The 284430-nt window shown below is 46.6% G+C and overlaps 15 protein-coding genes and 1 long non-coding RNA gene across 22 annotated transcripts; 10 read left to right on the top strand and 6 right to left on the bottom strand.

Annotated features, from left to right (window-relative positions):
• Positions 1-21478: 21478 nt before the first annotated feature.
• On the top strand, positions 21479-28010 carry ppp2r2aa (protein phosphatase 2, regulatory subunit B, alpha a). 2 transcript variants are annotated; one of them, XM_047015939.1, is made up of 10 exons: positions 21479-21878; positions 22450-22524; positions 22944-23041; positions 23156-23321; positions 23410-23522; positions 23672-23849; positions 24072-24236; positions 24368-24537; positions 24733-24824; positions 25410-28010. In XM_047015939.1, exons 1-10 carry the CDS (start codon positions 21872-21874, stop codon positions 25687-25689), a joined length of 1344 nt encoding a protein of 447 aa, XP_046871895.1. In that variant the 5' UTR covers positions 21479-21871; the 3' UTR covers positions 25690-28010. The 2 variants fall into 2 exon arrangements, with proteins under 2 accessions (XP_046871895.1, XP_046871894.1); XM_047015938.1 differs by lacking the exon at positions 21479-21878 and having other exon boundaries at positions 22410-22524.
• Positions 28011-28247: 237 nt separating this feature from the next.
• bnip3la (BCL2 interacting protein 3 like a) lies at positions 28248-32825 on the top strand. Its single transcript, XM_047015985.1, has 6 exons — positions 28248-28371; positions 29320-29596; positions 29720-29801; positions 30111-30217; positions 30325-30474; positions 30777-32825. The coding sequence occupies exons 1-6, from the start codon at positions 28290-28292 to the stop codon at positions 30823-30825; spliced, it is 747 nt and encodes a 248-aa protein (XP_046871941.1). The 5' UTR covers positions 28248-28289; the 3' UTR covers positions 30826-32825.
• Positions 32826-33557: 732 nt separating this feature from the next.
• dpysl2a (dihydropyrimidinase like 2a) lies at positions 33558-44277 on the top strand. Its single transcript, XM_047015993.1, has 13 exons — positions 33558-33886; positions 35876-35964; positions 36313-36497; positions 36866-37030; positions 37298-37359; positions 37511-37591; positions 37674-37742; positions 38007-38127; positions 38380-38536; positions 38671-38983; positions 40601-40780; positions 41356-41545; positions 41888-44277. The coding sequence occupies exons 1-13, from the start codon at positions 33845-33847 to the stop codon at positions 41977-41979; spliced, it is 1746 nt and encodes a 581-aa protein (XP_046871949.1). The 5' UTR covers positions 33558-33844; the 3' UTR covers positions 41980-44277.
• Positions 44278-46150: 1873 nt separating this feature from the next.
• On the bottom strand, positions 46151-54711 carry adra1aa (adrenoceptor alpha 1Aa). The gene is made up of 3 exons (XM_047015899.1): positions 54542-54711; positions 50179-51810; positions 46151-47436 (listed from the first exon to the last, which is right to left on the bottom strand). The coding sequence occupies exons 2-3, from the start codon at positions 51095-51097 to the stop codon at positions 46895-46897; spliced, it is 1461 nt and encodes a 486-aa protein (XP_046871855.1). The 5' UTR covers positions 51098-51810; positions 54542-54711; the 3' UTR covers positions 46151-46894.
• A 5134-nt stretch (positions 54712-59845) lies between these two features.
• On the top strand, positions 59846-61430 carry tmem230b (transmembrane protein 230b). The gene is made up of 3 exons (XM_047015821.1): positions 59846-60219; positions 60473-60595; positions 60690-61430. The coding sequence occupies exons 1-3, from the start codon at positions 60124-60126 to the stop codon at positions 60828-60830; spliced, it is 360 nt and encodes a 119-aa protein (XP_046871777.1). The 5' UTR covers positions 59846-60123; the 3' UTR covers positions 60831-61430.
• Positions 61431-61942: 512 nt separating this feature from the next.
• On the top strand, positions 61943-89569 carry igsf9b (immunoglobulin superfamily, member 9b). Of its 2 annotated transcripts, XM_047015827.1 has the most exons (22): positions 61943-62530; positions 68635-68730; positions 69993-70199; positions 77738-77884; positions 78840-78991; positions 79277-79394; positions 80106-80247; positions 80707-80852; positions 80958-81100; positions 81192-81332; positions 81532-81648; positions 81931-82081; positions 82226-82337; positions 82647-82822; positions 82999-83237; positions 83356-83440; positions 83563-83733; positions 84106-84142; positions 84540-88292; positions 88473-88645; positions 88885-89096; positions 89422-89569. In XM_047015827.1, exons 2-21 carry the CDS (start codon positions 68670-68672, stop codon positions 89082-89084), a joined length of 6471 nt encoding a protein of 2156 aa, XP_046871783.1. In that variant the 5' UTR covers positions 61943-62530; positions 68635-68669; the 3' UTR covers positions 89085-89096; positions 89422-89569. The 2 variants fall into 2 exon arrangements, with proteins under 2 accessions (XP_046871783.1, XP_046871784.1); XM_047015828.1 differs by lacking the exon at positions 88885-89096.
• Positions 89570-91887: 2318 nt separating this feature from the next.
• On the bottom strand, positions 91888-94578 carry gatd3l (glutamine amidotransferase class 1 domain containing 3, like). Its single transcript, XM_047016075.1, has 7 exons — positions 94385-94578; positions 94005-94057; positions 93740-93853; positions 93325-93456; positions 93016-93108; positions 92513-92678; positions 91888-92124 (listed from the first exon to the last, which is right to left on the bottom strand). Exons 1-7 carry the CDS (start codon positions 94502-94504, stop codon positions 91990-91992), a joined length of 813 nt encoding a protein of 270 aa, XP_046872031.1. The 5' UTR covers positions 94505-94578; the 3' UTR covers positions 91888-91989.
• Positions 94579-95646: 1068 nt separating this feature from the next.
• tmem127 (transmembrane protein 127) lies at positions 95647-98476 on the bottom strand. Its single transcript, XM_047016076.1, has 3 exons — positions 97687-98476; positions 97430-97594; positions 95647-97224 (listed from the first exon to the last, which is right to left on the bottom strand). Exons 1-3 carry the CDS (start codon positions 97928-97930, stop codon positions 96914-96916), a joined length of 720 nt encoding a protein of 239 aa, XP_046872032.1. The 5' UTR covers positions 97931-98476; the 3' UTR covers positions 95647-96913.
• Positions 98477-98589: 113 nt separating this feature from the next.
• Positions 98590-101525, top strand: ciao1 (cytosolic iron-sulfur assembly component 1). 2 transcript variants are annotated; one of them, XM_047016074.1, is made up of 8 exons: positions 98590-98670; positions 98805-99005; positions 99100-99248; positions 99359-99470; positions 99661-99749; positions 99903-100104; positions 100367-100448; positions 100762-101525. In XM_047016074.1, exons 2-8 carry the CDS (start codon positions 98867-98869, stop codon positions 100994-100996), a joined length of 1008 nt encoding a protein of 335 aa, XP_046872030.1. In that variant the 5' UTR covers positions 98590-98670; positions 98805-98866; the 3' UTR covers positions 100997-101525. The 2 variants fall into 2 exon arrangements, with proteins under 2 accessions (XP_046872030.1, XP_046872029.1); XM_047016073.1 differs by having other exon boundaries at positions 98591-98657.
• A 474-nt stretch (positions 101526-101999) lies between these two features.
• snrnp200 (small nuclear ribonucleoprotein 200 (U5)) lies at positions 102000-116478 on the bottom strand. Its single transcript, XM_047016072.1, has 44 exons — positions 116208-116478; positions 115733-115896; positions 115470-115641; positions 115153-115345; positions 114643-114698; positions 114463-114561; positions 114135-114287; positions 113865-113964; positions 113608-113744; positions 113410-113490; positions 113151-113324; positions 112895-113032; positions 112639-112794; positions 112247-112417; positions 111875-112068; positions 111457-111730; positions 111227-111337; positions 110947-111078; positions 110631-110819; positions 110279-110476; positions 109967-110119; positions 109741-109821; positions 109307-109390; positions 109108-109214; positions 108820-108938; positions 108502-108656; positions 108181-108370; positions 107865-108038; positions 107503-107663; positions 107064-107291; positions 106677-106868; positions 106146-106324; positions 105887-106038; positions 105622-105730; positions 105410-105518; positions 105057-105246; positions 104623-104787; positions 104350-104471; positions 104101-104244; positions 103623-103799; positions 103266-103426; positions 102953-103034; positions 102728-102820; positions 102000-102595 (listed from the first exon to the last, which is right to left on the bottom strand). The coding sequence occupies exons 1-44, from the start codon at positions 116250-116252 to the stop codon at positions 102446-102448; spliced, it is 6414 nt and encodes a 2137-aa protein (XP_046872028.1). The 5' UTR covers positions 116253-116478; the 3' UTR covers positions 102000-102445.
• Positions 116479-116941: 463 nt separating this feature from the next.
• slc20a1a (solute carrier family 20 member 1a) lies at positions 116942-123272 on the bottom strand. Of its 2 annotated transcripts, none has more exons than XM_047015879.1 (11): positions 123013-123272; positions 121638-122309; positions 121351-121491; positions 121116-121201; positions 120898-120994; positions 119163-119282; positions 118842-119054; positions 118246-118717; positions 117836-118021; positions 117552-117636; positions 116942-117385 (listed from the first exon to the last, which is right to left on the bottom strand). In XM_047015879.1, the coding sequence occupies exons 2-11, from the start codon at positions 121984-121986 to the stop codon at positions 117230-117232; spliced, it is 1905 nt and encodes a 634-aa protein (XP_046871835.1). In that variant the 5' UTR covers positions 121987-122309; positions 123013-123272; the 3' UTR covers positions 116942-117229. The 2 variants fall into 2 exon arrangements, with proteins under 2 accessions (XP_046871835.1, XP_046871834.1); XM_047015878.1 differs by having other exon boundaries at positions 118833-119054; positions 123013-123271.
• A 3363-nt stretch (positions 123273-126635) lies between these two features.
• Positions 126636-132416, bottom strand: vgll4l (vestigial like 4 like). 3 transcript variants are annotated; one of them, XM_047015885.1, is made up of 5 exons: positions 132332-132416; positions 129173-129296; positions 128740-128974; positions 127991-128066; positions 126636-127745 (listed from the first exon to the last, which is right to left on the bottom strand). In XM_047015885.1, exons 2-5 carry the CDS (start codon positions 129256-129258, stop codon positions 127297-127299), a joined length of 846 nt encoding a protein of 281 aa, XP_046871841.1. In that variant the 5' UTR covers positions 129259-129296; positions 132332-132416; the 3' UTR covers positions 126636-127296. The 3 variants fall into 3 exon arrangements, with proteins under 3 accessions (XP_046871841.1, XP_046871840.1, XP_046871839.1); XM_047015884.1 differs by lacking the exon at positions 132332-132416 and adding an exon at positions 131135-132293; XM_047015883.1 differs by lacking the exon at positions 132332-132416 and adding an exon at positions 129405-129947.
• A 105-nt stretch (positions 132417-132521) lies between these two features.
• Positions 132522-143184, top strand: syn1 (synapsin I). The gene is made up of 14 exons (XM_047015882.1): positions 132522-133121; positions 133344-133873; positions 134353-134410; positions 135896-135987; positions 136729-136885; positions 137009-137098; positions 137969-138031; positions 138190-138332; positions 138445-138519; positions 138641-138743; positions 138846-138995; positions 139158-139227; positions 139328-139907; positions 140502-143184. The coding sequence occupies exons 2-14, from the start codon at positions 133572-133574 to the stop codon at positions 140629-140631; spliced, it is 2013 nt and encodes a 670-aa protein (XP_046871838.1). The 5' UTR covers positions 132522-133121; positions 133344-133571; the 3' UTR covers positions 140632-143184.
• A 6176-nt stretch (positions 143185-149360) lies between these two features.
• On the top strand, positions 149361-155989 carry unm_hu7912 (un-named hu7912). Its single transcript, XM_047015904.1, has 2 exons — positions 149361-149467; positions 151527-155989. Exon 2 carries the CDS (start codon positions 151578-151580, stop codon positions 154770-154772), a length of 3195 nt encoding a protein of 1064 aa, XP_046871860.1. The 5' UTR covers positions 149361-149467; positions 151527-151577; the 3' UTR covers positions 154773-155989.
• A 1066-nt stretch (positions 155990-157055) lies between these two features.
• Positions 157056-183332, top strand: gapvd1 (GTPase activating protein and VPS9 domains 1). The gene is given in 31 exon segments (XM_047015731.1): positions 157056-157189; positions 161173-161389; positions 162046-162313; positions 162759-162986; positions 162988-163311; positions 163313-163336; positions 163651-163734; positions 163839-163973; positions 164307-164465; positions 164467-164500; positions 166322-166476; positions 166736-166865; positions 167323-167448; positions 167825-167836; positions 167839-167997; positions 170178-170315; positions 172312-172446; positions 173350-173469; positions 173767-173844; positions 174623-174963; positions 175180-175264; positions 176904-176975; positions 177091-177216; positions 177302-177416; positions 177610-177722; positions 177987-178146; positions 178274-178461; positions 178843-179056; positions 179299-179371; positions 179495-179692; positions 180192-183332. Coding segments are annotated over 30 exon segments (4320 nt in total). The 5' UTR covers positions 157056-157189; positions 161173-161204; the 3' UTR covers positions 180333-183332.
• A 64210-nt stretch (positions 183333-247542) lies between these two features.
• Positions 247543-249402, top strand: LOC124464061. The gene is made up of 3 exons (XR_006955689.1): positions 247543-248284; positions 248405-248631; positions 249327-249402. It is a non-coding gene; the product is annotated as an uncharacterized LOC124464061 (long non-coding RNA).
• The last annotated feature ends 35028 nt before the right edge of the window (positions 249403-284430 follow it).

Here is a 284430-nt window from a genome sequence, read left to right on the forward strand (position 1 = left end):
TTATCAAGATGAGACCTGCAGTAAATATTGACCAGCTATTGTTTTTGTGTCAAGTGCACTTTTGAACATTTGTTGTCCAAGGTGGCAACATCCTATGTTGAAGAACATGGTCCATTGTCTTTTTTTATCTTAAAATGATGACGATTATTTGAAATAATACGTAAATTATTTATATGTTCAGTAGTATCTTCAGCGTCATTCATTAGCCCCTTCTCTTATTGACTGAGGGTTGTTTACCGATTGTGCAAGATGGTTTGTGACCAATATTGGTCCTTTTGTTGACCACATCAGCAGGTCATACTGGACTGTGAGTTTGGTTCTGACTCACAGTAATTAGAAAACTGAACTCTGTACATAACAGCTTTGAACAGACTATCCAAAACAAATGTCTGTTTGCCCTTGTAGATTCTTAGACCCGTCCTGCTTTCCCCTTGTGTGACTGTTATCCTAGACGACAATGAAGTAGCCTTTTTGGTTCATGCTTGAAGAGTATTTGTTTTTCTTTTCAAGGACAACGTTATGATGTACAATGCTGTAGGTGTATGAAATAATAATCACATTTGTTAGATACTGAAGAAGTATCTGGTGCTTGACAAATACATTATTGTGCCCATAAACAGGAGGCTTTCCTGGAAGTTTGATCAATCTGACCTGATTGGGGATGTGTGGGTGTAAAGATGTGTCTGAAGGCTGTAGCCAGTGTGAATACTTGCAGGCTTGCTGTCTGAAAACAGCATGCCTGAATGAACATGTAAATACGGCTGTGAAATGCTTTAATCGGTTGTACATATATTTAAGTTTATCACCAAATGTTTTTTGTTACATATTCCTTTGAGGAGTAACCATTGTGAACATTAAATTACTTTTTCATTATTTTACTGAAACTGTTTTACTTGTCATCTGTGCCATTGATACAAGTAATTTTGTGAGTGTGATTTAGAGATTTAGAGGCAATTTTGCAGTTAAATCAGTGGAAGCAAGAGGAGAAAGGTGTGAGATTACATCAGCCTGGAACATGGTAAACATAGGAAGTAAAAATCCTCAGTTTCTAGGATGTCTGGCTCATCTTTATTCTTGACCATGAACGAATTACCTACTAGTGTGCCTGTTCTCCTGACATAGTTGGACTTTCCTTCTATCTCTACCTCATTTTGAGGAGAGCTCCTTGATAAAAAGTTGTTGTTTTTCAGAAGACTTTTTATCTGTTTGAACAACATATTGGCCCTGCTGACAATCTGCTGGCACTTGGACAGTACTGTGGATTCTTTCTCCCCTTTTTTTCACTTTTCTTTCAAGCTGTCAAAGTAAGCCAGGCTGCAAGGCTTCTTTTATCATTTCCACTTCAGACCTTTCCTGCTCTCATTCTGCTCTGGGGGAAATTGTCAAATGGCCTGAGAGGCTGTGTTCTTTAAAGCTACCGTTCCATTTACAAAGCTGGAGACACAATCTGACAAGAAGAGTGAGGTGTTTCAAACACGGTGACACAAAAGTCCCAATCTAAAACATACAGTACGTGAAATGTCCTCGCGCAATACAACCTTTTCTGTTTTAGGATTTTTCTGTGGAGAATTAGGTCCTGTGTGAGGGGTGTTTAGGTGCCACGGTGCCTTCGTCTTCTCTCCCTTGTGTTCCTGTGCTCTGAACCTTGTCTTTGTGGTTAGGTTTGGGTGTGGAGGCGGGCAGGGCAGGGCAGCTTTCAACGCGCCTGATTTCCCTTGGGGCTTTTGGCAGGGTTATTCCTTCATTTCCAGATTACATTCTCCATGTAACAAACCCAGCATGGCACTGGTCCTACGCCTACTTCCTGTTTTAAACCGAGCTCACTTCGCAGCGTGTGTGAAGGTTGTGTGTCCTCCTGGCAGTGGAAGAGATACTCAGGGTCAAGGACATAAGCCCTCTTCTGTTCCTAATGGAAGACTGTTCTCATTTTCTACATTCACACACATCTGTTTCTTCAGTTTGCACCATAGTGAAAGCAAACTGCCATTCTGTTTCTGTCACCTCTAGAAGAACCAGTCCACTCGCAGTGCCTTTGATGCGTTTTCTCAGGGATTTTACCAATCCCACGCACACAAGGGGTTTGCATTGCCAAGAGTAATCTTCTGACCGTGAATTAATATCTGTGGACTCAGAATTTGTTTATCCATAATCATCTTATAGTGAGGAACATGTAGGAAAAACATTTGATTGCAACATCTTTACCTAATCTCCATAATGATGAACAATTGACCCACCAACTTCTGTTTTTAGTGGATGAAATGTTAATCTCTAAATCCAATAACTGGGGCAGACTTCTCGGCCTTGATTTAACGTAAGCTCAAGAAACATCCAGATGAACCCAATAATTAGGAATACTTGGCACATAACCCAATTAACAATGATGCTTGAGAGAAAATGAGGCTGAGCACTTGATGGAAAGACAGCGATGATTGTGATGAGAGAAACACTGTAACGTCTAATTGTAAAGGTGTCAGCAAACAGTTAGCTGTGCAACAACAGGCTGCGACCACAGCTGTCTAAAATTCTATTTTTACTCTCAAGTTGACACTTGAAAGGCAGGGTAATACATAGTTAATGCAGCTACCTAAATGATTTCATAACCCATCTTCATCAATGTCCTATTAAATGTTTGAAATGCATATTAAGCGTGGAAAACCGCTCTGTATGTAATGATCTGCAGTTTGGTTGTAATCATTAACCGTGCTGCATTCTATTTCTCGAGAACAAAACACATGCTGACTTCAGGATTAAAAGGAGTTATGTGTTAAAATACACCCTAAGTACCTTCTCTCCAGACTTCCCCTTCCCATAAATGTGTTATCCAATTTTACAGTTTCCTACACCTGGGGGATGAAATGCAAAACAGAAGTGGGTCACTTGGACTATTTACATGTGAATGACTAACACCTCACTCAGCTGTTGTCCCTCTGCAAGATGCCCAAAAACTAGCCAGGAAGGTGTTAATTGGACCTGGGAGTTAGGGTGGCATCAACCTGTCCGGTTCTTTTGGTTCTGCACCATTTATCGACACGGCACACATTTTAATATAAAAAGATTGACTTTGCTAATTATTATTATGTGTATGTAAATGTGAAATGAAACGAAAAGTGGATTACAAAATTGAAATGGAGTGTTAATTGCCATGGTGATGTTTCTTTGGTGGGTATAATGAGGTATTCAATCCCTCGGTGTCATTATACCTTTTGTATTGGCGTAAGCGTTTACAAATGGATTCGTGTTTCAAAAGAAGGATTAATTGCTGTTGTGTACTGTACAGAGATTGATGGAGGTTGCTAGGTGTCGCGCCGGCCGCAGAGAGAGAGCAAGCAGGACTGTGAGCAGTACTGGGGACCTGGTGGAACTGTGAATGACCAGCCAGGTCTCAGGAGCCAGGGTGTTGACACACACACACACACACCGGAATATCGGCCTCGTTTGTTTTCCTTTTACACGAGTCGTACGAATCTTTGTGGGTCATTTACGAGGCACGGCGCAGCTTATCTACAGTGTTTCACTGGACTTGCATCTGTTTTCCCTCAGATCTGTTTGATATTCAGAGGAGCCCTCGGGAACGTCAGACCGCTGCTCCACGAGCCGTGGCGACACACGGCTCTGTGGCGACACACCGTCCACCTGCCTCCCGACCCTGTCTGCGCGAAAAGAGGAAAGAGGACAGGAAAGAGGAGAGGAAAGAGGACAGGAAAGAGGAGAGGAAAGAGGAGAGGAAAGAGGAGAGGAAAGAGGAGAGGAAAGAGGAGAGGAAAGAGGACAGGAAAGAGGAGAGGAAAGAGGAGAGGAAAGAGGAGAGGAAAGAGGACAGGAAAGAGGACAGGAAAGAGGAGAGGAAAGGCATAACACAACGTTGTTGATGATACAGCTCTGGGGCGCGGCTCGTCGCATCCCCATCCCCCCCCCCCCCCCCCCCCCCCCCCCCCCCCCCCCGCTCTCCTCTCCCTCCCCCCTCTTGGTGGGATGGGTCAGATAGCATTCAGCTGTCTCTCAACATAATACACAGGTGTGGCTGCAAGCCCTGCAGAGTCTGGGGGATTTATGACTGGGGAGACTGGAGCTGTCATGTCCCTGCAGCGGCCTCCGTCTCCCTGGCCCTCAGCCTCGCTGCCAAGGCCTAGTGTACTCTGCCAGGACTGCACCAGCATGGTAATGAGCTGTGTGCAGGAAGGAGGCTAATGTTACAGCCTCACCCCAGGCTCTCTGGGACATGAGCTCAATTAACTCCACATAAACACTGTCAGTGTGGATTGAGATACACACTCCCGGGTTTTTTTAATATAGAAGCTTTAAGATGGCTTGGAGGGGGGACAAGAACTGTTGTTTTTGTCTTATGTAGCAAATACCTGATGTTATTTGTTTGAATGTCTACTTTTCTTTTTAAACTACTCCTTGCTGTTCCTTAATCTCTCCATATGCTTCACCTGCAGCTTCACAGTCTGCTCCCGGAGCCTGAAATAAAGGGTGCTCAGCCAGAAAATGCCCCATCAATTTGAGCTCGCAACATTGATTTACATTTCCCTGACAAAGTGCAATTTATGACTTGTGGAAATCCTGGATTTTGTGCCCTTCTGGAGATTTTTTCCCCCCTTGCTTCAGAATCTATTATGTGTTATCTAATCAGAGTCACAAAAGGAGGAAACTATGAGAAGGGTATTCATTGATCAATCATCTTTTGCCAGCTCCAAGGCACACTTTTAATCTTAATTAAAGAATGGAGTGGAATGCTAATACAGGTTCTTGAGCAAGTTCACACACAGCCATGCAAACACACATATGCTCACGCACACAAATACACACACAGTCACAAGAACATACACAGTCACACACTCACACAAACATGCACTGTGAAAGGAATTGGGATTTCCTGTTGCTTACAGTATTGACTAATCAATGGAACAAGCCATTGGATACTAGTTAGTATGTTCTCATGTAAGCTTGCTCTTAATAGGTAGATTGTGTGCATGTGTCAGGGTTAATAGATGTTCGGGGTCAGGAGAAAGTACTGGCTAAACATCCCCGTCACGATTACAAGGAGAGCTCCACCAATGAACTCTGTAGTCTGAGTGGTCATGTGTTGGGAGCTGTGAATCTCTTTCTCTGAGACTGTTGTAACGTCATTACTGCCTGACTGTCACTATCTATGTTTACATTCTTGTGCCCTATAAAAGATGGTCCTCCGGCCTTCAGAGCGGTGAGAGACATTACATGTAGTCATTTAGCAGACGCTCTTATCCAGAGCGACTTACAGTAAGTACAGGGACATTTCCCAGAGGCAAGTAGGGTGAAGTGCCTTGCCCAAGGACACAACGTCATTTGGCACAGCCAGGAATCAAACTGGTAACCTTTGGATTACTAGCCCAATTCACTAACCACTCAGCCAACTGACTCAGACATGGTTGGGACCTGAGCTTGATGTCGTGTTGTCATTTATGGTCAGAAGACTGGTTTTCTCTCCCAATCTGAAAATTGATAATACTTAGTAAAATCAGAACTCGACTGAACGTTGTCACTCCGTTTATGAAGAGACGGACAAAACACTTTCTTCATCAGCACACACACATATTCCAAAATAGGCACAGGCACACACTTACACACTTACACTTACACAGACACACAGACACACACACACACACACACACACACACACACACACACACACAGGATGCTGCAAGTACATGTTCTTCTACTCCTGGTGCTACTGTGAGTGTTTTGGCATGAGGGTCCATGGGAGCACAGTGGTGGAGGAGGAAGACCTGCAGTTTCCACATCTGATTGAATCGAGGTCAGAGTAAACAATGAGGAAAGTGTTTGCGACTGACGGGTTGAGACAAAAATCTGGGTCGCTTTTCTCATGCTCTCTGATGCATCACCAACCAACACCGGACAGGGAGGAAATCCATTAGTGAATGCCCCTCCGCTTAACATCCCCTCATCCTGGGTTCCGCTATTATTTGTTGTAATTTCTGTTCTAATATGAAATGAGGCCAATTACTGTAACAGATTTTTCTGCAAGAGACAGAAGGATGGAAAATGGCCACACAATGTAACACAAAATAAATGATCTGTATAAAATCCTGTGAAAGCTACCAAACATGAAAACGGGGGGTTCAGAATTCGCTTTTTTCTACCTGTTGGTTGTTTGTGCAGAACTCAGGGTTGGTGAGCATGCGGCAACAAACTCATTCATTCCATTCTTTGCCTCACGGCCGCCCCACATTTTCACCACATTACAGCGGAATTGGAGACTGTCAACCGAAGCACAGGAGCCAGCAAGCGATAAATTAAATCAAAACGAGGTGACAAATCGAAATAATTGAACAAATAAACACGTACACACACACACAGTACAACACGTCTACTTGTCTCCCACATCGACTTGTCTTCAGAATACTGTCCGTGTCATCTTGATCCAATACCATGGTGAGAAGAGATAGAAGAAACTTCCCAGGCAGACTACTCTAATGAATTCCATGTTTTAGGGATGTATAACCATGTCTCCTGTAAACATTGTCTACTGTACAACCTTGTCTGCTCCGCCACTCTCTCTGCCTCACCTTGACGTCGGATATTTCGATGCTGCAGGACATTTGAAATGTAGGCCAGAGTTGTCACTGAGGAATTGGTGCGATTCAGCACCTGGGACTTCCACCCAGTCATGCCCTAACAACCCTTCCAGGGACTGAGTCAGGTGGACAGTATGGAGGAGGATGATAGGGGTTGGTTCTTTTTTCAATTTTCAATTTGCAGCGGCCTCTTAAATTTTACCCTTCTGTTCCTCCCTCAAAATTGTCCTCAACTGTTAGTTTTTTCATGAAAGAAAAAGGTGCAGCGGTCTCTTAATTCTTTTCAGAGCTTTGTTACGTAACAGCAAAATTAAAGTGTTTGTCTGCCCATCCTCTACACGTGACAGCCTCCCACGAAGCGGACCCACGTTCCCTGCTTTGTAATGAGCTTGTCTCCTGGATTTCCTTGCTAGTTGCGGGGTTATCTGATTCAACTTTCATTGCAGGGAAACGGGTATAGAGACACAGAGCGCTCTGGTTGGGATGGGGAGAAGCAAGCAGGTGTGTAGAGGACTCTCCATCAGCTAAACCAAATTGACACCAGCCATTTGTACTGTCTCTATGGGTAGGCACATGTGTAGAATGGGTTCAGCCAGAAGAGGATGTATTTGTGTTTCCTCTGCACAGAACCTGGCTTACCTGTCAGCTCCAAAGAGGCTCTCAGACAATCTAGATGTCTGTCAGCTCTGAGTAATAGCATATCGCCTGGGTGTCTCTGTGGGCAACAATCCCCTCCATCCACCCCCCCCCCCCCCACACACACACACACACACACACACACACACAGACACGCACACACGAGCACACACACACAATCACCCACTCACTGCCACCAGGACCCGTACACATCCATCACAATTATGCCCAGCAGGGATTTGAATGGCTTTGCCTTTCTTGGGAGCAGGAGCAGGAAAGCATTGTGCCAACTTCCTTTTAGTAGAAGAAGTGGAAGATGAGGATTTAATGTTTTTAATTTGGCCTGCTTTACTGACCATGAACGTGCAGAATGTCAAATAGAACGCTGCAACAACAGTCTTGTGTCTATTAGTACAGAAAATACTTTTTGATCAATGAGTTCTGTCAATTATAGAACAAACTGACAGGCGTTTATTTGCCTAGCCTTAGGTCTCCAATGTTTAACTAAATTGAAGCTGCTGTGGGTGCTCACATGAATGTAAATGACCACCTTCACACTTCAAGAAGACGTGACTTGCGTGCCACCATGTTCATGCATGTTCCACGCGGATTTTGAAACAGAGAATGACTTCTGCACAGAAGGAATTCATCTCAGCTGGTACACTGCACAGTTGACTTGTTTGCCTGCTCATTCTGAAAATCTATTGGGGGGGGTTAGGGAGAAGCCAGGAGAGAGGGAGAAAGGGAGAGAGAGAGAGACAGAGAGAGAGAGAGAAAGAGAGAGAGGATCAAGGGATAAAAGGAGAGAATAATAATAATAATAATAAATTGTATTTATATTGCTATCTATATTTGAGCAAACTCCGAGTGCGACAAAGCATATAGTAATACAAATGAAAAAGAATCAAAGATTAATAATTCAAATAAAAAATAAATAAAAAGAGAGCGAGAGAGAGAGAGAAAGTTCTTGATTAAAGGAGGGGCAGACATTGGCCGGTTTCCCAGATTCGTTAAGAAGCTCTTAACGCTAAGAGCTTCTTAGGAGCGGTCTAAGAGCGTTCTAGGGCGTTCTTAGAACCCTCCCAAGAAGCTCCTACCGTTAAGAGCTTCTTAACGAATCTGGGAAACGCGGCCATTGAGGTTCATGAAGTTTTATAAAGTGCCACTGAAACAACAAGCTGGTATATCTATACGACCAACAATGTTCGTCTTCTAATCTGGCTGACTTTACTTAATTGCAACCCCATTTACTCACTATTTCAGCCAGCCTAAAGAAATATGATATGAACTGAAAGAAAATGAATAAATATAGTGATTAATGGGCTTTATGGACTAGCAATCAACCATCCGTCGTTAAAGAGACAGTGACATTTTGAGAGAGAAAGAGAAAGAGAGAGAGGTTGGGTAGAGAGAGCTAGAGTGGAAATGAGAGAGAAATTGTGTGAGCCTGGGTGTGCGTGCATTATGAATGTGTGCTCGTATACAAAATGGATGGCTGTGCAAGTGAGTGTGAGTCCATTAGATAGAAAAAGATTGAGAGAAATATGTGCGAGTGTGCAAAAAACATGTAGCTTGCAAGGTAGCAATCCCTCATCTAGGACAACATTATGTTCATTCTACTTGGCAGCTTACAGCAAGTCGTAAAAAGAACTAAATTCCAGTCTACAGTGTTGAGAAAGGTTTATGTAAGAGTGAGTCAGCTATTTAAAATAATATTATTTGGAAAAACCAGCCAAGTCTAGTGTTAACTCAACCTGAGTCCATAGGACCCACGTTCCTCATCTTCATCATCCAGACAAAAAAACGTATTGTTGTTGTCATTGCTGTTGTTGGTGATGGATGTGGTGTTGTTTACATTTCAGTTTGACCTTTTCCATGGACCAACCTTTACTGTATGTGATTGGGCCGAGGAAGAGAGCAGAGAAATAAGGGATTGAGACCTTGAACGCATTCCCCGGGGTTTGGGCCGGACTTCAACCCTCCTGCAACATGTCGCATCTGGTTCGGATGGATTTGCTTGTCGGTCAGGACTGTGTCGCTGTGCTCTCTCTCTGTGTGTGTGCTGCAGGGACTGAGCTAATGAAACACAGACACTGTAGGTCGTGGAGGAGGAAGGATAGATGTGGATCATAAATGTGAATCACAAATCATAAAGTTTTAACTCGAAAGTGGAAGGTTGGCCGAAACTCGGGGGAGATTAAGTGAGATTAAAAATGCTTAATACCTGGCAACTCTTCGTTGGGCATTCTTCCATGAAGCTGTGACATGAAAGGTGACTTTCAGGCGAAGAGTTAAGTTATGTATGGCTTTCTGTCATGTGGCAGGGTTTTCTCTGAAGTGCAGCAACACAGAACAGCAGAACATGTCACTTTACATATTTTTATCATACTATCTGAATACATTTATGGGAGCAATTTGAGCAATTAATTTTTCTTGTAAAAAGTATTTACAAAAACATATATTTAGACCTTAATGTACATGACATACGATCAATAAATAGTGTGTAGCATGCTCAGACCATCTTTTTTACCCTGCATTTACATAACAATGTCAAGTCATTTCCTTTTGAAGATTCAAATGATTCATTATAAAAAAAGATATGTAAACCCATAGATAATGTAAGTCAATTTTAACGAGGCTCTTTATCTCCAGTCCTGGACATGTTGGTTGTTAAGCTTTTGTAGCGTAGAGTACACTTCTTTTGTGTTCAATTTCCTCCTGCAGAATTCTCTTAACCTAAATGGGTTTGTGCACTGCAGAATATAGCAAACCATTTCAGAGAAATGAAATTTGGTATAGTAAGGGGGAAGGGTTTATCCATTGCACAAGTAATTTCCTGGGACAAAATCAATATCTTTTCAACTGTGTTTCTGCCCAGTTGATGGAAGTAGTTGGCGAACAGGTACGCAGATCAATTTAAATGCCAAACAAGTCTGACTCATGCCATCTGAAAATGTGGTAAATATGTGTCTGTGTTAGACCTCTGCCACCTCCAACGTGGTCCATAAGTGACACAACGATAGATTGACATGTACCTGACAAGTTTACGTTTTTAGCCGCTAGCCAGAATGAGGTAATTGCGTCCCGTTGCCAGTCCGTCCCAGGTGAGATTTTCAGATCAATGGTGTTGAACTAACGAGCAGAACCGTGAGCCCAGGCTCCCATTTAACACAGCAGGCCTCAAAGATCAGGGAAAACAGAACGCTGTTGCCAAACTGAGATGAATCAGAACTCCCCAGCTGCACTAATCTCTGTCACTCAAAAAAAAAAACTAATATAGTCTTTGAACAGAGATAATTCACCTCCCTGAATTGTTTTTGGTGACATTGGTCTCATCTGAGTCACCAAGTGTGTACACTTTTCAGGAAGTGGGTAAAGCAAATATTTACTCAGCCTGGAAATTACTTTGCACATTTGAGCCAGCAAATACCTTTGTGTTTCCACATGTTTATCCCAAACTTTTCGCTTGCATCTCAATAGGACGGCCTGGGCTCACCGTGGCGATGAAAGGGATCTAGTCCTTTCAATGGCGTGAAAAAGAGCAGCATTTGTAGTTGGTGGAACTATAATAGAGCTCACATCTGTTCACCTCCAAAATAAGTGCAAGCCATAATCTCACACCTGCTGTTGGCTTGTGCTCAAGTGGATTGAACTGGCAGATAAATCACAAGGCCTGCCACGCATCCCCGCCAGACGCCAGGACTCACTTTTACTACCTGGTGGCCACCTGGAGCAGAGGCTCATGGGAGGAGAATCTTCCCCTCTTTATGGAATAATTTGCCTCATCTGAACAACTCTATTTAGAAAGAGCCCTTTAGAGAGAAGCAAGGGAAATTGAGATGTGCTCATCCTGCTGCAGAGGTACTTGAAGTATGTAACTGTCCTGTTTTTTTTTTTCAGGCCTAAAATTAATATAATGTTTCCCAGGCAATCCTGTTAGTTAGCTTTAATCCGGCTCAGGATGGCAGACGTGTAGATGGGTCTCAGACGCAGTCAGAGGATTGCCAAGCCACGGGATAGACTATCAGACACTTGTTCACAGCTACCAACACCATCAAGGGCACACAAGAGCAGAAGAGTCACAACATCAATACCAACTCAGAATCTTTACACTTTTGTATACAATTCTATAACATATATCATACCATAAGATAAATATAAGAAAACATCTTTCTGTGATTGTCTAGAGAACTGCCGCAGTAGTGGCAGAAAACAAATGAGAGTTAGAGAGCGTACAGTACTGTACGGCAGCTTGTGCCACCCCTACAGATATAACACTCAGGGGACCCCGAGTCTCACAAGCCTACTAAAGGCTGTCCCTGTTTGATATTTACAACTGTTCTCACATCTGGGCCTCGTTTCGAAAACTCTACGGCTTTGTGTAGCTATTTGAACTGTTTTGTTTTTTTGCTGTTTGTTTTTTTTTGGTCTTTATCTCTTCTGCTTTTGACAGTTCCTTCTGTTCTGCATATTTAGACAGAGTCCCCTGTGGCAGCAGTGTCTTTTACAAACTATACTCTGCATCTTGGGGGTGTCGGGTTATGTTTCTCACCATTGTTCACGACTACTGTTGTGTTTCTGGAATGGACATGATATGAGCTGTGGGTGGAGAATTATCTTTGTTTTTCGTGAGTACGTTACAGACCCAACATCTCCGTCCGTCGCAGTGTCCACTCCAAACAACACTGTACATCTGAGAAGTTTCAGAACATTTCGACACCCAATGTGGAGGGTAAGCATTTACCAGTCAAACCAGTAAGAGGATGAAACACAACAGCACTACTCACACTGCCGCTCATTGTGCTTTGATAAGTATGCAGGGATATACCAATGCATTAGAAACAATTATTTTCTTCCCCCTGTACTCGTGCAACATACATCAGAGAGTAGAACACATTAAAGCTAATTGAGCATATTTGCCATTTGGGCTGTATTAATTGAAAAGCCATCACTGCCAGCCATGCACTAAATGACCACATTAACTGTCAGCATTATGTTTGACATCCTACTAGATTGAGAAGAGCTTAGGGAGCTCTCAGTGGGCCCTCAGCTTCACTGGAATAGAGCTGAAAGCCGTAGAGTGGCCCGGTGTGTGGGTGAGCACGCCTAATGTCACAAAACAAGCCGTCCATCTTTGTGCCTCCCCCCTCCCCTAGATGTTACCTCAGAGACTCTTTTCATTTATCTTTTTTTTCAGGCAGCGTTTGAACAAGGGAAACAGCAGTTAGGGAAAATATAACTGCACATATGTACTGTGTGTTCGAACAAAATAGGTCTATTTGGGTAAAATAAGTCATGTTTAGCACTGTCATATTTGAAAGAGAACATGTATAAAATATGATGTTGTAAACATGGTTAAAACCTAGGTTAATCTGCTGCCCATGTTTGTTTCTGTGGCTCTTAGTCGAATTACATCAGATCAACCCGCAGCTAAATAATTTCACCGTCTCCTGCTCATCTGGTCTTGTTCAGCTTGATTTTCCCTGCTGGAGTTTTCATTCAAGGTAGCCTTGGGAATAAAATGCAGATTTCTGTCTCCTTTAGTTCAACCTGCATTTACTCATGTGCTGCTCTCTGCACTGTGGTGCACGTCAGATGACAGCAGTGCTCAATTCTAACTAAAATGTATTTGCCAGTCTACAAATTATGTATTTGTTCATTCACAAGGTGGCAACATGCTAATGTGGTTGTTGGTCTCAGGGCTTATACAAATGGATTGGCAAATATAAAATGGACAAAAGGTATATTCCTGTCTAACCCAAATAAGGAAATTGACTAAATCATGATGAATGTAGCAACTGTCGACGCCGAAAACCGTAATCAACACATATCCATTACTGTCAGATCCCTACAGCGCACTTTCAGTCAGCAAGCAATGAAATAAGACAGGAGGGGGAATCATTTATTTGTCTAGTTTGGTCTTTTTGCATTTCTAGCTGAGAGGTAGCCGGTAGCCGTTGTCACGCAGTGAGAGACACGACCAGAGGTCTTCTCTGTCTCACTACAAGGCTGTGGGAAGACGACTGGACCTCTCCAGGGATCTGCAGGAGACTACTGGCTCCCTCAGGGGGGGACCCCAGGCTGTCTGCGGCTGGACGTCCACTGCAGGTAGATTTCTCTGGTAACACTTTTTTAGGGTTCTTCCTTTTACGAATGGTGTTGCTGGCTTCTGAGTTTGTTTTATTGTATTCTCTTCTGACAATAGTAGTTAATAGTAGTCTAGTTTTGTTTCTCATCACCCTTCGTGACTACTGTTGTGTTTCTGATATGGACATAAAGCGAAGTGGGGGACAATGATCCTATTTGTTTGTCTGGGTTTAAACCAAGCAGCCAATGGAGATACTGCATGTGCTCTCTATCTACCTGCAGCCAGGCTCCTGCCTTTCCGCAGTCAAATAGGACATTAGGACCCGTTTAGGCGGTTGACCGTGTTGTTTATATTGTTTTACCAGGCGCTGTTTGGAGCCAGGAGGATGATGAATGATTCAAGATGGATGGAGAACACGTGCAAGCACTCATGGGTTAACAAATGTGTTCAACCCTTCAGGTGGGTAGAGGCACACAGACAATGCTTATTTCCCAACAGTCAGGTTGTAATCCTATTAAATCAGCCACTCTGCTCAGACAAATGAAATCATCTGCTCCAACTGGAGTGAGGCCAAGTTCACATAAATAAATTAAGAAACAGATTCACTTCCACCCCCTTCTGTGGTGGCACCTGGATTCCTAAAATAGGAAAATACCATATCAGCCATGAGAACGTAATCTACATTCCTCTTGTGTGGAACTCAGTCTGACAGGGTCTTTACATTTGACCTGTTTTGTAAGCTCATTATAGCCAGTAAAGTGTTACCTTCCCATTAATGATTTGTGGTCTGAAGATAAAATGCCTTGCTAAACATTTGTGAAAATCATAACCAGCCTCCATTCCTGCATATGGAAACTATACATTTAGTTATTTAACAGACACTCTTATCCAGAGCGACCTACAGTAAGTACAGGGACATTCCCCCCGAGGCAAGTAGGGTGAAGTGCCTTGCCCAAGGACACAACGTCATTTGGCACGGTGGGGAATCGATCCGGCAACCTTCCGATTACCAGCCCGACTCCCTCACCGCTCAGCCATCTGACTCCTATACGGAGATATATCTCCTATATGGAGATATATTTAACAATTCAACCAGGATATTTTCTCTTCTGACAGATCATTAACAGTCACAACTGAATATGGTGACAGGAAAATGAAGAAAACTTAATATGTTACCTTTTGGTCTGGAAGCATGAAAGCATGCATGAAATTGATTGGCTTTAGGTCCATGTCAAACACATGTCAAGTGAATGTCAGCAGTACCTATTAGTACTTCCTAATATAGGATAATTGTTAGCAAGAAAATAAGTGCCGGTTGGTTTTATGATTTTAAAAGGATCCAGTGGGTGTGGGTTCTGTTATTTCACTCTTTGCTTGGTATCAAGCTGTGATACCAAGGTGTGATATTTACAATTCCCAATCCAAGGTTAATAGTTATTTTGTCTATTCTCATAATTGTGAAAAGTCAACAAAGTTATTTCAAATTAAATTTTATTGAAGGCTTGCCCAGAACCAAGTCTCACAACGTATCTGCTACCTTATCATTCACCTTGAAAATTATGGAATCTTCTTTCATCCATTGCTTCTGTGTTCTGGCAGAGAGCTTCTTCTGGGTCCTTCAGAGACTCTGCCTGGATCACAAGTCTGTTTTTTTGTTGCTAAATACGTGAGTTCCCTTGATTTGGCTCACCCTCCGCAGAGAAACCATCGGGTCAGTCTCAAAACTGCCAACTGAGATACACATCTAACATACCTTAATTACCTTGTAATGCTTTTATCAAATGTATCTCTGTAACTAACCTGTTTGCCTGGTCTGTTTGACAAAGCTATATTCATATATTTCTATATTAAACATTGATAATAAATTGCAATAACATATATTAATTTGTATTTGTTTTGACAGTGAGAAACTCCAGCAAGTTCCAATAGCTGTGCTATTCCTGTGGTTGTTTGTGTTGTCACTAAGTTAAAGCAGTGTTGCTATCTGGTGTCCAAACAATGATGCTTCTCCTCTAGAGATGAAAAATCATGTATTGCCATTGATTGGTGAACGGTCAGGAGATTACAGTTAATTATTTTCTCTTCTAATCAGCCATGCCTGATTTTCCCAAATAAGATGATAATTAATAACATTTTCCATTGAAAATCTTCAAAACTGAGAAGTATATTGGCAAACATTCCATTATCCAGGCCTTAACGATATTGTACAGTTAATTAAAAAACAAGGTTGACTAAAGGCTTGGCTGACACAAAGGGAGCTTTTATTAGTGGTCTGGAACATGAAATAGCACTCATCAACCTACCACGATGGGAAGGCTTTATCATACCATTAACCAGTAGAAAATATGTATTTTCTTTCTGACCTAGGGATTCTTTTTCTTTCCCTCTTCTTTCTTTTTCTGTTGAATGTGACAGACAGACACCCACCTAGTCACTGATGTACTTGATAAAATCCTGCTTTTATTTGCTGGTTGGAAACATCTCTCTGGATTGTGTGCGCTCCCCCCCCCCCCCCCCCCCCCCCCCCCTCCCTTTCAGCTATGTTGTGTTACTTTGGTCAACACAGCACAACTGTATTACAAGCCCAGTAATGACCTACTGGATATTACCTTTCAATGGCTTTGTTACAGAAGGCCACTGCGATTACTTCATCAGCAGAACGAAGAGATCATTTCAAATGGCGCAGCTCTGTCTACAACGGCTGTCATGGATGCCGGCTTATAGCATGAACTGCTGCGTTGAAAAACAACACTCAAGTAATGATTGCCTGCATGTCTTGATTGTGCAGAGTACGGATGATTACATAAAGGGCATTATCATATGTTGTGAATAATCGTATGAGGGTCCAGGCAACTGATGATTCTCCTGTACATATCACCCCCCCATGTTTCAGACACAAGTGTGTGGTCTGGTGATTTGTACATGGGTTGGTGATAAGGAGGTTATTCTGAAGAAGGCAGGCCGGAAGGAGTCACGACAAAGGGAAAGAGTTTGACTTCGGTTTATTAGTCGAGCGCCCGGATCAAACAATCAGTTCAAGACAAACTGATGGCATGAGTCAAAACTCTGTCTCTCAGCCATGCTTAAATACATGAGTTGGACAGTACAGATATAGAATGCACAGAATTACTTCCTTAACGGGTCTTCAGTGGTCAGTGCACTGATACACTAGAGCATACACCAGCAGCTGAAGTGGTCGTTAATCACATAAGCCCTGTTTTGTACATGATTTGCCTCCTAACTGTCTGGGCTGTGTGCTATATTCTGCTCAGTGGAGGCCTCGCTGCAGGACCTCCTGACCTTACAGATACTCAGGCTGCACATGTACACAGAAAATCTGCCTTACAGTTCGTCAGTGTTGTTAATGGATGGGTTGAGTCTCTGTATTACAAACCTGTGTGCCCTGAAATTGCACAATCAAAAGGAAAGATGGGGGTGGTTGTCAAGTAGTGATTTACCTCCCCTGTTTTAATCACCCATTTGTTAACATCTGTTATGCTCATCTCACAAGACCAGCAGTCCTGCAGTCACCCCAAATATTTTACAACATCAAGTGGAGTGGAGAATTCCACTCTAAAGTAGAAACAGACACAAGGGGCCAAGATGAAGATTGGGAGAAGGTTGATATTGATTGCAACCCACGACTTGTCACATTTAGTAACTACCTAATGTGAAAACTGACTTATAAACATGTTAACAGTTACTGGATAAACAGTTATTTATACAGTAAATGTATAAACATACAGTTTTTCATGTATGAAGATCAAAACTAATCTTATTTATAGTTAGTTAAAGTCTCATCTACACACACCTGAGAAGGCAAGGAAAGTCCTCTGGTAACCATGGACACAACTTTTGGAATGACGAAATAAACAGGAATTCACACAGGAATTCACACATGTATACAGTATACATATCAGATGTATATATGCAGGATGTATATTCCCATTTCAAGCTTTCTTTTTTAAACCACAGACTAGATTATGCTAATCAGACTGGTTTCGTTACCTTGACAAATTATGTGACGTTTGTTGCGGCTTTGTTCTTGTCACTTCTTAAAAATGATACATGGTTTGCAATTTGTAAAATCAATTATTCTGAGTATAGGAAGAGGAGGAGAGCGCGGCAGTGAAAGACTGTGGGTAAAGACAGAGTTTGTACATACAGTACTATACTGGTCCACATAGACACATTTTTATATTGAAGAAATATTGGAACTTGACCTATGTCAAAACATACAGTAAATGGGCCATATACTGTATGAGACAGTGAATATTACCCATGATTCCCGTGGGGTTTTATCAGGAGAAGACAGAGAGCGAAAGGCTGCATAAAAACTTAATAAAAATGAATTAGAGCCATTCCCACAATTCCTTGGGCAGGCACCTCAGGCTTGATATTAAAAACCTCAGATGTTCTGCTGTCCAGCTGACATACCAATCTATTTAGACACCGAGATAGGAAGCGAAAGCAGAGCTCATCGCCACGGAGCTTGGTTAGATGTCACACAAGGGTGCAGGAAGGGAAAAAAAGATATAGCTCTCTAAGTACATTCTTCATCATTTGTACTGCCCTCCGCACTCTAAGACAGAGTGTCTGACTCGTCTGATCAACTGTCTCAGCAATCTGTCACCCCCTTAAAGCCACGTCTGTGGTAATAATTGTATAGGCTGTCTGATCGCACATGACAACGGTGAAGAAACCAAAAGAAGATTAAGAATCTGTTCTCTCAGGTTTCTGTGGCCTGCAGTTAGGGAACATTAAAGTATGGAGGATGGAGGAAACGGTATCTGGATCCTAGATTGTTCCTGAGAAATACTTCCCATCTTAAACATATAGCATTTGCCATCTACAAATGACTCCCTGAAAATAAACTCCCCTTCAAGAAACTGTTGAATAAATGGCCTTGGATAAAGACTTCTTTTTCAAGTGGCAATCTTAGCCAAGACGACTATTTCAAGCAGTAAATCCTCATTTTAACTGGGCCAGTTGGCAGCATAAAAATTCGTTGGTGTGTGATATCACACTGATATGTACATTCTTTGCTAGGAGCTATGCGTCCTCATATTCTCCCATCAGGGCCCTCTACCCACATAAACAATAAAGACTATCCCCTGAAAATGTTGACCTTGCTCTATAAATTGACTTTACTGCTAAATGAAATTGATGATTTCCAAATGATGTGGCTTACATGTTTACCTACTTGGTTTTTTATTTTTTTTATGTAACCCCTTCAAATGTTCGAAGTATGCAAAGATAATTCAAAAATGTAAATTCTAAAGCTTGGGGTGAAGACCATGTCAAGGAGGTTCCTCAACTGCTGAAAGTGATTGGATGCTTTAGCACGTCATTTCCATAGGGAGAGGTAAGTGTTTACAAATGAAAGAGAATTGGCATCTAAACAAGATCCACTGGACCTAATGTAGGTCCACTTCAAGAAAAGGTTTTTGAAACCTTCAGTCATTTCAAAATCTCCTCTCAGTTATTTAAGATCACTGGGAAAAGCAAACCACTGAAGGTCCGACGATTAAAGTGGTGAGACAGGAAGACATTTAATGCATTTACAATTTGATGGATTATTTTTGTGGCTATTTCAAAGCATTTTGTGGTTGCAACTGGTGAGTAAAATATAATCTTTGTCCCCCAAAGTTTATCAAAAGGTCAATCAAAAAATGTGTTTACATGAAAGAAGATATCGTGTAGCATTTTGAAGTGCATGTTCTACTGCAGTGTCAATTACTTTTTGTCCACTCTTGCACTCTGTTAGGTAACAGGGAGGTCACCTCATCTCAATTTTATGCCCCCAGCCAATTTGTCTGTACCTTAAAATATGTCCTTATTAATTACCATATTTGAGGTGCTCCATTTCTGGGGTGAAAATGTCTGCCCTTGTATATTTTACATAATGTTCTATTACAAATGTATGTAGTGAAATGTGCACATGGAAAAATAATGTATTAATGATCATTTTGGTGTCAGTGTAACCCCAGAGATTAACTAATCACGCGTGTTTTGCACAGGAAAAAAATCATGAACACGTCTTGCACAGTGCAGTTATAAAGTGGCAATCTTACAAACAATTCCTCCCAGACTTTCTATTTTCCAGACACTCTGTTTTCCCAAAGTGAAACCGGGAACAATTAACAAAGACATTAAAGGCACAAAAACAATCTCGGAGTGTTCCAAATGGACTCGAATGCAAATGTAAGGCTAACAGAGGAGCACGTTTCATGTCTTGGGATTTGACAACGTGATGGCGTTTGGCACACATAATTCTTTCTCGATCCACCATGAAGTTGAAGTATTTCACCCTGATTTATGAATTCTTCAGTGTGCCATACATGAAATTGGAAACAATCCACACTACACTACTGCCATCTTGTGGTTAAAGTAGTCACAGTTGGATCAGAGAGATGGCTACAGTAGCCTACTAATTGCAAAAGTTAGCTTTTCAAATGTTTATTATGGAAGCAAATCGTGACCAAAATTCAAATGAAAATGCATTTCCAGAAATGCATTTTCATTTTAAGAATGTGGCTGCATTATTTGACTCATAAATCAAATTAGTATTCAATCATCCTATTTGCATTTTCATTTTCTTCTTTAAGACTGCTCATTCTTTCCCTTAATTAAAATGAAAACGAAAAAGACATTTGAAATTTAATTTTCAAAATATGCCCCAGCAAATAGATACCAAAATTCAATTTGAAATGTAAAATTTGAAAATGAAAATGCATTTCCAGAAATGCATTTTCATTTTAAGAACGTGGCTGCAAAATCGTGACCACAATTCAAATTCAAATGTATTTCCAGAAATGCATTTTCATTTTAAGAATGTGGCTGCATTATTTGACTCATAAATCAAATTAGTACTGATTAGTACTGAGCGGACATTGCATTTTCATTTTCATGTTCTGCCCGCAAAGAACTGCCCATAATTCGAAAACGAAAATGCATTCTGAGCGGCGCAGTAGAGTGACGTCAGTAGCCGCTCTTCTTCAGCTCCCTGCTGACCGAGCTACCCATCTTGTTCGGTAGGGGGCGGTGTGCACATACGCATTGCATTACATGGCACGTCTGTGACGGCAGAGTATGCAGCCAAGCTCTCTGTGACTTGTTCTACTCGGTCACGGGCATCAGACTCAGATATATTATTAGTTTCTACCAGCTCAGCTAATTCTATCAGTGTCTGCACAATTTGAGGGAGCGCCATGATCTGTGATGCGTCCTCTAAAGACCCGGCAATTCAATCAATTTCCCGGCACATTTGCCATGTAATGCAATGCGTATGTGCACACCGCCCCCTACCGAACAAGATGGGTAGCTCGGTCAGCAGGGAGCTGAAGAAGAGCGGCTACTGACGTCACTCCACTGCGCCGCTCAGAATGCATTTTCGTTTTCGAATTATGGGCAGTTCTTTGCGGGCAGAACATGAAAATGAAAAGCAATGTCCGCTCAGTACTAATCAGTACTAATTTGATTTATGAGTCAAATAATGCAGCCACATTCTTAAAATGAAAATGCATTTCTGGAAATACATTTGAATTTGAATTGTGGTCACGATTTTGCAGCCACGTTCTTAAAATGAAAATGCATTTCTGGAAATGCATTTGAATTTGAATTGTGGTCACGATTTTGCAGCCACGTTCTTAAAATGAAAATGCATTTCTGGAAATGCATTTGAATTTGAATTGTGGTCACGATTTTGCAGCCACGTTCTTAAAATGAAAATGCATTTCTGGAAATGCATTTTCATTTTCAAATTTTACATTTCAAATTGAATTTTGGTATCTATTTGCTGGGGCATATTTTGAAAATTAAATTTCAAATGTCTTTTTCGTTTTAATTTTAATTAAGGGAAAGAATGAGCAGTCTTAAAGAAGAAAATGAAAATAGGATGATTGAATACTAATTTGATTTATGAGTCAAATAATGCAGCCACATTCTGGAAATGCATTTTCATTTGAATTTTGGTCACGATTTGCTTCCATAGTTTATCAGTTAGTAGGCTATAGACCTACATCTTTTGACATTTCAGTATCCCAAAAACAGGAGGTAAGTGGCCATTAAGGTCAGACACAACATATAGTCAATAGCACAATACACAACGTCATTAATTTAAAAATGTTTTTTCTATTTCATCCTGGCGTTAATTTAACGTGGATGATCATTTAATGTTAATGAGGACTTTTAATTTAAGACTGGGGCGTCAATGGATGTATTCCACACTGACGCAAACCACGCAAAGACGTTGTTGCAAGACAATCAGGTTGCGCCATTTTAAAAATTAAAGCAGGGGGGGTGAATTTATTTTGCTAGCCTATCTAGCCTAGCTCGTGTAGCTGTAGTTGCGCTTGACAGCTACTGAGTTAGGTGATCTGGAGATCTGAAGAGTAGAGTAACTTACTCAGTAAAGTTTAAAAAGGGTCTCGGAAGAGCCACATTTCAGTGCAATATTTTGCACTGCATTCTTGCAGTTAAGACTACTGTATTGTACTAACTAGACCGGCTAGGGGTAGTGGGTGGAAACCTGGGCCCAACTTAGTCTACGACACGAAATCCCTCTCTCACCATGGCAGGTACATTTGGAACTGTGGTTGAATACTGTGCGGCCGATTAAGTAGAAATAATGTATGTCAGCTAGTAATATGTAGCTAGTTGCAAAACTATATTATGTAGCTTGCAAAAAGGAACTCAACTACTGCTCGGTCTGACTAAACTAGTGCTAGCACAACTAGCTAGAGCTAACTGGGACAGGGAGAGACTTTGGCGTCCTGCGAACTAGCCAATCAATTCCTGACTTAATGAAACTGGAAACTGTTCTTGTTTATTCAAACTACTTTATTTCAAATACCTTGTATGCATGAACAGTTGCTACCAAACTGTTACTTTCCAGTTCCAGCTAGTCCATCTAACTACTTGACAATGACTTTCTTCATATTGAAATTAACATGCTTGCAAATATTGGCCCACTTTTTTTTTTAATAATGCAATGACAATATGGTTTCAGTAGTTGGGTAGCTTGACGGTGTTTAAACATACATTTTCCATCTAAGAAGTTGCTATTACAGCCAGGAGGGCGATCAAATTCCTGCTAGGTTGGTGTTAGCATGTTCTCATCACCAACATACTTTGTTTCTATGGAACCAGGAGCCGGTGGAGGCAATGATGTGCAGTGGTGCTTCTCTCAAGTGAAAGGAGCAATCGATGACGATGTCGCAGAAGGTAAGCATCTGCACAGTCAATTAAACTGTTGATACCAACTTTCAGAAAAGGGGAAAAAACAGGAATACTCAATCACTGTAGTCTGTAATTAAACTGTTCATTACGCTACATGAAGTGTCTTGTGTGTGTGGTACTAAGTAGAGTTGAGATCCTATTATCTCAGGGATAACAGTAGCCTTTTCAGTCTCCGTCCTTGTCTCTGATAAGTGAGATATAGTGTTGTATTGTTGACTAGTATGTCATTTTATAACAAACTTTCCTCTAAAACCTCATAAGAAGCACACCAAATGCAGATGCCGTGTGTCTGGCTTTATCCACATTTGTTAGACAACTTCTAAAGCGGCAACACACTTGGACGTCATTTTGTATGTTCTTGATCATGTGTCAAAAGAGCCTCATTGAGAATGGTGTTGTTTCAGCTGATGTCATATCCACCGTTGAATTCAACCACTCTGGGGATCTACTGGCCACCGGAGACAAGGGGGGCCGCGTTGTCATCTTTCAGCAGGAGACGGAGGTCAGTGTGGGGAACTTAACACAGTATGGGTGACTTAACACAGGCCAGTGCTCTTCCACTGTTCTGTTGTCATGACGTGACCTGTAAACTGTTGTTGTTGTTGTGATTGGGCAGAGCAAGAACCAACCACAATGCAGGGGAGAATACAATGTTTACAGCACCTTCCAGAGCCACGAACCAGAGTTTGACTACCTGAAGAGCCTTGAGATCGAAGAGAAGATCAACAAGATCAGATGGCTACCTCAGAAGAACGCTTCTCAGTTCCTGTTATCCACGAATGGTCAGTGGAGCGTCGCTCACTCTCTGCTGTTAAGTCAAGGATAACCGGAACAAAGCATTTGCAGTACATGTTGTTTTGTTTTTGGCAGATAAGACTATAAAATTGTGGAAAATAAGTGAGCGAGACAAAAGACCAGAGGGCTACAACTTAAAAGAGGAAGATGGACGCTACAAAGATCCTACCACTGTCACAACACTACGGGTGTGTAGAACTTAGTGTACATAAACAATAGATCACTCACACCCCTGTACACACAAGTGGCCCACACACACACATGCACACCCTCTCAAAGACAGTTCCAGTGACACACCCTCGCAAACTCTCTCTCTCTCTCCTCCGCTCTCCCCTAGGTGCCTGTGTTCCAGCCAATGGACCTGATGGTGGAGGCGAGCCCCAGGCGAGTGTTTGCCAACGCCCACACCTACCACGTCAACTCCATATCCGTCAACAGCGACTTCGAGACGTACCTGTCCGCGGACGACCTGCGCATCAACCTCTGGAACTTGGAGATCACCGATCGCAGCTTTAGTATCCTTCGTCCCTTGTCTCCCGAGGTGGGGGTCAGATGGCTGAGCGGTTAGGGAGCTATTAATCAGAAGGTTGTTGGTTTGATTCCCGGCACTTTACCCTACTTGTCTCGGGGAGAACGTCCCTGTCTGGATAAGAGCGTCTGCTAAATTACTAAATGTCAGATGAAGCACTGAAGATGAAGTAGATCTATTTGTCCTTGACCTTCCTGCCCCCCCTCAGACATTGTGGACATCAAGCCGACCAACATGGAAGAGCTGATTGAGGTGATCACGGCAGCAGAGTTCCACCCCAACCAGTGCAACACCTTCGTGTACAGCAGCAGCAAAGGCACCATCCGTCTGTGCGACATGAGGGCCGCGGCACTCTGTGACCAGCACTCCAAACGTATGCACCTTTTTGGGGGGGGTTTGGAATACCCGGTGTATCTATGGTAACGTAAAACCTGGTGCCAACGCGGGATGAGGTCATCGAGACCCGTGAAGGTGACCACGCTGTGTGTTTTGTGTTTTGATCAGTGTTTGAGGAGCCTGAAGACCCAAGCAGCCGTTCGTTTTTCTCGGAAATCATCTCTTCCATCTCCGACGTCAAGTTCAGTCACAGCGGGCGCTACATGATGACCCGGGACTACCTGTCCGTCAAAATCTGGGACCTCAACATGGAGACTCGCCCCGTAGAGACGTATCAGGTCTGTGTCTGGACTTTTCTCCCTGCTAAAGTAGCTGAAACTAAATACTTTTCTTTTGCCAAAGCACAATAGATGCTATTTTTAGGAAGGGAAGATGCACATGAATTAACATGAGCACTGATCTGTGATGGATTTTAAATGTTGTATTTCCAAGCAAAGCTGACATGACAACATGCTTTTTCTATGTTCAAACAGGTCCATGAATACCTCAGGAGTAAACTGTGTTCTCTCTATGAAAATGACTGCATCTTTGACAAGTTTGAGTGCTGCTGGAATGGTAACGACAGGTAAGATCATCAGATTGATCCTGATAACTTAACGGCAAACAACATCCGCCTCTCCCCAGTGTAACCTATTTTCTGCCTGTTGAGCCTCCTAAGTAGGGGAAGTCAAAAATAAAATCCAGTGTAGAATATTAGGGGGATGGGTATTGTTCAGTGGTAGAGCACTGCTGATCAAATGGTTGCGAGTTCCCTCCGTATTATGTTTTATGCTGAATACTTCCGTGTGTACCATAGACGCGTCTAAACTGAGAAGCAGGCCAAGTGCTCCCCTTATATCCTTCATACAGTACCAGGGTCTCCACCCTGCCTTTTAGAGAGAGAGGTCTTGTCCCTTCACGACCCTTTTCAATCCTGTCTCTGGTCCTCCTAGTAGTTCAAACTCCACTTCTGTGGCTATGGGAGTCGGGTGGCTGAGCGGTTAGGGAATTGGGCTAGTAATCTGAAGGTTGTTGGTTCGATTCCCGGCCGTGCAGAATGACGTGTTATTGGGCAAGGGACTTAACCCTCCTTGCCTTGTGGGGGAATGTCCCTGTACTTACTGAGAGAGCGTCTGCTAAATGATTAAATATAAATGTCTCGTCACCTCAGCGTCGTGATGACTGGATCTTACAACAACTTCTTCCGGATGTTCGATCGCGGTTACCGACAAGACGTGACGCTGGAGGCCTGTCGGGAGGGCAGCAAGCCTCGCTCGGTGCTCAAGCCCAGGAAGGTGTGCACGGGCGGGAAGCGCAAGAAGGACGAGATCAGTGTGGACAGCTTGGACTTTAACCAGAAGATCCTGCACACAGCCTGGCACCCCCAGGACAACATCATCGCCGTGGCCACCACCAACAACCTTTATATATTTGAGGACAAGCTGAACTAGTGTCCAGTGACCCCCTCCCAAACACGTCTTATCCCTGATCCCACTTAAGCGTTGCTCTTCCGATCCCCTAAGTCTACTTCTGGAGAAGGACTCGTTTCTGGTTGTCCGCTCTTCCCCGGCCACCGTGCAACTGTTTTCCACTACATCCCAAAAGGGAACACTGTCTCTTTAGTCATTTTGTTTTTGTTTTTTTTTCTCTGTTCATTCATTGCCCGGTTTCAATGCCATTACGACATTATTTGTTTGTATGCAAGCATGTTTTATGTCGTTCAAAATAGGGTGGGATTTCTACTAAATCTCATTTCTCCATCTTCCACAAAGATGCCATTCTGCTCGGGTGAAAGTTTGCTACAACCACAGCGAGCTGTCGACTCCTTATTTACCCCAGGCGTTTGTTAGGTTGCCAAGTTGCCTCCCCCCCCACACACACTCAAATAAAGTTACACACTTGCCATTGATATAGACTCTCACACACACACACACAAAGCTGAGCACTACTATGTATCTGATACCAGGAGTTTATACAGTGTGCAGACAAGGGGTAACACCAGTAAGCACAGAGTCACTCTCCAGTGACTGATTCAAGCCATCCAATCTTAATGTAGGCTGGTTGTGTGCAAACAACCAGCTCTCAGTCTCGTACCCCGTGCCACCATGTGAAGCTCAGCACAAGCGCTGGTGCCCAGCTGTGAAAGGCTACGTCCAGGCCACTGATGTGCCTGGTCGGTCTCGTTTTAACGGTTTTTAAGGATACTCAACTAAATGTTGTGTTTTGATTTTCCCCCTCCTCTGAATCAGGTTTGGGTTTGTATGAATTTTTTTGTGTTTTTTTTTGTACTGCACTTAACACAAAAAATAATTACTTGTATTTGGTTTATTTTTGTATGAATTAAAATGGGAATTCTGCTAACGTTAGATGTCCAGTCTACTGTTAGTGTAGTCTGATCACTGTAGTTTGTTTTATCTGTTGGTCTGGGGCAGAGTTATACACTCAGGGTATTATTGGGATTGGTAGGAGATGTTGCTTGAATGTGAGCACTGTGTTCTGGCGGGCAGATAATGGTGGGCTGATGCATACTTATATACCACTATCCATGTATGTGATGTTCAAAAAGAGTGTTCTCAGGTTACCATGCTTCTAGTCTTAGGAGCAGAGGTTGCATTCTGTCTGAGCACATCAAGATACGATTCTGTATTTCAGTTACTCTAAATTGATCATCAGCGATTTGGAAATTCTAAATGAACTTGAAACTAAGCTGAGTTGTGTGACTTTCTGCTGGTTAGCTTCCGGGGTGGCCCTTCCCTATAGTTGCGTTAGTGGAACACTGGAACCGCCATAAAGAATCAAGTCACATGGTTTCCATTGTGTGGTCAAAGTCGGAAAGCTATTCTCCTTTGCCTCAATTTAGTCATAAAATCAAAAGGTGTCCGGGCTATGTACTGATTTGGTTGGACAAATCTTTGCTCAAATATGGAAAATACAGTGTGGGGAGAAGTGTCAAGACAAAACGGGACTACGTTGTTTTTGCATACATCATTAGGTTGAGTCACTCGCTCTGTCAAGTTTCAGGGCTTAAGGAGAGAGTATTTCAAACTGGCATTACCTGCACTTGTACTGTATTAGTTTCCAGTGGCATTCTTTTAATTGCATTTTGGATTATGTGGGTAGATTTATTTTGGTCCGTACCACATATGTTATTTATGTTGACACTTGAATGACAAGGCACTCTTTTTTGAGCCACTGTATCCTTGTTATTTAAGTTCAGGATTGTTTACAATTTGTTGCCAATTGTAAATAATTCATAATCTCTTACTAGCAATGCCACCGGTGCATGTCATAGCTGTGGATGTTATTGTAAGTTATGGCACTGTCCTGTCATTGTCACGTTGTTTCGAGGACATTTTCTGTTGTGACAAGAGGAGCAAAGTTTGTAATATATATGTTTACCAGACTCAACCTATTCCACCATCACACTCAAATCACAGTAAATAACAAACGACAGTTCAACTTTAATTTAGCTGACACTTATCGACGGCCTACCAATACTGTTAGTATTTCCCACATACACAGTCCTTTGCTCATTTGTTGGTTAGAGACCACCAAATGTAAAGACCCTTATTGCCTTTCTCATTGCAGTATAGGAAATAAGATAATCAAGTATGTTTCTTAAACTGGCAGGCCAGGACGGGGTCGGCTCAGGGGAATTTGACTTATACGTGAGGGACAGAACACACTTTTTTTTATTTTTGAGATTTTTGGGGGATTTGTATGTTTTGTTAATTTGTTTCAAGTGGCTTTTGAATAAACATTTTTGAGAATATTGAGAGTTAAAAAATCTGTACGCTTTTTTGCCTTTGTCAAATTAGATTAAATTCTTAAGAAATACGCGTTCTAAGACTGGACTGCAAATAAAACATGTATTAAATGAGTTTTGTTTATGGTGACATTTTTCATTAGTTCGACACATGGATGACATTTGTTAGTGTTAAGCCATTGATGAGGATTGTTGAAGAATGGGTAGGGGATGTCTGGGCAACTGTTGGACAGGGTCAGTGCATGCAACTGCGCCTGCGCGTGAAATCGATTGCGTGTCGTGTTGATGAATGTGAAATTTTGGGCAGCAAACATGTCTACTACTGCTGCCGCCCAGCAAAACAATAACGAGGAACCTGTCCTCATCGGTAAGTACCAATATTAGCTCTTTAGTTTTCGAGTAAAGTCAAGAGTTTTGCACCTATGCAACATGATCGTGTTGGCTTTGCATGGTTGTTGTTTTTATAAGCCATTGTCAAACTTGTCTCGGGTCGCAAGCTCTTCAGTTTCTTCTAGGCAGAGATGAGGAGGGTTTGTTGAATAGCGTCACCCCGAATGGTTCAATGGTTTTACTTGAATACTTGATTGACTGGAGTTGAACCAACCACCGATACAAGTTTTCTGTGGGCGGGCTTAATGTACCAAAACAAGTCTGCGACCAAAAATGATAAAAATGGCCTTTCATAAATGTTCATTAATCCGATAGCCTACCCATAAAGTGACAATCAGGATTTTATTTGTTAAATATATACCTGTATACGTTATCTATCGAACTTTTTAACATCGTATTTACAATCTCTCTTGATGTCTTTGTCACAAAAAAGGCAACTGGCGATCTCGTTTTGTGAAGGCATAGCTACGAGCTAGCTTTTGCTATATGCAATACAATAATAGCACTAAAGATTTTTTGTTTTGATGGTGAATATTTTTTTCCCGGACTTCCCTATTTATATTCCCGAGCATTTGTGACCCGCATTCTCATGAAGATATTGGTCATGGTGATACAACAAAATATCATAAAAACAACTTGATCCAGTTATTTAATATAGATGACAGATGGGTAATTCATCCCCTCGGATGAATTCTAGTCGTTACAACACTGTATCAAATAAGAAAGACATTTTTGAGTTTTGTATAACTGAGTAAATTGCAAAAAATGTGCACAAAACAAACAAACAATTAACGAACAGCCGAGGTGCGAGTCTGGATGACGTGTGTGTTTTGATTGACCACAGTCCGAGACGGTGACGTTAGGATTGTGGGCCAAGTCCACAAGTGCGCTGATTTCAAATCAATATCATATTGACATTTTTCAGGATCCTGGGTGGAGCTGGAGATCAATGGCAACACAGGATCTCCGGCTATGCAGCCAAACCCTTCACCACCCTCCTCAGCCTCAGGGAATGGAAATGAGGGGGAGAGCCAGCCCCTACAAACCCTAGAAGTGGAAGTGGTGCAAGAGGACGCAGAAGAGGCTCTGGCAGGTGGACTAGAGCACGTGCCTTCATCCTCTTCCATCCACAATGGAGACATGGAAAAGATTCTTCTGGACGCGCAGCACGAGTCCAGCCAAAGCAGCTCCTCTTGCGACAGGTAGCGAGTACGAAAATATAGAAAATACCCCCCCCCCCCCCCCCCCCCCCCCCCCCCCCCCCCCCCCCCGGCTCCTCTGGTCATGTGATGCGAGCGTAACTTGTTTTGTATCCGGATCCTCAGCCCACACAGACCGCCCAGCCCAGATCAGGATGAGGGGCAGATCACCTTTGACGTGGAGATGTCCAGCCAGAGAGGAAGCCAGGTGCAGTATTCTAAATATACATTCAGTCATTTAGCAGACGCTCTTATCCAGAGCAACTTACAGTAAGTACAGGGACATTCCCCCCGAGGCAAGTAGGGTTAAGTGCCTTGCCCAAAGACACAAGGTCCTTTGGCACGGCTGGGAATCAAACTGGCAACCTTCTGATTAATAGCCCGATTCCCTATCCGCTCAGCCATCTAATCCCCATTCACTCTACCTTCCTTCCGTTCCTTCTCTCCCCCTCTCATTCACATTAGTGGCATAGTCTACCTCTGCTCACCCAGGTGCTCTGTTTTCTTCTACTTGCAGTCTGAGGAAGATGGCTCTGAGAAAGACCAAGAGGAAGACATCTTGATGGACAAAGAAGCTGATTGGGTGGCCGACTGGTCCAGTAGGCCCGAAAACATTCCCCCTAAGTATGCAAGCCCCAACCTGAGAGCTATTACATTTCAAAGGGAGCTAGGGGGCAAGGTCCTTCATTTGAGAAGATAATGATTATGTGGATGTTTTGACGTTTTCCCAGGGAGTTCCACTTCCGTCACCCGCGGCGTTCAGTGTCCCTGAGCATGAGGAAGAGCGGGGCCATGAAGAAAGGAGGTGTCTTCTCTGCCGAGTTCCTCAAAGTCTTTATCCCTTCCTTGGTCCTGACTCACATCCTTGCCCTTGGCCTTGGGTGAGTGCAGGCGGTGACTTTTGACCGGTTGTCTTTCAACACACAGGCGCATTTCTCTGTACAGGATATTCCGTAGAATGCTTGTCCCATGATTAAGAACAAAACTTAATGTTGGTTGTTTTCAGACAATTTCGTCCAGTTATTGAGACCATATGAGACCATGCCAAAATGTGGAATTGTTACAAGGTTTTTAAAGGCCATTGAAACTGCATGACGAGTGCCTCAGTACTTTTCCGGTTTAAACAGTTTAGACAGTGCCTGCAGTGCTATCATATTTACATTAACGTTCTCTCTCTACACAGGGTCTACATTGGGAAGAGACTCACCACACCTTCCACCAGCTCCTTCTAAACTCAAACTAAAGCAGTGCCTGGAAGTCATGTCGAAAATACCCACGTCGACTAATAGTTAAAAAAGACCCTGTGTTAAAATCCCTTCTCTTCCACCGCTTCCAACACACTCCTGACTTCCACTTTCTCAGTCCCATTCAGCCTTTGATAATCTCTCTCACTCTTTGTGATCCTCTTCTGTTGTTTATGTCATAATGCTCAGTGACACACACACATCCTATTCGCTTGATGCCCTGTGTTGGGGATTTGTTCACATGCGTTTAGGTCTGCTTTCTGACACAGGAGAAGGACGTCACAGACAGCTCTGTCTATGGCATCCAACTGTCGAGGTTTCTGCAGGCCATAATAGACAGACCCTGCCCATACTTATTTCGTACAGAAGAAATGCATAGGTATATGGTATGGACTGCAGTTAAAATGTATCGACATAGTATCTGAAGTTTCTTTAGTAATGCCTTTGACAGATAGATTGTGAGATATTCAGTGTGTAAGAGTTCTGTTTGCAACTTTTTGCAGGTTAATTAACACCCCTGCACGTAGTAGTGTTGCTTCTCCAGTCTTTGAAAGAGGAGGCTGCACAATATCTCAACAACATATATCTCCTATGACCTTTTATATTGAACCAAAATATGGCCCATATCATGTTTCAGCCCAGCTTTTAATTGGCTTTTATATAAGGGGCTGGGAATCATGTCATTGCACAATTGCTGTTTTATAAGAAGTTGATTCTACAGCCGTGGTGCAGTTATCTGAAGATGGGTAGAAGCTGGGTATCCTGGCATGTAGTGACACATTGCCTTATGGGCTTTTATGAAGGAGAAATGTAGGTCCAGAGGGTTAGGAGATGTGGCTAGTGTACTGTTGAGAGGAAAGTTTGAAAGATGCAGAATTATGTGAAGGCTGCAGTTTTGCTCTTTCCTCGTAGCATATTTATTTTCTCCTAAAATCTCTTCTAAATACTTTTGAATATAGTTATGAATTGTTTCTTTCTTTCTCAGAGCCTGTGTAAGATTCAGAATTGTACCAATATGGAAAAATCCCTTGCTGATTCAGATGTCAGGTAGAAGGACTATTTCATCATTAGTTTTTTCAGTGTCTGGTATAAATATGTTTTGAATCATACAATACAACAACTACAGACAAGTGCCAAATCTTTTAGTTTCATCACCTCTCTCATATAAGCTATAGTGCAGACACTGATCTTATTACCTGACATGTCAAAACACTTAAACTGTGACCTGATCCTGTTTGGTAATCTAATTTGCTTTGACGTGTCCTTCGGCGATTTAGACTTTAGACATTTTGCTTTATACGTTTTATAGGAGATACCCGATAACAATGTAAGTAACGCTTTTGTATATATGTTTAACCATGACCATTGTCGAATTCAGATGAAAATCACAATCCCTATATAGCACCAAATTAACAGTGGTTAAAAACTGGATAATTCAGTGAATAGCTCGCTCAGACTGAGGTTGGAACCCATAACAGTGATACAGGAAGATGCTTTTCCCCACTGTCCTGTGCTGCTTGGTGATGTAGGGTTTGTGATTAAATAAGTGGAGTCGTCGTCGTCCCCCCCCCTTTTTTTCTAAGGCTCCATTGCATGCATGCTTTCAGCTTGATATTGACAACCATTTAATGTTGATTTCATGCCGACAATGCTGTTAAATAGATTTAATCAAAGTGAGTGTTCATCCTTTTATCCCAGGTTGAATACTAGTAAGCACGTTAATTGTTTTCCAAAAATCCAAACTCGGATGTTTTTCAGTTTGTATGGAGGGCAGGGCCCTCAGCATTGTCTGATTATTCCAGTAGCAACAACTTAAAGCTGTGGCATTTCAGTTTATTTTCTTCATATTCTAAAACTGTCATTAAAATTTGGAATTTGCCACAGACCTGTCTAATGTTTTGTGTTTCTCTGTGCATGTATCTGACTGTTGCTCTGCATCTATATTCTATTACCAATTAAATCAATATTTGATGTGTAAGTTAAGCAAATTAACATGATAGCCTTGTTCATTATATCAATAGTAAGATAATTTACCTCAAGCTTCAGGGCGATATGAATGGGAAGGTGGGGCATTGCGCATGCACGGTGGCTGACTGTTGTGGTCGCTCCCTGTAACAGCTCGGTGTTGTGCCTCCAGATGCACCCCCACCCTGAAATCCAGCCACTCACGTGTGTGCCAGCACAAAGCACTCAAATCAAAAGTGCAAACCACTCGAATCACATAGTGAAAGATTTCGTCTTGATATCGCAACGAAACGGAGGGGAGACAGCTGTATCACATTATAATAGAAGAGAATAGAAGAGAATAACGTCGGTTATTTGTGAAAAATGACTGATGTTATTAACACAAAATCCCAAAACTCGCCATTCAAAACGTACAGTAACGAAGCTATAAATTAGTAATAAGAGCTATGTAATACATGCTACATGCAAAATCAATCTATTATGGTAAGCTGGGGTATAAGTCTGAATGCGATGTCGTGGAGCAAGAAAGGAATTGACTCGCGTTCGTTATACGTTTTGAATGACATCAGTCATTTACAAAAATAACCGACGTTATTGTCTTCTATTCTCTTAAAAACAAATTACAATATGATACAGCTGTCTTTCCTCTGGTTGGGATATAGGGACTAAATCTTTCACTTTTTGATTCGAGTGATTTGTGCGCGCTACCGCGAGGGAGTGCTTTTCAGGGTGGGGGTACATTTGGGCGCATAACACTGGGTTTAAAGAGCTTGGAAGAGTCCTTGAACGTGAGCTTGTCATTATATAAACCAGTAGTAACAGTCTAGGTAGATATTATTTATTTGGCGCCGACAAGGTTTGGATTCTACGTTTCCTTACCCTGAAGCCAGTCATAACGGGATACATTTTGCTTTGGGCGTTCTTAAAAAGCATCTCTGAGCGAGCATCCATTCCTTTTATTGCTAGCCAGCTAGCATTGGTTTACATCAGTGAAGACAGTGACAGCACTGCTAACAGAGGCCCTCAACAATAAGCCACTAAAATGTCGGGGTACCAGGGCAAGAAAAATATTCCCAGAATTACAGTGAGTATTGCTTTTTTTTATGCACCTTATATGTTTATAGAGTTTTAATAGCTACATGCAGGCGGTTGGCTTGTTTGCTAGCTATGGAGATTACTGTAGCTGTTGACGAAGAGGATTCTCAATCTCATCAACCAATGTCACCAGTCACCATCGGCACTGTCAGGTAGCGAGCAGCCATACATTTGAACAAAGGCGGAATAACGGAGCATTAAAAGCCAACCTTTCTGACAATTTAGGTCTCTTTTTCCCCATCATTATTACTAATTACATGCTAGTCATCCTTGGTATCATTTGCCAGATTGCTGGACCACGCACAGTTCCCAGTGTGCATTCTATTAATATTTATTGCCCGACATTCGAAATGGGAACGAGCTTGTCGTCTTGGTTAGTGCAGTGTAGTTTCTGTACATTAATAGTAAATGTGTTGTTTAAGCTCAGATTTATCTAGCGTTAGATGTATTCTAAGTTCTTAATTATTTGTATTACCCTACCCTACCCTTTACCATCGTGATGGTAAAAATGAACGACACCGTTTTTTGCTAATCTTAAAACATCCATAGGCTGGAATGCTGATTACTCATGCAGTTGCGTTTCAACGTAGACGAAAGAACGAAAACCTTTTTTGAAAAGTAGGTCATTTGAGGAAATCCACCCTAGCTTGCCCTAAACTGCGCTCATGAAGCTTTCATAGTATGAATGCTGAAGAGAGTAATGGCTGTTGAAACTACAAGCAAATCGGTCAAACCCCAACGCTACTGTTTGATAAGTAGTATGCTATTACCAGAAATGGACATTGGTGGCACATGGCTTCTCAAAGGCAGCATTTAGTTGTACTGGGATTAAAGGGGTGTTGCAGTTTTTTTTAAATCTCTGGGCAGCTGTCAAGTCTCCCTCACAACTGGAGAAAGTCTCGACTAAGCCCCCTGACATTCTGTCACATCATACAGACAGCTTTGTCCCAACTGCCTCCAATATGCCGTCACAACTGCCTGATTCTGCTTTAGCAGACCAAGGGCTAGGCACACCTAGTGGAATACCTTCTCTTTCTCTCACTGATGATTTAGATCAGGGTATTTAATAGAACCTTTCCCCTTGGATGAATGAGGCAGTGTGGATCCTCGCAAGTGGTCTCTCAACAAGTAACTTGACTACTACACTAAAACCCTACGGTACTGTACACACAGTAGGCCGGAAATAAATGCAGAACTGATGGTCATATCGGTTGTTCAAGCAACTGTCCCGGTAGAGCGAGGGCCTATTCCTGGAGGGAATTGCTCCTCTTGCAACCTTTGTGCTGATATCATGTTTTATGTTTTTTCCGGCTATAAAAGGTAGCGCAGGATAATGATGACTGAAAAGGTGAAAGGATGAGAAACACTCATAATTCATGAGACAATCAGTCATGCCACAAATCTTAATGCTGCCTACAGAAAGTCAGCCAGAGGCTATTTGACCGTTTAGGAATACTGCGAGCAGGATCATTCCATTAAAAAGGCCAATTTCCCCTAGCTCTTGCATCCAGTTTATTGATCCTGTGTCCACAATGTCCATTAGCATTAGATCTATGTATAGAAGCTCTCAGGTTAGTGTTCTCCTGGGGGAACACAGTCTAAGCATCTCCTCTCCTGTGGGATCTGGCTCAAACCTCCATCTTCTTTATAAGCTCCCTTCACCCCCCCCAGAGAGAGCCCCAGGATGGCCTAAGGAGAAGTGGTCCAGGCCACCGCACACCCTCCCCTCGCATGGAAACAGCAGCCAGCTCGGTGTCCTGTGGGGCCTGCTATGATGTGGCTGCTCCGGGCTTGCCAATACTAATCCATGCTCGTTCGATCTCTAACACGCGGTTCACGGCCTCTCTCCGGCTGAACTCAACCAGCACGCTGGGGTGGTCATTGGTACTGCTGTGAGAGGAGGTTGTTGTTTACCTAGCAGGACACAGATAGGGGATAGGGAATATAAGGCAGCCCTGTGACCTGTTTCTTCCCACAGAGCGATCGTCTCCTTGTCAAAGGAGGGAAGATTGTGAACGATGACCAGTCTTTCCTGGCTGATATCTACATGGAGGATGGGGTCATCAAGTAAGTCTCACACTTTCATCAACATTTTGTCAACTGACTTTTATCCTATCTAAATATCCATCCATCTGTCCATCCATCCATCCATCTATGGTCATAGCATCTGTCTGTCTTCCTGTTTATTTCACATTTAGTCATTTAGCAGACGCTCTTATCCAGAGCGACTTACAGTAAGTACAGGGACATTCCCCCCGAGGCAAGTAGGGTGAAGCCCATGGACACATTGTCACTTGGCACGGCTGGGAATGGAACCAGCAACCTTCGGATTACTAGCCCAATTCCTTAACCGCTCAGCCACCTAATCCCACTTTTCTTGTCGTCTCATTTCGGTCCCTCTCCTTTGGTTCTCAGGCAGATCGGAGAGAACCTCATTGTTCCCGGCGGGGTGAAGATCATCGACGCCCACGGCAGGATGGTGATTCCCGGGGGCGTCGATGTGCACACCCGCTTCCAGATGCCCGACCGGGGCATGGTAGCAGCTGACGACTTCTACCAGGGCACCCGGGCCGCCCTGGCGGGAGGAACCACCATGATCAGTAAGTGCACTCGGTGGTTTCGCCGCTATTTCTCTTAGGGGATGAATAAAGCATATCTGTCATTTCCGTACTGCTACCAATGGTGAATATCTACCAAGCAATGGAGGACACACTGACTTCAGCTTGTAGTGTCCTCAAATGACGAACAGTTTAGGATAGAAGGATACAATGGTTTAGGTTTGGTTTGAACATTGTTGGAGCCAGCATATATATTTTTATCACCCTCGACCCTTGCTCTGACTCTAATTGTTGGTGGGGACGTTTCAACGGTCTCTTAACATTAGTAGGGATATATCCCTATTGTCCACCCCTAAATCTGCACCTATGCTGGGATGTGTGTGGAACTCACTGATCTGTGTGTTTTGTAGTTGACCACGTGGTTCCAGAGCCAGGGGGGAGTCTGGTGGCAGCCTTCAGCCAGTGGAGGGAGTGGGCCGACAGCAAGTCCTGCTGTGACTACGCTCTGCATGTTGACATCACTTCCTGGCACCAGGGCATCCAGGAGGAGATGGACAGCCTGGTGAAGAATCATGGTATACACAAACACACACACTAGCACACATGTACATATGCGCACACACTCACACCCTCACGCATGCATGCACACAACTGGCACACACAACTCTGAATCTGTCAGGCGAGTACGTAAAACTCTTCCGATAGGATTCTCCCTTTTCATGAGCCACTTCCTTCCTATGACTTCCTTCCTATTCTTTTTTACTACTGCTTCCTGCTTCCTTACCAATGCCCTCTCTCTTCTGTCTATTGGCACCTTGGGCTCATCAGTTTTCTATCTTTAGGTGTCAACTCTTTCCTCGTCTATTTGGCTTATAAGGATGTTTTCCAACTTTCCGACTCTCAGGTACGCTCTGTATTGAGTTTTCCTTCTCTTCCGGCCTGCTTAGGCCTGCCTCGTCCTGGAGACTTATACCACTACTAATCCCAGAGTGTGGTGTAGAGCGCCAGCCTGTGTGTTGACCGCTGTGTCTTCCTGTCTTCCTGTCTTCCTGCAGATGTACGAGGTGTTTGGTGTCATCAGAGACCTGGGAGCCATCGCACAGGTGCACGCAGAGAACGGAGACATCATCGCTGAGGTAACACAGCACCCCGTCCTGTCCAATCCCTGTCGGACCCGACTGCTAAAGCTGCACTCTAAACATGTGTGTGTGTGTGCAGGAGCAACGTAGGATCCTGGAGCTAGGCATCACGGGGCCTGAGGGGCATGCCCTGAGCCGTCCTGAGGAGGTACGAACGTTTGACCTCTGACCTTGCTCTGCCTGGGTGAAGGAAACAATCTCTAGCTCTTAAGAGGGTGGAGGGGGGAAGCTGTAAAATATTCAAATACAATTCTTATAATTATTTATTCATTTATTTACTGTATATCTGTATTTACTTATTTATTGTGAATGGAGTGGAAATAGCCAGGGTTAGGGTTGTGTAAAAGCAGCGGAGACTGAGTAATAGTTGATGAGCCTTTGCTGTGTTCTTCTTTGTGTGTCTGTGGTGAAGGTGGAGGCTGAAGCAGTCAACCGCTCAGTCACTGTGGCCAACCAGACCAACTGCCCCCTCTACGTCACCAAGGTGATGAGCAAGAGTGCCGCTGATGTCATAGCCCTGGCCAGGAAGAAGGGTAAATACAAAGAGCTAAAAGTGTTTATAACAAGAATACAGTTATGTATTACATTCCGGCACTGTAATCCAGTGGATATATAGAAGGTTATATGGTACTAAATGTGAAGTTTATCATATTTTTTGCAACACTTGCAATTACGTACACACATGCACTTTTTGGGGACCTACCAACTGGTCTCTCTATCAGTGGGTACTTTGTCCTAACATGCTGGGTCTGTGTCCTGTGTCCTTTTGTGCTGTCCTGCATCAGGGGCTGTGGTTTACGGAGAGCCCATCTCTGCCAGCTTGGCCACCGACGGCACCCACTACTGGAGCAAGAACTGGGCCAAGGCTGCCTCCTACATCACCTCTCCTCCCCTCAGCCCCGACCCCAGCACCCCTGACTACCTCAACTCCCTCCTCTCCTGGTAGGTGCTGCCAACGGTGCTGTTGCGTGAATCCTCCACCAGGTGGCGATGGAGCTTACACATTTGTCACTCGAAGTTCAACCGCTCAGCTCAGATAGACTGACGGTCTCTTGTTGGTCTGGCCGCCCCCTCAGCGGGGACCTGCAGGTGACGGGGAGCGGACACTGCACCTTCCACACCTCCCAGCGCGCCGTGGGCAAGGACGACTTCACCCTCATCCCCGAGGGCACTAACGGCACCGAGGAGAGGCTGTCGCTCGTCTGGGACAAGTGCGTCGTGGCCGGCAAGATGGACGAGAACCAGTTTGTGGCGGTGACCAGCACCAACGCTGCCAAGATCTTCAACCTGTACCCACGCAAGGGCCGCATCGCCGTGGGCTCCGACGCCGACCTGGTGCTGTGGAACCCTGACGCCTGCCGGGTCATCTCAGCCAAGACCCACAACCTGGTGGGGCCCGGTGGTGGGGCCCGGTGTGGGGGCCCGGTGGTGGGGCCCGGTGGTGGGGCCCGGTGGTGGGGCCCGGTGGTGGGGCCCGGTGGTGGGGCCCGGTGCACTTTGGCCTCTCATTCACTGTACCATGCACCACAGAACACTGTGCAGTATGTCAGACACAAGACCACTCAGTGTCAAATGCAAGGTTAACTCGATACACAATGCAATGTAGTATAGCGCTGTGCTAATGCTATAACTCGACAGGGTGAATGACGTAGTCCCTCACATAGAACATGTCTCTTCCATAGAGCAGTGCTGTCAGCGGCTGGCTGACTGACTATCTGACTGACTGACTGACTGACTGGCTGACTGACTGACTGACTGACTATCTGACTGACTGACTGACTGGCTGGCTGGCTGACTGACTATCTGACTGGCTGACTGACTGACTATCTGACTGGCTGACTGACTGACTATCTGACTGGCTGACTGACTGACTATCTGACTGGCTGACTGACTGACTGACTGACTGGCTGGCTGACTGGCTGACTGACTGACTATCTGACTGGCTGACTGACTGACTATCTGACTGACTGGCTGACTATCTGACTGACTGACTGACTGACTGACTATCTGACTGGCTGACTGACTGACTGGCTGACTGACTGACTATCTGACTGGCTGACTGACTGACTGGCTGACTGACTGACTGACTATCTGACTGGCTGACTGACTGACTATCTGACTGACTGTCTGGCTGACTGACTGACTGACTATCTGACTGGCTGACTGACTGACTATCTGACTGACTGACTGACTGACTGACTGACTGACTGACTGACTATCTGACTGGCTGACTGGCTGACTATCTGACTGGCTGACTGACTGACTATCTGACTGGCTGACTGACTGACTGGCTGACTGACTGACTATCTGACTGGCTGACTGACTGGCTGACTGACTGGCTGACTATCTGGCTGTCTGGCTGACTGACTGGCTGGCTGGCTGACTATCTGGCTGTCTGGCTGACTGACTGGCTGACTGACTGGCTGACTGACTGACTGGCTGACTGGCTGACTGACTGACTGGCTGGCTGACTGACTATCTGACTGGCTGACTGACTGGCTGACTGACTGGCTGACTATCTGGCTGTCTGGCTGACTGACTGGCTGGCTGGCTGACTATCTGGCTGACTGACTGACTGACTGGCTGACTTGCTGACTGACTGACTATCTGACTGGCTGACTGACTGGCTGACTATCTGGCTGTCTGGCTGACTGACTGGCTGGCTGGCTGACTATCTGGCTGTCTGGCTGATTGACTGGCTGACTATCTGGCTGTCTGACTCTCTGGCTGTCTGTCCGGCTGACTTGCTGACTGACTGGCTGGCTGGCTGACTGACTGGCTGACTTGCTGACTGTCTGGCTGACTTGCTGACTGACTGAGTGTTGTGTAGAGGAGCTGCATCAGCTGGGGCTTCAGAGGATGATGATGCAGCTGCAGCTGCCCAACCCAGGGTCACATCAATCAGCTCATCCGTATCCGTCCATGAAAGCCCAACCCTGCCACGACTCCTGTGTACCGTCCAGGTCTGTTTGATACACTCCCCTGTGCTTCCCCCCCCCCCCCCAGGTGGTGGAGTACAACATCTTCGAGGGCATGGAGGTGCGTGGGGCCCCGCAGGTGGTGATTAGCCAGGGGAAGATGGTGCTGGAGGAGGGGACCCTGCACACCACCGAGGGCTGTGGGCGCTACGTGAGCAGGAAGCCCTTCCCCGAACACGTCTACAAGAGGATCAAGGCCCGCAGCCGGGTGAGCACAGCACCTCCAGCTCCGCCTTGATGGTTGGGGGGAAGGGGGGGGGGGGGGGGTAGTACAGGTGTGTTTTTTTTCTTTTCTATTACCAAACAGCCTCAGGCCCTCGCCTGACCTCGTTCTCCCAGGGCGCTTGTAGCTCCTGCTGTGTGTGTGTGTGTGTGTGTGTGTGTGTGTATGAACCTCTTTTTTTGTTGCGCATGGCTGATTACTCCTCCGACAGACTAAATAAGACAGCCAGGGGATAGATGATGAACGGCATGCTAGGCCACAGAGTGAATTGGATGGCCGTGCATTTCATTTCCACACGGGAATATTTTGTATGTAGCTCTCTGATAGAAACTCTTCTAGCTATAATAAAATAATGGGGTGGAGGGGGGGGAACCGACCCTTGTTAACAGAGTGGATCTCCGTCTCCATACCCTGAACAGGGATATGATTACAACAGGGTGTGTGGATGGCTGTAGCGATCCCCAGAGATAGGACATATCCTGTATTCTTAGCACGTTAGACCAGTCGTATTGACGCCCCCCTCGCCCCTCCCCACCCCGTGTCTGTGCTGCATCCTCCAGCTGACAGAGCTCCGTGCCGTGCCCCGGGGGCTGTACGACGGGCCCGTGTGCGAGGTCACCCTCACCCCCAAGGCCATGACCCCGGTGTCGTCGGTGAAGACGTCCCCCGCCAAGCAGCAGCAGCAGCAGCAGGCAGCCGCCGCCCCCCAGCCGGTGCGCAACCTGCACCAGTCTGGGTTCAGCCTGTCTGGTGAGGGCACCTCTCAGCATTCCTGCCAGATGTATGCCTGGTGCTCGGAAGGATCATTAACGAGCCTTTGTCTCTCCCTCTCTCTCCCTCGCTGTCTGTCTCTGTCTCGCTCGACCTCTATGTTTTCCTCTCCTCCACTCGGCCCCCTCCTCTCTCTCTTTCTCTCTCTCTGTCTCTCTCTCTCTGTTTGTCTTGCTCTCTGTCTGTCTCTCTCTGTCTGTCTTGCTCTCTCTCTCTGTCTTGCTCTCTGTCACTCTGACCCCTCCTCTTCCTCTCTGTCTTGCTCTCTCTCTCCGCCCCCTCCTCTCTCTCTCCCTCCCTCTGTGTCTCTTCGTCGCCAAGGTGCGCAAGTCGACGACAACGTTCCACGCCGCAGCAGCCAGCGCATCGTGGCGCCCCCTGGTGGCAGGGCCAACATCACCAACCTGGGCTAAGCTGCCCCGGCCCCCTGAGCAGAGACGCAAGGAGGGCAGGAGACCACCACCACCACCACCCGGGGGCCAGTTCACCCCCCCACCACCACCTCATCGTCTGGAGTTACAGCTACAAGGGCCCCCGTCACCACGCCCCCCACCCCCTCACCCTCCAACCCGACTCGCCCTTGCTTTATAACACACCCTCCATCCTCCACCCATTTCTGCTGTGTCACAGTAAACAGGGAGAGAAAAGGATAACGCTGTCTGGTGTCGTACGATATGCTGTATGGTTTTAAGTGTTTTTGAAAGGGGGAGTCAAGGTGAATTGCAATGGCAGTTTTTATTATTATGATAATGTAATGGATTCAGTTAGCAGGCACTTTCATCCATAGCGACGTACAATGGGGGATTTGAACCTGGGATCCCATGTTCTGAAGTCTAATGCTCTACCACTAAACTGTACGCATCCCAGTAGATATTGATAGGTATCTATTGAAAATGTGGTCATATATGTGGTGTTTATATTTTGCGTTTTGTGGGTACAAACTATATTTCGTTGGTTTACTGAATGAGCTGCACAATAGGATGCAGCCCTGTGTGGGTTTATACATTGCTACTTAAATGCCTTCTTGTTCTGGCAGCAGACTCTTTGAATTCAAGTCATGAGATAATGAACTTGCTGCGATGCTCTACAGTGATAAACGGACTGTGAGCAATCAGCACCAGGGCGTTAGTATTGCTTTAAGTGAGCAGCATTGTTTACGGTGTTTTCTTGGTGTTATATTTTGAATGGTTGTTTCAATGGCATGAACTGGTGGTGATTTTTGAGTGTTTCAGTTCCAAGTAACTATGCTTTTTTTTTGGACACTGTAAATATCTTTAGGCAGTAGAATCGTGTCGTGGAAGGAACTGCAGAGGATGGTTTGGGCTCACAAATCAGTTTGCAGTATTTGATCTCGGTCGTGCTTACGCTTTTATTTTGTCATTGTTACAGTACCACTGAATGCTTAGCTGATCAGATTCACTTCAATCTTGCTTTTGTCTCTTTGCCTCACTTCCCCCAGGTCTTGCTGTGGTAGTGTTTTGTTACTACTGTCATGTTCAATCATTTCTAACATAAAACACAAAAAGTAAGATACAAAATATTTGTGATGGAATGCACAGCACGCAGAAAGCTTTATAGGGTAAACCAATTCCTTGTGCGTTCGGGGCAGAACCATCGGCCAGAATACTCGACGGCAACACAGGAGCTTTCATCCCTTACACATTTCACAGGAAGCGTTGGGCCTCCTCTTTCCTATGGCTTCCTTTAGCTCCCTAAAGTTGAATGTTGCCAGGACAACAGCCTTCCTATAATCGCAGTGCTGTTTGTTGTTAATGACACTGACAGCCATGCTGGATATGAGGTTGCCCCTAACAACCCTTCCACACCAGGTGCTATTTGATCAATGCTGTATAGATGCAGACGCTGTGTGTTCTTTCCACTTAACTACTGCGATGAAAATGATCATGGGGGGGGGAGAGAGAGAGAGCCTGGATAATGCTATCTTTCAATCATGGTCTTATGACGTAACTTTTGTTTTATAACTTTCCAGGCCAAAATTGTGATTCAGCCTATGTGACTGCAACATTTCTGTATCGGGTTTGTCTTATTTAAGAATGCGTGTTGGATATCACTTGCCTGCCTATTGTATAGATACCGAGAGCACACTAATCATGTATCAATGAAAAGTACCTGCGAAGCACTGGCTGACCGCCTGTACAAAGTAGTGCTTTGAGACCCAATGACGAGTGCTTTGTAAAAGAAGTTATTAACCGTTTGACGATGACACGGTCACGTTCTACCGCTGGTTTCACTGTTTCTAGAATAGCACGTACTCTGAACCCTGTAAGTGTTGATGTGGGTCACTATGATGAAGTACAGTATTCCTTTACCCCCCCCCCCCCCCTCTGAAGCTCTTACAGAGCCGGGACCAATAGAAATCAGTTGCATGTTGATGATGCGGCACAGTGGAGACTGCACTGGGAAGCGGTTGTCGTGGTCACCCACCCCGTCCCCTACAGTCTCCACCGTGTTACCGTACAGCATTCCCTCCTCCTCCTCGCCTCGTCGGGTGGAGGTTCACTAACGAGTCAGTTTGCCTCAGCCGAGGCAGTTTCCTAGTGTTGATGGTGTAAAAGCTCTGCTGTTGCCCTTGGTTACGTAATGGTTGACTTTTGTTTGTTAGCCCTCTAGATTAACTCCTGAAGGCATCCAGTCCTGTACCTTGTGTGTTGACTTCAGTGGTTTCAAACAATAAAAATTGAACAAAGTTATTTATCTCTGCCTTCTTTTGTCACGGTATTCAACATTGAATCTCATGATGATGTAGAAACGTACACAGGAACTACTTTTATATTTTGTATTTTCTCATGTTTGTTTTTTTGGGCGGGAGGTGGAAGGATTAGGTTGAGGGTTTGGAATCGTTTTTACGAAACCCATGTAGCAAGTCATGTTCACGACAGTCACTGACAGCATCCGTAAACAACAGGGAGGGCAGAGATTATGGGCTTGTGTTTCGCTACTCAGCATGGCTGGTTTTTAATTACAGCCTGCCTCTCCTCCTCCCCCTCCAAAGTTTTCTGGAAGGAGGCACTACGGCATTGATATTTAAACAGTTGTCCAATTAAGCATAGCATCTACTTACATAAGGGCACACAAATTGATAGCAGTGGAGAAGAGAGAGTAGCGGGTCGATAAGACCGCCCACTCAAGCGAGAAAGCCTTCACGAAAAAACTAATAAATAATTTGACTTTCCAGAAGAGGAACCACCTGGGGAATCGTGGAAATGAGCATGTTGATTCATCAGTGGGTTTTTTTCACACGCTGTTGATACGAACCGTAGCATATTACATTTTATTCTGGTCACTGCTCCCTATTACCTCCTTACCATATAATCAAAGATTGATTTGTTTTTCCTACCCCCGTTCGATATAATCTACTGGGGGGGCTTGTTAAACAGCAGGTCAACTGTCATTCAGGGTGAGGGAATGGCTTTGGAGTCTGATTCTAATGTTTCAGGTTTTTCAAGGTCGGTGGAGGTCAGGTGCAGTCAACACGTGTTTGGCACTTCCTGTCTTGGAATTGTGAGAGAAAGAATGAATGAAAAAAAAGATGTCTGTTTAGTCTCGTGGGTTCCCATGAATGTGTATTCACATGTCACCCGTGTCAAGCACAGACTTAAACATGTAAGCCCTTTCACAATTACTTTTAAGAAAATCAGCTTAAGCTTCAGCACACGTTTATACACCCTGCTTCATGTTTAAGAATGACAGAGAGAGAGTGACAGAGAGAGAGAGAGAGAGAGAGAGAGAGAGAGAGAGAGAGAGAGAGAGAGAGAGAGAGAGAGAAAGACTGAGAGAGAGAGAGAGAGAGGGAGAGGGAGAGATGGAGACAGAAAGACATATAGACGGAAAGGGAGATAAAGAATGAGATCACTAAATCTATCTGTGGCTTGACGACCACTGCTTGTGGCTCCCTGACGACGTCATCACTGAGACAGTGAGTCACAGTATAGACAAAGTCAATGGGGACAGTCTGCTGGATGGACTATTTCTGTCCCCATTTCTTAATCTATTCACCTTGGCTGAGATACATATCTACTTGGTAGGACAGCACTTTGGCTTTAGGAAGACCACAACATTAAACCCCTCCATAGCGCTAGGAGGGAGTGCATTGTAACACCCCAGACTAAATTACCTCAAGAAAATCAATCAACGTTTGCTTCGTCGTGCTGGCTAGTCTTTCCACTGCCTCACCGTAAACAGCGGAAACGCTGAGAGTGTCGTGCCCCTGGTGAAATCAGTCTTGTTTGTGTGCGAGAGGGCTTGTGGTGCGATCCAAAAAAAGAACCCCCGGAAATGAGAATATCTCAGACCCAGTGTGATGGTTCCTGTCACACTGTCTTCTGGTGGATATACTGGCTCATGCTCCAGGCAGGAAGTTCACAAGCCACAGACCATGTCACGTGACAGTTTTCTCAGAATTCCACTGAATCCTCTGTATGGTGGATGTGTTTGGAACTCGGAACTGTGGGAAAGGAGAATTCCACAAGCCCCCAAGCTGAGAATATCTCATACACTTTATTGGAATCTTTGACATGGAGGGTCGCTCTCCTCCTGGGGTTTAACTGTAGACTGGTGGTGTGATTCATTCACTGCGGGCATTGTGCCTGCCCCCAGACTCCTTGGGGAGAACCACTTCATCACAGGCACAATTCTCACAATAGGAAGACAACTTACTGTACATGATAAGACACAAGGAAAATATTTGGTAAGATGGTAAACAGCAGATCAGAAGAAACACACCTACCCAAGTATACTCAACCTTGACATACAGTATCAATATATTCTTATACTCTTCTGAAATATAAAATGTACAAAAAACGACATCATACAAATTTGGCCTTGCTCAGGGAATGCCTTCACCATCCCAACAAATGTTCTGGAATATTCCAATCAACATATAATTATTAACTGTCAAAATGGTCAAGTACAAGGGACACTGAAATAACATTACTTTTAGACAGTAAACTGTAGGACAATATCACAATCTTCACAAAGGGTTTATGAATTTAAACAAAATTAGACCAGGCTGAAAACATCTAGCTTTGACGGACAAAAGCTCAAATGTTCCAGACATTTATTTCACATTGTGCCACAGCTCAGAATACGTTTCTGAAGATAACTCAGAATTTTCATCAATCAGTTCCAGCATCCATTGTTAGTCTCCTTCTCCCTCATCAAAAGGGCTCTGCACTGCATGAACGTCCTCCTAATGTCTGTTTAACAGCGGTGGATCGTAAGTATGGAGACGGAGACCGTTGGTATGAATTTCTTTGAGATTCTGCTCTTTCCTTTGGGATTAATAAAGAGAATTGATCTGAATGGAAGTCATACCGCTTCCCCGTTCTCACACAGAGAGAGCTGGTGTATCTTAATGACGGGCAGAGTGCCGTGTATGGAGGGCTGTGGAGGTCTGGACCTATGGGAGCCAGGCCTGCCGCTGATGCAACAGCAGGTTTTCTGCAGACTCCTATGGCAGAGATTGGCCACCTTGGCCCGGCCTCTCTCCACCCCAGGAGCCGTCGAACTCTCAGAGAACACCGCCCAATCCCGTCCGTCCCTGGAAGACGGAGTCCGGGAGAGGCCTAGGGAGGAAGAGGGGCTGATCCTAGAGGGGGCACCTCGGCCGTCTAGCCCCAGGGTGAGGGGTTGATTCTGGGGTTGGCTCTGCCCTAGGCCTGGGCTCAGATGATGGGAGGGTCTGGCTGGTTTTCTCAGACAGTGCACGCATAGAACATTCTGGAAGGCCTTCTTAAACTCCAGGTTGGAGCATGGGTAGATGATTGGGTTGATGCAGCTGTTGAAGTAGCCCAGCCAGAAGGTGATTTTGAAAACTGTGTCTGAGGGTCTGTACTGCGGAAACATGGAACCTACAGGTTCCAAAGAAGGGAGAAGGAAAGAAAAAAAATGAATGACAACACAATAAACATGTTTGGAAACAAGAACACCACAATCCTCTGTTTGCAGAACAATACAGATGCTTTTGAAGGTGAGCAGGCGAGGTGGCACGAACAAAAGCCAGTTTAACATTCAGAGAGAACAACATCCTTTGTCATCACTCCCCTTCAGTCTGTGTTGCTTCAGTCAATTTATGTTTTGTCTGATTTCCATATTGGAACACCGACACAACTCCAAGATGAACTGTTGCATCGAGGCAGAGATATCAGCCATGCCTTTAAGTGAGGTCTTTAACATGCACATTACATGCAGGGCCATGCTGTTGCTGTTAGAGGGGGGGATTTCTCCCCTTCGGTGTTTGACACACTAAAAGTATTAAATGGCGGAGGTCTTGGACGGCCTTGAAATTGATCATCTATCACCCAGGGACGAAAGGAGGGGGAGCTGTCTAGTGAAATTCTTTATCGCAGAGTCAGTTTGGTCACTGTTCACAGGGAGCTTTTGAAGCATGACGTGGAAATGAATACAAAGAAGAGATAGTTTGATAGGAAATCCCCCCCCCCAGCAGGTTGTGGATTACAACTCTTTCACCCCCCAACTGTGCTACACACAACAATTCTAATACTCTTTGTGGTTGCTTTACATTTTTTTTGATGCTCGAGGGAAGATCTGGCATTTGTCCCATGAATCTATTAACAGAAACAAAGAAACACGCCATGCTTCTTTTTCCTCCTTATAGATTTTAACCCGGTCTCTTATCTCAACTCGGACGGATGATTACCTTTACCAAACCCTTTTAAATCACATGAAATCATAACCGCCATGTGTAATACATGTCATATGTAGTAGTGCTACGTTTGCACAATGGGATTTGTCACCTAACAGCAGGCATGGCTTGAGGAACTAGCTTGTGTATCATGTGAGCAGACAGTAGCTCTGCTCCTTGTGTGTCTATGAAAACCACGACTGAAATGTCAAGGAGAAAACAAGAGCAAGGCCGTCTTTAAATAAACTCACTTCCAAGACCACGATAGTGCTCTCCTTACCCTTTCAACATGATCAAATTCCCACAGCACTTTATGAGGAAATAAAGTCTGCCCCAACAGACTAAGGCACACCAAACCAACCACCCATGGCCCTTCGCAATAACTCTCCTCTGGAAAATCGCTTGGTAATCCTAACGGCAAACTGGAGGCTGTTATATGACATGCTATCCTCGATGGCCTGACAAGTTTGTAGAGAGCGCAGTCAACCATGGCAAGGGAGAAAGATCATTAAAAAAAAGAAAAAATGTTCTCTGTGTTGCAGTAGCTATATTTATAAGCATGAGACTGTGTTATAAATCTCCCGCCCAAGGGTTTTGAGAAATCTCCAGAAAACCGTCGTGGTTTTTTCCTTCCCACTCCGTACAGTAAATGATGATACTAACAAACCATGAGTCCATCCCCTGCATATTCTGCGAAACCCCCCAACCCCCACTCTCCACTCCACCGCCTTGTAACCAACCCCAGAGAACACAGAGGCTTTCCCTGAGGAGGGAGGAAGTGACATCATCCCAGAGGGTGGCAGGGTGACTTGGTTGGCTGAGAAGGCGTGGATGAGGGGCCCTCGTTGTGATAAGTGAGAGGCAGAGTTCTCAGGCTGAGGGACGAACGTCTGACAGAGTTGAAGACTGAGGAGGCACTTGACTTGCTGTGGGCTCGGGAGGCTACTTGTCACAGTGAGCTTGTGAGTGTGTGTGCGAGTGCGTGTGCGTGTGTGTGTGAGTGTGCGCGTGTGTGTTTGTGAAACACGAGCAGGGGATTGACATTGTGTTCTGTGACCGGCCCTCAGCCATACTGATTTTCTTGGATGACAGAGAGAAGTGCTAGACTACAAAAAACTGACACCCCACTGTATGACTAGGAAGCCCTATTCTATAAGTGGGGCTGGAGCAGAGCACTACTGTATGACTCCTACTGTATGACTCCTACTGTATGACTCCTACTGTATGACTCCTACCGTATGACTCCTACTGTATGACTCCCACTGTATGAGATCGCTATCTTGCCCATGCCGAGCCATTTATACAGGTCCTCAATGAGCCACAATTGACTCTCACAGACGGTTACAACCTTTCAATGGTCCTTCGAAAAATCGATTTCATTAAACGCATGATCGAATCATTTCACAAGCACTTGAAACTTTGGGTAAATTTGAAATCAATGAGCGTCTATAAAATTAAATAGATTATAAATGTAAATGAGTAATTCCACTCTCTTAAATTGTTTTCGAGAGAGATTAATAGTGACTGTGAAAGGACACAATTACCAAGGAAACATGCAAGAGCATGCAAGCTGTTGTGCCTTTGGGCGTGGAACATCCCCCAACTGTAAATGAATTGACTTTAAGTTTACCGCCCAGCTATTTTGTTCGCGCTCGCCATCTCTGATAACCTAATACAATTACACAGCCACAGCCAACTTATTCTTTTAATTTGAGCTCCCGTGGTTATTATCATTCAAGAGAAACGCGTATGATTAATGACGGTACATCCGCACTGTAATGAATATCTGTTTTGGGAGTCCACCACCATCTCCATACTCTTCCATTAACACAGTCTGGGGACGGCAGTGCCACGAATAACAGCTCCCATGATGCGCGTGGGCTGAACCCTGTGCACAGAGTGTGAGTGGAGGCTCCGACAAGATGGCTGCCCACGGGGCGACACTCACCTATGGGCAGCACCAGGAAGAAGGGCAGCCAGCAGAGCACGAAGCAGCCCACCACGATCCCTAGCGTCTTGGCCGCCTTCTTCTCCCGCGAGAACTTCAGCAGCCGCAGCGCAAAGTGCGTGCGTCTCCGCAAAGCCTCCTCCTCCGTGGCCGACGGGTTACCGCGGTGGATCCTCAGCGTCACGCACTCCGAGTCGGACTTGTCCGTCTTGCGGCCCTCCCTCAGGTCACGGCTCTCCCGCCGGGCCACCACGTACACGCGGCAATACATGGCCAGGATGATGGCCAGGGGCAGGTAGAAAGAGCCCACGGCAGAGAAGATGGCGTAGCCCGGCTCCTCCGTGATCTTGCAGACCGTCTCGTCTTCGGGCGCCGCCTCCTTCCAGCCGAACAGCGGGCCGATGGAGATGGTGACGGACAGCGCCCAGAGGCCCACGAGGGCGATCAGGGCCCTGCGCTCGGTCACGATGGCCGGGTAGCGGAGAGGGTAGCTGACTCCGATGTAGCGGTCCACGGAGATGACGCAGAGGCTCATGATAGAGGCGGTGCAACACATCACGTCCACGGCGGCCCACACGTCGCAGAAGGGCCGCCCGAACACCCAGCGGCCCAGGATCTCGAAGGTGGCCGAGAACGGCAGCACGATGGAGCTCAGCAGGAGGTCAGCCACCGCCAGGTTCACGATGAAGTAGTGCGTGACGGTGCGCAGGTGCCTGTGACACGCCACCGACAGGATGACCAGGATGTTGCCGACGACCCCGAACAGGATGAAGACGCCCAGGATCAGGCCGAGGGCCACGGCCTTGACCACGCTGACCGGCGGGGCGAGCGGCGAGCTGCAGTCTGTGCAGTTCTGGGCAGGAGGCTCTGGTGCCATACTGTCTGCGACAGGAAGCATCTGTTCCTGTGCTGCGCTCATCCGCGACACGGACCTGTACAGCGATGGTCGACTGGCAGGCTGGCCCCAAACACACGGCTGGCTTTACAGAGATTCAACAAGGACATCAGAGCACTCAACTGAAATCCATTAGCATAATGATCACATTAGGACTGTCATGTCAAAGAATAAATTGACTGATGATGCCTTTATCTAATGAGCCATTACAGTGGTCGGTTGGAGCACCACAAAAAAAATCAACTGTAAAAAAATAAATACGCCCCCATACGTGCGAGCAGATAGTGCCAAATGACACGGCCGTGGTGCTTGAAGAGGAATGTCGCAGAGCAACAGGAGGGCGATCAGTCGTGTGGATGGATGTCAACGAGGCTGGGCCAGAGGTTATTATGCAATCAGACAACGACCCGGCACTGGGAAGCAGTGACCTTGTTCTAACCCGCGTGGTTATGCACGGTCACTGCTGAGGGAACGACAGCTTTCTCATCCACTTAACACCAGGACACGGTTGGTGGGTATCGAAGTGCAAATTAGATCCACATGTGGATCCACATGCTTAGAGTGGACAGGGAATACTGAGAAGGTCTTCCTCTCCAGGCCCCTTGTTTGTGTTTGAGGTTGGGGGAGGGATCCGGATCGTGTCAGGTCTGGGGGCTGTGCCCTCAGACCACTTCATCTTGGACGTCTAGGAGAGGGAAGAACAGCATCGGGGGGGTTTCTGTGACGAGGACGTCCCTCTGAAAAGAGACACAGCCACAGTTACATTCTGCTCTGAGCAGGAATGCGTTGTATCAGAATCTGAATCGTGTTTAATTCGCCAAGTAAGTGTTCACAAACAAGAAATGTACTTTGGTGGGCAGGTGCATACAGTAAACATAATAAACATATTTGAATCTTAAAATGTGTGCGGTCCTTAAATATACAATATAAAAAAAAATTAAGACACATGTTTTTGACAAAGTAAAGCAAAAGCGCTCTCAGGAATACTTATTTGATCAACCATAGAATCCTGAAATGATCAAACAATGTTCCAACCAATGTAGTTTTCCGCGACTTGTAGCATGGCCTGTATCAATCACAATGACCTAATCAATGAGGGAAAGACAGCATGCCAAGGAGAAACCTTCCCCATGTCTGATCAACGACCCTCCTAGTGCGATCAATTATCCATACTGGGAGTTGAAGAAAAACAGGTTCAGTCATTGCCGTTGACCTTTGAACTGTGTCATGGTGGATAATCCCGTTGTGGATCAGACACCCTGACATTGAGCCAGGATGGGTGACACTGAGACTGGGATCGGAGCCAATATGTTCACATCGTCAGTTTTCCATTTGAGTGACATTTTGTACATGTCTTATCTTTCAAATCTATTGACCCTCAACTCCATCCATCACATCCCTCTCTGACCGATGCCAATCTTGATCTTTCTAGGCAAATCCCGAAAACAAATCAATAAATCACACCGTAGGCATTTGAAAGCCTGAGCAATTATAGTCTTGCCACAGCATACATGTTGGAGGTCAGAAGTGGATCAGTGGACACATTCAGTCAGGGTTGGTCCCGTTCTCAGTCGTTCGCAGACTAAATTAGGTGTGTAGGCCTACATTAGGATTACTGCCTTTTGCGTAACCTCATTTGATATCAAACCTGTGAACCGCGAACATTCCATCTTGCATAATGAAGCCAATGATTTATCTTTTCACTCAATCTGTTTGTCTACCTGTTCAGACTTGCTTGATTCTGTTATTATGATGTTAACGTATCGCTCTGATGCGGAAACATTTCTCCCTCGGTCATTCCTTTGACTTCAAAACAATAATTTAGGCAAACACAGGCTCCCACTGTGTGGCAGATGTGAAATAATCTGAGCAACCCGGTCACTGCAGATTACTGGTCTTTTTCATCCTAATGCTCTCCAGTGAACGTAGATTAGACATGACAAATTATTAAATATGGAAGGACACGGATATGACTTTACAGTAGGTTGTAATGAGAAGCTTTTTTTCTGACGAGATTAAACGTTAATCTGAGATGAGTTCTCTTACAATCAGTCCATCTATGAAACGTTCGGGGCAGTTCTGCAAAGCCTCCGCCTCTTTGAGGTTTGCCTCTGCATTGGGCCGTTCACAAAGATGCGCAATACGAGAGCTAAGTGTGGATCCCTTCTGTGTGGGGAGGCGGTACAGGGGTCACGTGGAAGGAACGGTGCTTTCTCCACTCTGCCATCCCCCATCACATTATTAACCACAGGTTGACCTTTCTCTTTGTGCCCCACAGAGCCCTGCTCCACTGTGGCAAAGCGGATGTTCGACTTGCCTAGTGGGACTTGGAGCCTGACTGGTGGGGGGGTGGGCTGGGGTGGGGGGGGGGGGGGGGGGGCTGGGGTAGACAGCTGTCACCTCCATTCACACCCCAGCTCTCCCCCCTGGGGCCTGACAGGGTCACTGCCTGGATGGAACGGTGCACTCTCAGGTGGGCTACACGAAATGGCACTCAGGCCGGGCTTTTTTTAGTGTGAAAAACGCGTCTCACACCGCACATGGGCGGCTGGGGCGAGAGGGATACACCACGACGTCTGAAGACAACGGTCTCGTGAGTATGTTGGAGTATCCCTGAGTCAGAGTTAGGCGCCTGTCATAGCTGGCCCTTCAGCAGGGGCCCTTCGTTCTGTCTATGATTATATCACACTCAGTGGTGCATTTTTAATGAGCAGTTATCACATCGTTGTCAAGCTATTCCCCCACCAAAAGCTCTTGGTCACTAATTAAACAGGTCTATTTTAGCGTCAGTTAGAGGATATCTATTTAAGATCAATGTCAGTGTAATAACAATGGATTGAGACTGGACATCGCTTCGAGGTAAATGTTTCTGTAATTCCTTTCTTTCTGGACGATAAAGCCAATAAATAACACAATACCCGCTTGAAATAAATTAGCACCTAAGGGTCATTCTGACTACCCACTGACATTAGCGGACTTTAATAACTTGGCTGAATTTAGTAACATTGCAGTAGAATGATTCAAATGACTAATTTTAATTTTTAACTCATTGTAAGCAGAATCGGAAAAATGCAGACTCGGAAACCTGCAGTAGCCTACACAATTTATGGATTATACTTGTAAATAAAGATTGATGCCCACTGCCTGAAATGTTGGTTGTATTTATGAGGGAGAATTGATTTAAAGAAAATGTTTCTAACTTTTTAGTTGAGAAAAAAACACGTTTAATTGGTCTTTGAGACAACAGTTTAACCGTGCGCGTAATTGTCACATAGCGCAGCGTCTGCAGTCCACGTTGACGGAACACTCAGTTTCCGTTTACTTGTTAAATCTTAAATATCCCAAATGCGCATCGATGTACATATTACATTATAAGCTGTTCCATACATGTGTTTTAAATTAAACTGTCAATCTTATGTCCAAATAAAATGAAATGAGTCACGTAAAATATGTCTGCCGTTAACTCACCTGACTTTGCCCATGGATAACCCGAAACAGATCGTTTGAATAGCCTATGTAACAACCATAGTATGTGGAAGTAGGCTACATATAATAACAAGAAAGAGCAATTGACAACAAAATCAAGGAATACATCCGCTGTAAACTGACTGCGCGCCGTGCGGCTCCGAGGTGGAATAGATAGCCAAGCGCGCTCCTGATGGAAAGTCCTGAGATCCGCAATATGAGCAGCTTATGTGGAGCATGTGCGCCCCTCAAATGACGACTAGCCTACAAAATGAGTCACTCCAACCACCCCCCATTTCCTCCTGTCTCCTACATAGACCTACCTATCCATTTCCAGAGTCGTTTGATACGTGCGTCATCAATATTGATTCAAAACTTCAGCGTTTAAAACTAATGCCAATGAAGGTCTGATCATTGTTCTGGACGATCTGTGAGTAAAGATAAGGAACATATTTCAAAGACCCCGTGCAAAGTAGATTTGATCTTTCCAGTGTTTCAATTTTCCTCAGTTGTGGTTTGCAGCACAATGTCTAATACATGTCACGTACCCAAACACACAAACACATACACAAACACACGCACCTACCTAGACACGCACTCCCAAATCCTTGAAGTGTCAGGTCATGTCCGTTTTTGATGGTTCCGTCGATGTAGAGGATTTATGGGGTGCTGGGAACTGTGGTGTTTATCTGTGTGTCTTCTTATTCTAGCTAGAGATGACAGCGGGGATGTCCTGGGGTAAGTAGCAATGCTTCTGTTAGTACACAACCATTTGTTTCTTTATCCGTGAGCAATCCTGAAATCATCCAACCGAGACTCCACAGTGAACTTCTCATACTTTTGAGCTTTGGGAAAACTCGTCCTTAACAGATAACAGATGTACAACGCAACAAATGGGTTCTCTAACTGACCTTACATTCGGGGACAATTTCTCTCATGATGCCGTAAGTTTGAATTTTTATAACATCTCGAGAACCTCTTCCTAAATCACGATGAGAAAATGACCATTGAAATGATTCATGTATGCACGTGACAGACCTGTATACATCTGGGATGCACCTAGAAGATGGTTCTTTTGGTCCTCTTTCATGATTTGATCGATGGGACATACTGTAATAACGAAAAATGAATATAATACTGACTGATAAAGACTAGATGGAAGAGCTGTGGAGATGAGAGAGAAGATAAACATCTAGAGCAGTTGTCCTGTCTGGCGACCCTGAATATAAAGTTGCTGAAACCAGTCATCCAGACACACACCTCTGAAATCAAGGCAAAGCCGTATTATCTGAAGATTGTCACCCATGTTTACATTAACGGTGACATTTGCTCTGAGGATGGATAGGGAGCTGTAGCCGCGGCGTATCCTCAAGTATCCTTAATGAACCAGAATCGAGCTCACATCTTTGTCAGAAGACGGAAGCAGCAGAGAACAGAGTCTATAATGTTCGACTTCAATTACAACTCTCACCTGTTGGAATTGACGTCACTTCACAGGCTTCAAGAGAAAAGCTAACTGCTCCGCCCGGGAAAGGAAACGGGTATTTCGAGATCTGGTTTGATGTGCAGTGGACAGGGACCACGGCTACACCCACTTAACCAGGGTGTACCTCATGAGAGGAGAAGAAGAAAGAACCAAACTGTCATTCTCACCGTCTGTCAGACGGGCGACACACTGAGTCACCTGTCAGAGCAGTAGCAGTCTGTGAGGTCCGGCTCCACCACCCCCTCACACACAAACACATCTCGCTTGTTACTGAGAACCCCCCCCCACACACACACACACCCCTGGTGCCATGGCTGCTGGAGAAAACAAGACAGCCACCATCCAACACATCAGGTATTATGGTAGTATACCAAAGACAATTTATTTCATGGAGTCAGGTGGCTGAGCGGTTAGGGAATCGGGCTAGTAATCAGAATGTTGCAGGTTCGTTTCCTTGGACGTGAAAAATGATGTTGTGTCCTTAGGCAAGGCACTTCACCCTACTTGCCTCGGGGGGAATGTCCCTGTACTCACTGTAAGTCGTTTTGGATAAGAGCGTCTGCTAAATGACTAAGTGTATGTCACTCGTGTGAAAAAGAAAAGACAACATGGGCTTTTCAAGTCAATGTAACCGTAAACACATTCTATGGTTCTTTTTTTTTGGGGGGGGGGGGGTAAGGGACTGAAGAGCATGTTTAATTTGAAATGTAAGGATTGCTAATATCGGTGTGTGCTATCCTGCAACCAAACCTGCCAACGACGAATACAACACCAGTCAGTCGGCCGCATCAAGTAATGCACGTCACTGACCCTGTGGGTTTGACGTGGAAACCCGGGCACAAATTGCTTGACGGTCAAGTGGTGTAATGGTAAGGCCAGAAGCCTAGTCCCAGTCATGACACTATCTGAATTGTTATAATGAAGTCAGGTCTAATTATGTGAGCCAATAGACAACAAGCCCTCTAATTATGGCCTCGCTGCTGCTCGCTCGCTGCACTGTCACACCCCAGGGTGAGAGGGAGTGGATGGATGGCTGCTGACTACTCAATACACACACACACATCCACAGGAAACACACACACATCCACAGAAAACACACACATATCCACAGAAAACACACACACACATTCACAGAAAACACACGCACACACAAAAACATACACGCACACACGCCTAGACACATTCATGCGCATTCACACACGTGAAAAATGTACACGTGCACACACTTACACGCATGCCCACAAAAACACACACATACGACTTGTAGGCTGATTGTCTGTTACTGACTGTGAAGACATTATGTTCTCGCTGTTAAAATCTAAAATGTCAACATGGTCTCCTTCTGACCAAGGACAATCTGTTACAGAATTTATCACGCTAGCCCCCGATTGATTTAAGACTAGATTTCCCTTAGTTATGATAAAGCTGACTCAAACTCCATTAGCTGCCACTATCGTATTGCCATACAGGACAGTTTTTTTTAGAAACCAAAATCTATCTGTGCTTCCTGAAACAATGCCAATTCATGACTTGAGAAGGGGATGGTGCTCCTCAGGCAAAGTTCTGAATCATTTTTTAATCTCTGTGGAAGAGGTAGTACTCTGACTTACTGTCCACAATTGATTGGTTTCTCAACGGAACCCTATTGTTTCAGACATGAGGGGAAAATGACACAAAGTGCCAAATCGAACCAATATAAACAAAGTTGTTTTTCACTTAGAACTCTAACGGCAGTGCAAATAGCTTCATGCAGAGAAACTAGAAGCCTAGGTGGAGGGCATCCCGCACAGTTCTTATGAGACTCTGTGCCTGTAGTGATGTCTTTATGCAAATAATATCAATGTCTCATGGCAACTGTGAGCAGGTTCTGTGAGATATGAAGAAAAGTATCACAGTTCAAATCTCTGATTCATATCTTGCCCCGAGATCCTTCGTAATGTTTGGAACATTTATTCATGAAACTGTATGACCCTGAATGAGTGTTCAGATCACTGCTTTGCTACTCCAGAGCTGGAGGGCTAGGAGATAGCTATCATCACACTATGTCGCCTGCAAGGGGATCTTTCTCTACATATTATATTTAGTACAATTTATCAATGTGACATAGCAGAGCAGAGAAGAAAACCCATCGCAACCCAACTAGATCAGCTATTCGTTGGAGGAAGTCATTATATGTTTTTAGCCAGCATCTCCTTCTCTGTTGTTCATTGGTCGTCTCATTTCTGTGCATGATCACACAGGAACACAGTCACACCATCTTGTTCTCAGTTAGCTTACTGCCACCGCAGGCTCAATTTGTGGAAAATGTTCCAGGAGGTGTGTGACTCTCCTGCTGTCCTTCCACCTTCATCTTCAGCGGTCTCTGTCATCACAGACACCCAGTGTCCTCTGTCGCCGTTTTTAGACTAGTGCTTTGCAAACAGAATGCCCCACAGACACAACCAGTGTGTTTCAGTGAGTCAGTATTTCCATGATAGATTTAAGAGCGCACACATACACAAGCCATTAGCAATTAAACAGTTGCAATAGATACATTATCACAAAGAAAACCCATTTGGAAGGTAAATAAACTTCTCTGTGGTTGATGTTTTTATTGGATTAAGACTCAGAACACTTAACAGTTTTTTATAACTGATGTTGTCTCTCGATCCAGACCAGATAAATGACTCCCTCTTTATCGACGTGTTGGAGACTCATCATCCAGGGCCGGGTCTGGCCAGGACAGATACCACCAGGGGATCAAATGAATTCTAGTCTGTCAGACGTTGACTGTTTGGGGCTATCACCATCTGTTAGCTTGACTTGGCTTAAAAGTTCTGACCTTAATCGTGTCACTTAAAAAAACATGAAGCTAACTGCTCTTAAAAAAATACTACTTCTTGGAACCTATAGTGTATGAGATTGCCTGGAATCATTGTGTAATTGAGCTGACCACTGAGTTCCAGACAACTGCTCAGTGAGGGGGCTGGTGATTTTTTTTCGAGATTCAGTTTCATTTATTTATTTATTTTAAACACATTCAGCACGAGAGGGGATTATGCAGATTAAATAAATAGTTCAAAATGTTCATTCAGGAAAATGATATAGAAACAACTCAGTGGAATTAAAACAAATTCTGATTACAAAACATAAAAAGCAAAAAGATCATAAGTCTAATAAAAAATGGATTGAATATAATATACAATTAATTATAATAAACATGGTGTATACTGAACAGTACATAGATGCATAGTGAGGATATTTCATAAAATCACACTTTATGGTCAAACGTGAAAGTCAGGTCACAATTAGTATAACTTGATTTTAACGGTTGACACAATTTTCACTAGTGGATGAAGTACCGATCTATCCATCTTTCTGTCTGTCAATCTTTTTATCTATGTATGATGAACGTGATCCTAGTAAAGACTTCGAGACTGCTTTTTTTTTCATTGTAAAATGAATAACAATAATGTGATATGCCAAAGAGAGATATCTTACGGCTGTCATAAACTATTAATTATCTATTCAGGCTACCTGAAATCATTTAGGATTCTCTGAAATGACCACAAGTCTTGGTGGTGTTGGTAAAGAGACACAGCGCCCCTCTGTGGCCATTTAGTTTCAGGTGTGGACCGCAGTCATTTATTATCGTTAGAGACACAGGCTTACTTGATTTTCGTACGAGTAGATCAAAGTAGACGGGTTTGATTGTATAAAGAAGATGTTTTAAAATAACATTAATTGGCTAATGATGGAGTTTCACTCTGTTGGCATTTTAACCGCGTGAACCAATACCATTTAGTGATGCATCCCACGTGGGTATTGCGCATTTACGCCAACCTCACGCAGACACAACAAGAGAAAAGCAGGAAGTCGAACACCGCTACCTAGATTAATCTGCTTTAAACAGTCTTTGAATAAGTGTTGGAACGGTTGTCGTTCAGTTTTAACTTTCCAACAGAGCTAGTCGTTGTCCAGGACTACAAAGAGCTATCGTTTTTAATATGATTTTTGGATTTGCGAGCAAACGAAAATAGTGAGCATTGATTGATAAAGCCAAACAAACGATGTGACATTGTTGCAGGTGTCTCAACCTACGTTTTACTTCTGACTAAAGATGCCTGCCCGTAACATTGTAACTAACGGTATTCCTAGCAGTAAAGTTAGGTATTCTAAATTACCGAATGATGATGATGGTTATATTGACCTTCAGGTATGAGTCAGGCTTATTACTATTTTTGTCTTTGCTCTACACCTCGTGTTTGTACTTCAAATCCATGATTTCATTGCTTTGGTATTATTAAGCTAATCAATAATGTTATGTGTGCTTTGTCGGACCATGTTTTTAACCATTTGCACTTATAGCACCTTGGTATTGTTTATAAAAGTAAACTTGAGTGTTAGGCCTACGTCTTTAGTTAACGGGAATGGAGATGCTGACATTGCCAATGTGTTGTATCTCGCAGTTCAAAAAAAGTCCACCTAAAGTGCCATACAAAGCCATTGCATTGGCCACCGCCCTTTTCTTAATTGGCTCCCTGCTGATAACCATTGGGGCCCTGCTCCTGGCGGGATACTTTGACGTCAAAGTGAGTTTCGAAGCCTTATTTCCCCCACTCCACCAATTGTCCTTTCCTTTGACTTGTGACATCTAAACTTCCTTGTTTTTGTTTTCTATTGAAGGATAGGGATAGAACGGTGCCAGTCATCATAATTGGAATACTGGTTTTCCTTCCTGGGTTCTATCATCTGCGGATAGCCTACTATGCATCAAAAGGTTACCGTGGATATTCTTATGACGACATTCCAGATTTTGATGACTGAGTCTGGGAGCCTCCTGTAGCTGCTGATTTCATTAACTCCTCTGGTGGAAATACAGTTTTTGTGTGCTGGAAAAGCATGGCTTACTCCTAAAGCCACTTGTCCTGTCAACTAGGAAAGACAAGTAGGCCTACACAATGAAAGACAAATGTTTTTTTTGTTGCTACAATTCAATAACACAAATGTGATTCTAGGAGATATATCAAGTCATGGCTCATACTTGCTCATACGTAATCTACCATGGAGTTTATTTCTTTATGCAAAAGTCTACCAAAACATTGTACATTGTGTTTCTTAAAAAATAAAATAAAAAAACTTCCTTCTATGACATTTGCACGTTAATGGTTGAATTGCAAAAAAAAAAGAAAATTACATATGCACAATGTCTGCACATACAGTTAATTCAATGTTACTTTGCTTACATATTTATACAATCAGAAATGTCGTAATTTCCAAAAGAAAGCCTTTCATCTCCATAGGGTGTTATGCCTGTTGAAAATCTTCCCTAGAAATTAGGCTACAATTTCAATTTATTTTCATTCCAAAACTGGTATTGTATTCCGGATGCATCTATCAATAAAATATGTAAATGGTTGTCTGTCAGATTTTGCCTTCATTTAGCGTATTTCTTACAGTTCCCTCAGGATCAACAAGGTAAACTGAATTGCATTGAGATATCAACTGATAGACTGTCAATAATTTGGTTCAATTTACGCCCCCATGTGGTGAGTCATCGTATTTTTCCATTTGAGTGACTGTATGGGAAACAATGAGACTGAAGTTTCTTATTGTGATTTAAATGTTCTTTTAAATTAAAGGTTGTGATCTTAGTGCGATAAAAACTATGGATAATGGGGGGGCCCTTTTGGTTGCCAAGCAGACTACTTTGTTTTGGTAATGGCAGTATTACTACAAAGACTGTTATAACATATAGTAATGTTTTGATACATTTGCTTTTATAGAGGTTTTCTTATTTTCTAGGGATACCCGTGATGTTCTTTTTTAATAACTCACAAGTTCCCACGAAAAAAAATGGGCTTTTGTTTGAGGCGCTCGAATTGTTGGGAACTGGGCGGCGGTAGGAGGGAGGTGGGAGGAGAGTACGGAACCGCGAGGAACGTTGTAGTAGGACTGTCGAAAGACTGCCCCATCAGTTTTCCTTACAAACGAGGGATCACCTATTTGGATATAGCATCTCTAATAAGCAGCGGTTGAGTAGGCATACATGTATACGTTTACGCGTTTTGAGGAGTAACAGTTAATCCAACAGACTAAGATTTTGTATTACTTTGAGAAACTTTAGACAAAGCGTATTGAACAGTACCCTACACAATAGCGATCTCACGCGTGGGAACTTTAAACGGGCTTTAAATCGACCTTCAATTAAACCAGTTCAGATTAAATCCAATTCTAAATGAGAAAATCCAAAACGTTAAACGCATTGATAACTATAGTTGAACTAAACAGAGTTAACGTATGTTTGTTCGGTGGCTTTTACAGGCTCCACGCGAGTAGCGCTAAAGACTGGCCAGTGAATAAGATGCAACCACCTGCTTTTTGTAGAGAACCTGCATTTTAATTAACGTACGTTTTCGAAAAGGCATGGCGTGAACACGGCGAAAGGACATCCACAAGAAAGGGTTCTTGCTTATCTATGGAATAACTCAACGGTGTTCAACTCAAGGGAAAGTGCCTCAAGCAAGGTAAAATGCTGCTGTTTGAGACTCAAGTATTGAACAGCCATGTGACAACAGATTAAAAAAAAAAAAGTATTATCATGTTTCTATTTGGTAGCCTTAGTTTACACGTTTTCGTATTTCTAGGGAAATTAGAAATGGGACAAAAGGCATGGGCACACAGTTGAATATTTAATTGACCGATTTGATGTATTCAGCACTTGTTTACTGAATATGTTGATTTGGATAAAACGCATGCTGTTTTTTTAGTTTTTTTAGTAAAGACGTGAGAGAATATAGGATTCCATGCTTTCAGTCAATTTCCTTCTGAGAATGAATCATAAATGAATTAAATAAATTGTAGTACAATCTCTGTGCTGTACAATCAAACGTAAGAGTGTTGTGTAGAATGGCCAATTTCAATCCAAGGTCCCTATTCTATTTCTCGATTTGATTGTGAATGTGTCAGACAAAAGAAGCAGCTGTTTAATGTGAGATGAGGTACAGTACTTGGGGTCGGAAACAGTCACATTTAATTCGTCAATGTGGTTTACAGTACTCTTATTTAGAGCATCTAGTTAAGGGCCAAGCTGGTATTAGTTTTTGTTTATGTTATTGAGCAAAATAGACAGAGACTGAGAATGAAAAGTGATGAATGATTATAGCATCTTCCAAGCCTCTGGTCACCAGTATAGATAAGGACACAGGAAACACATCTCTAATCTCTGCCCCCAACACAGTGACATGTGGTGTGCAAGAAAGGATGCTGTACATTTCATCTCTTTGAAATGTTGTTAATATGTCATGTTATATATTAATCACTCTGGTGCAATATGTAACTTAAAAGTGTGTTGTCATAAACTTGCGTCATACACATGTGCAATGTGTGAGGTATTGTTTGAGTGATGAAAAATACATCAGTTATTGTCATTGTTATCAAAGATGACAGGAGCCCGTTATCATTTGAACGGTGGCCACCATCCCTGTGTACAAGTCTGAAAAAACAAGCTGATTAAATAAATGTTTTGTTTAAGTGCAAGCTATTCAACACCATAGTTGTACAGAATGAAAGGCTTTTTAAGCTTATTGTGGTAGTTGCCTATTCAGGGGTTTCACTGTCCAGACCGAAGTCCGTTTGTAGAGTTCAGTTCATCCATCAGACACTGTTCTTTCACAAACAGACATTTTCATACACTTGCTGTAATGACTGTTTTTACCACAGAAGAGGTAGAAAGCATGAATAATTGAAGTTTTTGTTTCTTGCTAGGATTTCATGTAAACCTGCTTATCGCGTTTGGAGAAAAGACCTAAAGGAGATTACTTAAGAAAAGAAAAACTTGGATTTATGTGGTAGAAATGACACACTGATATACCCATAGCTACTGCACCTCCAAGTGCTGGCCACAGAATAGGCAGGGACAGTTGTTCTACTGGTAGTGTTAGGCAGTAGAAGTTGATCCATTACTGGGAGGAACAGGTGAGTCTCTTAGAACATCAGTTTGAATTGAATCTTTTCTGTCTGTAGATGAACAAATGTTTTTGACCTGTGACCCGCCTTCACACACAAACCCAGGCTTTTGACAGGAAGTGAAATATAAGATATATATTCTAACTCAGGCACAGGAGCTGTGTTTTAGCCAGGGTCGGCTCCAAAGACTACAGGCAATGCCCCCTCAAATGGAAGATAGAGCTAGAAGAGTTTCTATCAGAGAGCTAAATACAAAATGCCCCCTTGTGGAAACCAGATGCCCGCCTGTCCGATGCGTTGGGGAGCCGAGCCTGGTGTTAGCTCAGGTTCAGCTACAAGAGCTGTGTTTTCCTCGTATTCCTGTCAGAGTAGAGCAGAGTGGTGTCTTTAAGCAGCTTTGTCGGGTGATCCAGAAGTAGAAGCTGGACAGTGCCGAAGGTCACAGTGAGGAGCAAAGCATTCACAAGGTTACCTGGAGATGCTAGTCCATCAGAGATGCACCCAGAGCCCTACGTTTCGTCATACATGGGGGGGGGATCGTTTTGAAAATGGCAAATATGTCCTGTCCCGTCTCCCCCCACACACACACACACTTTTTATCAAGAAAATTACACTCGATGGCTGCATACAAAACGCTGCCCCACCCTCATGTCCCTCATGGCCTTGATTGGTTAGAGCAGCGTGGAGGTCAGGGCAGTCTGTCGACTCACAGATAACCTTTGTTTGACTTTTCAGAATTACCCTCCAACATCCTCCTCTCTGTTCCCCTATGAATAAATGTCACGCCTTTGGAATTATTCATGAGGGTTGTTGGTTGTTGGGGAAACCGGTACCTGAGGTGTGTTCCTGGAATTGATTATTGTTTGGGTTGTTTAGCCTGTCAGCGTTAGTGTAGCTGTGTCTCCTCTGTGTATCTGTGGTATCCCGCCAGGCGCCAGTCCTATCCAGCCGACCTGCTCTGAGGGTATGCCCCCTGGCAAGATTAACCAGGATTACTAAGAAAGTAATACTGCTACTTAACAGGCCTATCTGTGTTACCGCCATCAGCGCTGGTCCTGCTGAACTAGCACAGGATCAAGATACACACGGACATACTCACAAGGACAATACTCTTCACGTGCAATCTCCCTTAAGGTGTATTCATTCTTGAGGTGCATTAGATGTACGTCTGTGAGAATAAACAGAAGATTTTTTGGCTCTTTATTTTCCAGATGCACCAAATCAGAAGCATGTTAGTGCCCGCTGACACGATGTGTGTTTCCGCTGTGACCTAGGCCCTGACTCTTTCTCATTTCTCATTTCTGACCCTGGTTCTGACCCTGGTTCTCCAGGTTGTGGGCTTACCTCTGTGGGATTAGGATAGTTGCCGCTCCCATCCTTCTCCCTCGGCTGTGGATGTGAAGCACAGCTTGGGGACCCGTGGCTTCAGGATGAAGGGTTTGCACGCCCGGCCACGCTCAGATAAACCAACCTGTCCGTGTTTGTAATGTCATCGTAGAGGTCCAGGGTCCATGTACATTTTTACTTTAGCCTCACCACAGCTGTGTCGTACATTTTCATTTACGGCCTATGCCACAGATGGAATTTACGTATGTTTCATCTTTTAACACATCACAGATGTGTCATGTCCAGAATGTTAGTAATACCAAGTGTTTTAATGAAAAGGGTGACATGTTTTGTGATTTGGTGCACAAATGTACCATGCTCGATCCATGTCTCGGTCAGCTAGGACCAGCAGTGGAGCAACACCAAAGCGAACACACCATCAAACATACACTGCAACAACAGCAGAAACTGCCCTTTGGATCCCTTCACTTTAATTTCAAGTTCAATTAAACTATTAGCATCGGGATCAGGGGAGTGCAGGATTACACTTCATAAGTGTCCAGGCCAGAAGGCAGAGCAAGCCTAGGTCCAAGTCAATTTGTGTCAATTACGTTTAGTAAGAGATGCTGAATAGCCATATCAAGGTCAAATGCCTGTGCTTACACAACGTAGTGGAGTGCTGTTGAGCATGTTCCGGTTGGTTCCGCAGTTATGACTCATGGTTCTTTGTGAGTTTCCCTCTTTGACAGTCTTCATGTACGTGTCACTGTCACCGGTTCTCTTTGTGGTCGCGTGTGCGACTTACACAAGACTGGAACACTGACGCCTCCTCCACTCAGATACCCTCCTGAGGAGATGAGTACGGATCAGTACCTCACCTCTCCTCACCTCTCCTCACCTCTCCTCACCTCTCCTCACCTCTCCTCACGTTGCACCCCGGGCTCGGCTGTTCGGCATCGACCAGCAGCTCCACCAGCAGTCCCACTTTAAGAGATGGAACTGGCAACGTGACGGGATTTACCCTCTCGAGACAAAGACACCACAACGGGATTCAGAGCTGTCGACAGTAGTGATGTGACTTGGTTGCTATGTGCGGTATCTGGTGTTTTCAAGACCTCAGCCCACCCCAGGGATTGTTGACTAGGCTTGTCTTCTAAAAACGACCTCCAGACGCCTGCACTCCTGTAGATGAAAGAGGCTGTCTGGTCTATTGTGGAGAGAAATCCCCCCAGAAGCGGTATATATCAGTGGTGATTTCTGTCCTCCGCTTCCTCCTCCACCTGAACTTTGACCCCTCCAGGCTTCCTCTGTGGCTGGTCTGGACACGCCCCAGTGAGTGTGTGTCCCACAGGCCATGTTTTCTCCACCCATCCCCCCCCCCCACCTCCAGGCCCAACGGGGAAATACCTTGAGTGATTTCCTCATGCCCTAAAGCCTAGAACTAACTCTGAATGTTCTACAACTAACTAACTCAGAATGTTCACTTGCCAGGCTACACATAATACAATGCTGTATCTTTGCGTTGTCAGAAGTTTAATAGGTGTTCAGGATCTTAGCTGTGTAAATCCCAGAGATGAAAAGGGGTTGTTCCAGAGGGTACTGCTCACTGTCTTTTAGTCAGCTGATTGGGGGTCAGGATTGAAGCTGACCATTTCCAGAGCATGACGAAGGCCAGCCTAATTATGTTCTGTCTTTGGTCCTTTGTAGAGATAATGGTAGACATAACTGAGAGAACATAAATCAGAAAATGAGAGAGAGAGAGACAGAGATACAGAGATAGAGAGACAGACAGACTGAAGAAGGGGGGGGGTGTCGTCCCCCAAAAAACTTTGCTACTTTTCTGCCTTTACGTCCTTGACTGTAACAACTGATCCGGTTGTTGGTGCTGTGATTACAGTATCAGTTAACTGCACGTCATCAACGGTGAAAGATCGTAATGCTCTCCCGAGTCTCCATGCTCTGTCGGTCAAGTGCAGTCCGTTGATAACAATATCCCTTGCCTGTTTCTATTCAGGGACTGTTTTTCAGTTTCAGTGTCTGCTTACTGCTGGGAAACCTAATTACTCACCACGTGAGTCCACTCGGGACAATGCAGAAGAACGTCTACCTCCTCTAATCGCGGTCGTCCACTCTAGCAGATCTAAAAATAGACGGCGTATTAAAGGTGTGATTAACTTGAAGTAATACCCTTACAGCGTTTAATGCAGTGAGCGAGCGAGTGAGTGAAGTGTGCAGTCATACTAATGGTTCCATCTTGTTCTAATCAGTGGGGGATAGCTAATAGCCTACTGTGACTACCTTCAGTTTCACCACTGTGATATCTTCTGACGTGTCTAAAGTTGTTTAAAAGGCCCCTCAGACGAGGAGGATGCTTCAGAACCATAGACTCAATTATACTTTGAACTAACTTTCACTGGAGACGGGTGTTAGTTAGGCGCATGGAATAATACAACAACAAAACTGCATGGATACGAGTTTACGGGTGTCAGTATAATAATCCATATTGTTCAAGGTAAGGAACTGTTCCGAGCAGTCCGTTTTGTAAATGAAAGCACGGAGAGAGACAGAGATGAGCAGAGAGGTGGTGCAGACGGAGAGATGTCTGTTCTCTTGTTCACTGTATCTCCCCTCCCTGTGTCACTTGTCTGGGACTGTTGGCCTATTTAGACTGAGACGAGGCCCTCTTCCAGCTGGGCCGATAACAGCCGGCTGGATAATCTCAAAAGAATAAGTGACAAGGACAGCCACAGGTCTGTCTTGTATGGTCACACACACAGACGTATACTTACACACACATGCATGTGGAGAGAACACACACACACACTAAACCTGTTGTCCAGAAGAGGATACTGTACTGTCCAGATGTCAGTTGTAAAAGTTCTCTCTTAACCCTAATCCCAAACATAGACTAAACATGCAATTTTGTATTACAGCAAGATTTAAAGTAATACAGTCATTTAGATGACTGGCTGGCATGCAGTGTGATGAAGAGATTACGAAATACTATGATGAACGTTACTGTAACTTCAGGGATTAAACTGGTTTTGTCTGGGCAGGGATGGGAGTAGGATGCAGACAGGACGACTGTGTTTGGATTGAGATGACTAATGTGTTGTTGTGTTGCAGGTTGGGACTTTGGTAATAATTTACATTTTGTATTCATTTAGCAGAGGCCTGTATCCAAAGTGACTTAGAGTAAAGGGCAGGATTTGCACCTGGGTCCTCTTGACCTGCAATCAAACGATCTACTGCTGAGCTTCAACCCTCTGGTGATAAGTATGTGTTGTTGTGCCGCAGTTTGGGACGGTGGGATTAAGTGTGTGTTGTCTTGTTGCAGGTTGGGGGATGTGTGAAGGTGTGTGAGGCGCGGCCATGGGACTGGACAGACTGTGGCTACTGGGTGTCACTACGGCTGTCGCCCTCTGTCTGCTACGTAAGTCTGACCTCTGACCCTCTCCGACAGCAAATCTCACTTGATTTCCGATTCCAGAAATGATCCCACCCGCCTTGTTTGAAATGCATTCCTGTCTGCTCACGTGTTGTTGTCCTTTAACGTGGCCCGGGTCACAGTGAACAGAAAGCTCAGAGTTTGATACATACAGTGAAAAGCATCTGTCACTGTCTCCCTCAGCTTATACTGAGAAAGTGGAGAGGAGGGTGTCGAGACACAAGGGGCGTGTGGTGAGGATATAGGCGAATGGGGGGGGAAATCCAGCAAAAAAATAAAAGGGTGTGGATTTAGATCAATCTGGGATTTATCCAGGCCCCATCCCCAGGCACGCTTCTGGGGGGGAGGGGAGTTTGGTGGTCGGCAAGCCATGTGTGAACCCCAGGGGGTGGTGGTTGGGTGGGTGGAGAGGGCGGGGGGGAGTAGAGAAGGAGGGAGGGAGGGCTTCTGGCCTGCATCAGAGAGTGTTCCCCATCAAGATTAAAGCTTAATCACCCAGCCAGACGAGGTGCAGAGCTAACACTGGCACCCGCGGACACACACTGACACACACACAGACACACACAGAGACACACACTGAGGCAAAGGCTCTGCTCCCAGGTGTCACTAATAGGATTGGAGCATGTCCACAGGCTAGGCGTTTGGTGTCACCAAATGGGGCATCGTTGTTCTACATGGTCTCTGTGTGTCTGCCCTAACTGAGGAGGACACCAGGGAGTTCATACAGACTCAAACGTTCACCCGACAAATTCAATTTTTCTCTTTTCTTTGTTTGGCTGTGTTCATTTCTGTCTTTCCAGCTGGTCTCTCCTCTCCCCCCCCCCCCTCCCCTTTCTCTTCTTTCCTCCACTGTAAAAACCTACTGAGAAACAGTTTTATGGTCGGTACCCCCACCTAGAAAAGAGTCCATTTCACTCAAGGTTCACTAGTTGGTGGTAACCCAATCTTCCAGTGGACTTTGCCTGGCCCTTGAGCAGCCCTGTGTGAATCAAGCCTCCATGGAACACATATTTCACAGACGTTTAAAGACCAACGTGAAACTGATTTATGTTGACAAGTGACCACAGTGTTTGACCAGACTCACCGTCCAAGCAATAAACATTCCACAGTAAACACGGTTTTCTGCGCCCACGCCCTTCCTCTGTTAAAGAATATTGAGTTAGTTGTGTGTGTGTCCCCCCCCCCCACCCCAACCCCACAACCTGATTTGCCCCCAGATGGGATATTGAATTTGGTTTGCTCCCCAGGTACATCGCAGGGTGTGGAGGCGTTGGTGCGTGCCAGGGTGGGGGGCTCCGCAGAACTGGCCTGCAGCCTCACCCCTCCTCCTGGGGGGGCTACCACCCCCAACCTGTTCCCTCTGCACGTGGTGGAGTGGGTACGGCTCGGGTACAACGTCCCCATCCTCATCAAGTTTGGCGTCTACGCTCCGCGGGTCCATCCCAACTACAAGGGTGAGTGAGATGTGCCCCTGATATCACCGTCTTCGCCACGGTGCAGTGGAATGTCAAGCGTTGTTTTGAGGACATCAGCCAACTGCACGTTTCAACCTTTTTGAGTCAGCGTTTCAAAACCGTTTGTGATTGAGCCTTTTGTCTCTCTGGTTTATTGGTGGCCGTTTGCCAGCTCACAAAAGCCCAGTGCCGTGTCTAATTGCATTCCTCGGTAGTTTTAACAGTAGCGGGCAGAGGGGTGCGACAAAAGACTATTTAACCTCAGTAACCCAATGAAATGGTGGAGCTTTCTGAAAGGAGGGGAGACAAGGACCTGGAAAAGACAGTTTTCTCTGATTAAAGCTGAAGTAATTTCTTATATAAAGGTTGCACCGCGTTGAAGAAACGTTCAATGATCTTCCTTTGAACTTTTCTTTCCCCTTCACAAGTGCCTGGCTGGGAATGCTTCTGAAGTACAGCTGTGTGGATGGATTTAGGGGCGGGTTGAAGTGGGGATTGAAGTCGGGGAGGGACGGGGGTTACTACCCTGAGATTGATGAATGCTAGGGGGCTGGAGACACTACCCCCACATAGGTAATCCACCCAAACAATGTGAACCCTGTCATTATTGTGACTGTGTGTGGCTACGGCTGTGTTATCACTGAGAGGGTGTGGGAGAACAGGGCCAGGGGAAACGGATGGATTTTGATAGCTGCAGGAACGGGGGAGGGGGGGGCGGGGCGGCTGACAGACGGGCTGTGTGTGTGTGTGAGAGGAGGGGGAGATGGGGAGGGGGAGGGGGTCTGGATTACAGGGAATGGGGTTAAATTGAGTGAAGCTTGGGTAGGGTGGGGGCTGGTGGCCTGATGACAGTTTTGTATTGGTGTTGAGCAGACTGACCCACTAAGAAGAGCTTGTTTTGCTTCAAGGAGAATGGTTCAAGCATAGGGTACCAGAGATTCCTTGCTAGAGTACCATAATCCAGTCATTGTCTCCCGGAGAACAAAAGACAAAGAAAGCGATCACTCCCACCCCTTCCTCTTCCTCCAAAATCCCAAATTCTCTCATATAGGCCAGTGAACCTTGTGAGGGACCTTTAAGTCCACCTATAGTCTGTTTTCACTTGAATGGATGCATTCAGGAGGCAGTGTAAGGATCAGATCGCTCCCAAATGCCGGCCCAGTCCCTGTCTGTCCAGGCTGGGGTTCTGGACCCATGTCCCATGGCCGTCTGGTGCCCCTAACCCTCCTGTCATTAGCGGTTAACGCGGGCATTGTCTAAGGCCACTCATTTGTTTCAACAAGCGTGGGGCCAGCAGTCACTCTGGGGGGAGGTCGGGAGGGGAGGTAAACAACGCCAGGACACATCCACAGGAACTGATGCAGTTAGTCAGCTGACTGGATGCTGTCTTTTAACTTTAAACTCTCACTCTGTCTCTCTCTCTGTCTCTCTCTCCTTTTCTCTCTCTCTCTTGTCTTTCTCTCTGTCTTTCTCTCTTTGACTCTGTCTCTCACTCTGTCTCTCTCTGTCTTTCTCTCTCTGACTGTCTCTCTCTCTGTCTCTCCTTTTCTCTTTCTATCCAACTGTCACTCTCTCTCTCTGGTGTCAGTGTTACTCCAGTCTGCCTCAGATCCTCACCACTCTCCGGAGGCAGATGGCAGCATTTGAAGAGTATCCGTGCTGAACATATCATGTATTCTACTCTCAAATTAAAGTGTGTGGGGGATTTGCGGTTTAGGCAAACCCCCCACACCCCAAGACAGTTCCAAGCAGCCATTTCCTGAGCTTCGTCTGTTAGTTGTCTGTGTTTCGTGACAAATGAGAAAGACAAGCCGGATAGTGCCGCAATAATGACTGTTTCAACCTCATTATGGAACTTTAAGAGATTGCTCCCTCTCTAGCTGAGTGTTTTATGTCCAGCTGACGCCATATGCCATGTTTAGACTTCCACGTCAAAGAGACAGTGGAAGAGCTATCTCGGATGAACACACAATAAAGACATTTAACCTTCAATTGTCGAGATAAGTTATCAGGTGTATTGCAGATTCCAGTGAGTGCTTAAAGAGGGGTGTCTGTGTCACAGAGTTTTGCTCGTCGGTTAACCCTTCAGGTCCTGCAGCCAGAGAAGATACATCTCGAATCTGAAAGAATTCCGATTCAGGATCCTTCTAGAAGAAAGTGCCTGTCACCCTCTTCCTGTCTGACTCCTTTCCACTGGCATGTGACCATCAATCACCCGGCCAGAAGGAGAACAAGGTTAATAGATTCAGAATCCAGACTGATACGTTTAACCTTCTGGCTGCGGAGGTTTTTTTTAAGCTGCGCCACTGTGTTCAAGTCGCCGTGATTCTTTTGCTGGTTACGCTGTCAGGGGCACTTATTCCAGTAAGGGAAGATCAAAAAACGGCCTGTGTTCTGAGGTAAATGAGTGTCGACGGTGTGGAGGGGACGCCCTCCTGGGCCTGGATGTGCAGAGCTCCGGCCCTGGCCTGGCACAGCAGGCTCCCATCACACGCTCAGTTGGAGCCCTGGACCCAGGCTCCCATCACACGCTCAGTTGGAGCCCTGGACCCTGGGGAGCTGTGGCCTTGTTTTACTATCACACATACACACATACACATTCACACACACGCTTTCCCATACATACACCACACACTGGAACATGAGTTCAGGCTGAAACCAGCTCAAAGAGAAGAGTCTGGTGCCTGGCATAACCCAACAACCTGTTTTTCTGCTCAAACTGGACTAGAGGGGCGCTTGCCAAACAGTGACACAGCGAGTGAAGAATGTGTGGCCGGATTGTGCATCTCATGTTCACCTGCTCCGTGGTACTCTGCTAGAACAAAGAGGCTGCTACTTGGTCTCACCATCTAGGTGTGTCCCAGAGGACAGAATCAAAGTTGGGGGAGTGGACAGGAGGGATCAGCTGGACTATTATAGTATTGTGTTGTATACTTTTCGACTAAGTTTTCCCATAGCCCCTGGTTTTAGCTGGGGGAGGAAGGGTTCTAACCTAACACACACTCGAGTGTTGAGTTTCAGAGCTGCAAGGATCATATTTTGAGGAATGTTCCAGTTGAGTGGAGAAAGTGCAGCACCTGACATGTCAACGTCAATAATTGACCACCTGATCATGTTCAGAATGCAAAAGATCTAATGAGGAAGTCTCATGTGTAACACCGGTCAAGCCATTTCCTGCTGTTCCATCAGACACAGGTCTCTTCAGGTGAATGATAACGTTTTTTACGAACAATGATCAGGGCATGCTATGCGCAAACGACCAAGTTAACTCTAATCCATTGCTGGACAAAGAGCTATTCACAACAGGGTTAAACTGATGAAGGCACAGGGGGACTGAAGAGAGACATTTGGGGTTAGAGGAAGGGGAGGGGGGAGGGCGGGGGAGAGGGGGCTGTTAGGGTCTGGTGGACAGCATCAGAATTATGATTGTATTCAAATCAAAACACATCCCACAGTGCACCCCCCCCCCCCCCCCCCCCCCCCCCTCCTGCCTTTCCTAAATACATACGGACAGACAAAGAAAAACAAAGCAGAGGCCTCTCGTTCTAGAAGCATCCGTCCTCCTCCATAGGACTCGGTGCTGTTGAAGCGTGTGTTCCGCAGATCCCGGCTCATGGACGTGGATATCAGTGTGAATCATCGCTGCAGTACTCACACGACCACGCCGTTTCCCATCCAACAATGGAGCTTTATTCTGCAGATTTAACTCCAAGAGGCTCCAGAAAAAAACAGAAAGAGCTAAACAAACACCATGAGCAATATAGCCACACACGGCCCGCCGAATCCGCCCGGAAGTTTGGAGTATTCATACACAATGTGTAGCTCAGCTTGTGTGTGTGAGTGTGTAGCGTGAATATCATGTAGAGACTCATATTGGAGAGTTTACGTTGACCAGGCAGGATTGGGATGATTTCATAGTCTGAAGAACTGAATACACCACAGACCACCTTCTGTCTTATTAGACCCTAGGCCGTGGTTACATAAAAAAAACTGTTGCCAGGGTACAGAAATCACAAGGCTGGCTTCCTGGCATGGGCAGGAGTCAGGGAGAGCCTGGGTGATTCTGAACCTGCCACCCACTGTGTGAGAGCCTGACTCAGGGTGGAGAGAGAGAGAGAGAGAGAAAAAAGAGAAAAAAGAGAAAGACAGAGAGAGAGAGAGAGAGAGAGACAGAGAAGAGAGAGACAGAGAAGAGAGAGAGAGAGACAGGGAGAAGAGAGGAGAGAAAATAAACAGAGAAGAGCGAGAATAAACAGAGAGCGAGAATAAACAGAGAGAGAGAGACACAGAGAGAGAAGAGAGAGAGAGAATAAACAGAGAGAGAGAGAGAGAGAGAGAGAGGGGGTCACCAGCTCCTCCAGATCCTTGTTGCCGTTCTGCTCTGTTCACTGAGCAGCAGCCAGACCTGTCAGACCGGCCGCTCTGACGGAGGTGGACCCTGGAGTCATGTGATCTGAGGGTGCAAAAACACAGAGGAGGGGGTCTGGGGGGGAGGGGGGAGCGGAGGTATTGTTTGCATCTCTCGGCAGCCTTTGGAGGGTGCAGTCTTGGGGGAGCGGAGGGTGGGGGGCTCTCAGCAGGCTAATACAGGCCGGGAGAGAGTGATGAATGTGTCTGGTGCTGCAGGTTCCTGGAGGTCACTAAGGTCTCTTGCCCCATTGGTGGTTGGAGGAGGATTACAGATTCAAACGCTCTCTCTAACCTCTCCGTAACCTCCCATTGAATTCCTTATGGAATGCAGCAATGGTTTGTTTTACAACCGGTAAAATCATAAAATCTGAGGTGGAGGTTCATTGCTCCATATTTGCACTTTGGAGGGGAAAAAAGCACTGTTCAGAATGTGCTTTTTATATTGGCTTTTAAATTTAATTTAAATTGAATATTGGATTTTTCCATGTAACAAAAGATATCAAGACGGGTCAATTTATTTTTATAATCCTAAAATGTCTTAATGCAGCACTTGACATTTTCATACCATTCTTGACAAGAAATGTAATAATTTGATTCACTGCATTTGCCTCTCCCTGGCAGCTCAAAGATTCAAATAAAAACTGTCTCTTCTCCTTCTCTTCCATCCCCCTCTTTCTCCCTCTCCCCCTCCGGCGCTCACTGTTACAAGCCATTTGCCCACTATTCAAATCAAAACACTTATTTTTTCTTTTTTTCCCTCCACATGTCATTTTTCAAATCCCAGGGACAGTCCCCCCCCTCCTGTGATGGAGTCTCCCCTGTCAGGGTTTTCCCCCCTCGTTGGTTTCTACAGCAACAGAATTCAAATCCAAACTCCCAGTCTTGGTGTTTCCTGTCACTATGGTAACCTGAGAAAATGAGGAGGGCTGTGAGGGGGGAGGAGGAGGAGGAAGGGGGGGGGGGGGGGGGGGGGGGCTTCTCTTTGTGGTGATGGACAGGCTAGAGGCAGAGAGAAAGGGTTAAGTGTTCAATGGCGAGACAAGAACTCCCCAGCAGTCAGCCAGTTGGCGAGGCGCACACTCTGGGTTTTGAAAATCAACATGTCCTCGTGTCCGCGTCCCCTCGTGCCTGCCCGCGTGCGAGCGAGCAAGCGCCGGTCCAGTCCAAACACCAAAACCAGCCTCTTGGAATTCCAAGATTTATGTTTGCTTCTTAATCATTCTAAGAGGTGCTAGAAGCGGTAATGAGCTTAAAGCTTCCCTCAATATGAAGGCACACATGGCTCAGGGCTGAGGGGGCGTGTAGGGCTGCTGCGGCACGTGAAAAGGTTTTTCCTTTGTGGTGGTTTGGAAGAAAAGAGAGAAATTCTCCCCCCCTAGAGAAAGGGCAGCTCTGCACAGATCCCTCCCTCTGAGATAACAGCCAACGTCTGAGGTCTTTACCACACCTGCTATCATCTCTGCATACATTTCCTCTCCCAGTGCCCTGCCCGGGTATTTGGATGGTGTTGACCTACAGAGGGCTAGGCCGGCTGTGTGGAAACCCAAACTCTGGAGCACATAGAGGCATGCCCTGTCTTCCAGCAGGTCAGTCAATCATTAGCCTGCAAAGCAAACCTGGTTATTAACCACAGCAACAGAACCACACAGGAATGCAGGGTTAATTGTTAGCTATTGTAGTCCCTGTGTGTTGTGTGGGCTAACCTTAGGACTGTGCGTTCAGTTCAATCAACCTTCCCTCTGCTGCAATGACCCTGTGATGTTGAGGCGGCATCGTTTTAAGGTTGCAGTTAATTACATGATTAATGCCTGTGGTACAACACACAGGAGAACTCTGGAGGTAAGCTTTCACGGAACACATTCAAAAGAGGGCGGAGACGGTGGTGAACCGATTTTTTTTATCTGGTTGTTATTAAAGAAAATGTTCGAAACCCTTTTGAATGGTGCGCCGATGCAAGGTTTGCCGATGATGGTAACACATTTCATCCACACCCACACTGTGATGTCGTTCTCAAGGTAAACGGCAGACTGAGAGGTCGTCAATGCCATTCCATGGACCTTGTTTTATGGAGAGTGTTTTACGAGAGATGCCCACACAGCACTGCCATGAGATGATGGACCTCCCGGGTCTATCTGGCTTCCTGTGGTCAGCTCTGTTTACTGTCTGGCTCTGTTGTGCTAGGAGCAGCCTTGTGCACATCCTCATCAGTTAAATCCCCCAGAAAAAAAAGACTCCTTTGAGACGTAGGATGAAAGGGGGAGGGGGGGGGGGGGGGAGAGGTGGAGGGAGGGAGGGAGGGTAACACCAGTACCCTGAAAACCAGGCTGCAGTCACCAGGCAACCACGAGATCAAGTTTCAAAGCACAAGGAGGAGTTGTAAGAAGTTGAGAGAGAGAGAGAGAGAGAGAGAGAGAGAGAGAGAGAGAGAGAGAGAGAGAGGGGTGTGAACGTGAGGTGACAGAGGAGTGTGTGTGTGGGGGGGGTTGGTAATACCACGTGTATTCTGCCCTTACTGTGTTAGTCTCTGCCATTTGTTCATCAATAAACAAAAACAGGTGTCCCTCTTTGTAGAAGGAGTTGACATTGCGCCAAAATATTTGACCACTCCACCTCCTTCTCCTAGTTTACACAGCCAGCAACCTCAGAGTAACAGAAATACTTCTTCACATGTAATGAGGCTCATCATTACTGAGGTGAATTATGGGTTTGACCTTCAAACTCTGAAGCTCTCTGGCCTCTGCTCCTTGAAATCACATAGTTTGTCATTTTTCTCATTCCACGTTCCAACAGAACTAGAGGAATCAGAAGAACTTAAATTGGTAGCTACTTGACACTGTGTGGAATCACTGTCATCCGTCCTTGAATATCTGGTTTAGGCTGGAAGTTCCACTGACTACATAGTGGATCTCCCTAAGAGCACACTAGAGTCATGCACTAGCACGGCATGATAAAGCCCTGATTGTGGGCTTAGACTGAATGCCTGGGCCCTCTTCCTGGTAAGCCTCCTATCTGCATGTGCTGACTCTGCTGGTCTGGCTCTCAGTGCTGATCCCAGGTTCTGTATGTGTGTGTATGTGTGTTTGTATGTGTGTGTGTTCCTGTGTGTTTCTGTGTGTGTGTGCATCCAGGCCGCGTGTCCCTGACTGGCGGGGCCTCTCTGCTGGTGGAGGGCCTGAGCCTGGAGGACGAGGGCTGGTTCGAGTGTCGCATCCTACTCCTGGACCACACCACCGACGAGCTCCGCAATGGGACCTGGACCTTCCTGTCCATCACAGGTGTGACACGGCAGCGAGACCCCCGCCCTGGGCCTCTCGCACGCAAGGCCCGGCTCAGAGGCCCTCAGAGCTGCTACTGTCCTCCGTTGAGAGTGGATCCACAGGGGCCCCCGAGACATGGAGGCCCCTGCCTGGTGCTCTCCTGAGGACGGTGTTGTTGCCGAGCGGCAGGGATTCATTGCGTAAGGCTGTTGGACTCAGAGATCACGTCTCGTCTTTGTCTGAAGCCGTGCATGCTGGGAGTTGATGTCAACACTGGATTGTCTGTTATGAGCCACAGGGGAGCTGCTCTGCAAGGCTCCCCCCCCCCCCCCCCCCCCACACACACACACGCACACACACATACATACAAAGGCTTATACACACACTCAAAAACACACACACACATGCTCCAAAGCACACTCACAAACACACGCCCACACACGCACAAAAGCACACGCCCACACACACACATACAGTCGCACAAAAGCACACACATGCACGCACTCAAACGACAGCGCAGACTCGCTCAGACATACTGTACACACACACACACACACACACACACCCAGATCCTCACACACAGATCACATTGCATGCTGTCCTGTGGTTGAATAGTGGTAGTTAGCAGCCATTTCATCTGAATATGGAGTGGCCTGGGTAAAATCACTACATGGTTGGCATCTGGTTCGAGAAAAATTCCCCTAGTCTTTAATCAAAAGGAATGAATAACCTGAAACACATATTTTGTGATTGCAAGAAAGCGTAGGGTTTCACGAAAGCCTGTATTCAGTTAAATACACCTTTTCACAAAGACCTGTGGAGTCTTCGGGCAGTGTTTAGACTTCAGATGTGTCATGCTCAGAAACCAAGGCGTTAGTGTGTACAGCGGTCTGGTGCAGTGCTGGAACACTGTAAGGTGTGTTTACTCTGATCCGTCCACGCTTCACATGCCGTGGTCTCTCCTGTCTTCCAGCCCCGCCCGTGTTTATTCAGACTCCTCCCACGTTCGTGGAGGTTCTGCAGGGAGACTCTCTGACTCTCAGCTGCGGGGCTCACGGGAACCCTCGTCCAGTCGTCGTCTGGCACAAAGACAAGACCCCCATTGTGAAACATGCGAAGATTAAGGTATGGGTCAGAAGTAGTTCTGATGTCTCTCTCTCTCCCCTCTCTCTCCCTACCTCTCTCTCTCTCTCGTCGGTAAGGTCATTACTCTGTGAAACCAGCATGACTCATATATTCTCCTTCCTCTTTCCCCCCCCTCGCTTTTTTTCTTTCTCTCTCCTTCTTTCTCGCTCTCCCTCTTTCTGTACCCACCTTCTCTCTGTCTCTCTCTTTCTCCCCCCCTCTCTCTGCCTCCCTTTTTTCTCCCTCTCACCCTTTCTCTCATCTCCCCCCCCTGGCATCACCCAGGTGCTCAATGGCACCTTGTCTGTGGCCACGGCCAGCAGAGAGACATCAGGAACATACATGTGCCACGTGTCCAACACGGAGGGGAACATCACCCATGTCACGCAGCTGCAGGTCAAAGGTCAGTGATGACCTGTTCTCCAGCTAAGAAGGCAGCATGTCAGCTTAACTCACCGCCCGACTCGCCGGAAGAGTCTTCAGCTGTGGCCGTTACAAAAAAAAAAAAGATTTGACCTCAAATATCAGATGGCTGAGCAGGAGTCAGATGGCTGAGCGGTGAGGGAGTCGGGCTAGCAATCAGAAGGTTGCCGAATCGATTCCCGCCGTGCCAAAATGACGTTGTGTCCTTGGGCAAGGCACTTCACCCTACTTGCCTCGGGGGGAATGTCCCTGTACTTACTGTAAGTCGTTCTGGATAAGAGCGTGTGCTAAATGACTAAATGTAAATGTTAATACTGGAGAGATTTGACGTGCCGTAGCATGAGCTCACCAGGAGTAAATCTCTTGTAGTAGAGAACAGCACACAGGCAACGGAGCTGGCTATTGTGGATTGTTCATCACGCTTTGTCCTTCTCAAGAGCTTAAAGATCACTTATTCTATCACTGCAGACTGGACTGGAGACGTTTGATCCAGTTTTTCCAATGGGTTACACTGCCATCTAGGGGTGTAACAATTACGTGCATATTTGCTGGGAATCATGTTATACTATCGACCTGACTGTATTTCTTATATCCATGGTATGCTTTAGTCCTCTGTTTTATCCACACTCCTCTGTGTTACCCACAATTCTCTGTGTTACCCACAATCCTCTCCTTTTGTGTGTAAAACCAGGTCCTCCCATCATCCTCATCTCCCCAGAGGACACCACCCTCAACATGTCCCAGGATGCACTCCTGCAGTGCCAGGCCGACGCCTACCCCTCTAACCTCACGTACGAGTGGTGGAAACACGGGGAGAACGTCTACCACATAGAGTGAGTGTTCCTCTGCTGCCCTCCCCTCCAGACACAGAGCTTCTGCAGGCAGGCTGCTGGACACCACAAACATAATGACATCAGACATCAGAGTCTTTGTTGGCCCTCACCCATCGGTAATCTGCTAAAGCCATGGGTACTACAATGCCGGGGAATTATATTGGTTGTAAGACAATTACTGGCAAGGTAGCGTGAGCACATGCAATCCTTAGATGAAGGAGGCAATAAATAAAAGATTAAGTGAAAGATTAATTAGCACCAAGGTCAGGTTTTCATATGCTACTGTAGTTAAGCATGCTTAATGTGTGTCTCTCACAGCTAAGAGAGGTTCGCTGTCTTTAATTATGCTTCAGTATTTACGCTTGTTAGGTAAAAATATCTACTTTTCGACCCTAAATGACCCAGAGATCGTTTCCTGATTCCTAACGGTGTGTTCCGTGTGGTTGTTCTCGTCTTCAGACATCTTAAGTCACGTGTGAAAGTCTTAGTCGATGGCACGCTCCTCATTCCAAATCTCGTACCAGAGGACGCTGGGAATTACACGTGCGTTCCGACCAATGGGATTCTGACCCCGCCCTCCGCATCCGCCCGGCTGAAAGTAAAACGTACGTTTTACCATGGCGACACATCCTCCTGCCTCCCAGCACTGACGTCTGTTGGTTTGGTGAGTTGGGTAGTGACGCCCTCTGTTCCTCTCGTGTCCGTGTTAGACCCAGCCAGGGTGGGGAGGATGCAGAGAGAGACCTACCTCCCTGCAGGCATGGAGGGAGTCATCGCCTGCCCCGTCCAGGCCGACCCCCCCGTCATCTACGTCAACTGGACCAAAGACGGAAACATGCTGGACCTTGACAACGTAAGTGTCATCCCTGAGAGACACACCAGTCCCATCGCTAGGAGGCGGGGTATCACTGAGCCGTGTCCTGATTGGTCTCTCCTCTCCTCAGTTTCCTGGCTGGATGGTGAACAACAAGGGCTCGGTGTTTATAGCGACGGCCAATGACGACGCTGTAGGCATGTACACCTGCACGGCCTACAACAGCTACGGCACCATGGGCCAGTCAGGCCCCACCAAGGTGCTGCTGAAGGTAGGACTACAACTCTGCTGGAACTCTGCAAGGACTGCTTCCTGCTTCTACTTTCTGGTTATACTTTTTGGCTTTGCTTTAGGGGGCCTATTGGTCCTATGAAACGCAAACATCTGCATGTTGATGACATCATTGTCTCAGCATTGTCTCGTACTTCCTGGTTCACCTCCATAGCTGATCCCCTTACCTGTCCCTGCAGGACCCGCCCTCGTTCCGGGTGCCCCCGCGGGCTGAGTACCTCCAGGAGGTGGGTCGAGAGCTGGTCGTCCCCTGCGAGGCCAACGGAGACCCCGCCCCCAACATCACATGGAACAAGGTGGGCGCTATAAATATACAGCTCTAAACATACAGCTCTAAACACACTCCATACACCTCCATGGACACATCCATATACACCTCCATGGACACATCCATATAGACATCCATATAGACCTCCATATACACCATCGTAGATATACATCAGTCTGTACCTGTCTGTTTTCACTCATTCACTCAACGAAGCACCCACCTACGCATTCACTCACCCATCCACTTATTCATTCACATAATCACCCACTCACTCACCGACTCACCCACTCTCTCCACCCTCGTCCCCCAGATCGGGCCGTTCCCCCGCTCCCCCTTCACGGTGCTGGCCAACGGCTCTCTCCTGCTCCAGCCCCTCAGCAAGGACCACCACGGGGCCTGGGCGTGCTACGCCACCAACCGCGTAGCCACCGTCAGCGCTAGCACCGTCGTCATGGTGCTGGGTATGCATCCCAGTCTGGTTATGAAGAATTAGCCTTGGCCTGGCTAGCACTGTTTACATGTACACAGTATCCTCCACAGGTTAAGCTTGGCTACACTAATAGAGGATCCGCTGACTGACCTCCATGTCTTCCTCTTCCCCTCAGGCACCAGTCCTCACACTGCGGCCTCAGTGTCTGTCAGCACTGGGCTGAACCAGGCCAATGTGTCCTGGGAGCCTGGTTTTGATGGGGGATACACACAGAAGTTCACCGTCTGGTTAGTATCTCATCCGGTGCTTACCGTCGCAGACCAGGCTGGGATGGGTCGCTCACTGTCGTATTATATTTACATTTAGTTATTTAGCAGACGCTCTTATCTAGAGCGACTTGCAGTAAGTACAGGGACATTCCCCCGAGGAAAGTGGGGTGAAGTGCCCAAGGACACAATATCATTTCGAACCGGAAACCTTCTGATTGCTAGCCCGATTCCCTAACTGCTTAGCCACCTGACTCACCCTGTATTACGAACCCCAGCCTCTGCCTGACTCCTTCTGTCTCTCCTCCTCCTCTCTGTGGCCCACGGCAGGGTGAAGCAGGCCTCCAGAGGGAAGCACGAGTGGTCCTCTCTGCCCGTGCCCACGTCCAAGACTTACCTCCTGGTGACGGGCCTGCTTTCGGGGACCCGCTACCAGTTCAGCGTGCTCCCCCAGAACAAGCTGGGCTCCGGGCCCTTCAGTGAGATCGTCAGCGTCCGGACCCAGGGTCAGTACCAGCGTCAACACAACCCACCTATCTCCATAGAAACAGTTTGTCTGTCTAATCTTACCACTCCCTCATAGCCCTGTGTCAGACCTGTGTACAGCCTAAGTGTAGGCCAACTGTACACATCTATTGTTCAGTTTACCTGTAGGTCTAATCCCTACCGTCCATCTCCACAGTTCTACCCACAGAACTCCCCACTGTGGTGACCACCCCCCCATATCTGGAGCCTCCAGAGATCCTGTCGGCCAACAGGACAGCCCAGGGAGTGCTGCTGCTGTGGGCCCCCCCTGAGGCCCCCTCCTCCCCCCTGACTGGGTACGTCCTCCAGGGCAGGAGGGACCAGGCCCAGTGGGTCATCCTCTACGACGCGCTGGGCGCCAACCACACTCAGCTTCTGGTTCAGGGGCTCCTCAGGGTGAGTCAGGATAGCGTGCGAATGGAACGTTCTGGTTCTTAGGACCCGTGACGTGGTTTGTTGGGTTAAAGTTCTGTCGCTTTTGAGTTGTTGAACCCGTTCTGCTCTCCTTCCTCAGGATTCCAACTATGACTTGAGACTGATGTCACGCAGCAACAAACTACTGAGCGAGCCTAGTGACTCAGTCAACGTGTCCACTACAGGTTAGCACCCTCACCATCAAACACATCTCATTAGCCTCTTCAAGGCCTCGTCTACTGAAGCCGGGCTGTGAGTCAGGTGGAGAGGTGTCTGTCCTGACCCCGCCGTGACCTCTCGTTTGTAGGTATGGACATGTACCCAATCCGGCCTGGCTTCCTGGAATTTGTCCCCGAGCCCCTATTGGCTGGCGTCCTGGGCGGAGTGTGCTTCCTGTTTGGGGCTATCATCCTCTCGTTGGTGACAGCTTGTTTCATGACTCACCGAAGACACCGTCGGCGCAGGAAGAAGAGAGAAGGTACAGAATTACCGTGAAATGAGAGAGAGAGAGCTCACCAGCTCCTCCAGATCCTTGTTGCCGTTCTGCTCTGTTCACCGAGCAGCAGCCAGCCAGAAAGAGCAAGCGGGCCATAGAGGTTAGATAAAGGTTCCATAGGACCTGTTGTTTGTAGCATGGATATAACTCCCACAGATACTGCACAAATGGATTACGTACTAGCTAAACGACAGCTCTGTTACTGTAATAAGCTTGTGATTGTGTCATCACTCCTCAAAGGTATTCCACACCGACTTTCAAGCTTCTGTTAATGGCTTCTTTATCACCCCATCTTCTTGTTCATTTGGGGCATTATTTGTTGTTTGACCTTCTCACCCTCCATCATCTTTTCAGATCTCCCCTCTGCCTTCCAGAAGAGTTTGTCTCCACAGTAAGTCTCCCTCTTACCCATATTACATTGGCTTGTTTCTCACTTTCTGATTCTTTTGGGTGGACTAACTTGTGTTATCTTCGGGTCATTCTGACCCATCAGTCATTGTGACCCACCGTTGTATTGCGACAACTTTACCGCATACAAAAACAAAGTGAAGCAATTTCTTTTAACCGTTGGGCTGTCTCAGACCACCCCACATTGTGAAGGAATTATTTTTATTAGTTTTTGTATTGGGTAAAATTGGGTAAACACAACAATGGTCATGTGACCCAAAAGCAGCACAAGGGTTAAGTTTTTTTAAATCTCAGTTTACCAATATTGGCTCAATAACAGATGTTTCTTAAGTTCTCTTAAACTCTTATCTTTCGTTTTTTTCCCCTCGTTCTCTCCCCAGAGCTCGCTCTCCTTCTGACAGCCCCGACAGCGTCCTGAAGCTCAAGTTTTGCCCTCCGCTCTCATTCTTCCCCAACTCCTCCTCCTCTCAGTCGGACCGCTCCTCCTTCGACAAAGGGAGCAGAGGGGAGTACCAGGACCAGAGGAGGCAGCTGCTGTCCAGCTCCTCGCCCCCTCCACACTACACCCTGTTTGAGAGCCACCTGGGATGCCAGGGATCTTCTCCCACGGCCTTGGAGTCCATCACCAGGGGCCCCGATGGACGCTTCATAGTCCAGCCCCTCCCGGAAGGTTCCAGCCCATCCAGCAAGAAGGGCCCCAAGAAGGACTTCCTGCAGAACGGTGGAGGGGGTAGTGGTTCCGGGAGCAACCGGACTTCCTTCAGGGACTCTCCCAAATCCAGCTCTCTGAACTCTGAGAAGGAGGAGCAGAAGGCCTCGCCCCTGACTGTGGAGGAGGCTGACCCCAGTAGGGCCCCACACTCCCCCGGCAGGGTGAGGGCCATGGCCAGGAACTTCTCCCGGCACGGCTGCTTCTACTCAGACGACGAGCAAGGCTCCGAGGCTCTGCTGGAGAGAGCCAGCTTCTACTCGGACAACGGCGAGAAGCGAGATTCCCTGAAGAGGTGCCACGCGCTCGGGTATGCGGACGACCTGCTCCCCGGCCTGGCCAGTAGAGCGAGGCTGCCGGAGAGGGAGAGAGACCGGCCCTCGGGATACCAGCCGGTGCAGGCAGACTCCAGCACACTGTCTCGTCTGGACGGCACGGACCTAGAGAGGGACAGCGTTCGAAAGCGCCAGCAGCTGGCTCGGGAGAGGGAGGAGTTAGAGCGGGAGTTGGAGAGCTACACAGCCAATCCGAGGCAGCCTGAGAAGGCGGCGGACGGCCCTCCTGGGGAAAGGGGCGGGCCTGAGGCGGCGGAGGAGGATCCCATTTGGAAGCAACAGGAAATCCCCTTGCGCCATAAATCCCACCGCGCCTCGGGCCAGACGACGCGGGCGTCCGACTACAGGAGGGCCTGCTACTTTGGGAACACCAGCAGCCCCATGGACCGCCTCCCCTCCTCCTACATCCAGTGGGACATCAGCCCAGTGACCTCCGTCACCACCCACATTCCAGCCCAGCGTCCCATTGAGAGCTCCGCATCCAGGCCTTCTCCCACACCGCACACTGACCCAGGAAGGGAGGACTCCCCTCCGGTTGACTCCTCCCACTCTCCGGTCAACTCCCACTTTCCGGTTGACTCCTCCCACTCTCCGGTCGACTCCTCCCACTCTCCGGTCAACTCCTCCCACTCTCCAGTCACCCAGTGCACATCCCTCTACCTCCTGTCCCAGAACCTCAGCGCAGACAGCCCGCCTCTCTGCTTGGGGAACCCCAGGCCGCTGAACAGGGCCAGGTCCAGGAGCCCGAACAGGGAGGCAGAGGCGCTCCGCCGGAGGTCCATGGTTGAGGGCGGCTGGAGGGAAAAGGCAGAATCGGGAGGAGGGGCCTTGAAGACCAGGTCTTCCTACGCTTACGGCACACAGCAGCCAGAGCTACGGATGGAGGGGGGCAAAGCTGGGGCCGACAGGGAGCTGGATGTGAGGGCAGGTCAGTCTTACCTAGAGGCCACATCGTACGGCCTGTCTGGAAACAGAGAGACTGAGCATGTGGATGAGACTAGGGACCCCGGGGGGCACAGTCCATCTAGCTACGACACCTTGCCCTATGACCTCCATAGAATGGGGGCCAAGGTCCCAGTGCGCGACGATAAGAATGAAGATGACCGCCGCGCTTCACTGCTGTACTCCGAGATGGAGAAAGAGGGGGTCCGAGCGCGCTCCAGGAGAAGCGACTGTCTGTTCGGCGAGAGCTCCAGCCGTATCTCACCGCTGACCCTGGTGGAGGAATGTGACAGCGACCAGTCACACTTCTCGGTCGCTCGCATGTCAGGGTCGTTCAAAACTAAGCCGGCCGCCCAGCCTCCCAAGATGTCACCTCTGCAGACGAGTGCGATTCTGGAGTACCTCAGTCTCCCCGGGTTCATAGAGATGAGCGTGGACGACCCCGGGGAGGAGAGCGCGCTGCCAGACTCGTCCATCCAGCTGACAGAGCTGAAGCAGGAAGGCTCTCTGGTGGGGAAGCCAGACGTGGTTCCAGAGAACTGGGAGGTTCACGTTCAGGAGAAACGAGCGACGCCTTCCAGCCAGAAAACAGTTTCTTTCGAGGAGACCGCTTCGACTTCAAGAGACGACGAGAAGCCACAGTACAGACGCACTCTGTCTGCCACAGGAGAGACGGGCCTCAGAGAAGGATATTCTGACAAGACTAAGAGACCTTCACCTGCCTCATTGCATCCGAGCAAATACCCTTACTTTGAAAAATCACAACCTCCCAGTAGTTCAGAGGGACCCCATTCCAGACAAAGCCCAGGTTTAGCCCAGACGTTGGCTAGCGCAGCCAGAAGCATGGCAGACATTGTTTCTAAACACTCGGACGGTTTCGAAGATCGACCCGAGTCCGCTGCAGAACAATCCCAAAGACATTATCCTCAGGGCAACCAGACGAACAAAATCACCTCGCGCATCTATCAAGTTCCTGTGCCATTCATGAGGAAATCTCTTAGCATAGGCCCCTGTCGAACCCTGTCGGGCATGGGTCAGCCTCGACCCTTCGTGAACAAATCTACCAGCTTAGGGTCCCAGAAATGGGAACACTTTGAGAGCCCGAGGACCTACATCTCTGAGAAGTGTTACTGGGACGAGTTGCCCAACCCGGATGTCCGGGTCAAGTCCTACAGCTTGGGCCGCACGCCGGCGTTCTTCCCCAGGCCCGGTCTCTCCTGGAGAGAGCCGGCCCCGCGGCCCAGCGCTGGCAGCTTGGAGAGGCCCCACCACGCTGACAGAGCCCTCCCTAGCCCCTCCTACCTCACTCCTACCATGGGCCCACCCAGTCACATCTCAGGCTGGGGGAGACGAGAGCTGTACGACCCTCGACGCCAAGCCGCTGTCTTCCCTGACCCCTCACGGTGGCCCGTTACATATCACCACGAAGCCATGCGGGCTGGGCAGCACAAATATGTCCCACTGGACTCCTCAATACCCCAGTACCCACCCAGACCTAGCTCCAGGGGCCCCCCTGACTCTTCAATGCCCCACTACCCACCCAGACCTAGCTCCAGGGGCCCCCCTGACTCTTCAATGCCCCACTACCCACCCAGACCTAGTTCCAGGGGCCCCCCTGACTCTTCAATGCCCCACTACCCACCCAGACCTAGCTCCAGGGGCCCCCCTGACTCTTCAATGCCCCACTACCCACCCAGACCTAGCTCCAGGGGCCCCCCTGACTCTTCAATGCCCCACTACCCACCCAGGCCTAGCTCCAGGGGCCCCCCTGACTCCTTTATACCCCACTACCCACCCAGATCTAGCTCCCGGGGTCCCATAGAACCTCAGGGGCCTCCCAGGGTTCCGCCAAGGTCCTACCTGCCCAGGATGTACAGCTGGCCGTCACCCCACCATGCCCCCGTCCCCCCCAGGGATTCGGAGGGTCTGGCAGAGAGAGGGCTGGGGAGTGGGCCAGAGGCCGAGGCCCGGGAGACCCGGGAGGGAGGCCGGACCAGCTATGCCAGCCAGAGCAGTGGCAGGGGTAGCGTGGGCCTCCTCAGGCAGTCTCTCTCCATCACCCCCACCCTCCTCAGCTCCCCGGAGACCACGGAGGAGAGCGAGAGACACAGAGCTGAGATGGAGCTACGTGAGAGAAGAGCGAAAAGGTGAAAACACTGCGTCCCTGCCTCCTTCCCCCCAGGGACGACCACATCCACAGCACAGGGAGTCGAGGATATTGCTCAAATGTTATTTGTCCATTTCATCATTCAGTTATTTTTTTGTTGTTGCCGTTCACCTGTGAAATGTCTTGTCTTGACGGCTTTGTTTTGTGTGTCTGTTGTTAGAAGGAACACATCAGTAGATGAGAGTTATGAGTGGGATTCAGCTGATGTCTGTGTGGATTCGGAAGTCCTGGAGGCCGCAAGGCTCGATCAGAGAGGGGTAGGGAAGGGCAGGGGGGAGTTTAGACACCATCCACCCCTCTCTGAAGCTGGCCTCCAGGACATACAGAGGAAAGGTGAGACCAGAACCCTTTACATCCATCCTTACCGACCTTGTTCACTAGACTCATCGTTCTCCTGGATGCATTAGTCCTTTGGTGTTGTGCGTGACTGTGAATGCCTCCTGTGCTCTATGCTTGGTGCCGTGACTGTGAATGCCTCCTGTGCTCTGTGCTTGGTGCCGTGACTGTGAATGCCTCCTGTGCTCTGTGCTCCCTCATCCACGCCGCCCCTCTCCTCGCTTCCCCCTCCTCAGGCCCGCCTCCTCCCGTCAGCCCGCCCGTTTCCGACCCTCCTCGCAGCCAGTACAGCCGCTCTCTCAGCGAGGCGCGTTTCAACGCCCTGCGTCACGAGTTCCAGGAGTACAGGCGCGGCCAGGAGGCCTCTCGCCCCCGGGGCCCCCCCCGGGGCCCCCCCCGCGACGCAGACTCTGACTCCAGCTCAGCCCTGCTCTAGCAGCATCCCCCGGTCCGTTCCTCCCCTCCCTCCCTCTCTCCTTACCTGCCCCTCCACCCCATCTGCCTGCTTCTCTGCCTGTGTGTTGTTCTACTCTGGATGTTCTACTTGTTCTACTCTGGATGTTGTACTTGTTCTACTCTGGATGTTCTACTTGTTCTACTCTGGATGTGGCATGAAGCTCTTGGATGTTAAGTCTGTCACTCAATGTTCTTCCCCTTTGTGTTTCTCTCTCTTTCTCTTTGGGAATACAGTTGTGTCATTTGTGTTTTTTGCTTCTTTGTGTTGTTCTTATTCTGTTTCTAAAACTGTCATTCTTTATCTTTTTGTGTTCAAGGGATTTCAAAGAAAGGAACCAAATAACTGTTTCCGTTCGCACGGAAGACTGATCATGAGCTTTGCTGTCGCACCTCACTGGACCTGTCTCTCCCCCACACACCACACTGGACCTGTCTCTCCCCCACACCCCTCTCTGGACCTGTCTCTCCCCCACACCCCTCTCTGGACCTGTCTCTCCCCCACACACCTCACTGGACCTGTCTCTCCCCCACACACCTCACTGGACCTGTCTCTCCTCCACACACCTCACTGGACCTGTCTCTCCCCCACACACCTCACTGGACCTGTCTCTCCTCCACACCCCTCACTGGACCTGTCTCTCCCCCACACACCTCACTGGACCTGTCTCTCCTCCACACCCCTCACTGGACCTGTCTCTCCCCCACACACCTCACTGGACCTGTCTCTCCTCCACACCCCTCACTGGACCTGTCTCTCCCCCACACACCTCACTGGACCTGTCTCTCCTCCACACCCCTCACTGGACCTGTCTCTCCCTCACACCCCTCACTGGACCTGTCTCTCCTCCACACACCTCACTGGACCTGTCTCTCCTCCACACCCCTCACTGGACCTGTCTCTCCTCCACACCCCTCACTGGACCTGTCTCTCCCCCACACCCCTCACTGGACCTGTCTCTCCCCCACACACCTCACTGGACCTGTCTCTCCTCCACACCCCTCACTGGACCTGTCTCTCCTCCACACCCCTCACTGGACCTGTCTCTCCTCCACACCCCTCACTGGACCTGTCTCTCCCCCACCACACTCTATCGGTACTAAATCCAGGTTTGCTGAACCACTGTGATACTAACATCTCCAAATGAACGAGGCAGACAATGCTCACAGGTCAAACACTCCTAGGGTAATCCGGGTTGTTGACACAGAAGTGCTTGAGTCTGTTGTGAGCCTGTGGTACCTGACGTTGAATATTTGAAATTAATGGAATGATGTGGTATGAATACGGGACAGCTTTTGACTAGGGTTCTGACCACCAATGAAACAAAGTGTCTTTGGGTTTTCCACGTGCGTAGACAATCAAAACACAGAAGGCTTTCGTTACAAACATCTTGTGAAGAGTCTGCCTATTGAAATCCTGAACTCACACTGACCCACAGAATAACCAGCAGAATCGAAGAGCCATCCTGTATCAGGACTCAAAATACTCGACCAAAATCACCAGGTGTTTTCCTTCAATCCCTTTTATTGAATATAGATGATAATCGAGTACCTAACATCCAAGCAACTCCTTTCTCCAAAGGACTTTGAATATATGCTACAACATCTGGGTCTGTGTTTGCATTCCTTATCCAAACAGGGCAGAACCCATCTCATTGAATTGTTTCCCTTAGCGCCACCTACTGGTAAATGTCATGTACTTCCTCTCACTGAGGCTATGGTAGGTCAAAGTGTTGTTTTTTACCCTTGATTTAAAAGAAATCGTACATACCATGTACTAGGTGTTTCTCTCCAAATGACAAGAATAATAGCCAGGGTTTTTTGTAAAGTAAAAATTATAAGAACAGCAAAGTAAGAATAGAAACATTCAAAACACGCCTCTGTCCGCGCAATTGTTTTTATTTGATACTTTGATCATTCTTATTTCTGTCCACTCCACCCTCATTGTTATGAGCAAGTCATGACATTCTAACATAAACCATTTGCTTCATCTGTATAAAATATATTAGATGTTTTTATGAAAACACAGTAAGGCCCTTAAACCTGTATTATTTTTCACCTCAACTTAAACCTATAGCCCCTTGAGGTGAGACAATGTTCCACTGCTCTACACTCTCCTATTCTTGCCTGTATAGTCAGCTTCCAGTGAATGCTAACCAAGTAAACGTGTACTGTAACATTACTTAAATCACAAACTATCTTCGAAGTTAAGGAATGAAATTAGGGTATGAGATTACGATTCTCTGTACTTTATTTTTGAATCGCAGGCATCATTGAGGAGTTGTTTATTTATCAAGCAGGGTTTTGAATTGCAACAATGTTTACAAAATCACATTACCAATGTGAGAACAACACTGTGAATGTTTCATTAAGCTGGCTTTTAATGTTTTGAGTTAGGAGTCTCCTTATATTGTTGTAAATGTCATGCCCAAAAATTGCGTTTGCGTGATGACAAATACTGTACTTTTGTACTTTACAGTGAACACGTTTTTTTATATACGTATATATAATTTCTGAAAAAAAGAAAGAAAAGAAAGCCTGTATTACTGAGAATGCAGCTGTATATCTGGAGTCAGTTGGCGTTTTTTAAGATGTGTTTTGTACAAACTGGAACAAATTTTATATCTTGCCGTTTGGTTGCTGTCTTTGTCATTTTTACATGTTTGTATTGAATAAATTGATTTATTCTAAATGTACCAGAAAAGTTGTCATAATTCAACTACATGAACATGGTTTGGAATTCCATCATGGACCCCAGAAATATTTAGAATCTTGGAACAGATATGTTTACATTCACGTTGTTTTTATTAGGCGTCATGTAAGTTATGGAATCATACAGGTCATCCTACCATCAACTTTCAGGAGTCTGTTTACAGGCTCACTACAGCTCACTTGGCTGTCATACGCATGACATGTTTGACCATGTTACCGATCCCATCGAAGATGTAATGGTAGTGGTAGTCTGTCTCCCACATAAAGGTCGGGGTGCTGATAACTTTGTTCTTCTCGTCAACAAAGGCCTCGTGATGTCATCGGTTAAGGTCAACGCAGGGTAATCTAAATAACAAAGGCATCAGAAAGAGCGTCTACCTCATCAGGAAGGCGTGAAAGCAGAATGTATGTCATTTGTATGCGAATCATTGCGGGAGACGCTGGCAGTTGGGTGGATGAGAGCTGAGTGCAGTCCGCTTAAAAAACTTCAGATATTCATCGTTCCATCAGTCGTCGGATGGCCTAAATTTATCATATAAAATAGTCTACGCAACTCTCTAGTCTAAGTACAGTCACTCATTGTATAACCGTGTGACAATTTCATTCAAGTTTCATATGCTTAATCGTCCAGTGCTCTGACTGATTTGTGGTCACAGTGGAATTTGCTGTCTGGGTGAGTGCAAGTTACTGAAAGGATATGTAAGGCTCCCTGACGTTGTGGCGTGCGCCCATGCTCTTCACAACCTGGACCATGGTGGTGTTTGGCCAGTGGCCCCAGCGGCTTTTCTCGTCCTTCTCATAGCCCATCGTGACCTCCAAACTGGGTAGCACGCGGCAGGCTAGCACAGGGGCCATGCTAGACAAACTGAAACAGACAGGATAATACCGAGGTTAATTGGTTAAACTCACTCCTGAATATAAATACCGACAATCTGCCTCATCACGTTACTAGATTCTTAGAGGCATAGTTGGCCAAAGCGGTCTTTATAAAAGATGGACCCGAGTTCAATCAAAACCCTTAGGTTTGTGAAGGAGGAAGTGCCCAAGTCACCTGTGTGACTTGGGCACCCACATACCAAACAGAGCACCAGGTATTTAAAACATGCAAGAGATCAAAGGAAATATGGAGGAAGTAATGTGTGCAAATGTTTCTGAACTCTGTGTGACTGTGGTAATGATGGTATATAGTTGGATCTACATACCCAATAGGCTTGCGAGAGCGGTGGAACTCTTTGAGTACTCTCTCCACGTCGTTGTGGAGCTTACAGTCTTTACCTTCCTTCATGAAAGTGGATCTAGAAGAGAAATGTAGAAGGTTCTAATGGATCTGGACAAAGCCACGACAGCTTGACTTTGCATAATATTTCAGGATGAATAACAGTTTGTATTCAGAGGGAACTTTCTCTTTGTTCACTGTACCACCTCTAGTTTCAGAAATCTCTCTCTCTCCCTGTCTCTCTCTGTCTTCATTTCTCTCCCTCCCCCTTTCTATCTCCATCCCTCTCTCTCACAGGTTCTTGGTGATGCCGTGACCTCCAGGGAAGATGACCGCATCAAAGCTGTTGACGTCCAGCTTGGAAAGATCGTGCATCTGCATCGTTCCCTGTCCGTGACTGAAGCGAGAGGACTCCATCATCATGTTCCTGAGAGGTGGGGACAGAAGACGTTGAAGCACTTTTAATGCCAGTCCTAACCTAGAGAGGGTTTAAAATGCATGCACTAAAATGTGAAGTTATCAGATGGTATCGATTCCACAAATGTGAGGTTTCATTCCGTAATTTAGCATCCAATAAAAACAATCTATGTCTATTTTGTATTGTAATGCAAATTAGATGAGATATCCGTGGCAAATATAGTATATTCTATTATTTATTGTTATGTCTATGTATAAATATACAGTACGCTTGTGCCCTCTTATGAATTTACCGGTTCTCTCCAGAAGCAGGTTGCATTTTCATATGATCCATGACGTTCATCTGCGGTTGGTTTGGAGCAAAGATCTGGAAGCGGGCCCCATTTCTGCTCAGATGGTACATGGTGCTGAAAACACCCACAAGTTAGAACGGTGACTGTGTGCTTGACACTTCACATCCACACCCAGCCAGCTCCTTTCAGTAAACGCGAGCTCCAGCACTAAACACTTCTGCAGAGCGGAGAGGCACACTATTTCACACATCCAAACCATACTCACTAAGCAGCCTCGTGGATGTCAGTGCCATCCCACCAGCCACACCCTGAGAACACCTGGGACAAAAGCTCAACTTAACTTCATATACTTCAATCACAACACCAGCTTGAATTTCCTTCCTGGTTTAATAAAGTGAAATTCTATTGAATACATTACATTTACATTTTGTCATTAAGCACATGCTCTTATACAGAGCGACTTACAGTAAGTACAGGAACATTCCCCGGGGCAAGTAGGGTGAAGTTCCTTGCCCAAGGACACAAAGTAATTTTCCATTGCCGGGAATCTAACCAGCAACCTTCTGATTACTAGCCCGATTCCCTAACCCCTCAGCCACCTGACTCCCCATCACACACACACATCACCAAATATCATTGTCTTACCACTGCTATGTTGGTGTTCCCCCAGTTGCCCCAGTCTCCCCCGTGGTGTGCGAGGCAGACAGGCTGACGAGCGAGGATAGCCGACGCCTGTTTAGCGAGCAGATTCCTTGACGCCAGCATGGTTCAGCCCTTGACTCAAAAAGTGATGACAAAGCCAGTGAACACCTCAACAGACTTTGAGAGCTAAATTCCAGGAGGGTTATCACAGGTGAGGCTGTATATATACTTGCATAGTGTACGTCATAGTGACATCACCTCATAAGCTAACTTCTTGGAAGGGAGGAATCCTCTCTTCTTTGCCTGTCTAGACGAGGCTCTCTTATTCTTTTCCATACCACCAATCTAAGAATACCTGTCTCATTCATCTGATTATCTTATTTGGCTACCAGTGGCAAAGCCTAGCTCTGAACTTTAGACCAAACTGCTGCCCTCTTCTCTGCGCTGACGGTGAACTTTTAAACTTTTGATAGGCCCTCAGATCATGGCAAAAGCTTTCAAAAATGTGAACAGACTTATGGTCCAAATCAAATACGATGTGAGAGAGAGTGACCTTCTATGCTAAAATGTTTTTGATGGCATTGAATAGGTTGAAAAGACGAGTTGAAGAATAGTTTCGATTCGAACAGGTGAAAAGTCTCGGTCTTGATTGCGACACATGCCCTTTAAAGTCCATTAAACTGTAAGGCTCTTACTCTGTAATACCATGTGGTGTCTAGCAGAGTTACTTGGATAATGCCCTGATCATCCTACATGGCCGGAAGTACGAAAGCCTACCGGTTGGTCTGAATACCCCTACTAAATGCTTCAGTCCTTCCGTGTGTCATATGTAATAAGGACATTTACAAACTTTTCTCTCGTACTTTTGAGTTTTGTTTTGTTACGTCCTCTCATCTATCATCTAGCTAATGGTGCTACATTGAGGTTGACCATCTCGCTAGAGTCAACCTCAAAGGTATTCACACCTACTCATTGTCCTTAAGACTGCTGGATTTAAAGGTCAGCTTTAAGATCAGCTAAGCTTCTGGCCTAGGAAATTATAATTTCAAGATTGAAGAGAAAGACATAGGACATGACAGAGATTCGAAATCTCTGGCTCTTTGAAAAAAACCTGGTAGAACTACTTCGTGACAATCTGGGATGATTTGCTGCCAAATCAACTGACACATCCTTTTGAGAGGAACCCTTATGTTCTCGTCAAACGTCAGATTTCTGATGCTGGTGTGTAATTATTTTATTTGTGTAAAAAAAGGAAACCAAGCCAATTCAGGGCATTTTTTTATTTTATTATTTCCAACATGAGCAGCTCTATATATAAACAGTGCACAATATTTTACAATACACATTCTCCACACACTGAGTAAGTATAGCAACAAATTGAGGGGGAAATACAAATGAAGATTTGAAATTTACAAGAGGAATAATGGTCAGCTACATTTACAATTACATTAATCACGTACAAAAAAATCTAGAATATGGCCAAATTCCCAACTTGTGGTGTCTGTGTGTGTGTGTAAAATTTGTCCAAAATGATAAACAATCACATTCACGATCTGGAGAATCAGAGGAGACTACACAGTGAACACTGCATACCGTGTACAAACAAGAGTCGCCATTCAAATGGAGATTTGACCTATATGTAAGCCAAATAAATGTAGAGAAGATGACTATATTTGTTTAACTATCACTCCTTACTACTGAGACAATTTTAAAATGTTCTCATAATCGGCTAAACTTTTTTTTTTTTTGTTAAGGTTCCATTGTAAATCAAATCTCATTTTAAACTGGAAACAACTTACATACACAGCAAATGGAAAAAGGGTTGTCTATATACCACACCGGGGACAATATTTTAATAAATAAGGGAAAATTTAAATGAACATCAATGTTTAAAAAAAAAATAAGTGTAGTCTCGGTACTGTTGTTTTACTGATTAAAAAGTTAAATAGTACAGTATTAACGACCACCATCAAATTAATAATAAATGAAGCATGTTGATTTGTAGCAATTCAACATATCAAACACAAGGGCAATACCCTGCACTCATTCACCCATACTTTGTTCAAAATTTGGCATTTGTCAAGTCGTGACTTTCCCACTGTTGCAGAGCACGAGGACTGTTACACCACTACTTGTCAGTAAACCTGAAGACTCGTTTCGTACAGCAAAGCATGAAACAATGCCCAATGTAATTAAGCTTGCTTTACATGTAAGGACCAAACCCCAGTTGCCATTCACATGCAGTTCACTGAAACTCAAAAGCTTCAGTTGTGGGAAAACAAAAAGAAACAAGAAACTTCTGCCACCACAAAGAAGAAAAGCTTTCATGCATACAAGCACCAACAGTTGAGAAATAATTGAGTTCATTGTGTTTTGATATTGGAAAGAAGAGAATTTGCCAGACATCCATTTGGTAGAGTTACTGGATCGGGTTGCCATAGATACATGTTTGATGAGAGGCCAGTAGTGGTGCAGATAAGAGAAGCTTGGGTGAAAGAGAGACACAGCGAGACAAGGCCACACCAGACTACATCACGGTGTGTATGCGGGCGGCGGCTGGAACTGGTTGGCAATGTCATAATCGGTAGGATACGTCTCGCTGCTCTCCTCCATCTCAGACAGCAGCTCCAGGGCCTGCTCCTCCTCCTCGGTGGGGTAATGCCGCAGGAGGTTGGCCGCTGTGGCCAGGATGGAGGCTCCGCCGGCGCCTGCCACCAGGTAGAAGCTGATGGCGAAGGTGACGTAGATAAGGGAGCCGTGATACTTCTTGTGCTGCTGCTGAAGAGACAGGATGAGCTCTGACGCCCAGTAGCAGAACCCGATGACAGTGGCGCACTGCAGCACTAAGGGACAGAGAGAGAGACACAAGAGGTTAGCGGGCGTTTATATTTGCATCAAAAACAGTAATAGGTTTGGGTGAGTGTTAAGATTATTTGACTACCAATCATGAGGAAGTTCAAATACCACCCTGTACATCACTAGGGAGGGTTTACTAAAGGAACATTTTACATTGACAACCGTCCACACAGTTGTTTGGCCCGTCCATACCTGTGAGGATGTGGGCAAACGCGTATCGGCGGGTGATCTTGAGGGCAGGGTGCTTGGGCCCAAACACGTCCAATAGAAAAGCTGTCAGGCTGCACAATATGCCCAGGAAACAGAAGGCCGCTATGACCCTCAGCAGTAAAATGGTCTGAGAGTTCACGCAATAATCTGAAGAATAGTAAAACCAGAATTACTATGAGTCACTCCAATGGTTGAGGTCTGGACGGATGTGAGAAGTCGTTGATGTTTTTGATACTAACCTTCCAGGAGTTTAGGGTCGGTGTATCCCAGGACATCTGCCACACCAAGTTCTTGTCTGGGGCACGTACCCCCATGGACTCGCAGCCAAGCCGGTTCGGCCAGGGCGGTACACAGAGCCGTGATCGACAGAGCACCGGGGAGCGCAGATGCCAGGCTCCGCTCCGGCTGTTTGGGCAGTGTGGTACCTGCTCGTCTTCGCCGGTTTCCAGGGACAGTGGTTCCCGGTGGTGCATACATTGTCATCCAATCAACTCTTTTACTAAACCAAGTTTATAGATATCGTCAAGTATGGTATTCCGCTTTGTTGGCTAAGGTCCGATAGCTTTAGACAATCCTCCTCCGCCAGTTAATGTATTGCGGCACTCGAAAGTAGAACAGTCACTCAGACTGAATCGTTTATTTGAATGGCATACAGCGATTTACGTTTGCTAGATAAACGTTTAAAATGTACAATCGTTTAAGATCTAAAAAGACGCAAACATCAGACAGCTGTGTCAAAAATGGAACAAAAGCTAGCCTTGCTAGTTAACTTAGCTTTCCAGCTGGGCCTGGCTAGCTTCTTCTGAAATAAATATCTACAATGTTGCTAGAACACACGCTAACTTGATGAAACGAACTAAAAAAAATTACTATCATCCATGATCAGTTTAACATAATATTAGAGTTTCAACACTGCGGTTCAATACAAAATGAGAACTCCTTAAGCATCGGACACTAGAAACAAAACAAAAGCCCTCGGTTAGCTTCCTGTACTTCCTTGTTCATCTTCCTTCTTCTTTCGTTGTAGTTTTGTACAAAAATACTGCCATCCACCGGGGATCAGGCGCTCTAGCTGCCGTGTTTCTTTGTGCCGCCGATGTAGTTCTTATCCCACACGCTTGATGGCGGACTAGTTCCACATTTGAACCGAAAGGAGTAAAAGAAGAATCAAAGCAGGAAGTTGTGAATCCAGCGTTGACATAAGATACTAGTTAAGTACTAAGGTTTGGGAGAAAAACATTACGTCTTAATCTTGATTATTAATATTGATTAATTATAAAAATAAGTTGTACTATTCGTGTCGTTATGATTGCATCGTTATTAAGTTGAACGTAACTTATTGTACCTGTATTTGCAGCATTTTTTGCCTTGCTTGCTATCAGTTCTGACTGTCTAGCTTGCCAGCATTTTAAGACAGATATGAAAGATTCACTATCCCTAATTCACAAATTCAACGCCCATCCGGATTCGCGCTGTTGGTATGTTGCATGGAATCCAAAGGGCACTTTGCTAGCCTCTTGCGGTGGTGACCGGGCCATTCGAATTTGGGGCAAAGAAGGTCGGCAAATATTGTATTGTAAGAAGACGTGAGCCAAGTGTCAGTGACCCGAAATGACAAGTGAAACTGTTCCCCATATTTGTTCCCGCATAAGGCGACTCCTGGGAATGCAAGACGGTGCTTCAGGATGGACACCAGCGCACAGTCAGAAAGGTGGCTTGGTCGCCCTGTGGTAACTACCTTGCCTCCGCCAGCTTCGACGCAACCACCTGCATCTGGAAGAAGAAAAATGACGATTTCCAGGTGAAAAAATAGCGGTCCACAGTTCAACCTTTGGTTAAACAGCATAAAAGTTGATTATGAATTTCTATGTCCACGCTAATGAGAACATTGCATGTATCCGTGCCTTCCAGTGCTTGACTGTGTTGGAGGGGCATGAGAACGAGGTCAAGTGTGTGGCCTGGGCTCCGTCTGGGAACCTGTTAGCCACGTGCAGCAGAGACAAGAGTGTCTGGATCTGGGAAGGTGAGGCATACATTTTGAAGTCATTCAATCACAACAATCTCAAAGTCATAGCTATTGGCACATATACCTCAACATCCAGTGAGAGACATATCTTCTGGCTGCAAAACGACACATTTCACTTGTTCTGATGCTTTGTATGCACAGCACTGTATGAATTCAAACCAGCTCTTCTTCTTCTGTTTTGGTTCAGTGGATGAGGAGGATGAATATGAGTGTGTCAGTGTGGTGAACTCCCACACTCAGGATGTCAAGCATGTGGTCTGGCACCCTAACCGGGAGGTATAACGTCATTACCTATATAAAGATGGTGCTTGTTACACCTTTTCTACCTTGTTCAAGCAAAAAAATAAAATAAATCTTGTTTGTTTACGTTCAAGAGCATCCGGCGCAACAGCTAAAGTATGCTAAGTATTCTCTCTCTTCTCCATGAAGCTTCTGGCGTCTGCCAGTTACGACAACAACGTGTGCATCCACAAGGAGGAGGACGACGACTGGGAGTGCTTGGCCACCCTGGAGGGTCACACCTCCACCGTGTGGAGTCTGAGCTTCGACCCCAGTGGTCAGAGGCTGGCCTCGTGCAGCGATGACCGCACCGTGAAGATCTGGAAGGAGAGTCCGCCAGGGGAGGGGCAAGGTGAGCAGGCAGCCATGTTTGAGGGACTGGGGTTAGGTGGGGTTACAGGGCCTTGTGTCAGTGACTCGTTGGCTGGTTAGGGCAGTGGTTCTTAACCCTGGTCCTCAAGTCCCCTTGAGACACTCGTTGGTTAGTTATAACAGATTTAAACTATTTCCCTGCTCCAACACAAACATGCAGGACAGGGGGGTAGTTGAGGATCAGGGTTGAGAACCACTGGGTTAGGGCATGATGTCAGCTGATGTGTTGGGGTGTTTTACAGGAGATGGTAGTACGGGCGCCTCGTGGAGGTGTGTCTGCACCCTGTCGGGTTTCCATGCACGAGCCGTGTATGATGTGGCATGGTGAGTAACACCCTCTTACCTCACTAATGTTTTAGAAGCTAAAATATGCTGTTGTTTTGTTGCACTGTGCTATGTAATATAGTAGGTAACATTTTATTTGTTGCACTCTTGCCTGGTAGTTGAGATGTAATCTTTGCACTGCCTAGTTGAATACTGACTGGAACCGCCAAATTATTGTTTGAATCATGTCCTTTTAATTGTTGATTGTCAACTGTACTTTTGTTGTTTTGGATCAAATCGTTGGCTAAATGAATACAGATGTGAATATGAACTCAGCAGCTCTCTCTCCCTCTCTCTCTCTCTCTCTCCTCAGGTGTCCGCTGACGTCCGCCCTGGCGACTGCCTGCGGTGATGATGGCGTGCGCGTGTTCAAGGAGGAAGTGACATCAGACCCGGAGCAGCCCGAGTTCTCCCTGTCGGCCCACGTAGCCCGGGCCCACAACCAGGATGTCAACTGTGTGACCTGGCACCCCAAGGAGCCCGGCCTGCTGGTGTCCTGCAGCGACAACGGAGAGATAGCCATGTGGAGATACCAGGCAGAGGCCTGAGACCTGCCCTGGAACTCACCTGCCAGGGAATGGGTGTAACAGTACAGGATTGACCCCCTTTCTGTTTTAAGATGCCTTCAGAAGTGATGCTCAGTGTTGTTTCTGTTGTGATTACCTGCACTGAGTCTAGGTGAGGATTTAGCCATTTAAGCTAACTGATCATGGGAAATGTAGTCTTTGGGTTCCTGCCTCCCATGTCTGATTTTGTATTGAATTCAATTTGATCCCATGATTGGCCTTGTGTACATTTTATAGTTTGTGAACTAAACTCCAATTTAGTACATTGAAAGATTTGTCCCAAATACAGCAACATGTGCTAAGCCCACTTAAAAGATACATTTTCAAAAATGTTTGTGTTATTAGTGGCACAAGCTCTAGTGGCCTTGCAGGGAACATGGGTTCAAATCTCACTGGTCTGTCTTTAGGTCCAAACAAAGCAGACCTTATATATTTCAATGTATCTCTAAAAGAAGCACAACTTTAAAATGTATAAATAATACTCGACGTATAAATAAAACGTAAATTAATTTTTGGACTCTTGGTTGAGGCTTTCCTGGTGGGACAGTTGGGTACTTGGAAAGACAGTTGGGAGAGGGGATGTGGACAGTCGGGGAGTGCGCTGCAGTTACAGGGATCTGGGCCCACGGATGTGTTTGGCGATATGCTCTGTGGTGGATTTGAACCCAGGTCATTGTGGTTTTAGGCCCTTATTCTCAACCCACTACACCAGAGTAGTACAATGGTAAAGTGCATGTGCACTGCAATCTGTGGAGATTGTGGGTTTGAATACCACCATGCTATCTCCTTCTTTAACTTTGCTGCTTTAATTGGGACAGATCAGTAATGAACTGTTGCATTAAATTTCATCTTTTATGATAGAGATACAAACCTTTTAATGCATTTGAACACTCAAAGGCTTCTGCAGAACAATTAGAATAGTTTGTGTCTGGTGTCTCCCTAATGTCTGACAACTGCAGCATGCTCACAGACCAACAGCTCTAGGTACTTTTAGGATCTTTTTATTGCAAAACAAATAAAGGACAGGTATTACATTTTAATAAAATTCTATTAGACCAATCTAATAGCAATCATTGTTGAAACAGATAAAGCACACAGACTTGGTGACTTGGATGTTGAATTACTTTTGTTCACTACAGTAGTATGCAGGCATTTTCATGTACACCTGATGTATGTCTTCTATTGTTGAGCATTATATATGAACTATCCTGGGAGGTACACACATCACTGATCTACTCTGGGAATAACAAATCAACAATTATAGCCATACAAAACAATTACTGTAAAACCAAAATGACTGTCTCAAAGGAAGAAAAAAACAAACATAAAATAAACATGACCCAAATCCTTATCTACACTTCCAAATCCCGCACTGATCCGCTTCCCAAACGAGATTTCCGACAAGGTCAGTTGGAACCCCTCCAGGCGTCCTCAGTCAGAGTCGCTGTCGCCCTCGCTGTCGGCCTCCTTTACATCCACGCTGAACTTGTACTCCTGATCGCAGCCCATGTAGGCGTCGCTCATGAAGTACAGCGTGTAGTTATGGACCCCCAACACGGGCGCCACAAAGTCCAGTTTCACCTACGACACACAGGGAACAACATGAAGGGTTAGAACAAGCACTTGGGGTATTGAGCTTTTTAGTTTCTTGTTTGTGTATACATGTCTGGAGTGTTGAAGCACGTGGGCGCCTCTCTGGGGAGGATAACCCACCTTGGCCTTCTGCTGCAGGGTGAGCCTCTTGATTGAGATCAGGCTGTTGGACTTGGGATCTCCAATAACAACCCACCAGCCCTCCTCACGTTTCTGTAAACACACCGAGAACACCCGAGGCGTCAGAACAAAACTTGACGGCCTGCTGACAGAACAGCCCGGGACTTTGCATCCGAGGGGTTTGCTCAACAAATCAAATGTGCTGGAACTCTGGGAGACGGGTACCTGAGGGAACAGCGGGGCGATGACCGGACCAGTTACTTCCTCCTCCCTCTCCAGCTGCACCAGAATCAGGACTGGACCTCCACTGTGAACAAGGGGAGAAAACAGATCACATTCATAAGTGTGTCGGGCCCCTCGCAGTGAGGCTCCCGTGCACTAGAGTCTCTCTGTCTCTCTCTGTCTGTCTCTGTCTGTCTCTGTCTGTCTCTGTCTCTCTCTGTCTCTCTCTGTCTCTCTCTGTCTCTCTCTGTCTCTCTCTGTCTCTCTCTCTGTCTCTCTCTCTGTCTCTCTCTCTGTCTCTCTCTCTGTCTCTCACCTCTTGATATTGTCCTTCTCGGCCACCTCGTAGGACAGCTCGATGTTGGGGTAGCGGTTACAGAACCGGGCCACGTCGGCGATCTGGCCGTCAGATAGCTGCAGCAGGGCGCTCCTCTCCTCGTCCTCCATCTCCATGATGTCAAAGATGCTCTCCACACCCTGAGGGAGAGAGACACAGAGAGAGAGAGAAAAAGACAGAAATAGAGAGACACAGAGACGGAGAGAGAGAGACCGAGAGAGAGAGAGAACAGGGTTTAAAGGGGGAGCAGGAGGCCAGCCTTCAGAAACAAAGACCCCCCCAACAAAACCCACATCCTGGTGACGCCTGCCCGGATGTCACCGGCGGACACGTTACCTTGTCCATGCAGCGCTTGATGTGTTCGGAGGTGAAGTAGGGCAGCTGTTTGAGGTACGAGTCCTTGGACCACATGGCCTGAGTGACCATCTGGGCCAGCTCCATGGCAGCCAGGGCAGGGCTCAGCCAGCCGTTACTGGACAGCACGTCCACACACGCCTGGATCAGACGCACCGCCTGCACGCACGCACACACACACACACACACACAGAGAGAGGGGGAGGAGAGAGAGATTAAAAAACATAGACGTTGATACTCATTTGAAATGTCCACCTCCTTCCTCCTCCACCTCTCTCCTCCACCTCTCTCCTCCACCTCCATCTCTCCACCTCCCTCTCCACCACCTCCCTCCCTCTTCCACCTCCCTCCCTCTTCCACCTCCCTCTCTCCACCACCTCCCTCTCTCCACCTCCCTCTCTCCACCACCTCCCTCCCTCTTCCACCTCCCTCTCTCCACCACCTCCCTCCTCCTCCTCACCTTGCTGAGGATGTCCTCCGTGTCTGACTGCAGCTCGGCGCTCAGCTGCATCCTGGACAGGTGGGCCTGCAGCATCAGGTTGGTCTTCACGTGGGGGTCGTTGAACTTGGGGTTGTTCAGCTTGTGGGGCACCTTCTGGGCCAGCTGATACGAGAGGACAAAGCACTGGTTAGTATCCAGGAGCCGCCGTCTGAAAGGCTGTTGGCTGAGAGCGATCTCAGGGGGGGGGGGGGGGGGGGGGGGGGGTACCTGTCGCAGCAGAGTGTCCTCGTGGTGTCGGATGGGGATGGTGTTATACTCGGCGGCGTTGGAGATGATCTCGATCAAGCCTCGGATCTTTGTCTTGGCGTTCAGAGACATGCTGAACAACTCTGTAACCCCGCACAGGGACACGATTAGTCACCATGCACAGATTAACAGCATCTTATTCCTGCAGGAGGTTTAACTACAGCCGAATAACAGCCTCTCATTCCTGCAGGAGGTTAAACGACGGCTGCGTTTCCACAGGCTGTCTGTCCTCACCGATGGTGGTGTAGTTGATGTAGTAGTAGGCAGCAATCATGCCCAAATTCAGAGGGGCCACGTCCATCTCGTCCTCGATGCTGATGCACTTGGACTGCTCCAGGTCATGCAGGGTGTGCTCCACCAGCTCAGACAGGTGGTCCGACAGGTGACGGTGAGACATGCCTGGAGGAGGAAGGAGGGAGGGAGGGAGGGGGTTAAGTGACTGACCCCCGTCCCACTACCGTCCCAAACTGAACATGATCTGTCCCAAAATGGAAATTCTTGTGTTTTTACATTTTGACATGGGTCTAGGTTATTTGCAACGCTATTTAAGTAATCCATGCAGTCAATCAATATCTGAATTTCAATATGTTCTTGGTGTGGCTGTAGTTAAAAAAAAAAATAAAAAAAAAAAAAAAAAAAGGTTTCTAAAGATTGAAACCAAACGTTACCCTGCAGGTTGTAGTAGTTGGGGTTCTGGGTCATGCGGCGGTAGAGGAACGTCCAGGTGAGGTAGTCCACGGCGTCCTGCTTGTTCTCCACTGTCTTGGTGACGATCTCGGCGTTGAAGTGGTCGTGGAGACAGTGGTCCAAGTGGGACTCCACCGGCAGCGGCTCGTACAGGAACTTCTTAAAGAAATCCTGGGGAGAGAAAGAAGCAGATTGCAGTCTGAGAGCGACCAAGGACAAGGTGACTGATACACGATAGCGGGAGAGTGTAAAATAGATGGAGAAAGAGTCCGGGAGAACAGAAAGAAAGAAAGAGGATAACATAAGAGGGGGAAGTGAAAGAGTTTGCTGCTACCTTCTTGGATCCCTGACACATGATGACGCAGCGCCCCTCGTCGTCCTGCAGGGGGCGGTTGGCCCTGCCCACCATCTGGAGCACGTCGTAGATGGGATAGTCCACATACCTGCGGGCAGGAGAGAGGCCGTGTCACTCACAGGGGGGGTCAGCGAGGACAGCATGTGGACACAAACGCACCCCTACACATGACAGCGCCGAGGGCAACCTACGCGTGGATTCTGCCGTTGTAGTACTGGGTATCCATGACGACGACGAGGTGAGCAGAGATGTTGGTGCCCCAGCAGAGGGAGCGCGATGCCACCACGACCTGGACGGCACCTGCACACACACACACACGCGCACACATAAACCATTTGGAACCGTCCCACCGCCTCGTAACAGCCACAACAAAACAACAGCTGTTTGTAAAGCACCAGCGCTCCTGGAGCGGCAGGAGAGACTCGCCGGCAGGTGGGGGAGAGACAGCCGTCCTACCAGAGTTGAAGAGCTGCTCCACGATCTTGCGCTCGGTGGTGTTGAGGCCCTCGTGCAGGTAGCCCACCCCGTTGGCCAGGGTCTCCTTCAGGGTGGCGTCTGCCACCTTCTCCAGGAAGGGAGCCAGGTCCTTCTCTGTGCAGTGCAGGAACCTGAGGAGACACCGACTGGACCCTGTTAGCATCCCGAGACGTCAAGCTAACGCTCGATACTGCTGGGGAGAGAGAGGGGTCAGGGGTTAGAGGTCACGGCGTCTGACCTCTGGGGAACGACGTCGGCGGCGCAGAAGGTGAGGATGTCGATGGCGGTGAGGCGGGTCTGGCGCCGGGAGGGCACAAACACCACGGCGGGCTTGGAGGGCGAGTGCTTCATGATGGCGTGGTACACCGGTTTGGCCATGGACAGCAGGCGGGTCTGGGTGTGACTCACGTTGAAGCCCTGGAGACCAAGAGAGGACATTCAACTAGGGAGTCAGGTGGCTGAGCGGTTAGAGAAACGGGCTAGTAATCAGAAGGTTGCCGGTTCAATTCGAGGCCGTGCAACATGACGTTGTGTTCTTGGATAAGGCACTTCACCCTACTTGCCTCAGGGGAATGTCCCTGTACTTACCGTCAGTCGCTCTGGATAAGAGTGTCTGCTAAATGACTAAATGTAATGTAAATTGTGGTAAACATTCGCGTGGGAATGCCATTGAGGCAGAAATCCGATATCTCATCTCTGCCGTAAACCCTTCCCACCCACGCATGAACAAGCAAGGCTCTAAATCCTGCCTCCTGTTCGTGTCGCTCACCTGGATGTGCAGCTCCAGGGGTACGGGCCGGACGTTGGGGTGGAAGTTGAAGGTGGCCGTGGTGCTGCAGCCCAGCCAGTGGGCCACGTCCTTAGCGTTGGAGAGGGAAGAGCTGAGGGCCACGATGCGGATGGGCCGCTCGATCTGGGAGGAGATGTACCTCATCCTGGAGCAGATCACCTCCAGCACCGGCTGGGGAGGGAGGGACAGACGTTATGGTTCTATCTAGTAGAACTTCAGATGTTATCCTATGTTATTTTTCCATCCGGTAGAACTTGATGCTGAAAGTATATAACACATATCCACACTAACTACTTAAATATTCAAAACAAATCCTGAATCATGCAGGAGAGAAGCCGTTCTCTGCATGCGTGTCCAGGGCCTCACCCCGTTGTCTCCTCCGATCAGGTGGGTCTCGTCCACGATGAACAGGCTGACGTTCTGGACGTTCTTCCTCTGCTTCCAGCGGCGGGACAGGATGTCCCACTTGTCGGGCGTGCTGACGATGATGTCCCCCTTCCCCAGCAGCTTGAGGTCGGTGCTGGTCTCCCCCGTCAGCAACACCACCTTCTTATTCAGCGCGTCCTGGAACTTCTGGTGCCAGTCCATGAACACCTGGGGCCCGGTCGCATACGACATGGTTAGAGACTGGTGTTGGCCTTAAGACCCGAGCCTGAACCGTCAGGTTAGACTAGTCTAGTTAAGCCTGTCGTGTTAATGTTACGGTTATCTCAACTGGGGCACTCGTGAAGATCCTGTCTCTACTGACAGCTGTCCAGTGTGTGTGTGTGTGTGTGTGTGTGTGTGTGTGTGTGTGGCTCTGCACCTGCTCAGCCAGGGCCTCCATAGGCGTGATGTATACACAGCGGCCCTCCACGTTGTGCAGCAGCATCCTCAGGATAGCAAACTCGGCACATATGGTCTTCCCGCTGCCCGTGGGCGCGCCCACAAACACGTTGTCATCGCTGTTGTACAGAGCGTTGAACACTGCAGGAGCACAGACACTGAAATGTCAAGACTCGCTGGCAAACAAGGCCTGGCAAACGCCGTTGTTCTAGTTGTTACCTTAGCTCAAACTGTTCTTTTTGTATCTCGTGTTCTCTAAGTCTACTAGGTGTGCATAGTTGGGAAAGCCTTCAAATCAAAAATTTCATTGTCGATAACTGGCATGAGCAGATCAAGTCCTACCCTGTGTCTGGATGGGGTTGAAGAAGGGGAACTTGTTGTGGTAGAGGGTCTCAAAGGCGGCGTTCCGGAGGGCCGTCACGGGCAGGGGCTGCAGGTCCAACAGCTCTGTGGGAGGAGGGTACTTCTCCGGAAGGATCAGGTGGCGGAACGACACGGGCAGCTGGGTCTCACAGGCTGGGGAGGGGGGGGGGGGGAGGGAGGGACAAAAAGGTGGGATGAGGACAGAGAGACTCCCAGAATGCCTTGACTGTTAGGGGCGCTGGTGTTTGTGGAGGGAGAGGGGTTCTGCTGCGGGGGGGGCAACGAAGCCACTCACACAGCCAGCGGTCGGAGGCCACGCGGATGAAGTACTGGGGCGGCAGGGGCTCGAACACGGGCACGAAGAAGGTGACCAGGTGCTCATCCTGGGCGTACTTGGCCTTGAGCAGGAAGTACTCGTGGTGGAGGATCACCTCGCTGTCCACGTCCTCCACCAGGATCCAGAAGGCCTCCGACGAGCCGTGCACCTGCGAGGGGAGAGAAGAAGAACGAGGGGGGCAGGATCAGGAAGTGACTCGGCAAAACGGGGAGAAAAATAACGCAGCCAATCATCAAGACTGGATTCAGGATGTCATCGTGTCCTGGAGGTTCCACAGACCTTGTCGTCCCACTGGAAGTCGGGCGTGATGGTGAGCTCCACCTTGAGGGTGGAGCGGGTGATGGGCTGAAGGTGCACGGCCAGGTCCAGCTTGGGGAACTGGTGGACGTACTTGTGGATGGTCTTTCCCATCTTGGGCATGCGGATCAACTCTCCTGGAGGACAGAGACAGTGTCAATAACCAGCACCAGCAGGTGGGCACTTCTGATACTGGACTAGTGGCAGTTTTTTGGTGGTTTTGGATACCAGCGTCGGCTAAATAAAGATGTGATGTAAAGTGTAGTGCAGGATGGGAGGAGATTGTGGAGGTCCCCTCACCAATCTCATTGTGGTTGAGGTCGTAGAGGCGCTCGAAGGGGAAGTTCTTCTTCTCGATCTTCTTGATGACCTCTTCCGGAAGCTTCCTGAACTGGCGCAGAGGAGACATGGACTGCCACCTGAGGGGAACACAACCGTGAGATCAGAGAAGCTTCACCTGTACCAGGCCAGAGAACAAAACACCTGTCCCTTATACGAAAATGGGCGTGTTATAAGGGATGTGTTCAAACTGAAAATGAGTTCAGTCTTCCTGTTAATAAAATATACAATTAAAAACTGTTGACTTACATCCTCTTGTCGATCATCTTGCACAGGTTCATGGTCTTGTCAGTGAGCTGGGCCCAGCCTCGGCTCAGGACGATCTCAAAGATGGCACGCATCAGCCGCCCTGCGCTCTGAGGGTTCAGGACAACACGGTCAGCGTCACGACCACGCAATGACACAATCAACCGTCAACCAACACCACCCTGCTGCTGGCCCTCCTTACCTGTGTGACGTAGACCATGTCAGCCATGAGGGCAAAGCCCTCCAGCTTCAACTGAGAGATGTACGCCTGGAGAAGCACGTTTATCTGGAAAGACAGGAGACAGGGTCAGAGGCAGGGTCAGAGGCAGGGGGACCCATTCTGGAGCAGCTGGTGTGTTGTGGATGTGTAAGACCAGACCCAGGGTCTTCCAGCCCAGACCCAGGGTCTTCCAGCCCAGACCCAGGGTCTTCCAGCCCAGACCCAGGGTCTTCCAGCCCAGACCCAGGGTCTTCCAGCCCAGACCCAGGGTCTTCCAGCCCAGACCCAGGGTCTTCCAGCCCAGTCCCAGGGTCTTCCAGCCCAGTCCCAGGGTCTTCCAGCACAGTCCCAGGGTCTTCCAGCCCAGACCCAGGGTCTTCCAGCCCAGACCCAGGCCCTGCCTTGGGGAGGGGTACCTTAGCGCTGGGCTCCTCGATGCTCTCCTTCACCGGGATGGGGACTCTCTCCAGAAGCTTCTGCAGCTCTAGCTTCTCCTCCTGGGAGAGAAGACCACTGGTCAACACTTCTGTCACTTCACACAAGATTTTGTATGTAATGTTTTTGTAAAAGCAACCCGAGATCAACATTTCTGATCTCCCGACACCAGAAATGTAACTGGCCCCGCTCCGCGGCGCTGCCTACCTCTCTGACGGTGATGTTCCTGAACTCAGACGAGAGGGAGAAGACCCTGAAGAGCTCGATCTCGCTGAGGGTGGGCTTCAGAAGCTGGTTGTAGGTCTGGATGGAGTCGTGGGTGATGTAGAAGTGACTGGCAATACGGCCCAGATCGGTCACCTGAAGAGGAGAGGTAGAGAGGAAGAGAGGAGAAGAAGAAGAGAGGAAGAGGAAGAAGAGAGGAAGAGGAAAGGAAAAAGAGGGGAAGTGAATACATCTATCCAAAGTATTCATTTATCTGGCACCGACAAGTAGAAGCGTGGAGCTACTCCTGCGTACCTGGAAGCTTCCGGTCCTCTTGTCGTACTTGACCAGGCTGTTCTTGTCCAGGACGTTGGCCGCCGTGTGCACCAGGTCCATCCTGCGGCGCTCCAGCAGCGGGTCCGAGCTGCGGTCGTCGTGGGAGACGCCGTACAGGGTGGGGTTGCGCAGCATGCGCACGTACAGGTAGGTGTAGCCCAGCCAGTTCACCGCATCCTGGAACAACGCAGGGAGGTCAACCAAAACAGCCCAGGTTTGTGTGCGTCTGTGTGATTCTAACCAAAGGTAACCCCTCTGGAAACATGCCCTTTTGGCTCCTTGATTTCGTTCCGGGCGGCGGGCAGCGGCGACCAGCGCCCCCCTCTCTCACCTTGGCGTTCTGCACGTTGCCCAGCACGATCTCGGCGTTGAGCATGTCGGGCAGCTTGGCCACCATCTGGCTCTCAATGGGCAGCTGCTGGTTGAGCAGAGACAGGTAGTACTGCAGCTCTCCATGGGACGTGATGAGGATGCCCTCGCCCTTGGTGTCGTACTGGGGACGCCCGGCTCGGCCCAGCATCTGACACACACACACACGGGTCACACACACGGGTCACACACACGGGTCACACACACGGGTCACACACACGGTCCAGTGTTCTGAGGACCTTGTGGATGTGGAGGGGACGTGAAGGGGGCAGGCTGACCTGTAGGATGTCCAGGGCTCCCAGCTCGGTCCAGCGGCCCTTCTCTGGGCTGTACACCTGCGTGCCCTTGATGATGACGGTGTGTGCTGGGAGATTGACTCCCCAGGCCAGCGTGGCTGTAGACACCAGCACCTGGAAAACAAAGCTCTGATCTGAGACCAGCCCTCGAGGAGCTACCTGTCTACACCGTCCAGACAACACAGAGACAGGGAGGAAACAGAGGGAGGAAACAGGAAGACGGAGGAAGGAAACAGGAAGTGACAGGGAGGAAGTGACTGACCTGAATGTGGCGATCAGCAAACAGATCCTCCACCAGGGTACGGTCCACCCTGGTCATCCCAGCATGGTGAATAGCAAAGCCGTACGGCAGCAAATCCTTCAGTTCCAGATTCTGTTATAAATCACAATAAAAACAAAATAAGATTAGGCAGTATACATATATATAGGACATCATGAGTTGACCCATCGGGAAAAAAAAGCTCTTTGCGTGGGCTGAGAAGGTGAGCTGACCTTGCACTGCTCCGCCTCAGTCCTCAGGACCTCGGTGGAGGCCGAGCCCTCCCTGAGGAACAGCCCCAGGGTGTCCTTCTCCAGGCACATGTCCCTGATGGCCCGGGCCGTCTTCCCCGTCTCCTTCCTGGAGTGGACGAACACCAGCACCTGGTTCTTCCCCGCGTGCTCCATGATCTTCTCGTACACGATCTCGTTCATGATCTGGAAGCGCTTGATGGCCTTCTTCTCCGTGATGCCCACGTAGGTCTGCTCCAGGGGTACGGGCCGGAAGCTGGAGGAGAACACACGGAGGGTCAGAACTCCCCGAGGAAGAGAACACGGCGACTCAGACCACGTCGGAGAAGCGGTGAGGAAGCCGAGCGCGGGGGAGGCGATTCAAAAGGCCGAGACTCGACGTCGACAGAGGAACCCAGACCTGTTGTCGAAGTAGAAGAGGCCCTTGGCGGGGTCGACGCGCAGGCAGGTGGCCACGTCCTCGTAGTTGGGCAGGGTGGCGCTGAGGCCCAGCAGACGCACGTCCTCCTGGGTCAGCTCCACGTTGCGGATGGTGCGGGCCACCAGGGACTCCAGCACTGGGCCGCGGTCGTCGTGGAGCAGGTGGATCTCATCCTGGACCACACACACACACCATTACAGACAAACTTAGGCTACAACCAGTGAACGGTAGAAGTCAGGCTAGTGTGGATACAGTTGTGCAGGTCTGCAAAGACATGCATGCACACACACTGCAGGAGTGAGGTGCAGGCCCTCCCTCTCTCACACACACACAGGAGTGTGTTTTACTCACGATGATAATGAGGCGGACTAGTTGGGTGTAGGTGCGCTCGCCCCCCTTGCGGGTGATGATGTCCCACTTCTCCGGGGTGCACACGATCACCTGGGTGGCATTGATCTCCTCCTTACACAGCTGGTGATCTCCCGTCAGCTCCGACACAACGATGCCGTAGCTGGCCAGGCGCTGGGGGGGAGGAGGGAGGGAGGGGGGGAAAGAGACACAGGAGGTGAGCACAGCCAGGGGGCAGAGGCATGAGACCCTGGAGCAGAGCGCTTGTTACAGCGCTGTGATAGAAACTATGGACCCCCTTGTCCATATGGATGTGAAACCCAGAGCCGGGTCCTTTCGGTCTGTTAGGAGATCCTCTCCACGGACCTCCAGAGGGGGGGGGGGGGGAGACTCACCTTGCTGAAGCTGCCCACCATCTCCTGTACCAGCGACCGCATGGGAGCCACGTAGATGATCTTGAAGTCGTCCAGGTTGATGGTTCCGTCCAGGTTGATGTGCTTGCCGATCTCCCTCAGCATGGCCATCAGAGCCACGTTGGTCTTACCCGCTCCCTGGAGACCAGAGAGAGGAGGACAGCAAGCGTTAGAGGGGAGCTCCGGCAGACGCGAGGACGGCGGAGGAGAGGTTTCGGACTGGAGCCGGTGGACGAACCGTGGGCGCGCAGACGAGCAGGTTCTCGTCCGTCTCCAAGGCGGTCTTGAACAGCTTGCTCTGGATGCGGTTCAGGGTTTTGAAGCCTTCGAACCCGGCCTGGGCGTACTTGGGAAGCTTCTCAATGGGCACAAGCACCTGGGGGGAAAACCAACACATTTCCATTCAACAAACACCACTCGATCACTGGTTATACTACTCAGCATAAAGTACATAGGAACAAGACTAGACACAAATTAGCTGATCTCACACACACCTCATCATCAGCGAAGGGCTTGGGTTTGAGGGCGGGAACGTGAACTTCCTCGTATCCTTTGCGCTGTTTCCGGAAGGATCCGTCAGGCAGCTGGCACCTCTTGTTGGCCATGAAGTGACTTCCCTGCGTGAAGGCCAGGTCCTCTAGGTCCAGGAGCTGGCGAGGGGTCATGGACTGGAGCACAGGGCAACACACTCAGACTAGGGGAGAGCCAGAGAGCTGGGGAAACATGGATTTGGTGTGTGTTTCAAGTCCTCACCTCTCCGTGGTCAATGTCCATGGACTCCAGGTCATTATCCATACGAGACTTCCTCACTCTCTCCCTGCGAGAGCGCTCCTCCTGAACACACAGAGACGACACACTGACCGGTTAAAGAGACAGGAAACTTGTTCGACAAAGGAATGTGACAAAGAACGCATCCGAGGAAAATCGCATTGTGAGAAGAGGACGGCTTACCCTGATAATATCCTCTTTCTCGGTCTCCTGTAGCTGGTAAAGGATTTTGGACAGCTCCTGATCCGACTCCATCTTCCCAATAATCTTCTCCTTCTCCGCCTCACTCTGGGCACTCGCCAACATGGTACAATACTGGACTGTAGGAGAGGCAGGGAGAAACCGATGACCAGCGCTGACAGGACTAGCAGGCCTCTCCAAACCCAAAACACCGCCAGCAGTTTACAGTCTACAGCTGCGACACGGCGACGGCTACTCACTCATGCGCCGATGCTGCCTGAGGATCTTGATGAAGTCGAACGTGTTGAAGCCCAGCAGCAGGACCAGCTGGTTCTCACACTCTCTGTCATCACTGGCAGTCTGTGGGGAGAGAGAGAGAGAGAGAGAGAGAGAGAGAGAGAGAGAGAGAGAGAGAGAGAGAGAGAGAGAGAGAGAGGGGCCAGGGCTTGTCAGGGGGTCTAGACCATACCCTGGCACCAGACACCCAGACACTGTCAGCAGGCGGATCCCTCAGACCGTCCCCGCCTCACCTTCAGGATCTCCAGAACCTCGTCCGCTTTCTTCTGCGACACGATGGCGTCGTCGTAGAAACGGCTGAGCTGGCGCTGGAGCCAGAAGGCGTCGATGTCGCGAGGGTGCAGGTCCTTCTTTTTGGCCGTCATCACGTCCCCCGTGACCCCCAGCTACACCGGCCGAGAGAGGGAGAGACAGAGAGAGCGAGAGACAGAGGGAGGGACAGAGAGAGAGAGAGAAAAACAGTTCTGAGGACGCTGGCAACAGGACGGCGTTGTTTAGTATGGATGTTTATCTTTGGTGTCGGTCAGGGCGGGTGTGGATTCATGCAGACGCCAGACGTACGTTGGCAGTGAGCGCGCTGCCCACGTCCGCTTCCTCGCCCTCGCTGTCCTCATCAGAGCCCTGGTCACGCACCTCCCCAAACTGGTCCTCGTCCCCCTCCTGCAACAAGGAAACGGTCAACACCACCCGCTCCGACCCGTCACTCATCCCTCATCGCCGTCGACGACAAGCACGACTCACCTCCTCATCAGATTCAAACTGGACATTCACTCCATAGGTCTCGTCAATGTTGTCATCTGTAAGGGGAAGACATACACACTTAGCCACGTTGCAGCAGCTAAAAAACACTACACAGAACATCCCTGTATGGAGATTTTTTGAACCCCTGTTGTACATGTGTAGCCATGAGGGTCAGAGTGGTTAGGGAATCGGGCTATTAATCAGAAGGTTGAGAGTTCGATTCCCAGTGCCAAATAACGTTGTGTCCTTGGGCAAAGCAATTCACCATACAGCCTCGGGGAAATGTCCCTGTACTTACTGTAAGTCGCTCCGGATAAAAGCATCTGCTAAATGACTAAATGTAAATGAGGGTTGTGCAGTACGTCAATATGTGTCTGTGTTCAAGACTGTTGTCCAATATGTCGCCACTGTACTACCAAGATGCTACGTATGATTTGATCTACTGCGACACTGCAGGATGGAGCGCAGATCAGTAAACATGAAAGTGCATCTTCTCGTTGTCATGCCTACCCATGTTCTGCAGCTCCTTGTCCCCCCCGTAGTCGGAGATCTTCTTGCCCAGGTTGACCAGCACGTGGTAGCGCGTGTCGTCAGCCGGCCCCAGCAACTGCTCCACCTCCCTCCTCCTCTCCTTATCCCTCATCTTGTCGTTCTTCAGCACGGCCAGGACCTCGTCGGCCGCCCCGCATAAGATATCGCGAGGCTGCGGATTCGCCATCACAACAAGGGGTCAAGACTTTAACAGACTTGCATTGTTTCGTTTTTTCAAATGCCCGGTTGTGTTAATTTGTACACCTTCCGGAAATAAAACGAGCTGTTTGGCTGACCTGATCTCCCAAGGCGGCCTGGATAAAGCTGAGCAGGACTTCATAGGTCTCTCTGGTCTCCTTCGTTTTGGGCTTGTATACGATACCCACCATCTCATCAATGCCCTCAGATAGGAGGGTGAAGCCTTTCATCTTATTGATGTCGTGCCTGTCTTCATCTCTCTTTCTTCTCCTGGATATTGCAAAGGGAAACGGTTTTTAACGGTTAGGTAATGTCAGGTTTAAAGGGAAGAAAGATAAGACTATTGCACCGAATGGCCTACTTTGCACGTCTCTCTTCCAGCATCTGCGGCTTGGTCCTCTGTGACTTATCTCCCATCTTGGTCCCTTCCAACTTCCCCACCAGTGACAACACTTCTCCAGTGGGCTCATCGCGGCGTGTACGGTCGATCAGAGAGCGGTCAGCTTGCAAAACCAAATTAGAGTTCTGCAATAAAAAAGAAATGCATGGGTAACGTTAAGATAAAGACGAAGAACGTTAAGTTAGAAAAAATAAATAAACGCATGTTTGTATACACAGAGGTGAAGCTAATTCGTTTAGCTTTACTTGTTAGCCAAACTTGCAGTCGTCGACGGCTAATGATAGCCAGCTAAGCTAACCTGATACAGTAGCACTAGCAATTTACTATGCTACCTAAGCAAACATTGCAAAACAAAGTTAGCTAGCATTAGAAAGTGCTGTACAAACACAAGAGTAAAACAATTCTGGAACATCTTGAAATACTTTATGATACGTACCGCTTTGTACTCATACTGCAAGCTACGGGCAGTAACATCCGCCATGGTGGAATAGTTACCGCACTTTTGTATTCACACAATATAAACGACCTGGTTATCGACTACGGCTAGCCAGACAGGTAGCTCACAGTTGCTTTGCTTAGATTACAACAGTTGGACAGAACCCGTAGATATCAACATTTACACTTTCTGACACGCGATTTAGCTAGATCACTGTATAAACAGCGTTCTCCATACGTTTCTGCTAAACACGCTCCTACACCGCAAAACAAATGAGACGTCGATTTCCGCTTCCGAGTCACAGTTCACCTGAATTCAATGTCAAATTTGTTAGAACGACCTCTATCGACTAAACTTGACTTAAGCCTACTGCAGATTGATACACTTGCTGTCAAAATACTATTAGTACAACCTGAACTACAGTAATAATATTTAGTAATACTACTTAGTGATATACTTAATAATACTAGACTCAGGTCTTTTTGGCTACCTTAATTTAATTAGTAGCGAAACGTTATGTATGTGGCATTATAAACGATCTTTAAAAAAAGTATTTTATTTATTTGAAAAGGGCTGGCTATAGCATATAATATGCTTCTTCACCCCTGTAGTTTCAGCCTCAAAATTCATCATTTCAAAGTTTTTACTAATAACCAAAATATATAGCTTAATATAGACTTTGTCATTTTAATTGTATAACAAACCTATAACCACATAACCACAACATATTTAGTAAATTCGTATTTATTTAGAATCATGTTTCAATTACAAAAGTGTTGTAACATATTCATAGTATATAACACACGATTTGTGTACATGTGTCTGAACAATAATGATTAGACAAGAACAACAAATCATTGAGCACATTATATAATAATCAACTGAAATGATATTGTGTTCAACACATTATACTCATTCAACAGTAACATTTAGTAACCAACAGTCTTGACTTGAAATGTACACATAACTTAAAGATGGTGAAAACAAAATGGCTGAGGGAGGGCGGAGTCTGGTCCCGGGGCTCACAGGATGACGAAGGTAAAGAGCGCCATGATGGCGGCACTGATCAGCCCGGAGATCGGCACGGTAACAAACCAAGCGATAAAGATGTTCCGGAAGAGACGCCAGTCCACAGCCTTCTTAGAACGCAGCCAGCCAACTGCCACAACTGATCCCACCTGCGTGACGCGGGGAAACGTTTACTCATTACAATGGTCTTCCGGGTTAATTATGTGTTTGTCTACTGGCTGTATTTAATGCTGACAACTTGAAACTGTGGATTATATTTAACTGGTAAACTGGCTCAGGGTGTTCGTCCATGTGTAAATGGTGCAGTTTAGTTACCTTGCAATGGGTGGTGCTAACTGGGAGGCCAATGTTGGAGGCTACGACCACTGTTAGAGCTGAAGCCAATTCAATGCTGAACCCACTGAAGAAAGAAATACACGTTTTTACTCCAGCAATGATTATGCACTTTATAACACGTCCTATAGGTTAATTTGTTTAATGTCAAATCTTATATCTGCTCGACACACCAACACCGTTGACATGCCTGAAAAAAAAATCTAGTATTTCAAAGGAAGTAACTATGTGCATGTGACTATAAACCTGAATTGTGATTGGTGTACCTGGACGGCGTGATGGGAGTGAGATCCTTCCCCATGGTCTGTATGACCCTGCGGCCCCACACCCAGAGCCCAGCACAGATGCCCACTCCCCCATACAGCAGCAGCCAGATGGGGGTGGGAGCGGTGGACACGACCGAGCCACTCTCATAGACCAGCCACAGAGCCACCAGGGGTCCTATCGCATTGCTGAGAGAAAAGATACCAAAATATCAGTGTTTAGTCTAGGTAGGCATGAAAATTGATTTTAAAAAGCATTAAACCGGCCCCATGTTGACGCAGTGTCTTTTTGTCCTGAGTTTGGTTTCAGTATGGTTGGGAATACAATTCTTTTTTTTTATCATCCTGTAATGCTAACTCTACACATGCTTGTTTCCCAGAGCCCACGTCGATACATGTCCGTATTGTCATACCTGACATCGTTGCCTCCATGGGCGAAGGAGCCGAAACAGGCGGTGAGGATCTGGAGGAACTGGAAGAGTTGGGACACCTCGGGCTTATCCACCTCCAGCTCGTCCTCCTCCAGAGGCAACTCCCCGCCCGCCTCCACCGCCCCGGCCCCCTCGCCGGGCGCCACCGCGTCCCCCCCCGCCACGGCCGAGCAGTAGCTGTTGTAGCTGTCCAGCCGGGAGCGTCGCTCCAGGGTGTCGTCCGTCTCCTTGTACCTGGGGTCTCCCTGGATGCCGTAGATGGCCATGGTGTAGGACGTGTAGCTGTTGTTCCTGCGGATGGGCCGCTCCTCTATCTCCCCGATGCAGTCCCCGACCTTGGCCAGGTGGAGCCTGTGGAGGAGGTCTTTGTAGAGGCCAGAGTCCTTGCTAACGATGTGGGACTGGCCGCTCTGCGGGTCGGTGATGGTCATGGGGCCAACGGGGCCGTTGAGCCCTACAGTTGAGGGGGAAAAAATTACAACATCCCATTCCGTTCAATCGACACTTAGAAAAAAAAGTGTTTTTTCGATATACATCCAAAAGGTACATTTCCAAAATGTTTGTCGTACCTGTCATACCGTTGGAGTCTAAGTCTTTGGTGTCCATGTCCTTATTATCCAGATCTGAGTCCTCAGAGTCTCCTATGTTGAAGGCCACTCTGTCTCCCTCTGCTGGTGGAGTCTGGGGTGGTGGACTTGGAGGCCGTGGAGGAGGTGGAGGGTCCTCCGAGACTGCTTTGGGAGGGGTCTTCTCCATCAGAGGAGTCTCACAGGGCCTCTGAGCTGCTTCGCCTGAAAAACCAAGCTCCCATTTTAGGCGACCGCACAGCAGTAGGCAAGGCGAAAGTGGAGCAAAATAATCATTTCAGTGATGTGATGAGGACTGCGATGAAGACCTACGTCTGATCTTCTTCTTGAGGTGCGGGCAAACGATGAACCACACGACCAGAGCGGTGACGAGGCCGAAGCCCAGAGAGAAAAGCAACGTCCCCCACCATGGAAACTGGTCAAACCCCAGCACTGAGGACAGACAGGAGACGGGCGTCTTACACCAGAGGGAGGAGAGCAGGGCGCAGCCACTCAAACATCCACACAATCCAGTATAGCCACTATATCTAAACGTTCTCATTTAGGGCTTGTGCACTGTGAGAGGTTAGGAAGCAACTGCCAAAAGCTAAAAATGGAATAATTCGAGTCAACGTACTGTGGCTCTGAAGATGGGAAAGCTGCCTCTCCCAACCCCCACCTCAAGAACTTCTCAAGAGATAAGCATGGGTACAAACATTTCCTCTCACTGTGAAAATCAAGCCCCTTCCTGTGTTGTGATCATGTGACAGAATTTCCCATGAATGTTCTAATTCTAAGCCCCTCACAGATGCATGGGTATGACCTTGGCACAGGCTCAGGGAGGACCCAGTCTGCCCTAAACAGATAAACCAGCCAGACAAGCACTGTGGCACAGTGATTATGCTCTTAGACAACAGACTCATGAGGAACTTGCCCAGTTTAGGCCGGACCAGTGTCACATAGTAGATCACCATCTAATTCTGTGAACTGCAGACTTACTGAGGACATGGTGAAGAAGTGGCTGCTATCTCTTACTGTCTCATGGGAGCCGGAACAGATGAGCAAGAAATGAGATAAAACGTGACAGTTACAGAACAAGCCACAGGCGGAGAAACTAGAGCACATAAAACGGTTAGTTCTGTCAATAGTGCAAGTAGCGTTCAATCATGTGTTAGTGCATGTGTGTGTGCTTAGTTCTATGAAAGGTGAAAAGTGTATGTTTCCATGGAAATATATGAAGAAAAAAGAACAGGAAGGGTTGAAAAAACGGTTGTTTAACCCGGTGTATATGACAGTCACTACAGCATGGTTTGAGAGTGGGTGTGCGTGTGTATACGTGCATAGTGAAAACTGGTGTGTAACGTGAGCAGGGTGGAGGTCACGGTGGACATTATTCCGTGTGATTGTGTACGAGGTTATGTGTGTGTAGACGGCACACTGCTGTGTAAGGTGAGATGCAGGTTGTGTGGTGTGTGTTGTGGTGTGTGTTGTGGCGTGTGTTATTCGTTGATAGACACACACCGGCCTGCAGCCTTCAGTGAAGGACCCAGGCCAGTTGTCTTCTGGAAAAGTTCAATCCTGCAAGTGAAACAGAAAGGAGCAAATGGCCCTTTTAATAACCGTTTTCTTCTCAGGGGATCCATAAGAGAACTCACAGCAGAAGTTCACAGCGTTCTTTGTTGTTTTTTTTTGTTTGTTTAATTGTTTGTTGCCACCCACTCTGGATTTAAGCTGATGTCATCAAAACAAGAGGGATCCACAGTGTTTTCTAGAGAAACATTTTAATCAGACATTCCTGTCAAACTCCTGTCCCAGGTTTCGTTTTTTCACAGCCGATATATCAGTACTTTAGCCGTGGCGCGAGGTTTTGGGTGGTGGTGCTGTGTGTCATGTGATGAGAGTTTGGGAGGGTGGAGCGTGTAGTGTGAGGAGAGAGACAGAGACTTTAGGAGGGTGGAGGGTGTAGTGTGAGGAGAGAGAGAGACTTTAGGAGGGTGTAGTGTGAGGAGAGAGACTCTAGGAGGGTGGAAGGTGTTGTGTGTGCTAAGTGGGGGTCTACTGTACTCACTAGGGGCTCCTGTGTACATGATGGAGAAGGCGTTGATTGCCATGGTGACGGCGTAGAAGACAGGAAGTGCTCTTAGGCCGTTGGGGACAGGGTCATCCTGGGGGAGGAAGATAACGGCTTAAAAATATAATAAGAAGAAGGGATTGAGATGGATATTTAGTCCATGCATATTATTCCCACTGGTCAAAACACCTCAAAGCAATGTTATTTCATCCTACCTTGTTCAAGATGAACTTACGAACAAAGTAGAAGAGAAATGCTGACATGATGCCCGACAGCAGAGGTGAGAGAAACCATGATGCCACTGATGAGAGAGAACTGATGTCATTCAGTCTGTTTTAGTGCGCTGACAGGTGAAGCAAATGTTTCTCTTTCATCGTTAACATCTTGTCAAATCATGTCAAAAACACACACAGAATATAACCCAGAACAGAACACAAGAGATATACACACCAATACGTAGCAACTCCATCCACTGTACCCCCTGATGACCCCTGGCCACCAAGGAGAACCCAATAGTGGCTCCCACTATGCAGTGGGTTCCTGAGATGGGAAGTTTCAAAAATGAAGCTACCAACTGCCACACAGCAGACCCTGTAACAGAAAAAAAGGTACTTTTCCACCTCGTTTTTTCCCCCCCATTTCGACTACAAGCTCAACGGAATCCCCATTCGTCCTGGCTCAACATCTCAACCCCCCAGGTGACGTCAAGGCGGCGGGAGCAGGGGGGGGACTCTTACCGAACATGGCGCTGATGGAGCCCGCCATGAGCACGTGTTCGGAGCCGTTGTACATGTTGACGTCGATGATGCCCTTGCGGATGGTCTCGCTGACTTTGGCCCCTAACAACATGGAGCCCACTGTCTCAAAGACCGTGGCCAGGATGCAGGCCTGCCGCAGGGTGACCACGCCCGAGCCCACCGCCGTACCGAACGAGTTAGCCACGTCATTGGCGCCCACTGAGAACGCCAACACGAAGGCAATGACGAAGCCTAGCACCAGCAGCCACAGGTATCCAGACATGTCGGCTTGATAAGCCAGAGCCATAGTGGTGGCTACCGCCCAAGAAGCAAGCGTTGTAGATTCCATGGTAATGAATGACTTTGTGTCTCTATGTAAAGGTTTATGAGGTAGGGTCGCTATAAACTGGCACTGCGTCTCAGTGATAACAATGTGTCACTGTGCTGGCTTTCCTGAAATAGCCTAATCTACTATTTTAAATTTATGTATATACACAAACAGTTGATCTCCTTTCCAAGCTGAATGTAATTAAAGGCTACAGGGAAGGGGAAAACAATAATTGTTATGTAAGTATAGAGGCTTTGTTTGTTGGTTTGTCTGAGGGCTGGGATAAAATGTTGATCTGAAGGGTGTCCATTGTGTGACAGTCTTGATAGGTGGTATCTCTCAACCTGAAGGAAGACAATAATTTAACACTCATGAGAGAACGGATAAGCTCATTTTAAGTGTCCATAAGTTCATACAACATTGATTTAAGTATAAATACAACTGATGTCTTGATCTGACTTGACCCCCCCCCCCCCCCCCCCCCCCACTGCAGTGCTTTGGGTGAGGAGAGGAAAGCGTCATGACATAACGGGTTAAGCTAATATCTATGATTACTTAATCATCTCATGACTTAACCGTATCCCAACATCATTTGAATAATGATCAAACAGTCTTATCTAAGCCCTCCACAAACTAAGGAACTAAACTGTTAATTTAAAAACATTGGCAGCATTCAAAATAGACATTTAGATTTAGCATTCAAAAGAGCCGACGAAAGTGAAAGTTTTATCATTCTGGAGAGGTTAAATAAAGTGCGTCGCGTTATAACTTCAAAAAGAACACTTCGTACAAACGCAATCAAGACTATGACAAACCAAGTCAACAATGTAATAATTATTATAGTGAAACAATCGATACAGGTTACATGTTATGGTTATAGGCCGCTGGGTTCTGTACAGTGCATTTGCATGATACAGACGTCCAGCCATACAATTTGCGCGAACAAGTGCGTCAGTCATGCGCGTCTCACTCATGTCAAGACTAAAATGTAACGGTGCTGAATGAATTTGTATCCAACAATAACACATTAAATATCTAAACACTTACCAACTAGGTGAAACAAATAACTCGATGATGAAATCGTTCACCTCTCCCCGCTAGGTTTCTTGGAGCGTTCGTTCGACACGAGCTGTCAACTGTGCGGCAACTGTAAACTTTCAGAAGAGTTCGAGTTTGAGTTGGTAATGGTGGTCGTTCTTTGTTAAGGTGTGAAAATTGTAAATGGGCTTATATATTCTGTCAATGGGTGGAGAATCGCGGCATGCGCACGCAGTCCCAGAATCATGAGACCCAGCTGCGAGGGGCAGCAAAGCTTAATATTTAGCTTGTTTACAGGAAACATTAATTAGCTTCCCGTTTTAGAAAGGCACACCTTGTTCAGACAGGGTGATAATTTTACCTGACTTTAAACCAATACACATTATTTACAGTAGTATGTTGGTGAAGAATGCATAAGCCATTTATAAGGCCATGTTAAAATAGGCCTACACCACTGTATACATTTATAAAAGGTTAGAGTGCAAACAAAATCCTTAATCTATCTTTCTCTCTCTCTCTCTCTCTCTCTCTCTCTCTCTCTCTCTCTTTCTCTCATTCTCTCTCATTCTCTCTCATTCTCTCTCATTCTCTCTTTGTCTCTGTTTCACTCCGTCTCTGTCTTTAAATATAACCTATAATACATTTTACTCCAGTTTAATTATAATGGTGATAATCATTCAGCACTGTCAAACATGGTCACAGCCCTTAAAATTGTACTTGGATTAGTGAATAACTTTTTCAGTGAAGTTTCCATAGATATGCACAACCTGGCAAGTCAGCGGAATTAGCACCTCTCTGTAACGCAACATTGCTCTCAAAATTGCTGATGGCTTCCCTTTAAACATTACTGATTATTTCATAGTTTTTTAAGATGAGGACCTAACAACGTCAGTGTTGTAGCTTAGGTTCGTGACAACGTTTTAGTCAGTGCTCAAAGGATACACATGACTCTGGAACATATATTTTTTTTACCTCAAATCCATGGGAATGAGGTAAACTAACCAGAGCGCTGCAAATGACTGCAGTTCCACGTCTAATCATCTGCTTCATAATAAAATAAGCCGTACAATACTTCCAAAAAAAGAAATGACACATACGAAAATCAAAAGAAAGTTTAAGGAAGTCTTATTTTTAGTCAAAGTCAAAGTTAAAACTTTGAGTAATAACAGTTTTTAATATTTAATAGGTCAATGAGTTGATAACTGATGTGTGTAACATCTTCATGTGAGGAATACATCCTGTTACGAAAATAGCCAGGAGGAAACTGGAACAGGTGACCAGACGTGCAGTCTCTGCCATTCCTCTGTGAGTGCGTGAGACTCCCCAGTCTTTCAGACATGGTCTGGTCAGAAAACCTCAAGGTTGATCTTCCTCAACTTAGACCCAACCCAAACTTTTAGATGAAAAAGACAGAGTGTTCTTAAAAGTACTTGCGGTTTGTAACTCGTTTACCCTGGGGCTCTATAACTACACCCCCAAGAAGAGAAAGCTGTGAGAGAATTTCATTGAATGTTTCTGCATTTCAAACATGTTAATGGGTTTCAAGCCAGCGAGGTGAGTTTGGCAGTTGTTCAAGGGGTAAAGGAAGTTCCAAAAGCATGATATCACAGTCAGTTACACTGTCCTGCAGTTTGAATGGACAGGGAGTCCATGTTTAATGTGTCAGCAGAGGTGTTGTGGAGTAATACAACAAATGTGCATTCGGTCTTCTTTTAAGCTACTTTCCATACATCTTTTCACAATTCCCTTTGGTAATCCCTTGCATTTCCCAGAATGTCCCTGATTGCCATGGCAATTCATGGCATAACCATAAGAAATCATTATGGTAGCTTTAATGTTTACTGTCAAGAAAAAACAAGGGTTGTGTTGGAGCCGTTGCACATCAAATGTGTCATTTCGGTCTGAGCTGAACAAAGCTTTTTGTTTACCTTAGGAGTGGTTTTTGGAGTGTCTCTCAGTGCAATGTCTGACTGTGATTTTGCTTTATTCACCTCTAAATACCTACTCAAAACATTCTCTGGGTGGTTTTGGTTTCCCACAGTGTTCTGTGGAGCTGTAATACTTTGATTGTCACTTCTGTTTTGGAGGATCATGCTCAGAGGCAATTTGAAGGTCTATAACACTGCCCATCATTGTTTATAAAGATCATTTAATAAGCAGTGAGTAGGTGAAGCTCTCACAATGAACAGGTTGAAGGACTGTTCAAACAGCACTCCCACAAAACACCACTTATATGTGCCTCATAGCTACAAAATACCTGTGGGAGAAAATATGATAGAGAAGATGTCAATCTGAACATGTAGAATCTGCATGCACACATACATGAACACACACTTAGTAAGCTTCATTGTTTAAGAATCTGTAAAAATGGGTTTTAGAACCAGAGTATTAAATCCATAGTGGTATGGCTGTTGAAGACTCACCCCCGTGGTGGTAAGCCTTCTTATGTGTGTGTGTGTGTGTGTTTGTAAAAATAATTATTTCTAATTGGTGGTTCCCCCCAGATCCTCTAGATGGCATTAGAACCTCTTCCCATGTCAGGAACCAAAAGACAGTGACTGGGCCGGGCTTGATTATCAACTGTTGAAAATTAGATCTTAATAAAATATCTTTATTCTTAAATCGGTAATGTAGCTGACACTGAAACATAATAATAATCCAGGAGAAGTGTGTATGTTCAGGATGTATTTAACTTCAGATGTGAGAGATCCTGAATCCCATTAAAGGAGACAAACAGACTTGTATTCTGTTTTATTTCCCCTCTCACTTAACTCTGGAAAGCCCAAAGCTCCACATGAGGAACACTTGGACAAAGCCTGCATATCATTAAGAGGGTTAAACAAGACTGAACATGTAAATAAGCAACTGAAAAGCAAGATTCGTTCTCAAGCTCAGGCTTATGTTTGCCCTACCTTCCAGTCACTCTTTCCCTCCCTCCATTCCCTCCCTGCTTCCCTCCCTCCCTCCCTCCCTCCCTCCCTCCCTCCCTCCCTCCCTCCCTCCCTCCCTCCCTCCCTCCCTCCCTCCCTCCCTCCCTCCTATCCCTTGCCAAACTGGATCTGTAGGATCTTTCAGAATCATTTTCTCAGGAGACAGGAATGTTAGAGCACAAGCCCTACAGCCTGTTTGAACTTGTTCCGTACATTCCCCTTGTGTCCCAAGGGAAAGAAGCTTCAACCAACTTATTTGCCTAACCTTTTACCTCACTGTTAATTCAAGCTCAGGAAACCTTTCCGACTCCAAACCTCTGTCATCCCATTGACCAATAAGAACCCAAACCTGCTCCTCTTCACCGAATGTCAGAGTGCCTCATCAACCCTGTGACCAGGTGTATCTGAGTTAAAGGATGTGTTACAGACACACAGTGACTCACCGCTGAAAAGTCAGTCTGAAGAGCCACAGGGCTGTGTTACCAGACAGTGGGTACCTGTAGTCTTTTGTTGGATGTTGTTTATGTCTTGGTCCTATAGGCAGTGACTCACATTGTAATTACATCCTTATCTGCTACAGCACTCTTCTGGGTTTTACTGTCTCAAAGGCCTGGTGATGCTATTTGGAATGTAGGTTCAAAGACATTGATCAGCAGTAGCAGCAACATTTGATAGTTCAACAAATCGACAGAAGAAACATACTTTATGTTGAATTAATGTATTTCCCAAGTTTTAAAGTTATACATATGCTTTTTTGTGGAGTTGTATCCATTTTTGGCGCACGGTATAATCAATTAGTTTACATCTAGTTACATCTAGTTACATCTAGTAATAAATAACTTATCTTAACTTGGGGGACAAGAAGCTGGCAGTAATGCTACATACGTGTCACTGTACATCACATGTAAAAAATACAAATACAAAGATGACGTTGTTAGGAGTATATACAGCAGATGATTAATCAGACTGAAAGTAAGGACCCAGATATGTTGAAATATAAATAGGAATTACAATTGTAGTATCTTCACCACATGAAATGAAGGAGACAGTTAGTGAAATACAACATTGGAAATAATTCCTGCATCCTATGTCAGAGATAGACATTCCGTTGACAAGCAATTACATCACACAATTCAGGAGAAATAAAAAACATCACAACAATGTGAGACTTTGCCTTTTGACTCAAAACTGTCGCAGAAACAGAAAGTCGTGATGTATCGAAGGATCCTACTAAACAGTGTGTCGTACATCAATCAGCTCCTCCTCTCTCAAACATGGTGCGGAAAAGCATGTGTTCATTCTTGACGCTCCTTGAAATGCTGTGTTCGTTCTTGTCGGAAAAAGCGAGGAAACGGATCTCGCTTTATTTGGTAGACCAGAAGGTTGTGGAGCTCGGAGACTCTTTGAGGGATTGGTTGGGGCTGTGGCTGTAAGTGGGGGAGTGAGTCACGCTGGGGCTGCTGGGTGGGGAGGACGTGGAAGAGGAGCACGAGGATGACTTGGATTTGATCTGTAGCCACTTCTCCCCCAGGGCCTTGGCAAAGTGGTCGTCCACGGAAACGCTGATGCTGATCTGTCTGGAAGCGGCCCTCTGGTAGTCTGGCCCCAGGGTGGAAGCCGTCTTGTAGTCTGGGCCCAGGGAGGGGGCCCTCTGGTAGTCTGGCCCCAGGGTGGAAGCCCTCTGGTAGTCTGGCCCCAGGGTGGAAGCCCTCTTGTAGTCTGGGCCCAGGGAGGTGGCCCTCTGGTAGTCTGGGCCCAGGCTCCTCTGGAAGTGTTCATCCACCACATGATCAGAGCTAGCCTGAGACACCACTGGAAGGGAGAGCAGGGAAAGAGGCGCTCACGTTTAGGTCCACGGACGTACGCTTTGCGACAGGTCGACGAAGTAACGACCCGTTGGGAGAGCCAGTGGGATGAATGGGTTGACGCGGAGAATGTGTATGCTCTATGTTGTTTCAATTATTATTAACATGTGAGCATATTACATGTTTTAAGTACCATAGATTATTAGACGTGATTGTTATTTTGTTTTAATATCGTCAGCAGAATATCCTTACCTGTGGAGGAGCGGAGTGGAAGTCGACAGACAGTGTTTCTCACCGAGGGAACACAGGTGATGACCGAAGGACGGATCTGGTCAACGAGACAACACGATAGAAAAACATTGTTAGTCAGCCAAACTCAGTTTGGTTATTCATTTAGGTTTGAGATGATGCATAACAAACATGCGTACGCCCATGCAGCAATTGACCATTGTTAGATTTCTTCTGTTGCCCAACTGTATAATCAGTTTATGATTATGAGTTTAATCAGTTCATTTCGCTAGCTTCTCTCAAGCTCTACGCCTAACACCTCCAGACAAGCTCAGCTTCTGGCAAAGCTAATGAACCAGCTTTGTTTGGGCATGGAGGTCCACAGAACACCCCCCATGAGGGTGGCAGAAACAGGTCAAAGACACAGCAGTGTGTTTGGTCTTGTTGATGACATACCTCCCACCATTGCTCACATTTTCGAGTTGAATCCGGCTAGATTGCATATCTCGGACAAGCAGGGGCCTGCACGGGCTCTTGAGGAAGCGAGGGTGTAGAGGAGCGGTTGGAATCGCTAACTAACGAGCTTGGAGAGACGAGCAGGCTTCGCTTGCCTGCGGCGGAGGGGGGGGCACTAAGCTCCCTGACAGATACACGGTGTTCTGTCGGGCTCCACTAATGACCATAATGACCGCAACATGGGTGATCCCTTGGATGCTAACTTTCCAAACGAAAGCACCAGCAGCCATGGCCTATGGAGAGGCAGCTGAACGTACCTGTATCTGATTGGCTGGAGCGGGCTTGCTCTTCTCCTCTGTCCTCACTGGCTCCTTCCTTGGTTTCTTGATGAGGTCCAGTGGCTCATCCATGCAGGGTGTGGAGTAGAGGTGGCTGGGCAGGGGCTCCATGGCTCGGGGGCTCCAGGGGGATGTGGGGCTTGGGGGGATGCTGAACCCAGCTGCAGGCCTTGGAGCCCCTTTGGAAAGGCTTCTCCTCAGTGCTCTCTCTCTCCTGGAAAGCCATGTAACGATGCATCGTCATGCATCTTACCGCCATCGTTTTCCCCTCATACTTTTACCATCCTATCCACGCCATTGTGCCCCCCCCCCCCCCACCATACGCCCATCACACCCTCATCACACAGACACACAGCCTTCAGGTCCCAGTGTTTGTCAGTGATTGGATTGAAAAATAAAGGGTTTCACAAACCTTTCCTCCAGAGTTAGGCCCCGGTCAGAACTGTGCTTGCGTTTGATTGGATGCACTGGTGGCACTCGGACTCTCTCATTGGTCATGTGTCTGAACCGGTCCTCGCTTCTGAGATTGGGCTGACCTGAAGGAGTAAAGCACAACCAACAACTGAATATCTGAAATGATATGAGTGAACATCTATTTAAAACTGTAGACAGCTCTCTGTGTATAAATATAAGACAGTACATACACATATAGACACTATAAATAGCTCCATGTACTATCAGTATATAGCTGTAAGTGTAGGAGCATCGATGGAGTCCTAAGAGGCTGTCCTCAACTGTTATTAGGTGTGGCATTCCATGGGAAAATGAAAAACTATTGTGATCGGTCGTAGGCTACATCCTCTCTGTGGTGAATTCGTGGGAAAGCGTTCCAGTCACCGTTAATTGTAAACTACGTTCGGTGGCAGAACTAGATATACCTGAAAAGTGAGTATTTCAACATAGCCCAGCTGATTCAATGCTAACGGTAAACTTTGTTTTTTGTCTACACACGGTGATGACATTCTGCTTATTTCCTTATTGAGGTGAGGGAGTGTGTTTTAGTTCAGTAGTGATCGAGTCCAACACCTTTCTCTTCACACGGTCTGCTTGGTGTGGCACTCTTTCCATGTGTGTCACACCACAATGACTACCGCCCTCAGACCGGGCAGTCATGCCTACACTCTTACAATGAAAGAACTTTCTAAAAGGGAGTCAGATGGCTGAGCGGCGAGGGAGTCGGGCTAGTAATCAGAAGGTTACCGGATCGATTCCCCACTGTGCCAAATGTCGTTGTATCCTTGGGCAAGGCACTTCACCCTACTTGCCTCGGGGGGAATGTCCCTGTACTTACTGTAAGTCGCTCTGGATAAGAGCGTCTGCTAAATGACTAAATGTAAAAGCCATCAACAGGTGCTAAGATCCTTTGTGATGTTATATGGGGACGAATCAAGTGCACACACTTTGTCCAGTGCAAAATTTGCATTGCTACTTGTCACTCTTAGTATCCTGTCTTTCGACAAACTTAGACAGTGACGTTATGTAAACAATTAGCTTACAAGCCAACCTCATTTGATCATTTATATTTAAATATCATGCCTGAAAGCCTATTGAAATGCAACTGTTACTATCCTCAAATAACAGTGGCAAATTACCATGCGATGTGCCGCTGTGTAATCAAGCTGAGATAATAGGGGTGATTAGTTTGCAATGTAAATCAACACCAGAATTCCAATGTGTAGTCATTCCCTTTGACTTGACGGTCTCCCAGTCCCATTTTACGTATGACAATCGACACCCTTCCCAGTCTAACCTCTGACCCACAAACCAGCCCCAACCAGCGCTTCAGACACAGGCTGGTCACAGTGGAGGACATGTGCAGAGGGCCCGGGATTAACCACACCTCCAGCTATTTTCCTAGCCAGAGGCAAGGTTATTTCTTCGCTATCAGTGATGGAAACAATGGTACAATCATTCTAAGGACCAAACGAACTGAATCAGCATTCACGGAAGCCTGTGAGATTCTCTGTGGAATTTCTGGGCAGTGTGGTGTGGGTTCAGGATGAAAAGATACAGTATATGGTGATCTAGCAAAGCATGAAGAGAAAATATGGAGTTTTCTTCCACAGAAGACAATCTCTTGTCTATTTCTCAGATTACTTTTGCATGGTGATGCTGTTTTGCTGCAGATCATATTTCTCTGATAAATTAATGAATGATTCTGGAACGCTCATTTAGATTTCTTAGAGATACATACACACCAGACAGTTAAATTATATATAGTTAAAGATTAACAGACAGTCAAATAAACGTCTTTCATACTTCTTATTACAAATCCAGTGAATTCATCAAACGTTTGCAGCAGTATTGCAGCAAGTCACAACAATCTCAGTTTGGCATTGTTTGATGAAAAGAACCAATAGAAAAGTGATGTTACCTTCCAAGATGTACACTTTGAAACCACTGCTCATCCGAGTCAGGTAGTGGAAATTTGCAACGGCCATGGTTGCTGGTCTTTGTGTGTATGAATAAAGTCTGGTGCAGAGGATCACTTTGCCTGTTGGAGTCCACAGACACAATGAAGCCCAGTGATCCAGGTAATGGAAAGGTAATGAGACTTTGAGGCAGAGCACAGCCAGGTAGCGTATCAGGTGAGTTCAGAGTGCTCCCACCAAAGTCTGTTGCTGCACCGTCATTGGTGTCTCTCTAGCCAATCACGGCACTCCCTTTCAGTGATGTTGTTATTGTGTCGCAGGCAGAGCGTGAACACAGGTACTTTAGAGAGTTGAAACAGTGTTTTAAGTGTTCTCTAGTGCCACAAACCCACCACATTTCCCTCACAGCTTTTGCAGTATGTCATGACTGAAGTAGTTATACTTCCCAATAACATTCACTTCAACAAAATTATTCTGATTCGGATAGCAATAATTTGTTTAACAAATTATTGGAAGAAAAAAACCAACCCACAAACCAAACATGTTAGGGAACATGTTTCCTATTTCTCTCCTAGATTCCATGGGGATTTTTCAAGTGTGTCTTTTTGTCTGCTTTCTGGAAAATCAGCACCTGTCCACCGCCCCTCCTCTCTCTTAATCTACAATCTCACCAAACTGCATTTTTGTGAGTGCTTAGCCCACCGGAGCTACAGTCATTCCACTGACCTGCCCATACACGCACACAGCTGTACTGTGAGCCAGTAATCCAAAGGCTTTTGTTGATGGCCAGACAAAGGCCCCTAAGTCGTGGAAATGCTTCTACTATGAGAACAGTCTTGCCCGAGCGTGCTGGACAGTCTGGTCACACACAAGCCCTTTCTACAGCCCCACCATGCCCACACAGTCAACGGGAGGTCCAACACCATTGTACACTGGCTCTTTGAAGGGTATGGTGTACTGTAGGTAGTTTGCAAACATCTACATATCTGAAGGTATGTCTGACAAGCATCATGTTGATTTGTCAGTGCATTAAAAACGAATACATTACCAAATGACAAAATAATCTGTAGTCAACAATTTAACTTTTTTGCTTTTTAACATGGCTTTCACATGAGCACTCATTGCAGTAACTTTTTAAATTTATTGCAGGCCTGTCACAATTCACATCCCTTGACGACGCGGCAGGTGACATTTCTTACCTTGCCGTTGAAAATCTGGTTTGGTCTGGTTACATTTTGATGTGGTTCTGTAAAAGTGCTTTGTCGTCTTGTCTCAGGTGTTGCTTGGTTTAGCTTACTTAGGCTCGACAGTGACCCCTAGAGACAAATGTGCTAGCATGCATAGTCACATCCGAAATATGCTATGAGGCAACAACGCATTTGTACACCCATTCAACCTGTCTTACAAGAAATTGAGCATACACGTATCATACGTAACGTATGTTTATATCTAGCCTACTTTTTTTCTCTCTCTTTTGTTTTTACACATAGTGACAACATATGGCCCATTTCCTGTATTGAATTTGGTTATTTCTCAACACTGAAAGAATAAATCTGTGATAGTTGTGCTTCTATTGTTTTGGGCAGAGAACGATACCACGTAGATTATGTGTAGTAAATAATTCTATTTAATTATTTCTTCGTAGTCAATATCAAACAACCGAACAACGCCCCTATTAGTCTATCATCAGCATCACGCTGGCCCTCTCTCCCCCACCTTCCCCAGGGATGCAAGGGAGTGACGCAGAACCGGTAGAAAAACTGTGCCGAACGCCAACATAGGTAGGGGGTGATGCTCCAACCATACGCTACCCCAGTTCCCCAGATTCAATACATACACACGGGCTGCCTAGTCTGAGGGCGACAGAGACAGGGAACTGGTTTAGTTTAGCCTCACTGTCCTCTCGACTTTCATCTTATCAGCTGACGTCAGGAGCAATAATTCTACGGATATTCTACAGATTCGAATACATTTGGACAAGTGAATGAGGTATGCCTTAAGGTTTTAAAAATCAGACGTTCGTGTTCGGTTTGCTTCTATTTACAACGACTAACCGGACTTTTAGGACACTTATTCCACAATCATTCGATATGATTTGTATAATCTAAGAAATTAATTAAATGGATGAACAACTGTCTTAACCCTATTTATATTCTGCAAACGAGAATATGTATATGATGATTATTTTCCACCCTTTGATTTTTCTTGAAGCACATGACTAAGCAGTCACGACAAATCTTCACGCACCTGCCAAGGCGACTTCGAAGAAACTGATATTTTACTCCCTTGAATACTGAAAGGATCATTAGTTTTGATATTATTTTTTTTTCTTCTCAAATGGCAAAGTAACCTATACTGTCAAACTGAGAACCGGTCAATAGTGCATTTGCACCAAAGGATTTATTTGACATTTTTACGGTCACATTTGTCATCTTCATCATGAATTATCTGCGTCGCCGACTGTCGGACAGCAATTTTATGTCCAATCTTCCCAATGGGTATATGACTGACCTACAACGCCCCGACCCGCCGCAGCAGACAAGCCCTGCAGTGTCGCCAGGTCCATCAGAGAGGCGTCAATCCACCAGCCAGCCGTCTGGCGGTGCAGGCTTTTTTTCCTCCATATCCAACGCTGTCAAACAAACCACTGCCGCGGCAGCTGCGACGTTCAACGAAGCCACGGACAGAGGTGCAACTGGGGCTAAGATCCTGCTGGTTATCGATGACCAACAAACCGACTGGTAAGCAGACTTTTAAAGTAGGATGTAGTAAAATTGCACCACGTGATACTCCCCAGGCCTTTCATCAACAGTGGCATGCTAATATCTCCAAGACAAACCATGACAATCACCCCTGCCAGACACTAATGTTCGGCTATAGCCCACTGTCAACTTGACAATACAGCTTATGCTTTAAATAATGATAACAGCACTGTGTTGTTGTGGTTTACACGTATCTGTATGCTGTAGTGACCTTAAGGTGCTGTGTGGTGACCTTGATGAGGCCTCCATGCCTATGTCTGGCCGTCGTGACAGTGACACAGCCCACCTAAAGTTTGATTTGACAGCGATTTTATCGCGTCAATATGATATATGGCAGCACGTGTCATGCAATGATTGGATCCCTGGGTTCGAAATCAGCATCCTTAGAATATCGCCACGATTCCACACCTGAATACGAAATGAACATAAACTTAAATGGTGTTGCATCTTTCCTTCAGGGTGAAAGTCTTCAAAGGTAAAAAAGTCCATGGTGAATATGATATCAGAGTGGAACATGTAAGTTTATCAATATTTCTTTGCTATGCGCTTAGCAGACATTTTATCCATGGCGATGTATGAACAATGCATGTACGGAGGAAGATGATGATCAGAAGAGTACATAGTTCATACAGTGTTTCTGTCTGAGTCAAGGAATGGTCTGTTTTCATTTGCCACATTGCAAAGCAAATCTCAGCTCAGTCATCTTTACCCTTGTAGAGTGGAGTTCACATGTTGATCACTACTCCTAATAACTAACTAACTATTCCAATGAGGATGTTAATGTGTGGGTGGCGGCTATTAAGGGGCTGGTTAAATGGATGTGCGCAGACTGCAGTCACAAATAGTGAGTATGCCTCTACCCTGTGGTAACCCTGGAGTTCATTCGACGTGCTGTCAGACTGCAGGGGGTCTCAGGAGGAGGTGTAGTGGTGGAGGCAGACTGCAGGGGGTCTCAGTATGAGGTGTAGGAGGGGTGGAGGCAGCATGGGGGGGGGGTCTCAGGAGGAGGTGTAGGAGGGGTGGAGGCAGACTGCAGGGGGTCTCAGGAGGAGGTGTAGTGGTGGAGGCAGACTGCAGAGGGTCTCAGGAGGAGGTGTAGTGGTGGAGGCAGACTGCAGGGGGTCTCAGGATGAGGTGTAGGAGGGGTGGAGGCAGACTGCAGGGGGTCTCAGGAGGAGGTGTAGGAGGGGTGGAGGCAGACTGCAGGGGGTCTCAGGATGAGGTGTAGGAGGGGTGGAGGCAGACTGCAGGGGGTCTCAGGATGAGGTGTAGGGGTGGAGGCAGACTGCAGGGGGTCTCAGGGTGAGGTGTAGGAGGGGTGGAGGGGTGGAGGCAGAATGGGGGGGGTCTCAGGATGAGGTTCGAGGGGTGGAGGCAGACTGCAGGGGGTTTCAGGAGGAGGTGTAGGGGTGGAGGCAGACTGTAGAGGGTCTCAGGAGGAGGTGTAGGCGTGGAGGCAGACTGCAGAGGGTTTCAGGATGAGGTGTAGGGGTTCGAGCCAGACTTCAGTTTCACACACTCTGAGGCTTTCTGTCTCCATTGCTGTGAATTGAACGGTCCAACCCAAACGAGACTTGGAGTGGTGTTGCATGCAAACGCAGCCTCAAGCACTTGAGAACAAAGACTCCTTTAGGAGTCTTGGTTCCATGGACCTGCAGGCTGTAACAGCATGTATTAAAAATGCAGGAGAATTCTATTGCAGCTGGGGAGGGGGGTTGGGGGGGGGGGAGGTTATGTTCGCACCCTAAAGCATTTCCTCTGCCTCCTTTTTCTGTTGTCTCCTTTCATGCTGCATTAAGCTTTCTATTTCCCTCCCCCCAACCCCCTTCTGTTTTACTGTTTCAACTTGATGGTTTGTGTGGCGTGTGATTGGTCTGGCGTTGCTGGTTTCCATATCCAGCTGTATGATTGGTCTGGTGTTGCTAGTTTACATATCCAGCAGAACGACTAGTCTGACGTTGCTGGTTTGTTCTGCTGTGTAACTGGTGTTCTCTTTCCCAGGCTGACTTTTCAGAGATCAACCTGGTGGCTCACGCCACTGGGACCTTCAGTGTGGACATAGAAGCAATAAGGAATGGAAACAAGATCACCAAGTAAGTGTCCAGGGTTGAAACTAGCGTTAAATATGGATGTACAATACTGGAAGTTTGTTTGTCTTGGTTAAGTGAATTGAGTGACATAAGCAATCAGTGCTGGATTATGAACACACACCTCAGGAAGAAAGGTTCTGTCCACGTCTTCAAAAACGATGTGATCATTCAGTTTGGTTCTGGGTTTTATCAGTATGAAGTAATCTGAAGATGGAGAATCTGAAACACTCTTGCTAAGAATAATGACCAGCCAGCACACAGTGTCGTAAACAAAGTCTCTGAGGCATGAAGGTCAGAGGGCGGAATTTATAGTACAAAGTGGAAAACAATGACAGCATTCAGCCAACAGGTGTTTGTTATTCCATCAGGTGGAGAGACTATGTCATAGACCCATGTCTGTCACCAGAACATAATATAGGATATAGCAGAAGCAGATATAGTCTATATGCACGAAATAATACAACAGAATACATGAACATATAATAAGGCTATAGCTGATCTCCTAATAGGGATTAACAGAAGTACATGAGACCTTTTTCACTTATCTAATTTAAATCACTTACTCTTCTAAACACATCATTTGTTGATAATAGATGCTGCAGGTGGCTGAATGTGTTGTTTATGTGGGATGTCTGCCAACACCCAGATACCCAGACTGAGATAGCAAAGACAGATGTTATCAGTTCAAACCGGACAACATCATGTGATGCTAATATCTGTTCCCTCCTCCCTGTCTCTGTCCAGGTGTTTCAAGCCAGACTTTGTTCTGGTCAGGCAGCACGCTTTCAGCATGGCCAAAAATGGAGATTTCCGAAACATAGTGATTGGCTTGCAGTATGCTGGTCTGCCTAGTGTTAACTCTTTGCACTCTGTGTACAACTTTTGTGACAAGCCATGGGTGGTACGTATGTATGACAACAGTCCTCATCTGGCCCTGGTTGATGATTGATGAACCATATAGTGATGTGCATACCACCTTTTATACTATTTGTCTTATATTTCTGACAAACATTTATGTCTACAGTTTGCTCAGATGTCCAGATTGTACAAGCAACTTGGTCCAGAGGAGTTCCCACTGATAGACCAGGTGTACTATCCCAACCACAAGGAAATGGTGGGTGTTCTACCATCTGCGCTGATCTGCCCTCTTACCCGCTTCCTTCCTCCTCCTCCCTGCCTTCCTGCCTCCATGCCTCCCTCCCTCCCGCACACACCCACCCGCCCGCCCAGCCACACTCCTGTAGACCTGTCCCCCAGGCAACTACACCAAGCAAGCCCCTCTGTGTGGATCTGCAGCCCAGTGCAGGGTAAAAGAAAACAGGGTTGTATTTAACTGTACTCCCTCCAAGGGTTAATTAAGCCAGCTCAGCCTGAGCTCTGCCCTGGTCTGTTTCAGTCTCAGACAACGTTTACAAGTCCCTGTAGAGCTGGCGCATACTGGCTTCTGTTGGTTTCCCCTCCTCCAGCGCAGCGCCCACACGCCCGCAACAAGAGATTTTTCTGAGGTCGTCCTACCACAGACATTTTAATATTTTGAGGAGGCAAATCTTTAAATAGGTTGTGTGTTTTTTTTTGACTCGGGTGCCTCATATGTGGTTGCAGCCCTGGCAGCGCCTTACGGAGAGGAGAGAGGTGCTCCTCACAGCGTTGTGTTGGTGCTGCTGCAGTGCAGCCATGTACCCTCCCCTGCCTCTGCAGGCCGGCTCTGTGTGGCCAGTCTCCCAGAAGAAAAACATGAATCACCCCTTAATAACGTTTACTAGCTGGCTTCGGTGTATTCTCACATAGTGGGAATGCACTTAACGTGATTTGTTTTCAGAGATTACCCTCATTGGCCACTCAATCTAGATGCCTATCTCACCATGCAACAGTAGGAAGGGATCATAACATGATAAACAATGAACAGTACATGTATGTGACAAAATACATACATTTGGACATATGGCTTTATGTAGTATTGTTGTGTTCATGTTGTTTCCTACAGATCACCACCCCTGGTTTCCCTGTGGTGGTGAAGATGGGACATGCCCACTCAGGGATGGGAAAGGTAAGATGCAGGTCTACAGTTGAAGAGAAAAAATCAAACAAAAAGCATTTGCCAAATGTAAAAATATAATGTTGTAGATTAGATGCACGATTGACAGGGTTAAGGTTAATACTATTGATGCCAGGAGATGAGAAAACCATTGATTCTCCCTCCCACAGGTGAAAGTAGACAATCAATATGACTTTCAAGATATTGCAAGTGTTGTTGCCTTGACAAAAACCTACGCCACATCGGAACCTTTCATCGATGCAAAATATGATGTCCGTATCCAGAAGATAGGGAGCAATTACAAGGCTTACATGTGAGTGAGAGGAACACCCACTCTCTAGTGGAGCGAGCATTCTACAGTTCCGACTCCACGGCTAATCCACAGAACACAGAAACCTAACTGAAGGTTCTTTTCTGTTGGACAGGAGGACATCCATTTCTGGGAACTGGAAAACCAACACAGGTTCTGCCATGCTGGAGCAGGTGGCCATGTCTGAGAGGTAGGAAGTGACCCAGGCAAGGTCTGCCTGGGCTCCAGTCATCTGTGTGGTCCTGCTTGGCAGGCTGGGCTGGCTGGGCAGGCTGGGCTGGGCTCACGGCGGTTCCCTTGTGCTCCGGCAGGTACCAGATGTGGGTGGACTCGTGCTCCGAGGTGTTTGGAGGTCTCGACATGTGCGCTGTGGAGGCCTTGCATGGGAAAAACGGAAGGGACCACATCATTGAGGTGAGAGGATGGGAACTAGTGGACGAGGAACCCTGAGGCACCTCGCCACCTCGGATGAGTCCTAAACGAGGGCACTAAAGAGGTGCTTCTTCACTCTCCCAGGTGGTTGGCTGCTCCATGCCTCTGATAGGAGACCAGCAGGACGATGACAGGGCTCTCATCGCTGACCTGGTGGTCTCCAAGATGAACCAGACCATCCCTCACACCGCAAGCCCCTCCCTTACCCGAGCCACCTCAGGCCAGACGACACAGGTGAGGGAAGAGGATTTTTAAAGGTACAGCGCGGGGTGAAAGGATACCTCCAGTGAATGTGCTTTCGACCCAGGATAATTGAAGTCAAGTTGACTTGTTAGTCTCTTTATCGTCAAAGTACACATTAATCTTCTGTTTTCATAATTGGTGTGGTCCATGCAGAAAGCTCCATCTCCTCAGCCTATCTCACAGCCCATAGTCCCACAAGCTCAACAGCGCCCCCCACCCCAAGGTAAAAAGATGATCTTCTGAAAAACATTGTAATCTCGTAATAATCAATTTACAGGAACACCCTGATGATGTGATGTGCTGTGTGTGTGTCCCCTCTGAAGGTGGCCCCCAGCAGGCAGCTGCTGGTACTGCAGCTCCTCGCCAAGGTGCTCCCCTCCAGCAGCGTCCCTCTCCCCAAGGCCAGCCCCCGGTCCAGGCCCCAGTCACCAGCCCCGGTAGCCAGCCCCCTCCGGCCCAACCCCAGCAGGCCAGGCAGGCTAACCCTGCGTCCGGGGCCCAGCAGCGGGCTCCTCCAGGCCAGACCCAAGGTCAGAGACCCCCCCCTGCCCAGGGCTCTCCCCAGCGTACCCCTCCCCAGACCCAGAGGCCTCCACAGCAGACTGGGGCCCAGCAGCAGAAGCCCCCTCCTGGAGGTCCGGGTCCAAACCAGAAGGCCCCCGGGGGTCAGAGGCCCCCCCAGCAGAGGCCTGGTCCTCCCCCGAGGCAGCAGTCACAGGGGGCCAGCCAGCAGCAGAGGCCCCCTGGCCCACGGCCAGCGGGGGCCACCACCCAGCAGCCTCGCCCTGCTGGTCAGGGCCAGGGAGGCCCTGGAGGGGCCAGGCCCCCCCTGCAGCAGAAGCCCCAGCCCCCCCAAAAGCCCCCCCAGGAGAGTCAATCTACCGGTGGCTCTCCCCAGCTGAAGTAAGTATGGCTGCTTCAGAAAACAACCCGTAACCTCAAAATTCCAGTATGCAGTAACTACTGTAGAGTGTGCATGATCTACTCATATACATAAACCTTCCGTTTCAAAGCCTACATAATCTTTTGATATAAAAAAAACATACATGACCTCTGTTTCTCATTTGGAGGTGATTTGTTGGCATGTATTTCAAACAGATTGTCGGTGGCTTGCCAAATGAGTCTCTTCATATCCGCACCCTCACACATTTTACTGTTACGCATAATTATCATCAGGCATAGCGGATAAGGACAAAGAAACGCCGATTTTTTCAATCAGAATAAATCATGTAAATATGATGATTAAAAACATACCGAAAAAGTCAATGCATGGGCATCCATGCATCATTCACTTTACATAAGAAGTTCAAGTTGATGCTGGACTTCTGTGATGCTTTACCGAATGGAGATGCATACTGTGAGAATGCCCTCCGTCATCCAAGAATGAGCTTCCCCCTTCTTTCTTCCCCGCTGTGATCTGTTCTTACCATCCCGTAGGTTTGCTGCATGACTTTAACACCTCTTCCTCTCCTCTACTGCACCCTCCTCTCTTTGTAGCAAATCCCAGTCTCTTACCAATGCCTTCAACATTCCAGAAACGTCGTCGGACAGCCTTAGGCAGGACGAGGCCAAGGCTGAGACCATACGCAACCTGCGCAAATCATTTGCCAGTCTCTTCTCAGACTGAGAAGGTGTACCCCCCCCCCCGCCCCTTCCCAACCAGACAGAATGACAGACAGACAGACTGAAGGACAGACCCCGCCCCTTTTTTCCTCAATGCACAACGGACCAACAGAATTACATCACTTCCCTCATGGACTTTCATGTATTCTGGAAATAAATTCCTCCTGTGATATAATCTACTGCCTGTATAAGTTCAAAACACTGCAGACACCACAAGTGTCTATCCCAAACATTCCCTGACAGCTTTTCAAGATGAAGTTTTTCACAAACAAACTCACCCATAGAGAAGCATAGAAAAAAACATTCCTATTTCATCGTTCTGTGGTGGAATTGTATGTAAAAAAATTATTTAAATCACATTAGTCCGTTTAATAGTTTGTGTCATTATCCATGTGACATTTATGGACTTCATGATTAAAACAGTACAGTGAAAGATAACAGTGTATGGATGTTTTGAGATTTTGGACCTCATCAGTCATTTGAAATTGTAGTATTTACACAGTTTATGGGAAGTTTATGGGAAAAAAACCTTGAACCAACTGATGTTTCTACTTATCTGTTCATCTTTCACAGTAAAATCAGTGTGACTTTTACCCACGCTTGGGTTGGTCGTTCAGTGAGTCAGTGCAGTCAGCAAAGTTGCACTGTTGTTCACACGATCTCTGTTCAGCGTATGTAAACTGACAGTTTTAACACCTTGCGATATTTTAGCTGCATGTCTGCATATGAGACAATGGTTGTGTTTTCAACCAGTCGAAACAGGCGCTTGTAACCGTGGTCACCCCGTAGTCGAACTGATTATTAATATAGTAGAAATGTGTATTTGTTGTGAGATTGCCTTCGCTGCTTTACCTTGTCCCCTTTTTTGTTACACGACAATAAGAAAGCCCTCAATTTTCTCTGCCTGGACTAGAAACATGCCTTATGATGAGAGAGTCAGATGTAATGAAGCTGTCTCAGGGACGTACTGGGTAAACAGGACTCTGTCGCCGTGAGGGGCCAGGTCTTTCATTGCACTGTTGCAAAGTTGATGATCTCTGGGTGACGAACCCCGAAAGCGTGTTTTAGAATGTGTTTGTTGTTTTGAAAACGTGTCTACGCACAGAGTATAGCAAAACCATACTTGAATTTACAGGGCACAGGTTGTGTCGAGAAGCACTTGTATCGTCAGCTTGTGTGATAGCCGAGCCACGGCTTCTTAACACTAGCCATCACATGAACAGGGGTCACATGAACGTGACCCGCATCGCAGCGGGACACGGACCCAGTCAGTTAGGGGCCAAGTCCAAAGAAAGCTCAGCCGAAGAATGTTCCTTGGTTCATCTCGACATTTCAAACAAACGAAGCGTATAGGATTGTCAGCTGTGGGTTTTACCACAGCAGTAGGTTTCCTCCTTGAAACGTTCGATCCCACAATCGAGCTCTACGGATCGTTCTGTTGAGCGCAACCTCCGGATATTTACAGAATCCTTCTTAGAAACCGTCCATTTGCAAGGCACTGAAAACGTCTTCCAAATAAAAGAGCATCCCATCCCAACTTGGGTGTGGGTACACTTTATGGCAATATGATGAGATTAGAATTAGAAGGTTAGGAAAAGCAGAATCTCCCGGTGTAACCCTTGTGCTTCCCCTGCGCGTCAGCCTTGCATCCACAGTGGCACCTTGTGATCCGTGCATAGCCTAATAGTGCATAGGTGTAAGTGTTGTGTAAACTGTTAAGCCATAGTAGTATTGTCGTACAGGCCCATGGTAGATCGCTAGTATGTCATCTCTCCTTGCTGCTGGCTGTGCTTAGTGATATTTTCCGTGTCTGTCACTGAACGTCGATTTAGTTTGACTTTGATTTGCACATTCTATTATTAATTCTCTTCATGCCTTTTTTCGGTGCTGTTGTTATTGCGTAATTTTATTTATTTGAACACTTTTTGTAAAATCTTTTTTCGAGTGCCATTACATTCAATGCAAACATAGTGTGTTTGACTGTAATATAAAATAGACTTGAAAGTCATTTAACATCCTCTCAAAACTAATATCGTTACCATTAGAATGTACCATGAAGGCCACCCTGCTGCTAAGGTTTGGCTGTTGGAGCAAAGGCGGTTTTTGAGATAATCACAACGACAACAATCTAGAATTTCATTGTTATGACATTCCAGAGACTTGTTCAATCATTCTCATTCTATTGTTTTTGTTATTTTTGATGGAATATATGAATGTATGTTTACAGTTCCTATTCCGTCATTGCTATTGTGTAGTTTCCTCTTTCTAAATGCAGATTTAAGTATTTTAATTTGAAATGGTTGTTTTTTTCTATCTACACTATGAATTTCTGTGAAATTGACTGTCAGTTGATGCCTGCCCGATGTATCAATCAATAAACAAAGGTTATGTATCCAAGATAAACAAAACAAAGATCAGAATTATATATATTGTAAATCATCGTGGAGTATTGAATTACATGTAGAAAGTCTATTTGATGTTCTTTGCAGTGTATTTAAATAATAATGTGAAAAAGACTATGCTATCAAATGAAATGCGCACATGCTCAATAAAGTCTATGACCAAAACTGACTTCAAATGATTTTGATAATCATAAACCTTTCTCAAATGCAACCAACAGTGTCGTGAGGGATTATACAATTATTTTATGTTACACTGAGACATTCAAAGTTTATTATACTAAGATGTGTTAGTATTATCCTAGTATACAAAGATGTATACTGACATTATGCTGGCTTGAGGAATAGTAAGTTGTTGGAAGAAAAGTGGAATGACCACAAGGTGGAGCAAAGCTGCAGTCTGTCCAGTTCCACAGACCCCCAGACCCCCATACACAGCACCATCAAAGGAGTAGGTGGTTATGTAACTACAAACATGCTCTGTGAGGCAATAATGCTTTCGTAGTTTCAGGATCTGTGGCAATAAATGGTCTTTGTCAGATCCTTGGAATGCTGGTTTCTATTGTATCCTAGTTGAATCTCATATGTTAATGTATTCGTTAATTCAGCTTGCAGTATGTGAAATGTAACAGATGGAGTATAAACCGTGAGTGCCCCAGTCTACCCATACAGCAGTCGTTTGGCTAACCCATGTGATGCATGAGGTGACATCATCTAGTGAAACACAGCAAAACAGAATTTTAATATAGAACCAGTAAATGACATCATAATGACTCCAAGCAATTGTGACCACACACGGGGATAAACATTTTAACAATCCTATGAATCAGAATTGAGCTGGCATGCATGCTTATAATGTTCATGGCTGAGCAAGTCTTTTCTCCTCTCTACTAGAACTGTGTTGACAAACCCAGTGTAGAGGTTAGAGTTTCAGAACACTGGCAGCGGTAGAAAGCACAGCTTTAAAGGATTTTAGTCACTTTGGTAATTTGGTAATTACTACAAATAATCTCCCCCATTGTTCCCTAATTACAGAGAACATAACCCTTTCTTCCAACTTTTTATTAACAACCCATTGAAAGACATCCCAACCTGCAGAGACTCACCCCCCCCCCCCGGGGCGCAATCCGGACGCATGAAGTACCCCCTCAACCAGCACGTACACCCCCCCCCCCCCCACACCGAAAAGCTGTCATGACGCGCAATATGCACCTATCTCTAAAAGAAATGACCATTTCACAGTCTCTCGCTCTCTCGAAATACAAAATCCCCGATTTCCGGGAGACTTGGGATGTCTGCATTGATTCACCTGCACTTGCTATCTTTCTTCCTACCCAACTATCCAAACATAACAAGCAGAATGGCATAACAACAGTATCAGCCAGTACCAGCAGACCCAACAGAACCTAGAGACGCAACACACATCAAGAGATACATCCAGTATTTAAAGAGAGAAACATCTAGAAATGCAACATGTACATAGAGATCCATCCCTCCTTGGAAATGTAGCTCTGAAACTGAAATGGTGGCAAAGCTTACTAGTGGCAAAGGGACAAAACACGGAGAGGGTTCGATTTTAATTAAGAAATGGATCAATTTCTCTTTCCCTTGAAAGTTTTACACACTGGCACAATCCAATTTGTAAAGGATGTTATATAGCTCATAATGTCTGATAACTGCTCCAGAAAGGTCAAAGGTCACCCTGTCTCTGGCCACTGCTTTCATCCAGCTGATTAAAAACCTGCAGGTCTACAACTACGAATACATCTTATCTGAACCTCCATCCTACATGCGTGTCTGTTGCTTAGGATGAAAGCTAAAATACTACATTATTGAACCAGTGTGTTATCTACTCTTCATGTGTGCAAATGAATACTTACTAAACATATGCCATTCACAACTCCAACTAAAACCTAAATAACATAGATACTGTACTTAGAGTAGGTGAAAATAAGTATAATACCGTTGACCCAACAGTATAGGATCAATTGTTGACATTTAAACACTATTTGAGGTGACAGGCTAATTCTCAAACACTGGAAACAGCCCCTTTGAGTACACAGAGGACCTACACTGTAGTTTCAAGGTACAGCCCAGACACGCCAGGCCTCACAGTACAAAAGGGAAATGTCATATTTAAATTCAGCTCTCCTTATCTTCCAACACAGAGACGAGTCTTGCTTTGCATCAGACAAAGGGGATGGGGGGTGGGGGGAGAGAGAGGGGGGGCAGTGACGTCCAGATCTCAGAGCCGAGATATTTCAGGAACTGACCCACTTTAGCAACCCTGAGATGCTACATGCGCAGGTGTATCTGGGTGACTGTCACTGATACTTGGAAAATGACACAATAACAAGGACTAGGTAACAAAACTTTTGCTTGAAGAATGCTACAGTGAATTTAAAATGTAAACCTTTGATAGGGCACAGAAGTGAGAGGAGCTGGCACTTGCAACTGCTGCTCAGTTGGTGATAAGGTCTCCTGGAGAGTTTAGCTTGCAAGACGAAACTATCAAATCAAGGGTTAGTTTGGTTGACCGGCCAATAGTATAACCCCTGCACTTACTGTACATGACATTTCTATCTGAGCTGCATTTTGGAGTATAGATCTGACTAAGCTGTTCTAAGATAAACAATATCCATGAGTAGAAAGACCTCATTGATTCTTCTCAACTGAGGCACTGAGGATTAGTTGTCTGTCCAGCCTTGAATAATTGGTGTTTTTCAACATTGTGACATGAATGACCTCCCATTGACAAACACTAGTGTCAATCAATAGTTGAAACAAATGGTGAAAAGCTAACCCTAGTCATCTTCAAATACCTGATGATTATACATTAAACTGGACTGCAGTACTCTTGAGGGAAAGACAGTGGTTAGAGTGCGTGTTGAACACGGGTCACGTTCTACACATGGTCTAAGCCTACCGATGGTCTTTCTGGCAACTGATGAAGGATGACAGAGGGACGAGGCATGGATTTGATTAATCCCCTCTCTGGGATTCTTCTGCAAACTCAGGAGACTGGCAGGGAGGACCTTGAGTTTACTACTGCAAGTGCTGATGGGAAATGTTGTTTTCTACATTGGTCCTGAGGAAGATACCTCTGTGAGAGTTTTTTAGATCCTCTTCTGCTGCAGGTTTCATTCTGTGGTGTTCTGTGGTGTTCTGTGGTGTTCTGTGGTGTTCTGTGGTGTTCTGTGGTGTTCTGTGGTCTTGTGTGGTGTTCTGTGGTGTTCTGTGGTCTTGTGTGGTGTTCTGTGGTGTTCTGTGGTGTTCTGTGGTCTTCTCTGTGGTGTTCTGTGGTGTTCTGTGGTGTTCTGTGGTGTTCTGTGGTCTTCTCTGTGGTCTTCTGTGGTCGTCTCACTGTTCCAGTCGAGCTGTCCTGGGGTAGGCTCTCCCATGTCCCCATAAGGCCAGCATGGCATGTTGCAGCGATGTTCACAATCTCATACAATAGGTTCACTTCTCACAATGGCTTCTAACTTGTTCAGATTGTAAGTGTGCTCGAAATGTTTGTCCCTTTTCGCACATAGTCCACAGTGCTCTCATAAACTCGTGCATATTCACCTCATCTGCTGTGTGTGGAGTTTATGGTCTCCACAGAGGACTCCCATCAGCACTTCCCTTTGAAATCAGTTCAGGCTCTTCTGCTCCTACTCAGTACGGGTTACCATGGAGACTGCTCCCCACTGTCTCCTTTCCACGTTTGTTTATGAGTGTTATGTCGCTCGTTATGAAATGTATGTTTCTAACACTTCTGCAGGCTCTGTGCTGGCCTGTTCTTCTAATCCAGTTAGGATTTGCTCTTGTATGCAAATACTCCATACCAGTTAGATGACATCATTAATCAGCCCTGCATCAAGACTAACGCCCTTTCTGCCGTCACAGAATCATCAAAGGGATAAAAAAAACCTTAGTTTAATGTCTGACATAGTGAAAACTACAATATAAAAAAGGAGCTATACTTGAAGCTCATAAGCAACCCCCCCCCCCCCCCCACCTTTCACAGCTCCTAACTCTGAAGAAACCCAATCCTCTACTATAGTAAGTTAGTCCATAAACCAACCTGATCCTCCACGACTGTGCTCTAAGCCTGCCAAAGGATACTGCCAGGAGGGATGGGGAGGGGGGGATCCGAGGAGGCTTCCGCCCCCTGTTGATCTGTGTGGAGGCCGCCACCAAAACACTGCCCTGTGCTGTCCCTTAATCCTCCAAACCAGGGCCATGTGAGCCGGTTATCCTGCAGCAAGATGGCTGAACTCTCCTCTGGGCCTTAGAAGTGGATATGTAGACTTTTGAGGAGATGGAGTGGTTTAGTTTAATTTGTTGACAGTTGAATCTGGCTTTACAAGTGGAATTAGGAAAAGCCTGACTGGAGGTCCTGGAGTATTCTCCATGTACAGAGCCCTGTCTCTAGGCCAGACCCCAGAGTCTCTGTGTAAAGGCCCACAGGTTCAGGAATCTATATTTCATAATGATATTCCAGGATATGTAAGGACTGCTACATTCCGACACATACGTGTACTTAAGAGGTCTAAATATGGACATCTAAAATATTCAACATCAGAAGTCTTTGAATAACTCTGAGATTTCACAGTTGAGAGCTTTTCCCAACCTCAACCACTTTCATTTACCATGGCATCCCCTTCAAATGGATTTTCCTCTGCTACATTTTGCTATAGTCAGCTGGTTACAGAAGTCAAATGGATTTGACTGTCTGTGACAGACACAGTTAGCCTTTCAAATGCACTTCACTTCATGGAGTATCCTGTCACAAGGAGGAACGCCGAGGTGCCTTCTTCGACATGGGACCAGAGTCACAAAAACAGAAAGAGCTCTTCAGTATTTCAGCTTGATGGTACTGAGATAGCCACTGCAGCCCTGTTCAGTTTGACTGTGTAACTATGTGGTGTTTGGACTGATTGATCCCTTTCAAACAGGACCTCTAATCACCAGGATAACATCGATTTTCTCTCCTCGCATCCTCGGAGGGGCCCCATAACACCTGCTATCAGGCCGTTCAGGTCTGCTAACCACAGGCTGAAGAGAAGTGATGAAGGTGCCACTGCCAGCGGAGCAGGAGTGGGTGAGTCACACCTGCTCGGCTGCAGCTCTCTCTCTCTCCCCCCCCTGCCTGATATCCCGGGCGTCTCACCCAGCGCGCTGCGCTGTCGTTCTGAATCACGACCGATACACATGGTGCGCGGCAGATGGAGGAGGCGCGTTTGGCGATGCAGTTCTGCATTGCTGATTTTTCTTTTTTTTTACGATCCGGCAGGCAAGTATGACACGGCGGCAGATACCATCGCACGATGCCCTCTACTGAAACAGAGAAACCAGGGCCTGTCGCTGAGTAGAGTTACATTAGAGAACGAGGCCTCTATCAGTCCAATTCGCGCTGATCATCTCAGGTGGTGACCATTTGAAGGTGCGGGTGATTAGTGTGGATGGACGGGACACAGTGCTGGTTCCTGTCCTCTGCCTCTCTACACAGTTTCACTGCTGCGGTCACATGCTCTGGAAGCTCCCAGTGTATGTCTCCATCACCTGTTCACGGAGACACAGAGACAGACAGGGGGAGATCTGGGGCCAGGCGTGAGGGGGTGAGGGGGGGGGGCAGCCTGCCATTACCACCTGCTGAACAGAGGTCATTTTCCTCGGCTATCGAGGATCCACTTCACCAAAGCTATACCCAAACGGCACTGGTCTGAGGCTGGTATTTTGCCAGCAGAACTGCTGGTGAGCAAGATGAGACAGAGCGGCGTAGGAGGAAGGCCTGGTGATGAAGAGTGGGATGAGAGGGTGCAAGAACAGGAGGGGTTCGTTTAGGTGTGGATCAGGCTATAAACAGACTCAGCAAACAATGTCTTTTGTAGACAACATTGATACGATTAATCATTATTATTACCATTATACATCTCATAAATAAGTTAATGAAGGCAAACGTTACATCAATTACATGTCATTACAGAGAAATAGAGCAAGCCTGATGTCATACACAACCTCATTAAAAAACAATACTGTCTGCCACCATCAAGCCTAATAACGATCAAATCCCGTCTAAATCAAGAGTGAATATTTGGTAAAACTGTGTGCTAAACATTCAGCAGATTTAGAAGATCGTGTCTATATTACTCAGCTACTGTACGTTGGAAGCTGTCTCGTGAGAACGCGCAATGTGACCATCGCCTGCAGAATGAACGTTCACGCACGCGCGCATATATTATTGCTCGCCTACAAGCGCAGCGCAGGCTCAGACACACCCCCTTTTAATGCATCACGAGCGTCTCAGACGCTGCCTGTCGCGCGTTGAAAAACATAACGGACACCAGGATGACTTGATGTGTTAAAAAGCAGGGAACAGGTGCGGTGAACTCGCGCCTCATAGTATCATCGGATTGATCATGTAAACGACATGCGACCAAGTCACTGAAGACAAGGGTAAGGGTCACTTCCGTCGATGATGGCAATGATTTGTTTAAATCTAAAGTTAACTATTGGTGTTATGCACTGTACGGCATTAATTAGGCATATTTGAATGTGCGACTATCTCTATCAGTGATGTCATCTTGGCTCAAAGGCATCGGGTCAGATGCGAAGGATGTGATAGTAGGGCCGTGCCGCATTAATAAAATGGACAAAATGTACTAAATATTTATTCCCAGAGGTTAGTGATTGTTTTAAAAAAAAGAGTATACTATGTGAGGAAGTCTTCTTATATCTACGCATGTCCCTCAATTTTAGGTGAACACGACGGTGCAATGACGTTAGTTCATCGAATTGTTTACTTTTTGTACGGGGAGAAATCCTTCAATGGGTGACATTTCAAGTTTATTACCTTACTGGTAGGATTCATTTTGCATTTCTTGTGAACTCCGCAAGACGATTCAGAGACTGAGCAGTCGTCAAGCCCTCAGCCCGTGAAACTATTTCAGTGTTTAAGTGTGTGCTGTTTCCAAGCGACAGTGCTTGGGGCCAGTGGTATGTAGGGTAGGCCACTATTTACGAAATGATAGAGTGAAACGGACCCCAAGAAGCGCATCAGTTAAAGTATTTTACTTCTTGGTTCTGCTCCATGGACATATTGTCTTTCTGGGATATCAAAAGTGGTTAGGTTGCTATGAATGAGCATCTATCCTACTTGATTCTCTCACTACATTTCAATCTGGGGACTTTTTGTTGCCAAGGAAGCACAGCTCAGTTTTTACTGTCATTATTTCATGCCTCCCAGGCAGCATTCAACTAAATCAGCTCCTTTGTTTTGATTTGATTCGATTTTTACAGCATTTCCCTCTGTGTGTGGAGACCACCACTGTGACAGCACTAACAATTTCCCTGCTTTCTGAATGATACTGTGTGTTGATAATTAATTTCACCCTCCTTGCTATTTTCGTTAAGTGACTGACAATGATGACAGGTTGATTAGAGAATGTTCACGCTTCACTGACATTTTACAGGTGCACTCCAGTTAGACATCTGGACAGCAACCAAACGCAATTAAAATAAATCGTCTTAATTGATAGCATTACTCTTTTCACATCCGATTTGTTATTTGTTTATCTCTCAAAACAGTAGTAACCTAACCGCACACCCTGGTGACTAAGTGACTACGTTTAAGGTTGTGTTTTCCTACGAGAAGACTGAATTGTATATTTCTTGTTTGTACTCGCAGGCTGGGTAAGGCTGTGGGGGTGTGTTATGGAGCTAGGATGAGGGGAGATGGTGGTCAGTGCTCTCCTCTCAGGATGAACAGATGGTATCTCAGGGTCAGCTCATGGGTGACAGCCAACAAGAGAGCCTGTCTCTGGGCTTCTCTTTCACGGAATTAAGACCCCGGTCCGCGTGCTGGTTCTCTGACAAAAGTCCAAAGTCAAAAAACCGTTAGCCTTACCAACTATAAACCAGTAAATGTTTCCAGTGGTTTGAAAAGCCCTGTTTACACAGGCCTGTTGTGTATGGATGGGTCTTTCATTCGTCTGAAAAAGCTTTTTCCTCATTGTTGTCTTGTCTATGTGCAGCTATTATATTCATAAGGGAGGCTAACTTTCTACAGAAACATTTGTGTATATTGTAAGACACTGTTTTATGTGCTTTCAGTGCAAAGAATGGTTCAAGCTTGAATATGATCTCCATACATCAATTTGTGACATCCTGTGAATGGACACATTGAACTATAGGACAATCCAACTACTGATACATCTTCTTAAAGCTAGAATGGAGTTTTTTGTCCTAAATGTACAAATGTTTATAAAACAAGGCAGGGCCAGAAGCTCATTAAGTGTGTTCAGATTTGACATCAATTGCTTTTGCTCTTTGTAGACTTTTTTTTCCTTTGGGATGTCATTATCTTATGTATGCTTTTGCTGCTCCATGTTGGCGTGTGCAAAAGAAACCACTTCAATTCTGAGTATACGCAGTAATGTCTTCATTGAATGATCCAGAAAGTCTAATATCAGAGTGAAAACTCTAAAAAGTATATTCTTTTTTTTCTCCCCCTCAGGCGGTATTGATCTCGAATCAATCTGAATGGAGAAGGAGGACTTCCACTAAGATGACACGCACAGAAACCCCTGACATACTGGTGTCCACGCTGTATCAGGACTTCAAGCTCAACCCTATCACGGGGCACGCCATTTCTCTCAGCCCCTTCCCACAATGTGACTCACAAATGATCGACAAACCGGAAATTGTCAACAAAAGACACTGCCGTAGCTTTGACTACATCGAGTCACTGGACGACCCAGAGCCCTTTTCTGCCTCGATGGAGTACCCCTACAAGAGACCAGAGCATCAGCCAGTGAGTAAAGATGGGATCTGGAATGGCCTGGATCAGCCAGGACATCTCCGGTTCTCCTCCCCGGATCTGTTCAACACTAGACAACCCCCACACTACCCCAGCCGGGACAAAAACAGCCAGACCATCAGGACAGATTCGAAGAAGAGGACCAGGTCCAAAAGTGCTCCCAGGGTCAAGACCAGCCTCACCCCCGTGCCCATCACAGTCACCCCTCTAGCAGGTGGGAATGTGAGGGAGCCCCCCCAGGCTGCAGAGTCTCTGAGGGAAACGCATCCCTACTCCTCGAACCGGGCGTTTCTGAACGACGTCCACCCCATCAAGCTGCAGCCACACTCTCCCCTCTTTGTGTCGGACTGCTTTGAGGAGGGCAAGCACGAGAAGCCGGCCATCGCTCCTCACGTCAGGTGCCGGGTAGACATCAAGCCGGACGCCTCCGACCTGCAGCACGCGGCCAGACGGGCTCCCAGCCTGAGCTCGGAGCGGTCGTGGCAGAGATACTCCCAGGCCAGCGGGAGCAGGGGACTGTACGTCCCCCGCCACACCATCATCTCACCCACGCCAACACCAAGCGAATGCTACAGTGGAGATTTCCGACAGGGCTATCCCTACACCCCTTGCATCCCCCCCGGCTACATCCAGCCTCTAGACATGCACAGGGTCCCATCTCCCATAATGCCTAGAGAGTACCTGGGAAGGGAGCAGAGGGCGTACTCCAACCCTAACATACCCACCAAGTTCTTCTACACCGAGGACCCGGTTAGATACTCGACTTCGAGGCCGTACTACCAGGACGATCAGTCCAGCCTCACCAGCCAAGGCAGCACTCTGAACAGTCAGTATCAGCAGGATCCACGTTCTCGCTGGGCTCACACCCTCCCCGTCAGGCCCTATTACACGGAGCTCATGCCCAGCCGAGACCCCCCGCAGACCGTCTACAGCAGGCCGTACTCGGTAACCGAGCCAGGGGCATACTTTACTCCGGCGCCACAGGCTCGATCCTACTACGGGGAGGATCCACGAGCGTTTCCCTGCCAGCCTAACCCCTCCCGGATGTACTACGCCAGGCCTTTCAACCCTCCAGCTGAGCCCTATGTTCCCCTGAGGGCTTACAACACCGAGGGCCGCCGGCGCCCCCGCCTGTCCCAGGCATACACGGATGACTGGTATCGCTCCAGCATATCCGGGTACTCCAACCAGTCTTCTCAGTTTACACCCCCAAGAGTGAGGCAGGACCCTGTGATGGCCCCGTGGTATACAAATAGCTACGTGGAGCCAACACCACTGGGGGCAGAGGTGAGGAACCACTCCAAATCGTGGGATAATATCCTCTATCCCCGCCACGAAAGGGAGCAGGCGGTACAGCGAGGACGCAGCTACGAAAACCTGTTTTACCAGACGAGGAGGCACGCTATGCCCCCGACGGACACCACGCAGCCAGTCATAGTGAATCTGTCCAGTTCACCCAGGCGCTATGCTGCCTTGTCGCTCTCAGAGAACTCATTAGATAAAGGCCCACATAATCCTGGGAGGAACAGCAAGAGTGGGCTGTGGTTCGTGACCCCAGAGATCACCATAACAGACAATGACATCCGTGCAGGCAGCAATAAACAGAGAGACATGCGCTCCACCAGTTGGGATGCCCTGGATGGTAACACAGCACAAACCCCCGGAGCACCACGCCAGGAGTCACCGTCCGACTCGACAGAAACGACCAAAGACAGGAAACACAACAACTATTCCCTGCAGCAGAGTCTAGAGCAACTCGATGAGCTGCTGGCCGATCTCGTTATCGACTACAAACCCCCAGCGAACAGGAGGCCGAGTGAAGACCTGCTGGACCAACTGAAACAACTGATAAGCGAAGACAACGAAAAAGGAACAAGGGCTCCTCCGGGCCTGGAGAGTCAAGGACCTCCAAGCATCACCAAACCCAGCCCCTGCATGGTTAAGGACCCAGACAGTGGCTGCGATGCTTTGCAGAAGAGTACAGAGGAGTGTTCTCCGGACCACAGCACAGACGACGATGACACCATGGTCTGTGCCAACAGGAAGTGCAAGCGGACGGAGACTCTGTTCAACGCCTGCCTGTACTTCAAATCCTGTCATAGCTGCTACACGTTCTACTGTTCCCGCAACTGTCGCCGAGACGACTGGGACTCCCACAAAGGAAATTGTCTGTACGGACGCATTAGCAGCGTATGCAGGCATATCCTCAAGTACTGCAGGGAGAATGCAGAGATCCACAAAGCCTTCTCCCGCGTGGCTAAAGCAGGCTACCTGTCCAGGGGGAGAGGAGTCCTCTTCCTGGGTTTCGCTAACCCGGGTACGGCTGACAACTTCCTGCAGGTCGGACTGCAGAGCCTCCTGATGTCGCCCACGTACTTGTCCCTGAGAGAGCTGGATGGCTTCAAGGACAACCTGGGGAACTACTGTAAGGAGTTGCAGCAGGCCGGGAAGGAATATGACCCCGATGAATGTTTCCTATTGAATGTGTCCATCGCTGTTGGTGAACTAGTGCCTAACAGACCCTCTCCAAGAGTACAAGCACCGACAGTCCGAAAATATGCAAAGGTCTCCCTGGCGTCGTCCAGCCCGGACAAAAAGGTCGTCAAGAAAGAGAGTGACCTGGAAACTCTCATTCTCACCCCTCCTCCGGGCACACCCGATATCGACAAAGAGGGAGAGGAGGGGAGGAAGGCCAGAGAGATATGCTTTATCAATATCCAACGTGAGCTCAAGACCAGGGGAGTCTTCCTGCGCCACGAGTATCCGAAGATCTACCATCAGCTGTGTGAGTTTGTCGAGAGCAACAAGAGGTTCACCCCCACGACCATCTACCCCCTCGACAAGAGGACGGGGAAACAGTTCATGTGCATGATCATGGCTGCGTCAGAGCCCAGAACACTGGACTGGGTGGGAACACCTCATCTCCTCGATGACATCATATAGTTAGTGAGAGCGCATATCAGCTGATGTCATCTACACAGAGCAGTGCGTATACTGTAGTCTGTATAGAGCATTGAGAGAGATAGGAAAATCAGTGATTCCACTACAAAGGTTTGCACATTAATCACTTGGACTTAGATCAACTTTAGGAAGGCTAGAAACATAGTGCAGAAAAGGATTGACTGGCTATTAAGATAAATCTATCTCAGCAATGTGTTTTCTCCGTACACTCAAAATAAATGAAATGTAACATCTTTTTTATTTATTTTCGCCCAGTTTTTACCTCTACTCTCATGTTTTTGATCTGCATGTAGACAGGGCACAATTAGAAAATAATCACCCATTGTATCATTGTTAGAGTGAAAAGGTATGGTCCAGTATTTTCTGTGCAGACAGTGTGTGGTATATTGTACACAAATAAACAGTGGAACATAACCCTGCCTGTACATAGACAACAGATACTTTGTCATGCCTAATACTTTTAAAGTCAATGACATGAAAGCTTTAGTTGTCTCCTAATGCGTTACCGATTCTTTATCTTGACACGTGTCAGTGTTTGTGATATTTTTGGACAGTACTAACAACATATTTTTGTTGTACGTTTATTTTCTGATTGTTGTAGTCAAAAAATATATGTATATATTTAACCTCCCTTCATATCCTGGTTGTTTATTTAGTTATAGGAAATTGCAAACTCTTTCATCACTTTATTAATATTCAAATCATTCTACTCTTTAACATGCTTTGTTTGAAGTGGCCTTCAGTAGAAAATGCATTTGACAGAAAGCAATGTGTGGATTTGTCTGGCGTAAATCTTGAGTATGAATTGTTTGTCTGTATTGTAAATAGACAAGTATTTTGCTTAAAGCATGTTATTTATATTCAGGTATTTTAATATTGATTATGCCGTGATCCAACCAAAATTATGGTACAAATATTATTATAATAATTATGTTTAATTTTGTGCCAGGGAAATGAACCAATGCATAGGATGACTATTATTATTTTGATTTTGATTGTCAGTAAAAACACAATTTATGATAGAGATCAAGTATTTCATACCTGACAATATATAAAGCATATATATACTGTTTATGCAATAAAATTGATAAAAGAGCAACCTTATAATCTAAACAGCTACATTTTACTAATGATAAATCACATGATTTCTTGAAATCTTGAGCTGCAAAAAATGTCTTATTGCACTAAAACACGAGTTATACAGAATAAGAATGTTTCCCTAATGCATCTACAGTACTTAAACAAGCATGGTATGTTTTCATTAACAACATAATGAAACTAAGGTTGCTCTTTTAAGTCATGATTGTTTCCTTGTGAAGAAAAAGTCTCACAGTTTTCTATTTTGTGGTGTTTATATAACCCATATATAATAAACAGAATAAAGACTGACCTGTGTGTTCTGATCTTCTTACAAAGATAGTAAATACTTTTAGATGAATGGATGGAATACTTTCAGTCAGGCTTCATGGAAATTGATTGTTTTGGGGAATCTGCTGTGGGGAAAAACTCGTAAATGATCATTGTAATTGATAAACGTTTTAACAAATACTTAGGTATGAAATGTATGAAACTAAGCGATTACATTTACTTGTAGTAACTAATCCCTCAATACTAAATGGGCCTACTGGTAAGACAATAAATCTCAAATTGCCAATAGGCTACAACTACAGTAATGAATGTACCCTCTTTGACAGCATTGCAAACACAAATAAATACATAAATAAAATACCCGACAATAATAACTCACTATGGAGACAATACAAGTTCAGGCATTTGCATGGTATGCAATAAACCACCATTAGAACCAACATAATGTGCTAACGATGCAATATGCTGTCATGTAAATGTGATATGTCCTTTTCCATGAGAGTTTTCCAATCTGAGCTCCAAAAAATTCCAAACTCGAAATAAAACGATTTCTAATTCCTCCCTCAACCCACAACCATATTAAGCTGCCCCCAAAATGTAGCTAGAGCACCATCTACTGATGATACGTATACATTACATTGTATTAGTGAGTAAAAAAAAATAGGCTTTTATAAAGAGACCAATCAATAAAGAGGCACGCATATTCCAATATTATATATCAATACATTGTAGAAGGTGTCCGATTATGAATGACAAAAAATGCGTGGCAAGGACAATGCCCAATGTTGTGTATTAGATTTTTCTTGGGGATTATTAAAAACACGGTCAAATCAGGAACACTTTTAAGAGTTTACAGCACTCATTGCGCATGCGCACATCTCCTCGTGATGACAGCGAGTGACAGCTAGCTAGCTCTGTCATCCGACAGAGATCAGAAACGCAAAACCTGTGAGCTTGCTCGCTCTTGAAATAGTATCTTTATTTGGAATTTGTTACCATAAACAACCGGCTGACTATTAACAGTTTACCTGGTAAGACGTTGAATTTCTTAAGCATGATTTGCATGTTTCAGCGCATATGCCCTACGTTTGCTTGTTGATAGCTAAGAGTCGAGCTGGTGTGGCATGGACTAGCTTGTCTTCTAACGTAAACTAGCCTGGATAGCCTCTAGCTAGCTACTAGTTCTACTAATGAAGCATGATCTTCTGATTATTGTTGCTCTGTCTAGCTTGCTAGTTTATCTAGTCCTGCGTATATTGCTACATGCATTTAGCTTCCAAATCCTTGCTTTCCTCTACAGCATCATGCTCCAGGTGTGTGTGGCCTTTGACTGTACCCAAGTCATATCTGCATTCCTACGATATTATCCCATGGCTATGATGCTCTAGAACCACTAGCTAACATTAGCAAACTAGCTAGCCAGTAGTTCGCTAATGCAATGCGAGCGAGTGAATAGACAAACAATGACAATAGCATAGCTAGGTGGGCTATCTGCCTGGCTTTATTGCATCGCTGGCTAACGCTAATATTGTTACCTTTTAATTTTGACTGTTAATTTACACTGTTAGTAACAGTATATATTGCCAGGTAGCCGCTAAGTAGTTTCTTAATTTGCCAGACTGAATGGTTTAGCAAGTCAGCCAACTAGTTAACTAGCTTGTTTTTTTACAGGATAATAATAGCTAGCTAACCAGCTAAACGTGCTAGTTTTCGCTTGTTGTATGACGTTCGCAGCTAGCCAACTAGTTGGCTAGATACACAGCTACATAGCTAGCTAGACTAATTTAACTGTCACAAGGTAGCTCTTTGTGTTTCTTCTCGTTCATCGTTTTGTGTGGCAGTGATAATGACTTTCGAACTTAATTCATATGCACTCAACGTCACTCGCTTGTGTTAGCGTGTTAGTGCTAACTAATTAGCAAACCCTAAGAGAACCACTATTATCTAGACACGTATCTTAATAGTTAGCTAAAGAACCACACTCGATGTTTTAACTTAATATTCAAATAGGTGTTTTTCATTTACGCTAACCAACTAGCTAGCGTACTTGACCCTAACCTGGTTTATTAGTGAGATGATCTATTAGTGAAGGGGTGTGCAGCTGCCGTCTGGGAGGTACTCTTCGGTCCTGGCCCGTCTGCCAAATCCCATGTCTCTTCTGTGATATTACATTAGACAGCTGCATGCCTGGCAGGATTAAAAGTGTCGTTACGAGCTACTTTCTCAGTCTCACTTATCAGAGCTCAGTCCTGTTTTTTTCTTGTCAATCTTCTGTTGTAGTGTTTGTGAATTGTATTGTTTGTGTATACCTGGGTAGGGAAGGTAGTTATCACTCATGGGCTGTACTATTCATGCACTAGCTCTAAATATAGGGTGAATTCTACCAGTCGAGGTATTTCAGGAAAGGCATATATTTGCATTTCCGCTGATCTTTCTCTTCCTCTGCCGAATTGGTAAAGCAGGTTGGAAGGAAGGCCAAATTTGCAGGGTTAGGAGTAAGGAAGATTAGTATTCCACAGGATGTGGATATCTCGTTCAAAATGGGGGACAAAACCAGTCATAAGATGTTAACTTCCTGGCAGATGTCATTCAGCAATTAAACATTCCTGGATTTTTCTGTTGCCTTTCCCTCACCATCCACCCTGTTTATATATCAAGTGTTTTCAGTCAGAATGAATGAATCAATTCAATGTTCAGTTGACTGCCAATCAGTCAATTTGATGTTCAGTTTACTGCAATCTGGTTTACAAAAGTCATCTAGTTGATATGGACACAGGCCTAACTTGGGGTACATCACCAGTAGTTAAATCATAGTTTAGATAGAGACAAAGGCCCTGTCTTGACAGATTTACTAGTTATTTACAGATATCACTTTTTAATATGTTAATGGTGCTGTTACAGTCCTGGTAGATGACTGATGTACAGGATCTAGAATGAACGCTTCTCGGTTGTTTTCATCCAGTAAGTTGATTGCTCGGTGTTCTCATGCGTGCGGTGTTTGATCAGTTCTGGAAGGGAAGTGAAAAAGGGACACAGGTTCTGTGTTCTGGTTGCCTTTAGAAAGTGATTCCTCTGTGATTCTATAAAAAGATTGTTCTTTTGACCTGTGTTCGGTTGAGTGATTTTGGGCTGTGTTCCAAACACCTCCACGACTTCGGGGAGGGGAACTGAGTCCTGCATCTTGCTCGACACGGGCATATCGATCACTCTGGTCTTATGTAACATATGCTTACTGTGAGCATCTACTCTCCGGTTAGGCTTTAGACTTCAGTGGTCCGCGCTTGTTGGTTGAAAGGCACACTGCGTAGGTACAGCTGCAGACAGAATGATCATTGCTTTCTCTCGCATAAAACCTGGATGTGAGGACGTGACGATGGCTGTGTTATGCCTCTGTTTGTCCCCCCATGAGATTACCCGATACTTGCCCAATTACTCAGACAATGGTATGGTGCCATCATGTTGTAAAAGTGTAGCATCTGTATTCAGTCGCTCACGACACGCTAGCCTGCCCATCTAAACGATGCTTCTCTGGGTTTCTGTTCTGCTTTCGACTTCCCCCATCATCCTCATAACTTACTCACCAGCTACATCCAGCCTGTGCTGTACAGGTGTCCATTTTGGATCTGGTAAGCTGTATGTGACCTGTGGTGTGGGTGCCAAGCAGCCTAGTGGAGTTTATAGTCTCCCTTTCACTTCCTTACAGACCCCAAAAAGCCACAGGTTCGAGAGCTTGTGGGTTGCCTCTGCGACTATATAAAAATAAATAAGTGTTGTTGTTTTTTTTTTAAATCCTCCAGCAACCTTGTTCTTCAGAATACAATTATTGGACAAATTATGGTCATTTTGCTGCATTAGCATTATCTAACTACAAAGGCAGGAATCTCTGTGTATCTGTCTGTCTGTGGCTTAGTTAGGCCATCTCGAGAACCAGGGACTGGATGAAGTTGAAATGCCAGGTGTATTTCTCAGGGCCCAAGGATGGACAGAGTTCTCTGGCTAACCTATGCAAATTAATTAGGATTTTAGAGCCAGGCATGGGCCAGTAGGCAGTGTCCTATATCAGCCTTGCCCACTCTGAGACAGGTCTCTTTGGGTCGCTTTCTCTCAGACACAAGCCCCCCAGTCTTCCAGCCCTGGTCTGTTTGCCATGCTAGCAGCCAACACAAAGAGCCTTTTGTGTCATAGACAGCCCCAGGAAATCATTTAAATTTCATGCGTTTCAGTCTGGTTTGTGTTTGTGTACGTTGGCCTGTGTGTTTGTCTGTGTGACAGAGATGATAGGGAGACTAATGGGATTAGCTTTTTTTTCTGTCTTCTTGTGAATAATACCACCAGAAGCTTGGGTGGGCTCGTAATTGTTTGGAGCCCGGTAGGGCTGCTTATGCTGGGGCCTGGTGGCTGAAGATGGCAGCCTCTCTCTCTCTTCCCAGCACAAAGGATCGAAAGGATCCAGTGTCCCCTGGTCTCTTATCTTGCTGACAGTACATCCTCTCTCCTGGGCTAAGTGTGACCATGTGTTAACTGAGAGTCTGCCAGGACGACAGGAAATGGAGCCTGTTCCCGCTCCTGCTCCGGTCTCCGGTCTGCGTCGGCCCAGAAACAGGCGCTCAACATCCCTGCCAAAGCGAGGCCTAATCACCTACGTCCAGTATATTCTAAAAGGTTTCATGTCCGCACAAGTTGTGCTCAGGCCCAACCCTAACCCGATGAAAGAGAAGGTTTGGGATTGTCTATAGATGGGGCCTAACCGTAAAAACTCTCAGTAGCGTTGTGTGTATTTAGGAGTCAGGTGGCTGAGTGGTTAGGGAATCGGGCTAGTCATCTGAAGGTCGCCAGTTCGATTCCCGGCCGTGCAAAATGACGTTGTGTCCTTGGGCAAGGCACTTCACCCTACTTGCCTCGGGAGAATGTCTCTGTACTTACTGTAAGTCGCTCCGGATAAGAGCGTCTACTAAATGACTAAATGTAAATGTGTATTGACGTTGGTGCTGTGTCCCGTGTCCCCCTCCTCCAGCCCCTAGTCTGAGTGTCCTTGCTGTGGGAAAGATGGTCAAGCCAGACATCCACACCCTGGCTCACCACCTGAAGCAGGAGCGTCTGTACGTGGCCTCGGAGAAGCAGCTCATCCAGAAGCTCAACGGGGACGTGCTGAAGACGGCAGAGAGGCTGTACCGGGCCGCCTGGATAGCCAAGCGCCAGAGGATCAACCTGGACCGCCTCATCCTCACCAGGTACCACACATGCGCACACGCACACGCACACACCAGGACTGCATAGGCCCTCCACACTCAGTCCCCTTACTCTTGCCCTTTCTACATATTTGATAAACATGGCAGTACATAAACACATTTAGACACACAAACATACAGAAAACACCTCCTGACACACTCACACAGAGTACACAACGCACACACACTTTCTGTTTTGCTTAAGCTTGCACGCTCACGCTCCTTCATGACTGCACACTGAATTCACACAAAAACCCACAGTTGGGACTAGCGTGACTCAGATGCTCTGAGCCAACTAGTTAACTAGCCAGCAGAGCGGAGTGAAGTGCCGCTCCACAGAAGATGTTCACAGGGTCCTAGAGAGAGATTGGTAGGCATTAGGCTAAACTCTCTTATCTTCCCGATGTGATAATCTCATGAAGGATCTTGCCAAATACAAACAAGGGTCATGCCAAAGCCCCTGATCTCTAATCTGCATCACAAGTCAATAGGGGAAACCTTGTTTTCAGCAGTCGTGTATCGTACACTTGACACTCCGGCTACTAATGAACAGCAGGGCTGTGTGGCTGGCTCTATGCCCTCTCTCGGCCCGCCTGGTTCAGCCAGGCGCCTTGTTAAGCCTCATGTCAGCGTAATAAGGCCAGCACCCTGTCCCGCAGCGCCGAGGCTTCTCCCGCCGAATGCTGCCAGCACGCCAAGGTGCTGGAGGACACCCAGTTTGTGGACGGCTACAAGACCCTGGGCTTCCAGGAGAGCATCTACGGGGAGTTCCTGAGCCGGGTGCGGGAGAACCCCCGGCTGGTGGCCTCCTGCCTGGTGGCCGGGGAGAGGCTGAACCAGGAGCACACGCAGGGGGTCATCCACACCGTGTTCACCTCCCTGTACGGGAACTGCATCATGCAAGAGGACGAGAGCTACCTGCTGCAGGTGAGGGGGGCAGGCGAGCACACGCACATACACATGAGGGCGCTCCCGGTGCAGTTTTCATGCATGTCTCTGTCTGTCTGTCTCTCTCTCTCTGTCTGTCTCTCTCTCTCTGTCTGTCTCTCTCTCTCTGTCTGTCTCTGTCTGTCTGTCTGTCTCTGTCTCTGTCTCTGTCTCTGTCTCTGTCTCTGTCTCTGTCTCTCTCTCTCTCTCTCTCTCTCTCTCTCTCTCTCTCTCTCTCTCCTCTCTCTCTCTCTCTCTCTCTCTCTCTCTCTCTCTCTCTCTCTCTCTCTCTCTCTCTCTCTCTCCTCTCTCTCTCTCTCTCTCTCTCTCTCTCTCTCTCTCTCTCTCCTCTCTCTCTCTCTCTCTCTCTCTCTGTCAATAAAAAAAGCACATATGCAGATACACACACACACAGAAGCTCAGCGCCCTCTCTCCCCCTCCCCAGGTGCTGCGCTACCTGATTGAGTTTGAGCTGAAGGAGAGCGACAACCCGCGGCGCCTGCTGCGGCGGGGCACGTGCGCCTTCAGCATCATCTTCAAGCTCTTCTCCGAGGGCCTCTACTCGGCCAAGCTCTTCCTCACCGCCACCCTCCACGAGCCCATCATGCAGCTGCTGGTGGAGGACGAGGACCACCTGGAGACGGACGCGGCCAAGGTGACGGAGCGCTTCACCCCCGGCCCAGCAGGAGCGCCTGTTCGGGGAGAAGGGCTCGGACGGCTACCGCCAGAAGGTCCAGGCGGCGGTGGAGGCCAACGAGGCCAAGCTGGTGACGCTGGTCAACAAGTTCATCGGCTACCTGAAGCACAACACCTACTGTTTCCCCCACAGCCTGCGCTGGATCGTGTCGCAGATGTACAAGACGCTGTCGGGCGTGGAGCGCCTGGAGGTGGGCGAGGTGCGGACCATGTGCACCGACCTGCTGCTCACCTGCTTCATCTGCCCCGCCATCGTCAACCCCGAGCAGTACGGCATCATCTCCGACGCGCCCATCAACGAGGGTGGCGCGCTTCAACCTCATGCAGGTGACGAGCCAAGGGAGGGGCCAAGCTCACTCACACACACACACACACACACACACACACACACACGGCCGTGTCCACAGAGCGCTTACAGGAAATGAAATGCTTAGTTTCGAGTAGATTTAGCGATGAGATGTTAAATGAAACTGTTTAACCTGTAGGAATGTACATTATGTGTCTGGGATCAAATAAAATGACAAATCTAAATCTCCTCTCGTACATGGAATATGTCGGGTTGTGGTTGCTGATGTTGTTGGGTGTGGTTACTGTGAATGTGGCTGATGTTGTTGGGTGTGGTTACCGTGGTTACTGTGAAGGTGGGGCAGCTGCTGCAGCAGTTAGCCATGGCAGACGATGATGGGGACCCGCGACGGAAAAACAGTTTGGCCAAATTCGACAAGGTAAGCCACTCATCTGAAAATAGGGTTTGTTCAGTGTGTGTGTGTGTGTGTGTTGCATGGAGTAGTAATGTACTAACTAACCTGCCTGGTTGTGTCGTTTCCAGAGCTGTGTGGCCGCCTTCCTGGACGTTGTGATTGGTGGCCGAGCTGTGGAGAACCCGCCCATATCCTCCATGAACCTATTAGAGGGCCTGAGCAGGACGGTGGTGTACATGACCCACTCCCAGCTGCTGACACTGGTAGGCTGCTCACGCAAAGCCAATCAGCACACATTGACTGAACATCGTGTCGGAACCGGAAGCTAGTGACGCTATCTCACCGGGTCTAGACCATAGATATATATAAAGACTAGATGTCTTACGGCGGAGTCTAGAACGTGCGCATATGGCGGCCATCTTGCCACAGTGAACTCGCTCACCCATAACATTGTGTTGGTGCTACATGTACTTTTTAAATGAGCATAACTTGCTCAATTTTCAACCGATTTTTAAACGGTTTGGTTTGTTATCAACGTCAGAGATGTCGTTATGCCACTGCATACTTATGAATAATTCCCCTTCCCTCCCCCCCAGGTGGACTTTGTGCGCAGTGTGACGGCCGGAGACCACCTGCGTGAGGAGGACCACATGGCTCTGGAGAGCCTGCTGACCAACATCCCCCTCTCCCGCACGGTCAAGAGCAACAGCCTGGAGCTCACGCCCTCCAACACCCCCCAGCTGTCCCCCGCCACCCACCCCCGCCAACAAGAAGAACAGGCTCCCCATAGGTACCTTCCTACCTGCAGCCTCTCAGCTGGGCCCTGGCAGCACTGCCGGGGTACAGCTGAACACTCGCGCCTTGGCTTTAACCGGCGTCTATCATGGACGTCTGGGGTCACTGTCGTTTAGTTTTGGAGCGCAGGTTATGTCAGGTAGCGCAGGTTATGTCAGGTAGCGCATTCAGTCACATGAGGTCACTCATGTGACTGATTCAGTCACTCATCAACTGTTATTTTTCTGATGAAGCACGCTCAATTGTAACCAGAGCCAGCCAGCGTCTGTTATATTGTCCTTGTGTCGTTCCTCTTATGACTGCTGTTGTAGCAGGGTGAATAGTGATGGCTGGAGAAAGGTTCTTCTTAGCCTGGTAGAGGGGCCAATCAGCAGCGCCTGGTTTAGTGCTCCATTACTGAAATGACAACCAATTAAGTTACCAAATATAAATGAACTGGCTTTAATTGGTATGGACGAAGAGAGATGGATTCCCTCATTTGCCATTTTAAAGATGAATATGACTCTAAGGCCAGCCCTTCCCCATTAACATCCTACTACTCCTCCTCTGGAGGGAGACTGTCGTCGTGACAGTTGAACCCTCCCTCTCGCAATCTCTCTCTTCCTCTCCTTTTGAACCTTTTGTCGCTCCTTGATCCTCTCTCTCTCTCTCCCCCCTCTCCTCCTCTGCTGCCGACGACCACCAGGACAACAGTTAGCTGCTATAACCTCCTGGGAAGCCAGCACCACGGCCCTGTCCGCCCACATCCCGTTAGTCCACCCCGTTTGGTGGGTATCCTGCCTGGCCCCCCGGGCCCCTGGGGCGGACCCTCACCTGACCCCCCCCCCCCCCCCCCCCCCCCCCCCCCATGTGCTCGTGTTCCCCCGGCTGCGCTCATCCTTCACCCTGCCCTGCTCGCTCAAGCCCTGCTCAGGTCATAGCGCCTCCTCCATGTCTGCCCCCCCCCATGCCTACCTTGCATGATTTCGTTGCATGATTCGGTCGTGACCGTGCAGTTTTCCCTCTGGGGTCAACAGAGCTCTCCTTCCTCAACCCTACCTGCTCCTCCCCCCCCCCCCCCTGCTCTTCTCCCTGCTCCATCTTCTCCCCCCCCCCGCCGTGTGCCCGCTAGCTTGTGCTCCACCCTGTGCTTCGTGTCTCTCTCACGCCCAGTTCTCCTCCTGCTTCCTCTCCTCTGCTGGCTCTCTGTGTGGGGCCTCGCGCCCCGCTGCAGAGCAGTGCATTGTGGGGGGGGGGGGGGGGAGCCGAGTTGCTCAGTGTAGGGATGAGAGCGGTCGTCACAGCGATTTCCGTGTGTGTTCCGAGTGTGCTTCGGCGGCGTTCGGCTCGCTCTTGGGGACCAGGGACGCGTCCTGGGTTCAGGCCCCTAACCGAACACACCTGTCGTGTGGCTGGTAGACTTCTCACTCTGCCCCCCCCCTGCTCTCTTAATATCCTGAGAGAGAGACAGGAAGTTGGTTACAATCTCACAAGAACAGCATGCATTGTGCAACCTTTATAGCCTGTGTTGAAGTGAATATGTGCACAGGGTAGCAGACAACTAATGCTCATCTTTGCAGTAGTTAAGTCAAACCCCAACTACAGTAATTAAGTCTAACTTCTACTTAGTTCAATCCAACCCCTAACCCTTAAATCTAGTAGGGTCTAACACCTAGTTACTAAGTAAGTAGGGTCTAAGTCCTAGTTAGTAAGTAAGTAGGGTCTAACTCCTAGTTAGTAAGTTAGTAGGGTCTAACTCCTAGTTAGTAGTGCTCTGTAAGACTCCCCATTTAACACCCTGTCTCCGGTCCCTCTGTCCCCATCGGCCCCCCAGCAGCCTCCCGCAGTCGCAGCCGTACCAACATGGCCCAGGAGGGGGAGCAAGAGGCCAGCTCCCTGGAGTCCCTGCAGGAAGTGATGCCAGAAGAAGTGCTGGTCATCTCTCTCGGCACCAGCCCTCAGACCATCCCTGGGATGATGTCGGAGAACGAGGTACTCGACTCAAGTTTCTGACGCGTTCCGTTTAACCGTTTCTTTTTACCGCAGTACAGAGTCCTAGTAGTTGATAGTGAAAACGATTGTCCCTATGACTTCCACATGTGGACATACAGTCGTCCATGTCCAGGCTCCCTGTCCCAGGCCTCCGTCTCAGCTGTTCCTCCGTGCCGACTGGTTGCGCTGTGTTGTCAAGGCGACACGTAGGAAGTGAGCTCCAGTGCTAAGCCCGTGTGTGCCCCCCCCCCCTCCCCAGGTCCTGACGATGCAGCTGGGGGACGGGGCTCAGGGCGAGGCCCCCGCCGACGACACCAAGCAGCACGGCAAGCCAGACAAGACCCTGCGCTTCTCCCTCTGCAGCGACAACCTGGAGGGCATCTCAGAGGGTGGGCGTCTCGCCCCTGCTACACACACACACACACTACCCGAACCATGGGAGTCAGGTGGCTGAGTGGTTAGGGAATTGGGCTTGTAATCTGAAGGTTGCCAGTTCGATTCCCGGCCGTACAAAATGACATTGTGTCCTTGGGCAAGGCACTTCACCCTACTTGCCTCGGGGAAATGTCCCCTGTACTTACTGTAAGTCGCTCTGGATAAGAGCGTCTGCTAAATGACTAAATGTAAATGAACCAGCCTGGGAGCCTGAAACCACACACACATCTGCTTTTAGGTTTCAGTAGAACCCTTTCAAATTGGGGAAAAGAGAGATACGGTTTCAGTTTGGTTCTTATTTTCCTGTCAACTAGAATCACCTGCGTGAGTGTTGATCAGGAAGAGAAGCCTGTGCATGCGTGGTCCTGACTGGGTTGAAGTGAGAGCCTGTAACAGGTGTGTCGTCCACAGGGCCCTCCAACCGCTCCAACTCCGTATCCTCCCTGGAACTGGAGGCGGAGTCCGTCTCCGAGCTGGGAGCAGGGCCGTCAGGGAGCAACGGGGTGGAGGCCCTGCAGCTGCTGGAGCATGAACAGGGTGAGGGGGGTGAGGGGGTCGGGGCGGTGGTGGTGTTAGGGCTGGGTGCTATGGCCTAATATGTTTATCACGGTATAATTTGTAAGCTCTGACGGTATCGGTAGTGACATGATATGGCAAAATCCATATCATGGCACAACGCAATACCGGTATTGACATTCATACCGGTTACCGCCCACCCCTGGTGTGAGTGAGAGGGGGGTGTGTGTGAGGGGAGTGTGTGTGTGTGTGTGTGTGTGAGGGGGGTGGGTGTGTGAGGGGTGTGTGTGTGTGAGGGGGTTGTGCGTGTGTGTGTGTTGTGAAACGTGACGCTACCCACGGTTCCTGTCGCTCGGTGAGGGATGAAATCATCGCGGTGTTTCCCCCCGTCTCCCAGCCACCACTCAGGACACCTGGACGACAAGCTGCGCAAGTTTGAGATCCGGGACATGATGGGCCTGACCGAGGACCGAGACATCTCCGAGACGGTCAGCGAGACCTGGAGCACGGACGTGCTGGGCAGCGACTTTGACCCCAACACGGATGAGGACCGCCTGCAGGAGATAGCAGGTGAGACCCTACATCGCTGCATATCACCCATGTACCCCTATAGAGGCCCACAGGGCTACCGTCAAACAGAGATCCTTTGGGTGGAACCACTGTGATGTAGGGAAATGCTGACACCTAGTGGTGCATGACCAAAACAGCATGGGATCACAGACCCTTCATTATGTGGACACGTTGGATAACCCTGGCGAACCGATGTATAAAAATGCTTGTATTTGACATTGCTGTTTGTACATTTCAGTGTCTCCCTTTTTCTTCGCTGCTGAATGTGGCGATTGACGGGTCTTCCTTTACATTTGGCCTCGATGTAGTTTATATTATAACAATGTCTGTTTTGATGTCTGCCGAGGGGGTATGACTTTGAAACAGCTTGAGTACAATATTCGTCGGAAGTTCAATGAACATCCGCAGAGTGGTTTAATTTCCATTGGTTAATTGAGACCAACCGATCAGAAACCATTTATCATTCTTATTCCGTACAAGCTTTCTCCCTCTGCTCCTGTCTCTCTGTGTCCTGGTTATTTTCACTCTCTCTCCCGGATACTCTCTCTCTCTCTCTCTCTCTCTCTCTCTCTCTCTCTCTCTCTCTCTCTCTCTCTCTCTCTCCCCCCCACCTCTTCCTCTCTCCCTCTGTCTACACTCACTCTCTCTCTCTCTCCCTCTCCCTCTCTCTCTCTCTCTCTCTCTCTCTCTCTCTCTCCTAGTTACTCGCCGTCTCTCTCTCTCCTAGTTACTCACTCTGTCTCTCTCACTCTCTCTCTCTCTGACATTCTCTCCCTCCCTGCAGTCTTATTGACCTTGGTTCCCGCTCATTTGCATCCACCATTTTTCATTCTTCTGAATATGGCGTTGAGGGACTTTTCCATCATTAAGTGAATTTACAGCGATTTCCTTATGTGTTTTCTCCAAGGGATTGGGTTATGAGATGCACATTAAATATCCATTAATACCTCATTATCCCGCTGATAAGATTACCATGATAATGAGGCAGAAATTCTAATTGTTTCACTTCTTGTTGTGCCACTCATTTAATCATCCACCTGAAAGACAAGTGCTGGGAGCCCCCTACCTTGATGACTGTAAACACGGACAGCAGGGTAGATCTGTCCTGCCGCCAGAGAGAGCCCTGCCCCCACCACACACTGGAGCCCCGCCCTCTTTTCCTCTCTCTCTCCCTCTTTCTCTCTCTCTCCCTCTGTCTCTCTCTCGCTCTCTCGCTCTCTCTCTCTCTCTCTCTCTCTCTCTCTCTCTCTCTCTCTCTCTCTCTCTCTCTCTCTCTCTACCACTCTCTCTCTGTCTCTCTCTGTCTACCTCTTTTCCTCTCTCTCTGTCTCCCTCCCTCCCTCTCTTCCTCTCTTCTCTCTGTCTCCCTCTCTCTTCCTCTCTCTCTCTGTCTCCCTCTCTCCCTCTCTCTCCCTCTCTCTCCCCCTGTCTTTCCTCTCCCCCTGTGCCGGGCTGTGGCGGGCTGGCATGCCCCAGGCCCGTGGTGTGTGTGTGCCATGGAGTGGAAACACCGGCTACCTGGGGGTGGCGGTACCCACTGGTCGACTCCTGATCTCCTCCCCGCCCAGCCTCCATCCTCCCACGCACACCTGCTAGCTCTGCTCCCCCCCTCCCCCTCCTCTGCCTTCCGCCTTGTTAATCCAAAGCATCCCACATGGAGGTGGAGGGGCGTCTTGTGGAGGCCTGTGTGGGAGGGAGGAAGGGAGGGCAGGCGGGCGAGGGGGTAATTTGGGAGTGAGTAATGCTTGGCTTAATCAACAGCTCAAAGTCATGGCCCAGGAGGCCGGGGGATGGCTGAGATATTACCATTAACCTTCGACCTGCTGCACAGTGGTCTGTGTGCCTGTGGGCCCAGCCTGAGGAGCCTGTGACCTCCGACTGACGCCTCTCTCTCTCTCCCCGTCTCTCTCTCTCTCTCTCTCTCTCTCGCTCTCTCTCTCCACTCTCTCTCTCTCTCTCCACGTTCTCTCTCTTTGTCTCTCTGTCTCTCTCTCCTCTCTTTCTCCACTCTCTCTCCACTCTCTCTCTTTCTGTCTCTCCACGCTCTCTCTCCACGCTCTCTCTCCACTCTCTGTCTCTCTCTCTCTCTCTCTCTCTCCCTCTCTCTCTCTCTATCTCTCTCTGTCTCTCTCTGTCTCTCTCTGTCTCTCTGTCTCTCTCTCTCTCTCTCTCTCTTCCAGGGGCGACTGTGGAGAGCATGCTGGGCAGCCTACTGTGTCTGCCAGGCTCAGGCTCCGTGCTGCTGGACCAGTACGGCTCCACCATCTCCGAGACCACGAGCGAGGCCTGGAGCGTGGAGGTCCTGCCCAGCGACTCAGGTGGGCTCCCTGGCTCCGCGCACGCGCCATGCGGGGGGGGGGGGGGGGAGGAGTGCTGCACGCCGGATCCTGTCAGACCCAAGTTTTTCCCCTCCATTCCTCATGTTCAGGCTTCCGTACTGCAAATGCAGATTTTTCGGCGTGTGTGCGTGCGTGTGTGTGTGTGTGCGTGCGTGTCTGTGTGTGCGTGCGTGTGTGGTGGGAAGAGAGGGAAACGCCAGGTGTGGCTGTACGCGGGTCTTCGTCTCCAGGATCTGTCCCTGTGCATCTGTCATCATGTTTGCGTGCACCCGCCTGTCTTTCAGGGCAGATCGGAGCGTGCCAGTAAGAGGCAGGCAGCTTCCCCCCCCTAGAGGTTCTCCCAGGTGTGTGCGCACCTGCGGTGGAGAAACACCATCCTCCACCCTCGAGAAGCACTCAAGGACAGCAGCTGTCTGCAGTCAGTTTACACCGTGTCAACCTCTTAGCTGCTGAAAAGCTCTCAGGAATCCGGGGGGTTCGAACTGAGACAGTGGCGTTCCGCACGGCTTGCTGGTCGGAAGGAGGCATGTTGTCAGGACTGTTTGTTGCATGAATTGGACCCAAAACAATTAGGGAGTGGATTATGGAAGTTCTTTTAAGGTGCCACTCCATTCCAAGGTCTTTATTGTTGTATCACCTGGTTTACTCCCCTCCTTAAAGAAAGAGTTTTATGGAAAATCAGGGCTTTAATAACAGGCATAACTAGTGTCTATTCAAAAAAGACCTCCCCGTTAATTGAACCTGTGCTCCCTTCCAGCATGTGCGGAGCATTGGAATGACATGCACGAGCGTCTTGATTGCGTTCTGTTCCGTTTGCTGCCCGTGTTTTCCCGATCTGTAATAAGGCGGCCCCGCGCTCGCCTGCAGTGGAGCGCTTGTTTCGTGGCTGGGTAGCAGGAAACAACACTCCGAAGAGCACTTCTCCCCTCACATTACTACTAACGAGCAGGCAAACGAGCGCTGCCCGCGCCGGGGGCCTGAGGGCCGGAGTGAACGGCTCCGCGGGGCGGGACCTGAACAAGGCCCGACACGCATTTCCAGGTTGCTTTTGTCAGTTATATGGTTGGTTTGCTACCTCACTTATGAGTTTCTCTTGGCTAGGGCCCCCCCTCCTTCCCCCGCCCCTCCCTCCCCTGCCCCCCCCGGAGGGGAGGGAGTTGGACCAGGGAAGACCACTGTGCTGAACACCAGCCTGCCTGGTGGACGAGCATCCTAGTGAGGTTCCAGAACCATCTTACATGGTTGAGTCTGGATTTCCTCATGTGTTCCTCTCCATCCACTTTACTAAAGACTCGTTCACAGCAGGTGTTTTCTACTTGGAGAGGGTTGGATAGGAAATGAATATGATGTGTTTCCAGAAGGTTGGATGTAGAAATACAACATGTGTGTATCTGTCCAGAAGAAAGTTGGATGTAGAAATACAACATGTGTGTGTCTGTCCAGAAGAAAGTTGGATGTAGAAATACAACATGTGTGTCTCTGTCCAGAAGAAAGTTGGATGTAGAAGTCCAACATGTGTGTGTCTGTCCAGAAGAAGGTTGGAGGTAGAAATACAACTTGTGTGTGTCTGTCCAGAAGAAGGTTGGATGTAGAAGTCCAACATGTGTGTGTCTGTCCAGAAGAAGGTTGGATGTAGAAGTCCAACATGTGTGTGTCTGTCCAGAAGAAAGTTGGATGTAGAAGTCCAACATGTGTGTGTCTGTCCAGAAGAAAGTTGGATGTAGAAGTCCAACGTGTGTGTGTGTGTCTCTGTCCAGAAGAAGGTTGGATGTAGAAGTCCAACATGTGTGTGTCTGTCCAGAAGAAGGTTGGATGTAGAAGTCCAACATGTGTGTGTCTGTCCAGAAGAAGGTTGGATGTAGAAGTCCAACATGTGTGTCTGTCCAGAAGAAGGTTGGATGTAGAAGTCCAACATGTGTGTGTCTGTCCAGAAGAAGGTTGGATGTAGAAGTCCAACATGTGTGTCTCTGTCCAGAAGCGCCCGACCTGAAGCAGGAGGAGCGTCTGCAGGAGCTGGAGAGCTGCTCAGGGGTGGGCAGCACCTCCGACGACACCGAGGTCAGGGAGGTCAGCTCCCGACCCAGCACCCCGGGGCTCAGCGTCGTCTCAGGTTAGCTACTCTGGTACTCTACCTTTTTAGCCTTGGTCTGTTAGCTACTTTGATACTGTACCTTCAGTCTGTTAGCTTCTCTGCTACTATACCTTTTAGCTTCATTCTATTAGCTACTCTGCTGCCCTACCTTTAGCTTCAGGCTGTTAGCTACTCTGCTACTCGACCTTTTAGCTTTAGTCTGTTAGCTTCTTTGATACTGTGCCTTCAGTCTGTTAGCTTCTCTGCTACTATACCTTTTAGCTTCATTCTATTAGCTACTCTGCTGCCCTACCTTTAGCTTCAGGCTGTTAGCTACTCTGCCACTATACCTCACCTCTCCACACTCGCTACACAGCTGCATAGACAGTGTTGTTAATATAGGGGGGGTTGTCCTCCAGTCACATACAGCTGTGTGATAGGCTACTTGGCCAGGTCAGCGAAGGTGATTGGCTGGGACCCTGAGGTTAACCCTCTGTCCTCAGAGCTGGGGGCGAGCAGGCAGAGCTGCCAGGCTTGACGTAGCGTCCCAGATTATGCAGCCTGGAGCAGTCCCTTCAACCGGGCTCACAGCAACACATCCCCAGGGGCCCCAGCCGATGGATAGGACTAGCCTGACCATCACTCTTACTACCCGGGCTTGCCTGTCCTGGTCCTCCCCAGGGAGCCTGCCAGCCTGGGCCTCCAGAGGGTCTCCTGACTCCCTGAGACCATTCAGCGCATCCCGGCACGCGCCCGTGCTCTCCGACTGAGGGGGCTGAGGGGCCGACGCGTCCTCAGAGCCACGGCTAAGCGCCGGCAGAATCACCGCCGAGTTGTTTTAAAGCCCCTAAAAATAGACTCCCAACCTTGCAGCGCTGCAGTGGCTTTGTCCTTGACGTCGGGAACACGTGTGTGTGTGTTTTCTCGTTGCCTCTTCCTCAGGTATAAGTGCCACGTCCGAAGACATCCCCAACAAGATCGAGGACCTGCGGTCCGAGTGCAGCTCCGACTTCGGGGGGAAGGACTCGGTGACCAGTCCAGATGGGGAGGAGTCAGGCCATGGTAGGAGAGAGGCTAGCGTGTCACGCCCCCCCCCCCCCCTCACTCCCAGCCATCACTCCCAGCCCCTCAGCTGGACCGATCCATACCTGTCACCTCCACAGCTGTCACCTCATCACCCCTGACTGGGTCAACCCCCTCCATCACTCTTCACTCACGCGTCTCTTTCTGATATTTGCACAAGGTTGACCCGCTCTTAAGGAGCGCGTCCAGGATAATAGACGAGTCTTCCCGTCGGGGAGATCATTCTGACTGACGTCCACCCCCCCCCCGTCCCCCCGTCCCTTCTTGTCGTTCCAGGAGCACACCATTTGACGTCACCCCCCTCGCAGGCGGAATCCTTGCTGGCCATGTTCGATCCCCTCTCCTCCGGCGAAGGTAAGGTCTCCGCTCCCCGCGCTCCCCCAGGGTTGAGCGTGCAATCAGAGCTGGGAAACGAGCGTCATTAAGTCGGCTTTAATAGCGTGGGCTCCCGGAACAGCTTGAGCTCTGAAAAATGGGAAAACCCAAAGAGTGTCTGTGTGCGCCCCCCCTCACCCCCCCCCAGCGCGAAGTCTCGCCCCAATTACTGGACTAAACATTAGCGTGGCGGTAATGGGCTTTGTGTGTTGGAAAGTCATTTCAATTAGCTCGGCTGTTGTTTGGTTCGCGTTTGAGCTGGGGTTGTTGTTTGTTTCCGACGGTGGCTCTTCCCTTTCCCAGTGTCGGTGTGAGAGGAAGTGGCCTGAGAGAGCTGTGGAGGTGTCACGGCCGCGTGTCAGGGACAAGGTGAGGGGATGACAGGTTGAGAGACCTCACCCCGGGCTCTCTGGCACCGTCCCCTCCCCCCGTCCCACCGTGCCCGTGGCGCCAGGCTGCCGTTGGACGCTTTTCAGGAGAGCGAGTCTACCCTTGGAACAGGTGGCCTAGCTCCACTCCTCACCTCGCCTCCCAACAACAGCGCTCTCCCCCCCCCCTCCCACCCTCCAACTCTGTGAGGAAACGCGTGTCATTGTTTCCCCGCGTTGTTTGTCCGCTCCCCCCCCCCCCCCCTCCCCCAAACCCCTCGCAAAGTGAAAGAAGAGCCTGAATCGGATCATGAGGAGAAAACGCCACACACACACACCTTGACGATACACGCTACAGCCTGTGCCCTGTCTCCTCCCCCCCCCCCCAGGCTCCTCCACCGGCACCATCGTGAGGCCCAAGGTGCACTACGCTCGACCCCCTCACCCTCCTCCCGACCCCCCCATCCCGGAGGCCTGCGCCCTGGGCCAGGAGCCGCGTCACTCCCTCTTCACGCCCCACTGCCTGGCCGAGCTGGAGCACCCCAAGCAGCGACACTCCTACCCAGACAGGCTGGTGCGTAGCCGTAGCTCCGACGTGGTGTGCACCGGACGCAGGCCCACCAGCGACCCCGGCCTGAACCGGCGGGCGGCGGCCGAGGAGAGGGAGCCCGCAGGGGCGTTCTCCCTGGGACCCTCCTCCTCCCCCAGCAAGGACTCGCTCAAGGGAGAGGTAGGGAACCAGGGAGCCCTCGCTGTGTGTGACCGGCGACTAGAGGCACCGCACAGAGCCCAGGGCACTGGTCTCAATTGATGTTTTAAATGTTTCGGAAATGTTGCACTTTGTACTCTACAGCTGTATTTGATTCCCCTTTGTACTCCATAGTAGTGTGGACGTATTTACAGTTTTCTAAATGTCGATATATATATATTTGTTGGGTTCTTCAAGGAGGAGAGGAAGGACAGCGACGACGAAAAGTCTGACCGTAACCGACCCTGGTGGAAGAAACGCTTTGTGTCGGCCATTCCTAAAGGTGAGCTCCCTCTGCCTGGAAGCTGGCCTCTCGCTACAGGAGTCAGCCGGTCTGGCATGTCCTCTTCACCCTGGTCTAGATGTCTGTTCTGTGAGCTGAGCCCCACTTCTGTTGAACGTCTCTGCTTCGGGCGCTCCCGCTGGAGTTCTCTGACTGACGTCTGTTCCTGAAACCACCTCGTTTTCTAAGAGCCGTGTTTAAACCGTGTCGCGATGTGAGAAACTGAATAATTCAGGCCCCCCCCCCCCCCCACCACCAACCTTTTTTGGTGATGTAACAGTTTTAGAAGAATGTTAATGGTCGTCGAAAGTTACTCTCGAGAAATATCCTGTCCTTCTCTCTCTCTCTCCCTCTCTTTCTCTCTCGCGTCTTTCTCGCCGTAGATTGATTTGTATCCTTAGACACTAATCCGTCATGTGTGGGTCGTGAGTGCTGTGTGTTGTGCTGTTGTGGTTCCCCCAGCAGTCCTGTCAGGCTGTGGCTAATGGTCATTAGACGCAGCTCTCTGTCACCTGCGCTGATGGATGACTCCCCTCACGCCGGGCGCTCCACTCTGAACCAATCTCTCAGCCGTGCGCTCCTCCCGCGCGGGACGTGACGAGGCCCCGCGCGCTTCCTCCACTGCCTCACGACCCCCCGTCCCCTTTTCAAACGCCGCGAAAAACACTTGGAAGCGACCGTTCGATGCTGGTCTGTGGGCTCTCCGGCTCTGGAACGGGGGGGAGGGGGCCCACAGACCGGAAGGCTGAGTGTGGTGTGAAAGGCCAATGCTGTCTGTTCCCTGTGTGTCCCCCCCACCCACCCCCCAACCCCCCCCCCCCCTTCTCCACACAGTGCTGTACTGGACAGCGGAGACCGAAGTCCCAGGTAACGCCTCCACAGTCCCCCCCCCCCACCCCTCCCCCTCATCCTCCACCTAGCGCTGCCCGGCTTAGGGGCCTCAGGGGGCCAGGGCGGAGGGGCTGCGGGGGGCCCTAGGCCCCCCCTCCATGGCGCTTGTAGTCGTGCCCCTGTGTGACAGACAGAGCTGTGATGTGACTTGGTGCAGCTGTCGTCGTCTTCCCCCGCTCCTCATTCACACCAGCGGTCTGGGCGGACCCCTGTATTCTTTTGCACTGCTCTTTACCACATTGAGACTTTTGTTTGGTTTGTTCGTGGGCAGCGTTAGAATATCACCACCCACCCGTCCCTCATTTCCTTGCCGGTCCCTCATCTCCCCCTCTGTGTTGTTCCCCAGTCCTGTCCCTTGCCACCTCCCAACCCGTGCTTGCCGTCGTTCTCACCTGCCTCCCCGCCCACCGCACGGCTGTAAACACCCGTCCATCTGGGGCCCAGTCGTGATACTCTGACTCCCTGTCTGGTACTTTGCTACCAGTCTCTGTCCACCCATCCTGGCTTTTCCTTATTTTGTGTGTGTCGCAGAAGTAGCAGCCATGTTTGTTCAGTTTTGTTTCCGAGATAAGCAAAGCCCGTGTGTCGGTCCTAGACGATGCTAGTCGTCTGACGACGGGAAGCGTAGACGCGTTACTAGCGTAACGTGCTGGCGTTGAGTCCCGATGGTGTTAGCGTCCACAGACCGTGAGGAGGCTCCTCTCCCTCTCCACTCACCCCGCCCTCCTCCTCCTCCTCTCTTCCACAGCTCCGATAGCAGCCTTCCGGAAAAGAGACAAGCAGGAGAAAGACGAGATGGGCCAGGACCGAGTCCCACAAGGTCTGGCCTGATTTATTGTCATCGCACTCGGATATGCTGAATCAGGGGGAGTCGAGCGCTTCCCTGTGGTGGATTGAGTCCGAATGAAACGTGTGTGTTTGTGTGTGTGTGTCAGATGACTCGATGTCCAGGAACAGCTCCCAGACACAGGCAGCAGAAGACATCCTGGACAAGTACAGGAACATCAAGCGGACCAGCCCCAGTGAAGGAGCCGCCGGCGCTGCTTACGACGGCCATGGAGGTGTGCAGCCGTGTCAATAACACACACACACGTCTTCTTTTTCAGAGCACCTCCTCCTCACGGTTGTGTGTGTGTGTGTCCGTAGACTGTTTGGATGAGAACCCCCACGAGTCCCCCAGAGACGAGGCCCCTCAGAACTCCACAGACGACCTCCTGGACTCTGCCAGTCAGACCCAGGCCAACTCTAAGTTCTCCTTCAGGTACTACCTGCCCTCACACAGCCTCCTCACCAGACATCCAGCTCTCTCTCTCTCTCTCTCTCTCTCTCTCTCTCTCTCTCTCTCTCTCTCTGTCTCTCTCTCTCTCTCTCTCTCTCTCTCTGTTTGTTTCTCTGTCTCTCGCTCTGTCTCGAAAGCAATAATGAAGTTATACTAGTTCCCCCCTGTGTTGCAGTGATGCTAAGAAGAAGTTGCGTCTGGCCCTTTGCTCCGCTGACTCGGTGTCGTTCCCCATGATGGTTCCCGCCCCAATCCGCAACGGCCTGCCCGACCACACCGACCCCGAAGGTGCACTTCCCGTCCTTCCTGCACAAACACCCCGGCGTTCCGCCCGCCCTCACAGCCTCTATCTCGGCCCCCTTTACGAGGACGGAGCCGTCCTCTGGAAGGCTCTGAGAGGCCCCTAGCCGCCCATGTCCTCTCCTCGCCCAGGCAGGAGCAGGCTGGCAGACTGATGTGATTACAGCAGCTTCGCTGCCTCCCAGCGTGGGGCCAGTGTGTCTGACCGACCCTCTCTCTCTCCCTCCGTCCTCTCTCTTTCCCCTTTCCCAGACAATGAGATTGTGTGCTTCCTGAAGGTCCAGCTGGCGGAGGCCATCAACCTGCAGGATAAGAACCAGATGGCCCAGATCCAGGAGACCACGCGCTGCGTCAGCCGCTTCGACGCCCGCACCTGCAGGAAGCTACTGGCGGCCATCGCCGAGGACTACAGGTAACAGCCCCCTCCCCCACCCCCCCCCCACCCCCCGGCACACGCCTCAGAGAAGTCGCCGCTCTGTGGCGTCGAGCACGTCCATTGAGCCTGGAGCCGGTGGGTGTGTCTCTGTGGTGTGTTGCAGGAAGCGGGCCCCCTACATCGCCTACCTGACCAGGTGTCGGCAGGGCCTGCAGACGTCACAGGCCCACCTTGAGAGGCTGCTGCAGAGGGTGCTCCGGGACAAGGAGGTGGCCAACCGCTACTTCACCACCGTGTGTGTGCGCCTGCTGCTGGAGCACATGGAGGCCAAGATGCAGGACTTCATCCAAGGTGTCCGCCCCCGCCAGCTCATCGTCACATCACCTTAGATGCTGAGTAGATATGGAGGAGATATTGAGACATTTCAAAACCTGTGGTAAAAGGAACATTAGTGACAGGAATTGTACAGTAACAAGTAACATCAGGGTTTCCCGCAGCACTTTTAGGTTAAGGCGGCCGTCCAAGCAACACGCGCCTGCCGCCTTAATTACATATTTTTTAAAAAAGCACAAAAAACAATTTATATTCATTTTTTTTATAGCGATAACCGCCGTTGTCCTGTTTTCTCCCTTCCATTCCAAACCGTGACCAACGCCATTCTCCCTTCTCTGCAGCACGCATTGATCTGCAGGAAACCCTGAACATGATCATAAAACGTGTGTGTGTGTCCAGCGTTCCAGGGGTGCACGGCATCGGACGACAAGACGGCGGCGGTGGAGGACTTCCTGCGCTACCTGTACGGCGCCATGGCCCACGATGCCATCTGGCAGTACGCCAGCGAGGACCAGCTCCAGGACGCCCAGATGGCCATCGAGCGCAGCGTCATGAACCGCATCTTCAAACTGGCCTTCTACCCCAACCATGACGGGGACATCCTCCGGGACCAGTGAGTACCTCCTTCTCCCCCCCCACCCTCACCCCCTCACCCCCAGGCTTGGGAAGACCTCCACCCCTGTCGCGGGGTGCCAGATGACCCAGATTCCTGCTCCTGGTGCCCGCGGTCTGGCCGTCGTGACAGATCTTCATGAACCATACATCAGCTGGATGTGCTGTGCTCCAGAGAGTGCGTGTGTGTCCGTGTGTGTGTGTGTGTGTGTCAGGCACTCATGACTCTGTCTTGGGTCCCAGGCTTCTCCAGGAACACATCCAGCGCCTCTCCAAAGTGGTCACAGCCTATCACAAAGCTCTTCAGGTCCCAGAGGCAAGTCCCCGTTTGCTCTCCCCTCACTGCACTGTCAGTCATATCAGTGGACCTGATGTCATTTCCTGTAGTAAGTCTGTGTAGTAACCATGTGTGTGTGTATGCCTGTGTGTGTGTGTGCAGGTGTACCTGAAGGAGGCTCCGTGGCCCTCCGCCCAGTCTGAGATCAGGACCATCAACGCCTACAAGACGCCCCGGGACAAGGTGCAGTGCATCCTGAGGATGTGCTCCACCATCATGAACCTGCTGAGCCTGGCCAACGAGGACTCTGTCCCCGGGGCCGACGACTTTGTGCCTGTGCTCGTCTTCGTCCTCATCAGGGTAAGCCTCCCCTGACTGACAGCTCCCTCAGCCAATAGCATTAGGGATGGGTGGAGCTTGGAATTAGCATGAAAAAATCCATCCCTTCTTGATTGGTTGAAAGCGTTTGCTAAAGGAGCATTCTGGCTGGGGTTAACACCAAGAAGAGTGATCTGACTGCAGCTAAACATGACTGCAGCTAAACCTGACTGCAGCTAAACCTGACACGTCTGTGGAAATGTATAAAAAAAAAAAAAAAGTATTTATATATTTTAATTTTTTACATAATGGTATCTTTCAAGGTTCAAAGTGAATGCTGAGGGTGTATTCTCAGTTTAGATGTCTGGATGGTAAATGCTCTGTAGTACAAAGATCTTGCTGCGTGATAACCCGTATGGACATATTTACATAGACCATGCATTATGCATGGCACTGTGTGTGGTTCTCTCTGGTTAATGTGGGCCCAACACCTCCCCCCTATCTCCCCCCCCCCACCTCTCCCCCATCTCCCCCCTTCCAGGCAAACCCGCCCTGCCTGCTGTCCACCATTCAGTACATCAATAATTTCTACGCCAGCCGGCTTAGCGGGGAGGAGTGCTATTGGTGGATGCAGTTCACCGCAGCGGTGGAATTCATTAAGACCATCGACGATCGCAAGTGAAGCAGAACAGCCACCTGTATGGGCAGACTGAGGGGCAGGAGCCGGTAGACTGGGACTCTGCCCAGCCAACTGCTCGCTCTCTCTCTGCCCGGCCCCCGGCCCCCAGCCCCCCTCTACCACACTCTCTGTTTGTATAGCTGTACATAGTCAGAGAAATTGAAAGATAACAAAGTATATATGATCACTGTAGGGCCTAAGTGGAACCTTGTTTAATGGTGGAGGGGGGAGAACTGTTTTGGAAAAAGGGGGGCAAATGTTAACTTGGAACTTAAATCGTTTCGCGTTCTTTCATTTAATCTTTTTTGTCTCCTTTGTCATGGTGCGGTGTTGGGATCTGTGTTTGAAATTTTATATCTAAACTGAAATTCTTAGTGTTTAATTGACAGATAAATAAATGAATCCGATGGAAAAGGGACCATGCTCTCTTGAGACGATCGTCGGTATCTGAGTGGGAAGGGCCTCCTTGGTTTAATTGTGCAATCTTTCCTCTTGAATATTCTTTCGACTATTAATTGTGCTCTTCGAATGCAGCCCCGTCAATCAGATGACTAATGAATACCGGGAGATCAGTCCACATTTATTACACGAATGTCTCCTTCTTTTCAAGCTAGCATAAATAGTTGGGCAGCGTTGTCTTAAATTGTCATTCAGTTGATCCTTTCCTAAATACTTCCATAAGTGGCAGTTTGGAAATAAGGGCCCACATATTTATGTGAAATACCAATGTATTTATATTTCTTACGTTCTATTTAAAAACGGTCTCTTCTTTATTTTATTGTACAAAAAGACATCTCTTTTTCGTGCCCATTTTGGAGATTGGAGCCGGTGGTGAGTGTGGGGTTATCTGAGGTGTCTTACTGCGTGCAGAGGAGAGGAAGAGAGGGGGTTCCTGTTCAGTGGGAGTCAGCCTGGATACACGGTCACCACCAGCCCACTCCTGCACTGGCACAACTGCTGGCGTTTTGGAAATTACTCAAAATTAGTGCCTTTAGGAGGGGCGCTTTAGATCTGCTGTTTTTATTTCTTTCGAAGGTGATTTGTGCCCCTAGTTTGACGTAGGTGGACCTCGCCCTTCATGGCCAATGTGACTGACTCGCCTCCGCGCAGGCTTCACAACACCACTGATTGTCTTTCCCTTAAATGCACTTGTGTTCAATCTTGAACCATCAGTCCCTTCAGTATAGAGATCTTACCTAAAAGTCCAGACCAATATAACCAAGCTCAGACAGAGGCTGGTCATGTGTGTCTCTCTCCCATTGGCTGGCAACAGCGTAGTAGTGGATCACTGTGGGCGGGGCATCAGAACCCCTCATAGATATACAGGTGGATGCTTCTCTTTACCGCAGACTGATATGTACAGTAACGGCCCATTGAAAGGCTGTAGGGACTTTCTGGCTGTTGGTTTAGCTAGCCTTATTAGCCTTGGCTAATGAACAAAGTTTCTAATGCTGATTGATACTGAGATACTGCACGTATCGGCATAGCCAAACCAGTGATTGAATTAGCTCTGACCTACCTCCTCACAAGCTCCAGAAAGGGACTCTCGCGTTTATTACACTTGTATTCATTATTTTATAGTTACGTTTTAGAGGACATTTTTATTTCCATGCTGTTCTTTCACTTCTACTGCAAGCATGTTTTCTTGACACTTAGTAGAGCTTAAGTCACCAAAAATCAGTTGACGTTGATGTTGCAGCTCCATTACAAGATTCAGGCAGACTTCCCCCTCTGAGTGTCTATTAGCTACGTGCCATGTGACTTTAGTTTTCTATCTGCTCATTGGTTGACGTGAAATGAAAACAGCACAACTCGATAAATGAATAGCAAACAAGCAACACTATTTGACTTGATACTGACCACCAGATAAGAGTGTGTGTGTGTATGAAAGACAAAGTGGGTGAGTAAGTGTGTGTGTGTGTGAGGAATGTGTATTATGAGAATATATATCCACTCATTGCAAGTGTTGTGTTATCCCATGTTAAGGTGTAGTAGTTGATAAAAGTGCTCATCTGTTCAGACAGAAACCAACTGCACTGGTTAGAATTTGTTTGGCCAGTTCTGAAAGTTGAAAAAAAAAAAAAAAACTCAAACAATTCAAGGTCTTCGTCAGAGTCTGTCTCCACATTGTCTTCTACTTTCTCAGACTCTCAAGCTTCTATTTGCACAGTCAGAGGCGTTTTCTCCCCGAATTTGACATGCACCTGAAAGTTTTCAAAATGGTAACACTTTCCTGGTCCATTATCCATTATGTTTACCATAACGAAATGCTCGGACAGCAAAAGATTATTTCCAGTTGAGATAATGATGTTGCTGGTTAGGCTTCAGGCCTGACTGTTACACCTGTCTTGACATCAATGACATCAACACCTTTAGGAGCAATCTTGAAAATGTGTGACAAGTTAGTGTTCTATTCCCACAACCTGATATGCTCCAGGTTTCACCAACAAATGTGTGAACATACAGTAAACCGTTTTTGATTACGTTTCTGCGAGATAATTGCTACTGTCTTACTAGTCTGAATATAACTCCATGTGTTGATAGATCACGAAAATACAGATTGTGTTCCAAATATGTGTGACATCACCTTGGGTGACGTATAACAATATGGACCTGGCTTGTTGCATTGTACCCTTACATATCAGTAACATGAAAGGATTTCCAACTGGACTTGTCTCTGTTCAGGCTCTGGGGCAGCAACTTTAGATGTGGAAAGAACAAGGTTAACATTGCTGACAGACTGTATGCAAACCAGGAAGTGGCTGCTGTATTGGTGGATAAATAGATACGGACTACGCAATGTGTTCTTGAAAGCTTTACAATTCTCCTTGTGCTCTGCTCCCTGTACAAAGTAGGCATAACGAGCAGAAAAATAATCTGTTTTACATTTGTAAGCTTGCACAATTACGAAATATGCGGGGAAGGCGTCTTGTCTTTACTGTGATTAATGCATTGTATAATTCTTTAAAAACAATAAAAGATCCAGACGTTTTTTTTCCTGTGGTTCCCTGGTGGTTCTCTGTCTGGGGGAGGAGGTACCAGGAGGTGTGGTTGAGTGGCGTGGAGCATGCCTGAGATAGAAGACAGCCAGACTGTACTTGAAGCTCCTTATTGTTTCAGCACTGCTTCTCATATGGGGTTGGATGAATGTAATCGCCATGGGATATAATGTTCCGATTGAATATGTAGAAACCCATGGTTTTCGAATCAAGCAGCACAATAGATGAACCTGACCAAATGTATGCATAGACCCTAACTGTCAGGGAGAGTAACACGGTGAGATTTTTCCAATCTCCGTGCCACAAGTAGCAACCTCTCACTGAACATTTAATTACTGCTGACAAGAGTATGAGGCATTCATAATTGGAGAATTTTCCCAATCTAGAATCTCTCCTCACTTCACCCCTGTCTTACTGTAATAGGAATCATCTCTTTCAGAAACGGCTCGATGGGGTGCCTGCATCGCTTGATGATATTTCCTATTGTTCATTTAAATTCAAATTTTGAAGCTAATTAGTTGTTTTAATGAGCACATAGACATTGACCTGTTTATTTTGTTTACGAAGCACTAGTTCATTTGAGATAGTTACGATCCTGAAAAAGATTGAACACCCCTTTAAACTATAATGACCTCAACCTACAGTTTGGGCGGCTTAAAGGGTTTTTCCTATTGCAATTTCTTTTTTTACACAAAACATGTTTTAATGGTTGAGGTACCAAATGGAGAAAAATCGGACTAAGCTCCCCTGACGCAACTGCTTCATATTGTCAGATTGCTGCATGAGCGTATCAACAGCCGCTGGCCAGGCCCAGATGGCTGTAGAACAACAGATGATCAGTCCAGCGGGGCTTGTGCATGACTTCACACGTAGTCCGCACCGAGCACTCTGGAGGAACCACGGTGGACCGCTTTCAGCTCCACCGGCAACCCAAGACGGCTTAGACAGTAGAATGTCAGTTACATTGTGCAAAGTGTCTCTGTCCCTGGATACTTTATCCTTATTTAATTCCTTAAGGTAATGAAAACACATTTACATATTTCTCTCCAAAAAGAAAAAAAAGCCAGATTCAAACACTAATTGTTCGGCCGATTGTTCAGTCATGACGAATTTGGACAATTGCATAAGCCTACAATTACATTCAGAGGCCGCTTGCTCTTGTAGAATGGAAGACGTTTATAAGCAACTTTTTTCTATTCCAAAATGACTTTTTATCATGTCAAACTCATGCTAATAGAAAGTGTCAGAGCAATCTTACGGCACTGCCACGGGTGCTGCAGTATACACACTGTAGCCTACTGTACAACTGCGTGTGTAGCAGGCCAATGGACTGGATGGTCTCTCGCTGTTCTCCTGCAGATGGCAGACGCACCATTCCCCACGACGGTCTCGTGAGCTGAGCGGAGACAAAGAACTCCAGGGGACACGAGCAACGCAATCACGTTCAAATCAATCCTAACAGACTGTAACAGTCAAATATACGGTAGGTTTCTACATGTATATTTATATGATACTGTAAAATTATCACGGTTGTCATTTTTATCATTACTTTTTATCATTGCTATTATTGTTTTTGTAAAATTCAAGAGTTCAATATATTGATAAAATGTAAATTGAAGAAATAGGCTTTGATGATCTAGTTTTTATTTCACTTTGTTACCTATCGTTTTGGAATGTACTCAATGGCTAATATTTTGCAATAATGGAATAAACTTATGTTGAATACAACGTAGATGTATAAGCAAGATAGGCTTTCTGTATTTAGGTGGGCCTTAAAATAGCATGTGACATGGGTTTCATTCAATTTGTAGGCTCTGTGGTAAATAAGGGCGAATGCAAAAATGTATGATTGTACGCACCTTTCTTTGGCAAATGATAGGCCTATTTTGTTAATCTAAACATGTTTTTATTGTGTACATATTTTTGTCTGTTCACACGTATTTGTGTGAATGTGATGTTGAAACGTAAAAACTTAAATCTCTGATACCACGCGGAATGTGAGAAGTGTTCGGATGCTGATTGTGAGAACCGTTCACTGAGGGAAAAAACAAACAGCACGAGGCAGCAACACGTCAATTAAATTAAAGGAGGAGGCTAAATGAAGAAAATGTCAAATACACATATTAAAACCTAAATGAAATAGCCTCGAGGATGCAAGGAGACGAGCAGATTAGAACTCTGGAGGATTCACAGTCTCTCAGCCTGAGGTGATAAGAGATTAAATAATGAAACTGGTCTCTCTCTCTCTCTCTCTCTCTCTCTCTCTCTCTCTCTCTCTCTCTCTCCCTGTCTCCCTCTCTCTCTCTCTCTCTCTCTCTGTCTACCTCTCTCTATCTCTCTCTCTCTCTCTCTCTCTCTCTCTCTCTCTCTCTCTCTCTCTCTCTCTCTCTCTCTCTGTGTCTCAGTTCCTCTCTCTCTCTCTCTCTCTCTCTCTCTCTCTCTCTCTCTCTCTCTCTCTCTCTCTCTCTCTCTCTCCCCCATCATGCCCCGCCCCTCCCTCGACAATAATTCCTGCTCCAACAACAGCAACCAAATGAGGAACATGATGGAGACCTTCGATGGAGTAGCCCAGTCCGAAGTTAATACAATTGAAGTGTAACACCAAGGGTTTGGGTAAACATACACACATAAAGGCAATTGTGATTTAGTTTAGTTTACTTGTTTTAATAAAGCCATTAGCTAGGAAAGTATGTAAATCATGTTTTAACACCAAGTAGCTGTGGCTAAGATTTGGACAATTGAATTATGTGTTCTTTTTTTCTCCATATTTTCCGTTATTATTAATCACAAATAGTTTTAATAAGCATTGGTGTCAATTACGTCTGTTCTTCTGTGGTTACTGTGCCTTCGTAAAATTGCACTTATATCATTAGAATCTCTAATCACCTGCGGGTGGAAGAGTGGGTGGTGACGTTAAATTGAACCACGAAATGGAAATATAACAAGAATTAGATGCACTTAGCCATCAGATGCTAATGGCAACAATCAACAGGCAATTACCTGGTGCACTTCAGAACCTTGACAAGTACAGGTGCACAACTCCCTAATTTCTCTTTCAAACATTAATATAGCATTTCCATAATTGGCAACAATGAGCCACTTCTATCAGTGTGCATGCACTTACCCTTGCTTTCACAATTAAGCGACATTGTTCAGGAGGCGTGTATTCCAGAGACGAAATGACAAATCCCTGGGGAGCAAAGTTGAAATGCTTTCTCTCATACTCTACCCTACTATTCACTGAGATGTTTCCACTTGAATGAAAAAGGATATTTCTCAGAATGTCTTTTTTTTGTCACAATGTGTACATTTGTTCATCATTTTGTCGAGAAACAAGACAAACCAACACATGTTATGCAGTTGTAAGGATGATTTAGCCCTCAAAGTCATGCAGACAATGTTGCAATGTCGTCCATGTGCTAGCCTTTAAGAGTGAGTTGTTGTTCTGAAAACTCGCACGATTATGAAGGAGATATCAGGGGTCAATGGAATGATGAGATCCTGTTTATGAGATGAGATTAGATAGAACTTTATGAATCCCCGAAGGGATACTCAGCTATTAAGATCTGTGATCTCGGAATCAGAGTGAGAACGTGATTATTGTGACCAGTGTGAAGATCAGGGATACCCTCTCGACCTGAGGATCAGGCCGGGCACCCATGATACCGATACGCCACGCACACCACCAGCAGCACATGACCAACGCTTCCTGGTTGTCAACAGCATCCTTTGTTTTCCGGGACAGTAATGCCTGGCTCTCAGGACCTGGTGAAGGCTGGCTGGGAACACAGCTAATCTGGAAGTGAGCTGTCCCGTCCGCCTCGCCAAGACGTCATGTCACGTCTTCATCTTGTGAGAGTCCCAGCAGTGGCGTAACTATAGGGAGTGCAAGGAGTGCAGCTGCACTAGGGCCCGTGGCGAAAGGGGGCCCGTCCTCGATGTAAAAGTGAGACAACCTGACCGGGCCCCTTAAGGCAATCTGACCGGGCCCCTTGCACCGCTCTAAAACCGCAAGTTGTAGATCACATGTGATCCAGTCTTATGAATTCGCAAACATTTCTCAATTATGGTGTCAGTTATTCAGAATTTTGAGCTATCACCTGCCCAATAAACATTTTAAAAACAGTCAGTGTTAACAACAGCAAATAATTCATTTTTTCTCATTTGCCTTTTGCTGAATGACACAAATCTCGTTTTTATTAAGTAATATTGCCCTCGAAAAATAGCAAGGATGTCTGGGTAATATTGTTGTCAAAGATTCCCGCCCACCCACACACGATTGTTCCCATCCAGTTGTTGGAATACCACAGACAGTTGTTGTTGGGATACTACAGTTGTGTTGCATTAGCGTTTTGAAGCGAATTAGGCTACCCCATGCCATTCCCTTTAACATAAAAGTGGCTCCAGAAAGCGGCAGGAACGAAAAGAGCAAGATGTAAGGGTGGCAAAGCTGTCAAAACTATCCTCATTTGGATTTGTGTCGAAGCGTGTTGAAGAGGACACTACGTCTGACCCCCAGCCCGGCAACAGCAATGAGTGTGAAACTCAGCCACCAGGGTAGGCTAATAATTACATAACGTTTACTGTCTGGTGTATGCAGTTGACATGGCTATTAAACGTCATAAAAATTCACATATAGGCCGAGGCCATACCAGGCAGCAGCCAGGTTAGATATAGTAAACTATGTGCAGGATGTAGTCGGAAAATAGCTAAAGCTAGATAGACTAAATGTAAACTAGCATATCTAACGAACATAAAATCAAATATTCACCATCGAAGTGACAGTTTTTTTTTTACTAGTACCCAGATAGCACACATGACAGATCGAAACGTCATTCATAACGTCGGATAAGCCTCGGTAAATGATCAGATTTTCTTTTCATCTCTGTGCTCTATTTAAACGTCGCAGATACGTCGGCTCATGACTGACTGTTCCATTATGCTCATTCCGTGTTGTAGCAAGCATAATCTAGAGCCAGAAACTCGCGAGTCAGAGACGTTCACTTTTTAAACCGTCATCTATCTTCACATAGAAGGAGCAGTCGTTACCCTTAATTGTACATCATAAGTAGCCTAAATTTCCTTGCGCATCGCTAAGGTCAACAGTCAATAATTTCGCTTGACGATAGGTCGGTAAGGGGCCCGTTGGTGAGATCTGCACTCGGGCCCGCCAAGTACTTGTTACGCCGCTGAGTCCCAGCCACACCTCGGGAGGGATTGAGCTGTCATTGTTGAGAGACTGTAAAGATAAGTGCATCCTCAGATAACGCGCCACTCCCCCTTCGGCACGTCCTGTGAAAAATTGCGTTGTTGTGGCAATACAAAGATACTAATAAAGATGCCGACGAAAGGGATAGCAAAACCCAGAGCGTCTCACTGTTCGGTGTTGAAATTGTTTGAGAGATTCAAAAAGGTCAAAAATGAACAGAAAAATAATGACATTGTCCTCGAGTGGCTTAGAGTAGTAGAAAATAGCCACCGGGCTGATCTCTGAAAAAGCTTAAGAAGTGAAGATAGTCACTATTTATCCTCAAACAGTATTTGTGTAACTATTCTCTCTACACATTTTACACAAGATAGAAGATTGTACAATGAAGTCATCTGTGTAATCCCCATATGTATGTAAACGTAGGCTGTTAACAAAGAGATGGTTCAGATGTCCAGAAAGGAGGAGCAGGGCTGGATGTCTTCATGTGATACAGTGTTTTCTATTAGAGGAAAACTAAACTCATCTTCTTTATTAGAATCCAGAATCCTGCTTTCTAATCCACTGCATTCACATCTCTGGGTGCCCTAGTTCTCATCCTCCCATCTCTCTCTATTTCCCAGCATGCCTCTGGCTGCTTGACTTGTACAAAACTTTTTCTGCTGTGCTAGTCCGGCTTCTGAACCATGTCTTGAAAGGATTTCCTGGTTTTTGTGTCATCCAGTCTGCAGTAGAGTGTAGTTAGCTGAAGGAGGAGCAAACAGAGAGACCTGGTGCTGGCTGGTCACCGCCAGCTCTCCTGGTAGTTCTCCTGGTTCGTCCTGCAGGGCCTCTCTGGCCCAGCAGGGCTGCTGCTTTGACCTAAGACCGTACCAGAACCTCCAGGGCTCATCCTAGCCTTCACAGCACAGGCCTTGACCTTGACCATCAGCTGTCCATCTACACACACAGGTAACCTCCATTTCCCTCTGCAAGACACAACACAAAACCACATCTTCACAGCCCTTTTGGTATGGCGTGACACTATTTTGTTTTGTGTTTTTTGTCACCTAAGCCTCAATCAAATATATTGCAACGAGTCGTTAAAAAAAGCCCATAAATAACTGTCTTTTCAATAACTGTGATTTATTACGAATCTCAGTGTAATCCTGCTGCCTCCATGGCCTCACAATGCATCCTTCGATGTCATTTCCTTGCGGTAAATGTTACCACAGGACTGCGAAAGGGAGTGAATCCAGTTTGAGAGAGAAGCACCATGCCTCTTGCCACTAACTGTGATTTGGCTTTGCAACAGTCCACTAAACACATGGGTGGAGGATCTGTGAGTGGAGTGCTTATCTGAATGACAAGACTGGGGGGGTGGGGGGGCGTAGGGGAGGGAGGGAGGGAGGGAGGGAGGGAGGGAGGGGGGGAGGGAGGGAGGGAGGGAGGGAGGGAGGGAGGGGAGGGGAGGGGAGGGGAGGGGAGGGGGGGGGGGGGAGGGAGAGGGTGTTATTTGGCCACTGGATGTTGCTCCCTGTCTCTTCATAGGAGGCCCAAGGTGTCCATGAACCCACCAAATAATGCAGGCTGTGCTATACAACACTACTGTGAAAATGTATTTATGATCAATATTTATGAAAAAAATCTGAATATAGACTCATCTTAAATATTGCTAAAATAGTAGATGACGTTAATAAATCTATTCTGTGCTATATTATGGGAAACACCAACTGCATTTGTCCTTGCTTTAGCAATTCTCATCAATCTGTTTGGAAAGCATGTCAATAAAGCAACCTTATGGAAAAATGGCAATTAAGCATTCATTGCTCCGAGTGTGTTTAGTGTTGTCAGAGGTCATGTGCATGTGTGTGCGTGTGTGTGTGTGTGTTTCCATTGTGTTTACTGCTTGACCTCAGACACATGCGACGGCAGGCCACACCACAGAAGCAGCTCTCTGTACAGCGCCGTGGCGCGCCTCTCTCACTCCATCAACCTCCCCTGCTTATCCACAAAGGAATCCACAATGCTGTATATTAATTAAGCGGGTTTCACAAATGATAATAATAACAATAAAGATTCCCCGTCCCTCCAGTGTTCCACCTTCCTCTGTCACAGTACATTAGGGGAAGAGGGAGTGGGTGTGGGAGCAGAGACCAGGCTTCTTCCCTCCAGAAGGAAGCGCCCCCGATGCTACACGGTGCAGCCTAAACTGATAAATTGCAGATTAAATGACGGCCACACTCCACTTCACCCCCCCCCCCTTTCCCCCTCCCTCCGCCCCCTTAATTTCACACGTTCCTGCTATTCGCTGCCTTCTTGGCCTGTCAATTCTGCCTAATCGTGAAATGCACTAAAACACGAGGCCCTGACAGAGCCAGATCAAGAATGATGAACATCTTTCCGAGGGGTGAAAAAGAAAAAAAAAACTCCAGCTCCCAACTCTGCTAAAAGACTCGCATCACTTATGCAGAAATCAGTGGCATGCCAGCATTCAGGAATTATGCCCGCTGACAGGAGATGCATGAGGTTCCTTTTGTGAGTCTGGAGCAGTTACGGTTACGGTTAACTGTGGCGAGGGTGACCCCGAACACAAAAGAACACAGCGCTTTATTAATGAGGAAGCACTGGTGTCAATAATCCTGGCTTTTGGGTCGAGTCCAAAGACATGCATCTTGCCTACAAAGCAATGCACATCTCCCACAATGTTCACACCAGTTTCACCATGCAGTATTTATCATGTAGTTCTAGGATTTCATGACCGCAAAACCCATTTGTTTTTTCTGGGCCTTGTTGGACCTGCGATGAAGTTGATGGTCATCGATATATATTCTTCTTGTTTAATTTGTCTGCTTTGCCCCCAAAAGAAACCTTGCAGGAGTATCAATTCTGCAGACATGCACAAGGGCAAAGAAAATAAGTGATTAAAAATCTAACAAGGCTGTGGATGTTTACTCTAGAAACATTTATATATATATATATATATATATATATATATATATATATATATATATATATATATATATATATATACAATGTACATTCAAATTCCACCCACTGAATAAATTAGAGAGATGTGCTTTTCCATGTACATTTACTCAATACTAAGAAAGAGAGGGTGGGGGGTGAAGTGAAATATCCCAGATTATGCATGATTTTGTATTGCAGCCCTCAAATCGCCATCAAGCTCCTGCCATATTGCCTGGTCATTAAACGCTGAAATAATGGCAACCTCACAGCTTCTCTGTCCTAATTGCCCCTTCGGTAAAATTCCATTCTCAAGACAATAATGACGTAGTGTGGTTGTGGCTTGTGTCTGCCTATTAATAGGACGGTGTTTTTAACTGAGTAGGACAATTCCCCTGGAGTTCAATTTCCCGCGCGTTCTCTAGACGGAGTGTCTTCCCTCACTTTCTCGCTCTTCCTCGTTCACATGTTCCTCCGGGTGCTTGAGAGACAGCAGACCACTGAACGTGTTGAAACTATCTGGAGAAACTCTCTGGAGAAACCTGGGATTTCTGCATGTCTCTGCTCATGTAAATATGAAGGAATATCAAAGAGAGAGAAAAAAAACTCATTAATAAAAAAAGTTGGGTCTCCAGTCAACCTGGCGTTGGTAGACAGCATTTGAAGAGTCTGCCTCGTCTAATGAAATCCAAGCTCCTTGCTTTATTACGATCCTGCACCCGAGGCCCTGTTTACATTTCAAAGGGCAGTCTATGTACATGGGCCTATTTCACATATATATTGTGGTGAGGGGATGGAAAAAAGAGTTTATACTTTGGGATGTCTGAAGAAGTCAAGTTCATCCTCATTTGGAGCCAGATCATCTCTCACACCTCACCCAAAATACAAACCAGAAACATCTAAACATGGACTTCAATTAAATGAAAAGCCTTGATACTTTAGTATGCTCTGGTCCATGTTCTAAAAGCAACTCACCCATGGCATACTGATGTGAGTCTAACGTTGGGTATTTGCTTGTATTTGAGTCTTGTATCACGGACAGGAGAGGAGAGTGAGGTGAGACAGAGGGTCACTGTGAAGACACCCTGGAATCGCTGGCCTCAGGGGCCTCCAGAGCCTCCTCGCCTCTCTGATGGACACTGCGGGGGCCTCCCTCAGCCTCCCTCAGCCTCTCTCAGCCTCCCTCTGCCTCTCTCAGCCTCCCTCTGCCTCTCTCAGCCTCCCTCTGCCTCCCTCAGCCTCCCTCAGCCTCCCTCAGCCTCCCTCAGGCTCTCTCAGCCTCTCTCAGCCTCCCTCAACCTCTCTCAGCCTCCCTCAGCCTCTCTTAGCCTCTCTCAGCCTCTCTCAGCCTCACTCAGGCTCTCTCAGGCTCCCTCAGCCTCTCTCAGCCTCTCTCAGCCTCCCTCAGCCTCCCTCACGTTCACGGCCACCTCCACCCTCCTCTCCCTCAGACCTTTCTCAGCGCTCCATCTCCACACCCTTAAAAGCTGAAATTAATATCGAGAACGACGATGCTCATTTATAATTGCTTCATTACACCGTCGTGTTCTCCTGACAATAGTGGCGTTTGCTTGTGTATTTCTAATGACGTGGATTTTCCTTCTTTCTTTCTTTTTCTTTTTTCTTTTTTCGCTCGTTATCAAGGACTTCAGGTAATTGTGGAGAAAATAATGACTGCGTGCCTGGTTTGCACGTCTCTTATGGATTCCACATCATCACAGTCTGGGTGCGACCAGGTCTCTTATCAGGAAGGCTGTTCTGTTTTACAGCCTTCTCTACTTACAGGGCTAGTCATTAGAGAGGCCCCATGGCTCAGTTTCCTGTAATGAGCTACTTGTGTCAGTGTTTACCTTTTGACAGATTACCAGTAGCTTCTACACAATTATCGAAGGAAATGTGGTCATGCTTGAAACGTTGTACCTCATTCTAGCATTAATTGTAATTTTTGTAAAAAAAAAAATTGGGGGGGTCCATTTAGTGTTCATTTCAGTACCTGATTCCACTTCTGTTTTTGGATACCTGCATGTCCCAGTGTAACTTTCATACCAGGACTCTTTGCAACCAAAGATGAACACAGTGAAAATTAACATTCATCCCCAGATCATTCCATTTGGGTATAACAAACAGAAAATACTTAGTGTGATTTGTCTGCTCAAAGTCTCTGATAATTCTCATTGTGCTGTGCACTGATGATGATAACATGACTCATAATGCCTTCTTTATAGTGTGATTTGATTCCATTGTGAGAAGATTAAAAACCTGCCGTTGAGGATGTGCTGTTCCTGTTTCATGCAACATTGGAGAATATGGATAATGACATTATAATAATTAAAGAATATTACAAACAGAGAGAGCTGTTCTATTTGCAACTGCACATAATGGTGACCACCACTGTTATTTCTATTTGAAAAATCCACTCAAGTGTGAAACAATAATAAGCCCCAGGGAACGGCAATGTCATTTTTTATTCTTCTGTATTAAAAGAGAAAAAATACTCAACTCCCTCCCTCTCCCCCTCCCTCCTTCTTCCTCTCTTCCACTCTCTCTCTCCTTCTCTCTCTCTCCCATTCTCTCCCTCACGCTCTCTCCCCCCCCCCCCTCTCTTCTTCCTTCGGTTTTAATTCTGCTGCTGCAGCATCACCACATTTGCTGTCTGAAACCTCAGAGGCAGACTTAATTAGTTGCTAAGAGAAACCTGCCAGTAGAGAGGATCTGGGAGAGCAGAGCAGATTTTAGTTTGCTCTGAACTTTGCTAATTATCAGGTAGTCTGTAATTTCCCCCCGCTCCCTGGAGGCTCATGAGAAAGCGCAGCATGAACCGAAAAGCAAGAAAGGAGGGAGAGAATGAATGAATGGATAAACTAGGCATATTTTACTGTTGGGGGCAAACTAGTACTTCCGTAATGTCTTTCCTCCAGCACTTTTGTGAATCCTGCAGTTTTTTCCTTCTCTCTCCAGAAAGGATGAGTGTAATGTAAGCACATGACAGGGTTTCACCTGAGAGAGTACGGGGGAGAGAAAGTTGCTCAGTCCTGCTCACTTAGCTAACAACCTAGAGACCCCTTCAGAGTCAGTGAATGACAAGCAGAACACGGGGAACAGTGGACAGGAGGCGGCATCATTTATTTCCTGCCACGTCCCGACAGTGACAGCGACTGTGTTTAGCAGGTTCCCATGCTACATGCATCACATTACGAAACTGAAGCGCCTCGGATAAAAGAGGAGGTTGAATTGCCGTTGACCTGAGTGAGCTAAAATGACATAGATTCAGACAAATAGAGCACTGTGCGGAAAGAGGAAACAAGATGGATGTCTAGTGGCAACACCACTGCACAAGCCTGTCCTCGGCGTAGAGAGAGCCCCCTCTGACAGTTCCCCCTCATACATCAACACCAAACCTGTCAAAGTAGTTGAAACCTTTCATATGTTTATGAATACCAATGGCGATTTAATATTTTCTGCATTTCGTTTAAAAGACAATGCAGTGATCCTTCTGCGTGAATTAAGATAATGATCAAAAAACGACCAACTCTGATAAGAAAACTCGCTATAAAGGATTTTGCCATTGTTATACTTTTTAAGAAGAGGTGTGATGTAGTTCAGGAACCACTTTAGTCTTGTTCTGCAAAGGTCTAGGCAGCCCGGGCTGTGTGTGTGTGTGCGTGTATTGCCAAGGGTACAGCCTCTAATATGCACGCCTGAACGCATTGTGAAAAGAGAGCACTTCTTCCTCACTTGGTTTAATTGTCCCTTAGAGACCTGTGGAATTGGAATCTAAGTGGAATACCAGTCTTGCTCTTCATCTCTCTCTCTCTCTCTCTCTCTCTCTCTCTCTCTCTCTCTCTCTCTCTCTCTCTCTCTCTCTCTCTCTCTCTCTCTCTCTCTCCCTCCCTCTCTCTCTCTCTCTCTCTCTCTCTCTCTCTCTCTCTCTCTCTCTCCATCTCTCTACCTCCCTCTCTTTCTCTGTTGGAGCTGGCGTTCAGAGATTGCTGATTTGGCCTGTCTTTTTTTCATCACAGTCGTCTTCTCGCAGGGCTCTGGTGTGCAGCGTTTCAGCGCCAGTGTTAGGCTTTATTAACCCCCTAAGCAAGGACTACCTAAGGGAGGTCAGTCATCGGTCGTTAAAAATCTATTGTGACTTGCCTGGAAAATGAATAAATGAGCACATTATTTCCTGGCGTTTGGGAGCCCCACTGTACTGTTTGTCCAATCAAGTCCGAGGCCTGTGAAAGTCAACCAGGGTTGACACGCACATTTTATTTAAGTTTTTGTCTGTCAAAAGAGTTTAAACGCATAATGAACAAAGGAGTGGTAATTTGAAATATAATCCCATTACACTGATGAAATTACAAAGACGGCAAGAGTTCACAAATCATGCTCATTGTTTTCTATCATGAGCGATGGCCCAGTGGAGGTTGCGCTGGGGGAGGAGGAGCAGGCTCTGAATGAATAGTGACAGCAAGGTAACAGGAGTGGAGCGGCCGCCTCGCACACCTCTCTGGGCCCAGTCGCCCGGGGCTGTGCTCGCCTCTGTGGCTGCAACGTCCTGTGGAGGTGCACCGCCTCGCAGGGCAGCCCGCCACCTCTGCCAGCCTCTTAGCCTGTCTCTCTCACCCACCTCTGCCAGCCTCTTAGCTGGTCTCTCATGCTGTCTCTCTCACCCATCTCTCCCAGCCTCACCCTGCCTCTCTCCTCCACCTCTCTAACCTTCACCTGTCTCTCTCACCCACCTCTCCCAGCCTCACCCTGCCTCTCTCCTCCACCTCTCTAACCCTCACCTGTCTCTCTCACCCACCTCTCCCAGCCTCACCCTGCCTCTCTCCTCCACTTCTCTAACCTTCACCTGTCTCTCTCACCCACTTCTCCCAGCCTCACCCTGTGTCTCTGCCCCTACCTCTCCCAGCCTCACCCTGCCTCTCTCCTCCCTGTATGTCTACAGAGGACCTGACCTTCAGCACGAAGAAAAGAGCTGTTCAGATTGTTCCGGTACTTCACAGTCGCCTCTTGTTTGTTTTGGGGGAATTGTTTGGGGAATCGTTTCCACCCAGCTTGGGTGTGACGTTTTAACTGGTCCTGGGTGTATTAGGTTATGTATTATGTATCAGCAGAATATTAACTTATCTATTATGTATTTGCGTCTCCTCTGAGGGAATAGCAAGAATTCTGTGAATGTTAAAGACTTCATAGTGCATGTTATGGTTCATACATAAGGCAACAAACCTTCCCTTAAGACTTCTTGGCATTTACAGATCATATATTGTCTTACCATCTGATATAAACACGCTCATAATCAACTATGGTGAGACAAGGTACAATTACCCAACACCCACTTTCCTTCGTTATTTGTACCACTTTTTGTGTGCAGAGTTGTGGTATTTTCTCATGGTTATACAGGAAATGATCTTGGGCATACAATGCAATGCCTGTGAATCACAAAGGCCTCACCACTGGGGAGCTCCAGATGTCCTCTGATGTCTGTGGATCCGATGAGGAAGCTGCTGCCCAACATTACTCTGGGAAAAAGAATGAAACCGCTCCAACCCCTAATGAAAGAAAGAGCCAAACTTTCTGTTTAGTTTCCCTTCCAATTAAATTGGGAACCTCAAATGCCCCTTGAACAACATCACACGAAGCTAATAAGACTTAAAAAGTACCATCATCCTCTACAATGCGTTCCATTTTTAGCGCTAATGAACTGTGCTGTGCATTGGAGATGGGGAAACTGCGAGTGGATGGGTGGTGCATTACCCCAGATCCCGTTGCTGCACAGGAGCTCATAAACCACATCTCCAGACAGGAAGTTATAACTGGTTATTCGTGTTTAATTGGAGGCGCTGAGTGATGCAAACCAGGCTTTAATGTTCTCCCCTGCTGCCCAGCTACAAGCTGCAGAGTGTTGATGCCCCCCCCGCAGCCCCCCACCCCCTCTTCTTTTGCCCCCCTCCTCTTCTGCCCCCCCACCCCCCCACCCGCCCCAAACTCTTCTTGCAGAAATGACCATAGGAGCCCCTGCTGACAGATCAGCAGGAGCATGCCTGTGGTTCAGGAGCACGCCACAGTATTAGCATATACATAGCAGGCCAATTAAAGATCAATTCTAAAGTGTTAAACTGTATTTCACATTCCTGGCATGCAAAACGCTTTGCTTTGCACTGAGACGTTAGGGACGTGAAGTTTTCAACACTTTAAAAAACAAAAAACTAATATTAGATTACATTCAACATAGTGTTACAGATATGTACAGACAACATACTGTGCTCTGACTGTGAGGCAGCAAATTGGTCAGTTAGAGAAACCATGGTGTTTAGGAAATGCCGGCACCAACATTTTATTTAAGACGAGCCTTTGATCTTCCTTGTGTACATATAATGAATCATCCTGTAAACATGACAGCAGAAAGAATAAAGACTACTTTGGTTTGGCTGTGCCCGGGAACACAGGGGCTGTCACGCGCTGTCCACGCTCATCTCTGGGCTGGCCTCGCCTTGGCAACTTCATTCAATGTGACACAGGAGGGCTAGGGACTGTTTCTCCTGGCTCCACCGCGCTGCGAACCTCTCTGACACTCTGCTCCACTGTGCCACATTCATTCTAATAAAGCTCTGCCTTAGCAGGGCCCACAGACCAGGGCAGGCTGGGGGAGGGGGGCGGTAGATGGAGTCGGTGTGTGTGTGGGGGTGGTAGAGGATCTGTGGAGGTAGGGGTAGTTGGAGGAGTGTGTGTGGGGGTGTGGAAGGGGGTTGGTGGAGATGTGCGTGGGGCACACCGTGTGTGTACATGAGCGGCGGGCGGAGGGGGGTTGTGTGTTGATGAAGGGAGGAGGTGGTGCAGGTGGTGCAGGTGGTGCAGGTGGTGTGCCAGGGCAGGTGGCACCTCTCACCCCGGGGCCGCTGGCAGAGTCCTAAGCCTCGGGCTCTCCGGGGGGGGGGCACAGCAGCAGAGATTGCATTTTAATTACCTGCTACACCTTGTCCTCCGAAAGGGTCACCGCCTAAGGTGTGTGTCCACACACGTACGTGTGTGTGTGTGTCCACCTGCTAGTGTGTGTGTGTGTAACAGGTCTCCTTATGTCTGCTGTGACAGACTGCTTCACACACATCCAGTGCACTTACTGATGTACACACAGTCAAAGTTTCAATCAGAATCTCCTCCCCTAAACGAGGCTCTGCTAAGTGATGGATGAACCAGGCCCTCTCCAAGTGTCCAGGTCTGTGTACTGGATGGGAGCGAGGCAGACATCTTCAGTCAGTGAATTATGTGCACCTTGCAGATCTTTCCAGTGGGGAGGCATCCATCCAGCCACAGTCGTCTGCTCACCCACCCCTGGAGAGGCGCCTAGCAAAAGGGAGGTCCACACCTGGCCTCCCTCCCTCCCTCCCCCACCTTCCCACCCCTCTCTGGGAAAGTCATCTCTCTCTGCCTCCGAGCGCTAACTCAAAACTCCTGACATTTTAAATGCTTCTTTTCTGGGATTTCAGTTTTGAGCAAGTGTGGTGACCTTGGTGAGAAATACTTTATGGATTTGACCCACCCATCCCCTCCATGTGTCAAGTCCCCACTCTGATAGGTGATGAGAGAGTTTGAGGGGAGGAGGAGGAGGAGAAGGGGCAGGGGGGAGGGCGGGTGTTTGCGAGACCAGAACAAGCAAGGAAGCCCCTCCTCCAGCACACTCCCACCTCCTTTCACCTCCCCCTGCCTCCCCCTGCCTCCCCCTGCCTCGCCCTGCCTCGCTCTGTCTCGCTCCTTCCCCCCAGCCCTCCCCCCACCCTCCTTGCTCCTCGCCCCCTGTCTCCCTTGACTCCCCCTGTCTCCCCTGCACCCCCCCCCCCCCCCCCCCATGGTAATTCCACTCGGGGACGCTCCTGTCGGCACAGAGCAGCAGCACTCTGCAGCACAGATGTTGTAGCATTGTCTGGAACGCACGGCCTACTGGGAGCCCCCACTCATTAGCTATTGTCTCCCCCTGTCTGACCAGGCCTTTGATGAATGTAGCAGTTGCCTTAAGATCATGCTGTACAGAGACTCCCTCCCTCCATCTCCACCCCTGCAGACACATACTGCAGGGCGGAAAACAACTCCCCCCAAAAACAGAAGCCATGCTAGCAAATGGGGTCTATCTTTTTTGGTGTAGCCGTGATAAATAGCTTTAATACCTGGCACTAGGCAGACGTCACTATCGGTAGCGGCGCTCCCAGCTACGGTAGGTTGAGTGTTTCGACTGTATGCAAATGAAGGTTTGAGTCGCTGTAAGCCAGTCCTCTCCTCAGCAGATGGGGAAGGTTCTCATCTTTGATCCTCCTAAGTACCTGCTTCAGCAGTTATTCCATCACCAGCTCATCATCCCTGGATGCGTCGTGTTAACCACAGAGGGCGTGAGCCCCTGAAGCTCTCGGAAATGAAAGGGCACCGTGTCTGTCACTGGGAAAGTCTGACTCTCCCCTTCGCTTACTCACCCGGGGAAAGGCCACGGCATTATTTGTCTAATTCCCTCCATCCCTCCATCCCTCCTCCTCCTCCCCGTGTCCAGCCACCTCACCATCTCCTCAGTCTCCTCTCCTTCCCTCTATCCCTCCATCCCTCCATCCCCTCCTCCCTGTGTCCACCCACCTCACCATCTCCTCAGTCTCCTCTCCTTCCCTCTATCCCTCCATCCCTCCATCCCCTCCTCCCTGTGTCCACCCACCTCACCATCTCCTCAGTCTCCTCTCCTTCCCTCTATCCCTCCATCCCCTCCTCCCTGTGTCCACCCACCCACCCAACTCTTACGTCTACCTCCCCCCCCCCCTCCGCTCCCAGCCGGGCTGTGAACACATTGCGGGGCCTGGGGGCAGAGCCGAGGACAACATGCGCTCTGTGCACATGGCTGAGCAGGGAGCGAGTGAGGGAGACTGGCACGCCGAACCAAACAGGTGTATGATTGGGAGGTGGGAGCTGTGAAGGGTGAATTTCTTCCACGAGGCGATGTTGCTTTTGGAGTGAACTGCGGATTGGAGCCGTCCCAGGAAACATTTACACGCGCCGCGGCGTCCTCCTCTCCTAAGCCAAATCAAATCATTGTTTCAGGACGTGCTTACCGAAGGCAGGAAGTGACTTCTCATCTTTGACCTTGTTCTTTCGCCATGGCGTATTCATTTCTTTACTAGTTGGCGACTAAAAGACGATAACACCTTTGTAATTTTCTTTTGGATTTGTAAGTCAAGTTCAAATTGCATGGATACCCATCAAATTCAGTCAGGAACAGACTAGAGCTTAAAATTCCCCAAAAGTCCCCAGAATTCCCCCTCCCCATCTGCCCACCCCAACCCCCTAACCCCCCACCCCGAAACACACAGAGCCACTGCAGAATGAACGTATTGAAGATGTGTCTTTCCAACTTAAGAGGTGGCGTCTTTAATAATGTGATGTAACAAGCGGCCAGGAGACCTCTCTCCACACTTTAGAATAAAGAAATGACACAGGGTCCCCTAGGAGTCACTAAGGCATTGGACATCAATCTCTGGCCGGCCAGTTCCTGAAGGCTGAACCTCAGGGTTAGGATCGGAGACCATGGTGGTGGTTATTAAGTGAACATTTCAAATCGATACCCAGAGAGGCACAATCAGGCTGGGTTTAATTGCACTGGGGATGTCATCTATTCAGGTTATTGCAGCAGCTGTCCAGACAGAGTTCCTTCCCGTCCCTGCCCCCCCCCCCCCCCCACACACACACACCCCTCCGTCCAACCATCACATCCCTATATCCACAGCTCAAACCCCCAGGGGGTAAAGCTACCCTAGGAGAATGTCCTGGTTTGTGACATAGATGTAAACAAAGTCTCGGCGTATGAAATACTCTTGATGCTAGTCGTGCTGTCGTGTTCATCGTTCAGTTGAATTTCCACAATGTGCTAACAGGACTGAAACTCACTACAGATGTTCTTAATCATCTCTAAGCAGATACTGCAATAAACAGTGGATTTACAAAGCGACACGTGACTTTAAAATAAACCTTGCTGTTTGGTCGTGAGCTGAATTTTTTATCAAGTTCTTGAAAATGTCTATAAATACAATCTTTTTTTACTATAGCATTTTCTGTAGGATAAACCTTTGAAAATTTGATTTACAGCTTGGTCTGAAGACCATTGACGAGGTAAATCTGCCAGGATACACCACAACCTCAAATCCTCTCTAGTGATATATATCCCAGAAAATATCCCATCACTTGGCACCCGTTATAGATCAAACATCAGTGCACACTCATGTAACATTAGACGTAATCTCTCACCGCCTCTCCTGTGGTCTCTCCCATCTCCCTGAAATATATAATCTGCCCACACACTGTCAAGCTGTTTGGTCCATTTTCCGTAATAGGCTGGAAGGCAACACACAGAGTGAACCCAGACACTAAAACCCGGATCCTTACATGATTTATATCTCTGAATGTGAAAGGTGTCCGGACCAGTGGATTGGTTCCAATCGGTTAAAGAACACGACTCATCTGTGATGTTGGGATCCCTGGAGAGAACATATTTTCCAGCCGTGTCTTACTGTCGCACTGAAGTGTTACAGAGTATTGAATCAAATCTGTGTCTGGTTATTGTGACTTCTTGTATAGAGGGAAACACAACCGAGTGGACAGACAACGAAAGCCGCCGTGAGTCACACCACAAAACACACCACAACATCCACAACATCACAACACCAGAACACCAGAACAGCGTCCCTGTATTCATCCTGTCATTACCCTGCCATGGATAATAGAACCGGTCTATGACAGTGACAGGAACTGGATCTTTACTGGCAGACGTCACATGACCTGCGTCAGCGTCAGTCTGTGTCCTTCGTCGAAAAGCACACAGACAGATTCATACTGATGGTTTGGTTACTAGAGACAGTGAGTGTGTTTGCATGTGTGTGTGTGTGTGTGAGTGAGTGTGTGTCTGTGAGAGAAAGAGATTTGGATCTCTCTCATTCCCTGGGCTGCAGGCAGTTAATTTCCAGCTCCATGTGCTGCTTGATCACCAGAATCCACGGGCGACTTATTGCGAGGAATTTAATGCCATGAGACGAGGGTGATGGGAATGGATGGCTGATGCTGTGTCAAACCCAGTAGATGTCACTAAATTGGAACATATGTTACTTAAACTATAACATAATGATAATTCTCCTCCAAGATGGCTCATAAAGCGGGAATTTATGAGCTTAAATCTGAGGTGATGATAACATAGATAATTTTTAATGGAAGGTTAATGTAAGAATCAAAAGATAAAAATGAACCCTTTGGCCTTGAATCAGCTGGTCTCTGGCGGCGTTCAAATCTGAACCATTTTTATGCACCGTAAGGGTGTTCCCCTTTCATTACATTTTATAGCTTCAGGCATAAAAATATACTGAACATTTTCATGGCTGATAAAGCCCTAGATCCTCACATGATAAGAGAAACGAACGCTGGCTCCCTAGGAGATCTGTCTCATGTAGACATCGGTCCAAACGTTCCCAGTGTTGCCCCACCCTGCCCAGTGTTGCCCTGGGAACACCCTGGTTCTGTCCCCCCAGGATGAGGCTGAGAGGCACAGCCCTGGGGCCGCACCTCCTTCCCGCTCCCCCCTGCTCCTCCCTGCTCCCCCCTGCTCCTCCCTGCTCCTCCCCGCTCCCCCCTGCTCCTTCCCGCTCCCCCCTGCTCCTCCTTGCTCCCCCCTGCTCCTCCCTGCTCCCCCCTGCTCCTCCCTGCTCCTCCCCGCTCCCCCCTGCTCCCCCCTGCTCCTCCCTGCTCCTCCCCGCTCCTCCCCGCTCCCCGCTGCTCCTCCCTGCTCCCCCCTGCTTCCCCCCACTCCCCCCTGCTCCTTCCCGGCTCCTCCCCTGCTCCTCCCTGCTCCCCCCTGCTCCTCCCTGCTCCTCCCTGCTCCTCCCCGCTCCCCCCTGCTCCTTCCCGCTCCCCCCTGCTCCTCCTTGCTCCCCCCTGCTCCTCCCTGCTCCCCCTGCTCCTCCCTGCTCCTCCCCGCTCCCCCCTGCTCCCCCCTGCTCCCCCCTGCTCCTCCCTGCTCCCCCCTGCTTCCCCCCGCTCCCCCCTGCTCCTTCCCGGCTCCTCCCCTGCTCCTCCCTGCTCCCCCCTGCTCCTCCTCAGACACGGCCCCCCCGCTCCTCCCTGCTCTTTCCTGCTCTTCCCTGCTCCCCCCTGCTCCCCCCTGCTCCTCCCTGCTCCCCCCTGCTCCTCCCCTGCTCCTCCCTGCTCCCCCCTGCTCCTCCCCTGCTCCCCCCCGCTCCCCCCTGCTCCTCTGGGCCTCCTCAGACACGGCCCCGCCGCGCCTCCACACTCACACAGACACTCTCTTAAATAGGCCACATCGGTGAAAACATGACTGCTCACTATTCTAATAAATGGGACCCTGCCTGTTCATTATTAATGTTATCCCCGGCCCACTGTTCAGATTTGGTTTGTGTTATGTCCTGAGAGTAATTTATAGTGGGTGCTGGTGTGAGTCTGTGTGTATGCTTACTGTCTCTTGACTGTCACATATGGGTAGTAGTTCTATGAAATGTTAATGTTTATCAGGTGATTCCTGACCTTGTTAATCCTCCTGGTTATTAATACAGTAAAGCTAGTGCAGAACGACAATTAATCACAAACGCCTCCTTCCTGCTCCCTTTTTCACCTTTAATACAGGTACATATTCATTATGTTCACAGGCTTTGAGACAGAGGATTTTCTTACAGTTGTAGAAGTCCCAGAGAGAGCATGGCTGTAAGCGTGTGGTTTCTGTGAGTCCTCAGGATTAGATTCAGGTTTGCTGGCAGGAATGGGACCATGATAAAGAGCTAATTCACTAGTTTGTCCAGACATTTATCTGTGGGGTGCTTATGAAGCTGATTCTACATGGGCAACCCAGACAGTGTGTGACGGATCCTGGTGTGGGGGCTGTAGGTGTGAGTCATGTGGGAATGGGGATAGTAAAACGTTGGAACATGACTTTGTAGTTTTAACAGTTAAAAGTTACATACAAAGTCTCTGTCTTCAATCCACAATTCCTTGACGCAAGAACAGTTATAAAGCGACATTTCTCCCATGCAGCCTCAGAGGACATGGCTGTAGTGTCTAATCTCCTGAGCTCTCACCCCCCCCCCCCGTGCTATCTCTTCGACAGAGGCAGCCCCACGCTGAAAGACGAGAGGCCCGTAGTCGTGACGATGGCTGAGTTGAGAACATGATCTTCTCCTGACCTACAAGGCAGACGAGCGAGGCCAGCGGGCCTGCAGGATGCAGGGGCATGGACTGGCTGGTCCTGACTGTGGAGGATGGGAAACAGATGGCTCTGTCCCTTCAGCGCGACAGAAGGGGGACTCGAGATGGCGACAGGCCTCCTGCATCAGCTGTGTTCAGGGAACGCCTCATCATCATCCATGCAGCTCGATGCGGTTTTAATAACTTTCAACCCCCCAACCTCTCATCACAATGGGGGAGATGCAAAATCAATCATCTGGGTACTTAGCCTATCTGTTATACACTCAAGGGTGGAACCTCTCCTCCACTGTCCTAACTCCATGGTGGAAATGAGTTGAGAACATCTTTTGGATTTTGTAAAAAAGCACACACATTTCTTTTTTAAAGGAGGAAGACTAATTGGACCGGTGTCTTCTCTCCTCTCTTCTCTTCTCGCCTATCCTCCCCTCCCCTCCCCTCTCCTCTCCCTTCTCCCCTCCCTTCTCCCCCCTGTGCGGGGAGCATGAATGTATAAGTGCTAATTAAGCCAGGGGAATAGAAGACACACTTTAGAATGCTGATGCTGCAACCGTGCTGCTGTTGTGAACCAAGGACACACATTAGCAGACATCTTGCAGTTACACCACATGTGACTCTTTATGTCTTCTGAAATCCTTGTAATCAGTCTGCATTCTGTATCACAGGTATTTCGTTTCAGGGCATTAGATCTACGTAGAATACGTGCAATATCCTCTTCTGATTTGACCATGATCAGCCAGTGTTCTTAAGTGGTTGCCCTGAGGGTCTTCTGCTTGCTGCAGGAGTTTTTCATAGAGGCCAAAGACCAAGCAGTGGGAAACCTTGGAATCATGCATCTTTGGAGTATGAATTAATAAAAAAACAGTATGTCAAGAGTGTAGAGAAATGGTTTCCCCTAATGGATTTTCAACAGAAACTTGCTTTTATACAATCAATCTTTTCATTGAAAGCCCAATCATTTAAGTAATTGTTCATCACAACCGCAACATGAATTTGTCCTTTGACGTGATGAAAGTAAGCATTCCTTTTAGTCTCTTTCAAAGACTTTTTGTTAACTGTTTCCTGTCGTGTTCACATTGTATTTTAAGATTTTAATGTTAGGTTTAATGTTAGGTTTATTAAATATTGTACACAATGCATGGTATATACTGTACCAGATGTCTTAATATAGATCTTTTTTTTTAACTAAAAAATACATTTTATTTATATTCTTATGACTGCATCACAATACAAATACATTTCTTTCTTTTTTTCATTTTTTTTTTTTCATATAAAGCTAAGGATTTAACATTAAGAATGTGGGTTAGTTTATGATCAGGGTCTGGATTGGTATGTATAATGTATATATACACTGATAACATATAACGTTACAATGTATTTCAACTGATTTCGGGATGAATTTGGTCCTTCCTACTCTGCATCGGTTAACCACGCCCCTAAAGAGGAAGCACGGTTTTCAAGGAGAACAACATCTGTAAGAAACATGGATCTACATGAGCAGTCTCACTTCTGGACTGTTAACTTGTGTGTCTCTTGTAATCAGACAGGCTGCAAAGCTGTGCTACTGTACACTGGCACCTCTGGTAGTGAAACCAGATGCTACCAGGACGAGGAGACAAGATGCCAAAGCACCTGTCTGAACAACACATGCTGAAAACGCTTCGGAGCTACCTTTTCACCTCGGCTTGGCTGTGAATATTACCCATGATCCGGTGAAAACACAGAGTACACAGATATACGGTACTGTACGTACAGCTGTTCCTTTCATAATCACATTTCAAAGAGCATAGTCCATGAGTCAATCAATAAGACCACGAAGGACATTATAAATCCTGCTTTGGCATCAAGTGTGTTCAGATGGTGGCCATGTCCACTAAATCCAGCTAATAGCTTGTAGGCTAATGCAGTGTTGCACATCCTCTCAAGTGTCCGGGTCAGTTTCTATAGCAACCTGCACAAACTGGGGATAAGATAAGGCCCGCGCTGGGGCCCCGGGGGGGTCGTTACACATCTGTCTCCGGATCCCCCCCCCCCCCCCCCGCCGCCCCCCTTCCGCGTCTCAGCGCGACCCAGCCTGCCAGGGAGGCCTCGTTTAAACAACAAAGGTAACTTGCTCCTTCCTCCTTTCCGAGGGCTCACCTTCATCTTCTCACTCAACGTCACCCTCCTCCTCCTCCTCCTCCCGCTGGATGATAACTGGAGAGAGAAGACGGATATTACAACATTCCATTAAGGGATCTATCGATTCTTCTCGGAAGCAGGAGTAAAATATCTGAAACGGCATGTGAGCGGCTTTGAGTAGCCTATCTCCAGTGTGTAGGTCATTCTAGTCTCCCAGTCTCTTCATGGACTCAGACTTGTGCGGAACAAACGCAAGACGAGAGAGATGTCAGAGGCTAAGTTCATCAGTGCGCTCTGATGAGGCGTGTGTCAGTGGAGCGGCGAGCAATCACGCCTCGCTGGGTCTCGATGCAGCTGCGCTTCTCAACATGTTCCAATCAAGATGTTCACGTTTTTGTGTGTTGAAAAACGAATTTTTTGAACAAAACAAAGGACACTGACCTGCACCGATGTATTGCCATAGCAAAATAGGCTATTGTATTTCCTATAAAATATCTGATGCCTGCTGCATGGAATGTGTGTTATGCTTGACTGGAGCGAAAAGGTTTTCAAAAGAATCTCAATAACAAAGATCATTTTTGCTCAGTAAAAATGTTGCCCGGTTTATTTCAAACGTGATGAAACAAAAATGTCAGGTTTCAAAAAGTGTTGTTATTTATGATTATACGTTTGATCGGTTTTTAACACAGACAATATAAAAGTTTGGCATCATTAAGATGAGAAGGTGCTACACCCTTTCTCCTCTGCCTCTCGGCTCCCCGCTCTTTACTCCTCACTTTCATACACAGTGTCGATGAATCATTCTCTAAACAAACAGCACAGCTAGAGTCGGCTAACGAGAGGCCCCCGCTGAGCCACCGCAGCCAGTCAACGTCAATTACAACAACAAGCGCTGGACACTGCGCTATGGTGAGGTGTTCTGACATTTAACGTATAGGCTCCGTGTTCTAACCTCGGTACAAGATGCTGTCTAAACGGCGTGAACCCGGAGCCCAAGGCCACAGCCCACCTCGAGCATTGCCGCGCCGTGTGGGCCGGGAACAAGCAGCCTTGTTTTAGAAATAGATAATAAATAAATCAAAGTGCACTAAGCACTGCTTCCACATGGCAATCGCCTCTTCCATAGCGTCTGCACCTCATCAATCACGCCATTGTCTGCCTGAAAGGCGAGCCTTGTAAATGTCATATCCACTCAAACCCAAGGAGAGGCGAATCAGAACGCGGCGGAGTTTTTTTTTTAATTGGATAGTGTAATTAAACTAAAAAACCCTGCTAGACTGCCTTTTGACAGGACGGATGAAGACCCCTTTTAATAGGGCTGTGAAACATATTTGTTAAAAGGATGAGGCAATATGTGCCCTATGATTGGGCGCCCTTACGTGTCATACTTTTCATTAATGATTCAAAAGGCAAAAAGGTGTCTTATACAAAAAATACATATAATAGGGGTTCAATACATAAGAATCATGAATATTATTTGCCAACCCTATTAGGTCCTGGAACAAATGGAAACATACACCCTTACTTTTATCCAATACACCAATCAAAAGCATATATCAAATGGTTATATCAAAGCATGCGTTCAGCAACATTTGCGATACATTCATCTCGGGCCTAAACAATTAAGAGGGGTAGAGCTTGTTACTGATTAAAGTAACAACTCGGAGAGGCCAAGCTTTAATATTGATTACATGCACAAACTGAACACGGCTCACTTTCATACCCACAAATGCTTTCTATTTAATTTCATTAGCAGCATACTTTCCTGATGTACTAATGTTACGCAGACACACAAAAACACTTGTGCGCGTACACAAACACACACGCATGCACACACACACCCACACGCACGCACACTCATCAACACACACGCACGCGCACACAGCCACACACATCTGTACTCCAACACACACACATATGTCCACACGCACACACACATTGGCCCTTTAGAGCGTGTGTTTGTCTTGGGGGGGGGGGGCGGATGTGTGTTGGGGAGAATGTGGCTGGAGGGGTCTCTCTTGAGAAGCAGTGAGAGATCTCCTTAGAGCAGATCGATAGGACAAGGAGCACCAAATAAATCACAGAGCTCAACTGACGTCTGTCATAAAGCTCCCCGCTACAGGGGCAGCACTCAGCTTTATAGCGGCGTTGAGTGTTATTGCAATCTTTTGATAGCTCAAGCTAATTTATCTGATTACAAGAGTGCCCCAAGAACACGCCACACTCAACATCTCGGCGGCATCAGATCACATGCGTTTAAGTATCAATGTTAAAGGGACTCTCAACGCAAAAGGTGTCTTTGTGGAAACACACCCAGAACACGTGCAAGCTGACTGGAGCATGGGTGAAGCAAAGATTCAGCACGGATGACTTTTAGACGTGCGTTTCACATTCAAAGTGTATCAGTGAACGCCTCCATGGAACAGAGAGCCCAATCTGTGGCCATGCTGCGTGAGGTTACATTTCCAACCTTATCAATTCAACTCATTGGGTGACACCAGATCCGCGAGGCGGCCCACCCAGACGATATGGAAGCGGACACGGGGTGCAGAGCTCCCCTCACAGAGTCAGCAGTGAATGAACACGTCACCTGCCTCTTGGTTTTAAATGAAACAGCATAGAGGGTTCGGCCCCTGCCGGTCTGCCTGCTGGTGGTTGTTGTGAATTGTGCTGGAAAATCTATTCGGGAGCAGCAGCCCTTTTCAATTTGAAGGGGGAAAGAGTGACTGGTGTAGTGGCATCAATCAGAGGCGGGACGGCGTGGTGACAGGCTACAGAAGTGGAAGGTCCAGGGTTCACAGGTTAAAGCAGGCAATATAAAAAAGGTAAAGGGAAGAGGCCGAGAGGGAGGCAGGCTGGTGTCGGGCGCTGGTATCTCTCCCGTGTCGGAGCCGGAGACGTAGCCCCCTCCTGTTGTAGCTAGCCTTCATTAATCTTCATGCCATCTTCTTTAACTAGTCATGTAGAACGGCTCAATGGAAAGCTGTATAATGGGGAAGGCCCAGTGCCAATTACTAGGTTAACATAGTGTTCAGCCCCAGTGCAACAAAGGAATGAGATCTTGGAAGAGATCTGGTTTGGAAGGAGAAATGGATTCTATTAAAATGGATGGAGAGGAAGGAAGGAAGAAATTGAGGCAGAAAATGTGAGTGACATTTCAAAAACGACATTTCAAAAACGTCATGATCTGAACACAGTGTCATATTTTATTATTTATAATGACGTCCTATATTTCTCACCACTGAACATACAGTGTTGTGAAATGTATCAGTAGATGTTGAATAAATTATCGTTTTTGGGGCTCTCCATTCGACCATAGTTACTGTTACTACACAATTTATTTTTTATTTTTGCTTTTCTGGACCAGGGGGAGTTTGCTCTGAAACCCACTTGTCACGACCACCACTTGTCAGTTCCAGTGCAGTGGTAAACTGCAGTTATGAAGTACTGCAGTTATGTAATTCCATGTGATTAAAACAGGGCTCAGCCAGATTGGGAAGAGACTGCAGGCTGCAGCTTTATTCGGAGGACCAAGATTAAACTCAGTCAAATGAAAATGTCACCCTGTCATGGAAGACGCTGGGGGAAACCGAGAGTAGGATAATGTTATCGTGACGTGAAGTGATGGTCGTGCTTCTCATTATCCAGCATTGTACGGCACTGTATATCTGAGGCTTGAAACTACACGAGCACAGGCCCCTGCCCTCTCTCACCACACCCTCACAACAAACACCAAGACACAGGATAGGAAACACCTGACCGCCATACCTGTCTGAATCCGCCAGTCATCTCTGCTGGAAAAAGAAACATACACAAACAGACAGAGGGAGGTATGCTAGAATCTGCATTTCTAAACCACATTTAAAAATCAACACTTTTCCCTCGCAACATTTTATATATAGATTGCATAAAATGTCATTGAACTACCAATTCCTAGAGTATTAACATTATGTGTACGTATACATTTCGATGTAATTCACTGCTATGTAAATGTTAGTCGTATACATTTTTGGTGAAAGAAGGCATAGTATGGGAGAGGTTTTAAGTGGAAGTTGTAAAAGGCGGTCGTCGATTGTGTTACCAAAACAAGCTGAAAATTAACATCCACTTACCCCTGGAATACCCAAGTCCTTAGAACCTCCCACATACTACGTTTCTTGAGTAATGATTAAAAACGCTGAGCTGTAATCAGGTGCTCTTCCATAGATGTTCCCATTGAGCTACACTGTTGTTGCTAGAGGTATTCCTATGCAGTTACATTATATCTAGCCTTAACGTATAGTGTTACCAAACCCCCTTATTTCCTCAACGCCCAGACCCCAACAGCAGCAAGACAAAATACAAAGAAATTGAAAAAGAGAGTGATATAGACTGGCTTCACATGCATGCACTTCCCAGCCGTTCAAGATAAGGTTTCTTCTTTCTTTTTTTGGGGGTCGGGTAAGATAAGGAATAGAAAGCAAACATATTACAGGACTCAAAATACCATATCTATAGCTCGCATTCCAGAGGCCTGTGATTCATTCACTCATGGCCTCTGATTCCTCCTCTCCTTGAGCAGCTGGTTCATACATACATCACTGCACTGATAAAGATCACAGACAGAATTGGTAATACGCTCTGAATGGGAGACTGTAACACTGATTAAATAACTCTTGTGGCACACTAAAGTGCAGCCAGCACGGACTTAGGAGGAGACACTTATCTTGGTTCTATTACGAGCACCAAGGGATGGTTTTGGGTTTGAAGTGATGTACACAATTTCAAGCATAAGTATACACCGAGGAGCGATGTCAAGGAAAACAGAGATGACCTTTGGTGACCTCTATGGGTAGACTTAGGTGCAGTGCTGGGATACAATGGCAAGCATTGGAAACCTCACGAAAATAGGAAATAAGTGCTTGACTTACCAGGCCTCAGCTGGGACCAGCCTGAAACTGAAAGGTTCTGATGACATACGGCCTCTCTCGATCTTATTGGCTGCTTGAGAGATTCTAACTTCTGTTCGAGTGGACATGGATTTCAAGTGTCACGGTTGTGGATTGAACTCACAGTTAGTTATTGTCATGGTAGACACTTTCTTCACAAAAACCACTGGTTACTAATGTAATTTGAAGAATCTACAGGGAGCCGAAGCAGGACCATCAGCGCCACCGGAAGATGAGAAACATGTTCCTTCAGATCAGAGACTAAACAGATTCCATACAAGCTCCTGTAATGTACATGCTTGTTCTCATATCCACAAGCATCCTTCACCTTTAACAGAATTGAGTCAATTAAAACAGTGGGCGTGTATCAAAGTATAAACCCCCAACCTTGGATACCTTCTAGTGTCCTTGCCAAGCATGTTCTCCTTCTGACATGCTAGAACAGCACAAATGTTTCGAAAACTAGAAAGTTGGTACATTCTATATGTCATTTTTTATTCGCAACGCACACAATTCCACCCCATCGTTCTGCAAATGCTGCGAACAAATTGCAGACATATGAAGCTAAATCTCCAGAATGTCAGTAGCTGTCTTTTGAAAGACCCCTTATGGAATGTAGAATTCAAATTAGTTTCAGATGCTTTGTGGTATTACATTTAAACAACAAACCTTTTTATCTTTGATCAAAATCACACCATAAACAAATGTTTGGGATGAACAGACGATAGTGACATGTATAAAAACCCTAAAATACAATAGTAAAATATATAAACCAGAACTGACACCCAAAGTGGCCGTTGATTTACGGCTGCAGAGAGTTTGGTACCAGGATTCCATGTATATTAGTGCCACAAATCTGGGTCCATTTAGCAGCGAGATGCTCATGCATCACCCGTCCCACTCTGAGCCAAGGTCAGCTCTTATTGCATCAATCTTTTCAACAGAGGCTAGTTCACACAGCAGCAGGTTAGTAACTGTCGCAGCTGTAATAGAATCTTTTTTTTTCCCGCTCTTCATCTTTCCCTTATCATGTGAAATATATATTCAACTTCTATTCTTTCCCCTCATTCTCCCGGTCCTTTTTGCTTTATCTTGAAAACGTTCCTTGAACCTATATTCTTTTTCCTGGGGAGGCTCCGACTACAGTGGCACAGACTGTACCCCTCTCCGCCCTGCTCTCATAAAGGCTTCTGTCAATAGCCTAACGCAAAGGACATGACGGCAATTACAGGCATGAAAAGCTACCTTTTCTAATATTGCTTATTAAGTTTACAAGAGGGTAATATGGAAAAACTGCTTTGTGAATTGGAATGAATGGTGAATACTCAAGATGAGATATAAACTAGGCCCACCAATAGAGAAACAGAAAGCCAAAGAGGCCTCTATAAAGCTCATAGGAGATTCAAACTTTGTTTTAAAGTTTTTATTGTATGCAAGAGTTAGACATATGCTGAGTCAGTTGCTGGCGTCCTGATTACTCATGCTGGACCATCACATACTTTAATAAATGAAGAAATAATAAAATCAATCATTTTAAATAGCACTTCCCCTATACTGGGCCATTTACGACGGTGAGAAAAAAAGAGGACTTTTAATTGATGAACTTGACCTGCTTTTCCCTGATAACAAATTTCATTTGTTCTATAAAAATTATGCTCAAGTGACATTATTTGACGGGATCTTTATCACCTGCAGAGTAAATAAGAGTAATTTATGCTGTTTAATTCTGAACACGGACCATAAATCATTCTTCTATCGTATATTGCGGAGGGACCGTTGATGAGGTAGAGCAGGCGCTGCTGATTGGGTTGTAAAGGTAGCTGTGTGTGAGGCAGAAGGAACGAAGGTTGGTCAGTCCCAATTGTTTCTCTGCTGCTGGAGAGACATGAATATGAATGATGGATTATCTTCATCATAAAGTACATTTTAAAATGGTGAGGGGTAGACTTTTAAGGGAACAATAAAGCGTGTACCGTAAAACAAGGGTTTATTAGGGGTCAAGGAATATTCAGTGATCTTCGCAAATAAAACACGAGGGTAACTGTTACTAGTAGGGCCTCACGGTGTTGTCGAAATCTTCACGCTTGAGGATTCATCCTTCAGAATAGTGGATCGCGCTGATTTAGTCAATGACTCGCCGCGACGTTCAGTAGTAATTAACAGGAACTCGTTTGAGACCGCGAGGCTCGGCAGCATTGAGAGTATCACTGCCCCTGTGGAGACTGAGACCAAGGCGTCAGCAGCTTCCTGGTTGAGCCTTCCCGCTCGCATGCTGTCACAGAGATGCCTTCTGACAAACACCAGGCTAAAGCGCTGTGGACATGACAGCTGTCAGTCTGCTCTCAATAACGGCTGAGTATAACAACTTGCTCCACGTGTGTTTGCTACTGAACTGTGCCAGATGGTGAGGAGGGTTTGTACTTAACGTGCCGTTACAGTTCTGGATACACATGTTGTCTTTAACTGACAGCAGCTTAACATGCACGTACATTGAACAAGTTAATGTATTTATTATAACCAGTGCCGACTGAAACTGCAAAGTGCCATTTGTAATTTGTGTATTTAAAATACAGCATGTCAATCAATCAAATCGATTCGTGAGAACAAACAGTATTTCCATAATAGTTCAACAAACTATTTTCACATCATCTCACCAAAAAGGCTGACAGAATTGAATTATCATCTTCAGGTCCTGATGTTCAGTCAAAGTTTGTGTAAGAATGGTACCAATGCTGGGACATTGCACTCCCCGCAGCAAAGCTGAGCTGCTGTTCCACCACTTGTCATGTTCAGGGTCTCGATGCCTGAGATCACATGGGTCTCTATTGTGTCCACGGGCCTTTATGAGTGCCTTCGATCCTTCCTTCACATGTCATTAGTGGTTTCTCTCCAGAGAGGAGGAGGCCTCATCCAGAATGAGAGGCTTCTCTCTGCTCTAACGACACACGACACTTCGCCAATAAGTATACTGATAATTCTGCCCATTTGTTTTCCGCAATGCAGTTAACGAGCTTTATTAAACAGAGGACATTGTAAAACCCCTTTGTTCATTTTTTATCATTTGATTTGATTAGGGTGTGATGCTGCCTCCCTTGAGTGGTGGCTGGCTCTCTCCCAGTCAGGCAGGGAAGCTTAAGAGCAGAGGAGATGGTCTCAATCAATCTCTCTACCTCATCTCTCTCCATCTCCCCCCTTTCTCTCCATCTCTCTCCATTCCCCCCCCCTCTCTCTCTCTCTCTTCTCTCTCTCTCTCTCTCTCTCTCTCTCTCTCTCTCTCTCTCTCTCTCTCTCTCTCTCTCTCTCTCTGTCTCTCTCTCCTTCTATGTCCCTCCTCTCTCCCTCCATCTCTCTCCATCACCCCCCCTCTCTCTCCATCTCTGTCCCCCCTTTCTCTCTCCATCTCTCCACCCCATCTCTTTCCATCTCCTCTCTGTCTCTCTTTCCCTCTCTCCATCTTCCCCCTCACCTCTCTCTCTCTCTCTCTCTCTCTCTCTCTCTCTCTCTCTCTCTCTCTCTCTCTCTCTCTCTCTGTCTCTCTCTCTCGGTCGTTGGGACTGCCAGGCGTCAGTGAGTAGGACAGAGGAGAACTTCTGAGCGGGTCTGGACACAGGGATCAGCCGTGGTCCTCCCCTCGGTCCTCCCCGGCACGCTGAGCTTTTTGTGTTCACCTGGAACAGCTGTCCTCCCAATTCACCATTTATCTTCCCTGATCTGCTCTGACCTTTTCAAGCTTTCACTTGTGACAGCTTCCAGATACAGCGAGTCAAACCTCAGTGGAAGCCAACTATCACACACACAACTGTCAGGGAGTGGACGGAAACATCCACATGGCCTAGCACACTGGCCTGGCCTCTCCTCTCTCTCCCTCCCTCTCTCTCTCCCTCTCTCTCCGTACCTCCACATAAATCTCTCCATCACCCGACAGCTGGGAGGAGGCCACAGCAGCTCTGGTGGTGAGGAATGGAGGCAGTGATGTCTCAGACAGTTCCCCTCCTCAACCTGTCCCCCTTTTCCCCCGCGCTGGCAAAGGTGAGGAGTCACCGATGAAGGGGAGCTTCAGAGGGAGGCTGATCTTCATCATGTCGCTTTTCAAAGCCGCCAATTGACATCGGGCTCCGATAGGTGAGTGTCCCTCCTTGGTACCCGTCAACAACAGAGGCTCTGAAAACGACTTTATATGGAAACCAGGAAGGTCATCTGAAGTTCACAAGATAAACTCGTTGACAGCCGTGAGACAGGATAGGGCAACACTTTGAAAATCAGACAATGCTTTTAAAGTACTGTTTCTTTCTAAGCAGGGCACCACTACTTTATGCAGTTTCGATGGCCACAAAGGCAGTGTAAGAATGGACCAAACTGGCCCAAAATGTGCCAAATCATCTCACTCAACTGCCTGTATCTGTGACTAGGATTTCTGTCGAGATTTGAAAGATCACATCTCCAGCTCGTGTCTGTCAGCTGTGGTTAGTGCAACTTCTGACAGATCTCAGTGTCCCACTGCCTCCACCCCGTGCCGTGGCCGTGCTGTAGGCTAGCTGACAGCGTCATGTGGGTTACTGTTCGGAAGCGGAGGGATGTTTACCCGTCTCTGTGTTAGGGAGATGCCAGCGTGACACCGCACCCCTGTCTACGGGGGTGTGGCACTCGCGTCCTGGACTCGTTCAAAGGCCTTATCTCTCGCTCAAACTGACAGGGCTGAATTAGCGCCGGTTACAGTGACCGAGGCCTTGGAGGGACTGCCGGGCTGTTGGCTGACAGACATGAAGGGGATGACATACATTTAACCGATGGTCTACTGACCCCAAGGTGACCGGAGGGGATGGAGGGCTAGTGTACTGTTTACGCAACACTCGTCTTCAGAAACCCCTCCGTAATAGCTGGGCCGAATCAGTCGGTCCTAGCAGGACGGGATGGTCCGATTATGTGGGATTGAGCGCAAGAAAATTTCAAATGTCTGATGATAGTGTTTGAAGGACAAGCGGCGAGGACGTGTGTGCTGACATGCTCTCCTTGATGATAAGTTTGCATTTGAGAAGTCCTTGGTCTAATCCATTAGGGGGGATAGAAAACAAGATGATACTCTCCAGTCTGGGCTAATTAGGGTTTTCTCAGGGAACAGTCCATATTCTTAAATTGCTGTGGGGATCCAGATGTGTAAGTAGGCTAATGACTGACTGGCTAGCAAAGAAAAATGGCCTCCCATTCTTGAGCGGGAATATAAGTCACCTTCTGTGAGGCAGTGGACAGTAATCATAGTTCCAGCTAAACCGAAATACTATAAAACATGAACTGAATAAAAATACATTTCACTTCAAAATGTCATTATAGTACACATTTCACTATTCAACCATTTTGCACCTATTAGGCTCCAATACAATACAAACATTGTGCCATACTATTGTCCATGCCAATGTTATATCTTTGATCTCAAATGATATGGACAGTGGAGATTAACAGGGTGTGAGAGGATAAATGTGTCCCAGGGGAGAGGGGTGAGGGAGGAGGGGCCTAGGGGAGAGGGGTGAGGGAGGAAGGGCCCAGGGGAGAGGGGTGAGGGAGGAGGGGCCCAGGGGAGAGGGGTGAGGGAGAGGAGATGCCAGGGGAGAGGGGTGAGGGAGAGGCCCAGGGGAGAGGGGTGAGGGAGGAGGGGCTCAGGGAGGAGGGGCCCAGGGGAGAGGGGTGAGGGAGGAGGGGCCCAGGGGAGAGGGGTGAGGGAGGAGGGGCCCAGGGGAGAGGGGTGAGGGAGGAAGGGCCCAGGGGAGAGGGGTGAGGGAGGAGGGGCCCAGGGGAGAGGGGTGAGGGAGGAAGGGCCCAGGGGAGAGGGGTGAGGGAGAGGACAGGCCCAGTGGAGAGGGAGGCAAGGCTCATGAGAGAGAGAGGGAGGTGTGTGTGTGGGGGGGTGTGTGTGACAGGCGTGGCTCATGGGTGAGAAACGAGGGAGGAGAGACAGCGCTCCAGTTGAGGCGTTCCTCCGCCTTGAGGAAGAGCAGAGCTGACAGAGGCCACCTCTAGAGACTCCTCTCTCCCCGTCAGCAGGCTGAGGAGAAGATGCAAGGTCTGTCACGGTTCCCCTCTTCCAACCGAGCCCCCACACCATGTCCCTCCCACCTTAAACACCTAGAGTCACATCGGCACGGCTCCCAGCCCCGCCACATGCCCCCCAGCCTCATTGGCAATGCATGCTCAACCCCCTGCTCCGCTCTGCTCTTCCCCTCCACCTCACTGCAGTTTAGCAGCCTGACAGACGCTTCCCTGGCCTCCCCTCCGCACTCAGCCGTAGGCTGGGAATGTGATGGCATGTAGTATACTGTACGTGCACCTTAGCATAACTGCATAACGGGAACCTCACTCTGTGCGATGGGATAGTCCTGCCTGATATCACTTACACTATGAGACTGGGTAAGAGCACCCTGGGTAGAATACTTCTGACTGTGTCTGGACAACCAATTCGACTTGTTACCTTTTGTAAATTGAAATCCCTTCACCTGCCCTCTTTGAACAAGGGCCATCAGTTTTAATTTTCCAAACTCTCTTTTGACCGTCAGAATTAGGAGAGAGTGGAAGGGAGTAGGGGAGAGAGAGATTGGGGGGGGGGGGGGTTGAGAGAGAGAGAGGGGGGGGAAGTGTGGTGGGGTGAGAGATAAAGAGAAAGAAAGAAAGAGAGAGGAGAGAGAGCCATTCTAAGTTTGATCTGTTCTGCAAAATGCTGTTATCTTGGTCCGGTGTCAAGAACTCTATCTCTGTTTTTTTTTCAGGTGACAAGCACAAGACGAGAGATAAGATTGGAAAAGAATCCCACTCCAGTGAGTAAATAAATAATCAATACTCATCTAAATGTAAATGAGAAAGTAGCCTCTTTCATAGGAGGGGTTTTATCAACCAACCCCATTTTCGAAAGGCACTCGCTGAGCCCCAACCAAATCACCATCACTCAGCTCCCGTGTAATGGATAAGGAAGAAAGGGAGGAAAAAAAAGAAATGTGAAAGGGTCATCTGAGATCAGCACAGTTCAGGGGACGTGCACCTCAAGTGCTGTTCTGAGGAGTATTTTGCACTGACAGCTTGATTACACATTCCGCATATTGAGTTAACACTTCTGATGCCTTTGCAATATTTTGGATCGCGCTGAAGTCCAGAAAGCACCGTCCGGTCTCCCCGCTGATCTAATCAAATCCTCAAATGTTATTCTCCTCTTCCTCATTGCATCAGATTTGACTTCATAACTCATGGATGTCAATAATACAAGCTATTATGTGGCAGTGTACTCAGTAACAGAATTTTCCTGTTTGAAATGCATGCAGTATTGATTTCACGTTTTCTGGGTCTGTGAGGCCAAGCAGCTTGGTCGAGGTGGGTTTCTTACCCCCGTCAGCAATGTTAAACCGGAGAGCAGATACAGTAATGCCACCAGATAATTGAAAAGATAGTGAAACCGTATTCTTATAAGTAGTAACATTATCGTGAAAGATAATGCAGAGACCGGTCGCCACCAGAGTTCAGGTGGATGTGCCTTCTAAAACGCCTGTGATGAATGTTCATAGATAATTTATTGATTGAAAACAGAGTATCTCTGTGGTGTAGGGTGCTGAGAACCGAACGAAGCGAAAAAGAGAAGAGGATGGTCTTGTCTAGCGATGTTCCCCCAGACTTCTGGGAAGGGAAGGTCTTGTCTTTTCACCGAACAGGGTCCTAAACACAGAGTGACAGCCCTGAGAGGGATTTCACAGCCGAACCGAGGCATGCTATAAAATAGTTAGACTTTTCACCATTTTCGCAACGCAGCTAAGTGACATAAGGAAGGGCCAATGACGTTAGGATGCTTCCAGAATACCTGTCGGCCTGACACCATTCATTTAGAGTCAGGAGTCAGAGAACATTCTGTCGAATTGTCCATGTCGAGTTAACCGTTTATGCCTCTAACAAATGGGATTGTTTAGGTTATGTTTTAGGGACGCTGTCAAATTCACTCATCTTTACCATCACTGTCATTCTAGAAAATGATATTGTTATATTATTATACAGACTCAGTGTCATAGAATGACATTACATTTACGTTCCTCAAAATTGAATACAAAAACTCCTACAATTTCATCAGGAAGGTTTAGATCCACTGGTAAACACACAATAGGACTGGCGCTGGAAGGGAATGAGGAAAGATCAACGTCTGGAAACATCTGCTTGGGACCTGTCAACCTTGTCCCCCATGTTCTTCTATTACTCCCTGTCATGTCTCCCCCCCCTCCCCCGTCCAGAGAGGAACTGATCAGAGAAGAGAGGAGGAAAACACGGAGCCTGCTTCAACATCTGCCCAAGGTGTACTGGAGCTTCCTGCGTCTTCTCAGCCCGGCGAGGGATTGGTGGGACGCATACAGGAGCTGGGAGACGAGAAATCACAACGAACATCTTCAGAATGATTAGATCTCCGATCAAACACCCGAGGTAATGTAAATAGATAGCTCTGAAAAAGCCTGACTTCAAGTTAAAGTCTGGTTAATACTTTTGTAAAATACTTTTGGGCTGTAAAAAAGAAAAAAACTCCACAAATCAATGGATACAGTACCTTTCAATTCAAAACAATCAATGGAAAAGATGCACTCATGCTCTACAGTCTGTGTCTGGCTAGGGCAGCTCTCCCCGTAATGAGTTTGGAAGAAGAACTGTTATATCTAGCCAAGAAAGTATCCGTTTCTCTATGTGTTGACTGGGACTGGCAGTGCAAAGCTTTTCACGGTGTGTGAGTGTTCTAGCTCCTTCCCAGGAGCCCTCAGAGCTAACCTCCCAAGTCCCAGGGGACACAGGTCCGTCCCTCTAATGTTCCAGAAGACGACAGCGCTCCTCAGAAGTAGATGTTACAGAGACAGGCTGGAAAACATAAAGGGATTCTTCAGAAAACCTTTTTTTTTTCTTCTTCCAATTACATGTCTCAATAGGTGTGAAATTCGTCCCAGCTGTTCACAACTGAGAACGGGACAATGAACTCTTCAAACATTGGTACAATTCATTCACATCTCAAGCTAACAACTTGAAAAACCAAACATTTACTTTTCCCACATTCAATGACCGATAATGATTATTGACTTTAATTGTATAATGACACAATAACATGTGCGGCTGAGTGAGGTCAGACAGACAGAGTGTGGACTTAGGTGACATTGCCAAACAAGCCTGGAATAACACGCACGCCTGTGACTCACTTGTATCTCAGCCAGCCAGCACATGGAACAGCTTCGCTAGGTTTTCAAGCTTAATCCGCTCACAAGGGATTTGTCGATGATTTCCAAAAACAAACTCAAACTTTGCAAGCAAAAACACACCGAAATTAAAAATGTAATCTTGACAGCAAAGTGCAAACCTAAACCTAGTATTCTACCTCAACTGTTTTTGTTTAAAAACGGAAAGATATCCTTCTAAACAAGCTTAGCATGGTGCATGATATGACTCCATAACCGGGTACACAAGATGAAGCTTTGATGCTTTGTTATGGTTCTCTGTTGGACGTAGTATTAAGTTTCAGGTTTATTTGTCCTCTCTACCATGTATACGATTGGTGATTCAAGGATGCATACAAGACAACCATCTATTGGCATCCTCTGACTGATACAAATATATAGTTTAATGTGTTTATATATATGTGTGTATATAGTTTAATTTCTAGCAGCAAAGGTACCAAATAGAAGAACAGCAATAACTTCATTCTCGTCTCACTTTCATTGTCACTCAAATGCACATTTCCAACCACTGAATCGCCAGTTATTCACAAATCCATTTTCTCAGACCATCGAGCCTTTATCAGTTGGTGTTGTCAACTCAATTTTCGAATGGTAACCGACAATCTGGCTCCTCTATTGAAGTGTCATTTGATCCTGCTCGTAAGTGACAAGGCCACAGTATTCCCGACACTTTCCCATCCAATAACACCCTTCGATGGCTGCCTGTCTCACATGCAGCGCAGAGCCCACAGCTCTGTACAGGCGCACAGTTCCAGCACAGAACACCTCAACGTTTTCCTCACATTAGGAGCCCTGTTCCATGTTTTGACATGTGAACAGTTTAACTAACTTTTCACATTAAGAGAGAACTAAATCCAGTCACTGCGAGTAGTCCTCTCACCAGAGGACAGGTGTACCAGGTGAACCAGGAGAATGCATGGGTGCTAATGGATTGGACCAGGAGGCATGGGTGATGAGAGAGATAGGACTAGGAGGAGGAATGGTTGGTGACCAGAGGGCTAAAACCAGATGAAGACAGTAGAAAAAGACAAGGACCACTGCACATGAATCCATTTGGATTTGATTTAATCCATCAGGGACAGTAAGATAGTTATGGGACATCTTCAACTGAAGATACAGAAACCATAGCGACAATCCACTGGAGTATGGCAGCAACATAACATTATAGAAATGTAGCTTTTCAATAAGGCATATCTGCCACTCTGAATAGAGAGCCAACTTCGGCGAGTATTCTCTGTAGAGTTAGCCTATCTGCAAGCCTTTCTGTATTTTCAAGTAATTGAGTATTCTGCCTCAGGCACTGGTACGTTACTGACTATGAGAGACCCAAGTTCGAACGGCTTCATGGAGCAGAGCAACAAGAAGAAGGTTATTTTCAATACTGCATCACACGGTGGAGGTGTATTCATTTGTTCCTCACATGGTGATGGTAGGTGAACAAGGTACACAAGGTAGGCACTCCTTATATCTCCCACTCTCCTCCAACACACAGCATTGTCACTGGGCTTTGAGAGGGACATTCATTATGAATGTCTCTTAAAGGAAGAGGGCATGAGGGCCCTCTCAGAGGAGATCCTTCATGCACATATAAACGCCGGTGACTAGCGTGCTTAGGGTGAACACACAACAGCTGGCGTCATAATATTCATCACCGTCATTGTCCTCCAGCCAAGAAGGCGTTCCGTGAGACACAGTCAAATCCCAGGGCAACAGAGACAGCCTTTTTTGACGTGCTAAAGTTAGGGTGCTTCGGTTTCTCTTTTCGTTTCACTTTGTAAATCAAAGTTGTTTTCGAAAACGGAAACCGTGGATACCTCTGCACGTTTGTTTCCCCGTGTGGAGGTGGGTGTCGTCCCGATCTGGTGGTGATGGTGCAGAGCAGACCTTGTGCGGAACAGTGATGCAGCGCCTCCATTACCGGGCAGCCTCGGTCAGAGTCGTCCGCGCTGTAGTTTATGACGCTGACACATGCAGTAATGACTGTTTCACTTGCTTCACGTACGCAGCGGGGGGAGGGGGGAGGAAACACCGCTCCACACCAGGTGGAACGCTGAAGTCAGCGACGATGCAACCCAAACAAAGTCACCATCTTCACACGGTGTTTGTTCAAACTAACTTCCAACAGACCCTGCTTCTAATCTGCACAGAATAGTTGTCTGTCTCTCTGTTGCTGGTGGATCTTCAAGAGCTGCACATGCTTACCCATTCAAAGAATACACTTCTGAAATGCCACAGCTGAAGACTGAACAGTATACAGTGAAGAGAGTGATCAGACATGTAAAGATGGCCCCCCAGGGCCTGGGGAGGGCTGTGGAGTTGGGAGGAATTCTCCGGTTGAACAGTGAAGTCCCAGCTGAGTGTGGAACATGGCAACTGTCACTAAGAAGGAGAGTCAGATGCCAGGCCTTTCTTTTGTGTTCAAATGTAAACACACGCGACAGCATTATAGCAAGTTGCTTTCAAATACAGCATGTCAACCTCTGATTTAGTTCTATGTTGCAGAGGGACTGATTCAGTCTTTTCTCATACAGTATAAGACAAGATGTGAGACTGGAAGAGGTCATTTTAACGGCTCCATTCAAATTTGATGTAGATGGTTAGGATTCCGCATTTTGTAGCCTAGGGGTATATGGTGCATGCTGTTAAATTCTTTACGAAGGCTTTTAGGAACAGAGACTCAAAATAAAGGCTTCTCCAGAAGGGGCTTTGAAAAACTCCTCACACGTATTGCTCAAACAAAGAGAATTCGTGTTGAAAGCCCCAAATCTTTAAAAAATGTTATAGACGTACAAGTCTGCACAATCCTCTATGTAAATAAAAAATAAGACAACGTCTTAGGCTGCGTTATGTACATACCGTATCTCTCTGAAACACATTGGGATAACAGCGTGCTTTCAGGGCTCCTCGGGAGTTGCTGTTCCTACAAAAAGCCAATTTTCTGTTTACATTGCAAGCTTGAATCAAGTGGGGGGATTGTGCACATAAAATTACCATAATAGGCGGCAACTGAGTCTGCTAATGTGGCTTTTTGGATGATGGGATGCAAAGAGCTGGAGGGGAGAAAACAGACAATCCCCGGAAATCACCGGAAGAATCCTGGTATTTACTTGTTTCAGGGTTTTTCCTCCTCCCCGCCGCCTTGTTTAGTACATGGGTGAGCAGCCACCAGGAGAGTGGAGAGGTTACCCCCACATCTGGAGAAATGAGTTTGACCCTCTCAAAGGGCACGGGAAGTTGCCCCTGAAAGCTGCAAACAAAAGCAGCAGAGGCACGCGTAAGCCCCGAGCACCATTCATCGCTGCTAATGACTTGTTCATTAAGAGTGATGATGGATAAAGACTTCTCACGCTGAGATGAAATCAAGATTTATATGCGTTGTTTCCTCACCCAACTTGTGGGAAGATCATCATCATTTAATTCTATCTCTGCGGCCGGTGATGGGCATCCAGAGAGAGGGCTATCAAACGGTGCAGTCAGCTGGCAAAATCCAAAACGTGCCGTTGGCACATCTGGAGCTCTCCACCGCAGCTGAGGGTGAGCAATGGCTGCTGGCGGGAAGCCAAATTACAGCAGAGACGCTTCAGGACTCCACTGCCTCCACCCCGGCTTCTCCTCGTTTAGACCATCATCATTATTTATTTGCTTATTTATTATTTTTCCCATTATGTGCGTTTGCGTTTGCTTTGCACGTTTTTTCTTTCTTTCCGAATCAGCGTATAATCAGCCTGCTCCAGCTACTTCTTCGCCGACCCCTCTCTCTTCAGACTGTTATCTCTGGTTGGAGAGAGAGGACCCAAGACACTTCATCAGTGTCCTTCACCTTGCTATCTGCTGCTCCGAACTTTTATTAAAACTTCAGCCTTTATCAGCTCCTGGGTAATTCAGGCGTGACAAATTGGGCACCAGATGCCACCTCCATTTGAGGCCGGTGTGCGGCTCGCGCTCCCCTATCAGGACAATAGGAGGTGGCTTCTGCTGCATTGTGGGATACTCATCCTTACCCTGACACACTGGGTCGCTTTCCCAAACTTCCTGACTCTTGTCATGTACTTTAGGCCTATAGTATTGTTATGTTTAAAAAAAAGTAATTCAAAATATATATTTTTATGTTTATACTTTACTTTTTTTTTCTTTTTTATACAAGCAGAATGTGGTTCATGGGCTCAAGAATAGAGAAAAAAACGACAAAAAACGACCTAAATTAAGAATGCCCAGTGCTGGCGTTGTTGTGGAACAGGACGTCAGTTCCTGGATCCTAAGGACCTCCTGGCAGTCCTCCATCCAGTCGTCACCTTCAGACTCTGTCTGAGGAGGAACATCTGACAGCTTTTATGGAGTGGAGTGAACAAGGTGACAAGGGGCCTGTTTAGTCACGTGAAAGTCATCGTGTGAGTGTCTGTGTGTGTTTATGTGTGTGTTTATGTGTGGGTGTGTGTGTGAGGGAGGGGGGGGGTTGGTAGTATAATCATTAAAGATAAAAACCGGACCGTCCTGTTTGAATCAGGAGCAGCCTAAGACAATGAGTTTTCCCTGAGGTTTTTGATGGCACTCATCTGGATGTCACGGACAGGAGACGTGAGGGGACGGAGCGTATTTACTGTCTCCTCCTCTGCACATTTCATTTTGGGCACTTTTAAAGATAGGATGCTATTTATGACGCATTTAAAAAAGGAGAATACGGAGCAGGCCCACTGAACCTGTTCGCTCGCACGCTCGGCGTGCTCTGTTAAATAAAGGAAGGGCGGCTCTGCGGTTTTGCAATGAAAATCAATCAATGCCAATGATTCTCAGAGATAAATAATCAAATCTGTTGTGATAGCACAATATGGAAGGGAGCTTTTCGAACACAGAAAGGGCCAGGGTACACCAATCAACAATTTAAGAAACTGATCCACGAAAATACAATATAAAAAAGAAATAGAAATATATTAAAAGGCTGTTATAATTAAAAATGACCCAGAACGAGGGGCCACACGTGGAAAAAAGAGTTGCCTGACAACTCCAGACCTGTTCACAAATAACAATCAAACATGAGCTTGCAGATTCGTCTGGTTCCCAGGCTAGGAGAAGGGTGCATACAGAGAGCAATCAAACCATACATGAGGGACGATATGGCTCCATGATAAGGCATTATCTGGATGATGAGGACCCCCCCCCCCCCAGACAGACTGGCCTCCTCCTGCTCCCCAGGGCCCTGACACACAGCCCTGTCTGATGATGAGACAGGAAGGAGGTGTGGTGGAAGAGATTGAAAACCTAAGGACCCACACTGGCCTGCTGGGTGTCCGTAACGACCTGCGAGGCAGGGCAGTGAAGTCAAATAAACCAACCTCAACCTTACTCTACTTTATCACACAATATTTTATAATATTCCAAACACCGGCGTGCCACGGGCTACCACAGTGATTCAACATCCTGTGCTGATTACGAAAAGCCGCGAGCCAAAATATTAGGGATCTGAAGAGAATCAAAAAGCTCTCGCAGATGATTGGACTCACTCGCTCTCGTTATTCCATCTGGGTTTCCTTCATTTGCTCCATTTTCCGCAAGCATCTCTGTTCGCTGGGCCCTTAACCTGCTGAAGACAGAGTTGCGGCCAGCCAGCCAGCCAGCCAGACAACCAGCTGTTTTCCAGGGCTGAGATGTGCTTTAAGAGCTGCAGCAGGAAGGTAATGTAGAGCAGCCTGCCAGTGCATGAGCATCCTGAGGCGGGGGGGGGGGGGGGGGGGAGAAGCAGTGGTTAAAAGGCAGGCATCCCTGGCTCAGGCCAAGGGAGTTATCTAGCGTGTAGTGCCATGGAATACAGAATCCACAGGCTACGGTCTGGGCTACGTCTCCCCAAAGACAACGTTTCAGAAGGATCTCCCATTGTCGAGTGCCAAGACTAGCTGGCACCTTAAACCTCCTTAAGTCAATTAACATCCCAAAATTAAAAAGCGCTTCACAAAGCTGTGTAAGTACATTAGCTAAACAATGGAATGTTTTCGTCAATTACGCCGCGTTCCACACCCTCGCCCGCAGTGGTATTGTACCATTGGGATCCGAGCACATGGAGGGTCAGGTAAGAATGCAGTCATGTGTGACCTCTAGGACAGAGATGGGACCGTTTTTTTTTATTTGTTATCAATTTACCTATTGGTTTGAAAAATAGGCCAATTCCCTCGTTGAAAATGCTTTCATTTTGGCAATTTGTATTGTCACCCAAGTTAGCTGGATAAACTGAATTGGCTTTGTGAGCCTTTGACAAATAGTATCCATTAAGCTGGAATCCTGCAAACCTTAAACTAAAAACATACCTAAAACCAGACCATCATTAGGAAAATGAGGATAGACCTGAACCTGGTCTGTTTGTGAGCTGGCATGACTGATGGCATTACGGCCTAGTCCATTATACACTCTATTTATAAACCAGGACACAGAGGAGCAACACCACTTAGAGTCTTCTCTACAATTAGGTTATTAGTGGTCTGGGAACTCCTCATTTTAAGTCAACAATAGAATCAACTGCACTGTAACATAAGTTCTATAACATGCCACTGATTTCTCGTATCAGAACTAGGCATCTGTAGTCACAACTATAAAATAGGGAGGGGAGAAGGGTTTAGCTCAGTGGGAGAGCTTTGGACTGCAGCCCAAGAGATCACAGTTTCAAAACCCCTCATGTACGTCTCTTTGGATAAGCGCCGGCTTGAGGAACACACTTTTTTATCGTTTACCTTGAAGAATCTTCCAGAAGATGTCGGATGACTGCAGGAGGATTCAGACGAGTGTTTCCTCTGGGGCCTCTGGCTGGTGGCGTCACAGGCCCGTCCATCTGTGCGCCTGTGTACAGCGTGGGCCTTGGCACACAGCCTGAGTGACAGGGCAGAGGAATCCCCCCCGGCGCGTCCTCGTCACCCGGCATCTTGGCCTCACTTGAGATGGGAGCGAGATATAAAGGATCGCCTTGTGTATTTTTTCATTAGGCTTTTCTTTTGTTACCGAATACATAAATCCATTGTGGCACAATGCAATATGTATCCCAGCTCTCCACCTGCGGACGCCTCTAATGGCTGCCATGTCCCTCCAGTCAGGGATGATAAGTGACCCCCCAGTGAATGTTAATGATAGTGATCATTCTGAACCAGCCTGCCTCTCCATCTTCCCTCAGAGCCTGCGTGTCACGCGCAGGGTGGCAAGGTTCAAGGGACTAAAATGAAAACAAACACTCAAGGTAAGAATATAAATAAATAAAGAGTAGCATGGAAGATAAAAAAGAAAAAAAAAAGAAAAAGACAAAAGGAAAACAGGAGGTGCTTATGTAAACGGATGCAGGTAAGCTTTTATGTTTCCATGGCCACCGTTCGAGAATGTGTTGAGATTTTTTTCGCAGGCTATTTGGTGGTCTCTGTTCACAGTCGACAGATACCCTGCTCTGAGGTGAATTTGTGTAATAATTCACAATGAGACCTGGAGTTAAAAGAAAGGAATCGTGCCGAGCCAGCAGGTGTTAGGAGCAGGTGGACTTGGCCAAATGTGTCCCCTTCCATGAACACATGATTCTGGGTCTCATATCTGGTCATTGCTGTAAATGGCTTTGACAACCCACACACTAACTGGCCTGACCCAAGCCTCACTATGCTAACAAATTCTGACAATATTGAAGGCATGACATGAGATTTAGCCCAGACATTTTCAAATGAATTGTGATCTTAAGATTCCCCTTTCCTCCGCTTGGTATTCATTAACCCTTGCATGGCCCATCATAAGACTGTGTGTAATTGCTCAGGACTAGCCTGTCCACAGCGGAATACATTTTTAATTGAACTCTTCCAATATCCTACCTGATTGTTTTCAGGAATTGTGGACAGGGTTTGGTTTGCACTTCCATTCAAAATACCAAAAAGTTATGAGTTACTGAATGTCTTGCTTTTTATTTTATGGCACATCATTCTAAATGACGATGAATGATGAAGTAATGTGCTAACCATGCCAGGATAATCTTGATGAATGGGTCTCGAATGACTGTTATACAACAATTAGATCAGACAAAGTAATTTGATTGGACATGAGGCATTCCCTGACTGCTGAACATTTTAACTACACAGAAATCTCTCCTCTTTACAAGTGTTCTAATAACCATTCAATACATGAACAATCATCATTCATCTCAGATTACAACAAACTTCACACTGCAAAGATTAACATATCTCCACAACAGACTATCAGTTAAGGTTAACAGATATGGTTTGTGAAAAGCCACAAAAAAAAGGATATTCAAAAGACCATCACAAACTCCACCAATGCACCAACCATGTTTATTTCTAGTAAAAGCTAACACGACAGGCCTTGTTGTGCAGGTCGAACTTGGGTGGTCCTTGAGGCTTTTCAAAAACCATAACAACATTACATGTCATTTTTTGTTTCATCTCTTAGCAACAACCTCATTTAAAGTAAAGGAAGGGGCGAACCCCCCCCCCCCCCTCTCTTATCCTACAGAACCCCACTCTTCATTTCTCCACCTCCTCCCAGCATAACTTTGCCAAAGTCATTTGAAGTTGCCAAATCCAGTCATGCCTGCTTAGCTTGCCGGACTGATTGTGCCAGAAAAGGAAATAAGACACAGATGCATACAAACTCTTGGAGGTGCCAGCAGAGAGACAGCTAATGGCTTCATCCTGACTCTCCCTTTGCAGCTGGGCACAGGTGGGGATAATTAGAGATCTCTCTCCGCTCAAAGTCAATTCTTTACCAGTTGTGACAACCGAAAGGAGGCTAGCATGCTGGGCCCAGCCCAACCCGAGCCCCAACGCATCAACCCCCCCCACATGCATCCATGTGAACCCACCTCCAGTTGATACCACTGGGCACTACTTACTATCCTAGGCGGGTATCCGTTTGTGTTGGCAGTAGTGGAAGCGATGCAAAGTTTCCCAAACAGACACTCCCCTCACTCATATCCTGCTGAACGCGTAGTCCCACACCAGACTTTCCTCTGTCAGGCCAGGGCATGTCAGCTAGCTGGAACGGCTAAGCCGGAATGAGAGGCAGAGGGATTGGGAGGGGGACATATGCCAGCTCATTCCAGTCAGCGTATATCACTGCAGCCAGAGTGGAAGATTGGTCAGGCGGTTTAGAAAAATATTGAGGGTATTTCATCCCACAGCCTTTTGTTGCGTATGAAAAACACTAAAGGTTATTTGTAAAATAGAAAAATAAAGTAGTGGTAAGTCAAATGTGAAAAACAAACAGCTACAAAAATGAATGGATGAATAAAAGAAGCAAATGCCACATTTCTCATTGTGTTTTTCTTCTTTGTGTCCTTAGTCTCAGTCAAAGCGATCCGCTTCATTTCTCGATTGTGGAACTCCAGATGTTTAAATGAGCCACAGAGGTGAAACTGTGACCTCGGCCCTCAGTTTGGCAGATGGAGAATTAAATAAACCTGCAAGGGGCGTTTTCCTGATGTACGGTACACTGATATCAGTGAGCCAGAGGGCTTTACAAGACTTGAAAGCCTTGTTCCTTTGTGTTAGTCTGAGTGACATCTGAGAGGCATATGTGTCTTCAGATGAGAAGAAGCGAGACTCATTACAGCGTATTTGGTTGACATTGAGTGATTCAAGTGTTCCAGGACCATTCAGACAGGCTGATATAAAACACATTAAATGTCTTTCACAGCATTTTTTACCTGACACTGCTCATCTACACTTATCTATTATCTAATGGTCCTGCTCTGCTCGCTGTTTAAAGGCTGAAATAAAACCTGGTTTCTGTGGAAAGACCGAGGTAAAAGAAACTAAGTGTTTCCTAAAAACAGTCATATATACTATGTCAATGATTTGTGGTGAATATTGAGTGTTCCACTCAAATTTTCAGTTTAAGTTGTTACTAACTAAAATATTTATAGTAGCCACAAAAAAAATACAAAAAATAAAACATGAGCATGCTGACAGAATTAAAGGTCAATATTCGTCCTTTCTAAAAACATCAGAAGGGAAGGGAAGTGGGGAGAATGTGGACCGTGACAGAACAATCCGGAGCCATGTGGTGCTTCATAACGCTGGTCCCACACTGAACTGACCGAGGTACCTGGGACCGATCGGAGGTGTGTCCTCCCTAACAAAGAAGGCCCGCTGACTGAAACATGAGGGAGGCATTAGTATGACGCTCCTCCCCACCTAAAGTCCAGTCTTGCCTGCAACAGACCCCCATGACAACAAGAATAGCTGTGTGTATACGAGTAAGATTATTCGACTCACGTCCACGAGGGCACCAGCTTCATCCACAAAACAGATCCCTCGGAGATCCCAAAAAGCCCAAAGTCGAGCGCAGAAAAGTCCGGTTTCTGCTTCGCGTTGACCTCCCGTTCAGAACCAGCGACTCTCCTTCCTGCTGCAGAGGATTGGAAGAGAGAATGAAGGAAGGAAGGAGGAAAAGACAGGAAGAGGAGGGGAGAGGGCAGGTGAGCAGAGATGATGCCAAGCCCAGCGGTCAGAGGGTATGAGAGAGAGAGGGCGGCTGACACCTCCTGCAGAGTGAGGCAGGACTGATAAGACCATCAACACCTCCAGGCCTAAACTGCATCTCAACACAGCCTTATTGGAAACATCTGCAGTGATGGCACAGTGCGTCTAACGATGCAGTCTGTTGTAAATGGTATTGCATCGAGGAATCAGAGGTTGAGCTTCACAAATGTCCTGTGTTTTCAGTTATGTGAGTGGGAAATCGATGTATTTCAAATCTTTCCTTTCCCTTTTTTCAAGATCATTTGCCAAGTTCTGATACCTGGACTGGCCTTGAACAGCTCCTCTAACTGTATTGCTTTTCAGCCCAGTAAATCTGACTGTGTCACGAGCGGCGCTGGACAAGCATGATATACTGCTTCTACGCCAGCCAACCTGGCTCCTCCCAAATTCCTTTGCTTAAAAATCTGAACTGCAATGATGTGATTAATGGTTAAATTAATGAATCGCTAAATGTATGCTAATTGTTTAATTGGTCGCTTGATCTATATAAGATCATTTATGAATTAAATGAGTTGATTTAGAAAGTTTATTGATTGGATGTGACAATGAGTTATTTGGCTGACTACCTGATTTGCAATTTTCCCAATTAATTCACAAAGTTCTTTAAAGAGTGGTTTTGCAGACTGTGTCCTACCCAGGTGATATATCCCTCTTCTGACACAACTGCGCTTATTTATGAAGCTAGACAGCTGATAATGATGTATTAATATTAATGCCTACAGTAAATTTTCATAAAGGATGGCTTTACGGAAATGAGTCCAAGACAATTTGTCATTGTAAGTCAATCGATATTCACATTTCAAGTGCAGATTAAAATGGGGGTCATTAGTAAGGTCACACGAAAGTTCTTTCTTTCTTCAATCCACAGGTATCGAAAGCTTCTCTCAAGCACACCAAGTGCGCTGAGTGAATCATTCCTTTAGTTCTGAGATCTTATGAAATGAAGAAAGTGCCCATAACCAAGTTCTTTTTGGTCAGTTGCATGTTTTTATTGCACACTTTCCTGAATGAGCTAATTACAAAGCTCAGCAAATAGAATGACAAACGGTTGCTAAACCCCGCACAGACTCAGAACTCAGACTGCATTACGGCCCATTTCAATATTTGTTTACAAGGCTCCAGAACTATCAATCTAACAAGATTTTCCCCTGCTCTTATCCTGGCATTGATTTACGGTGGGGTTTTAAGACGCTGTGCTGATAAGCGCTGAGAGCTGTTGGCTCCTATCAACAAAACAGAAACCGTGGAACAGAAGGGGTGCTCGGGGGCCCACAGGGCTGCAGCCCCACACTCCTCTGTGCTTAGTGGCAGAATCCCAACTGAACCAGCAGCACCCACGTCCAGCATGACACCCCACATCTGCCCAGCGCCCAGGAGGGACACTCTGACATCTCAGTGTCACCCCCCTCTGCAGACATCTGGCCCCTGCCCTGGACCAGGCCCGGGCCAGCCAGCCATGCTGCAGTGCTGGCAGAGAAAGGTGTCTCCGACGCCGCACGGAGCGCCTCCCCTGAGAGGCCTCACCAAGACCTGCGACCTGTCAAAGAAGAGCTCTCATGGAGTACGGCAGTGACTGCATCCCGAAACATAGTACCTCCTCGCATTTTGTCACACAATCATGTATTTGTTGTCTCTGTTGCTAACTTGATTGATACACGCAGGACGGACGGTGTGATATATTCGGAAAGGATTCGGAAAGGAGACGTTTTTTTGGTATCGTTAGTGAAACTTTACATCCTTTCATTCTTCTTTTTGGGTTTATTGGGTCAGGGATGCTCAGTCTGCTTACGAGGATCACTTTGATGTCATTCAATCACAACACGATGCATTCCTCACCAGTACAGAAGCTCAGAGGAGTACCTGTGGTAACAAGCAACAAAACAGATGTTCAAGGATATGGTGTGTGTGTGTGTGTGAGAGAGAGAGAGAGAGACAGAGAGACAGAGAGAGAGAGAGAGAGAGAGAGAGAGAGAGAGAGAGAGAGAGAGAGAGAGAGAGAGAGAGAGAGAGAGATGAGTAAAAAGCGCCATCAAAGAAAAAATTAATTTGGGGATTTCTTTTTTTCCCCATCGGATAGATTATCAAAATGAATTCCAGATTTTGTCAAATTCCGAACTGCCAAAAATTCGACTCTCCGACACATTCATCTTCTTTGTCTCTCACCGTCTGTTGGTTCTGGCATTCATCATCGGCATCACAGCCTCGGCCGGCACAGAAATGAAAACCAGAAGTGTCTGGAGGTGCAGACTAAAAGGTTAGCATACACTTAGAGACACATCTCGTCTCTACAAACCAGTCCAAAGTACCGCATCTAGTATTGCACAGGTACCACAGCGGAGAAAAAAACACATCCTTGACTAATACGGTAAAATACGTGAGGATGAGGGCAGATACACTAAACATTTGATGCAATGATATCAGACACTGCAAAGGTTGCCAGAGAAAACCATTGGTGGTGGAGGAAGTCGGAGGGCTGGAGGTCTGGAGGGGGGGGCTGGGCCATTTCAGCTTGGCTTTTTGTGGTTTTCTCAGAGGTGATGAATGGCAAAGGGTAGTGCCAGTAGCGATGCCTGTACAAGTAGCTTATTCTGCGCTGCCAAATGTGATTTATGACAAACAGGGGACGGGGGCACTCTCTGACTTCACCATTTGCCATTTGGACTTCCGTACCTTTCTGTACTGTTTAAGAGGGGTTCGGAGGGCTTCCTACTGATCCAGCAACTGCACTTTAAGCCGGCCTACAGCAACAGGCCTACATGTCTACTGTAACAGCAGCCCAGCTTGGTTTACTACTTTGCAGTATGAGCAAACATGGAAGATAGTTCATCATTTCCAAGTAGGAGTAAGAATTCAATATGTACTTCTGGATAAATATAGAGTGGCATCAGGTCCACCTGATTCAAGTTTTATGAATAGAATGTAAATGAGTTTGATAATAACATTTAAGATGTAGGTGTAGTAGTTTGTTAATTACAGTTGTCACCAAGCCCGCCATGACAGTGTGTCTGGTGACTTGGTCAACATTTCCTGAGTACCCTTTGAATCATTTAACGCTGATTCAACGCTAAATCTCCCATTTCACATAATTACCACCTATCAGAAAGGAGTTCAAATTGGTTTCCTCCTCACTAATATGTTTTTTCTTTCCCCCACATCTCCAAACTCCAAACATGAACATGGAGATAAAAGGAGGGAGCGCATGACTTCTGTGGTAATTATCAGTTTTGTGCTGTCAGAGAAGTTGATTATCCCCTCTCTCATCTGACAACATGACCCAGACCCTTACAAACAAGGCCAGCTGTATTTGTGAGGTCCACCGAAGGGCACCTACGTTCTCAATCTGCTTGTCATAACAGAAGCTCACCTCAAAACTATGTGGCTAAACATTTCCATGTGTGGATCACATTATGACTCCAAAAGCAACATTAGCTGCTTTGGTCTGAAATTCACATTTCAAACTGATTTTTGAAAGTGCAATAACTTTAAAGATTTGTTCACCATTTGTGGAGACTTAAATGACTTAATGATAAAAATGAAGACATATCACAATTATTACTTTTTTACTATTAAACTGATATTCATTCACTAGGCCTTAAAAAATTCTGAAATTTAGGAAAAAACGGTTCAAACGGATCTGAAAACATATACAATGCTTTGGTTTCCCCTCCATAGGAATCAATAACTGAAAGAGTTTATACATAATACACTCTAATCTATAATGGAAATGCAGAATCAATACTAATGATGCGGATTCTGTACCCATTGATTCCAGTCAAGCATTTTTATTGTTCAGACACACTTTCAAGCACCCTTGTCCTCTTAAATAATATTCATATTATAAAATCAATGCTGTTAAAATGTTCTTGGAGGATTCCAACACCACAAGGATGAATTACACGTACCCGAAACTCTATTAATTTCAGCGGTACATGGCGTCATATTCAGATTTAATAGAAAGTTTTTAATGAAGCACATTGGAAAGGAATCTCTCTTGCCTTAACAGTATGATGGATAGCTGGGAAAGGTTAGCAGCCGCTCATTAGCACTCTCTTAAATTACGAAAGTACTTACAGCATTTCTCTTTTTTTTTTGCCTTACATTTCCCCTCCTTTTAAATAAGATAAAATAATATTGAGAGGAGTGGATACTGAATCTGGTCCTAGCGTAATTAGACACACTGATGGGGTGAGAAAGGTCTCCGGGGATGGAGTTTGAAGATGTTTTAGGAGATCGGAAGACTGATTTGTATTAAACCTTGGCCTTGCATAAACCAGGCTCTGCAAAAAGGAAACTCTGAGCAAGTTATACATGTTGGAAAACTCTCAAAGTGGTTTAGGTGTTAGGTGTCATCGATGTGCTGCATCTACGCGTTCCACTGCGCACAGAACTGTATATCACCTAGCTCAGCATTGAGGTAGGGTACTGATGTAACACACTGCAATAGTTTGAAACATGCATATCTCGATCGGCATTCAGGGGTTTTATTTCAGTCGAGAAACTGTACTATTGGACAAAAGACATGAATGAACTTTACATGCAGGATGTACACAGCTCATGAAATATATTTGTGGCCCTGCACGTTTTTGCATTAATTACTGCTTGACAGCTTCATACACGTCTAAGGGGTTAAGATATGGAGAAGGGAGAGGGAAATCGAGGGTAAGAGAGTGTCTGGTAAAAATAGAGGTCACAGTCAGGTGTTCCTCATTTTGCTGAGTGCTTCAGAAACCAGAGCCACCGGGGATGTGGGTATATGGGGCACGCGCTGCTAAAACACCGCCACGCCAACTCGTGATCACGACTTGATCCGTGCTCTGTTGAAGGCTCACGCCTGCGGAAGCCAGCCTCCCTCTGCCTCCCCCTGCCTCCCCCAGCCTCCCCCAGGCGTACAGCACGCCAGCCAGTGCTTAAAAGGTAACGTTATAAAATATAGATACAGTGAAGACAGATGTTTACGTAGAGAGCCCGCATTAAGACAACATGGTCGCCCCCCACCCCCACCCCTCTCCCCCCCTCTCCCAAACCCCCACCCCTAACCCTGCCCCCCCCCCCCCTCCCTCGTCACCGCAGAGGCTGATTACAACAGCTCTGAGGGGAGAGGGTAAAATAAGAAGCCCTCTGGCCATGTCTGTGAGCAGATCATTAGGGCATCTCTTTAACTTCCCTCCCGTGACGATCTATTGCTCTCCTCCCCTGTCAGGGAATCATTATAGCCTGATCATTAGTGACACCACCACATGCTCATCACTCAGGCTGGTGCCATATTGGCAGATGAACAGCCCCCTGCCCCCGATACACAAATCTGGAGGCTCCAGACTGCGAGCATGAAGGAATGTTCCGGAATGTTCCGGAATGTTCCGGTGGCACGGGGATGACGGAAGGGGCAGCACAGTCAAACATGCTCAACGCTGCCCCGTTATTTATTTTGTGAATGGGACGTGCTTCCCCAGTAAGGGCATGTGGATTTATGCCTCCTCTGAGTTGAGGTTTAATTAAACATTAGGATGGGCGATGAATCATTTAATTGAGGAATTCGTCAAACACATCAGATAATTCCTCCCAAAACTTGGATATTCAGGAGACAAAAGGTTGACAAAAAGTGTAGGAACAGATCTTCAGAGATATATAGTCATGTCTAGCTGGTGTCTGTCTGGGTGTGTGTCATACTGTACTCTGGTGTGTGACAGGAGGATATTGGGTTTTTGTATGTATTAGTTGTACCAAAGGATGCTCATATGCAGCATATAATAATAATTGATATGGCTTGGTGCTATTCACTGCACAACATTTTCAAACAACATAATGGTTTAGGTATTTCTTCAAAAACATGCCATCATCATAACATGATCTACAGTATGATGAATTAACTGTCTTGAATGACTGAATCAACTACCAATAACCTAATGCAACTCTTATCAATTGCATTTCTATCTTAATAGCTGACTTCACTTAGCACAAGTGCCAGCGTGGCAGAGCACCATGCGATTTTTCAATTAAAAGGTCCAGATGTTTTTTGAGGCTTCACTAGACACAAGCAGTTATGAGAAATGCTAAATCTGCATTGTAATAATCCCTACAACACAAGCTCCAGGCTGCATTTACATACTCATGTTTAATTCCAGACCTTTTTTTCTAATGTACTACTTAATTATACTGAACGCAAGACAACACCAGACCCTCCATAGTCCGGGATTCTCTGTGTGAGGTAGCTTCACAAAGGTATCTGCATCACAATATACTGATCTGCCATTGCACACTCTGATATTTAAGACCGTGTATATTTCCCAATAAGTTGTTTTCAGGTGTGTTTTCATCTCTTGGTGGGGCTCCACTGTGTGTGGACATAATGCACTTTATTTTTCACTGTGGCGAGCCATATAAACTGGGTTAAAGCTGACTACCATTCTGAGTACATGGAAAACCACTTCACACACAAATAAACAGACATCCATGGTTATGTAAAGGTCTCAAGCAACGTTTCGCTGAGAGGGCAGAGAGGGAATGAGCGGCCCTGTGCAAGTCAAACAACTGAACCCAACCAAGCGTGCATTCTAGCTCCCTCCTCAGAAAACAGAGACAAGAGAGGGGAAACAAGGACCAGGAGAAGGAGAGGTCAGGAGAGGGAGAGACCAGGAGAAGGAGAGACCAGGAGAGGGAGAGACCAGGAGAGGGAGAGACCAGGAGATGGAGAGACCAGGAGAAGGAGAGACCAGGAGAGGGAGAGACCAGGAGATGGAGAGACCAGGAGAAGGAGAGACCAGGAGAGGGAGAGACCAGGAGAAGGAGAGACCAGGAGAAGGAGAGACCAGGAGAGGGAGAGACCAGGACATGGAAAATAGAGAGATGAAGTGAGCTTCCATTGAAGATGGGTCCAAATACATCCCACTTAATAGAAGAGAATCAAATCTGACAGTCATGCGTGAAGACACATCTCAGCTTGGGGAGTATTTCAACGTTGAATCTCTGAGGGGAACGGCTATCGGGTTTGACAATGTCATCCATTCAGAATAGCTCAATAAACCTGCCACACCTGTACCTACAGTGTGGTACACAATTGAACATGAGCTGAGCAGGAACATATGCATGTGTGGAAACACCTCTGCAAACAGCAGCAAAACAAGTTCACTTTTTAGAGAGTTTTTTTTTTAAAGACAGTGGGGTATCTCCCCATCCTTGCACAGTAGCCTTTCGTTATTGTTGTCACTAATAGATCTTCCCACACAGATTTCAGCTCCTCAGTAAATTAGTGCAAAAGTCTTTTACCCCAAAACAATGACTAATGCTGCACTTAATCTCGGATCGTCTCAACTCCCATGAAAAATCTCACACCTGCGTTTGGAATGACACTGATTCATTGGCCCCTCTCCCTGCCTCATATTCATCATGGTCCTGTCCACATCAATCTTGATGGACTGAAACCACATTACTGTTATTCACGCACATCCTCACCAAAGTACTAAATGAATATTTCTTATTAATTAGAGCAGGTCATTCAGTTTGCATTTTTTGAGCAGTTCATAGGTGAACTATGTAGCAAGGAGATATTTGATCAAATGTTGAATTAACATTCTGATGTATGTGTAAATAATAAATATTAATGGACAAATCAACATCAGTTACTGTTAATAACATCTTATTAACTTCTTAGGGACATTTGAAGTGCAATCTCTCAGTGTTTTAAAAACCATTTCAGACAAACCTATCCCCTGATCTCTTCATGCCTACCATTTAAAAACAGACAAGATTAGTTCATGTTATATATCTTCCAAATAAACACATTTTTCACTACTAATCAAGACACGTCAAGTATAGGAGGAGAAGTTGAAGATGAGTAAACTAAGATAACTAACTAAGATAAGATAACTGTGTAGTCATTCATTGGGATGTTTGACTTCTGGAACAAACTATATAGTGAAACACTAAAGGAGGGGCAAAGAGGAAGTTGTCTTCACTAATAGGTGGTAGGAATCATTTGTAATATATTGTCATTGCTGACACACCAAATAGATTGGCAGGGCCTAAAGTTATTGGGAACTTTGCCAGGCCTTTCAGGCTCCACGCTTTAAAATACATCACCATGTCACTCCTTTAATGTAGCATAATCTATTAGGCGCATGGCAAACTAACAAGAATATTTTTAAATGATGGGTTTTATGGCTTTGTGTTGGTGATTAATTAAATAAAAAGATGGCATTTCACAAATCATCCCTTTAATTAGTCTGTGAACGTCACCGCGGTGATACTCGCGCTGTCTGTGGGGGGGGGGGGGACGGGGGGGGACGGGGGGGGACGGGGGGGCAGAGCGAGATCCAACGAGCCCGGGGTGGGGGTGCGCCGTGGGGGGATCTGGGGAGCACGTGGGGGGCGAGCGGGGGAGGTTGGGGTGTGGGGGGTGTGGGGGATGCGGGGGTGCGGGGCGGGGGGGTATGGGTGTACGAGGCGGGGGGGCCACTGCGCCAGCCCCAGGCTGCCTCTGCTGCACAGCCAGGTGCTGGTGTCAGCTGGAATCCAGTTCCAGCTGCTCTAAAAAGAAGGATTTAATTACTATACTTCCTTTCTTTCCAGTCCTCTCATTGTCCCTTGCAGTCTTTGTCTTCCTTCATTCTTGGATCAATCTGTACATTTTAGACATAAATTTGTATATTTCATAGATTAGTTTGTATTTTAATTGTTTTCCTGTTACATCCGTCCTATTCATTCAGGAACTACAATCAACAAAAAACATGTTTTTTAATGATTTCTTCCATTGAATTGTAAAATGGTACAATTTACTACTGCATTTGTACATTGTATGTTGGTCATGGTTATACATGTGTTCTCATCTTATAATCATACAATTATTATTTCCGTCAATTACGAAAAGTTGACTGAAAAAGAGAAAGACAGTGACAGTCAAACGTGGCATGTATAACACAGCCGATATGTAATTGACTTTTTTTGTGTTCGAAGTTTCCCCCTGTGATACACTAGCTTAATCTACTTCCTTTCATCTGGTACCTTTCCAAGTATAATGAGCAAGATTCATTTTGTAATTACAGAAGTACTGTATTGTGACAGTCCATAAGTGCTGAAGGAGAGTTTTGTTACACTCTACCGCTCTCAGGTCATAGGACCTTCGTTATCAATTCTCAGGCATTGAAATTACGTGAGTTAATTTTCTCTTATCTGATTATTTAAAGAGCTTTGAAAAATCCTCTCTTTTCACCAAGATCCATCCTCAATCATTGTTAATGTTAACTTCATGTACACATAAGAGGGCTGATAAAGAATCATTAGTCTTGTTAATGGAATCACCAGTCCAATCCTTCTATCCCTTTCTATTGAAAGCGCTCTTCATTTCAAAGTTGTTCTGCTTTATTAAAGCTCATTACCATCTCTCTTTTAATACAGGCTCCTTAACGTCATTACTTGCAGTGGAGTTAGAGGCTTTGCTATTAAAAGGTTACTTTAATGTGAATAATGGCAGCCCAATATACTCAAGTTAATTACTATTGGAAACTAGTTCTGGTTTAATTTAATGCTGAACCCTAATGAAGGATATGCCACACTAGGCAAATGTACAAAATAAAATGAAAATAATCACTGTCAATACAAGTATGGACTAAGTCTTGCTGCATGGACATTGTTATTTATTTTAAAGCACAACAAGGAAGGGGAAAAAAACTACTTGTACTTTCTTTTGCTGAATACTAGAGAGTGATTAGTATTGTAATATAATTACATTTAGTCTCAAGTGATCTTTATATCAATGACATTCACCAAACAAACTCCAACGTAAAACAAGCCCTTTTCATCTCATGTTTATGTTTTTATAACAGCTCACTGAAATTTCAACAACAAACAACAACTCCACAAAACATGACTGTACCCTCACCATGCATACAACTGTAAAGTGTTTGAACCATAAGACTTAGCTGCATGTGTTAAAATCTGAAAATCTCTGCTTGAAGGTTTTTAAAACCTAATTGAAAACCAGGACTAAAGACAGCCAGGGAATGAAGGCATCAGAATCACTCTGCATTTCAAACTTTCTTATCACGTCAGGAAAAACTATGTTACATTTAGCAGACGCTCTTATCCAGAGCGACTTACAGTAAGTACAGGGACATTCCTCCCGAGGCAAGTAGGGTGAAGTGCCTTGCACAACAAAATGACACAACGTCATTTGGCACGGCAGGGAATCGATCCGGCAACGTTCTGATTACTAGCCCGACTCCCTCACCGCTCAGCCATCTGACGTTAGGGTGGTGTCCTTCGCCTCTCTCTTCCCATCGTAGTCTAGTTCTCCTACATTGTGTCCTTTGCCCACACCTCCTATCTGTTGTCCAAGCTAAAAAAGCAACCCACCCGCCCTTTGAAGACAGCACATAATAACCATCCATAATAACAGAGGAGCACTGTAAAGCTTTCAGATCAGCAATTTCCACGATGTAATTCGCATAATGCGTGAAGAAGAAAAATAATAATAGCCATTATGAGATCACCAGCTAACAAATTACACCAGTGTCTTGCGCCTTAAGTGAACGTTTTCTTAATGTTTAAGATAGTGGAAGGAACACATTACTCCAAACCTCCATTTTTATTTGTCTCCTTAGAAATACGTCGTAATTGCGTTTTTAATTAATCGAGGTGAAATGCACACTGGGATCATTTCTGTTTCCCTCCCTCTCAAGGTTGTGTGACTTTAACTGGAAGCCTAAGTAAGACTTATGGTTGTCATAGTGACCCCTTCCATAAATCCCCTTGGTCCTATTGCTGGATACTAATTATAACAGACCAATAGGTCTCCTGATCACTTTTTCTAACAAGGTTGCACTAAAACCAAGACAAAGAATAAAACTGGGAATATTATTCAGAGGAAGGAAATGGTGTGCACGTCTGTTTGTGTGTGTGTGTGTATGTATGTGTGTGTGTGTGTGTGTGTGTGTGTAAGATTAAAAGCAAGGTTGAAAAAAAGCAGGGTTCATTGTACCAATTAATGTGAATTCATTAAAGGAGTTTTTTGAAATGTTGTGGATAGATATGGTGTCATAGGCATTGGTCTCCATGATGGACATATTATTTGCAGTGCTTCAATGTGTCTTTGAAACTCACAGGTCACTCACTGCCAACCAAGAATATACTGTCAGGAAGAGGACGGACAGCTAACTGCCATCAAAGCTAAAGGAGACACATGATGCTGGCAATGTTCCTTGATCAAGTGCTTGAAACCGCTATTGAGCAATGGGATTTATTCAAGATCAAATATTCCAGCATTGGAAACTTGCACAGGCCGTATGGCTTTAGAGTGCTTCACAAATATTGTAAATATCTCACATTAATGAGTAACTCACAAAGAAGCCAGTGGAGATAACCTGACAGGCATGTGTGCACAGAAGGAGTTTGAAGTGTGGCGGCGATGGACAGTTCAACAGTATGAGTCAGTCGATAGAAGTTTTAAAAGTAAAGAAATTGCTTTAAACGTGTTTCACGACGCACCTTGGTGCAGAGACAGTCCTGATTGGGAGGAGCGTTGCGCAATCACAACTTCTATGTTGAGCTTCTTTCTTCCCGTGTTTTAACGATCCTTTGAGCTTTCCATGCAAGACACATGAAAGAATACAACTGATAAGATTGATCACAAAACACAGTCCACCATCCACTCTTCGTCAGCCGTGAAGAAATGGAGGGACTTTTCATGATGATGATGACGGATGTTAAAAGAAAGAACTGCCTCAACAGTTCTTTCTAATGTTTTAACAGTGTATAAAGATTAGGACCAGGTAACTGTAAGACAAGAAAAAATGATCCAGCCATAAACATGTGCAGGTCTGTAGTACAGTACGGCACATGTTCAGTCAGCAACACAAGCTATCTCTATCTGGTCCAAACTAGTGTTTACTTTGCGCTGATGAATGGAGGGGCCTGCCAGATGACTTGATTTGATAAGCGGTACAACCCATCGGTAACATAATACATCACAAATTGTTTTGTCAACAATTTATGGTACTATTTATCAAGTGACCATCACAGTGGGTTGAATTATGGTGTCATATCTGGCATGCTGTCAATACCCATGTTGAGAGGAGGGCAGTGGAGCTGAAGTGATTTAGGTCCAGCATGCAATGACCTTTACACAATGTTTAATTCATGTTGCAGACAAATCCATGATGAAGAAAACAAATTGTTCATATTTTTTTGTTTTTTTTGTTCATATATACTATATATAAGAAAAATAAAATAAGCTTATTTTTGTATCAGTTAGCTGAAATGCAGACAACATTTACATTCACTTTAATTCTAATACAGTTAATATAACTTTGGTTAAAATAGAATATAGTTATCTGTTTATTTAAGTTTCCCATTCTTATACAAAGAAGCTGATTCGTTTATCCATGTCAAACGTCAGTGAGTAACTCACATTAAATGTTTGAAATAGCTTCTATTATAACTTTCTTTTTACATCTGTAATTTTTTGCAACACCAGAAGACTTCTGACAATATTCGGTTACAAAATTCAGCGATTCGAAATCTAAATCAAATTATCCTCAGTATTACGTATACAACATAAAGTCATTTATGATCTCCTTTATGAAGACATCCCATGACTGTGAAAATAAGAACTCTCTGAGCAATCCTCTGACACAAGGAGAGAGAGGGATCGAATCTAGGGATCAATGAAACTGTAACAAACATTCAGAGTGTAGAAATTACAACTGGAGGTCTTAAACGCCTCCTCAAGTCAAACCTCAATCTTGTTCTGGACAGGATGTATGGCCCGTGTCCAACACACCCCTCGCCAACAGGAAAGGTTACTGAGACCACTACATGGGTCCACATTAACAGGACTGAACACTTTCAGGGTTTATGGCCTGTGTAATAATTTTAAGCAAAGAGAGTGGTGCGTTGGGTAGAGACAGTGTAACAGCTGGAGTCTGGGGAGGACAAGGAGAGTATGATTGATCATGGGGTGCAGTATAGCTGTGTACCTCTCACCTTGCTCTCATGCTCACTGCCTGCCTCTGATCTTTCACATATGTCTTGGCTTCCCAAGAAAACTCCCCCTCAGGGTCCTTCTCACTCTTCTGATGGCTCAGAGGAAATCCATGGTCAGGGTCTGTTATCTGACATGCGAGCAAACTCTGTATTCTAGTCTCTGTACGGCGCAGGAATACTGTACGACGGTGTAAAACACCACTGAAACGGGTAACAAAAAATAAATCCCTATTTTAGCACCTATATGTCTGTAAAAGGAGGCAGTAAACTGGTATTGATGTTCAGGTATATAACCGTGCACGACGAGTGGCAGACAAAACAGGAAGCTAGGGTTGCAAATAAAAAAATATCTGGGGAAAAAAGCAAGCTCTCTAACCCAGATCCGGTAGAAGGTTAGTCATTTCTAATGACCCATTAAATCAGGCCACATCTTGAGACCCCTTTTTCAAACAGACTTCACCCTCGCTGACGTTAGAAAAGAGGCTGCAAATTTCCTATCAAAAATTACTGCTGTCCCATGAATATGTCATATAAATGTCTGCATGCTAATTGTATGCATTTATAACATTCTTAATGGTTTGTTAATTTACTTCCTACATTAAGATTGCACTTGAAGTGACTTAATGACCACAGGGTGGATTTTAACAACATATAAAAACAGATGCTTTATTTCTTTACAGCTATCTATTTTTACACATACATAGCAATTCGTTTGTACACGCAATGTTTTTTTTTTTTTTTACAAAAGGTACTGCTATGTCGTTAGATGATAGTTCATTTCAAGTCTTGACCAAAATAGTAATGCATTTGATAACTTGATGTTTTAGAATTTATATCTAACATACCTTTTCATGACACACAGGGTATGTTTCACCCAAACATTGTGGAGAGAACACTTGTTCGTGTATTTCTCACCTTTACTACTTAAAAGGTAGTTTTGTGAAAAAATAAAATAAAAAAAAATAAACAGATCGCAAACATATCAGCTTGATCCTTAGTCTTTCTCCTGTGTGCAGCAATTATGGATAAAAAAAAAGGGCACGCATGCGATGAATACCGGTAAATAAATAAACCAAGTGCACAAACCAAATGAAAGGCTGTTTGTAATTTGGTTAATAACGTCTCTGGCACCGTCTGCCTAGTCATTTCCTCTGCGTTCCCGAGGCAACAGAGGAGCAGACAGGCGACACTCAGACTAGCAGATATATCTTTACCAGTATCACTCACAAACACATCACTTAAGAGAAAAAAAAAACATAAATACACTTTCTGAAAAATCAATCACGTGTTGTGTGACTGAGAATACTCAGAGTTCCCTTTACTTTATTAAACTCTTTAATAATATCTGACCCCTGGCGAAGAACAACATTTTCAAATCACACACCCATAACTTCCTCACTTAAACTGTATTACTCCCATCACAACAGAGCCAGACACTCTATCAGTATGCACTAATCTTGTAATTAACAAGCTAATTAGGCAATTAGAGCTTTGCAGAAGGATGCCTAAATGAAATATGACAACACAGACATTGCTTTCTATGGCACCTGTGGGTCTTTTCAGATGTCACAATGAAGAGCAGAATGACAAAGTGCAGTCTCTGCACTCATTGGTACTTAACACGCCCTGCTTTCTATGTCCTTATTCCACTGCTAATGACGGTCGTTTTTGTTTGAAATAACACGTCTAGGTTGGCAGGTGGGTAGGTAATAGCTCCATCCATGTTATCAATAGTGTTTCACGACGTAACATATCATTCAGTTATTCAACTCAGAACCCTTGGCTCCACACACAGAGGTGAAGCAGACTGGTGTGTCTCCACTGTCTTATTGTGGAGGGACTGTCACAGACGGAAATGAATTATGTTGACACATGGCAGAACACGACGGTGAACAGGCTATGCAATGCAATGAAGAATCATGCACTGCACCAGAGGATAGGCGCCAGAGCTCTACCTTTGAGCCTTGCTTGACAGGTATGCAGTGCGACTTGACAGCTCAGTATTTCCATGATAAATGCAGTGGTCCTGGGACTTCCATTCACTAAACTCCTGAGTGTGTTGAGCTTCTACTTCAAGGTCAAGTGAATAAGGAGAGAGAGAGCCGCACACCTCGCTGAAGGAAACGATAGCATCTGCTTTCTCACTTGTTACAAGAGGATTGTCGTGTGGTGACATGAACTGTGCATTGTAAAGCTCTGTATTGAAAATAAGTTACGGTGTATGAACCCCCTTTTAAACATTAACCTAAACTTAAATATACTGTAGATTGAGTTAAATAACTTCAAAGAGGTATGCATTGGATGTTAATGGTCCAAGACTAAGGTGTAGGGTTGGGGATTTGAATGAATTTAACACAACAGGCCTCTCCTGTTGTAACCCTATTAGCTAGGATGTGATCCAAGCAGCCATCGTATCATTAAGCAGTGCATGCGACCCAGTGTAGGTCTTGTTGCCTCGCATCCAGCTCAACAACTAGTCTGCTGCCATAGCAACTGCAGGGGAGCTCTGGGTAGCGCCGCCTGCTCGTGCAGTGGATGTCACCCGTGGCAACGACCAATCCGAAGTTCCTGTGCTTTTGTACAAGCTCGGTGATGATAGAGGGATGTGGTGGGTGGGCTTTAGAACCATACATCTTCCACCATTGGATAAACTCGTCGTCAATTGTAGCCCAGCTCTTAGTGGATTGGTTGGAGGGGCTTAGTTGTAATATTATAAACATGTCACTGCTTGCCTGCTCTGTGCGCCACGGCTTAGTGTTGCGACCATAGAGGAGTAGTGGGAAGGAAAGATCCCGTGCAATTCATTATCAGTTCTTTACCAAACTATATAAAACTCTGATCATGCACTTACTTTTGAGAGTTAAGTGAATCTATATTATGGTTGGAATAGTGTCTGACGACGTTTAGGTGCACGAGCACGCGTGACTGAGGCATACGGCAAGTGGGAATCTCCCGTTATTTGATCATTTTAATCACAGTCCTAGTATTGCTGTAGCATTTTGTTTTCGGTGTTCCAGCGAGAAGTGACAAGAACATAGACCCCTCCTCTGAAGGGCGGAGCGTGCATTTTTATTTCGATTTTGTATCTTTTTTTTTTCTACAGCTCGTGCGCTGACACGTCTGCACTGAGTGAGTGGCATTGGCACACTGTCAATCGCTCACTACCGCTGCCATCAAACAACATAAAGCACACAGGCAAAGACTCGGGCTCATAAATTTCAGCAGGCAGATATTTTTGCGCATCGCTTTACAGCTTGTAGACTAATTAATTTTCTCGCTGTTATTTTTTCTAATATTTTCCCACTAATGCTATCAACTTTTTGTACATTTCATATTTTTGTATAAGTGCAATTTGGCACTGATGCCGCCAATTATTTATTTTGATATTTTGTGTTCTTTGGGAAATTATTTTAGTATATTTACACTTGGCAAGTACATTATTTCTACCTAAAGTAGCCAATAGTACATTTTGCCTATTTTCTTTTCAACAAATTGCCAAATTGGATATTTTGTTGGCTGTTATTTATGATGGGGATTTGAACATTTTCAAGAGGAATTGTACGAGAACGCAAAAGAAGATCGTTAATAAGCAGATGAGCGAGGTGCGTCGGTACTCACCACATCAAATCAGAGAAAGACAAATTGGCAAGAGGATTCGTGCAGGATACGATGGACAGCGATGGTCATTTTGACAAAGAAGTTTTGAAATATTAAAAATCTTATGTATCTTTGGACTATATTCACAGATCATCACTCTGAGGGTCGTGCGTAAATAGAGAGTATTGCAAGAAAGCGATTACTTGGACACGATATTGACATCATCAATGGTAGTCACTCATATATTTTTATACGTTTAAACGCACATTTTTCTTATACCAACATCTCTTTTTTCACAACACATGTTGTAGTTGCTCGTGTTTATGAGTTTTTCCTTTTGTGTGGCTCAGTACAAGTGCATGGACTCTGTTGCGGCTACTATGGATGAACAAGCCCGGATCATGCAGTCTCTTGGCGGTGTCAGTTTGTCTGGCCACTCGGTACAAGGAGGCATGGCACTGCCTCCGCCACACGGACATGATGGCACTGATGGGGACGGAAGAAAACAAGACATTGGTGACATTCTTCACCAAATTATGACGATAACTGACCAAAGTCTGGACGAGGCGCAAGCAAAGTTGGTTCATTTATATGTTTTATTTGCTCCTCAAAACGTTGACGCACAATTTTTCAGTTGTGGTCCGCAGGTCACTAATCGTTCCATGTGTGTGAAGAACTAATGAACCGAATGTCCAGGATGAAACATTCACATTAAAGTCATTCACATTCAGGCCTATAACAAGTAATAATTACAGCTTTTTGCTATAGTTTTGGAACTTGTATTGGCGCATGTGGAGTCCATAAAAAGTTATAGGAAGACCTGGTAGCTTTTATGAGTCCATGTAGATTTCCTAGGCACCAGAGTCCTGCTGACTGATGCATATTAGCAAAAATAATGCCTATGTCCTGAGATAAAGTCAATAATAAAGGCTAATGATATAATACATTAGACATGTATTTAGGATACATTTGTATTAATGGATAGTGTATCAGAACCGTTTGTCCTACCGTGAAAAAGCACAAAAAACTAATTTATAAATCTATCTGTAGTAGTTGGCTCATCTTTCAAAAAGCAATGCCATTAAAAGTTTAGGTCCAAATTTCAACTTTAATATGAGCTACATGCCAGCTGACTCATGAAAAACACCTGCTTTCAGCTATTGTTTAAAGAACAAAACAATCAAACAGTTCATTTTAATTTCTTGAAGTTGGACAAATGTTGTGTTATAGTGACTATATATCAATGTTGGTTCTTGTCTTATACTGAAACAGGAAACATGGACTGAACTGCCACAGAATGAAGCCTGCACTCTTCAGCGTACTCTGCGAGATCAAAGAAAAAACAGGTAAGAACTGACAGAAGTAAAGGTTTGCATGAAGAAGATACATAACGATTGTATTGCTCAAGCGTTTCCACACCGCCATCTTTACTCCGTTGGCAGTCACCTCGTGGATGCCAAGCGGGAGACGTGGTTTGCGCTCATTATAAGATAGGTCGAACTGAAACGGGGCAATTTATATGATTGTTTTAGCCGTTCTGATGTGCAATTGTAGAGTGTGTTCATCGCTTTTTAAAAGAGCAGAACGTCTTTGACAAAGGTTTAAGCGATGTCACGGAGAAGCAGGCAACCTGCACGTATGCCGCTACATCAGGATCCACTCCAGCGTTCCCCGTGTCTCGTGAAGGAAATCCTGCTCCTTAATACAGGCGACCATGCAATACAATACACGATATACGTAAAAATAATATATTTATATATTCAAAGCCAGCAACCAGACAGTTAATAACCTTTACATTGCCTTGATTTTAGTTTTTTTTATTTATTAAAGTAATGTGGTTTCAACCGACGGGAATATTTGCAGTATATAGTCCATTGCTGCCTTAAAGCCTAACGCGAACACATTTAATGCACATGTGAATGTGAGGGAAAAAACTCAAGCTTCAAACTATTTTAATTATTGTTTTGTTATACAAATAATTAATAAAGTTTATGCAAATCAAGTAGCATAACTCTCATTTGGGTTCTTTGAAATGCAGAGCTTTGAGTTTTTTTTTTTATCTTATGAATGGAAAGTTAGGCAGATATTTGGCCAAATTGTGCCGTAGGCTTTTTATGTAGGTTATGGTTTAACATGAGGCTAACTGTTGGTGTCGCTCATGTGTTTGATTGGGTAGCTTACTATCTTTGAGAGTAAAAATATATTGATGAACTTTTAAGTCTCGTCAAATATACCTACTATTTTGGTGGACTTAACACTTTGCAAGGATGGATATTCTTATGACCACGCATCATAACAGCGTATTCTACAAAATAAATAATATAGGTGCGTTTCAGAATGTCAGGTAGCGTCGGTTCATCTTTAGCATCTGCTTGTTTCTGCAGGTCAGTCTGCAGGCAATGGCAATAAGTTATACATTAGACTAATGCTATCCTGGAAATACTGCTGCTAAGTTTTTAATTTGTGTTGGTGTGCATAGTAGGCCTATATAAATTCTGTAACCTAAAAAAAATAGTAACGCCTACAATTTGTTTTCTACTGCTTCCAAATACCACCCGATGCTTTACCAGATTTGTGGCCTTTGTGTGCTTTTCAGTCAGAGGGGACTTGGAAACGATCATAAAACTTAATGAACTTCTGGACCACAGGAGGTGTCCACAGGGGCAGACAAAGGATGCTTGGATTTGCAGCCTAGTTGAGGTGTTCTGTATGCCTGTCAGAGGGAAGGTGAGAAGTAGGATGAGGTAAAAGGCAGAAATGAATTCAGAATATTTTCAGAATGTGTGGGGTCATTTATTCAAAATGATTTCAACACCACCTGTAGAACCCATGGGACCATGGCCGCATACTGGATACAATATTACATATTAATATCTAAAATAATGTTTAAGATCTAATCAAATCGAGAGGGTCTTTGAGTATGCTAATTATTTAAATAAGCTTGTTTACCAGTTCAGTTGTTGTAATCTGCTGTAATTTCTCTGATGGCTCTTGTTTAAATGCCTTTTCCAAACGAATAACTGAATCATGAGCGATGGAGCATAGTTTGACCACTCAATTTTTAATATTGCAGTTTAGATGAACTCCTATGCTGAATCTTGAGAAATTAAGTTTAAGTTGAAACATTTTGACAGTATGGAATAGATTTCCCTTCATTGCAAAACAAAGGAAGGGTTTCATGAAAGGTAATGTGGACATTAAGGATTTCATGCTAATCAGAGAACCTTCTGTATTATACTGGCGGTAGTTTTGTTAAGCTTTTGTTTGACTTCTTCAGTTACCTTGTGTGCTTATTCAGTATGTGATAGTATGTTTTCTCTTTTCAAATCAAAGGGATGAGGTAGAACTTTGAATTTATGAACTACACACATGGGTACTTTGTAAACAGTGGCAAATACGATGGAATAAGACTCAAATACATCAAACATGATGCGTTTGGACTGTAGCGACATAAACACTGACAATAAACATGGTTAGCATTTACGTTTGAAGAAAGACAGGATCATGTGTGTGTGTGTGAGTGTGTGTGTTTTAGTAAGAGAGATTGATTGTGTGTGCATGTGTGCATGTTAAACAAGAGAGATTCAGTGTGTATGTGTCTGTGTGTGGTTAACCTGTGGTTTGGAGTCACAGCCTTCCCCTGTCTGCCGTTGTGGGATCTCGGTTGGGCTAGTGGCCTTGTTGACCGCAGCGTTTCACTGGCCCACTGTGAGCATCACACACAGAGCCTCTTCAGCCCTTTCATGTTCACTCAAGTGGCACAGAGGCCAAGCTCCTCTAGCCTGGTGATGATCCCATCCGGGGGAAATAATTTTCCGTCGTGAATTTGACAGCAGTCCAGCAAACAGACCTAGCTATGCTGGCTGTGTAGTGATGGCTCACGCTCTCCACAGTAAACGGCAAACTGATGGAACATTGAATTTGTATTTATTAATGGACAAATCAATGTTGGCTGGAAGAAGAGGGTTAATTCTGTGTTATTCCCTCAGAGATCTGCTGGTCGTCATTTGTGTGATTGGATGACAGATGCTTTTTGTTATAGATTAATAGCAATATTTTTCAACCTTAAGATGCGTTAAAAAGTTTGGGGCTCTCCTCTAACTCCTGTTGTTTGCTCATAGAAGAGTTTCCAGTTGCTAATGCCCTAGAAGTATTAATTCACTTTGATATGCTAATTAGAGAGCATTATGCAAGAAAGTAGATTAAGTGGCTGCGTGAAGCCATTTGCCTGTCAGTAAATTGAGTGTTTTTAGCAGGGGTTCTCTTCTCAGTTTCTCTTGGTTTTGCATTCAAATGAGGATACTGTAGAAGATACTGTACTGTGCCAGCAGATATAGACATATTATCATCCTTTTCTCTGTGATTATATTTTATTGTGTGCCAGTCATATTTGGAACGAGGAAATGTGTTTGCTATTTCATCCTCCACGCCATCTCTGGGCTGCCTTCTGGCTTGTCCGTCCGCTAGATGAAGAAAATCCTGCTAGATAAAGATAAGTACTGCAGAGTACAGTATACTGTCATATTGGCCCATGGCGTGTTCAGGTGATCCGACAGCTCGTGGTGTGTGTGTGTTAATCAGATGAGTTCTGCAGAGGTTCCTCACACTGGGCTGGCGTTCTCTCGCCGTTCCCTCCCCTCCTGTCCTGGAGGAAGAACTCCTAACAGCAGCAGCAGCAGTGGCCAGAATAACAAAGGTGAAAGATTACCTCCATGCGGTACATCTGACCAGGAAGAGAGAGGTTCTGCAGCAGGACTCCCCCCTTTGATGTGAGGTTTAATCAATAGAAAGAGATTACAGAAAACTATTACAGGCTAAATCACTGTGTTGCACAGAGAGGCTTAGCCCCCGCCCGCCGATGCCGGGCAGTACAGCTCTCCTCCTGGCTGCCGTATTGACTTGTTGTTTTGCTGACCTTTGACTCGTCAAGTTGGAGAACGGGTGGTCTGCAGAGGTTGGGGGCTGTCGGGGGCTCAGGCTGATAAATGCTCAGATCCACTGGTCAAGGCAGTGGATTAGAACAGGCTCCTGTGTTTCAGCATGCTGTGGGACACAGGGCTTCATGTCTGCCTGGTGGCTTCGGCTCGGCGGGCTCTGCAGTGTTTCTGTCTCTGTGTCTCTGGGCTGTGTTGGGACACAGGACAAGCTAAATACATTTCAGAAGGAGGAGGTAATTAACCACATGGAAGGTTGACTAAAAGCATTACCTTGAGTAAATAGAGTTAGGACTGAGGAGGTAAGCATTCTGAAACCTTTAGGGAGCATTAATTTCAGTGCACTCTGACAAACAGTTAATGAGCCTCCTAAATCTGGGGTGACGGTAATATAATTAATTATTATTATTACTGTTATTATTGTTTTGTGCATACTAAAAGACGTATATTTTCAGTTATATAGTCATGCTCAAAATTGACATTTTTTTATTTTTTTTTTATTTTAATATATTAGATCTCATAGTGAAACCATCTTCCCCATGACAGAAGATCAAAAGTCAATACTTGTGAAGACGGCTTTGTCCTTCAGCCTCTGGTTGTTTTAGTGTTGATTTGCTCTAAATGCCACAGTGAATATATGCCAGGGAACAGAAAGCCATTCAACAGACAGACAATTGACTCAGGCTTCTTTTTGTTAGAGAGAGCCCCAGTGCCGAGGCTGCAGTGACTAGATAATGCTCGGCAGAAAGAGACTCTCCCAGCATGGGTCCTGCACAGCTCAATGGCAGGGCCACTAGCACTTCCTCCACCGCGAGCGGGGGATTGGGAAGATGTGGCCGTTATCTAAGCAGCTCCCAAATCCCCATCCTTTCTCCCCACAGCCGCGAGTACGAAACCAAATGACCAAGAAGAAGAAGTGGGAAAGGAATGCATATCAGGGTTGACAGTTTGGAAGAAGCTTTCGTGTCAAGCGATAGTTGTCTGTGTTTCTGGTGTTCATATTTCATTCGGTCTGACTAAGCACAGCGTCCTCACTCTGTAGATTGCAATTCCAATAAGGAGGTGTTTCGGGATTGTAATCCACTGTTGTAGTTCTCCCTCCTATCACACACACACACACACGCACTCTTGCTCCATGTCTCAGAGCGTTTTCTGCCGGCTCCTGCGTGAACAACAGACCATCTTTTTTTTCTTCACATACGTTATGCAAATTAGCCTTTATGGCAACTGGCATAACAATTAGCGTCCTCCAACAATATTTTTGTAGGTTAATTGCAATTTATTTTAATGGTTTCTGCTAGTTGCTAATTAGGCATGGCAGACATGGTGCAGTAGCCCTCTCAAGACAGAGAAGAGAAACATAACTGATCGGTGGTTTAGAAAAACACTTCTACACTTCTTTGCGTCAACCACACATTTTTTTCACACGTTTGACATCTTCGAGTTTGGAGCTAAAGTATGCCTCTTTCTGTCTCCGCGGTTACCTCCTTGCCCCCCCCCCCCCTCCCCCGGACTCCCCTCCCTAACTTGTGTGTCTCTCACTGCTAAGCAGATGATGGCCATAACGCCACACACACACACACACACTAACTCCCACCCTACTGACGGCTGGTGAGCAGAAAAGAGACATTACTGTAGTTAAACACCTCTGAGCACGCGTAACAATGTGTTCCATTCCAGCATGAATGTTGAATTATATTGAATGGTTCTCCATTAGACTTCTGGTGTTTGTTACCAAAATGTCTCCTGTTCTCCTAACCGATTACTATACTAGTGTGCTCCTCAGACCGGAGAGAGATTGGATGGTGAATTTGAGAATCACCTTTGAATTGTCAGCTACTCAATGCGGGTTTGCCAAATTGTACTCAGTATTGGACCATTAAAATTTCATTCGAAAAAGGAACGTTTTCCTCCAGCTACGACTGTTTTTAATATTTGATACTTTTTTCGCTTGACATATGACATAAGTACAATTTGTGATGCATTGTCATCAATAATTTTGTCAGCAAGCGTAAAAGCTTAAAAAGCCATTCACCTACCACAATGCTTGTGACATGTACATAGTACAGCAAAATATCCAATTACTCCTGCTCACCATGGACACCCTTGCCACTGACGGAAAATTATTATGTGAAAACCAATTAGTTTTAGATGCATTCAGATTAATATATTACACTAGCTTACCCTAGATTGCATTGCTGGGACTACATTACAGGGGTTGGTGTGTGAGGGAGTGATACATGATATTGATTAGATGAGCTGACCACTAAGAAGCGGAGCAGATGTTTGGCTCGTCGATGTTTCAAGTGTCGTTGTTCTGTTCCGATCCAGGTCTTAATGTTGTAAAGTCGCATCATTAGAAGGTGGGACAGTCCTCCCATATAGCTGTTATTAGTGTAAAGACTGTTGGATGGAAAGGCTGGAACAAAGCAAGTCCCCAGTAATGATACAGCTATTTATAGTTCTCCATGTCATTATCTCCAATGTTTCAAGGAAGGGGTGTTCTCACAGGGCACCAGACGCCTGATGTTCTCTCACTCCCTGAACACTCTGAAAGCTGAAAAACTAGCTTGGCAGATTTTTTTTTTTTATTGTTCAGTATCGAGTGGCCACACAGAACCGGATTGAATACATAGTAAAGTTGTTTTGTTTGCTTTCTGTGTTTGGCACTTTTTAAAATGTTTCACATTGTTAATTACCATACCGTATCATGAGAGATCACTCATACAAGTGACTCTTTCTTATTCTTAGTGTTTGTTAGCTTCCTGATTTATGTTAACCTTCTAAGGTTGATACTGTATTTAGCAATATTTTACTGCTTTTAGCACTCTACAGTGTGTGTGTGTGTGTGCCAGTGATAGTGAAAAGCCAGCGTGTTATTGTAGAATCTGTTGTTTTTGTTCTTTAACCAAGATACTGCATTCCCCCTTCTCCTCATTTGCACGCTTGAAATTAAGTCTCCTTTCCCATTGTTCTGTGGGTCTTTGTTCCACTTGGTACCTACATTAGAATGATGTATTGAAGGCAGAAACATGGAGAGAAAAAAAAGCCGGCAATGCAATGAAAATTTAATCAGCGTCTTCTGGTGCTTTAATAAGGCAAATAATTCTTATTGGCTGCTGTGTTAAGATTTCTTATATTTAATTCATAACAAACCTAGCGTTGTTCTGTTCTATCCTGACAAGCAGCACTTCCCTGCTTACCAAACGGAACCTATAAAAGCATAAAATCTGATGTAAATGTCTTAAAGCAAGCGAATGACCATCTTTCCATTACCAAATATCGACCGTCCTGCATTACTCTATTCAGTTGTTCTGGGATTGTTTATCAGTTGATGCTGTTTTTAATCAATGTTTACAATGGGGTATGCTTTAAAAGCCTAGTCATCTGATACGGGAATTAGGAGCTACTGTAACTATCGACTAACCTGATTTACTGTGGGTGCTCTTAGAACAATACAGGGCACAGCCATGTCTTCGTGTTCTAACCGGGGCTGCCGTACGTAAAACACGAGCCCTAAACTGAACGCACGTTCTTTTTTTTCCCTTTACCTAAGACCTTGAAGTTAGTTTGTCTGTCTGAAGCCAGGGAGGGATGGCCAGTGTCCAGCCGCCCGGGTGCCGGCTCGTGTTGCGACAGAGAGGCTGCTCCTGGGTTTTGTCTCTCGGTGAGACGGCTTAATTGGTGTCAGAGCCCCAGGGAGGATGGCCCTCTGGCTGGGGAACGCTGCCGTGTCGGTCCTGGCATGTTGCAGCCAGGAGGAGGAGGAGGAGGACAGGAGGAGGAGCTGCCCGCGCCTGCTGCCGAACGAGGACCGAGCCGCGCCACAACAATACGCCACGATGTTTAGGCTGACAGAAATTAATACGCGCTTGCTCCCAGGAAGCCGTGATTGATGACGGCGAGTTGGGCAATGCTGGTCCCTTTCCTTTTCGCTCCTCTTTGACGGGGGGGGGGGATTGAAAAGCAGAAAAGGCTGGTTCCTCTTCTCCATAGAAAGTGGAGGTCATCTAGAGTACTGCTGGGCTTGTCTCTCTCTCCCTCAACTCGAGAAGGAGGCAGGATTGGGTTGTTTGTTGCTTGTAGTGAATTTAAGATGGGGCTGGGTCCTCACTTGTTGGGGCATCTCGCTCATGTTCCTGCTTGTGGGAGTTCAACAGCAACAACAAAAAAAGCCAGTTTCCCATTCAAACAAAGAATATAAACTGATATTTATGTCGGAATTCATTTCATTCCTGATAGGTAGAGCAATAGGAGACCAGAGGTGCTAACAGCGAGAGGTGTGCAGCTGCCGTGATAATGATCTGTATATGCTGTGTTTTGCGAGACACATGAATATTTAATTGGGTCTGCCACAGACCCCCTGACCCGTCTGCTCTCTGCTTACTTTCACTAATATCACTTCCACCTTTACCAGGTATTTCATTTCTGGGTAATGGAGAATTGCAGCGTTACCAGACACCGTGTATGGCCAGGCTTTCGAAAGACATTAGTCTCCGCACAAAGCCGCGGAAACTCAGATTGTGAGTTTTGACAGTGGCTTTTATGCTGACAAGGAGTATTTACCTTTCCCCTGCCCCACTCAGATCTGCAGCACCTCTGTTGTTACAGTGACTGATGTGTGTTAGGCCTGCACTGTGGAAGACTGTGTGAGACCTCAGATATCACATTTTGAAACAGCGAATCGGTTTTCCCCCGTAAGCCTGGTGCAGTGTCAGCTGCTGTAGGAGGAGTGTTTGGGCTTTGATTGTGTGTGTCAGTGATCTGGGCTGCCACCATGAGACACCTGACTTCAAGTCGTTCCTTCAGGTGAGTGGCAACAGTCTGACTCTCCAACCTTCAACTTCCACATCTTTCCACGACGACTGCGAACCAGCTGTGTTGTCTTTTAGTTTGTCTGTTGCTTGAACCTTAAAGATATGTATCCCAGTTGATATTCTGCATAGTGAATGTCCTTTGTCTGCTTTTAGGGTTTGTAATACAATTACGTAAAGTGAGAAGCTTCCCATGCAAATTGGAGCGTAGCTGGGTTAGGACACAAGGCGTGGCTCTCATCCTTCTCTAAATAATGAAAAATAGCCACTCTGATAGTGCTGGTGGTTGGTGTGTGTGTGTTTGTATGTTTGTGTGTGCATGCACGTGTGTCTATGTTTGTGTATATACAGTGTGTGTGTGTGTGTCTGTGTGTGTGTGTGTGTGTGTGAGCTCAGTCAGGTGGTGGAGTGAAGGCACGGGGCCGCCCGATGCCTGTGTAAGTATGCAGATCACGGCAGGGTCTCTCTGGGGTGTTGAAGAAGAGCATGGAGTGGCAGAGTTAATTTATTTAATGACTGAGCGCCTTATATCTCCCGAGCCCTGATTAGAATCCATGCTTGATGAGGGCAGCGATGGAGTGGTGTGCACGAGGCAGGGCCCACAGGCTCCCAGTTCTGAATCCCTCCTCCTCAAACCCATCCGTCTTCTCCCCCGACCCTCACCGCTGCCTAGGAATCTAGGCCTAAGGAAAAAAGTATAATATCAAAGAATGGGCCTTTTTACTGTTCTTGCCTTGCACACCTGTGATAATTTTGCAGGCACATGATTAAGTATGCCGGGTAAGAACAAGCGATGCGAGGGACTCTGAGCCAGAAGTGGATAGTAACATTGATTAGTTGTGTGTGGCGTGGGGAGTGATGAAGATGAAGTGGGCTCGAGCTATATGAACGTGGGAAAGCCAAATAGTGTGTGTCACTTTGGCAACAGTGTGTGTGTGTGTGTGTCAGTGGCATGTAGACCGACAAACCCTGACCTCGCTCTCTGTTAGAATGTCTCCTGCAGAGCTGGAACGCTAGCCGGCGGTTCTGCTCTGGCTGAGGAACAAACAGGCAGGACAGATGCAAGAACGGCTAACAGCCCTAATTGTGAGCAGGCTGGAGTAATGAAAGCACGAGCTATCAGGACTGGGGAGGTGGGAGACAAGGGGAGGAGGGCCGGCGTGGAGGAATAAAAATACTCCTGGCTTCTAACATTTCCATAAAGCATCATCAGTAATGCAGTAGGAGCCTCACAAAACAGAAATGATTTCTACAGGCGTGGCTGTCAAGTCTTATTCACATAACGCTAGCCTCACATTTGAATAACAGCCGACATTTTGAATTAATTAATCAGACAAGATATTCTAGGCCTTTTCTCATTAGTCTACGGGTCATGATAGGGAAGATATATGCGTTGGTGATGATATACATGTCTTTAATAGTGATTCATGGAGATTTTGGATTGCTCTCAATTTGTCAAAGGCCCTGGTAGCAGGAAAAAATAGGACAGTACATGTTTTATTACCTAATCTTTGATTGATTCCCTGATGCTAAAAGATATGATTCTGTTGTTTAGATGCATAGAAATCTTTGCTACACACACACATATACACACACACAGACGCAGTTGTGCACACACACACATGTACACAGACGTACACACACATTTTAATCTTCTCTCAGACCTTTTCCCTTGCAATTAAGCGAGGGCTGTAAATTATAACTGCGCAGTACTTTAATTATAACAGAGTAAAAATAGAGTTCCTGTCTTTTAGAGGATTTCATTAACTTCCTGAATATTCCTGAATAAGTTTCCTATTATAAGGAGTTGTACAGTATGTATGCAGCAGTGACATACCTTACTGTTGCTTGACAGACACAACATTTCTTCAGCTCCGACTGTAAATAAATCATTTCTGGAGATATATTTCCTGTACAGCATGGTGTATGTTTTCATAATGACATGGGCATGGCCTTATGGGCCGGTTACTGGCCTTGGCCTCATATTTCCAAACCTGAGGAGCAGAGGAGTCGCTGATATGGGTCTGCTTTGTCTGCTGAATGTCTGCAGCATAATGGTCGAGGTCACAGCACAGATGTTTTATCGTCTACAGATCTGTACGTAGCGAAGGTGTAAAGGAAGATGTACATTTTTGTAAGGTGTACAATGCTAACAGCCCCGGCTTACATGCTTTATGAGGTGTTGAATATTAATGAGAAGCTTCTTGTTGGCTTGTACACCTACTGTGTACTTATTTACCAAAGCTTGATTTAGGAACCGTTTTTTTAAATTGCCTATAGTGGTGGCATGTGTATGTGTGTGTGCGTGTGTGTGTGTGTGTGTGTGTGTGGGGGGGGGGGTGTTGAAATGGCCTGCATGCGTGTCAGAAAGCTACAAGCAGTTGCCACCTCGGCAAGCAGCTCACACAAATGCAGCTCCGGTGTGACAAAACATTCAAATAAATTGCTGTCAGCCCGCTGAAACACCGAGTGCAGCGATTTCGATCAGGCGTGTGGAAGACCCAGACATGCTGCCCTGACAGGCAGGGCTGAAGCACCTGAGAGAGAAGGACGATAAAAATCTGTATATGTGCCTCGTCGTCCCGGTAACAGAACCTATCATTACCTGATCTTATTACACTTCCTTAAGAGAGAGCTCGAGTTGGAGGGATTTTTTTTTTACGTGGAGGCTTTAAAAAAATAAAACAGGATAATGATAGTTCTGGAGTTTCCTTTTACACAGATTAACTCATTTATATTACTTGTAATAATGAATGAAAATAATGAAAAAGTTAGATAATGTATAAAACAATAGGCTCGTCTGCCTTATCTGCACTGGCTGTTGCCAAATTTATTATGTGAAGCATATTAGCTAGTAGTTGTCAATCAATCTCTATGAAAATAAGTTTGCCTTATAATTTCAGAATTGTCGAAATGCTATGGTATATTTAAAAAAGGGTTTTTAGTAAAAATTACAAATAATAAAACATGTTTTATCTCACTAGTTATTATCTGTAAACCACATACATATAAATATGTTGTATAGAATACATTAAACTAGCATATATGAACTGGCTTGATTGTTGATTGAATAGATTCGGTCAGTATACTGAAGGCTGTATATTTTCAGTTTTTACTTCCAGATAAATATTTACAATCATTTTGGGGAAAGGATCCATATCAATCAGTGAGTATTCACTCCTGCTCAGAGCTACAGCTTTCAGTCAGACGCCACATCAGAGATAAAGGTCTGCAAAAACTAGAAAGGACACAATTCACCCCCCAGTGCCATCCATTCTCCCCAGCGTTGTTATTTAGTCTCTTATAGGTTGTTAAGATTATTATGATTTTTTTGATTATGATTTTAAGGATGAGAGACGAAAGCTTTTAATTAATGGTTCTGAATTGATTATGTTAGAACATCAGGAGAGATGGGAAGAAACTCTGGTGTAATATATTTTAATTAAGAATTAATTAAAAATGAACACAATTTTACAGAGCCTCAAAGAAAATCGTATAATTTACTCGGTCAGAAGACATGTTATTTCAGACTGTATAGTTATTGTTTTACTTGGAAGTATTAACTGGTATAAATGTATAAGGATAAACTGTTTATGATCAGGCAGTACCTGCAAGTAACTGGAATTAATCTACCTCTAATGTCACCTTTATTGGTGATTCATTTCATTTAAATTAATTAATGAAACTGTAGGTAATGATATACATAAAATGATTAGCATAATACATAATTATCTTAGAAAAAGCCTTTTGCGAATAAAAAACGACTCAATTGTGTCGTGCTGCATCCACAGAGGATCAGTAAAGATGAGTGGTGAGACCTTGTTAACCCCTTTGGTTTCTCAGCCTTCATCTATTCTGCAAAGGAGAGGTAAAAACCGAAGGCTTCAGATGCGTTAACGCTGTGCAGTAGTGTATGAATACTGGGAAGGCCTTTGTTCTCTGCTAACAGTAGCATACATGCTCTTTCATAACTATACAAGCTGTGGCAGGGAGAATGGTATCACACACTGAGGGGGGTGGGGGGGTCCCTGGTGGTCTATTTTGATTGGAGCGCAGAGTTTTGTGTTGAAAGGCGAGGGAGAGACAGGCTGTTGGAACCAAATCCCACCGGATCCGTTAGAGCTTTGCAACAAAAACACCTTGATATTCCGAGGGAACATTTGCCTTGGAAAAGCATGAATTCAAATCAACTTGTAGAATGAGAGAATCAAATAGATGTAAAGCATTATGGGAGGCTTGTGTGTTTAGGTAGAAGTATATGTGTCGTTAAAGTACACACACATTGTTTCAGTGGTGCTAAATATTTAAGAATATCCATCCTTAGCTGTTACCATATTGAGGTCAACATTCTTGCATTTTTTGTGATGACTAAAAGCACAACTAGATAAATATCCTGAGAGGGAAGAGAGAGGGGCGAGGAGGAGGAGAGGGAGGAGAGAGGGAGGAGAGGAGAGCAGGAGAGAGGGAGGAGAGGAGAGCAGGAGAGAGGGAGGAGAGAAAAGCAGAGGGAGATAAGCGAAGAGGAGCAGGGAGGGAGGGAGGAGAGGAGGGCTTTGATGGGGTAATGAACCTGTTAGGGGAGGCATTGTGGACACGGTGCCTGAGAGGGGAGGGACAGGAATGGTAAATGGGTATCAGTGCTATCCCCCCACCCCTCCCCCTGAGGGTAACCCCAACACATACACAGGCACACACACACACACAGACAGACACACACACACAACACACATGCACATCGATGACTGGCCAAGCCTTTCTCTTCTCTTTTGACACCTGCAACCAGTTGCAATACATCAGTGTCAGGATGGCTTCCCACACCCATCTGCATCTGCACGTTAGTTACCCATGGAGGCCCTCGTCAAAAAGTTGAGCAGTTCTGACAACAGCTCCCAGGTGGGAACAGGAGAGGTGAGGGGATGTTGGGAGGTGCCGTGGCAAGTGTCAACACTGGCTGCACTCATACCAAACACCGTCCGGATTTATACCAAAGGCAAAATAATACCAAACACCATCATGAGTAATACAGAATAAAACATAAAACCAACACCATCCTGATTAATGTAGGAGACAGCAAACCTGCACTGTTTGCAAATTCCCTCCCGGCATGCAGCCTGTGAGAATAATAGAGAAAACTTTTCTTTTTGAATTTGGCAGGTATTAGCATAGCGTATGGTGGACGCAGGTATGAGTGGTCACCGTAGAGCAGGCGAGGTTGTGAAAGGAGCTGTGAACACGGCCAGCCAAGAGGAAGAGAGAGAGGGGAGCCTGATGCGGAAGCCCACAGCGGAGATCTGGATGGGGGGGGGCGGTGTTGGCGGCGTTAGCGGCGAGTAGCGCGGCTCCGGCCATGATAGGAGGGGGACGGGGGGATGGTGGGGGATGAGGGGGGGAGTGGCAGAACTGGATGATGGGCGCCAGAACATGAAACAATGGCGGGGGAACGTCTGGTGGGCGAGCTGCACTGAATTACAAGCGAGGGAGCGGGCCTGCTGAGGCAATTACGGCTTAATGGGGTCATTTGGAAGGCAATTGCCAGGGGTTAATGTAGTATGGAGAGATGAGGTGAGATTGAAGTGAAATTTGGGGCTAGAAAATGTGTTCAAATGAAAAGGGAATGGCCAGACAAGTGGAGGCCTGATGGGTTGGGAGGTGGGATGGGTTTGCGCGAGCCAAGGCACTCACCGCAGATGAACACAGATATCTATATTTCACTCTCTTTCTACCTCTGACACACACACACACACACACACAGTCCTAAACCACTGTCCCGTCGACTGATCTGGAAGCTGCGACTCTCTTAGGCCACGTGTCAGTGTCTCGAACGTTGCTTCCAGCCACAACGTCTTCAGTTGTGCTGGAGTGCTTGTGATGTCATTTCCTGTGTTGTAGAAGCCATATCGACTTGAGGAGACAGCGCATGGCGAGGACAGCCTTGAGCTGGCCTGTGTGGGCTGTGTAACGACAGCTAGACCTGACACAGGAAACAGGAGAGGAGTGTCAGAGGACGAGGCTGAAGAGGATCTTCATACGTCGTTACATTAGCCACTTCATTACCTTAATTGCCCTGGATGATCCTGTTTTGGAAGGGTGGGACTGTTGCTCTGGGAGCCGCTCTGTGCCAGCTCCTCTCCTCCCAGGCATCCAGCCCCCTCTGATCCCCTGATCTTCAGCAGGCAGCCCAATCATGCTAACGCTAAACTTTGATCAAAGCCAAACTTCCTTAAGGTCAGCCATGTGAGTTCCCCTCGGAGGCGCGGTGTGCGCTGGAGCGGAGCGTGGTCGGGGAGGCCGAGCAGCGCTGGGTGCCTTGCTGCTGCTGCTGCTGCCTGTGATCGTGCTGGATCACTGGTCAGCAATAGCATTATCATCGGCCCCTTTCAAGTCCTCAGCGCTTTTACGCGATTATGCTCGACGCTGGATCTTAACATCATCCATGGGTGAAGATTCCTGGAGAAGTCCAAGCCCCCCCCCCCCCTCCACACCCTACTTTCTCATGCTCACTCACTCACTCACTCACTCACTCACTCACTCGCTCTCTCTTCTCTCTCTCTCTCTCTCTCTCTCTCTCTCTCTCTCTCTCTCTCTCTCTCTCTCTCTCTCTCTCTCTCTCTCTCTCTCTCTCTCTCTTTCTCTCTCTTTCTCTCTCTCTTTCTCTCTCTCTCTCTTTCTCTCTCTTCTATTCTATGCTATCTCTCCTCTCTCTTTCTCTCTCCTCTCTCACTCACTCATTCTCTCTCTTCTTTTCTCTCTCTCCTCCTTTTCTCTCTCCTTCTCTCCCCCTCCTTCTCCCACGTTATTTTCTCATTCCCTTTCTCTTTTGCGTCTCTCTCTTTCTCCTTTTTCTCTCACACCCCCCTGCCATCTCTGTGAAGCCTTGCACCCCCCCTCCCCGCCCCCCGCCCCCCCTCTACCCAGGGTCCTGGCCAGCCGCCTGCTCCTCTCTGAAGCAGATTTTCCCAGGCTCCCAGAAGACTGTTTTAGCTGGATTCCCATTAGGTCAGGTCCCATTACCAATGTTCCAAATCATTTACAGAAGAATCTATTTACTTTATATGGTAATGAAGTCATTTGACATGCCCTGCTCGCCACTCTTGAAACACACGTCTCTCATGCATCACTCCTCTCCCTTCTGGCTGGATGGAGGTTACTGTGCATCGCAGGGCAGGGACGGACGCTTCGACGTGTCCAGGTTTCAGTCTGCGTGCGCTCATATCAGTCCATGTTTCACTGTGCTCCCCTTGGGGATCTCCAGTGATCTGTGTTGATGGTGGTGTCCGACTAGCCCTGAAAGATGCACAACAAGCTGACAGAAGAGAACTCTCCTAGTGGTCTAGTCGTGCGCGGGGGCCAGTGTGGTGGAGGGTGATGTCAGTGCTAGGGGATGAGGAACCCCTCCCTTACTCCCCCACCCCCACACACACACACTTATGATGCAGCCCTGTTGTCATCTATGAGTGACAAATAGACTCTGGCAGACCGTCAGGACCGGGCGGAGGATGGAATGGTGTCACTGACAAACGGGCTCTGACCTCCTGGATCTGTGGTCCCCAGAGGATGAGGCAGGCATGTTACCTCAGGTCACCAAGGGTGTCACCGGGCCCAGCGCCCCCGAGTCATCAGATATGAACCTGCTGATGAGGGCACTCTGCTGGGGGAGGAACATGACTGAAACCCTGGGTCACACTGTGGAGCTTAGTCTGGTCTGGAAGCTGGATGGTGGAGATCCGGATATGTATTAGGATTGTACTCTGTGTGTACTCTTGGTGTGGTACACAAAGACATGTATGTCTTGGGCATTATCTTATAATACATCTCATGTTGTTTTGGGTTAAAAATAGTCTTTTTATTAGGCTATTATTACCAAACTTTAGTGTAAAAAAAATGCTGTTAATACCAGACTATGAAGTAGAGTTGTTGCTATTGTGGAGAACAGGGAGAAGCAGCAGGCCTTAATCTACTGAGCAGCCGTGCTCCTGCATCCATGTCATGTCAGCGAACCATCCCATCAAATGCTGCCTCCTTCCTGTTGGAAGGTAGGAGAAAAAAAATCAATGCTGCAATCTTTTTCTTTTTGCCTCGTCCAATCCGTAATTGAAATGGAAAATCAAATGAACGGCGAGCAGATAATTGTTTTATCAATATTCCCTGCCTGCCCTACAAGGGTCAGTGCAGAATGATCACGAGTCGGGGATATGACGAGGACAAAATGTGAAATTGAACAGCTAGCAGGCAATAAATCAACCTTGACAACTAAGAGTGACCAGCATGTAGCTCTCATGGGCGGCCCTCCCCACTGAATTTGTCCTGAAGCTGTCCACGCTAAATAGAGAATATTCATCTCATTACAGCACGGGTCACACTGGTATCAAATGGTACTCTTAGATTTCAGCTGGAAAGTCAAGGTCGGTTTCTGCTGTTATTGTGGTCATTGTTCGTGTTGAATACTGAGTTAATAGTAGGAAGAGCTGGCGTAGCGAGAACATTCTGGGGGGGGAAAGACAATTACAGAGCTCTGGGGATGGTAGTTAACACATTTTCATTCATGCATGTATGCAATCTTCTTTTTTAATATCCTTATTGACACATAGTTTAATTTTCTTAAAACATAAGCTACACACATTGTCTTTCAGTACAAATATATATATTTTTAATTTACTAGCTTTTTTTAAATTGTTATCTCCTTTGTTTAGAAATGGTCTAAAGGCCTGTAGCTCCTAGTGAACAGTGACAGTTTCTCTCCTTGTCCATTAAATGTCCTTAAATAAACACAATGCCAGCTTCATAAGCCTTGTGAAAACCACAGATAAAACTGTAGCAGAAAATTGACCTCCTAAATCATGTGAAGTCTGTTTCCATCCTGCTCATCCCCTTGCGAGGCATTGGCAGAAATATGAAATTGATTTGGTTGAAGGGTGTTAAAGAGCCGACAGAAAGATGTCACAAACAATGAATGGTCTGAGCTTGGAGAGAAATCAATGAAGGAGGTTGAAGTCAGACTGGAGACCATCTTGGCAGCGACACACTATTCCACTAAAAGATCTGTCTGATGGCCTTAGTAGTGTGGGCAAAGAGGAAGGTCTAAGACACTTACATAGCCACGATAGTTACCCTGTCACAGGGACTAGTGATAATTGCGTCAACTTCTTTTTTTCACAGTCATTATCTTGACTAAAATTATCTTCATTACGGTGAAACTCCCCTGAGTCCTCTTCCTGTAACAGGGGCCGATTCTAACCTGTAAGAAACACGACACATTGGCAGAACCTCCTTCAAGTGGACATTGTAATGAAAATCCCCCCCCCTGCTTTGTTGAGACTGCAGTTGTAAGCCTTACGCCATATGCTACTTTCCTCTTTAGCTGGGATTATGCCATCATTATTGCTGATAAAAGCTGTTTACGGCCCTGGCTCCGGCCCGAAACCTCGGGGCGCACTGGATCGGCTGCTCCCTCTCCAGAAGAGTTCATCTGCTGCCAGCTGGTCACGATTCAGAGCCTTTGTTTCTCCGTTTCACAGGGGTTTGCTACTGTTTTTTCTCTCTGTAGCGTCTTCTTTCATACAGGGTGTGTGATTTTTTTTGGGGGGGAGGGGTATTTGTTCTTAACAGGAAACTAGGATTTTTTGATAATTTATAGGGTATGTTTTGTATGCTCTAATAGATTAATAGCACCTAAGATGATGGTTCTGCTGTTACTTGTAGGGGGACAAACGTAAACCTTAATTTCGGAATTCAGTTATTCTTTTGGGAATTTTCGGTTAGTGAGATGGATTTGCGTCGGTTGGGGCGACGTGTATGCCTAAGAACGAGGGAACTTTCCTAAGCACTGCACAGCGTTATCAATCACTGATGGATCAGTCAATGCAGATGCAGTTTGACAACTGTGTTAAGATAACAAGTGGTTCCCATGGTTATCAGCCCCCTACGACCTTGCGTGTCTCAAATTAATAATGTAAAATCAACATCAGACCACCCCCCACTGGCTCCCAGGCAATGATGAAGAGCCCCTTCACCTAGCCAGCTAAAGCACTCCTCCACACAGGCAGTACAGAGGGAGCCATTCAACTTTGCATGGAAAATGGCAGATTCTGCAGTAACATTTCCTGTTTTCTCCAACTCGGCAGTGTGTGTTGAGTAATGCCCCTTACTCGCCTGCACCCAGGGAAATCACTCTGATCAATATTTACCATTCTGGAGGAATTGCAGCAAACCTTCACACAGATCAGGATTTACAGTTGCCTTCGCTGTGGTCTGAATTAAGCTATCATTTAAATCCATAAGAATAAAGCTGTAGTTACCGTAAATTGTAGCTCAAATGCTTGGGCTTGTTTTTCTTATAGGTCTGTGTTTGTATTTAATTACTTTACATTTTATTATTCCTCATGTTTCTCTTTTCAATTACGCATAATTGTTGCCCTCAAATCTGTGGGCGTGTGCTGTGGGCAGTAATGTGTTTACAGGATAAACAGCCGAACATGCTTTTCTAGTGCTTCTTTATGTTGGTCAAGGGCCATTGACCAAAATGGTGTCATTCAGCCTTAACCAGTTAACTGCTGGCAGCATACTATATGGCGACCCGAATGCTAGGTAGCAGAGGCTACAACACAGGATCTATGTTTACTGTTGCAGCACCGTGTGTTTGCTGGTTCAGCAAGGCCCATCTGTTGATGCTGTTGTTTCAGGGCTGTTGTTTATAGGCTTGCAATGCTGCTTCCTTGCCTTCAGGGTTGCTACAGCAACTATACTGATGGGGGATCAGATGGCTGAGCGGTTAAGGAGTCGGGCTGTTAATCACAAGGTTGTTGGTTCGATTCCCAGCCGTGCCAAATGAAGTTGTGTCCTTGGGCAAGGCACTTCACCCTACTTGCCTCGGGGGGAATGTCCCTGTACTTACTGTAAGTCGCTCTGGATAAGAGCTTCTGCTAGATCAGTAAATGTAAGTGTAAACTTAACAAGAGATCTAAGAGGAATCCATAAGACTCACATCACTCTGAAGACAGCTGCTGGTCGAACAGTTATAGATTTACCTTGTTGATATATCTTTAAAAAAAGTATATATACATACTAGATTGAGTATTGATACTGTGAATTGTCTTGTTATTGTGTCCTGGCTTTCAAAAAGTAAATATATTCAAAGTATTTTCAAAGGCGAATGAAGGAAAAGAAAAATGTTGCCCAATCCCTTAATGCCAAAAGTTTGACCGTGGATATTCTTTTCCTAGCTCTCGGGTATTGTGTAGCACTTTCTTACTCATGCATGACTGTCTTAGCACAAAATCAAGCTTAACCCCATCCAGGAAATCCTTCCAGGACTCCCAGGAGTCTGGCTAGCAGCAGCAAGATATCTGGGCCTGTCTGCATTGCTGGGGCCAAGGTATGCTAGTCAGTACCAGGGTTAGCATGTCATACTGGATGACATATGGCTCGCTCAACTTTGAGAAGCCACACTCTAAGTGTTTATGGGTTCTCCAAGCTGAACCGTGGTTTGGTACCTGGCTGGAGTTCTCTTTAAGAAAGCCTGGGAAAGGCAGTGGAGTTGAATTACAGTCATGACTTCAGTTTTAGTGTTTTGGATGGAAGCCTGTTGACGGTGAACAAGCTTTTCGATGACCTCAGCTTGATCTTGAGGGTAGGGAGAAGTTGAACTGGTGGCGTTGCAGGGTTGAAGGGGGGATGGAAGGTGAGAGGGTGAGGGGGGATGGTAGGTGAGAGGGTGGGGGGGGGTGGTAGGTGAGAGGCGATGGTAGGTGAGAGGGTGGGGGGGGGATGGTAGGTGAGAGGGTGAGGGGGGGATGGTAGGTGAGAGGGTGGGGGGGGGGGTGGTAGGTGAGAGGGGATGGTAGGTGAGAGGGTGGGGGGGGATGGTAGGTGAGAGGGTGAGGGGGGGATGGTAGTTGAGAGGCTGAGGGGGGGATGGTAGGTGAGAGGGTGAGGGGGGATGGTAGGTGAGAAGGTGAGGGGATGGTAGGTGAGAGGGTGAGGGGGGGATGGTAGGTGAGAGGGTGAGGTGGGATGGTAGGTGAGAGGGTGAGGGGGGAATGGTAGGTGAGAGGGTGAGGGGGGGATGGTAGGACTCAGGGAGTGGGGAGTCTAAGGCGCTCAGAATGCTCCAAGGCAGGCGGTGACAGGTTGTGTCTAGTCCTGGTACAGGTGTAGGCAATTAACCTGACAGCTAATCCTGCACTGCCATGAAGACCCTCTTTATGTGTGTGTGTGTGTGTAGGTTTTGCACTGGTATGTGTGTGCGTGACATTATAAACAAGTTTTTTTTAATGGTTGACAATGTACTGTACCACCTTTAAAAATGGTGTGCATCTTTCGCTGTTACTTTTGCTGGAAAATCGCCCATAGTTTATTCTGCTTCTACTAACGGGGGGGATGGACTTGGAAGAGAGGAGGAGGTAATGTATCGGAAAATATCCCTTTCAGCTCCTCAGAATGTCTTGTCATAGGTCATGCTTAAAATGCAGCTTGATACAGTTATTAACTGTAATCCGGGCATAAACACAAATCCTAAAGCACCAGCCCAATTAATAATTTGCATAATTAACATGCTTTTTAAACGGCGGCTGGCCTTGTCGTTGCCAAGGCCTGGATGGGGGTAATTAGGGCTAACGGCAAAATGGGGCCTGGGGGCCCCACGTGGGCGCTACACTCTCCCGTCCTCCGCGAAGATTGACAAGTGCAAGACAAGCTCTCCCAGCTCAGAGCCAAACCCCCTTTGACAGAATTAATAGTTGACAAACCGCTCCTCAAGCCCTGGCATTGTTTCTGTCAGTTTGTTTGGTTTGATGTCACTGTTAGACATTATAAATCAATAGTGTCAGGATTTGGTCATGTTTATAGGAAGTCAGAGTTTATTATTTCGTGTGACTGTCATGGACAAATAGTATTTATCATAGCGGTCTATAACTGACTGGAGACAGACTGTTGGTTTACCCAAACCCGCCCGACTCTTGCAGCGCCCATTCCAACGTCCACTTACATATTTAAAGTCATTTATTTTCCCAGCCGGAGGCAGACATTAACCCTCTGTTTCCCCGCACTACTGAAGGGGCTCACCCAGGGTTCTGTGGCCACATTAACACATCGGAAAAGCTGATCAAAGCTAACGCAAAACAGACCTGGTCAAATAGGTTTTTGTTTCTCGATTAGAGCATTTCTGTTCAGTCACCTCATTACCGCATGGCTGTTTTTATGTTTTCAGTCTCAAGGATTGTCTGATAGGCTGATTGAGAAGGTTTTGAGTAGTGTAGGGTCATATGATACAAGCATTTACTTTATTAAGAAAACACTGTATTGGGACAAAGCTTGTTTACAGTTCTGCACTTCATCAAGGCAGCTCCGTTTGATTCAGATGTACGGTATCTCTCCAGGAATGTCTGGAGGTAGAGCATGTTCCTTCCCTATTCCAAAGCAATTAGACATGTCAGTTCTCATAAGACGATTTATTAGTCAGCTCATACTACAAATTTGGAAATTGTAGAGCAGGTACAGAGTGTTGCTGGTGATTGGTGCTTTGTGGTCTATTTGCCGTACTGTACTTGCAAAGTATTTTGTTTTATACCACCAGAGAAAATAGGACACACTTTTGCAGACGGTGTCTACGTTTGTGACTAAAACTTCCATCATATGGCATGCCTCATTGTCTTGGTTTTGAACAGAGACATGGTTTTCAGTGTCTTTTGAAGCCGTGAGATGATTTCCTCAACGACCAACAAGAGAGGAGAGGTGGGTGCAGAGGCTCAGTATTGATCAGAGAGGCCATCGACTATCGGGTCCTCTCTCAGCAGAGAAGTCGTTAGCGTTGGGTTGCGTCCTCCTGGATGCTAATTTACTACTATGATCTGACAGCTGATTTGATGAATGGAGTGATGGGGCTGGAGGGGTGGGGGGGGGGGGGGTTGGTATGGTACAGGGGGCAGAGAGAGACTGGAGGAGAGAAGGGAGGGAGGGCAGGGGGTGGTAGTTGGGTTTGGTACAGGGGGGCGGTGGGGGGCTGCAGTGTCTGGTATAGGGCAGAGTGTTTCTGCATAAGGGGGGGTGGGGGTGGAACTACCCCCTGCTGTCTATGCCCCGTAGCCGTAATGATGTAAAAGAAAGATGACATTTGGTGTCCACATTTAACTTGTATTCGCAGTCCACTTGAGAGGTCCAGTATGTGTGACCTACCTTGATGAAGCCTGGGGCTGTCTCCAACTGTACCCTTTACCCCCGGAACAGAGAGAGAGAGAGGGAGGAGAAGAGAAAGCTGAGCCTGTATAATTGGGCCAAGGGAAGCTACGGGAGGCTGGCTGGCTCCGCTCTCCCTTTTGTATATTCATGACCCCCCCGACTTGATTGATGGAAGGATAGCATTTGGTGACACTGTCATTTGCAAGTTGAAAAGGTAGTGCAGTGTCTGGGGCGGCGCGGCCCTGTTTCTCAGGGGCCAGTGAGAGGAACTCATTTCTATGCTGATGCTATCCAGCTCCTTCTCCTTCCCTTTGTTTCTGACAGAAGGACATCTGCTGACAACACAAAGTTTAAAAAGGACCAAGTGGAAAATGAAAGGGAACATCCATCTGTGTGTTAGCATGTGAAAAGCACAGGCTCGGGACACACCGTTTTCATAAGCTCCAAAGTTTGGGTGTAATTGCTAGATGCATCATTTTGTTGTAAACAACAACAAAAAACATTAATTTATGATTTTGCTTATATTGTCTGGTTTGCGTAATTCCATTTTCTTTGGTGCTCATTTACATACTAATGACATGCCACATTTGCATACCGCATTTCTCCCCCTGCAAAATGTGGGAGTTTTACCTATTAATACCAATCGGTTCCATCAGGTTCGGTGACAAGATGATGCACAGTAGATATCATGAAACAGTGTGTTGGTAACACTATGTCACATAGCTGTTCATGTTTGAGTCTCGGACAGGGGTGACATTCATGTCACTGTCCCTGTGAGTATTTCTGTTGTCCCGCTGGCCAAGAGCCCCCACTTATCACTGCCACAATTTATAGCTTTGGTGCGAAATGTTCACACCTCAAACTCCCATCTTCATATTTACACCAATTAACACATAAAGTGTAATTATCCAGATCGAGGCAGTTGGGAGTCCATAAACGTGAAGTGACACACAGAAGCCAGCCAGCTGATGAGGAGGTGAAGATAAATAGGGAAGTATCAATTAGCCGTTGGTGACGGGGATGCATGTGTGTGCTGGGAGGTGTCGTGCGGAGAGACGAGAGGGTGAGGGTTTGTGGGTGAGGAGCACGTGTGTTAGCGAGGGTGGGGGAGGAGTGTGTGTGTGTGGTGGGTGGGGGGTGAGGAGGGTGTCGGAGCGGTGGGAGTGGTTGACACACACACTGACAGTCTTTGGGGTCCCTCGACACACACCCTGACTGACGGTGACACCCAGGAAGCAGCATACGTTCCTTGCACCAACACATTATCAGACACATCTTCACAGGTAGTACTATTTATGTGACGTAGAGGCGTCACGTGTATGGGTGTAGCGATTAGCAAATTGTCAGAGGTGAACTTAAATATGAATTGAAAGGTGAAAGTTTCCGAAAGTGTGCTGTGTAGCGATAGTGATGTTGGACGGCGTGATAGCATATCCCGGTGACGTGACAGGGGAACTGACAGTTATATTTATGTGGGGCTCTTGAGGTCCCAGTCTCAAATGTAAGAGGGAAAGATAGAGGTTTCTTATGATGATTCAAAATGGATCAGGGCTCACGCATGAACCCCAGGTTAATCCCAATAAACCAAACTTGATCAAAGACCACAGCAGTAAAACAGTTGAGCTCTTCACATTAATCAAGCAAACGCATAAAACACCACTGGGTCTGCTCTATAAATTCAACCCGACCTGCAATAATGCTGATCTGACGGAACTGTATAGTCTGGGCCTGGTGGACTCTGTAAGTGTGAAGCCTACTTATCCTCATGTCTGGATATGGAGCAGTGTCCTCTATCCGCCTCTTCCTGCACTGCCTGGGTGAAGCAGGGGGAACACAGAGAGGATAGCTAAATGATGGATTTGCTAAGAAGTTGTTTACAAGAGTGTATAAAGCAATAAAGAGGAGCCAGATAGGGCCATTAACATAAATGTTTAAATCAGACAAACAAACGTATGTACCCAAATGAAAATGTTTCCCGCATTAATCTGCCACAGACGGCCTCAGCGTCACAATTAGTGCCCCCCCCCCCCCCCCTACACACACCCCTCCACCCTCGTCTCCCTCAGAAGTGTTGATGTGGAAAGCACCTGGGCCAGCAGAACGTGGTGTGTTGTGTCACTGCTGAGGCAGCGTCTTTGCAGACACCACTCCAGGAATCTGAAAATAATTGTCAGTTTTGTATATTTTGACTGAGTTTGTCAGGTCGCTGTGAGGTTTCACAGATCCACTGTGACGGACTAGACAGTCTGTCTTTTTTCTATATTCTCTCTCTCTCTCTGTTTGTCTTTCCCCTCTCTCTCTCTTCGTGTCTCTTTCTCTCTCTCTCTATCTCTCTCTCTCTCTTACCCACCCTGTCCATGGGCCAAACTGAACCGACTGATTTAAGGCCTTGTGAAAGTGTCTGATTGTAAATACTGTTCGCATGCCGGTTCCTCACAGACGTTTCATATTCAGCAGATTTACATTGTGGCCATTATTCTAATTTTATGAAGCATGAGCTTTTAAAACTATTGCCTCAGAAGCGCATGGGAATCCTCACAGCTCTGATAACTCCACGTGTAAATATGTATCTGTGAAGTATTTATGTGTGTGTGTGTGTATCTGTGTGTGTTGTCGCAAGCAACGAAGCTTCCTGACATCACCTCAGTGTCCACGCTGAAAGCTTCTCAGAACGAGCGGAGGCGGGGGGGGGAAGAGGATGTCAGGAGTTTTAGGTGTCTGGACGCGCCATTGGAAACACAGTAAACGACTGACTCAGAGACAGATAAAGCACGTGGATTGATTCCTCTATCACCTGGGTTAGGCTGTTGATATTTGGGGAGAGTTATCGCTGTTTTTCTAAGGGTGGCGTGGAGATTTACTGGAGGGTTGGGTGATCGATTCAGCAGCCTGGGGCATCCTGGTGTGTTTATACATGGCTTATATGGCAGCTTTCATAAGACATTTACCTCATGATTTGCGATGAGCTTATGTGTGAATAATTAATGGCAATTAATCCTTAATTACAGTAATTAGGCAAGTCACAGGAAATTAAGCTGCAGCTGGAGAAGCCCATGCCTCAGAAAAAGAGAGGGGCGAGGCTGAGAGAACGTGGCGCTAAGCGACAGTGGAACGTAGCGTTTAGCGACAGTGGAGCCGTGGCAACGGTGGTTGTGTGGCGGGCAGGCGCCCGTGTGCCAGACTGGCAGGGGATGCCGGCCGTGTGGAGTCACAGATGCTCCTCCGGCACCGAGCCTCTGTCGCCCGGACGACCGTCCGGCTCGCCAGGCTCCGCCCCGTTGAAACCCGACGGCCAATAAAAACACCCAGCACCCCCAAACGCCAACATTGTTTCATTCGTTTGTCTTCCCAAACAGGAAGTGCTGAAGATGAGCTGAACTGAGATCCTATCTGACAGCCATTAGATTGATCAACTTATTTTTCATCTTGGTTTACTAATACAGCTGAATCAGCAGCTAAAGGGTTCTCCAGACGTTCTGTGACGCATGATTCTGTGACGCATGAAGGCCTAGTTAGCAAGATCTGAACTACCCAGCTGTGTCAGGAGATCCTATGTAATTCCCTAACATTCCAAACAACAAAACAAACTTTCTAATACCTATCCAAACAGGACAACAACCGAAAACCAATGGGTGTTAGTTTGTTGGTCTAATTGTTTGGTAATGGCCGCAGAGATTAGCTGGTCTTATTCTTGGCATAGACAGAGTGGGCGAGTGCAGGAGAAGTTCTCCCGTGTTCGCTTCAGGACCCATTTGTGCTTTTCCATGCTTGCCTTGATGAATTTCCGGGTCTTTCTGCTCCTGTTGCTTCCAATTACACTCTCATTCACAACCCTAATTGATATGCCAGTGCTACTACGCGAACCATAGAGTTTCTTTCTTTCTAAACTTAGCTTAACTTCCTTCGAGGACTAAATTGTTTTTATGGCGAGGCAACACTTTGAATATACACAGTGTATCCATTAAGAAAGATCATTATTTGTGGTTAGATGGGTTCTGATCTTAAATGTTCATGTTTTAAACATTAACTGTACAGTATAGTACCTTTTATAGTTGTCTCCCTCTCTGTGGTGGGGTAATTCTCTTTACTTTAACCTCTCTAAGTTACTGCACACATTCGTACATTGAGCATAGAAGGACTGTTTAACTAATACGCAGTTGAAGAGGCTTGTGGAAGCATCCAGCTGTGATATTACATTAACCCGTAGTGCCTGGCCATGTCTGCGTCTGACTGAACCATGAACACAACACGCTCCACTCCGCTCTTTAGCCTTCAAAAATGCTATTTCAAATAATGAGGATTTATAGTGAGCTGGGAGATGTCGTCCTGGCTGCTGGTGTCCCCCCCTCTCCCCCCCACCAGTCTCCTGGATCTGAGGAGGACTCCCTCTACACAACCCCAACACCACTTCTGTACACCTTGGCCCCTGCCTGCTTAGGCCTTCATTTGCACAGCAAAGGTCTGAGTTTTAGATATATCACTGATATGGTCCATTGGTCATAGGCTGCCCTGACGTAGGAACATCTTTTGTTCAGGGCTCAACGATGGAAACCAAATGTTACCTGGCTTCGCTGAGATCTCCTTTTCTACCTCCAAAGCCCGTGCCAGAGAAGCACCAACTGAAACTAGTCTACGACTGAAAGCAAACCGGTTCTTTTGCGAAAAGAAAGTTTGCGAGTTGAACCAACTGCGAACCGGCACCAGCGGTGTGCAGCAGTTAAACAGGAGTACTGAGGATGAGGAATACACTTCACTGCCTGAACAGCACTGTTACAGGCTGGCACCTCTTCACGCCTGGGGTTCGCTCTCCGCTCAATGCCAATCAAAATATTTATAAACGTGCTCTAAAACAACCACGCCACGACATACATGGTGCTGCTTCTAATAGATGCATATGTGCCAGAAGCAGCATTCTTCAATACAGTGTGTGGCCCGATGCAGTGTGTGTATGCAGAACGAGCTTGTGGCACAGTCTTTGTCAAATGTGTTGACTGTGTGCCTTTAAGTGTTTGTGTGGTTAGGGGCATTCTTGTATCTACAGTGGTGTTTACTCACACTGACAATTAAATATTAATGCCGTAACAGCAAGAGGTTACAGTGATACTGCGCTAAGGCTTTCCGCGCTCTGTCTATGAATGAGCCGTCAACATAGCAAGCGCTTCAAAGCCTACCTCAGAAGAGCTCGGGACTCTCGCAGAGAAAGCTTATTATTGTTGAAATGTTTTTCTAGGGGGCCTAGATATTTCAGTATTTTTGTTTCTCTATCAAGAGACTCCGTGTACAGAGCTCCGACAGAGCTCAGAAGTGTAGAGGGTTTGACTGCTGCATTTCACAAACAAAAACTTGAGCAGAACAAAAGGACAGAAAATATGTTTTCCAAACTCCAGATATGTGACTTTAGGTTGCTTTTTATATTCGCTTTACAGCAGCAAAAACAATTCCATAATATGAAATTTATAAGAAAAAATACATCTTTAATTTACAGGTCAAATTCATGACATCCCTTTAATTAGAGAGACCCTTCAGTAGGAATGAGTAGACAGTCCTCATCATGGCGATAATGAGCATGAGGCCTTGCTGAATGGCAGGTCTGTAGGCCTCGCTCCATCCTGTACTGAGCTGGTGAAACCTGTGCTGATGTGCTAATAGCCAAGACCTGTAAGGCTATCCCCTGGCCTTGCTATGACCTCTCTGTGGAGCTGAATTCCTCAGATGCTTGCAGGATCAAGTCACTTAATCTGTAGCACAGGCCAGGGCACAAACAGAGGACAAGGCAGAGAGGGGAGAGGAGGGGGGGGAGGGGGTGGGGTGGAAGGGGAGCAGGGGGCTCTCCTGGAAGTCGGGCAGCCAATGAGATGCTGGCCAGAGAGCTGCATTGACGGCCTCTTTTGTTACGAGGCTCTTGTTTTATTCAGTCGTAGAAACCAAACCGTGGCAGCTCTCCTTATAGGTAGCAGGGTTAGGTCATGCAGCCACAACAGGAAGGCTGTTATGCATTGCTTACATCCCGCTGCGTCGAAAAAACCAACACACCACGCAGAGACCCTGGGACCGTTATTGAAGATTTAATAGTGTTTTGTCTGACTACATCCTAGTCACTCACCAATCACCAGAGACTTCCCATCAAGCCTGAAATCCCCCCCGCATGACGGAAGCAATCCATAATTTCAGGTCCGTGTCACACACCAAAAAACTCCCTCCCCGTGTCTAATGGTTCGGTGGGACTGATGGGAAAAGGATATAGTGCAAATAGCAAAGAACCCGGCGCACACGTCTGAGAAGCAGGCCTTGATGTATCCCGAAATGCGGAGGGAGAAGGGTGGGCTGGCATAAATAATGTATGTGGCGAGTCTTCTAAACATAAGCTCCAGGAATGTGCTCCGGGAACTCTTTCTGTTCTCAATCACCTTGATGAAACAATCGCGAGTCCCCTTCTATGGAGAGGGACACCCTGACAAGCTGGTTTTCCACCCGTGTAGGAGGAGCGCTCTCCCCCTAGTTAATGTTCCAGGATGAAGTGATGCACCGTGGTGGAGAGGAGCAGTCTCTACTCTTGACACGTGTGACAGCATTTGCATCAATTATGTAGTCCGGGCGCTGTGGAGGAAGAGGAGGAGAGCTGGCGAAGGACGAACAAAATAATAATAATAAGTGAAGAAAAGAGTCGCTGACAGAATGAAGAGGCGGCAACATACATTTCTTGAACAAAATGCCTTTTTCGGAAAAAATAGAATTGAAGATTATTTAAATGAAAGAACCCTCCGATATTAAACTCTGCAAAAGCAGTGAAGAAGACAGTGGAGCATTCAAGGACCAGACACTCGGCAAGGAGAATAATAGTACAATGGCCATTTCTTTGTCTCTTTTGCATTCGCAGTAAGCTGAATATCTAGTGGCAAAAGCAGGGCTTTGTAGAAAGAGGACAGGGGGGGGGGGGAGAAAGGGAGAGTGTGTGTGTGTGTGTGTGTGTGTCAGTGAGTGCTCTCAGTGAGCCCTCCAGCCCCCTGATTGCTTTGTCAAACAGAGCAGGCCTCAGCTGCAGCAGGGGCTCTCCAAAGAGCTTCGCTCTCACAGGCAGGCCAGCCAGGGGCTAAATAAGCTGCATTAATGAGCACTGCTCTGGAAAGGAAGTGCTTCTTCCTCGAACCCTTTTTGAGACGAGAGACGCTGGCTCCTAGGAAAAACTGCAGATTCGGACTCGATGTCTTCGGTTCGTTGTAAATACGGTGTCAGGGAGACTGGCTGTGTTAAATTCGCACACTCCTTAAGAACGGAGGGTTGTCTGGCGCTCGCTATTGTGGACATTTAGATGCGTATTCTTCGTGTGTGTGTGTGTGAGTTGGTGTGGGTGTAAGCGCATGTGTGCGCGTCCGTGTGTGCGATTGTGTGTCGGAGCGTGTGTCTGTGCGAGTGTGTGTGTATATGAGTGTGTGTGTGTGTACATGAGTGTGTGTGTGTGTACATGAGTGTGTGTGTGTGTGTCCTACCACCTGTGTGTGGAGGAGGTCCTACTGCTGGGAGAGGGTGTCGTTCCAGGCTTGGACAGGAAGCACAGAGCCCCCTGGCAGGGGTGGTCCTCCCAGACCCTGTCCCAGATCCAACACCCCCCCCAATGAACACACACACACCGTCATAGTCTCTCTCTCTCTGTCTCTCTCTCTCTCTCTCTCCCTCTCTCTCTCTCTCTCTGTCTCTCTCTCTGTCTCTCTCTCTCTCTCTGTCTCTCTCTCTCTCTCTCACTCTCTCTCTCTGTCTCTCTCTCTCTCTCTCTCTCCCTCTCTCTCTCTCTCTCTCTCTCTGTCTCTCTCTCTGTCTCTCTCTCTCTCTCTCTCTGTCTCTCTCTCCTCTCTCTCTCTCCTGTCTCTCTCTCTCTCTCTCTCTCTCTCTCCCTCTCTCTCTCCTCTCTGTCTCTCTCTCTCTCTCTGTCTCCTCTCTCTCCTCTCTCTCTCTCTCTCTCTCTCTCTCTCTCTCTGTCTCTCTCTCTGTCTCTCTCTCTCTCTCTCTCTCTCTCTCTCGTCTCTCTCTCTGCTCTCTCTTCTCTCTCTCTGTCTCTCTCTCTCTCTCTCTCTCTCTCTCTCTCTCTCTCTCTCTCTCGTCTCTCTCTCTCTCTCTCTCCTCTCTCCTCTCTCTCTCCTCTCTCCTCTCCTCTCTCTCTCTCTCTCTAACAAACACAAATGAACAAACAGACGTATGCAGTCTTGGTCACAGGCACACACACACACACACACACACACACACACACACACACACACACACAGAGAGAGCAGCCTGTCACTCCCTTTCATCCAATGTCAACAGTCTACTGTCTCCCTTATCCATAGTGACACTGTAGCAAAAGTGCTTGACTGCTTTTTGCCAACAGACTGCAAGACTTTAACTGTACTTAGTCATGCATCATTATGGCAGACTGTGAGTAGTGCGCCTGGGAAAGCCTGCAGATGGTGCAGGCAGGACCATTTGGATTGGAAGGGGCTGTGACAATGATGCTTATTGCATGACTAAGTGTGTATGGACAGGAGGGCGTGTCAAAGGAACCGGTGCTGAAAGGAGAAGAGTGTATAAAGTCACCAAAGACAGTGCACTGAGGATTGTTAAGTCTTTCTGAAGCTGTCTTTCAATCCTTATGAGAAAACAACCAGTTTAATAAACAATCAGTTTATTTAGACTTACAGTAGTTATTCATACTTTCGCCTTTATGCACAATGTATAATGGATGTTTACCACCTTGTATTCTACATACTGTTAAATATTTAAAAAAAGACCAGCAACAGTCTTTTCAAAGGGGGAAGCTTCATGCGAAATGCAACTGGACGTATTATGCAGTGTGCATTATACGGCAGAATCTGACTGCACAATGAAAAGTGCTATTTTAATGCAAAAGAAAATAGGTGAAAGGTCGACAGTATATTTGCCCAGACATTGTCTGTAAGTGGATATGATACAGGAAATCTAAATGCTGGGTCTTTGTTAGTGGAACGTTTCAATGTGGATCAGACGTTGTTTCCCAGAATGAATGCTGTCGTTTCTTTTCATGAAGACTTAACCCCTTATGCGTCCCGATCGCTTTGTGCTTTGTAGTTCTTCGAAAACGGATCTTACTAAAATTGTCATACCGTAACTGTCACTTGTCAGGTTTCCTTTTCATGAATGGATAAGAGAGCTGTTCCCCACGCCAGACGTTCCACATGGGAAACCTCACACTGATCCTTTCTGCTATTGAAAAAAAAACGCTGTTAATGTCTTTCAATGGAGGCTCATTCAAGCTTCATAAAACGGACTGGTTGCTTTATTCTATAAAGGAATGATGAAGCTATTAGCAAAATACTCACTCAGGGAGAATAGAAAAAACCCTTATCTTTATTCCACATGATCATTACACTGCCATATTCGTTTTTACCATCATTGTGGGAAAGCAATTTCTCTCTGCTATTAATTCCACTGTGCAGAATTTCCCTCTCTATACAATGTGTTCTGGATTCTTTATTACCAAGTAGGTGGCCTGGAGGAAAAATATATGGATTCATTCCCTATAGCATAAAATATGCATATAGGTTCCTCATTTCATCTCCAATCTGTGTTATTCCTTTAAAAAATTCACAACTGCCTGCAGTCCTCTTTAATATTTAATTTGACAACTTTTTAATCTGTCATTACACAGTGATGAAGTAATCGTCAACTGTCAGAGAAAATGATTAAATTATACAGCAGGCAGAAATAGGAACTGAAGTGATTCAAAGATTGTCAGCTGCCTTATTTGTTTTGCCCAAGGAATATGAGCTTGAGCGAGCGAGGAAGAGAAGCAGTCTTCTCTCTCCTGTTGTTGTGCAGCTAGCTATAGCATGTCCACACATAGGAATACATTGCCTTTCTTACTGTGGACCTTGCAGCCACACTGGGTCTAAACAACAGCAGCTTGTTTGCTTACTATTTATATGCTTCACATTTAAAGAAATGCTCAAAGTCCTTCACTTCTCAGGGAGAGTCACAGAGCAATGATAATTACTGACTGTCTTTTCTTAGCTCCTCTGATCTTTAATGATCACAGATTATCAATCAAGCTAGAGAAATAATTACCCTGAATGTCTCACGAACAGACTGGTAGCAGATGCTCAGAATAACAGGGCCGTCTCCACCAAGGTTGAACGTGTATGTAATTTCTCCTGCACTCGTTGCTTAGTGGGATGGCCCGACAAGCACCGTTTGGAAAACAAAACAAATAGAGAGCGGGAGAACTTAAATGGATGTGCTGGTCCAGCACAGATGAATGGGAAGCCCACCTCCACCACCATTACCACCCCCCCCGCACCATCACCCCCCTCCCCACCACGACCCTTCTTTGCCAATCTGGCCGAGTGGAGCCCCCACTGTGGAGCAGCATGGCACTGGGAATGCTGGTATCCCGTCCCCCCCCTAGCCCTGGGCAGTCTCTACCTTTGGTAGGCGACTCAAGGTTAAAGGCGTCCCAATTGGGTGTTTAACTCTGCCTCTTACCCGGGACTAGGGATGTTGTTTTTTATTTCTGAGCGGCATCGCGAACAAGGAGAGAAATGCTACCGTGCAGTGAACCTTGAGGAAGAGCTTCCTCCTTTGTCAGGGTCAGCTGTTTGTCTTTGGATGAGTGGGGATTTGTTTACAAATGTGTATTTCTGTCCCTCTACTAAACACTGCAATGTAAAGGTCCAGGAGTGTCTAGAGGTGACAAATATATAATAATTGTAATACATTGGATGCATGGAAAAATATACCATGGCATGTAAAAAACACATGGTGAAAACTTAATAGTATTATACACAGCTTGTTTACGTTTATGCTTATTGTACCCTTGGAGCATTTGCTTCCGTTGTCTGTATTTCTGGAGCTCTTGTGACTGTGCGTAACCAAGCGGACGCACTCCCTGGGAGGCACAAGGAACACAGTATATCTCTGACCCAGACACAGGAAGGAGAGATTTATGAAATACACATGTTTTATACATTTAATTTTGTCCAAGGTATTTGTGTTGCTTACCAGTGAAAAAGAGAAGGGGGGGAAAGTGAGTTCAGCTTAGTACTAGCTGCTGTATATGTGTTTTAGGACACCTCCCACCACATGCCTATCTATGGCTGCACAGCAGTATGTGTTGTAGTATTGTGTTAGATACACACTGTAGCACTCCTTCAATACATAATCCCGCTGAAACCTGCACTGTACTGCAAATGAAAACAGGTGACTCCATACTGTGACACTGTATCAGATAGGTGGCTCATGGAATATGACAGTCCTGTGAATTACAGCATGTGTGTTCTCTCTGCCGAGAGAAGGAGATGGGAGACTGAGTGGAACGTGTTTGCAGAGATAGTTCCCATTTGTGAAGCCTCGCTGGGACAATAACAGCTGTGGCGACAAAGAGAGTCTGCCAAACAGATTAGACCAAAGTGAGGCCAGGCTCTGAAATATTTGCCTTTGTGAAGTGCTGACAGTGTATGACAAAGACGAAAGCTATGGCTTTGCTCTCGCCTGTAATCAGGACACCGTTGTTTTTTAGTGGAGTGTTTGCCCACCTAATGGCGTTTCCATTTTGGTTAGTCTGTGTCATCACCTTCCCATTTGTAGAGCAAACAGGAGAGAGAGCTCATCCTGGCAGATACAGAATGTACTCTGGTCTGGAGAGGAGAGAAGGACTGTCATGGTGCTCTGTTTGGGAAAGTGCAGAAAGTGTGTGATGGTCAGAAAGAGAGAGAGAGAGAGAGAGAGAGAGAGGAGAGAGAGAGAGAGAGAGAGAGAGAGAGAGAGAGAGTGAGAGAGAGAGAGACGAAGAGAGAGGAAGATAGAGGTAGAGAAACAGAGAGAGAGACAGAGAGAGGACGCGTTCCCAACATAGGTCAGTGACAGCTGTAGGCAGCATTTAGTGCATTTACCCACTGTCCACGACGAGCCGTTTGGAGCGTCCACTCAGTGCATGCTGAGGCTGTGTTCACGTCTCTCATGCAGCCTGGCTGTGTAACGGTGACTGATTTAGCTGGTGGGGAGTGATAGTCAGACTGGATGAGGCCACATAATGCCCCTGTCACCCTCCTCTGCCAGGCTGAACCCAAGCAGTTGATCTCGTTTTTTATCCAGGAGAGCCCAGAAGCCCCCGCTGTATTTATTGACTTGTTTTACTAGCCTGAAACAGGCCGCTTTTTTACAGCCATGCTCAGTCTTAAGACTCTCCAGACATTTACATTATTTCTGGCTGAGTTACGCACACGTGTACAGGGCCACGTCCACAGGCTGGTTGGAGCGATTCGGCACAAAACACTCACACACCCTGGTCCCAGAGCCATATCACATTCCATGGCTGATCGGATTTCTCAGACAATTTTTGTGGAATTAATTTGTTTCTATCACATATGATAACACGCACAGAATACAATTTCTATGCGCCCAGTCATTTCTTTTGCTAAGATTATACCGCATAGTTGAATATTTAGAACT

This window comes from Hypomesus transpacificus, unplaced genomic scaffold, assembly GCF_021917145.1.
Source record: "Hypomesus transpacificus isolate Combined female unplaced genomic scaffold, fHypTra1 scaffold_31, whole genome shotgun sequence".
NCBI classification, from domain to species: Eukaryota; Metazoa; Chordata; class Actinopteri; order Osmeriformes; family Osmeridae; genus Hypomesus; species Hypomesus transpacificus.

What these genes read in the sequence shown, in the direction of transcription:
- ppp2r2aa (XM_047015938.1), top strand. Translation starts at nt 22,410, where the DNA reads ATGTTCTCATCACCAACATACTTTGTTTCTATGGAACCAGGAGCCGGT. An exon ending in CGATGACGATGTCGCAGAAG is followed by an intron (nt 22,525 to 22,943) that starts GTAAGCATCTGC and finishes GTGTTGTTTCAG; the next exon opens with CTGATGTCATATCCACCGTT. An exon ending in CTGTGACCAGCACTCCAAAC is followed by an intron (nt 24,237 to 24,367) that starts GTATGCACCTTT and finishes TGTTTTGATCAG; the next exon opens with TGTTTGAGGAGCCTGAAGAC.
- bnip3la (XM_047015985.1), top strand. Translation starts at nt 28,290, where the DNA reads ATGAATGTGAAATTTTGGGCAGCAAACATGTCTACTACTGCTGCCGCC. An exon ending in CGAGGAACCTGTCCTCATCG is followed by an intron (nt 28,372 to 29,319) that starts GTAAGTACCAAT and finishes GACATTTTTCAG; the next exon opens with GATCCTGGGTGGAGCTGGAG. An exon ending in CCAGCCAGAGAGGAAGCCAG is followed by an intron (nt 29,802 to 30,110) that starts GTGCAGTATTCT and finishes TTCTACTTGCAG; the next exon opens with TCTGAGGAAGATGGCTCTGA.
- dpysl2a (XM_047015993.1), top strand. Translation starts at nt 33,845, where the DNA reads ATGTCGGGGTACCAGGGCAAGAAAAATATTCCCAGAATTACA. An exon ending in GGGAGGAACCACCATGATCA is followed by an intron (nt 36,498 to 36,865) that starts GTAAGTGCACTC and finishes TGTGTTTTGTAG; the next exon opens with TTGACCACGTGGTTCCAGAG. An exon ending in GGATCAAGGCCCGCAGCCGG is followed by an intron (nt 40,781 to 41,355) that starts GTGAGCACAGCA and finishes TGCATCCTCCAG; the next exon opens with CTGACAGAGCTCCGTGCCGT.
- adra1aa (XM_047015899.1), bottom strand. Translation starts at nt 51,097, where the DNA reads ATGAGCGCAGCACAGGAACAGATGCTTCCTGTCGCAGACAGTATGGCA. An exon ending in CTTCCTGGTGCTGCCCATAG is followed by an intron (nt 47,437 to 50,178) that starts GTGAGTGTCGCC and finishes TGGAACCTGTAG; the next exon opens with GTTCCATGTTTCCGCAGTAC.
- tmem230b (XM_047015821.1), top strand. Translation starts at nt 60,124, where the DNA reads ATGCCTGCCCGTAACATTGTAACTAACGGTATTCCTAGCAGTAAAGTT. An exon ending in ATGGTTATATTGACCTTCAG is followed by an intron (nt 60,220 to 60,472) that starts GTATGAGTCAGG and finishes TGTATCTCGCAG; the next exon opens with TTCAAAAAAAGTCCACCTAA. An exon ending in CGGGATACTTTGACGTCAAA is followed by an intron (nt 60,596 to 60,689) that starts GTGAGTTTCGAA and finishes TTTCTATTGAAG; the next exon opens with GATAGGGATAGAACGGTGCC.
- igsf9b (XM_047015827.1), top strand. Translation starts at nt 68,670, where the DNA reads ATGGGACTGGACAGACTGTGGCTACTGGGTGTCACTACGGCTGTCGCC. An exon ending in ACATGCTGGACCTTGACAAC is followed by an intron (nt 81,101 to 81,191) that starts GTAAGTGTCATC and finishes TCCTCTCCTCAG; the next exon opens with TTTCCTGGCTGGATGGTGAA. An exon ending in GCGCAGGAAGAAGAGAGAAG is followed by an intron (nt 83,734 to 84,105) that starts GTACAGAATTAC and finishes TCATCTTTTCAG; the next exon opens with ATCTCCCCTCTGCCTTCCAG.
- gatd3l (XM_047016075.1), bottom strand. Translation starts at nt 94,504, where the DNA reads ATGCTGGCGTCAAGGAATCTGCTCGCTAAACAGGCGTCGGCTATCCTC. An exon ending in CCTGCTTCTGGAGAGAACCG is followed by an intron (nt 93,457 to 93,739) that starts GTAAATTCATAA and finishes CCCACCTCTCAG; the next exon opens with GAACATGATGATGGAGTCCT. An exon ending in CACGGCATCACCAAGAACCT is followed by an intron (nt 93,109 to 93,324) that starts GTGAGAGAGAGG and finishes TTTCTCTTCTAG; the next exon opens with ATCCACTTTCATGAAGGAAG.
- tmem127 (XM_047016076.1), bottom strand. Translation starts at nt 97,930, where the DNA reads ATGACAATGTATGCACCACCGGGAACCACTGTCCCTGGAAACCGGCGA. An exon ending in CGACCCTAAACTCCTGGAAG is followed by an intron (nt 97,595 to 97,686) that starts GTTAGTATCAAA and finishes ACTATTCTTCAG; the next exon opens with ATTATTGCGTGAACTCTCAG. An exon ending in GTTTGCCCACATCCTCACAG is followed by an intron (nt 97,225 to 97,429) that starts GTATGGACGGGC and finishes TCTGTCCCTTAG; the next exon opens with TGCTGCAGTGCGCCACTGTC.
- ciao1 (XM_047016074.1), top strand. Translation starts at nt 98,867, where the DNA reads ATGAAAGATTCACTATCCCTAATTCACAAATTCAACGCCCATCCGGAT. An exon ending in TCCGCCAGGGGAGGGGCAAG is followed by an intron (nt 100,105 to 100,366) that starts GTGAGCAGGCAG and finishes GGTGTTTTACAG; the next exon opens with GAGATGGTAGTACGGGCGCC. An exon ending in GCCGTGTATGATGTGGCATG is followed by an intron (nt 100,449 to 100,761) that starts GTGAGTAACACC and finishes CTCTCTCCTCAG; the next exon opens with GTGTCCGCTGACGTCCGCCC.
- snrnp200 (XM_047016072.1), bottom strand. Translation starts at nt 116,252, where the DNA reads ATGGCGGATGTTACTGCCCGTAGCTTGCAGTATGAGTACAAAGCG. An exon ending in TAGTCCGCCTCATTATCATC is followed by an intron (nt 112,069 to 112,246) that starts GTGAGTAAAACA and finishes TGTGTGGTCCAG; the next exon opens with GATGAGATCCACCTGCTCCA. An exon ending in TTGCTGATCGCCACATTCAG is followed by an intron (nt 111,079 to 111,226) that starts GTCAGTCACTTC and finishes TTTGTTTTCCAG; the next exon opens with GTGCTGGTGTCTACAGCCAC.
- slc20a1a (XM_047015878.1), bottom strand. Translation starts at nt 121,986, where the DNA reads ATGGAATCTACAACGCTTGCTTCTTGGGCGGTAGCCACCACTATGGCT. An exon ending in CTCCATCAGCGCCATGTTCG is followed by an intron (nt 121,492 to 121,637) that starts GTAAGAGTCCCC and finishes TTTCTGTTACAG; the next exon opens with GGTCTGCTGTGTGGCAGTTG. An exon ending in GTAAGTTCATCTTGAACAAG is followed by an intron (nt 120,995 to 121,115) that starts GTAGGATGAAAT and finishes TTCCTCCCCCAG; the next exon opens with GATGACCCTGTCCCCAACGG.
- vgll4l (XM_047015883.1), bottom strand. Translation starts at nt 129,513, where the DNA reads ATGCCACACCTAATAACAGTTGAGGACAGCCTCTTAGGACTCCATCGA. An exon ending in CTCCAGCCAATCAGATACAG is followed by an intron (nt 128,067 to 128,739) that starts GTACGTTCAGCT and finishes CTCGTTGACCAG; the next exon opens with ATCCGTCCTTCGGTCATCAC. An exon ending in TCCACTCCGCTCCTCCACAG is followed by an intron (nt 127,746 to 127,990) that starts GTAAGGATATTC and finishes TCTCCCTTCCAG; the next exon opens with TGGTGTCTCAGGCTAGCTCT.
- syn1 (XM_047015882.1), top strand. Translation starts at nt 133,572, where the DNA reads ATGAATTATCTGCGTCGCCGACTGTCGGACAGCAATTTTATGTCCAAT. An exon ending in AATGGAAACAAGATCACCAA is followed by an intron (nt 135,988 to 136,728) that starts GTAAGTGTCCAG and finishes GTCTCTGTCCAG; the next exon opens with GTGTTTCAAGCCAGACTTTG. An exon ending in TTTGTGACAAGCCATGGGTG is followed by an intron (nt 136,886 to 137,008) that starts GTACGTATGTAT and finishes TTATGTCTACAG; the next exon opens with TTTGCTCAGATGTCCAGATT.
- unm_hu7912 (XM_047015904.1), top strand. Translation starts at nt 151,578, where the DNA reads ATGACACGCACAGAAACCCCTGACATACTGGTGTCCACGCTGTATCAG.